The sequence below is a fragment of the Ambystoma mexicanum genome, chromosome 8, assembly GCF_040938575.1.
Source record: "Ambystoma mexicanum isolate Mex_15411 chromosome 8, UKY_AmexF1_1, whole genome shotgun sequence".
In the NCBI taxonomy this organism is placed as follows: domain Eukaryota; kingdom Metazoa; phylum Chordata; class Amphibia; order Caudata; family Ambystomatidae; genus Ambystoma; species Ambystoma mexicanum.
This window is the reverse complement of record NC_090929.1, coordinates 1,247,376,642-1,247,664,999: the sequence shown is the minus strand read 5'-3', so window position 1 is coordinate 1,247,664,999 and position 288,358 is coordinate 1,247,376,642. Positions and strand designations below refer to the sequence as shown.

Genomic DNA, 288,358 nt, shown 5'->3' with positions numbered 1-288,358 from the left:
CTATCACGGACCACGGTGGTCCCAGGCCTTCATACCACACTAGACTCTCTGGCACCCAGGATGTGTATTGGACCAGACATCCCAGTCCACATCCTGGAGGCACACACAAGGCCTGTAGAAGCCCGCGAAAGCATCTGTGTTTCGCGGGAAAGTACATGCCCTAATAAGGAAGGCCCTGGGTCGGCTCGACCTGGGGAAGGTGAAGGGGGCAAGACGGTCAGCGGACAGGACAAAGAGCCTCGTGGTCTGGCCATTTTGGGAGCCAGGCCACCATTTTGGGCTAAGCGCGAGAAACGCGCTTAAAACGCCAAAAGGAGCTCAAAAACACAAGAAACGTTCGCTGCCACCAGTCCCGTCCGTGATTCACTTGCACCTATCATTTACAATCCAAAAAGAGTATTTAGGGCCTGTAGAAGACTAGAGACCCAAGAGAGCAGTAACTTAGCTTACAATGCCCTCCTGTGTCATGATGCACGAAAGCTGCAACATGATAAAGAAACTATGGAAAACAACGTTTCCCGGTACTGACTGTCTTAAGGGCATGTCAGTTTCCCCGTAAGAATGGAGCGAAAGCCCAGAGGAGTGCGGCAGAAGGCTGCACTTCTCTGGCAAGGTCTAGATTCAGTTGAAAACAACAGCAAAAAGTTTAGGGGTTGCCACATGGAAGGAAAATGACCCACAATTAAGAAATCTTTCCTAACACTCGCCCCTCCCAGACTATGGACAGGGGGAACTAATCCATCCCTGGATGAGTCTCTTGTTCAGGTCGGTTAAACATTCTGGACAACCCATCAGCATTGCTATGTGGGACACCTGGCCTATGCTCAATAGTGAAGTCGAAACCTTGTAGACTTATGGACCACCTAAGCAACTTTGGATTCTCTCCCTTCATGTTCATTAGCCACTTTAAGGGCTTATGGTCAGTTTGCACAGTGAAGTGGGTCCCATAGAGGTAGGGCCTCAGCTTCCGTAGGGCCCACACAACAGAGAAACATTCTTTCTCCACTGTGGACCATCTGAGCTCTCTGTCCTTAAGCTGGCGACTAATAAAACCAATAGGGTGTTCCTTACCCTTCTCATCTACTTGCGATAGTACAGCTCCTATCCCAGTGTCAGAGGCGTCCGTCTGCACAATAAAATGTCTTTGATGACCAGGGGCCCTGAGGACAGGGGCCTGGCACAAGGATTCTTTTAAGGCGTTGAAGGCCTTCTCACACTCGTTGGTCCAAGTTACCTTCTTGGGTTTCTTCGGAGTGGTGAGGGCAGTCAGAGCGGCAGCTATGGTGCCATAGTCTGCCACGAAGTTGCGGTAATACCCCGTGAGTCCTAAGAAGGCTCTCACTTGGGTCTGTGTAGTGGGGGTAGGCCAGTCTTGTACTGCTTGTACTTTACTGGGAAGAGGCTGTATCCTCCCTCCACCTACTTCATGTCCAAGGTAAACCACTGAGCCTTGTACAATCTGGCATTTACTAGCCTTTATGGTCAAGTGTGCTTTCTGAAGAGCCTGGAGCACAATCCCGAGGGTTTTCACATGGTCTTCCCAGGTGGCACTGAAAACTGCTATTTCGTCCAGATATGCAAGACAGAATTCGTCCATCCCATTCAACACATGATTCACAAGCCTCTAGTGGCAGGTGCATTTTTCAACCCGAACAGCGTTACCCTGAATTGGTAAAGGCCGTCTGGAGTAGAAAACGCTGTCTTCTCCTTGGCATGTTCTGCTAAAGCTATTTGCCAATAGCCAGCAGTGAGGTCAAACGTGCTGAGGTACTTGGAGGCACCCAAAGTATCCACCAGCTCATCTGTTCGAGGCAAGGTGTGTGCATCTGTCTTGGTGACAGCATTCAGAGCCCTGTAATCCACGCAGAACCTCAATTCAGAAGTTCCTGCCTTTGGAACCAAAACCACAGGGCTGGACCAAGGACTACTAGAGGGTTCAATCACCCCAAGGTCTAACATCTTGTTGACCTTGGTCTTAATGTAAGACCGTACTTTGTCTGACATCCTGTATCCTCTACTTTTGGTAGGTACACTGTCTCCTGTGTCTATGTTATGTTTGCACCAAGGTGTCAAACCAGGCGACTGTGAAAACAGGGGAGAAAACTGCCTAAGCAAACTTTTCACCTCAGCCTGCTGATTAGAAGTCAGGTGAGGGGCCACTCGGACACCCTCAAAGGAGCTATCTGAAGGACCGCTTTGGAACAGGTCGGGGAGAGGTTCAGACTCCTCTTCCTCAACATCTGAAGCCAGTAGCAGTGCTGCGATTTCGACTCTTGGGACGAAAGCCTTCAGCCTATTTACGTGGAACACTTTTGGAGCTTTTCCAGGCCTTACAAGGTCCACTAAATAGTTAACCTTTCCCAGGGGCTCCACTACTGTGTAAGGGCCTGACCATTTGTCCTGTAAAGCTCGAGGCCTTATGGGATTCATGATCAGGACTTGCTGACCAGGTGTAAAATTGATGAGGGAAGCTTTCTGGTCATACCAGTGTTTCACCAGCGCTTGTCCTGCCTTCAATTTATCACTAGCCAAGCCCATCAGAAGTACCATCCGTTTTCTGAGCCCCAGCACATAATCTACTACATTAGTAGTAACAGGGGGAGTGGGCATCTCCCATCCCTCTTTGACTATGGCTAAGGGTCCCCATACAGGATGACCAAACAGAAGTTTGAAGGGGCTGAAGCCAACACCCTCCTGTGGTACCTCTCGGTAGGCAAACAGTAAGCATGGTAAAAGAAGAACCCATTTTCTTCTCTGAAGTTCTTCCAGAGCCCCAATCATGCTCTTTAACGTTCTGTTGAAACGTTCCACCAGACCATTAGTCTGGGGGTGGTATGCAGAAGAGAACTTGTAGGTGACCCCACATTCTTTCCACATAGCCTGCATATACTTCGACATAAAGTTGCTGCCACGATCCGACACAACTTCTTTAGGGAAGGCAACTCTAGTAAATATGCCAAGTAACGCTTTTGCAACTGACTTGGCAGTTACAGTTTTCAATGGGATGGCCTCAGGATATCTGGTTTCATGGTCGACCAGCACCAGGATAAACCTATTGCCTGAGGATGTTTGCGGGTCAAGGGGACCAACGATGTCGATCCCTACCCTTTCGAATGGTACTCCCACAACTGGGAGTGGTACCAATGGAGCTTGGATTGTCGAGCCAACCTTACCAGATAACTGGCAGGAGGCACAACTCCTGCAGTGACTTTCTACTTGCACCCCCGTCTTGGGCCAGTAGAAGTGCATGGATAACCTTTGCTTGGTCCTCTTAATACCAAGGTGACCAGCAAAGGGCACTTCATGCGCCAGCTGCAGGAGGTAGGGTCTTACAGCAAGGGGAACCACCAACCTCCTCTGGTCTCCTTCTGTAGACTCTGTGGGCTCACTATACAGGAGTCCACTTTCCCAATAAATCCGATGCGTCCCAGGAGGTTCACCCTCAAGCTGGGAGCAGGCCTGTCTCCTTAGGCCTTCCAGAGATGGGCACTCACGTTGGCCTTTACTGAATTCTTCCCTGTCAGGACCACCTTCTACTAACAAGTCTTTTAGTTCCGGATGGTCGTTGGGGTCAAATACTTCAGGCATCACCACCTCCTCGTCAGGCCCAGGCGATTGACCAACTTTCTCCACCGCAGTGGTAGGCGAGCTCGGGGGAATGTTCTCTTTCCCTCGTCTTCACTTGTTTACTCCTTTCGCCTTGGGTTTCCCCTTCGGCTGGGGCGGCATATTGGTCTTGGCCAATGCTGCCCGTGTTTGAGACCATGTGCAGGGTCTGTCGGCAGTATCTCCTACGAGCCCTAAAGCTCTGAGATCATTGCCTAACAAGACCTTTCCTGGGACGTTTCTCTGAATGCTCACTGGAATCTTGACTGCTGTACCATTTAAAGTAAGATTTACAGGTATTACTGGAAACATGCGAGGTGGGCCATCAGCCAACTTAGTGGGCATCAGAGTAGCTCTGGCAACTTCCTCTGAGTCTACCAAGGTAGAATCCACTACAGTTCGACTGCACCCACTATCCCTAAGAGCTTGAGTATCTACTCCATTGATCAGCACACTGTCTTTAAAGTAATGCTTGGTATTATCTGGAATCCTAGCATAAGCCTCTGTGACTTTAGGCTCCCAGGAAACCAGGGACACTAAAACTACCTCAGCTTCTATCCCGCTGGGGAAGGAGTCTGAGGAGAAGGATGCTCCTGTAATCTCTTCTTCCTCGTAGGAGGAGAAGGCCAGATTAGCGGAGTGGACCCCCAAAGGTTTAACCTTACACCGGGGATCCCCCTTCACGTGGTCAGTTGCTCCACAAGCAAAACAAGATCCATTGGGTCTGTTTACATAGCGAGGCTTATTGTAACCAGAGTTCTGTTTCGGAGGCTGACCTCCACTACCCTGTGAGTTCTCTTGTGTCTTACCCTTATTTTTCTTTTTGTGGCCCTTTTGAGAAGAAGATTTATCAGATTCTCCACCCTCCTTAACTTTGGACTTTTTCCCTTCCTCCTGCTTACCAGGATGAGTTTTGTCCTTATGGGACACTCGATGTGACACCCATAAGTCTGCTGCAATGGCCAGCTTCTTAGGATCTATCTCCTTCGAATCGGCCAAATGCTGCTTAAGTTCCGTGGAAGAAGATGCAAAAATGTGTTCCAGCATGACAAGATTTATCATGCCTTCAAAGGTAGAAACCTTATAACCTTCGACCCAGCCAGTCAAGTTTTTTAAGGATTCGATTACATAAGATACCCAAGTACCACCTTCTTTTTTCTTGTACTCTCGGAATCGTTTTAAATATTGGGCAGGAGTCTTTCCAAACTTTAAAATGAGAGTTTGCTTTAACATTGCGAAATCAGCTCACTCAGCCTTCGACATTTCCATAATGGCACTACAGCCAGAATGGGGCAGTCTGCTGAGTAACCAGGCAATCTTATCAGCATTGTCAACTTGTTGAACTTTGCATGCATACTCAAACGTATTCAGCCAGTCCATAATGTCATTCCTTTCCTCATACACACTGAGCAGATCTTTCGGAAACTGTGGATGAGAGGAGGCCCCAGACCCATGTCCGGGACCCTTGGATCCATTTGCAACCTGAAGCTTTGCCAGTTCCAACTGGTGATCCCTGTCTTTCTGTTTTTTCTGCCTGTTTGATTTTTAGCTTGACCCTATTGAACTCAAGCTCTTCCTGTAGTTTGGCCATATTGAACTCAAGCTCCTTCTGCCTAAACAGCAGCTCTTGCTTCTTGAATTCAAGCATGGCCTCCCCATCAACACTGGCAGAGGAAACATTAGACATCACATCCTCCCTGTCCTCGTGGTCGCGGTGGACCAGTGCAGCGGCAGAACCGTCGGTTCTACCAGTGAGAGCAGCCCCACCTCCTTCCGCAGTGTCCTCAGAAGTTATAGCGTCAAGCTGCGCTTCTTGCCACGCCACGATTCTTTGCATCATATCCAATTTGGTGCCTGGAGAGGAAACACCTCTCTCCGCACACATCTTTTTCAATGTTTCGGATTTAGAAGCATTTAAAGTTAACAAGGTATTTGTTTCCATACTGTTAGATAGGACTATGGCCTTTTAAAAGTTATACTACGACAATTCACTAGGTGTCCTGGTAGGAATAACTTGAAATGCCTTCGCTCGTGCGCAACACTGGATACCTTCAGTCGTATCCCACCGCTGTACACCAATTTGTTAAGATGGATTTCTGAACTTTGTCCGGGAGGGGTAGAGGTTCAGAAGGCCAGCCTAGTTTCTTGGAACAGGGTAACCTCTGGACAAGCCAGATCAATCAGGGTAGCGATCGCGGCGGTCAAGACTAGCACACAAAGCAAGGACACTTACAGATTACTCCAAACAGGTGTTATATTAAAAATATAGACACATTTATTCCAAGGCCTTTGTAACAATGACCGTAGCGAGAAATCATAATAAAACTCAAGTAAACCAACACATACCAAACCAATACAATATATATACAAATACAAATGAGTCTAACGCGTTAGACGCACGAAATGTGTAGACCACCTAGATGGGGAGGAAAACAGGCAGTGCAAATAATAATCAGACCCAGTCTGCCTTCAGAGGCACCTAACTAAAAGGAAGTCCAAGCCCTACGAAGAGTGGAGCCTTGTGCTCAAAAGTACCTGCACACGCTCGTGCCAACGGGCAAAAAGGGGAGTCTCTTCGAGGGAATCAGGCAGTTCAGTTTGGTGAACAAATGAAGATGAACAGAGCTCCGCGACTCAAGCGCAGCCTCCACTGTGGGCAGAAGCGGAGCGCGAGTACGGAAAGGCGTGCTGTTTGACACAACAGGGAAAAGCTATAGGCTACTGCAGGAGGGCGACCAGTTCCTAGCTGTGCTACTCACCGGTTCCCGATGCAAGCAGACCCAGGCTTCTCCGCGTCAGTTTCAGTGCTGGCAGGTTCAGATAGGAGCTCGGGACGTCTCGTCGTCGTGTAGATTCTGCAGCAGCAGAGTTGAGTTGAGGGCATCCCAAACGCAGTGAACCCGCACAGTTTGTTACCACAGCAGGGCAACGGAGCGGCCGTGTGTATTTCAGCCAAATGTACACTACTCACTTCAGACCTGGGAATGCCAAGTGTACGAATCGTTTGAGAGTGACAAGGACTCGTAATACAACACAACCTGACGGTGGTTACAGAGCAAGACACCTGGGTAGGCTGGTCATTCTGCTGGATGGCCCAGAAACACTTCCGAAGGCTTACGTGCAGGAGATGGTGAAGGTGCCGAGAATAGCTTTTCCCGCTATTCCAAGGGTCGAAGTACCAGTACAGGCCTTCTCGTTCGACCAGAGGTAGAAAGGGTTTCGCCAAGCGACAGCAGTGCAGAGGAGCAGTCCTTCAGCGGGTCACAAGCGATTCCTCGGTTCAGCCTCGTGGTTGCAGGATACTTGGCTCCTGTATTCCTTTGTTCGTGAGAACTCAGTAGATCGACATGGTAGTGGTGTTTCCAGCCTCCTCTTATCCACGGTTCCCTTCGCGCCAAAACGGAGAGGACCCAATGGGAGATCTGCTCACAAAACACTTACACCATACGTGGACCTATCACGGACCACGGTGGTCCCAGGCCTTCATACCACACTAGACTCTCTGGCACCCAGGATGTGTATTGGGACCAGACATCCCAGCCCACATCCTGGAGGCACACACAAGGCCTGTAGAAGCCCGCAAAAGCATCTGTGTTTCGCGGGAAAGTACATTCCCAAATAAGGAAGGCCCTGGGTCGGCTCGACCTGGGGAAGGTGAAGGGGGCAAGACCGTCAGCGGACAGGACAAGGAGCCTCGTGGTCTGGCCATTTTGGGAGCCAGGCCACCATTTTGGGCTAAGCGCGAGAAACGCGCTTAAAACGCCAAAAGGAGCTCAAAAACACAAGAAACGATCGCTGCCACCAGTCCCGTCCGTGATTCACTTGCACCGATCATTTACAATCCAAAAAGAGTATCTAGGGCCTGTAGTAGACTAGAGACCCAAGAGAGCAGTAACTTAGCTTACAGTGCCCTTTTGCGTCATTTTGCAAGAAAGCTGCAACATGATAAAGAAACTATGGAAAACAACCTTTCCCGGTACTGACTGTCTTAAGGGCTTGTCAGTTTCCCCGTAAGAATGGAGCGAAAGCCCAGAGGAGTGCGCCAGAAGGCTGCACTTCTCTGGCAAAGTCTAGATCCTGGTGAAAACAACAGCAAAAAGTTTAGGGGTTGCCACATGGAAGGAAAATTACCCACAATTAAGAAATCTTTCCTAACAATGGAAAAAAAAGATGGACGGAATCAGTGCTGATGTCTCCCTCCTACGTCATGACCTCCAACAACTGACATCCCGCACGGGAGAAGCTGAACAATGTATATCAGGGGCGTAAGATGGAATTTGCAGCATGGAGCAACAGATGTGCAGGGTTATGGCTCGGCTGAAAACCTTGGAGGATATAGTGGAGGAAGAGGAGGGGATATTGTGACGAAACAACATTCGTATCCTAGGCTTGCCCGAAAAATCAGAAGGGTCCAATATGGAGTTGTTCTTGGAGCAATGACTGTCCGATCTGTGCGAGCCCAATACCTTTAACAAGTTTTTTCGATCGAATGTGCCCACCGGATGCTGACTGGACGACCAAACCTGGGCGCGCTACCGCGCACGGTGGTAGCAAAACTCCTGAACTATAGGGATCGTGATGCACTGCTCCAGATGGCCCGAAAAAGGGCACCATAACTTATAATGGGTCACGGATCGCCTTTTTTCTAGACTATACGAGGGAAGTACAAAGAGCCAGGCAATCCTTCAATCAGCTTAAAAACAACTGCGTTCTCTGAATGTTAAATATGGTCTGCTGTTTCCTGCGCAACTCAAGATTTATCATAAAGGGACGACGGTGCACTTCACGGACGCTAAAGTAGCATGGAGGAGGGCGGAGCAACACATTGAAGGAGACTGGGGACCAGCAAGAACCGGTAGAAATAATAACTCCTGTGCCACACCGGACCTCAGCCCCCAAATCAACAACCACACAGAGAGGATCATGACCCGCCTTTACCCATGATGAATGACTGAATTGTTGAATAGCGGCATTTGAGGGAGAGAGAGGAAAAACCAATTAATCAGACTCTCACCCACCAAGCTAGGACTCACTGGCATTGAACAAGCTGGTCACCAGCTATGCGGCCCGGCACACCCTGCACCTGAGAACACTACCTCTCTGCTGCTGGACCAGCCACCCAAACTGGAGACGCAGCTCGTGTATATGATCCAGGTTTGTTTGTTCGATAGCTGACTGTTGTCGTCTATCATTATTGTTCGGGCGACAGATGCTTCTAGTTGGGGAGGAGTATAGGGAGGGGGGATGGGATGTTGATGTTGTATGTTATTCACAGATCCACCATTGATATCACACATGTACCTTATATGTGCAGCCTACCAACCTGATGCCACCTTGCAGACCGCTCTGTAGATACACGATATGCCCAATATGGCTATGGCCAGAAGAGAGGTCAAGACCCTGAGACTCCTGACATGGAATGTCAATGTTATTTGTATTTGTATTTATTTATTTATATTGCGCACCTAACCCCTAGAGGGGTAGCATGGCGCAGAGGCGACAAGAGGAATGCAAAGCTTGGTTACATACAAGGAATGAAGTCCAGCCGTGGTTACAGTGCTGGATGCGTAAAAAGAAACAATGCCCGCCGATGAGGCATGGGTAGCAGAAATATACAATATAAGTAATACTATATACAATAAGTCGGTTGTCTCATGAAAGCTGTTGTCTCGACTACACTGAGCAGTTGACAACCTAAATGTACATATTTACAATCACAGTGGTGGAGCATTAGGGTAGCAGGAGAGCAATGGTCTGGGCAGCGGGATCAAACAGCGAGTGGTAACACAATTCCTAAATAGACATACACCTGATATTGTACTACTCACAGAGTCACACTTGGCAGGCACAACGTGTAACCTATTTCACTGAACCAACTATCGCACGGAAATACACAGTGGTTTCTCCATGGACTCGAGAGGGGTCCTGATACTATTACACAAAAGAATCCCTTTAAGGCTCTCCAAAGTGACACATGACATGGCAGGTAGGTTTGCCTTCATGCAGGGAACACTATGGAACCAATCCCTTGCTATTATATCGGTCGATTCCCCGCCCTCACTTATAACTGAGCTAATTTGCGATATCACATCTATAATTACTGACATCACGACAGACATCCTGATGATAGGAGAAGACTTCAACCATGTCATGGATGTTGATGTTGGGGTAGACCGTACACATTTACGGGGTAGAAATCCCCAAATCAATACCAACTGGCTACCTTCACCTCAGCGTTTGGACTGAAGGATGTGTGCCGAGATCTACACTCAGAAGACAGCAAATACTGTTTTCACTCTGCGGTCCATGCCTCGATTTCAAGACTGGACTACTTCTTTCTCCCGGCAACGAACATACATAGAGCAATAGAGGCGACCTTGCTCCCGCGTGGCATCTTGGACCATTCACCCCTTTTGATGGTGCTCACAACAGAAAGACCACTCCCTGCTCCCATGTGGCATCTCAAAAGCTACTGTCTGGGACTCCTAGACCTTATAGAACATATTCAAAAGACTACAAACACATATTTCGAGCTTAACACTGGTCAGTGGATAACCCAGTAATACTATGGGAGGCGTTTAAGCCGGTACTCCGGGGCGAGATCCTCTGCTGGACATCGGCCCACAGGAAAGCCCACTGACAGGCGCTAGCAGAGGCAGAACAAGATGTGTGGTTGACAGGGGCAGTATATGTTGCAACTGGCTCTGCTGACACACATCGACCCCTCCTACTGACGCAAGAATGCCTCCGTAATATAGCCCTGGACAACGCCAAACAGGCACACAGGGCGATGCGCACAAGATTGTACGAGACGGATGACAAAGCTGGAAAACTACTGGCATGGTTAGAGCGGAGAGATGATGGCCATAGACAAGTTAGGGAAATTAGAACAGAAAACTTGGAGCTATTACAAACTGACTGCGGCATTGCGGACAGTTTTGCAACCTATCATGCCGAACTCTATAAACCTCCAAGAGACCCCATAGACATCACAGTGCTTGATGGAATCTCGCTCCCCTGCTTAAACACCGATCAAAAAGCCCTCCTTGAAACAGACATCACGGAAGATGAAGTGGTGCTAGCTATATCCCAACTGCAATCCGGGAAGACACCGGGGCTGAACAGGTTTCCGATTGACATATTGAAAAGGCTGGGAGGGAACAAGATGGCCCCATACCTGCTCAAGATGTTTCTATATTCTTGGGATCAAGGAACCCTGTCCCCCAATTTGAGGAAAGCTAGTATAATTGTAACTCCCAAAGCAGACAAGCCCTCAGAAAGGTGTAGTTCATACCTACCGATCTCCCTAATCAACAGTGAGACCAAAATCCTGGCAAAAGTACTAGCAAACAGACTACAAAGGGTGATAACCTTGTTGATCCAACTAACAACAACGAGAGACCAGCGGAGTAGTTTATAGAAGCCTGTTCCACACTCCTATAGAAGCCTTGTGGACAATATTAAACAAAAAAGGAACCAGCCGTCTCTCTCCTCATGAAGCTCAACCTATCATCCCACTCCCGGACCAAATAAGGACCGAGTCTGAGGTTTTTGAGAAAATAAATGTAATAAAATACTATTTTATTTGAATACAATGTGCAATTATCTTTAAAAGGGAAATTAGAACATATAAAACATAGTGCACTTTTACTAAAACATCCAGTACAGTACAAAACCACAATACATACTCTAAATCAGTTTAAAATAAAATATAAAAAACTGATAAAAAAAACAACACCAACCTGCTTAAGTGTCACCTATACACTCAACAAAAAAAGGCTCCTGCCTATACAAATCTAAACGGAAACACACAAAAATGTATTCCTGTTGTATAGTACCGTTTTGGTAGGTAGCACCTCCAAACAACCACTACCCTTTGTTTTTTTGGAGGTGTGTAATAAATCGCATACCTTTTGATTGTCTACCTTTGAAAAAACTGCTACTAGGGTGACCGTAGCAACTGAATTGGCAAATTAAAAAGGCACTCTACAATTACAGGTGCTTAAATGCCCAACATGTTTCGTTCACAATACATATGGAAACAAATTGTGAGAACTTCCTCAGGGGATCCAAAACCACTCACACCGTACACAGTGGTTAAACATAATCCAAGACACGTTGAAAAAACTTTCACAGAAGCTGAAGTATGCCTCAACGTCCGGGTTGCTTCCAAAATGAAGATCTTTAGTGTATGCAACCCGCTAAATCAGGGAGGGAGAGAAGGTACAGAGCTGGGGAAACAGACAGGGAGAGAAAAAGAGAAAAGAGATCTAGGTTAACGATATACCTCAAATCTACTCACAGTGCTGTAACTAACCAAAGTGAGACTCACCAATGTCAGTTTTTCCAATAAAAATACTGCTCAATTACGGTGAAGAGGGGAACATCTTCATTTTAGACGTTTAAACACACTCTAAGGACCAAGAGAGAAGAAAAAACAACAGACCTGGTATCAGCACTACACAACCTTTCACTGTTTATCTGACACAACAAGGGGTTGTACCATAAATACTCATTCTGGACCTGTTGATCCATCCAGACTAATACGGATTCATGTCGCAGTGGGCGACACAAATGCACCTCTGCAGACTTCACTTAGCACTAGAAAGAGCTCCTGCCCTCCAAGAACCCCTTGCCCTCTTGGCGATCGATTTCTAAAAAGCCTTTGACACGGTTTTTTGGGAAGCCCTGTGGGAAATCATGCTCCGAATGGGATTTGGGGAACAATTTACGAGTTGGGTATGTCTACTGTATAGTTCCCCGAAGGCTGAGGTCAGGGTGAATGGATGGTCCTTGAAAGTCTTCCAACTGGATAAAGGAACAAGACAGGGCTGCCCCTATCAGCGATGCTCTTTGCGCTGATAATTGAACCCCTAGCTATAATGCTAAGAGACGCACCACCGTGGAGAGGCTTCCGATGGGGAGAGGACTGGGAAGACAGAGTCTCCCTATATGCAGACAACCTTCTGGTATACTTGGGCGACCCAGTCAACTCTTGTCCTGTGGTTACTGAACTATTAGAAAGATATAGGTCCTTCAGTGGTCTAAAGGTGAACTGGTCCAAATCCATGTTCTTTCCAGTTAAAGGTGCAGGGAGTGTGGTTCCGGAAAACTGCCCATACCGTATTGAAAACGAGCATTTCCGTGATCTGGGCGTCCAGATCACAGTCAATCGCTCAGAATACATAGACAGGAATCTGCATCCGATTATGGACACATTTATAGAGGATGTGAAACATTGGATACTACTTCCACTAACCCTATTGGGGAGAGCAGCACTATTCAAAATGTTGGCCCTGCCACGTTTCCTGTACATTCTGCAAAATGCCCCGTTCCATATACCGGCCTTACAATTTCATAAAATCGATAGCACTCTCAGAACGCTCTTGTGGGGTGGAGGACACCCCCTGATAGCTTTGCAAACATTTCAACGCTCTATTTGGGATGGAGGTATTGGGTTGCCTACACCTAGAAGCATACTACTTGGCTAGTCATATGGCAGTGGTCAAAGATATACTACACAAAAACAAAGATCTACCGCACATTAGAGCAGAGTTTGCTGTGTTACGAGAGATGTCCCCACTGGATTGCCTCTATCAGGTACTGAAACCCCCACTTCCTTGGACTATGTCCATGCACACAGCACTGATCTGGAAAGAATCTCACAAACATAATGGTTGGGACAAAAAACGTACTCCAGTACAAGCTCTGTGGGGGAACAGAAATCTACCCGAACTAAGCAAACAGCTGATAGGGCCGAGCTGGCAAGCAATGGGAATAGCCAAGGTGGGGGATATTATTGTAAATGGCAAGCTGACAACCTTTGAGGACCTAGCTACCCGGTTTGGTCTTCCCACCACTGAGCGATACCGCTTTATCCGGCTAAAACATGCAATGCACACACACCTCCCCCTGCTGACTGACATGCCTGAATGCACACCGCTACAGAGGAACATTGTTCTTGACCGCATAGCTAATAAACTTACCTGTGTGATGTATAATGCCATATACTCCTTTGCAACACCCGAGCTCACTGATCTGAAGCTTAAGTGGGAGAGAGATCTTGTTCCAATATTGCTCGAAGATTGGGTTATGATTTTGATGTATCCGCGAGAAACGGCCATCTCTGCTAGGATTAGGCTGATAGAGCTTAAAGTAGTATACAGAGTGTACTACCCAAGAGTGACCCTATATCGCTGGAGTAGGGCCACAGACCCCAACTGCTTACGCTGTGTACAAGAAGAGGGTATCTTCTTTCATATACTATGGGAATGCTCCCGGATGCAGGAATACTGGCAACGTTGCTGCGATAAACTGTCCACGGTCTTGGGTTGCACCATCCCTAGGGATACTAAGTTGATGTTGTTGAGGGTTGAGGAGGAGGGCGAAACGACACGCTTTGAGAAATTGTTTCTGTCGATAACTACGGGACTAATTAAGCGCAATATAGCAGAATTATGGGGGTCCAATTTAACCCCGCAATATGAACAATGGGTAACAGATGTGAGCATTTGTATGTTAATGGAGAAGCGTATCTACACCGCCAGAGGGTTCCCCGGAAATGCCCAAAAAATCAGGCAAAAGTGGGAAGATGCACAGTAATCTGACAACCTCTGTATAGTAGACTAATGCGAGAAGGTCATGTGTTTTGGACATAATGCACTTTATTACACCGATTGTAAGTACTGGATCTGTGATTGTTTTGTTTGGTTCTGCTTTGGTTGCTTTATGCATTTTCTATTTATTTGTTTCGTATCTTGTAATGTCCAATGTGTAGGCTACACTAAACACCTTTAAAAACCAATAAAATGTGTTATAAAAAAAAGAAAATTGTTGCAGAGCTATAGTAAACTACCTGGTGAAGAGGTTGGTACCAATCCACAGGTATAGATAGCTAATTAAGGAATTAGAGGCTTGCGCAGCGATTGATGGTGCACACTCATATTTGTTTTAAAGACATTGAAGAGCTGGTGATTTAAGCAAAAAGCATAAAAGTCATTTTACAGTCTGCTAAGTATTGACAGTCATTTAAGACTTGTCATCCTGGGAGATACTCCTCTTATGCACTTATGCAAGACACTGCCAAAGCATATGCCCAAGCTCAAACAGTGTAGTGCGGAATTGGGGAAAGGCACAGCACATTTCATGGCCACAGGGGGGATCATTGTCAAAAGCGGTATTGCAACGCATGACCGCATACTTGCACGCTGCATACACGGGGAAGAAATTAGAGAAAAGGTTAGCTATTCTAGAGCTCTGAAAAATGTATCAGGAAGAGAGAGAGGATTCGCCACCCGATGAGTGGATGCTTAGTCAGCGCAAGGAGGAAGGTGTTGAGCCCTCAGTTCCCTTTACCTCGCCCGAAGTAAAAGACACCAGTCCGGAAGAAATAGGGTTGTATCCTTTAAAGCAGTTGAAAGTAGCAACGGGGTGTAGTAATCCAATATAGGAACCTCCTTCTTATAGCAGTGATTATAGTCCAGAGGGGAATAAGAGAAAAGAAGAGATCTGTAAGATCATGCAAGATAAAGAGGAAAAGAGTGAGCGGTCGAATATATCGACAGAGATAGAAAGGGAGATTAAGAGATGGAAAGGAGAGAAGGATAAAGCTGACGAGGTAGCGCTCGTGCAGAATGAATGGGTGGGAGGACAAATATTGCTCAAATTAGATGGGAAAAACATTGAGGAAGTTGGGCAAAGAGAAGCTAAGGACAAACAAGAAAGAAGAGATAAAGAACGAGAGAAGAGATTGAAAGAAGACAAACAGAAAAGAAAGAACAGGGAGCGACGAGAACAAATGTATCAGGAGGAGCAAAAGATAAAAGAAGAACGGGTAGAAGAACAAAGAAAATATGACAATAGACAGAGAGCAATAGAAGACAGGGATAGAAGGGAAAGACAGAGAGAAGAGGAGGAAGTGCAGAAATTAAGGGACAAAAGAATACAGAGACGAAGGGAAGAAGAGGAAAGAAGGGAAGGAGTATGGAGAGAGCAAAGGCAAGAGTAAGAAAGAATTAGAAGGGAGGGTAGAAAACAAATAGAATTAGATGGACAAATAGAATGGAGGAGGAGACAGCAGGGTCTTGATACTAGTCTTATTCGTAAGGAGCCAGTAGGACCAAGCCCAGATAATGATGGGATAGAACAGAAGAGTTCATTCTGATAAAGGAAGTAACGCCGCCAGGGTCATCTAGAGTTGCATAAGGGGAGGAAATATTTGATGCAGAAAGCATCAGAGACAGGATTGATAAGGCTTATCAACAGTTGATGCGAAATAGCGAGCATGGAACTTGAGGGAACGATGATCGATCCCTAATGTCTCGATCACAAAGAGAGGAGGAATGCCTGGTCAGTGATGAACGACAAGCATTGTTTTTAAGTAGACTGAACCTCGATAACGGGATGATAGTCACACTAGTTGGGGACAAGACATGTCAGATGAGGAAAGAGAGTCCATCCTCGAAGCAGGAGGGGGGGGGGGCGCGTGCGCCCCTGAAGGAAGCCTGCAAATGGATAAAGAAGTAAGATGGTCAGATTTGGAACAACCTAAGGATAGAACGCAAGATCCCATACCATATCCAGAGCGTCCCTGAGGATGATCGTATAGTGTAAGGGGAGAAATGCCATCATATGTGAGCAGGTTAAGATCGCTACCATCAAGGAGACGGTCAGAGACGATGGTCCCTGCATGGATAGGCTAACAACGGGAACCGACTGCGGGTTGGGATTTACGCAGTTTCCCTTATTGGAAAAAGGGAGAGCAAGGCCACAGTATATTCCATGACCACAGATAGAAAAGGCTAATTTAAGATGCAAGCTCCGGAGTTTGACTTTTGGGCACTGGGAAATGGATATACGAGTTAGAAAAAAGGACAGGAGGAAATACGTTGGCCATAGGGGACCGACATAAAATGTCTCCTGGCAGCTATTCTTGGAGAAAGGGCTGATGACTAATGGAGGAGAGCAGGGTATTCAATTGTGACAGCCATTTAATAATTGCAGAGCAGATGTTTGGAGGGCTCTCAGGGTACAGTACCCTGATACATCAGATATGGGTGCAATTATGACACGCAAAATGAAGGAAGATGAAGACGCTATTGCTTATATTCAGGATATTCAAGAGAAATGGCAGCTTGAAACTCGAGAGCCATGGGAAAAAACTGTGGCATTATTTTGCCACATTTTATGTCAGGGGTTGCCTGAACCAGTACAGAGGCAGATGAAGAAACCATGGGGGATGGAAGCAAAACCGTGGGCTGAGATACAGTTGAGGAGAGTGCATCACTGTCGGCTATTGCAAGACAAAAATAGTAATAGTGAGAAAGATGAGACTAGGAAGATTGAGGAAGCCAAGCTAGTTCAGAACAAATTGTCTAAATTTGCCAGAAAAGGGGCAGTGTTGACAAGTTGAGAAGGATTGGGAATGCAGGAAGCAATGGGTGCATTGTAGGTGAATAATCAGCGCCCGATGGACCAAGGTGGTTTAGGGGTTTATGCCACAAGGCAGAGTTATGGGCTATAGAGGAAGAGGAAAATAATCAAGGTGGGTTCAGAATGCACAAAATGAAAATCAGAGTACCCAGGGAGGATTTAACCAAGGAGGACTTGTCAGACGAGCATCCCCAATATGTTGTACTTGTGTGATGACAGGGCACATTACAGGTGTATGTGGGAGCCAAGGGAATGTACAGAATGGCCAATTTTCAAGAGGTGGGATAGCTTATCCCCCACCATATAGCACACAAACTAGGGAAGGGTTTGCCCAAGATCAAACAGTGTATCGGACACAAGCACTGCAAGTGCAGCAGGTACAGCAGCCAGAGCGAGTGCAGATGATTCCACCACAAGGACAGTTGCAACAAGCCCCTATGCAGATACAGCAGTGTGCAAACACAGGACAAGTGCTGACACCCAAAATAGGAGGTGTCACTGTGGTAGGAGGAAATCCTTTCACAGGGACGGGGATGAGCCTGTACCCACAATAGAGAAGCTCACAGGATGACTTGATGTGTTCAGTACTAACTGTGACACCAGACCCCCAAGAGGAACCAAGGGTCGAAGTGACGATAGGAGGCAAATATTTTTCTTTTCTAGTAGACACTGGAGCTACTCGTTCATGTATACGAGAGGAAAAATATTCAATCTCAGGAATTGCCAGGTATCAGGTAATAATGTCCCCATACGTAATGTCGCCAGGAAAAGCTGTTGGCAACATTTTATATGGTGACATTATGTATGGGGACGGGTTGTAGGGATGTCCCCTGATCCCGTTGTAAAAAATGTAATAATGTCTCCGCAAATAATTGTGACTTTTTTGCCAGGAGACATGTTTGTGGGGACATTATTACATTGAACCAATTGCCATTAATGCTCAAGGGTTCTCTGCAGCTACAAGTGGAGTTCTTTTTACTGATGAATTACCAGTCTCTATAGGAGAGTGTGACATGTATGTTCCTTTGTTATATTCATGACAGACACCAGTTAACATTTTGGGAAGAGATTTGATGACTACACTTAACATGACGATTTCATTCACTGATCAAGGAATAGTGTGCTCCACTCCAGGAATACACTATTTAAACGTGGATGAATTTATACTGGCGTTCACAGGGCAGGTGGCTCTGCGAGGCGTTCCAGTAGACCCAGAGGTTTTTCTATATGGAGTGAACATTCTACTGACATGGCTACCTGGCTTAATGGGAAGAATTGTGAGGATACCTGATGAGTTTTTGTTCAGACCACAAATACTGATGGTTGGTGAGGGGGGACAGACAATCCCTATAGAATTAGAAGCAGTCATAGTAAGAAGGGAAATGGCGATGCTTGAAGGAATGGACGATGATGGCAGACCATGGAGAACATTAATCGCTCTTGAGGAAGGGTACAGATTGACTGACATCACTGATGACATGTTTAGGGAAGATCGAACAGATAATGAAGTGGTGTTCTTTATGAGCATCACATACTGGATAAGAATAGAAAAGAGGGAAGGCCCACAGCGAATGACGATAATACGGCAGCATCCAGCATACTTTCAGGAAGACTTGGAGAAGGTGCCAAGTGTCCTTTGGACTACAGACCCTTATGATGTAGTTTTACTGAAGGGAATAGGGGAAGTCAAAATAAACCTGAAGCCAGGAGTGATTTTACCTCGAGCAAAACAATACCCCATGTCTCGAGAGGCTGATGAGGGCATATTTCACACTATCCCAGCAGTGATGAAATGATCAGAATCGTTGTGTAACACCGCAGTGTATCATATCAAAAAATCTAAAGGAGGGTTGTGGAGATTATACAAGGTATGAGACCAATTAACCAGATTGTAGAGGCAGCGTTTCCTTTAGTTCCTAATCCGGTGACAGTACTGTTCAGTTTCCTATTTCATGGTGATCGATTTGAAAAATGCGTTTTTCTCGATCCTGTTGCACAAAGACTCACAAGACTTGACTTCCTTTACGCTCTGCCAAACTCGACTGAAACATACTTGTTTGCCCCAAGGGTATTGTGAATCCCCATCGATCTTTAACAGAGTCCTACAGATGGATACAGGTAATGTTGATCTTAAAAGTGGTGTATACAATACGTAGATGACATTTTAATTTGTAGCACCATGGAAGATGAGTGCAGACAAGATTCTATTCAGTTGATGACTATTTTAGCAGACAAGGGATACAAGGTAGACAAGGAGAAGTTACAATACTGCAGAGAAGAGGTGTGACACCTGAAAGAGCTGAGGCAATTATGAAAACCTCAAAGCCCAAAACAGTGAAACTGATGCTACAATTGTTTGGGATTATGCAACTATGTTAGAGCCTGGGTGTTTGATTACAGTTCGTACAGAAGACCCCTTTTGAAAGCTTTAAAGAAAGCACAAGTGGAGAAAGTAAAAATAGAATTAACTGAGGGAATGGAGGAAAGGTTTGAAGAGTTGATAAAAGCAATCTGCACGACCCCTATTTTGGGAATTTCCAATTATGCCAAGGAATTTTATCTGTTTTCGCAAAACCAATGGGACAGTCATGACAGCAGTGCTACATTGAGGTACAAGCCTTTAGCATCTTACAGTGGGATTTTAGACCCAGCTATGGGAGGACACTTTCCTTACGAACAGTCTTTGGCAGCCGCCGTGTTCGCAATTGAGAGGTCTACAAGTATTGTGATGGGCAGCTCTCTGACTCTCTTGGTGAAGCATGCTCTGTTTGTCATTTTAGAGAAACCCAAAGACACATTGACATTGCAAAGAGCTTCAATTTATGAGCTAATGATTTTGAACCTAGCAATTAAAATTGTGAGATGTAAAATAGTGAATCCTGCCACGTTTATAGCTGAGCCAGTAGCAGAAGGTGATCATGTGCAGGACTATGCTAATTATATTGACCTTTATGATTTTATACCCTTTGTGAAGGAAAATGCTTTAGCAGGAGGGGAAATTCTCTTAATTGATCAAATTAGTGGAGAAAGGCATTCAGGCGCAGCGGTGATAAGACACAGATTAAATGGAGAATTTGAAGTTGTAGCAAGTGCAAGACTACTGCCTCACTTTTCAGCGCAAGCTGCAGAATTTGTAGCGCATATTGTCGCACTCGAGAAACACAAAGGGCACGAAGTGCCTGTGTACAGTGACTCTGCCTACGTGACATCAACAGTAAATGCAGGGCTAGCACGTTGGAAAAGGAAGGGCTATCTCTGTGCGGATGGCACTCCAGTGCAGCATGCATCCTTATTAGACAAGCTTATTAAGACACTACAACTCCCAGTAGCCATAGCGGTCGTTAAGTGCACAGCGCACACCAAGCAAACAGATTTCATCTCTTGCGGAAACGAAGTAGCAAATGTAGAAGCCAAAATGGTTGCATATATATCCCTGATATTTTGAGTTTTGATACTGAGAGTATTAAAGAGAAAGTAGTCATAGCCATGGTAGTACAAAAAGGGTTTAATAAATTATCGATAACCCAATTAATGGAGATTCAAGGGAGTGCTCCACAGAATGAGCAGGAATTATGGAAACAGAGGGGGTATTCTTTATCCCCCACTGAAGCATTATAGTGACAAGATAGCACTGGAAAGCCGGTGATGCCAGTAGCATTAGTAAAGGATGTACTTGAGCAGCAGCTTTACCCAGCGCATGTAACTAGGGAGAGTCTTGCTGCAACAATTGTAGAAGACTGGTTCATTCCAAATTTGTTAGAACACGTTGCATTCATTATGGTGAACTGCATCGTGTGTCAAATGTTTACTGCTGGGCATACATTGCGAATAATTAGAGGGATAATACCTTGACCGAATGGTCCGTTTCAGCATTTACATATTGACTATGTCGATATGCTGCAAATTTGTAATGTATACAGGTATTTATTAGTGGTAGTGTGTCCCTTTTGCAGGTGGATCGAGGCAGGTCCGTGTACAGACCCTGATGCCACTTAGGCAGCAATGTCTTTAGTACGTGAGGTCTTCCCAAGATGGGGTGTGTGTGGGTGCTGAGATCTGACAATGGGTCACATTTTGTTAATGAGGTGTTTGAACATCTGGGTTGAAATAGCCCCTGGATGCCAGAAATCAAGAGGCTGGAGTCAGTTATGAGGACTCACCAAAATGAAAGGCCTGCGCAGAAATTATGTCCAACATAAGGCCTAGTGAAGCCCAGTCAAAAGGAAAGAAAGTTGGCTTAAAAACTTAAAGATGCTTTAATGTGCGTAACATTTTTCATAAAGGAAAGATATGGGAATTTTTGACAAAACCACGGAGAGCTGCAATGATATTTCCATGAAACAGCAGTGCACAGAACAGTCAATGGGATGTCAGAATTGTGTTCAGCAGGTGCAGTGAAACAGAATATTTTTTTATGTACATTACACAACATGATGTCATTTCGTTTTCTCCTCTAAACTATTAATATGCTCAGCAAAATGTTTGCCAGGCTGTCAAAATGTGAACTTGGATTCTGCTTATCATAAGCTCATCCCCATAGACGATGTTAAAGAAACTTGCATGCATACTTTGTAAATTGGGTGCCCTAATGTCATTTAAAAGGCATTTATGTCCAAATGTACTGGCTGTTTGCTGGACGGCCACGAACTGCTGTCTATTTCTTCTGATGTGCAATTAAACTTCAGGGCCTCCCTTGGTTGCCCTGGAGATTTAGCCATGGTTTCCTTCATTGTCAGTGCTATTCCTTAAAAATAGAAGAAATAATATTCTCTTAGATGGGAAACACGGTTGACCAGATAAGATTGGGTCTTTTCTACAGCCTTTGTGACCTCCGGGTCACAAACCCCATAAAAGATGCACTAGCTTGGTTAGCTCTTGAAAGGAGCAGGCTAATCTAAACACAGATCCCTCTACTGACGTCATGCCTGGCCAGAGCAGAACTGGTACTTTAAAAAAAAAAGTGGGGTTTCTAGCAGGGAGACTGCCCTTTGTTTAAAATGGGAGAAATGCATTTTATTGTTTAAAATGAACAGTGGACATCGCACAACTGTCCTTCTAGGCTTTTATTAAAGCTGACAGTCCAACCATTCTAACCATGTGAAAACGATTTTGGTGGGATAAACATTACTAAAGTTATGAATGAAAATATGATTTGGTCCTCCTCGTGATTACCACAGTTGCAAAAAGCTGATAAAGCATGTCACTTATGATTCATATGACGCCCGTATAGTGCAATATTTTTCACTGATATAGTTCCGGAGTAAATGAAGAAAAACTGTACCTCTGCATGAGAATGACATACAGACCCCTGACTAGTCTCGTTTGATGCGCTTTAAAATGTAGAAGTCAAAAATGTATTCATACATGTAAAGATGTGAAGATTAAGGGATTTTTTATCTTAATGCAGACCGAGCCCACTTGTCGAAGTGAGATGATGAAGCTCTCCCCTCCCCTATCTCTCCCAAAGCACTCCTCCATCCCCTTGTCCTATCAGCAGACAGGTGGGATTGGGGTGGTGAACATTAACCAAACCCTTACATGAGAATTATGACAAGTTAGTGATGTCATCTGCCCTATAACTATAACTAAGCCAGCTTGCCTCAGAGTTGGACTTTTCCCACTAATATCATGAGGTGACCTGCTGCCGAAATCTGGCATGAACATCCCAGCAGAGAGAGGCCTAAACTTGCAGTGGAGCCAGGAGACATAGAAGCTTATTGGGGCCCCTTGAAGGAAAGAGAGGAGACCCTTGACTGACCCCCTTTGGCTGTCCCAGCTGTGTGCCCTGACGCTCCCTGATGCCCAGTTCAGACCTCTCAGTAAGTAGAAATGCCCTGAGCCATAGATTGTGTATGCCCTATATTTTTCAAGCATTGTTTTAGTTATTCCCACTGAAAAATCCCCTGTTTGCCTGTGTAGATCCTTAGCATATTTATCTAAGTAAATCAATTAATAACCCTAAAGCCCTGTGTGGTATTGTTGTTACTGTTAAGAAAAGCGTCTCGTGGGCGCTGGGTACCTGAACTTCCAGTGGATGGACCAGTGGATGGTCGTGGTGAAGTAGCCAGGCTGTCCGACTGACAGGGTCAGTGGTGAACCAGCTCCCAACGCCACGGATGTGCACTTCCCTGATTTGTGTGACGTCAGGACAGTGCAAGCACTGACAGGGAAGGCGGGTCTTGACTGGATGGAAATTCCACAGCTGGATACCACAGCTAGGCTCCAGAAGTAGCTGGTGTCCGATGAAGAGAACTGAAGTAGGCAGGTGTTGTGGGAGGAATAGTAGACTCAGAACTCCAGAACTCCAGGGAAGGCAAGGCACTGAACCAACAGGCCAGAGGCAGGTGGCAAGGTACTGAATCAACAGGCAAGAGGCAGGTGGCAAGGTACTGAATCAACAGGCAAGAGGCAGGAGGCAAGGTACTGAATCAACAGGCAAAGAGACAGGAGGGACTAGGGACCCTGGGGCAGAACAAGGGAAGGAGTTGGGAGATAGGAAGGGAGCAAGAAGGATGAAGGCCCAGGGACCTACTGGCTAGAAAGGAATGAGGCAAGAACTCCCAGAGGTAGACAAGGAAAGGAACCTTCTGCAGGGAAGGACAAGGACAAAGAACTGGGAATATAGACAAGGTGCCACTCAAGAGTAACACAAGCGAGGACGCGATCAGGAAACAAACCGCGTTGAGACGCGGTTTGTTCAAGCAAACTGGCCCTTTATATAGGGCAGGCAGCACCCGGGAGGCTTGGAACGCAATCCGCGCCGTCCCCGGGTGCTGACGTGCCCAAAACGAGGCTTGGGAAGCAAGCTTGCAACTTCCCGAGCGCTCTGTGGACGGCGCATGCGCGAAGGGCGAAACACGGCCCTCCGCGCCTGCGCAAACCACGCGTACGGGAAAATCCGGAAGCGGCTTGAGCCGCAGATGACCAAGGTTCCCCCAACCTGTATCGGGGATAGATGCGCCAGGACTGTAAGCGCGGGGACCTGCAGATGCGCCCCGCACCCCGGGTAAGTGGCATGACACTATGTCCCCTCCCAGAAAGGCCAGGGGCCCCAGGTTTCCAAGGGAATCGGAGGTAGAAGTCGCGAACCAGACGGGGAGCGTGCACATAACTGCAAGGTTCCCAAGTGCGATCACAGGCCGGGTAACCCTTCCAGTCCACCAAATACTGAAGCACTCCCCGTCGTATGTGCGAATCACAAATCTCCTGCACTTCAAATTCGGGCACACCATGGACATCAACAGAGGCAGGTCGGGAGAAAGATCGCTGGAAGGTGTCAACCACATAAGGTTTCAAAAGGGAGACATGGAAGACAGGATGAACCGCCAGGACTGTGGCAACTGCAGGCGATATGCTACAGAGGACAAACGCTTAGTAACCTTGAATGGGCCAAAATAACAGGGAGCTAGTTTGGTAGGTAGATTACGTACTGGCAGATTCTTAGAGGACAACCAGACTAAATCTCCCACATGGAAAAGTGGTTCGGGAGTGCGCCCTTTATCAGCCTGTTGCTTCATGCGCCCCTGTGCCTCAACAAGAGTTCTGCGTGCCAACGAGTGTTGCTTCTGGATGGTGATGACCAGACGATCAGCAGATGGAACTGTACTGGGTGGTACTGGATGAAAAGGCACCAATTTAGGATGTTGACCAAAAGAGCAGTAAAAAGGACTGAGTCCGGTAGCAGAATGTTTTGCATTGTTATAAGAGGCTTCAGCAAGAACCAGATGTGTCTTCCAATTGATCTGAGTGGCATTAGCAAAACATCGAAGGTAGTGCTCCAAAGTTTGGTTGGTTCTCTCAGTCTGACCGTTAGTGTGTGGATGATAACCCGAGCTCAGGGCTCTGTGGATGCCTAGATGACTACACAACTGATGCCAAAAAGAGGACAGAAACTGGGATCCACGATCGGATATGATCTTTTCTGGTAATCCATGTAGTCTGTAAATTTCCTGGAAGAACGCCAAAGCCATCTGGGATGCCGTGGGTATTCCGGGAAATGGAACAAAATGAGCAGTCTTGGTGAAACAGTCTACAACCACCATGATGCAGGTATGTCCATCAGATGGAGGAAGGTCAACAATGAAATCTGTAGCAATGGTATGCCATGGGTAGGGAGGTATCTCTGTGGGATGAAGTAACCCCAATGGTCTTTTCCTTGGGGTCTTGGTCTGGGCGCACACAGGACAGCACTTGACATACTGCTCAATTTCTTCGGCCCAACCTGGCCACCAGAATTGCCTGGATATTAGTTCTTGGGTGGCCCTTATGCCACGATGTCCGCCAATTCGGGAATCATGGAAGTCCGAAGAGAGACAGTGGGTAGGTATAATCTGTTCCGGTAAAATAGCAACTCATTGCTTTCAGTGATCTGTGGTCGTTTCAAGAGGCTTGCCGGAACTGGATCTGTTATGGTATCCTGTACAATCTTCTGGAGATGAGGCGAGAGCGAAAGTAGAAAATGCTTCGGAGAGATCAGTGGCTTGTCACTACAGTCGCCCTTAACATCTCCTTCCAAAGAACGGGATAAGGCATCAGCCTTCAAGTTCTGAGCACAGGGAATGTAAGTAATTCGGAAGTCGTAGTGAGAGAAAAAGAAGGCCCATCGGGCTTGGCGAGAGGTACGGCACTGAAGAGAACGTAAATACTGTAAATTGCGATGATCTGTACGAACTTCCACCGAATGCCATCCCCCGAGGAGATGATGCCTCCATTCTTCAAATGCTGCTTTTATGGCCAACAACTCCTTCTCAATCACGGCATAGTTCCTTTCACTAGGGGTGAGTTTACGGGAGAAATACGCCACAGGATGTTCCATGCCGGTTTCGGATTGCTTTTGCAGGAGAACAGCACCAACAGCGAAGTCGGAAGCGTCTGCTTCTACAATGTATGGTATTTCGTCATTGGGGTGACACAGAATGGGTGCTGTGCTGAAGGCCTTTTTCAAGGTGTCAAAGGCCAAGGTGGCCTGCGAATCCCAAAAAAAGGTATCTTGCTGCTGGTTAGTCTAGTTAAAGGAGCCGTTAGTTGTGAAAAATGGGGTATGAAGTGCCGATAGAAATTGGCGAACCCTAAAAACCGTTGCAGGGACTTCAGATCGAGAGGTTGGTTCCAGTCTTGAATGGCTTGTACCTTTGCGGGATCCATGAAAATGCCTGATCCGCTGATCACATAGCCCAAAAACTCCATGCTTTCCTTGTGAAAAGAGCACTTCTCTGCTTTTGCGTACAGTTGATTCTGGGATAACCGTCGAAGTACCTCTCGGACGTGTTCCACATGTTGTTCCTGGGTAACAGAAAAAATGAGGATATCATCCAGATACACCCAAACGGAGATGCCAATCAAGTCACTAAAAATGTAGTCCATAAAGCGCTGGAAGACGGCCGGGGCATTACACAAACCGAATGGCATTACCCGATATTCGTAATGTCCGAATGGAGTTTTGAAGGCCGTCTTCCATTCATCGCCTTCCTTTATCCGGATCAGATGATAGGCTCCACGGCGATCTAACTTGGTGAAGACTTGGGCTGTTCGAAGTGATTCCATGATATTCCGAATCAAGGGCAGTGGGTATCTGTCTTTTTGCGTGATGTCGTTCAATTGTCGATAGTCTATACAAGGACGTAAAGTACCTTCCTTTTTCTTCACAAAGAATAAAGGAAAACCAGCAGGGGATTTCGAAGTTGTTATGTATCCCTTCTTGGTGCAGTCATCCAAATATTCCCGTAAGACCTTTTTCTCGGTTAAGGACAAGGCGTACACCTTCCCGTGAGGTATCACCGAACCTGGTATCAAATCAATGGAACAATCGAATGTTCTGTGAGGTGGTAGAGGTATATCCCCTGGCTCGGAGAAGACCATCCGAAAATCGTCGTACACTTGAGGGATTGGGAACAACGAGCAAAGACCGGGTGAATTATTGCTTCTTGTAAGAGGCGTAGAGATGACGATGCTCTGATGCCTGCCAGGCAAGCAACATTTCCGAAGGCAATGAGCGGAAGCAAAAACCAAGGTACGTGCTTCCCAATCGATAGTGGGGTTGTGGCATAGCAGCCATGGTAAACCCAGAACTATTGAATATGAGGGTGATTTGATGACGTCCAGAGCGATTCTTTCACCATGTTCCTTGATCTGGATGAATAGACCCATGGTGTGTTGACGTATTGGCCCCGAGGATAAAGGAGTCCCATCAATCACCTCCACGGACAGAACATTCTTCCGGGAAAACAGAGGTATACCATGCCTTGCTGCGAAACTTTCGTCGATGTAATTACCAGATGCTCCACAGTCCAATAAGCCAAGAGCCTTCACCTCTTTGTCTAACCATCTCAATTTGATCTCCAAAACTAACAAGACAGCAGGTTGCATGGGCTGGAACAGGGAGCAAGGACCGGAAAGGACTGAAAGTGAAGGGAGACCTGTCGTTGCCTTTCTTATAGACGACAGGTCACCTAGTTTTCCGACTTCCTTTGGGGGCGTAAAGGACAGGTACCCAAGTAATGTCCGGCGGCTCCACAGTACAAACATAACCTTAGACTTCTTTGGCGTTTCTTTTCTGCTTCTGATAACGGACCCCTCACAGCACCCAACTGCATGGGTTCTGGACCGGAGTCCGAAGACCCAGGAATTCCGGTAGACGTGTTTGTAGGTCTGGGAAACAGCCTCTCAGCTCGACGTCTCTCTCCTCTTCGTTCTGCCAGTCTGTGATCAATCCGCAAAACTTGTTCCACATGTTGCTGATGGGTGTCGGGCTCTGGAATGTGTAATAATTCATCCTTATATTCTTCTCTCAATCCCCGACGAAACAGAGTCTTCTGGGTTACTTCAGGCCACTGGGAATCGGTGGCCAATTGTCGGAAGCGACCAATATAGGCTATTATGTCCATGGCTCCTTGCTTGAGGTCCATCAATTGATTCTGTGCTGCAGAAGCCAGATTGGGTGATTGAAAAAACTCTAGGAACGCCTTTTCGAACGCTGCAAAGTCGTTGAGAATGGGGCTATTGGCAGCCACCAAAGGCGCTGCCCAAGCAAGCGCGTTCCCAGTCAAATTACCCAGAATATACCCAATCTTGGCTTTGTCTGAGTTAAAATAGGAGGACCTGAAGAGGAAATGTATTCTACAATGATTACAAAACTCGACCACACGTCTTGGATCTCCATCAAATTTGATAGATGCAGTATGAGCCATAGCACCTTCGCCCTGAGGTGTAGCCCCGGTACCTTGTGCCACCAACTGTCTTAGACCAATGTTCTCTTGATGAAGTACAGACATCTCGGCTCGAAGGGCCCGCATCTCTTCCCGAAGTTCCTGGGCTTCATCCATCTCGGAGTCAGAAGGTAGGCGTCTCAATCTGTTAAGAAAAGCGTCTCGTGGGCGCTGGGTACCTGAACTTCCAGTGGATGGTTGTGGTGAAGTAGCCAGGCTGTCCGACTGATGGTTGCAGAATGTGTGACGCGAGGAACCAGCGCAACACCCGCCCTGAATTCAAACATGGTCAGTGGTGAACCAGCTCCCAATGCCACGGATGTGCACTTCCCTGATTTGTGTGACGTCGGGACAGTGCAAGCACTGACAGGGAAGGCGGGTCTTGACTGGATGGAAATTCCACAGCTGGATACCACAGCTAGGCCCCAGAAGTAGCTGGTGTCCGATGGAGAGAACTGAAGTAGGCAGGTGTTGTGGGAGGAATAGTAGACTCAGAACTCCAGAACTCCAGGGAAGGCAAGGCACTGAACCAACAGGCCAGAGGCAGGTGGCAAGGTACTGAATCAACAGGCAAGAGGCAGGTGGCAAGGTACTGAATCAACAGGCAAGAGGCAGGAGGCAAGGTACTGAATCAACAGGCAAAGAGACAGGAGGGACTAGGGACCCTGGGGCAGAACAAGGGAAGGAGTTGGGAGATAGGAAGGGAGCAAGAAGATGAACCTACTGGCTAGAAAGGAATGAGGCAAGAACTCCCAGAGGTAGACAAGGAAAGGAACCTTCTGCAGGGAAGGACAAGGACAAAGAACTGGGAATATAGACAAGGTGCCACTCAAGAGTAACACAAGCGAGGACGCGATCAGGAAACAAACCGCGTTGAGACGCGGTTTGTTCAAGCAAACTGGCCCTTTATATAGGGCAGGCAGCACCCGGGAGGCTTGGAACGCAATCCGCGCTGTCCCCGGGTGCTGACGCGCCCAAAACGAGGCTTGGGAAGCAAGCTTGCAACTTCCCGAGCGCTCTGTGGACGGCGCATGCGCGAAGGGCGAAACACGGCCCTCCGCGCCTGCGCAAACCACGCGTACGGGAAAATCCGGAAGCGGCTTGAGCCGCAGATGACCAAGGTTCCCCCAACCTGTATCGGGGATAGATGCGCCAGGACAGTAAGCGCCGGGATCTGCAGATGCGCCCCGCACCCCGGGTAAGTGGCATGACAGTTACGCTCACCTGGCTCCCACAGAGGCGTCGATCTGAACTGGACAGCTGCGGTCTCCACCAATGTGACGCGTAGGGCCGAGATGACGGACTGGACTGGCCCACCTAGCTTTGTTTGCTTGGCCCGTAGCAATATTCTTCTGCAAATGGAGAAAGGGAATTAACCACCCGTGGAGTTGAGCGTAAATCCCCCCACACCCTCTTTTCTCCCAACAGAGCACCTTTGATGTCACCTCCTATAGTCTCACCTGATGGTTTGAAAAGATGAGCTCTCCATCCTGCATTGAGCGCAGGGGCGCGTTGATAACCAGTTGCTTCACTGGCTCGAAGGAATTGGTGAGTTCCAGAACAATATTGACTCCGAAAAGTATGTAGTTCGTAAGAGTTCACATGTCTGACTTTCACTCTTGTCCTAATCCTTGCAGTTTGCAGCTTGACCCCAGCGAAGAGTTCCTCGTGGTAGCTGACGAAGTTCAGGTAAGGATTTGGCTTATCCTACACAGTTCAGTAAAGTAAGGCCAGAATGTAACCAGAATGTAACCTGTGGCTTGCTCCCTTATTCAGGTGTGGAGAGAAAATATGAAGTTCGGAGAATAATGCCTCTGGCGGTAAAATTAGGTAAGTCTATTGTGGTGAGAAGAGTTCCCCTTGTTTGTTCCTTCGTCTCACCTTGTTGTCCTTTTGTTCCCCTGGCGAGGATGCAATGGAGACTGCACTGACCCGTGAAGAGGAATAGTACCCCCGGCAGTAATCAGGTAAGTCTATGGGGGTAGTTACTATTGCCTCTGTTTATTCCCTTGGCTCACCTTTGCTGTTCTTGTATTCCCCTTAGGTGCCAGAGTGTGGCGGGAACGTGCAGAAGGATGCGGTGGATCGCGAGGATGCTGCGAAGGCCCGGTGAGTTCAGCGCGGCGCTGCAGCAGGCGAGACAGCGCGCGTAAAATGCTTCTTTCTTCCAGCTCGAAGGTGCGGTGGATCCGGAATTCAGGTAAGGATCGAAGGTTTTGCTCTTATTTTAACCTCTTCTCCTTCTGTTCCTCCCTTTTTCTAGGAGCTGTAGACTCGAGGCGGGCGTGGCAGAAGACTGGATGCAGGCTTGCAGACACGGTGAGCGTTACGCTGCTGGATGCAGAATAACACGAAGCGTGTGTTGCTCTTCGGGCGTGGTTTAAATAGCCTCCAAAGTAGTCCCAGGTAAGTATTCCTCCCCAGCCCCGCCCGAGTAAAAAATAGTCCCTAGGTAAAATAGTCCCTTCCAAGCCTCATTTGGCTTGGAGCTCTGCAGCATGGTCTGCATCAGGTAAGCTTGCAGCATGGTCTGCATCAGGTAAATTCTACTCTGAGCCTGGCACCATAGGCGCCAGGACTGACTCTCCATATGAGCCTGGCGCCATAGGCGCCAGGACCACACCCAAACAGCCCCTAGCAGGGGTTTTTGGCCTTGCTCAAAATAACTTGATGCCTGCTTCCGGGTTGCTGGACCTGGTCTGGTTCCCCAGGGGTAGGCATCATGACAGCACTCCCCCCCAAGGCCCCTCCTAAAGTCGTTCTTCCCCGTGGTTTTGGTTTGTCTGGGAAATTTCGGTGGAATCTTTTCACCAATCGAGGTGCATGCACGTGGTCACTAGGTTCCCAAGACCTTTCCTGTGGTCCGTAACCTTTCCAGTCGATTAAATAAAAAAATGTTTACTTCACCATCTTGGAGTCCAGGATGTTCTTAACTTCAAATTCGGGTTCCCCGTCTATAAGGATCGGGTCTGGTGGCTTGGTTAGTCTTGCCCCTGGTTGCACTGGCTTCAAAGGTGACACATGAAAGACGGGGTGAATTTGCATATTAGCAGGTAAGTCCAACTTGACGGCCACTGGGTTGATAATGGCCTTAATAGAGTAAGGTCCCAAATATCTAGGGTAAAAAGGTCCGCGTTCCCTTGAGAGGTATGTGTTTTGTGGCCAACCATACTTGGTCCCCTATCTGGTACTGTGGAGTATCACTCCTACGCCGATCAGCATCTTTCTTATATTTCTCCTTCGCCTGTTTTAAATGTGCAGTTGCCTCCTTAAATGCTTGTGTAATCGTATCGTGTAGATGGTCCACTGCGGGCATTTCTAAGTGTTGGAGTGAGTCAAGGTCTGAGGTTCGAGGGTGGTGCCCATATAGGGTATAAAAGGGGCTTTGTCCAGTTCCAGAATGTACTGAATTATTGTATGCATATTCGGCGATCCAAAGAATGTCCTTCCAATTGCTCTCAGTCTGATGTAACATACAACGCAGGAATTGTTCAAGAGTCTGGTTGGTCCTCTCCGTTTGACCATCAGTCTGGGGGTGGTGACTGGTCGATAATCTCATGTCGATTTGCGCCAATTGACAACATTTCTTCCAAAAATGTGAAATGAATTGACTGCCCCGGTCAGATACCAACACGGACGGAAATCCATGTATGCGAACAATGTTTTCGAGTAATTCTTTGGCCAGGATTGAGGCTGAAGGTAGTCCTTTTAAAGGAATAAAGTGGGCCATCTTGGAAAAAAGATCCACAATAACTAGAATGGTGTTAAACCCATTACAAGGAGGTAGATCGGTAATAAAATCTAACGATAGGGTGTGCCATGGTGCAGGCGGAATGTCTAAAGGTTGTAAGAGTCCAGCTGGTTTTTTCTTTTGACTATTGTTTTGGGCGCAAATGCCACAAGACATCACAAATGCTTTAATATCCTTTCGCCAGGTGGGCCACCAGAATTGTCTTTTAATTTTAGCTTCAGTTTTTGCAATACCTGGGTGCCCCTCCATTAGGGTATCATGATAACGGGAAATTACTCGCTCTTGTAGTTCCTTGTGTGGCAGAAATAGCCGTCTTTGGTAATAAGGCAGATAATTGGTGACAGAGTAGTCCGGGCCTTTCTTTACCCAGTCCTGCAGGGGGCTGTAGGATCAAAGAGTTGCTGGATCTTTACCTGAATGTCCTCTAGTGTCTCTAGAGTAGTCATGCCAAGAATAATTTGTTCGGAAATTAAAGGTACTGGTTCTCGGTTCACTTCTGCCTCTCCCATCCCTATTCTCTAACTGCCAAGTTAACACTATCTAATACCCAATCCATCTCCATTCACCTTATCTACTGACCGCCGGGCCCCTTAGGGTCATTTGAAGAAGACCTCATAGACATCCTATCAAACAATCTTAAAAATTCCTCACAACGCATCTTTCTAGGAGACTTTAACCTAGGATTTAGCGACCCCGCAGACGCCAATGCCAGTACAATCAATAACACCCTAGAGGAACTGGGCTTCACCCAGAAGATCACTGAGCCCACCCATATCAAAGGGAGAACTCTGGACTGGCTAGCTGTGCACAACTGCCCAGTCCTAGTCTCTGCCATACTCCCGCAGCCTTGGACAGATCATTACTTGATCTCGTTCACCCTAGAGGCAACCCCAGCACAAGCTAACAGCATAGCTCCAGCTGTCCAATCCCGAAATAAAAAAAACATCACCCCCGAAAACCTGATCCCGCTAATCACACCAACCTTGAATGCCATCCCGGCTCATACAGATCCATTTACGATGGTGGATATCTATAATAAAATCATGCTCTCGTCCCTTGATGCCATAGCGCCTTTAAAGCTAAAAAAGAGCAAGCCCCGGAAACACATCAACTCCTGGATTTCGCCTCATCTTAAAGCCCTCAGGCAGGAAAAGCGACGCTGTGAAAAAATCTGGCGAGCTTACCCCTCAGAAAATAATAAAAAAAAACTTGAGCAGTCTAGCTTCCCAATATAAAAATGAAATTATATTGGCCAAACAAACGTCTTATAGTACGCAAATCTCACAAGCTAAATCTAACATTAGAGAGCTTTTGACAATACTTAAAGAGGTTGAATCCCCGATCCAAGTGCCCGACTCATGTATCAAAGATAAAAACTGGTGCACGGGCATACAAAATGCCCTAGCGAACAAAATCTCCTCCCTTAAGACTAAAATAAGCATTAAAAAAGAAACTCTGCTCTCCTCTACTAAGCTGAGTACCGCCTCCCATAAAAAGGCTCACCCGACTCAATCATCCCCCCCAGCGCACAACCCCACCTTTAACTTCCATAAAGTATCCACCAAAGAGGTAGAAAATACTATTCTCACCCTCAAACCTTCAAATTGCCACGGAGACCTATGCCCCGCTCAACTGATTAAGGATGCAGCCCATGATCTCGCACCATTTATTACCAAACTAAAAAATGCGTCTTTCACATCAGGCACCGTACCTAATAACTTAAAACAGTCCTGGGTCCTCCCTCTGCTTAAAAAAACAAACTTAGACCCATCCACTCCAACTAACTACCGCCCCATCAACACAGTACCCTTCCTTCTTAAAATCATCGACAAATCAGCATACCACCAGATCCAACATTACCTTGAGCACTTCCATCTCCTGGGCGTCCGACAATCGGGTTTCAGGCCACAGCATGGAACCGAAACTGCACTTATAGATCTCAAGGCACAGATAGACGAGCTGAGAGACCAGGGCGCAAGACAGCACTATTGTTACTCCTCGATCTCTCTGCGGCCTTCGATCTGGTCGACCATGAGATCTTGTGCAACCACCTACAAAAAGCTGCCCACTTCTCTCAAGAAGCAACCAACTGGATCCAATCCTTCCTCAATAACCGCACGATGATAGTCTTCTCATTGTCAGCAGCAGCCGACCCTACACCTATCACTTGCGGCGTGCCTCAAGGATCTTGCGTCTCCCCTACACTTTATAACATTTTCACGAAGCCCCTTTTCGATGATCTAGACGATCTGGGTATCACCTACACTAATTACGCCAATGATACCCAGATCCTCATCCCGTTGTCGGGGGATTACGACAAGGATTTGGCCTTCGTTAATAAAGTGTACCTCATCATCCAGGCATGGATGGCCTCACACGGTCTATGCCTGAATGATGACAAGACGGAACTCCTTATTCTAGGATCTACACACTACCTCAACAAACTGGGCCACAAATACTCATCGTTCATAATTGACGACAACAAGATCAAAGTAGCTAAGGAGGTTAAAACCCTCGGCTTCTATCTAGACTCCACCCTCACCTTCAACAAACAAGTGAATGCAAGGGCCTCCGCCACCTCCTACACTTGCAAACTCATTAGGGCAGCCAAACCCTTTCTCTCCCCCACCAACTGGACCACCCTGGCCAGGGCGCTGATCCTGTCAAAGTTGGACTACTGTAACGCTCTATATGTAGGTTGTAACAAATATATCTCAAATAAAATCCAAATCCTCCAAAATAATGCCCTTAGAGCGGCCCTCAGTATCCCGAAGAAAGCCCATATCTCAGTTTCCAGAAGATCTGTCAACTGGCTATCCACCAAGGACAAGATATTCCTTAAATCGGTATCTCTGATTCATAAATGCCTCCACCAAGCAGCCCCTCAATACCTCATCGCCAGATTTACTAGACCCACCCTCTCTCGCCCCTCGAGAACGGCCAATTCCAACCTTCTTCTGGTGCCCAGGTTCAAACGTACAAGGTCTGGAGGTAATAGCTTCCCAGTAAAAGCAGCGCAATTCTGGAACTCCCGTCCTCCTACCTGCAGGGAGGACCTACCCTACCACCAGTTCAGAACCAGGACTGTCCACTGGCTCAACTCTCTCGACTCATAATGACTTCCGATACCCAGATGCGCCACTACGATGTGGCTCCTTACCTCATTGAATGTAAATTATGTATATAGTACAGCCTACAATGTTTATGTCCTACCCTTCCTATTTGGTGTGATACGTCCAGCACTGTAACCACAGCTGGACCTCACCCTACTGTATGTAACTAAGCTTTGCAACCCTCTTGCTGCCTTTGCGCCTGGCTACCCCTGGGTTTGGTGCGCATTATAAATAAATAAATACTAAATACTAAATACTATTCGGGATAAGGTGTCTGCTTTACCATTCTTACAACCTGGTCCATAGGTTATCACGAAATCGAACTCGGCAAAGAACAATGCCCATCGGAGTTGACGTGACGATTGGGCCTTGGCTGTTTTTAAATAATGTAAGTTCCGGTGATCGGTGATCACAGTAATGGTATGCCTGGCACAGAGAAGATAGTGCCGCCAAGCCTTGTAGAAGGATTTAATGGCTAATAACTCCTTGTCGGTAACCGCATAGTTTAACTCGGGTGCCAAGAACTTTCTTGACCAAAATGCTACTGGGTGAAGCGTTTCCAGTTTCAGGGTCCTTTTGAGACAGGACAGCTCCCATAGCTAGACTGGATGCATCAGTTTCCACTATGTATGGAAGTTCAGGGTGCGGGTGCTTTAATACAGGTGCAGACGTGAATTTTGCTTTCAGCTGTTGGAAGGCATTTTCAGCTTCTTCAGTCCACATAAAGTGTTTATTTTTTCGCAAGAGTGCTGTGATGGGATGTACGACATGTGAAAAATCTGGGATGAATCTGCGGTAGAAATTAGCAAAGCCGAGCATGCTTTGTACTCCTTTAACTGAACTTGGTGATGGCCACTTAAGGATTGCGTCCACCTTTCGTGAGTCCATTCGTACTCCCTTTGGGGTCAGGATAAACCCAAGGAATTCAACTTCAATGGCATGAAAAATGCATTTTTCGAGTTTTGCATATAGTTTGTGCTGGCGCAATTTCTCAAGGACTGCTCGGACGTGCTTCACATGGTCAGATTCTGAAGAGGAGTATACTAGAAAATCATCAATATACACAACAACACAAACGTCAATGAGTTCACGAAGGACATCGTTCATGAAGTATTGGAAGGCTGCTGGTGCATTGCACACCCCGAAAGGCATCACCTGGTATTCGAATAGCCCATACTTAGTGCAGAAAGCAGTCTTCCATTTGTCGCCCTCTTTTACACGTACCAGATGGAATGCCCTCCGGAGATTTAATTTAGTGTATATACAAGCGTCCTTCACTTGGTCTAGTAGTTCAGGGATCAGAGGCAATGGGTATCTGTTCTTAACAGTTATCTGGTTCAATGCACGGTAGTCTATGCACGTTCTGAGGTCACCTTCCTTTTTGGGCATGAAGAACAAAGCTGAAGATGCAGGGGACTTGGATGGGCGAATAAAGCCATTGGCAAGGTACTGGTCTAAGTATTGTCGTAGGTGAAGGTTCTCAGGTTCCGTAAGGGCATAGATCCTGCTACAAGGGGGTTGTGCACCGGGTATGAGATCGATTTGACAATCGTACGATCTGTGAGGAGGTAAGGTGTTTGCCTGTTCCTTTTGGAAGACATCCTGAAATTCTTGGTATTCTGGAGGTAGTTGCATGACTGCTGTGGTTACTGTGGCCAGGCCTGCGTTCTGATTTTTCTTTGGGTAACAGGTTTGTGCACAATCCGGGAAGGTTATTCTCTTCTCTCACCAATCAAAACAAGGATTATGTGTTTCCAACCAAGGTATCCCCAGTATTATTTGAAACTGTGGGGCTTTGATTAGATCAAACACAATAGTCTCTCGATGCCAATCCTGACTCAATAGTGTCATCTCTGCAGTGGAATGATTTACAGGCCCAGAGGCAATTTCAGTTCCATCGACTGTGGTGATGACATCTGAGGTGGTTTTTCGGCAGAGAGGTAGATTCATCCTGGAAGCCAATTCATAGTCCACATAGTTTCTTATGGCCCCGCTATAAATGTATGCCCTTACTGCGTGCATACGCGATGGCTGCCCTGGATCTACGAGGACCATTGGTATGATGAAATGCAAGGTCTGAGTATCCTTCTTCAAGCTCGGCAAGCGGACCTCTACGCTTGTTGGGCGTGGTCGTTTCCCGAGTCTGACTCCATATGGCTTTTATCAGCAGCTCCTACCACCTTCTTGGGTGGTTTTACAGGGCAATCCTGTAGAAAATGCCCAGAAGTTCCACAATATAGACACAATTGCATTTGCCGTCTCCTTTCTCTTTCCTTCTGGGTTAAGGGTCCTTTAACCCCTCCGATTTGCATGGCTTCTGAAGCATCTGCTCCTTTGGGGTTAGCGTGGTTTTTGACCAACACTCGATTCTCTAACTTGGCTCGATCAGCCTTTCTGTTCTGAAGTCTGTGATCTAACTGGACCACTAAGTCTATATATTCAGCGCAGTCTTGAGGTGGGTTCACATCTTGAGCCAAGAAATCCTTGAGTTCTCCTCGAAGCCCTCGATGAAATAACGTGATTCGTTTTACCTCAGGCCATCCAGTTTCCACTATTAACCTATTAAAGGTTGCGATGTAGGATAGAAGGTCCTAGTTATCCTGTCGTAGGGACAAAGGTTCGTTATCCAGGGCATGTCCTTCGGAGTGCTGGCCAAATAGTCTTTCCATACTAGTTTGAAAGCCCTGAAAATCCCGAAGAATTGGGTCATCCTGAGTAACTAGTGAATTGACCAATCAGCTGCACGGCTGCTGAGATATGGCAATACAAAGGCTACCTTGGCTTGATCGTTTGGGAAGGCTCCAGGTCTGCATAAGAAGTGCAAGCGGCATTGGTTCATAAACACGGCGAACCTTTTGGGATCTCCGGGAAAGCGTTCGGGTGGAGCTAATTGAATATTTCCTGGTAGGTTTATTTGCACAGGGTTACTCGGTAACACAGGAGCTGGATTTCCCCCGGAGCAAGGTAGGGGTGCTTGTCCAGCCTGGCTTTGCAATAGTTGCCTAGCAAGGTCATCAGTTCGCTCCTTTGACAAAATCAGTTCTCTCCTAAGAGCATTAGTTTCTTGACGGGCGGAATGCACTTCAGCCCTCAGTTCCCCTAGTAATTGGGCCAATTGGTCAGTCTCTGAGGTATCCATAAGGCCCGGGTGGGAATTTGTGGGTATGCTTTGCGTTCTGTTACACTCACCTGGCTCCCACAGAGGTGTCGATCTGACCTGGACAGCTGCGGTCTCCACCAATGTGACGCGTAGGGCCGAGATGATTGACTGGACTGGCCCACCTAGCTTCGTTTGCTTGGCCCGTAGGAATATTCTTCTGCAAATGGAGAAAGGGAATTAACCACCCGTGGAGTTGAGCGTAAATACCCCCACCCCCGCTGTTCTCCCCACAGAGCACCTTTGATGTCCCCTCCTATAGTCTCACCTGATGGTTTGAAAAGATGAGCTCTCCATCCTGCATTGAGCGCATGGGCGCGTTGATAACCAGTTGCTTCCCTGGCTCAAAGGAATTGGTGAGTTCCAGAGCAATATTGACTCCGAAAAGTATGTAGTTCGTAAGAGTTCACATGTCTGACTTTCACTCTTGTCCTAATCCTTGCAGTTTGCAGCTTGACCCCAGCGAAGAGTTCCTCATGGTAGCTGACGAAGTTCAGGTAAGGATTTGGCTTATCCTACACAGTTCAGTAAAGTAAGGCCAGAATGTAACCTGTGGCTTGCTCCCTTATCCAGGGGTGGAGAGAAAATATGAAGTTCGGAGAATAATGCCTCCGGCGGTAAAATTAGGTAAGTCTATTGTGGTGAGAAGAGTTCCCCTTGTATGTCGCTTCGTCTCACCTTGTTGTCCTTTTGTTCCCCTTAGGGGCTGGGGTACGGCGAGGATGCAATGGAGACTGCGCCCACCCATGAAGAGGAATAGTACCCCCGGCGGTAATCAGGTAAGTCTATGGGGGTAGTTACTATTGCCTCTGTTTATTCCCTTGGCTCACCTTTGCTGTTCTTGTGTTCCCCTTAGGTGCTAGAGTGCAGCGGGAACGTGCAGAAGGATGCGGTGGATCGTGAGGATGCTGCGAAAGCCGGTGAGTTCAGCGCAGCGCTGCAGCAGGCGAGGCAGCGCGCGTAAAATGCTTCTTTCTTCCAGCTCAAAGGCGCGGTGGATCCGGAATTCAGGTAAGGATCGAAGGTTTTGCTCTTATTCTAACCTCTTCTCCTTCTGTTCCTCCCTTTTTCTAGGAGCTGCAGACTCGAGGCCGGCGTGGCAGAAGACTGGATGCAGGCTTGCAGACACGGTAAGCGTTTTGCTGCTGGATGCAGAATAACGCGAAGCGTGTGTTGCTCTTCGGGCATGGTTTAAAAAGCCTCCAAAGTAGTCTCAGGTAAGTGTTCCTCCCCAGCCCGGCCTGAGTAAAAAATAGTCCCTAGGTAAAATAGTCCCTTCAAATCCTTATTTGGCTTGGAGCTCTGCAGCATGGTCTGCATCAGGTAAGTTATACTCTAGGAGCCTGGCGCCTATGGCGCCAGGACTGACTCTCCATATGAGCCTGGCGCCATAGGTGCCAGGACCGCACCCAAACAGCCCCTAGCAGGGGTTTTTGGGCTTGCTCAAAATAACTTGATGCCTGCTTCCGGGGTTGCTGGACCTGGTCTGGTTCCCCAGGGGTAGGCATCATGACAATTGTCAGGTGTAGCTAAATGAATTTTTCCCATTGCATTTCTGTCTCATCCATTGTTCTATGATCAAATCTTCCAAAAAACGATTTTCCCACTGTGTGCTGACTAATATCCCAAAGCCCTGCCTGTCGATTTTTAGGTGTGAAATTCCCCATGTCTTTCTATCCTTTCCCATTGCAGTTGTGCTAAATAATTTAAAACGATTTTATCATTGTGCTTTGCAAAACAAATTTCCCCCCTTACCTCTCTGTCTCCCATATTGTTTCTGTGAGCACTACTCAACAAATTATTTTCCCCTTGTATTCCTAATCTGTGCCACTGCCTTCCATTCAAGGGAGTCAAGCCTAGTGCATGTTTGCTGGGAGGAGAAACATAACACTTTGTGAATTTGTTTTCATTGTGTGCAATGAACTGTTTTTTTATTCTGTTTTGGTGGGTGATTCCAAGAAATAAATTGTGACAGCATATCTCTATGTTAGTGCCTTTGGAGAAGTCATTGCGCCCCATTACAAGTTTGCTGATCCAGAAAACTTCACCTTCATGAATGGCGCCGTTGCATCTGTCCACCCCATTCCCATTGAGTCCAATGGGACTCAAATGGGAATGGGGAGTTATATTTTTCGGCACTGGGAATGGGCAATTACCGGGTCTGCAATGCCCTGGTAATTGTCCATTCCCGGGCGCCGGAAAATTCATGACTCTGGCGGCAGCCATGCGAGTATTTACTGGCACAGCTACCGCCAGGGTCGTAATGACCCCCATTGTGTTTTGGTGCTCCACAACATTGGGGGCTGATGTAATCAGATTGTTCTAAATTTGACTAAATACATGAATTAATAAATATATTATTAATACACACAGGCCTGGTTCCTAGTCCATTGTAGCACTGGGTATTTGTTGGGGTTGTGTGCGAGACGGTTTGGAGTCCTTACCAAAAAGGATCTGAATGATATAAATAAAAGCGTGTTTATTGTGCGCCACATTCATTGTAGGGGAAGGAGATCCCTGACTTGCGTGTGACCATATAATAAACTACGAGAAAAACTGGGGGCTCGTGCTGTGATTGGTGAAGTGTTTTCACTCGTAACAGTGCAGCAGAGCAGAATGTTCATTGAAGGTATTGGTACATATAGTGGATAGAAAGCTGTGTTGTATTGTGAAGGCGCCATCCAAACCTGTACCCTGGGTTTCAGGGCTGTGTGTAGATAGAAATAATTATTGAGTTCTCATTATGAATACAAACTAAGCAGGAACAGGGTTGAGATTTTGCCCTTGCATAGATAACCTATTAGTTGCAGAACATATTTCATAATGAGCACCATAGAAATTAACATGGCTAGGAAGCACCTTCTATCCAAATTGTTTATTACGGGTGAATGGGTACAACAGGAACTTGAAGTGTGGCAATTTAGAATGATGCAGGAGGTTACCTCTGTACATGTGGATATGTGGCAAAATAATGGCCAGTTACATCGGGCCCTGACAGACTTTTATATGACACAGACCACCAGAGTTGAGCAAATTAAAATGGCTCAGCTCACAGCATATATGTACTTCCATATGATGATCATAGAAGAAAGATACCAGGAGAGTGTAGCCTCTGTGCAAAACCAATCTGAGCTATTGAATCAAGCACATAGAGATTTGAAGCAAGTAGAGGAGAACGTGCAACAGAGTCAAAATTCTGAGTTAAAATTAGAAAACATTATTCAGCAGCTGAAAGATGAGTTAGTGGCACAGCAGCAAACAAATTTAGAGCGAGAGTCCCAATTTTCTGCATTAAGAGAGGAATGTCAAGAAAGTGTTGAGAACCTGAGAGAGAGTGAACTAAAATATAGTCATCAAGTGGTGCACAATAGAGCCTGCTTAGAGGGCATTTGTGCATTTCAAATACAGACTAAGCAATTGAAAAAGAATAGCCAGTTGATCATAAGGGAGGCCAAATCCCTGGTGGAATTTGACCAGGAGCGCTATGAAACGACAGAGAGATCACCTCAGCGAAAAGAAGAGCAAATTGTGTCAAGAGAAAAGTGCCCTGTGTCAGGAAGTGTGCCAGTTAAAGACAGACATGGAGAAAAGCAAGTCATGTTTACAGGAACTGACTGACCTGAAAATAGAAAATGCAAAATTAATGGGACATGTGAGGCAAGCAGAATTTCACTTAGAGCAGGCAACGCAGGCCAAAAATGCACAAAGTGAGGAGATTAGTCTCCTGCAAACGTAGAGGTCTGAGTATGCCCAGATAATACAGGCCTCGCAGAAGAAAAATGAGTCCCTTTGTAAGGAGAGCAAGGGAATCAGTGGCCAAGTAGTGCCACAAAACAAAGTAATAGAAGCTATTCAAGCCCTGATAGCTCATAACTCAGGCCTCTATATATCACCAAGAGATAGGGGCTGAGAAAGACAAATCTGAGAGATTGAAGAAGGAAATGGAGAGATACAAACAGGCTTTGAGGCACCACGAACAGTTAGAGCATGGAAAGGAAACCCCCGACCACGGTGTGATATCCTCTTTACTAGGGGCCTCAAGCCAACTCACCACATTATATATGCAGGGCGCCACTAACTTCATGCCTACGAGTTTGCAAGAACAGGGAAACATGAGGCAGCTGGACTCAATCATGCCTAGCATAACCGAGCTGGAAGGCCAGACCCAATCAGATATTGACAGATAATCATCTTTATCCAGATTTAAAAAATACCTTAGCAGATACTTCTGACCAGGAGGGCTCCGCTGATGAGAAGATCAGGGAGTTAGGCAGGCAGAAACATGAGTCCGCTTTGCAGACATAGAAGAACTAGAGTCCAGGCCTCAAAAGAGTATTTTGAAAACATTCACGCATTCAGGGAGGTGGGGGGAGTTCACCACCACACCCGGAAGAAGGGAGGAGGAAGATGAGTACTCCCCTGTGATATGATATGGCATTTATAACGCGCCTATACACAAGTGTTTCAAGGCACAACGAGGCAAGGGAGGGGGAACATAGAGAAGAAAGACAACGATCCTACTAGGCCAGGTGTCATTCAGATCGCGCAAGTGCATGGGAAGGGGGAGAAGTGCAGGGGGGAGGAGGAGAGGATAGTGCAGTACATGGGATAAGAAAAAAACGAAAACCAAAAATAAATAAGTAAAGGTACGACCAGCAGGTGGCAAGGGCAAGGGTAAGTGCAAACATCAGGTGTCAAGTGCTGGTAGTGGGACTGTAGGGATACAGAAAACAATCCCCAAGTGCGGGGGTTGCCAGGAAGGCAGTGCAGGAGTGCGACTGGTGGGGGAGGGGACCTGAGCCAGAGAACAGAGGGTGACCAGGTAACCAGTGCAATTTCAGTGTCAGCACCCAGGAAGTCAGCAGGGGAGACGAGGAGAAAAAGCAGAGAGGGGAAGCCCAAGGGAAGTGACTCAGAGAGCCCACCGTACCAGAGGGGAGAAGAGACCAGACCCGGTCGTTCTGGGAGGGATTCCCAGTCTCACATAGGCATGGAGCGCCTAAAGGCCAGCGAGTGGACCACCAATAGTAGCAGCTCTGAGTCAGAGGGGCGAGTGGGCTCGGTGCAGCAGAAAAAGAAGGCTGCCAGACAAAGGAGATGTCTTGTAAAAGACCCAATCCGGCAAATAAAAGCCATCAGAAGCTTTATGACACCATATCACAAAAATGCCAAATGCTCAGTATGGGAGCATTTGGAATTGTATGACCAGGTGATGACATCATTTGGCTTCAAAAATCATCACAATTCTATGGAGTTTGTCAAATGAGTATGTAGTGATAAAATTGCGGCAAAAATGTCACCTGTACAAAACAATTGCGGCAAAAATGCAGTGGTTTGACCCGTTAAAGGTGTACCCCATTACACCATTTAAGGGTTGCGGGGGTGTCCCATGCTCCCCTTAAATGGTATAATGGGTCTGGAGGTTGGGGGGTGTCCCCCGCATCCTTTACATGGTTTGAGGCGGCAAAGCCACAGCCTTTTTGCCGCAATATTTTGTGTCCACGGCTATTTTTGCCACGATTTTAACACATGGAACCGTGAAATGGACATTCTCCCCGGAATACTCCAGCTTCTTTGCTGGGCTGGAGTATCAAGATCATCAAAGATGGTCTGCCTATAAGGCGGCCATTTTGAAGCACTTCTCTGTGCACAGGATCCCTCAGGAGGCCTGCAAAGTGGCCTACAACCTGCAGCGTGGAGAAGACCAGGCACCTAGAGAGTTTGTATTAATATTATTATTAACTGATAATAATACAGACCTCTAGACTGGTCCGCACAAATAGCAAGGAGTTCATTAATGCTTATTTCCATGCACTCCCAAAGTACATAATGACCCAAATGGTTAGGGACTTCCATGAACGTAGGACCCTGGATTGGGCCATAGAACAGGCTACCCGGCTTTATGCAGTCCAAAACCAGTTGAGAACAAAAATAACCCCAAAAATTCCAAACTCTCTGACACACCCGCTGCAGCAAAGGTGGCGGAGGTGAAGAATACCCCCATTTCGGACTTAGAAATGGGGGAGCCTAAAAATACTCCTCCCTCTAATAAGCAGAATGAGAGGCCGAGGAGACCCTCTGATCCATCACAATTGGGTGGTAGCCGTGCAGGGTATCCAACAAATGCTCCATCTGACCCTGCCACCTATATTAGCCCGAGATACAAGGGTAACAGACCCATCTTGGGGTATGCATGGACTCCCCCGGAACAAGGGGGGGTCCAATCAGGTAAGTACGGCCCCAGGAAACCTCCCTCAAAACTTCCCTCAGGAGGGAAGAAATACTCTATCCTCCAACTTAAGCTTCTTACCCAGATACCCTCCAAACCCCAACTTTCCTCTACCCGCTTTCAAGACAATAGTGCCCCAAATCAGGGAAAAGGGACATCAAGGATGGTGGGCTATCAGGGAAACCGTCAATATCCAAGCTACTCTGGTAGAAGGGACAGCTAACTTTCCCGAGAGCAGCAAAGGTACGACTCCAGACCCCCATACCAACCAGAAAAGATGTTGCAACTGGAGCGCCAGGTCCAAAATATGACCCAAGACCTGGGTTGCATGTTGAGGGCTCAGCAGAGCCCTCAAAGGAACATGGCTGCCCAGAACAGCTCAACATCTGGGTCTGGTGCCCTGGAGCAAAAATGGGGAGAAAACCCTGACAACCAACAGGTTCCAGATGAGGAGGCCCAGGGGAAGGGGGATGCAAAGCCCTAGAGGAAACTTCCTTTCTCACCCAGGAAAAACCCTTAGAAACCTCTGAACCTGAATACAAATCTCCTACCCCCGAAAAGCTGGGACCTAGAGAACAGAGGGTAAGTAGGAGAAATCAAGGCCAAAAGAAAACCCATTTCATGGAAGAAGTCTGCATCATCCCATTTGAAGGGGAAGAATCTCTGGAGGATTCAGGGGAGGAAATCTTCTCTTTCAGGATCACTCCCAAGGAACAATGGTTCCCAAAAGACCCTAATTTAGACTGGGTAAGTATGGAGACTGACCCAGAGCCAACAATTCCTAAACTGAAACAATGTCACCCAGGTAACTATGAAAGCAATGAGGGATCCTCTCCCCAAACAGGTTCGGGCAACTGTCTCCAGGAAAAGGGGGGCAGCAAAGAATCTTGGGAAAAATGGGACTTCCCCAGCCTGTTTGTTGCTGGGTGCAAAACTTTCGTTACAGATTCCCAGACTCCGACACAGAAAACTGCCTAAGATCACACAGCGTTGGAGTTCAAAATAAAGAAATTAACTGCCAACCTGTCACAAAATTCACTTTTTCTTTGTCCCCTTGAAAGGAGGAAAGGGAGATTGTATGGCTCTGTCAAGGTCCAGGGTCAATGTGTGTTATCAGCGCTGGTGGATACTGGATCCCAAGCCACCTTCCTGTCCAAAAAGGCCTTTGAGCAAATAAATTCAGGCAGGGGGAGAGTCACCAAATTCCCCTCACACCTCCTCCTGGGAAACTCCAAAACTTCGATGGAAATTATATTTCAGTTGAAGAGACTGCGGATCTGGAGATCAAAATTGGGCGACATAGGGTGAAACACCCGGTGATAGTCGTCACTCCAGAGGGAACACCTTGTCTACTGGGGAATGACTTCCTCCAGAGATTATCACCCCTGATTGACTGCATGAACAAGGTCCTCTGGACTCAGACTAACCGGCCAATCAAATTAAAACAAAGTACGAATTATGTGAGTTTAAATGGCACATGCCACATGATTGAACAACGGTCTGACCAACTAGAATTCCACTTTAGGAACAATCAAGTCCCAGACATGACTGTTCTCTCGATAGGAGAACAAACTGGTGATGGGAACCCTTCTCCATTTATGAAAATTAACCTTCCTTCCAGTTTTAAGTGACTTTCACACTGGAAGGGAATACTCTGAAATTATATACCGATCTACAATCTGAAGAAAACCTAAATCCCATGATAAAAGATGATTAAAAACCAGCTCAAAGTTTGACTGACATCCAGAAAAAGGGTGAACAGTTGTTTTTCCCCATTCAGGTAAATGGGGATGGGGGAGCCTGTTCTCGCCAGAGTATGCTTGAATAATGGAAAGAGCTTCATCAGCGAAGCATTATTCAGCAAACTCCCAAAAGATCAGCCCATTCCCACATTTAAGTTGATTGATAAGTGGGAAACGGGCCTGGAAACTCCAATTCCAAACATCTCCTGCCTAGCAGGTGCATGCTAAAAATTTCCATTGGCGACAAAAGCATAGATCATAATTGCTGAGTTGTGAGAGATGGCCCCTCTGCCTTTTACTTAAGCAGTGACATTCTCAATCGATTTGCAATTAATTTCGACCTAATTAATTACAAAGCTTGGTCCCGGCTGAAGGGTAACCCCACGGGCTTTGACAACACTGAGAAAGCATTTGTCAGCTCAATTGCTGCCGTCTGCAGTTGAAGTTCAAACAGGAGAAGAGATCGCCATCCCAGGACAGGTACGACAATTCACAATTCCCCTAAAAATTAAGCGAGGACAGAACCTCAAAAACCAGGACGCTTCTATAAATTTGAATTATCACCTCTAACAGCAAGGTTTGTATTTAGACCCAACACCACTAGTTGACATAGAACACAACACCATTTGAATATTGGTGGATAACAGCAACTCTAGAAGTATCACTTTGGGCACAGACACCTTTCTTGGAATGGCAGGGTTGATGCCCAACATTATTACATTGACTTAGGGAATGAGATTATGGGACCAATTCCAAATGACTGTTACAATTATGGCGACGATATCCTCTGGAAAAGAGTTTCACTGGGCTAGGGGGGAATTTCTTGGTGTACTCCTCCTGCCCTTATGGTGGGGCAGAGGTAACCTGTGACATCAGGAAGGATGAGGTGGTATTTCAAGTCAACAGTGACTACCTCCCCTCCTTGAAACCTGATGTCCAGACCAACACCATAACAATAGATCTCTCCACGTAACTGGAGGAAACTGCTGAAATTGCAAAACCTGAGGTATTTCCAGACTTTAGGCAGATGGTTGAGGAACGTATCAATCTCGCTGATGCCTGTGAGACCGAGGAGCAAAAGCAGAAGCTGAAACAGGTGTTTTGGGATTTTCAAGAGATCGTTGCCGTGGATTCATATGAATGTGGTCGCACAAAGATACATTCAACCTCCATACCAACGGACCCTGCAATGGCTCCCGTATTTGTGAATCAATACTGGTTGCCCCGTGCTTCTATGGTGTCACTCACAGAGATTATAAAGAATTTAGAATCTCGTGGGATAATCTGTCCAGTCCACAATACCTTTAATAACCCAGTACTGGGGATACTCAAACCCAATGGCCAGTGGAGACTGTGCGCAGACCTTAGGGAGTTAAATAAACGGGTCCACATGTCAAGATGGCCCCTTTCCTACATCGATCAGGGACTGGCTCAGATCCAAGGGTCAAAGGTGTATACCGCCATTGACCTGACCAATGGTTACTGGACAGTACCCGTGAGTAGGGAAGACAGTACAAGCTTGCCTTTACCATCAGGGGGCAGCAATGCATGTGGACCCGAACCCCCTTTGGATACATAAACTCTGGCAACGAATTTAACATCTTTCTGTATAAGGCCATGCCCGACTGGGGTGAAAGGGGAAACCTAGCCTATGTAGACAATGTTTTAATCAAAAGCTCAACTGTGGAGGAACATATAACTGAAATAGGCTATGTTCTGACCCAGTTGCAGAAAGCTGGAGCGAAACTGTCCTTTCAGAAGGCACAGTGGTGTAAGATGCGCGAGACTCCTCACCAGCCCTTGCAATATCTCCAAAGTGACTGAATCCGAACAGGGAACGTGAGTAATTCAAGAATTACTTCCTGGATTCTGTCCATTCAAGGCTTTCCTGTGGAGGTCAGATATGGCCAAAACAAGAAGAGTCCTCTTGTGCAAGGTTTGGCTGACTTGCATTACTGTACTCAAGAAAACTGTCTCGAGGACGAAAGTCTAAAGACCCAAGATAACATGGCAGTGTGCCTTACTTTCTTGCACAAAGTCTATGAGGAACACTCGTGCCAGGGGATACCCACAGTTTATGTGGATGTGTGCTCCTACCATGTTGATAATCATGGCAAAATGAACTGGTGGCTGGCATTGGGAATACCTGGGTGAATGATGCCCCAGAGCCCTCTGCTGGGTACAAGATCAGTCCCTGAAATAGTCAGATGGCACAGCTGATGGCTGTACATTCAAGCCATCCTCACTGCTGTGCAACACCAACTCCAAGAACTGGTCATAATCACTGATTCAGATTACGTCAGGACTAGGTTCGTGGAGCACCTGAATAATTGGAAAAAACGAGGCATGCTGTGTGCAAATAACAAACCACTCAAACATGGGAAATTAATCCAACCCATTGATGATCTGGTCACCTTTGATGGGATGACCATCTACTGGAAAAAGATCAAAGGTCACTCCAGAATAGAGGGACCAGACAAAACTGGAAGTGACTTGGCTGACCAGTTGGCCAAAACTGGAGCCATCCACTGGGATCTCATAGATTTTGAATCCCTGTTGGGGGAAATCCAGGTCGCTGTTGTCACCAGGTCCCAAACACATGCCCAAAATGAACTCTCAACTGCCCAGTGGAGAACAGAAACCCCAGATGCTGATTTGATTACAGCACAAAAAGGGGACCCGATTATTGGAAAATGTTATCAACACATTGAAGACCCTGCGAATTTTCCTCTGACCGAATCCGATTACATCGGGAAAGAGGATCTGCGAGTGTTGATGAAGTTTTCAAAAATGTTCCGAATCCAAGACGGTTTGTTGGTACGGAGATCCATCCTTGGATGTGACCAGCGGGTGGTGCTTACCTCCTTCCGAAGCCTGATGTTAAGTCATGCCCATGAGGTGGCCACTGCCGGTAATAGGGTGTTTCATACAACTTTGGAAATCTTGCGAGAGGTCGCATACTGGCCACACATGGGTCAGGACCTTGACCAATACGTAAAGGGGTGCCTTGTGGGTGCTCTTCCATTTCAGCCAAGTTCCCTCACACACCGATCTCCTCTACAGGAAAGGGGAATGACACTGCCTTGGTCGATTTCATCGGGCCCGTGATTCGCTCCACTAGAGGAAATAAGTACATGTTGACTGTGACATGCTTGTTTACCAAGTGGGTGGAATGTCTCCTGGCCCCAAATTGCAAGGCAGAAACAGCTGCTGCCCTTATGATCAACTACATCTTCTCACATTTTGGCCTTCCCCAAAGGATTGAGTCAGACCAAGGAAGTCACTTTACCAGTGAGGTGATGACAAAGATGTGGGAGATACTCGGGGTAAAGAGAAAACTCCACATTGCCTACCGCCTAGCCTTGAGGGGGGGAGTTGAGAGGTACAATAAAACAATTGTGGGCATCCTGAAGAAGTTTGTGGCGGACTCTGTACCTAGCTGGGAGATCCGATTTTAGCTTGTCCTGGTGGCCATCAGGTCCACACCATCTTCTGCGACACAAATGTCACCATTCGAGCTCATGCCTGGACGAAAAAGGGTGCTACCTCAGCATCTGCTCTACAGAATTCAAGAGCAGACCCCGATCAACACGTCCACGACCCATGAGTACATTAAGAATTTACGAAAACCCCTTTAGCATGCTTTTGCATATGCTCAGTGAAATCTAGAAAAGTTGGCAGAGGAGATGAAAACCCACTACAACTTAAAGACCACCAAAAAAAGAGTACCACGTAGGAGACAGGGTCTACCTGTACAATTTTCAAAGGAACCAGACCAAAGAGCAGAAATTTCTCCCCTCCTGGCGTGGTGCCTTTGAAATTGAAGACAAAATCTCAGCAGTCGTCTATAAGATCTGCATCCCTAATGGAGAACAAACAGAAGAGAAATGGGTTCATATCAATCAGTTGAAAATCTGCCATCCCTGACAGAAGTTGCGACTGATTGAAGAATCCAGTGGGGGTAGAGCCCCGGAACCATCTGAAGAGTTAAGGTACAGAATGGCAATCCAGATGGAGAAAATCGCACATTTACAGGGAGTAGAAGAACGTATACTCATTTTTAAGTTATTACAAAAAATCACCATTTAAAAAAAAGAAATAATGGAGGTCATTACGACCTTGGTGCTAAGTGCACCACCTTTACCACCATGGTGTAAACTCTGTTTACACCATGGTGGATGGCGGATTTACCGCCCCATTCCAAGGTGAGTGGGGTGGTAAATCCCTATTTCCCATTTTCCCTTCCCCATTCCCATTTTTGCCACATAGGGCATAATGGGAGTGGGGAAGGCGCTAATTACGCCACCGTAATTTACGGCGGCATAATTAGCACCATGGCGGGTTAGCGCCATGGATTTTAACGCCTGCTAAAAGCAGGCGTTAAAATCAGAATCAGGCGTTAAGGGTTAACGGTGGCGTTAACCCTTAACGCCTGAGTTGTAATGAGGGCCAATGTTTGTGATGTATAAACTGTGATGTGTCTCTTGTTGTTTTGTTGTCAATTCACACGATGATAAGGGGATTTGATACTGTATGAAATACTTAATCTCTCTTTTATTCTTGGCATATAAACAACTTCTTGCCTCTACAGGCCAGAGCTGGTGCTGCCAGAATAGAAGAGGCCCAGGACCAAACCTAATGGAAACGAAAATATATATCCGAAAAGAGTGAAGTGCAGACCAGAGCACCACTCCATCAGGACCAGGAAAAGAGTAGATGTGTTCTAAAGGATATTCCTGGAACAAACCCAGGAGCAGGCGTGGTCCCAAAGAGATCCCTGGAACGAACCCACGAGCAGACGTGCTCCCAAAGAGATGCCTGGAACAAACCCAGGCCACAAGGAAACTGACACTCCACTCTCTCCTTGCTCTTTTCTCTGTCTTATTCATCAAAGATCCAAGAGGGGGGGTTATGTGGGGTAAAATAGCCCCTGCATGCCAGAAATCAAAAAGCCAGAGCCAGTTATGAGGGCACACCAAAATAATAGGCCTGCACATAAATTATGTCCAACATAAGGCCTAATGAAGCCCAATCAAAAGGAAAGAAAGTGGGCCTAAAAACTTCAAGATGCTAAAATGTGCACAATAGTTTTACATAAAGGAAAGACATTTGGGAATGTTTGACAAATCCATAGAGAGCTGCGATGATATTTCCATGAAAAAGCAGTGCACAGAACCCTCAATGGGATGTTAGAATTGCGTTTAGCAGCTGCAGTGAAACAGCATTTTTTTATGTACATTAAACAACATGATGTAATTTCGTTTTTCCCTCTAAACTATTAATATGCTCAGCTAAATGTTCACCAGACTGTCAAAATGTGAACTTGGATTCTGCTTATCATAAACTCATCCCCATGGACAATGTTAAAGACATGTGCATGCATACATTGTAAATTGTGTGCCCTAATGTCATTTAAAATGCATTTATGTCCAAATGTACAGCCTGTTTGCTGGACGGCCAGGAGCTGCTGGATATTTCTTCAGAAGTGCAATTAAACTTCAGGGTCTCCGTTGGTTGCCCTGGAGATTTAGCCCTGGTTGCCTTCATTGTCAGTGCTATTCCTTAAAACTACAAGAAATAATATGCTCTTAGATGGGAAACATGATGGACCGGATGGATTGTGTCTGTTCTGCAGCCCTTGTGACCTCTGGGTCACAAACCCAATAAAAATTCACTAGTTTGGTCATTACCTCTTGAAAGGGGTAGGTTAATCTAAACACAGATCCCTCTATTGATGTCATGCCTGAACAGAGCAGAACTGGTACTTTAAAAAGAAGGTGGAGGTCTAGATAAATGAGTAGGGTGACTGTCCATTGTTTAAAATGGGAGAAATGCATTTTATCATGTAAAATGAACAGTGGACATCGCACAACAGTCATTCTGGGGTTTTGTTAAAGCTCACAGTCCAACCATTCTAACCATGTGAAAATGATTATGGTGGGATAAACACAACTAAAGTTATGAATAGAAATGTGATTTGGGCCTCCTCATTATTACCACAGATGCAAAAAGCTGATAAAGCATGTCAATTATGAGTCATATGATGCCCATAAAGTGCCAAATTTTTCAATTATATGGTTCCATAGTAAATGACAAATAGACGGCATCTCTGCACAGGAATGACATACAGACCTTTGACCAGTCTCATCTGATGTGCTTTAAAATGTAGATGTTAAAAATGTATTCATACATGTAAAGATGTGAAGATTAAGGGTATTTGCCATGTGGTGAGATTTGTAAATCTTAATGCAGACCAAGCCTACCTGTCGAAGTGAGATGATTAAGCTCTCCCCTCCCCTATCTGTCCCAAAGCACTCCTCCATCCCCTTGTTTTATCAGCACACAGCTGGGAGTGGGGTAGTGAACATTATCAAATACCTTCCACGAGAATTATGACAAGTTAGTGACGTCATCTGCCCTTTAACTAAGCCAGCTTGTCTCAGAGCTGGACTTTTCCCACTAATTCCATGAGGTGACCTGCTGCCGAAATCTGGCGCGAACATCCCAGCAGAGAGAGGCCTAAGCTTGCAGTGGAGCCAGGAGACATAGAAGCTGATTGGGGCTCCTCGGAGGAAAGAGAAGAGACCCTTGACTGACCCCCCCCTTTGGCTGCCCGAGTGGTGTGCCCTGACGCTCCCTGATGCCCAGTTCAGACCTCTCCTGTAAGTAGAAATACCCTAAGCCATAGATTGTGTATGCCCTATTTTTTTCAAGCATTGTTTTAGTTATTTTCCCACTGAAAAATCCTGTTTGCCTGTGTAGATCCTTACCATATTTATCTCAGTAAATCAATTAATTCCCCCATTTAATTCACGGGATCTGTATTGTTGGCATTCAAAACCAAGAATCTTTTCCCAGTGTGTTGTGAGCCGGTGTAGTTATAAAAGAGTTGCCCAAAGAATTAATCCCAAAAGGCCCCGTTTCCACGCGTGTTCCAATTTGTGCTAGGTAAAAACAAAATGGTACCTGTGTTCCATTGGTTCTGTGATCTGCATCAATCTTCACGACTATCTTCATGCCTGGGATCCAGACGATGGCCAATGCCAAATGGTTGCAAATTACCAGATGGGAGCTTCTGCAGACAATCAACACCACCATAAAGGGATGCAATGCTATTGAGGAAGAACTGAGGGTTATACGACTGATGACCCTCCAGAATAGATATGTCCTTTACATGATCACAGCGATGGAAGGAGGAGTTTGAGCCAAAATCGGGCCATAATGTTGCACATTCATACCTTCTCATAATGGCGAGAATGGTACCTTGACAGAGGCCATACTGTTGCTGACAAACCTGCATATCCAGATGGAAGATGGGACAGAGGACATTATAGATGACGGTTGGTTTGCGTCCAGATTTTCATGGATTCTTCAGTGGAGGGCAAATATTTTCAAGTTGCTCGGAGCACTATTGCTCATGGTGATGTTTGGATTCAGTGTAATCAAGATAATAATTGCTCAATGCAAGAAAACAGCAAAGAAGGCAGTAGGAATGAAGATCATGATCGATGTAGAATCAGGGTTTTGACCTAAAAAATTGACTGATGGAGATGTCAGAAAGTACATAGAAGCCAGCATTGTGGCACCTGAAGGAACAAAGTTTCTGTATCCGAGGAATCGTAAGAAGTACGTGGGACGATGGGTCTATTGTAATCCAAATGGACAGTGCAGGTAAATTTCCTGGAGTGTGGACGAACATGTTAAATCAGCCAGCACCCTGAGATGGGTGATGAAGATCTGGACTCTGAAGAAGCATTTAAGAGAAAATATCACGATGTGGAGACCATTATTGAAGAGGTGGTCGATTAATAGAACAGAGGGGGAGTGTAGAGGAGCAGCCGAATGCCTCTGCAGGAAGTCCCGCCCCCCTAACTCCTGTATGTTGGAAGCCTGAGATTGTGTCATGATTGACACCAGCAGTTGTGACCATACCATGATGATTATTCGAAAGAAGGCACCCATCGAGAAACGTATTTCTGAAGAGATGACAATCTAAGGGAGGAACTCCCCGAAGGAATATGAGAAAGAATGAAAGCGGAGCTAGTGACGTCACAAAAGACGAGCGTGACGCCCTGAGAATACTGTCTTAAGAGAATGTATGGATCTTACAGAAACTGATGAAGAAGTTAAGACTCAAATAAACTTTCATATATGCGAGAAGAAGATTTCATGTGTGTGACGTACTACAGAAAATACAAGTCATTAAGTAACTGTACAGATGCAGCAACGCAAGTAGATTAAGTAATCTTAGAAGCTGGCTATACGTAGTGAATAGACTGCAAGCGGTGCCGCCATTGTATAGAAACTGGACAACGGTGTCATGAATTTAGTAAGCCCAGACCCATGGAGAGGAAAGGCTGAGAGCTGTGACGCAGCAAGAATTACCTGAGATCGTGGACACAAGTGGCGAGGCTGTCTGGCCTGGTATCAAAGCTGAAGGCAGCCAAGGCTTGTTATCTATTCTTGAAGGCAGAGAACGTGAGAAGCTGAATCATCCCTTGTTAAGGTGAAAAGAAAGAACACCATGCGTGCCAAGTTTTATTCAATTAGGACATATAAATGCTGAAAAATGGTCCAAATTGTGGTCTCCTGTCATGTAAGTCAAGGAGTTCCAGGACTACGATAGTGCGTGCCCACATTCCTTTATATTCCCAGAGACAAGAATACTCTGCAAGGCCAAGTTCAAAGACAATCTTCATGGTAGAAGGCATGGGTGATGAGAGACGTTGGGCTAATTGGGTGGGGAGGTAAAGTCAAGTCCACTTCCTGGCTCCTGGGTCTGAGCTCAGGTGCTGCTAAGTGAACCGAATGTTCCAGACATGGCACGAGCATGCCAACCAATTGAAGAAGGCCGTATAACAGAGGGCCTTATAGTTTGAGAGCCAATAATATACTGTGTACTTACTAGTGTTGAAGATAGCACGTTTTAAAAGTAGGTGTAAGTTACCCACCCGACAGTAGATATCAAATCACAACCTCACCCCTTATAGAAAGTATACTTAGATGTTCCCCTTGAACATATCACAACCGCTTGTAGGTTTTTCTCATTTGCCACGTAGTATGAAGTCAGTTGTGACAAATTTCTAGTATATAAATGGGTTTTTTTTATGCGAAATGTGAGGCGAGAACAAGAGCGAACGTCCGTTGATGTTCGTTGTAACTCCCTGTTTAAGACAATTGATATTAAAACAGTAAACTTTGCCATCTTCCTGAGTTGGTTCGATTATTTGGCGTCAGAGTTATTCTACAACCCATCCACTGCATGCCTGTTACCCACAGGGCTCTAAGCTCAAAAGCATGAGCAGCATCCTCAGCATGGCGCTGGAAAAAGCACAGTGGCATCCTCAGCATGAGCGGCATCCTCAGCATGGCGCTGGAAAAAGCACAAGCAGCATCCTCAGCATTGCGCTGGAGAAAGCACGAGCAGCTACTTCAGCATTGCGCTGGAGAAAGCACGAGCAGGATCCTCAGCATTGCACTGGAGAAAGCAAGAGCAGCATCCTCAGCATTGCGCTGTTGAAAGCACAAGCAGCATCCTCAGCATTGCGCTGGAGAAAGCACAAGCAGCATCCTCAGCATTGCGCTAGAGAGACAGCAAGGGCAGCATCCTCAGCATTGCGCTGTTGAAAGCACAAGCAGCATCCTCAGCATGAGCAGCATCCTCAGCATTGCGCTGGAGAAAGCACGAGCAGCTACCTCAGAATTCCGCTGGAGAAAGCACGAGCAGCATCCTCATCATTGCACTGGAGAAAGCACAAGCAGCATCCTCAGCATTGCGCTGTTGAAAGCACAAGCAGCATCCTCAGCATTGCGCTGGAGAAAGCACGAGCAGCTACTTCAGCATTGCGCTGGAGAAAGCACGAGCAGGATCCTCAGCATTGCACTGGAGAAAGCAAGAGCAGCATCCTCAGCATTGCGCTGTTAAAAGCACAAGCAGCATCCTCAGCATCCTCAGCATTGCGCTGGAGAAAGCACGAGCAGCATCCTCAGCATTGCGCTAGAGAGACAGCAAGGGCAGCATCCTCAGCATTGCGCTGTTGAAAGCACAAGCAGCATCCTCAGCATGAGCAGCATCCTCAGCATTGCGCTGGAGAAAGCACGAGCAGCTACCTCAGCATTCCGCTGGAGAAAGCACGAGCAGCTACCTCAGCATTGCGCTGGAGAAAGCACGAGAAGCAGCTCAGCATTGTGCAGGAGAGAGCAAGAGCAGTATCCTCAGCATTGCGCTGGAGAAAGCATGAGCCTCATCCTCAGCATGAGCAGCATCCTCAGCATTGCGCTGGAGAAAGCATGAGCAGCATCCTCAGCATGAGCAGCATCCTCAGCATGAGCAGCATCCTCAGCATTGCACTGGAGAAAGCATGAGCAGCATCCTCAGCACTGCGCTGGAGAAAGCATGAGCAGCATCCTCAGCATTGCGCTGGAGAAAGCACGAGCAGCTACCTTAGCATTGCGCTGGAGAAAGCACGAGCAGCACCTCAGCATTGTGCTGGAGAAAACACGAGCAGCAAACTCAGCATTGCGCAGGAGAGAGCAAGAGCAGCATCCTCAGCATTGCGCTGGAGAAAGCATGAGCATCATCCTCAGCATGAGCAGCATCCTCAGCATGAGCAGCATCCTCAACATTGCGCTGGAGAAAGCATGAGCAGCATCCTCAGCACTGCGCTGGAGAAAGCATGATCAGCATCCTCAGCATTGCGCTGGAGAAAGCACGAGCAGCTACCTCAGCATTGCGCTGGAGAAAGCACGAGCAGCACCTCAGCATTGTGCTGGAGAAAACACGAGCAGCAAACTCAGCATTGCGCAGGAGAGAGCAAGAGCAGCATCCTCAGCATTGCGCTGGAGAAAGCATGAGCATCATCCTCAGCATGAGCAGCATCCTCAACATGAGCAGCATCCTCAACATTGCGCTGGAGAAAGCATGAGCCGCATCCTCAGCATGAGCAGCATCCTCAGCATTGCGCTGGAGAAAGCATGAGCCTCATCCTCAGCATGAGCAGCATCCTCAACATTGCGCTGGAGAAAGCAAGAGACGCATCCTCAGCATGAGCAGCATCCTCAGCATTGCGCTGGAGATAGCATGAGCAGCTACCTCAGCATTGAGCTGGAGAAAGCACGAGCAGCTACTTCAGCATTGCGCTGGAGAAAGCACGAGCAGCATCCTCAGCATTGCGCTGGAGAAAGCATGAGCAGCATCCTCAGCATTGCGCTGGAGAAAGCACGAGCAGCTACTTCAGCATGAGCAGCATCCTCAGCATTGCGCTGGAGAGACAGCAAGGGCAGCATCCTCAGCATTGCGCTGTTGAAAGCACAAGCAGCATCCTCAGCATGAGCAGCATCCTCAGCATTGCGCTGGAGAAAGCACGAGCAGCTACCTCAGCATTTTGCTGGAGAAAGCACGAGAAGCACCTCAGCATTGTGCTGGAGAAAACACCAGCAGCAAATTCAGCATTGTGCAGGAGAGAGCAAGAGCAGTATCCTCAGCATTGCGCTGGAGAAAGCATGAGCCTCATCCTCAGCATGAGCAGCATCCTCAGCACTGCGCTGGAGAAAACATGAGCAGCATCCTCAGCACTGCGCTGGAGAAAGCATGAGCAGCATCCTCAGCATTGTGCTGGAGAAAGCACGAGCAGCTACCTCAGCATTGCGCTGGAGAAAACACGAGCAGCAAACTCAGCATTGCACTGGAGAAAGCAAGAGCAGCATCCTCAGCATTGCGCTGGAGAAAGCATGAGCATCATCCTCAGCATGAGCAGCATCCTCAACATTGCGCTGGAGAAAGCATGAGCCGCATCCTAAGCATGAGCAGCATCCTCAGCATTGCGCTGGAGAAAGCATGAGCCTCATCCTCAGCATGAGCAGCATCCTCAGCATGAGCAGCATCCTCAGCATGAGCAGCATCCTCAACATTGCGCTGGAGAAAGCATGAGCCGCATCCTCAGCATGAGCAGCATCCTCACCATTGCGCTGGAGAAAGCATGAGCCGCATCCTCAGCATGAGCAGCATCCTCAACATTGCGCTGGAGAAAGCATGAGCCTCATCCTCAGCATGAGCAGCATCCTCAACATTGCGCTGGAGAAAACAAGAGACGCATCCTCAGCATGAGCAGCATCCTCAGCATTGCGCTGGAGAAAGCACGAGCAGCATCCTCAGCACTGCGCTGGAGAAAGCATGAGCAGCATCCTCAGCATTGCGCTGGAGAAAGCACGAGCAGCTACCTCAGCATTGCGCTGGAGAAAGCACGAGCAGCACCTCAGCATTGTACTGGAGAAAACACGAGCGGCAAACTCAGCATTGCACTGGAGAAAGCAAGAGCAGCATCCTCAGCATTGCGCTGGAGAAAGCATGAGCATCATCCTCAGCATGAGCAGCATCCTCAACATTGCGCTGGAGAAAGCATGAGCTGCATCCTCAGCATGAGCAGCATCCTCAGCATTGCGCTGGAGAAAGCATGAGCTGCATCCTCAGCATGAGCAGCATCCTCAACATTGCGCTGGAGAAAGCATGAGCCTCATCCTCAGCATGAGCAGCATCCTCAACATTGCGCTGGAGAAAGCATGAGCCGCATCCTCAGCATGAGCAGCATCCTCAGCATTGCGCTGGAGAAAGCATGAGCCTCATCCTCAGCATGAGCAGCATCCTCAACATTGCGCTGGAGAAAGCAAGAGACGCACCCTCAGCATGAGCAGCATCCTCAGCATTGCGCTGGAGATAGCATGAGCAGCTACCTCAGCATTGCGCTGGAGAAAGCACGAGCAGCTACTTCAGCATTGCGCTGGAGAAAGCACGAGCAGCATCCTCAGCATTGCGCTGGAGAAAGCATGAGCAGCATCCTCAGCATTGCGCTGGAGAAAGCACGAGCAGCTACTTCAGCATGAGCAGCATCCTCAGCATTGCGCTGGAGAGACAGCAAGGGCAGCATCCTCAGCATTGCGCTGTTGAAAGCACAAGCAGCATCCTCAGCATGAGCAGCATCCTCAGCATTGCGCTGGAGAAAGCACGAGCAGCAAACTCAGCATTGCGCTGGAGAAAGCATGAGCCGCATCCTCAGCATGAGCAGCATCCTCAGCATTGCGCTGGAGAAAGCATGAGCCTCATCCTCAGCATGAGCAGCATCCTCAACATTGCGCTGGAGAAAGCAAGAGACGCATCCTCAGCATGAGCAGCATCCTCAGCATTGCTCTGGAGATAGCACAAGCAGCATCCTCAGCACTGCGCTGGAGAAAGCATGAGCAGCATCCTCAGCATTGCGCTGGAGAAAGCACGAGCAGCTACCTCAGCATTGCGCTGGAGAAAGCACAAGCAGCATCCTCAGCATGAGCAGCATCCTCAGCATTGCGCTGGAGAAAGCACGAGCAGCTACTTCAGCATGAGCAGCATCCTCAGCATTGCGCTGGAGAGACAGCAAGGGCAGCATCCTCAGCATTGCGCTGGAGGAAGCATGAGCCTCATCCTCAGCATGAGCAGCATCCTCAGCATTGCGCTGGAGAAAGCATGAGCTGCATCCTCAGCATGAGCAGCATCCTCAACATTGCGCTGGAGAAAGCATGAGCCTCATCCTCAGCATGAGCAGCATCCTCAACATTGCGCTGGAGAAAGCATGAGCCGCATCCTCAGCATGAGCAGCATCCTCAACATTGCGCTGGAGAAAGCATGAGCCTCATCCTCAGCATGAGCAGCATCCTCAACATTGCGCTGGAGAAAGCAAGAGACGCATCCTCAGCATGAGCAGCATCCTCAGCATTGCGCTGGAGATAGCATGAGCAGCTACCTCAGCATTGCGCTGGAGAAAGCACGAGCAGCTACTTCAGCATTGCGCTGGAGAAAGCACGAGCAGCATCCTCAGCATTGCGCTGGAGAAAGCATGAGCAGCATCCTCAGCATTGCGCTGGAGAAAGCACGAGCAGCTACTTCAGCATGAGCAGCATCCTCAGCATTGCGCTGGAGAGACAGCAAGGGCAGCATCCTCAGCATTGCGCTGTTGAAAGCACAAGCAGCATCCTCAGCATGAGCAGCATCCTCAGCATTGCGCTGGAGAAAGCACGAGCAGCTACCTCAGCATTTCGCTGGAGAAAGCACGAGCAGCAAACTCAGCATTGCGCTGGAGAAAGCATGAGCCGCATCCTCAGCATGAGCAGCATCCTCAGCATTGCGCTGGAGAAAGCATGAGCCTCATCCTCAGCATGAGCAGCATCCTCAACATTGCGCTGGAGAAAGCAAGAGACGCATCCTCAGCATGAGCAGCATCCTCAGCATTGCTCTGGAGATAGCACAAGCAGCATCCTCAGCACTGCGCTGGAGAAAGCATGAGCAGCATCCTCAGCATTGCGCTGGAGAAAGCACGAGCAGCTACCTCAGCATTGCGCTGGAGAAAGCACAAGCAGCATCCTCAGCATGAGCAGCATCCTCAGCATTGCGCTGGAGAAAGCACGAGCAGCTACTTCAGCATGAGCAGCATCCTCAGCATTGCGCTGGAGAGACAGCAAGGGCAGCATCCTCAGCATTGCGCTGGAGGAAGCATGAGCCTCATCCTCAGCATGAGCAGCATCCTCAGCATTGCGCTGGAGAGACAGCAAGGGCAGCATCCTCAGCATTGCGCTGTTGAAAGCACAAGCAGCATCCTCAGCATTGCGCTGGAGAAAGCACGAGCAGCTACCTCAGCATTTCGCTGGAGAAAGCACGAGAAGCACTTCAGCATTGTGGTGGAGAAAACACCAGCAGCAAACTCAACATTGTGCAGGAGAGAGCAAGAGCAGTATCCTCAGCACTGCGCTGGAGAAAACACGCTGTTATTTAATGCGACACAGGGAAATGTATGTATGCTGGTGTGTGCTTGCATGGCCTTATTACTAGATGTGTGCTCTGTGGGAGTAGTCGTGCATAATTCCTCTCCCCCACACCCCTCCCTCCTTCGCACGTACCTGCTGTCTGGTGCAATGCAAATAACCCATGACATATGTACTAGCCGAATAATAAACTTCCAGGCCTGGCCTGTGCACTAATAGTCATCGCTGTGTTCATGTATGCTTCTGAAATGTAAACTATTCTCTTTGCAAACAGGAGGCCTGGAACTGCCAGTGCATCTGGCTTCCATTCGCTGTGCCTCCTTTTCATACAGTAATGAAACATTGGAAATAGGAGCATTATCAGCTGGTCAGCATTGCCATAAGATGGGGGCTGTTAGGCCTGTTCACTTGGGGATCGCCCGGGCCCCATTTGGCCGGGTAGGGCTTCGAGTTGTGCACTTGGGGAAAGGCCACCTTGTAATATAGCCGGCTCGGAGCAAAGACTCCCCGGAGCCGGGCGCAACACGGCTTTCAGTGCGATAAGCCGGCTTTCAAGGGATCCTCACGTGTGTGCTGTCCTGCTGGGGCCTGTGGCTTCACTTATTCCGCGGGGGCTCAGCATCCGCCCCAACAAGCCCGACGCAGCAATTAAACGTGTGCCTCGGAACGCCTGCCGGTGGCTGCTGTGTGTGAAGGGCTCCATTTCGCCTTCCGTGTCCCGGGCACGGATTCTCAGAGACACTTGTGCCTGTTCCACGGATGCAGTACCTCGCCCACCAACGTTGAGATCCCAGCTGCCCCTGTGTCTGTGCCCCTGCTGGCCCGCTTGAATTTCAGGGGCACGCTCCTGTGGGGAAGTGGGGGGAGGGTCAGGGGGGGTCGGAGCTTTACAATTGAATCTGGGAGTCGGGCTGTCATTGGTTACCTGCTCCTCCAGAGGGTCGGTCTGCGGGGCCAGCCCACTAGCGCTGTCACTGCAGCCCATTACTCACATCTGCCGTGCCCCTGCCGTCAAGAGTGCCCTCTCTGCCGGCTCCAATCAAAGCGCTCTGCCAAGCTCTTCGCGGACGTCATCAGCCCTGGAGGTGGGCGCTATAATAAGCCGATAAATGTATGGATGGAGAGATATGCGAGTGAGCGCGGGTCGGACAGAAGTTCCTGACGCAGATCTGAGGAGTTTGGGAGGCGACTTGATCTCGGCCACTGGTGAGTACAGGGCTCTCGTTGGAGGCACCTGTCAGGAATGGGTGCCTGCGTTCTTATAACTTCAGGACCAAGCGGACTCTATGCGCACAGCACTGGTGTAAATGGCATGCATGCATGCAGGCACGGGAGATCGCCTGGCAAGGTGTATTTACTATCTAGCAGTAGTGCAGATTCACTGGTGTAAATGGCATGCATGCATGGGATATCTATTGGCCGGGTGTAATAACTTTTACCAATAATGCGGATTTCAGTGCATGCCCAGAGCACTGGTGTAAATGACATGCATGCACACGAGATCTGGTGGAAATGTCTATTTAGTTCTAGCAGTAGTGCAGATTTCAGTGCATGTTCACAGGACTGGTGTAAATGGCATGCATGCACACGAGATCTGTTGGAAAGGTCTATTTAGTTCTAGTAGTAGTGCAGATTTCAATGCATGTCCACAGCACTGGTGTAAATGGCATGCATGCACACGGGATCTGTTGGAAAGGTCTATTTACTTCTAGCAGTAATGCAGATTTCAGTGCATGTCCACAGCACTGGTGTAAATTGCATGCATGCACACGAGATCTGTTGGAAAGGTCTATTTACTTCTAGCAGTAGTGCAGATTTCAGTGCATGTCCACAGCACTGGTGTAAATGACATGCATGCACACGAGATCTGTTCTGTTGGAAAGGTCTATTTACTTCTAGCAGTAGTGCAGATTTCAGTGCATGTCCACAGCACTGGTGTAAATGACATGCATGCACACGAGATCTGTTGGAAAGGTCTATTTACTTCTAGCAGTAGTGCAGATTTCAGTGCATGTCCACAGCACTGGTGTAAATGGCATGCATGCACACGAGATCTGTTGGAAAGGTCTATTTACTTCTAGCAGTAATGCAGATTTCAGTGCATGTCCACAGCACTGGTGTAAATGGCATGCATGCACACGAGATCTGTTGGAAAGGTCTATTTACTTCTAGCAGTAGTGCAGATTTCAGTGCATGTCCACAGCACTGGTGTAAATGACATGCATGCATGGGGAATCTAGTGGAAAGGTCTATCTACTTCTAGCAATAGTGCGGATGCCAATACATGCCCAGATCGGTGGTATAAATGACATGCATGCATGCAAGCGCGGAAGATGTAGTGGAAAGGATGATCTACTTTTATCAGTAGTGCAGATTTCAGTGCATGCCCAGAGCACTGGTGTAAATTACTTTGAAGCACAGGGAATCTGGTGGAAAGGATTTTTAATTCTAGTAATAATGCAGATTTCAGTAGATGCCCATAGAAGTTGTATGCATGACATGCATGCAGGTACGGGAGGTCTGTTGGAAACATGTATTTACTTCTAGCAGTAGAGAGGATGTAAGTGCATTCCGAGAGCACGTGTGTAAATGACATGCATGCACGGGAGTTCTATTGGAAACGTGTATTTACTTCTAGCAGTAGAGAGGATGTAAGTGCATTCCGAGAGCACGTGTGTAAATGACATGCATGCACGGGAGTTCTATTGGAAACGTGTATTTTACTTCTAGCAGTAGAGAGGATGTAAGTGCATTCCGAGAGCACGTGTGTAAATGACATGCATGCACGGGAGTTCTATTGGAAACGTGTATTTTACTTCTAGCAGTAGAGAGGATGTAAGTGCATTCCGAGAGCACGTGTGTAAATGACATGCATGCACGGGAGATCTATTGGAAACGTGTATTTACTTCTAAATCTGTGCATGCCGAGAGCAGGCTGCAAACACACACATACGCACTGGGGAGCCCTTGGATATGCGCATTAATGGTTATAGTGCGGCAGATTTCAGAACATGTCCAGAGACGGCTGTTGTAAATGACAGCGACCTATGCGGAAACGTGCTTCACGAGCAGCCACAGAGCGGTTAGAGGAGGGAACGGATTAAATAAGAATCGCACACCTGTGAGAACCGAACAGCCCATGGATATGAGGACGTGAATGTGTTTATTGATATAGATATAGCCAGATTTGACTTTGTATAGATAGATAACACGAGTGACTGTCTCATTTGACATTTAGTAGCATGGAGACAAACACAAGACATATACTGAATTAAAAGCGACTTCTAACTATCCCAATACGACCTTTACATATGATGATGACATGTGGATTTAATTTCCCATAATATTACCGAGCCCACGGCAGCCGCCGCGCTTGCAGCGCAGAGCCCTGGGAAGGCGCGCTATTTCTTCTAATCCCGCAGATACCAGGGCCGCTCCGCAGCGGACGCCAGAGCCGGCCGGGCACTGGCTGCTGATCACACTCTCTTATTATATGGATTGGAGCGCCCTGGCGTGCGGTGTCCCATCCGTTTCAGAACTCCGGGAGGCACGGCGCTGACTGCTGCTGGCCCCACGTGCACCCGCCACGCACTGCTCGCATACTGGAAATGCTCTGATCGTGTGCTCTCGCAGGGCACTAGGCTTTCAGGGCAGGGGCATATCTGGTTGCTCACTATGTGTGCGGGGCAACGATGCCTGCCCTAGATTACAGTTGAGAATGCGTTTACATTTATATACTAATATGACTCGGTGCCTTAAATCACCCACCCACACGCCGTGTACGCGAAACGTCTTGGAAGTGCATTCAATTCGAGCGCTAAGCAGATTTCAGCGCATTTCTGGCTGCATGTGCGGAGCAGCGAGTGCAGTCCTGCCCGCACTGCTCCGCAGATTACAGCGCATTTCTGGCTGCATGTGCGGAGCAGCGAGTGCAGTCCTGCGTGCAGTGCTCCCCAGATTTCAGCGCATTTCTGGCTGCATGTGCGGAGCAGCGAGGGCAGTCCTGCCCGCACTGCTCCGCAGATTACAGCGCATTTCTGGCTGCATGTGCGGGGCAGCGAGTGCAGTCCTGCGTGCACTGCTCCCCAGATTTCAGCGCATTTCTGGCTGCATGTGCGGGGCAGCGAGTGCAGTCCCGCCCGCACTGCTCCCCAGATTTCAGCGCATTTCTGGCTGCATGTGCGGGGCAGCGAGTGCAGTCCTGCGTGCACTGCTCCCCAGATTTCAGCGCATTTCTGGCTGCATGTGCGGGGCAGCGAGTGCAGTCCCGCCTGCACTGCTCCGCAGATTACAGCGCATCTTGAAAGCTCGCTCCTCGTGGGTGGCGGCGAAGTCTTAGGTGTGTTTACTTCTAATAATACCGCTGTTTTGGGGCATCCTAGAGTCGGGCTACTTAAGCGAGCGAGACCCACATGCCTCTTCAAGGAAAGGATTCCGCTTCACATTAGTACAATCGTTTTAATTCTAAAATGTAACAAGTTTAGGAGCTGCGGCTTTCGCGGGGCCCCGAGGTCAACAACAGACATGCACCACTTGGCAAGACTTGGGGGTGATGCTCGCTACTAAATGCAACCCAAATGACAACACGTTTTCATAGCCGACTGTGCCGTGTATTGTGTGTAATCACGCACGTGCCCACGTTCACTGCACCGCTTGGGAATGTGCTTTGTTTAATAGTGCAGATTTCAGGGCAGACGCGATTCTATCGACGTGTGCAGAGCAGTGGGAACCCGCACACACTGCATGCATGCAATGGCACTGCTTGTCTTAGCTCGCTTTATGAACTTCTGATAATGTTACAGTGCTCACAACTTTGGAGCGGTCTGCTGATCCAGGGCACTTAGTTTACACCGCTTCAGTGCATGCATTCACTGCACTGGGCATGCGGGTTATGAACTTCTGATAATGTTGTAGTGCTCACCACTTTGGAGCGCTCTGTTGATCCAGGGCACTGAGTTTAAACCGCTTCAGTGCATGCATTCACTGCACTGGGCATGTCTTAGCTCGGTTTATGAACTTCTCATAATGTTGTAGTGCTCGCCACTTTGGAGCGGTCTGCTGATCCAGGGCACTGAGTTTAAACCGCTTCAGTGCATGCATTCACTGCACTGGGCATTTCTTAGCTCGGTTTATGAACTTCTGATAATGTTGTAGTGCTCGCCACTTTGGAGCGGTCTGCTGATCCAGGGCACTGAGATTAAACCGCTTCAGTGCATGCATTCACTGCGCTGGGCATGTGTTAGTTCGGTTTATGAACTTCTGATAATGTTGTAGTGCTCGCCACTTTGGAGCGGTCTGTTGATCAAGGGCACTGAGTTTATACTGCTTCAGTGCATGCATTCACTGCACCGGGCATGTCTGAGCTCGGTTTATGCACTTCTGATAATGGTGCAGTGCTCACCACTTTGGAGGGGTCTGCTGATCCAGGGCACTGAGATTAAACCGCTTCAGTGCATACATTCACTACACTGGGCATGCGGGTTATGAACTTCTGATAATGTTGCAGTACTGACCACTTTGGAGCGGTCTGTTGATCCAGGGCACTGAGATTAAACCGCTTCAGTGCAGTGCGCGTCAGATGTTGGAGCACCCGTGGCTGGCTGCTTGTGTAGGGCATATGGCCATATGCTCTCCACCAGGTGCGCCGTGGGGTGGCTTTTTGGCTTCTGATGAATGCAGAGTCCATCCCTTCTCTGGCGGAAGTCACTTTCCATAATGTATACACGCCCTTGTGGAGGAGCCCAGGTGATAGGACGTCTGTCAAGGGCACGCACTGATGGAGACACGTATTGCCCTGGGCAGGTCGTGAAGGTGGTTGGTAACAACTCATAACGTTACAGTGCGCTCTAGCTTGTTTTGCAGCACGCACACATCTTTACTGCACTGGGCGCCGCTTAGAAGTCTCTATAAAGCTCTAATAATGTTGGAAATGGCACCTTCTTAGGGTTGTCTACTGCTGCTGGTGTGCACAAACTGGCATAAAAAAAATCCATTCTCTGCACAAAGTTTGGACAGTTGGCCGGGGGCCTCATTAAGAACACACGGTATGAGAGTGACATCTTGCGCGCATGAAAAGGCTATTCTCCAGTGGGGTCATGTATGTCTGGAGCGCAGCTGTGCAGCTCGCTTCTCTGGAGTGGCTATCACAAGCTACATGTTATGCTTGTCTGTGTGTGTATACACAATGCAACGTTCAACATGCTGCACACGACCCGAAACACGAAACATAAATAACGCACACAACTCTAGAAGATCACATTTTAGAGGTCCCAAAAGTAGTTCCCCCCTATTAGCAAAGTGTACTGATGAGGGAAGGTACCTGCAGAGCCCACTGGGCGCCTACTCAAGGCGCAGGCAGAGTTAACACAAAGAGGCGAGACAAAGTATATTCTTACAGTATGCGCCCGAGTCCTTAAACGCAATCCGTATTCACCTCACACCCAGCGCATGTCTGACACGCGGAGGCAGGCTCCAGAAAGCCCACCAAAGGCCCACCACAGGCCCCGAGCTTAATGTGGAACACACATTGCCAAGGGCCAAGTCAAGCCGAGCACAAAGTAACACGGTTCACGTGTCTAGGAGCGTTCTCGAAGTAGGCCTGAGTTTCAGCCATTTTATTATTACTTGAACATGGGCAATCGGAAGGTGCGCACATCGCCAATATAATACGTGTGTCATTTTTTTAGCTGTTGGCATTGACTTCACAACTACACCAACACGGTGTTTGCACTTTGATTTAAGCCTTTATCTCACAGTACCCAGGTACATTCACGTGGCAGGCACCCCGAGGGATACCACACTCTCTGTTCCTCACCCCTGCATTCCCCCTGCACATAGCATGCTCTGACCTCAGCGCTTGACTTCTGGGGTACGCAGGGGCCCAGCCGAAGCCCTCATGCAGCCGCTTCCGCGGGAGTTCGGCGTAGCGCTGTACGGTCGCGGCGTAGCGCTGTACGGTCGCGTGCACGCGCGCGCCTTTCTTCGATCAGCGCCATGCTTCGGTCGCGCTTCAGGCCACTGTACAAAACGTGAATGCGTGCTTAACTCTGCGCCCCCACTGCACCCGTCCGCTCCCCTAATGCCACTTTCCCGACAAGCCTTGGTGCTCTTAGGCCAGTAACCTGGTGACTGGCTGGCGCAGTATAAGAAGCGTTTCACATCGCATGCGCTTATAATATGCAACTACCGGTTATGCCCTTCATTCTACACCATTTGCTTGTTGAACAAATAGCAACGTCGATTGGGTAGACCTATTGTATATAGAAATGTTCTATGTACAGCGCTTTACAAATATAAGTGTTATTGTAATTGATAATTTGCATTAACGTTTTGCACCAAAAAAAAGCTCTGCACGGTATCAGAAATTGTCCCCACACTGCCTCTTGGGGGCCGCCTGTAGTGCAAGATAGGCCTAACTCACAGCCACATTAACTGCCCTCGTCCCCTCCCCCATTGCTCCGCATTTTTGTTGGAGGGGGAACAGAGCCTGAATCGCGCATGAACACCAACACTGCCTACAATGAAGGGTAGGTCCAAGACACAAAGTGCCCCCCGTGTGCGTGCCTGTCAGTTAGTGCAATGTGAGCAGGGCCCCACTCACGAGGCTCCCTAGTCCTAGCGCTTAGAAACACTTGCATGTGTATAGGCGCTTTATAAATAAACAATACCATACCTAGTGGGGCTGTCCTCGCGGGATGAACATGGCCTAACTGATTCGCACACCCCGGCTGGAGCTGCCCCCCCCCCCCCGTCTCACCCCTTCGTGGTAAACTGCTCGTGGTCATTTGTTGTCATTGTAACTACCCCGTATGTAGCATCGCCCAGTGTGTTGTGAAGTGTCGAGCCACGCCAGCTTGCGCCAGTTCGGTATGAAATGTCGTGTCATGAGTCCTTTTGAAGTGGTTCATATGGTAAGAATCTGCTCTTCTCTGCCTTTTATTCTGTACAGCCTGGACCTGGGGCACCTGCGCGGCTAGATGGACTGGGCAGGATTCTGGGATCTGACCAGCGACGCACTTCACCTGGAAGACAATAGCCACTGACGTCCAGTACATGCCCTTCTACTGAGTACGCCAGTGGCCGCCAGTGTAAAACCTCCCTCTTGGTGCCCAGCCCGAGCGCCTCTCCTGAAAGAAAAGAACCGCTGGCGTCCCGTCTAAGCCCATTGTTTGTCAGCAAAGCGCCAACTTCGCCAGCCTAACAGCTTCCATTGGCAGAACAGCGCCAGTGCCCTCGCCCTTCCAAAGACCCCCTCGAACTTCTAGGCTCATCACTTGGTAAAGAAGGGGCAGTGATTCCCAGCACAGGACTGCCCCTGATACATCACCCCAAGGTCGTCGGCTGGCATTGACACCTATTCCGAGCGCTTCGCACCGCCCCGCCATGTTCCTCCTGGAGATCAACTACTTGTCACTGCTCGAGGCGGCCGCCACCTCTGTGCTGTCCCTGCTACTGCTCCTGGCCCTGTGCCGCCAGCTCTGGGCCCTGCGCTGGAGCAGGACCAGGGACAGGGAGTGCTCGCTGCCCCTGCCCAAGGGCTCCATGGGGTGGCCTTTCTTCGGGGAGACGCTGCATTGGCTGGTGCAGGTAAGGAAAGCATGGAAGGAGAGTTTGGCTTGGCACGGAGCCCGCACGACTTTCCGACAAATACTATATGTAAAGCGCTATATAAAAGCACTAGGTAAAGTTTTCATTGGAAGTAGTAGGATGGCGACGTACAGAGAGCTTTTACCGATTTTCAATATTCCCTGCGCCTTTTTGTTTTAGTCCTGCCAGCTTTGTTCAATTTAGTTGTCATTAATGTTTCTAGAAATCGCAGAACAGGCTATCGTCTCCCAAATGAAATGCCCGCTATAATGCTGCCACGGTCTTATCTTCAGAGGTTTGCCATTTCTTAGGATAGGCCCTGCCTTGATGTAGTTGGCCAGAGAGCTACGTATGTGTAAAGTGAAGGGTTTTTCGATTGCATGGGCCTGGAGCGCCTTAGACTGCAGCCTATGCACGTGGGAGGGCGTTCTCACGCGCAGTTCCTGGAAGCCTTCTTTGCAGCGCTGTTTATCTCTTGCAGGGCTCCGACTTCCACAGCTCCAGGCGAGCCAAGTACGGCAACGTGTTCAAGACTCACCTGCTGGGGAAGCCCCTCATCCGAGTGACGGGGGCGGCCAACGTTCGCAGGATCCTGCTGGGGGAGCACAGCCTGGTGAGCAGCCAGTGGCCGCACAGCACCCAGATCATCCTGGGCGCCAACACCCTGGTGAACTGTGTGGGAGACGAGCACCGGCGCCGGAGGAAGGTGAGCGTGGTGGCTTCTCGGTTCCGAAAGGGAACGGCGTTAGCGGAGGCTAGTATTCTAGAGCGAAAGGGAAAGGCGGGAGCTTGGAGAGGTGGTACTCTAGATTCCATAAGGGAAATGCGGGGGATTGGAGGGGTGGTAGTCTAGATTCCAAACGGAAAGGTGGGGATTGAAGGGGTGGTATTCTAGAGTCCAAAAGGAAAGGCAGGGGATTGGAGGGGTGGAATTCTAGTGTTCAGAAGGGGAAGGTGGGGCTTACAGGGGTGGGGTGGTATTCTAGAGTCCAAAGGGAACAGCAGGAGCTTGGTAGGGGTGGTACTCTAGATTCCAAAAGGGAAATGCGGGGGCTTGGAGAGGTGGTACGCTAGATTCCATAAGGGAAATTCGGGGGCTTGGAGGGGTGGTATTCAAGAGGGAAAGGCTGGGGTTTGGAGGGGTTGCATTCTAGAGTCCAAAGTGAAAGGCGAGTGCTTGGTGGGTTTATTCTAGAGTCCAAAAGGAAAGGCGGGGGATTGGAGGGGTGGTAGTCTAGATTCCAAACGGAAAGGTGGGGATTGAAGGGGTGGTATTCTAGAGTCCAAAAGGAAAGGCAGGGGATTGGAGGGGTGGAATTCTAGTGTTCAGAAGGGGAATGGGGCTTACAGGGGTGGTATTCTAGAGTCCAAAGGGAACAGCAGGATCTTGGTAGGGGTGGTACTTTAGATTCCAAAAGGGAAATGCGGGAGCTTGGAGAGGTGGTACTCTAGATTCCATAAGGGAAATGCGGGGGCTTGGAGGGGTGGTATTCAAGAGGAAAAGGCGGGGGCTTGGAGGGGTTGCATTCTAGAGTCCAAAGTGAAAGGGGAGTGCTTGGTGGGTTTATTCTAGAGTCCAAAAGGAAAGGCAAGGGCTTCGAGGGGTGGTAGTCTAGATTCGAAACAGAAAGGTGGGGATTGAAGAGGTGGAATTCTAGTGTTCAGAAGAGGAAGGGGGGCTTGCAGGGGTGATATTCTAGAGACCAAAGGGAACAGCGGGAACTTGGTAGTGGTGGTACTGTAGATTCCAAAAGGGAAAGGCGGGGCTTGGACCGGTGGTACTTTAGAGTGAAAGGGAAAGGCGGGGGCTTGGAGGGGTTGCATTCTAGAGTCCAAAGAGAAAGGCGGGGGTTGGAGGGGTGTATTCTAGATTCCAAAGGCAAAAAGGGGGGGCTTAGAGGGGTGTTATTCTAAAGTTCAAAGGGAAAGTCGGGGACTTGGAGGGTGGCGGTTATTGTAGAGTCCAAAAGCTGGGGCTTGGAGGGATGCTATTTTAGAGTTTTTAGAGTCCAAAGGGAAAGACTGTCGCCTTATATTGAGACCCCCCTTAACCTGGGGAGTTCCTTCCCTCCCCCAATCAAGGAGCCCTGCAATACCCGCTTAAGTTTTTTTGCGCTGGCCTTACTGAAGACTCATATAGAGTCACACAAATCTCCCCGTCTGTGCCCACAGTGAGCCAAGAACCAGGCCGGGGTATAGGAAATATATTTGTATTTATTTGAATGCTAAACAATGAAAAATACACTAAAGCAACACACGCCACCTTCTAAGTGGCCCACAATTAAACTTCTGGTTACACAAATAAATCACACAAGTTGATTTGAAAAAACACAAATCACAATACTACTTTATCCCAATTTCACTTCCAGAAATAATGAACACTGTTCATTGAGCAAAAACAATTTACATATGTAGTGCTGTGCAATTTTGATTTTCCCGCGCCCCTAAAAGGCTAGCAATTTGGTTTATAGATTGGCATAAATGCATATGGCTATTATGATTTCATCTACACATTTGCTTTAAAATAAATACAGGGTGATTTAGCAATCAGTGTGTTTTTCAGACCCACCTCACTTAAAGGTCTGTGTTGGGGAAGTTGGACAGTAAAAATTGGGATGATTTAAGAATTGTGTATGTTCAGTCCCCCTCTACTTAAAGGTCTGCATTGGGGAAGCTGGACCCATAGGATGACCCAATTAAGTTACAGTCTATAGTTTATAGGGCACACTGGGAATGAGATTTTGGTAATTTCGAATTTTAACAAAAATCACCCTGTGGTGCTCTGCCAAGGGGAATTCATTCAATTACTATTTTTAGTCAACTAGGCTAAGGATACACAGTTAAAGGGAAAGGATTTAAGGCAAGCAGACTCGTCCACCTTTTGGATTCAAATGGCGCAATTGTTCTTAAATTTAAAACCTCTGTTTAAAGTTCAGAAAACCCAGCTGCATTTCAGGTCCCTCTTGGAGGACCAGGTAGTGGTCTGGACACTCCACTCTCAAGGATGGCCCCCATTTCTTCACCATAGGACCCAGACAGCTTGTATGCCTTCCCAGCAATATACCACTCAACCCAGATGCAATATCAGCAAAATCTCCTCGAGGTATTTCCTTGTGGCTATCAGATGGTACATTTCAGCAGCTCTGCCCCTTCTCCCACAGTGCATCCACTTTATATACCAGTGATGACATCATCAAGATTTCAATTTTGGGCAGTGCCCTGCAAGAATGCCCTCAACCAGGATTGGACAGCCACCTTTCTTGCTCCTCCCAAATCCAGCCTCTCTCTCAGTAAGGATTGGTTTAGGAGTCTGGAGCAGACATATGGCAATTCCCATTTAAAATCCTCTTTTGTTTTCATGCCACCTTTTGGTAAAAATCTAGTTATGTGTCAAAACATTGTGATTTACTAGTAATTGCCAAAATTCCACTTCAGCTAATAATGGGGAATTCAATAAAATAACATCTGGGTCTGCACCATGTTGCACGGCTGTTTGGCAATTTTCTGCCGTTTTTACAAAAAGTCTAACAGTTAGGAACATGTAATTCACTCCCCACATTCCTAATTTTACCCTCCACCAGTTTGCCAACTCTCAAATTCGGAACATGTTCAGAGCAGCCAGGAACACCTTTTAGCTGGTCATTACAATTCCCTAAGTCGCATTTGGATGAATTTTATTTCAACAAAATCACCTGAAAGTGATCTAAAAATGGACCCGAAAAAATAAAGGCACTACGATTTATGGTTGCTTGGAAAAATGCCTAAATAATAATAGTTCTTTAACCAAGTTTTTTGTAAATGGGTATCTTTGTTGTTTGAAGTGCAGGCTGCAGATCGTAAATAGCTGGGATGCACAGGTCAACACAAAGATCCCCCATCCCACATTCCAGTCATGAACTGGCTAGAACATTCGGCCTGCACAGAACTACCTTCAGAGACAGCAGGTCTGGGGACACTTGGTTTTCAACACCATTTAGACAGGCTGCATTTTATTGTAGTTGTAAATAGTGGGGATGCACAAACCAGGCTTGCAGTGGGGCAATCCATTTGTGAATTCTGCCCAAAGACCCACCATTTGTCCTTCGCTGAAAGGAAGTCAAATTTCAGTGAAAATGCTGCATTTATTTCTCAGCCAGAAATGAGATGTGCTCTTCCAATCTGCACTTGGATTACATTTTTGTTTTAGCTTTCTCTGGATTTACACTGCAGAAAGACACCCACATAGTCTGCCTCAGACCTACAGGAACTTTTCATGACAAAAAAATGGGATTTTCTTTTCTAATGTTTGCCGGTATTTTACATGTGAAGCATAATATACATTACTTTTTGTCAATACCCACCATGTCTTTTCCCTGACATCCTTATGCTAGCAGGGGTACATTTTTCTCATGTCTTGCTTTAACTTGCAAACGCCCATGCAAAATCATTTTGGTGTCAGCGTTTGAAAATCCTACTTTCCACGTGAAAGGGACCTTTGCATTTCTTCTGCCTCTGTGAATAAAAATGCTGCTTTTCCTTTTGTAATGACACGTAATCCTTTCTCACATGCCACTTTCTTATATTACTTGCAGAAACCCCACAGTTTGTCTTAATAGGCCCATTTTCAGTTTGACGGTTTGGTTATGAATGATGGCAGGTAATTTCTTTCAGTGGGCCCTTCAGTTCTGTTGGTTTGGGGCCTTTGATTACACCGCACAAGACTGATGCTTGGAGGGGTGCTGTTCTAGAGTCCAGAGGGAAAGGCCAGGGCTTAGACAGTTGCTATTCTAGAGTACAAAGAGGAAGGTGGGGCATAGAGGGGTGGTATTCTAGAGTTCAAAGGGAAAGGCAGGAGCTTGAATGGTGGGGTTCATTTTGGAGTCCAAATGCTGGGGCTTGGATGGCTGCTATTCTAGAGTCCAAAGAGAAAAATTGATGCTTGGAGGGGTGCTATTCTAGAGCCTAGGGGGAAAGACTGGGGCTTAGAGGGTCGCTGTTCTAGAGTACAAAGAGGACAGTGGGGGCTTAGAGGGGTGCTATTCTAGAGTCCAAAGGGAATGGCAGGTGCTTGGTGGGTGTGGGTTATTCTAGGATTCAAAGTGAAAGGCGTGGGCTTGCAGAGGTGCTATTCTAGAGCCCAGAGGGAAAGACAGCGGCTCAGAGGAGTGCTATTCTATATTCCAAAGGGAAAGGTGGAGTCTTGGAGGAGTGATATTCTAGAGTCCAAAGGGAAAGGCGGGGTCTTGGAGGGGTGGTATTCTAGAGTCTAAAGGGAAAGGCGGGTTTGGAGGGGTGGTATTCTAAATTTCAGAGAGAAAGGCAGGTGCTTGGATGGGTGGCTTTCTAGAGTCCAAAGAGAAAGGTAGGACTTGGAGGGGTGGTATTCTAGAGTCCAAAGGGAAAGCGGGGGCTTGGAGGGGTGGAATATTCTAGTGTTCAGAAGGGGAAGGTGGGGCTTGGAGAAGTGGTATTCTAGATTACAAAGAGAAAGGTGGGGGCTTGCAGAGATGCTATTCCAGGGCCCAGATTGAAGGACAGGGGCTTGGAGGAGTGCTATCCTATATCCCAAAGATAAAGGTGTGTGCTTGGAGGGGTGGCCTTCCAGTGCCCAAAGGGAAGGATGGAGCTTGGAGGAGTGGTATTCTAGAGTCCAAATAGAAAGGCAGGTGCTTGGGGGTGGCATTCTAGAATCCAAAGGGAAAGGTGAGGCTTGGAGGGGTGGTATTCTAGAGTTCAAAGGGAAAGGCGGGGGCTTTGACAGGTATTATTCTAGAGTCCAGAGGGCAAGCCAGGGTCTTGACGGAGTTCTATTCTAGAGTCCAAAGGGAAAGGTGGGGGCATGAGGGGTGGTCTTCTAGTGTTCAGAAGGGGACGGTGGACCTTGGAGGGGTGGTATTCCAGATTCCAAAGGGAAATGTGGGGGCTTGGAGGGTGTGGATTATTCTAGAGTTCAAGGGGAAAGGCGGGGGCTTGGAGGAGTGTTATCCTAAAGCCCAGAGGGAAAAACAAGGGTTTAGATGGGGCTATTCATTTTTTTCATTTTATTTTATTGTTATTCGTTCAATTAAAACCTTTAACAAAGTTAAGAAAATAAATGAGAAAAGATATACAATTCTTTCAAGTAAAAAGACGTCCACAGATCTAACCACATATACAAGAAAAAAGGATACAAAATTAGATATGAAATACAGAACGGTACATATTAAAATCCAAGTCAAAACAACACTTTTATTAAAAAAAGGGTTTAAATGATTTAAAAATCTTATAAAAAATCTGATTAATATCCAATTTCAAAGTTCCAATAAACCCCACCACTGCAACCACATCTGATGTTACACTACCTCTCAGGCATCTTTTCCAAAACCTATCTATATAAAAAATATATGAAATAAGTGGTCGAATTATCTGAGACGAGTAATTTGTGACGTAGGACATTTGACAATCAAATGATACTAAGTCTCAAATTGATCTTTACAAAATCTGCAGACAATGGGCCTCATTACAAGGTCAGCAGTAACCCGCCGGTGCGACCGGCTAGTTGCCGCCAACCCCATAACACTGGATCCCCACCTGGCTTCCCGGTGCCACCAGGACATTACAAGTCTCAGTCCTATGGGATTCCATGGGAATGGGGACTCGGAAGCACTGGCACGTCACTGGCAACTCTGCCTGCCTTGCCCGCTGCACCCAGCAGGCAGACTCACAGTGTGGTGATCTGGAAACAAGGGTGTCGGTAAGCTTACCGGCACCTTTGTTTCCGGACCGCCACACTTGCAATGAGGCCCAATGTCTTCTGAGGATATTATCTTATATTTACATTGGATCTCCTTAGTCCTAATACAGTTTTACCAGAATCTCAAAAAAGATCCTCATGCTGCCTTTCCCGGGTAAATTGAGAGGAATGGCGCAAGAACTCCAATCTTCTTAGGGTCCTCAGCCAACTTAGCTAAGGAAACGTAGCCGTGCATTTTGTCCATTGTTGCTTGCCAATCCCATCATTCCAAAAGCATCTTTGTGTGATTAGGCCGAAACATCAATTCTTTCTGGTTAGATCCAATGTCATTCAATAACTTATCACACACAGCTGAGAAATGAGTAATGGCCTTTCCTATTCCAAATTCAGATTGGGTAAGCGTGCCTGTGTTCAAGTCATCATACGAGGTTCCTGGAGAAGCTGTCAAAACTTTGCCAAAGGAAATTAGGAAATACTACATTCCACTACACCAGAGTGAAGTCAGCCCCAATGTGTACTGAGTGGAAGCCACTGGAAGGGCTATGGGTAGTTGTAGTAGTCTTCTTCATAACTTGGCTTCAATAAACAACAGCATATTTAGATAGGAAAAGTCAAACAATTCAACCCCACAGATAACCTTTGGGACTATCTTTCCCTTATAACATTTTAGGCTGGGCAGTATGGAAAAAAGGCAGAATTTCCTGTCAATTTTAACAAGTTGGTTACTCAGTCCCTTTATCTTATTGCTATGGTATTCCCAGATAGCGGCCTTAGTTAGTTTGCTATAAATCGGAAAACCCAAGTAGGTAAAGTAGGAAACCAAAGCCAATTTCTCCCCTACACAATAAAAATCATAACTCGTAGTCAACCTCTTGGATGTACATTGCATGACCATAGTTTTCTTTGCATTTATCTGTAGAAAATTCTTGTACACGTAGATATTAAATGCAAAAATCAGCCTTTGAAGTCTCAACAGGGTGAGGTCAAATAATTAAAAGTCATCCGCGTAGGAGAGCCGTATAATATTTTGTTTATTTCCTTTGGGTCAGGTGAGTGTCGTCTTATCTTATGACTCTCAAATATCAGAGACATACAAATAAAAAAGACAGGGGGAAAGAATGCACATCTCTCTGATCCCGGAGGAGGTTGGGATCTCCTGCGTCAGCCCACCCTGGTTATTAACTCTAACACGAACATTAAAGTTGGAGCATAAGGCGATAATTTGACTCGATAAGCTCCATGGGAGGCCCCAATTGGCTAATTTTGTCCACAGAGATTACTATTCACTTCATCAAAAGTTACAGTCATATCAAAACTCACAATGAATAGAGTGGTAACTTTTCTGTTCACAACCAATTTCTGTGCAGAGTATAAGAGGAAGCCATTCAGTGTGGTGCAATGTCTTTTGCGGAACCCAGTTTGCCATTTTGAAGCCTCCCTGTTGCCAGGGACCATGCTGTTAGCTGTTGCAATAGTAAGGCACCGAAAACCTTACTATCAGCATCTAAAATTGCAATGGGTCTATAGTTCTTTGAATCAGTCTGGTTGCCTCTTTTAAAAATGGGAACAACATAGGCAGTATGCCATGACTTCGGGAGCACTTGGCAGTAATAATTTGCCTAAAATCATTAATATCCAGGATCACATTACAGGGTTATGCTTAAAAACAACATTTGAAAGCTTGTTGGGACAAGGAGCTCTAGAGCGAATGCTAGTCAAATTTATAGACAGTGAATTGGTCGAGGATGAAGTCCCACTTGCTAGAAGCAAGTCACTTCTGAGGTCGCCAATCTAGTGATAACTTTGTGATCAGGCTCAGAGGGCTTCGCTAATGGAATTCAACAAGAGGCCAGTCTGTGATCTTCCACAATTATTCAAAAGTCTCCAGAAAGAGGAGGTATCACTTTTACAATGCAAGCCCAACATAAGTTTGGCATCCATCTGCTATAAGTGAACTTGGTGGTTCCGAATCCAATTGCGATAGGCCTGTTTATTCTTTTTTCTCTCTTCCAATAATAACCGCATTTCACCATCATGCATGGTTTTAATGGCTCTAATGTAAGCCCTTAATTTATGTTTTTCCAAAAGGACCCTGTGGTCGAAGGAATGTGTATGAATAATCCCAACCAGGCTGGACATTCTGTTAGGGGCTTTCAAATGACCATCAGTAAAGGTCCCAAAGTTGGGCAAATTGAGCATGTCAAATTTCCACTCTAATTTCCACTCCAAAGTTGTATTTTGCATAGTATCAGTCATCTGTTTATTAAATTCCACCACTTTGTGCTCAGTCTATCTGATACAATAACCCCCCCCCCCCACTCTCCCCGGGCTGGCCATAAGCCCATTTGTCATATTAAGAGGAGTAACATCTAGGGGCAGTTTAAAGGTGGCAACTAATATGTCATGGTCACTACAAACGCATGGTTTAATAAAGAATGTATCGCATCAGCCAAACAGTGTTTCATTAACAAACATGTAGCCTAGCGTGGATCATGTGACCCCCCCCCAGACCATGTAGGATGACCTGGAATGCCACCTAATACCGCCCCATTTAGCCGATGTAACCCCAATCCCTTCACGCAGAGTGACAATCTTTTGCCATATATAAGCTTGGTTTTCTTAGCCCTGTTAACCAGGCTGCCATTCACCAAATCTATTTCCATACATGAGGAATTAAGGTTACCACCTAAACAGATGAAGCCACAGTCAACATTGTCTAACCAATTCATAATACGAAGGGACAAGTTTGCAAGTATGATTTCAATAGGGCAGACCTGTTGATTCCAATTTTCTGGTAAAGCCCCTGAGAGAGATCGAAGCCTGCAGTGCCAAAAAGCCATTTTCTGAAAATAGCAAGTGGTCTGGGGAAATGCCAACTGCCTTTTTAATGACTATAAGTAGGCCGCCAGCGGATCTTCTATGAAGGCTCTTCACAGCAGGTTGTGTGCATAGGTGCTGTAACCATCAAGGACCAGGCACTCAGTTAACAAGGTCTATTGGAGTAATATTATTGAAAACCCCTTTAGAAATGTTCCCTGGGTATGGTCCTGGAATAAGTTAGAGTGTCCATAACTGATCCAGGAGAGAGTGTTCAAAACATTAATATCACTTGTTAGTCTGACAGGAAAATTATTTTTTTAAGAGGTTGCAACCCAGTTATCTGAGTCTACTGCACCTCGACTGTCTTCACCAACCCAATTCACCTGTCTCTGAACCGTCAGGCCCTGCGGCACATGTATCTGTAAGTCGAGGTTCCACCTCAAACCAGATACGCGCTCTTCTTGTTTACTGGGTAACGTAGTAGAATGAGCGACCAGAAAAAAGTCATAACCAAACTGACGTTGATCATTAGACTCCCTCAGAACCAGATTGAAGACAATGCTGTAGTGGATGTCCATGACAGCCATATCGGTCCTTTCCTGAGGGGATGTCCTCTCGATCCAAATCCCCTGTAGAAATAGCCCAAAGCGCATGGATTTCAGACAATAGAGACAATATGCATGAGTGATTCAGCACAACTGCTCTATTCTCAGGAATTCGGTTCCCAGCCTGGATTTGCCAGCCTTTTGGGCCCTTAGACCTATTGTCTCGCTTATCAAAAACTTTTGTTTTCATCTTATTGGACTGTTTAGGGACCTCAGCGAGCGGAGGCCCACTGCTGGAATGTCACGAAGTCCACACTTCTAGCCCCCCGCAATAGACCACTTGTTTTTTTTTCATGTTCTTTATAAGACACATTCTTTTTGCCTTTTCTAAACACTTCCATGGGAGGCCAGGCTGCGCTAGGGGGGCAACCACTGCTTTCCTCTGTGCTAAAGTGGTTAGAGGGGTAGTCAGAGGCCCTTTCTGAGAAGTTGTTAAAACTGCTTCTATAGCACACAGACAGTGTGAGTGAGGTGTGTCTCAACACAGGAGAGACTAAGTTGTCTGAGTGGACAGGTGTGCGAGCATCAAAAGCAGGCAACGTTTTAATCTCAGTCGTTTTGACAGTATCAATTCCAAAAGGGACCCATGAGTTTTAACTTCCTGTTGACGATTTTTAAATAGGTTTAGTAAAGCTTTTAACTATTGTATTTGTTTCATGCACTAAAGGGTCCCTAGCAGAAACAAGAGTCTCATATGCTGAGCAGGAGCTAGAGTGGATGTGTATGAAGCTTGTGAAGAGCCAGAGAGTCTGAATCGGGTACTTTTGGAAAGAGTATTTATTATCACAAAACCTTCAGTACCGTGTGAAGAATCCGCCACCAGTGTATCTATCGGCCCCCACAGCTCCTAAGGTCGGCGTTTCCCTCTCCATTACTTGAGGGGGGCAGGAGTGATCCATTTGTATTGACGTTTTTGCCGTAAGCCCTGATATGGGCCCATCTCTGTTGATCATGAGGGTCCCTTCTGTATAGATGAAATAGTCAGGGATGACCCTCAAGACTGAGTGACTCACTTTTTTGGGAAACAAGCTCCTCAGTACTGGCGGGCTCAGCCAAGGGTAGCCTGGTAGTGTCAGCAGTTACTGACCCAATGTCACCTGTGCCCACAGGGGACATAGGGAGTGGCAGCTCTAATGCCAAACTAAGAGCAGTCGAGGCGACCAAGAATAACGCGTGTGGTGGGCCACCACCTTTAGAGCCGCTCCTCAGGTTGCACACAGTCTTGGTTGATGTCATTATTTTGTCAGCCTTAGTTTTCATGCACTTGTACGTTTATAAAAAGCCAATTGCAAGTGAGGCAAGACAAAACCACTTACTTGCCGCTACTTCCATGAGGGATCAGGTAACTGCCGGTAACAATGCGCGCAGCAATTCACTGTGTTACAGTGAGGTGTTGCCAACACGGAGCCTGGCAGAGCTTCTGCAGTCGCAGCCGGCTACAAAATGCCTGCTGCTCCCAATTCTGCAGCCCTCCACCAATCCACCAATTGAATATGTTATTCGAAATGTCCACCTGTCAATTGCAGACACATCAATAAAACGGATATGTACCATGTGGCGAGGCGGGGGGTCGATGTCGCCAGACCCGCTGTAACTCTACACAAAAAAATCAGGGTGGGCTCACCAGGCTGGAGTTCCTCCAGCTACGTCGGACCAGAGAGACCCCGAGCATGCAGGTCCTTGAAAGCAAACTCTGGGCACACAGGAGCAAGCCCCTCCTTTCACTGTTGCCCACTGCAGAACAGCAAGAACACTGCCCTCACTTTGCGTGGCTTGGCAAAGACATAGAGCTTTTGTAAGCAGGCAAAGTTAAAGCTACAACAGCATCAGCTGAGAGGCAGCTCCAGTAACAGTGAACACGTCCACACTGGAGCAGGCTATCATACCAGGAACTCTTCCCTCACTTCACTGGGTGCTATTCTAGAGTACAAAGAGGAAGGTGGGAGCTTAGAGCAGTGGTATTCTAGAGTTCAAAGGGAAGGGAGGGGGCTTGGAGGGTTTGGATTGTTCTAGAGTCCAAAGGGAAGGGCTAGCCGCGGTGGGGTGCGATTCTAGAGTCCAAAGAGGAAGGCAGGTGCTGGGAGGGATGCTTTTCTAGAGTTCAAAGGGAAAGGCGGGGCTTGGAGGGGTGGTAATCTAGTGTTCAGAAGCGAAAGGTGGGGCTTGGATGGTTGGTGTTATTCTAGAGTCCAAAGGGAAAGGTGGTGCTTGGAGGAGGGGTGGTATTCGAGATTCCAAAGGGAAAAGCAGGAGCTTGGAGGGGTGCTATTCTTGAGTCCAAAAGGAACGGCAGTGATTGGTGGGTGTGGGTTATTCTAGGGTTCAAATGGAAAGGCAGGGGTTGGAGGGGTGCTGTTATAGATCCCAAAGACAAAGGCGGGCACTTTAAAGGGGGGTATTCTAGAGTCCAAAGGGAAAGGTGGGACGTGTAGGGGTGCTATTCTAGAGTCCAATGGAAAAGGCGAGTGTTTGGTTTGTGTGGATTATTCTAGCAGCCAAAGGGGCAAGAGCTTGGAGGGGCAATATTCTAGTATTCAGAAGGGAATGATGATAGATAGTATTCTAGAATCAAAAAGGTAAAGCAGGAGCTCGGATGGGTGCTATTCTTGAGTCCATAGGGAAAGGCTGGTGCTTGTCGGTGTGAGTTATTCTGGAGTCCAAAGGGAAAGGCAGGGTCTTGGAGGGGTGCAAGTCTAGAGTCCAAAGGAAAAGGCGGGTGCTTTGTGGGGTGGGGTTATTCTAGAGTCCAAAAGGAAAGGGGGGGCTTGGAGGGGTGATATTGTTGATTTCGAAAGTGAAAGGTAGGGGCTTGGAGAGGTGGTATTCTAGAATCAAATAGATGTGCAGGTGACTCCCCTGGGGTTTGGAGGGGGCGGTATTCTAGAGTCCAAGAGATGTGCCAGTGGCTCCCAGATGCCAAAATAGGAAAGGGTGCTCAAAATGTCCAGGAGAACAGGGTGACTCTCCAGAGTTTGAGATTATCATTTTGAAGCTGTAAAAGAGATGAGGGATTCTCCCAGAGAAGAATGAATCCAGAAAGACTAGAGCGTATAGGCTTACAGAGCAGGAGACTTCATCCAAGGTGCAGTGGCGGATGAATACTCACTGTGCATTCTAAAGCCAGTAGAAGCTACCCCGACATTCGTAGAGGACAAACATATTCCAGAGGAGATGGGGCGAACACGGCCTGACATGCGTAGGAATAAAAGAAACTAAATTGCCGAGGCCGGTATAAATCCTGAAGATTGAAGAGGGGTGCTTCATCAATTGACAGCAGTTTAACAGCCCTTGGTGGAGCAGAGGGTCACAATGATTAAGGTCCTGTAGGTGGGGTGCCACAGAAAGATAGAGTGACACAGTTCTTTTGAGCGGTATACCAGTCCTGAAGTTGGGGTGCTGCTGTTGGTGGAAGCGGTTTATCAGTCTTTAAGATGAGGTACTATAATTTAATTGGGAGCAGTTTATTAGTCTTTAAGATAAGGTACCATAATTATTGGGAGCAGTTTATCAGTTCTGAAGATGGGGTTCCACCGTTACTGGGATGGGTTTGTCAGACCTGAATATGGCAAACCGCAGTTATTGGGAGCAGATTATAATTCCTGAAGATGAGGTGCCGCCGTTATTAAGAGCAGTTTATCATTCCTGAAAATGGTGTGCAGTTGGGATCGGCTTAAGCGTTCAGAAGTGGAGTGGAGCGGTTTGTCAGTGCTGAAGATGGGGTGCCACATGTATTGGGAGCGGTTTATCAGTGCTGAAGATGAGGTACCATTGCTATAGATAGCAGTTTATCAGCCCTCAAGATGGGGTGCTGCAGTTATTTGGACGGTTTATCAGTCCTGAAGATGGCTGCCACAGTTGTTGGGAGTGGTTTATTATCCCTGAAGATGGGGTGCCTTAGGTGTTCAGAGCAGTTTATCATTCCTGAAGATGAGGTGCTGCAGTTATTGGAAGCGGTTTATCATTCTTGAAGATGGCTGCCACAGTTGTTGGGAGTGGTTTATTATCCCTGAAGATGGGGTGCCTTAGGTGTTCAGAGCAGTTTATCATTCCTGAAGATGAGGTGCTGCAGTTATTGGAAGCGGTTTATCATTCTTGAAGATGAGGTGCCGCAGTTATTGGGAGTGGTTTATCAGTCCTCAAGATGAGGTGTCAAAGTTATTGGGAGCGGTTTATCATTCCTGAAGATGAGGTGCTGCCGTTGTTGGGTCATGGTATCAGTCTTGAACATGAGGCACCGCAGTTATTGGGAGCGGTTTATCAGTCCTGATTAACAGTCTTACGGGGAGCATGGACCAGAATGATTAATGTCTTTTTGATAGTCATTGCAATGGGGTTTATCTGTCTTAGTGGTGGTGGGCGCAAATGCTGTGCGAATCAGGAGCTATGCAGACAGACCTAGTTCGTGGTGTGCATCGGTGTGGGCACCCTCTTACATTGATTGCCGGGTATCTCAGGGAGATGTACAAAACAGTGTTTCTCGTACGTGCAGTGTGTGTAGGATAGATGCGCAGCATTCCTACTGTGCAGTCAGGGACGTCATTTCACCAAAATGCCAGGGGTAGCGGAAGTGACATCGCATGACCCTTGACCCCTGACATCACCGGAAGTGATGTCATTTGACCCCCTCACGGGAAGCGATGGAATACAACCTTTTACCCGTTGACAAACCAGGAAGTGGCATCACATAGCATTGTACACTATGAAAAATATGGTTACGATATCACTATGTGATTGTCATTGTATACAAGAATGGATCGCCATATGTATCGTTAAGATCAGTGTGTATAGACCCATATTATCAAATTAATGTGAATGCAAGCAGACGTCCATGACCACATGGTAATGATGTGTTATTATATAGCACTTACGCTTAAGCGCTTTACATAGAAAAAATATACACCCAATATCACCCTACCTGTATTGGTGCTCATTTATCGACCTCAGAAGGATGAAAGGCTGAGTTGAGGCGTTTAAGAACAGACTAAATCAGTGACTCACCCCCTGAAGTGTGCCTGAAATAAACCTTTAATGAGTCTAGCAATTAGTGTATAGAATTCCAGAAAGACACATTATTTGGTATTCCTATTCTTTCTTATTTAGGGGCAGTGCTGAAAGTGTTAGACTTGTGGCACTCCTGTTATTATTTTTCTTCTTTTTTTAAGGGGCCTGAACAAGAAAGCCAGCCACTCCAGAAGTAAAGAGCCATATGGTGCTGGCCACAGCCCAGGAGCTTGTGTTGCCAAAAGTAGGTTGCAAGGGAGACCCCTTAATGACGTCCCTGAGTGCAGTCTGTATGTGTGGGGATGGGCAATATATCCCCTTAGGAGCCAGTACTGTGCCTGTTTAATCTGTGGCAAGTGCAGACAGGCTTTTCTCGTACGGTGCACCAGGCATCTGTGTTATGTGCTGGGATTCACACAGGGTCAGTACAATACTGGGCACAGTGGGGAGTTTGCAGACTTGCTTTCCTTTCCCTGTACAGTGCAGTGTAAATATGTGAGAGACCATGCATTAAACCTTGCATTCGTGGGAAGTTGAGATCCCCGCTCCCTGGTGTTATGGTGCTGTGTGTGGGGGAGATGGATGCGCGCACAGACCGTGCATTGTGTATTTGGCCCACGTGCATACATACCAGTGTCTGCAGCTTTGAGCCCTGATGAAACCTAACCCTCTGCTCTCTCCACAGGTCATGGCCCACGTGTTCAGCGCCTCAGCCCTGGAGAGTTACATCCCACGGATCCAGGAGGCTGTGAGCGCGGAACTGCGTGGATGGTGCGAGGACCCCGGTGCTGTGTCTGTCTACGCTGCCGCAAAGGCCCTCACCTTCCGCATTGCTGCCCGCATCCTGCTGGGGCTCCGCTTAGGTGAGCTTGAGCTGCAGGAGTTGGCCAAGACCTTCGAGCAGCTGGTGGAAAACCTTTTCTCACTGCCCCTGGACATCCCCTTCAGCGGACTTAGAAAGGTACGTGTCTCATTCAAGCTCTCCACAGAGCTGTAGACAATAAAATAAGTCATGTGACCCGGGCCAGTGGTGGTTGGTGAATTTTTGGATTGAGGGAGCCGGCAGCAACAAAGGAGTTTTGGGACTAGGATGGGTAAATGGCTGGAAAATAAAGACCTAAGGAAGAAATAATGAATGAACTGCGTCACATGTTTTACCTTTGTATGATTGAACAATAAAATAATCAAAAACACTTTAAGTAAAAAAGGGCAGCTGTTTGGCTGGAAACTAGGGCTATCCGATCATCAGGGCAGAGCAAGTGCTGAGTAGCTAAAAGTAAATTGGATTGAGGTGTCATTAGATACGACTACAAGAATAAAGGAAGCGCTTGACAAGGTTCTGTTAGAAGCAGTTTTTGGTTGTGCAATGTTTCTCTTCCAAAAGGCAGAGTCCTTGGTTCCAGTGTCTCAGCAGGGATGCACATCTTGTTCCTGCAGCAGGTCACCCTATGGCGTCCTCTGTGATGGGTGAAAGTGGGGCCTGGCTCTCTCCTCGTAGTCTTTATCGTCAACTCTCCGCAATGGGCTTTGGGTAGACTGCACCCAAATAAAGTTTCAGTTGAAGTTTCAGTTGAAACCACCTACTTCTGATTTCCAAAGATGATTTAAATTAACGTCGGCAGGGTCTCACTCCCTTATAAATTCATTTTGCCACATAGGATTGGTTATTTGGAAGCCTTCTTTCAGGGTCCAATCCTGGCTGCTGTGAAAAGAGTCTTTGCCTGCTGGTGTCTGTGCCAGAGTGCTTTGTCTGTAGGAAGTGGGCCGAGGACAGGAAAGGTGAGTGGACTAAGAAATCCCAAGATGGTGGAACCCCTCTCTTGGCTGCAACCTCTTTCCTGGGCTACTCTAGCCCCTCCCTTTCCCCTGTCTGCTTTACATCAAAAAGACACCAGTGATAACCACCCTGCCTCTCGATTGTCTTTGTTGGCTTGCCTTTGAAAACACTGGTTCCCAGCTAACCTCATTGGGGTGTATTTCTTTCCCCTTGGGAAGGTGACAAACCTTTGCTGAGAGACCAAAGAGGCTCCTAGGGCTGAACCCAAATGGGTGAAACTCACTTAAAGACAGTGGAACACAAAACTATTGACAGTTGAATGGGGTACTGGCAAACATGCTGACAAAATGACATCAACATGGTTTTGGTCAATATACCTGTATATTCCCATTAGCCACCATATCAACCCAGATATGGTTATTTTGATTTATTAATTAAACTGCCACCAGGCCTACAGGAGATACAGATATATATAATTGGAAACAGTTTGTTTACTTTCAAAAAGATTCCTAGTTGCATACCTGTCAGTGAGTAATCGTTTGAAGGACAGTTTCCTGAATTAGCCACACATATCCCCTCACATTAGTAGACTGATACCTCTTTTAGAGCAGCTTTGGCAAACAAAATCAGGTTTACACTTTTTAGTGAGTACATCGACTGGAGCACTTTTGAAAGTGCTACCTGTGAATGCATCATGAAGTAGACACAGACAACAGTTTCAAAATTGGTTCTCAAAAGTGTTATTAACTTAAAAGGCAGGATGGAGTAAGGCCTAACCTGCCCTATGCTAAGGTGGGATTTCCCTATCTAAAGAAAACTAAGAAAAGCCTGTGTCAGGAAGTCCAAATCAAATGTCTGCCTGTGTCCAAAAAACTATACTTTCCCTCACAACTGTATACAACGTGTAGGGATGTCAGCATCAAAGTGAATAGTGTTCAAAAGAAAGTTTAGTGCTTCTTCCAGCTCTTGGCTTATGATCCGCTTCCACAAGTCCAAAACAGTTCACCAGATATCGGGGTTCCCTTCGCCAAGGGTTTAAATCTTCCAGCTTTCAAAAACAACACAGCCAGCTTCTCTGATATCATTACTTTTCACCAGTTCACATAGGCAGTTTTGTTTCTTGACTTCAAAATCACTTCCAAGGTTGTTGCAAAACACAAGCTTCTTTAGGGGTACTTTCATTGGCTTTTCCATACAGGGGGCACTGGGTATAGCTGCATTTGTCGGATCACATTGTTGCCCCATTAGAAGTAATGCAACCGATACCCCTTCTTGACTGTTTTCCATCAACAATTGACCACTGCTTTCCTTTGACAATGAAGCTTGGCTCTTTCATCAGTGTCACACTCTTCTAACACTGTACTGTGGCTTGGTTGGCCACTTTGCTACATTTTTCTGTATCCTTCTGTGTCTTGCCAACGCAGGGTTCCTCTTACCCTGCCATTCCTGGAACCTTTTTAGCTTTGGGCCAATACTTGGTTTCTCATTTCATATCCTTCTTCGTATTCTCTTGACTTTGCCAATACTTGTGTTTCCTACAATATATTCTGTGGCATCTGCTACATGCACCCCCTTTATTTCACTTCATTCACGAGTGCCCACCTTGCTTTCTACTCTGTGTGGCATTCGAAAAGTGCTTTACAATAACTTTCAGTTTGTTCGGTATTCAGAAGCACTTGTTTCGGCATTCAAGAGTACTTACAATGACTTTCAGTCTGTTCCTTATTCAAAAGTACTAGTTTCAGCATTCAAAAGCACTTGTAATAACTTTCAGTTTATTCGGTATTCAAAAAGACTTTGTTACAAGTTCCCAGAGCACCCCGTTATGAGTTTTTCCCTGGGTTCCACTCACTGGTCGCACACGGCAGCTCCCATCCGCTTATTGGCCCTCATTACAAGTCAGGCGTTAAGGGTTTAACGGCGCCGTCGGCGCCATTAACCCTTAACGCCTGATTCACACTTTAACGCCTGCTATTTGCAGGCGTTAAAGTCCAAGGCGCTAAGCGACCTTGGTGCTAATTACGGCACCGTAATTTACGGTGCCGTAATTAGCGCCTTCCCCATCCCCATTATGCCCTATGGGGCAAAAATGGGAATGGGGAAGGGCAAATGGTGAATGGGGAATTACCGCCCCACTCACCTTGGAATGGGGTGGTGATCCCGCCATCCACCATGGCGGAATCCGGCATGGACCATGGTGCTAGTAGCACCATGGTCCACCGCCTGACTTGTAATGAGGGCCATTGTCCTTTGCGGCAAGCCTCTTAACACTCCTCGCTCTGCTTTCCAGCTTCCCCAAGCTTCGCTTTTCCCTTGCGGCAGCCACAGAGAGAACCACTTACTCTCCTGGTTTCCTGCAGTGGCTGTGGTTCATATGAGTGCCACAGCTCCTGCTGCACGGACCTGATAAGGAGGTAAGCAGGACACAGCTCCCGGCACCTGGGTCTCCAGCTCCCTTCTCTCAAGCCTGTTCCCCCTTCTCCCATGTGGCAAGCATTTTCATATCTGTTGGGAGTGTTAACTGACCCTAGGTGTGTGTCATTAAGTCCAATTGCCATGACAATGGCAAAACCCATTAGATTGACGTGCCTGGTTGTTCCTCCTATATACCTCTATAGCCCTCTTCTTCGTCTCAGTACCAGAGTGGTGTTTGGGGATGTTTGATTTAATAAAAGAAGCATGCATACCTCTGTGTTGTCTCTGATATGTGTTTGTATCAATCAAATGAGGATGTGTCTTCCTAGTTGGTCTCTCCCTCGTCCCAGTATTGAGGTGGTGTTTCTGGGGGACAGTTTGGAGGGAAGAAATGGGAAAGGGCTGACAGTAGCCTACACAGATTTGAGGGATAGAGGTTTCATTGTGAAAGGGGAAAGGGGCATACCATGTCTCACAAAAGACTTCCTCTCCCCATTCCTCAAGTTCCCTCCACCCATGTGATCATCCCTCTCCCTCGCATATCCACCCCCAGGGTCAGGATCCAAAAGTAATGGCCTTTCCCTGGACACCTGACAGGAGGATACCGGGGGAAAAGAAGTGAGGACAACCTCAGGCTCCTCACATACCCCAGTGCTGTTAACAATGCATTTAATTTTAGCAGACTGTCAGGAATGTGCATGTTACTCTGTTGCTGCCATATTTCCAAATTGCTAAAACAGGTGCTGGTATGTAAGTAAACAGGCTCCAAACCAAGATACCACATGCACGCTATACTTTTTTAGCATGGAGCATTTATTCTGTCACATATACATACTACTGCTCTGCAGAAGCACAACAATGACTAGTGGCTAAAGTGCCTACTCAGCCCCTCATTGCTATAAACCAGCAGTGATCCCAGTCATAAAGGGGAAATAGGCATAGCCGAGAGGTATACATCCTTTGCCTCTTTGGTAATGTCGGCCGACGGAAGGCTATACTTCTCAGAAGGGGAGTGAGCTGGTACAGATACAACACAAACAGTGGTACCAAAATGAAAGAATATCCAAAGAAGTTTCTATGAAAATAGGAGCTTAAATAAAACGAACAATGCACACAACTAAACATTAAGGAAACACAGAGAATGCAGACTTTCATAGTAAAGGGGACACTCTGAATGAAGACAGTGGTGCAGGCAATTGTTTTGATCAGCCTATGTCATTGTTCAAGTATATGTCTTGTGAAAGGCAAAGAAGGGGGCTTAAAAGTCATGAAGGCTCTGTGATGTAGATGGTTGGCACATCACCTATTGAAATACCTTTGCTTTCTCGTCTTTAATGCTCAACAGTGTCAAATCAGGCTCCTATGCACTTTTCTCCAATTGAGCCAGTATCGCGATGTTTCCATAGTGCTTTCCCAGTGGCAAGTCAGAGTGGAGTCAGTTCGAGGCACGGGCTACCGGTAGATTGAGTTAGACAATGCTTCTGCTGGGTCAAGTTGGTGTTTGAGTGGTTTGCTTCCCCAGAGTCGAGCCGGCCATCAGGTCGAGTCTAGGTGGTCTGCGTCAATGGGTGGAGTTGATGTCTGGACGGTTCAAACTGCTCAGAGTGCCAAAAGCAGCATCACAGGTTCTGTGACGGCTCAAAGTGAGTTGACGGGGGTCAAGCTGGCTGAAAGTGTCCCAAGGTAAACATGCTTCTAAGCTGCTTCTGGACTTCTTGGTTGCTAGGAGGCAAAACCCAGGGTCTCCAGGGACAAGGTGAGTCCTTTGCTTCTGTAATTCCACTACAGGAAGCTTGTCTGGCACCTTCAGGGGGTCCTTCACCTCTGGTGAGTAGGCTCCTGTTTTCAGTGGACAGGCAGCAGAGAGGCCTTGGACCTTAACAGTTTTCATCCCAAATGCGCCCCTCAGGTGGGTAGGGTGAATAGCTTTACTCTTCCTTCGGGCCTCCTGTCTTCACTGTGGCGGAGGAATTTGGAATAGACTGTATCCCTAAGAGAGTTCCAGGTGAATATACATTTTCTTGAAATCCAAAGCAAAAGATTACAGCACACTGTTCCGAAGCAAGCCCATAAGCAGTCCAATCCAGGCTGCTGTAACAAGTGTCCTTTGCCTTCCGATGTCATGACTAGAGTGCTTTGTCTACAGGATGTGAGGAGGTGGTTGGAACTTAAGAGAGCCCTAGCAAAACCAAGATAGTGGAACCCCTTTCGGGGTTACACCTCTCTTCTGGGCTTCCCTAACTCCTCCTCCTTCTACTTTCTGCCTACTTCAAAAGGGCTCCAGTGATCAGCACCCCGTTGTGAAAAGGCCATATTCATGCTAGGATTGTCTTTGAAGAACTGGTTCACAGGGAACCTCCGCGGGAGGGTTCCCATGCCCTGAAGGAATGTGTTGGCTTTCCTCAGAGAAATCAAAGGGACAGCATCTTGGGCAGAGTCTCACATTGTTGCTGTGGGTACACCGAGGGCAGACAGCTAATACACATGAGCCCTATCATTTGTATTTGTATTTATTAAATTGTATATAGCGCTTTACACCAAAGCGCTTTACATGTGTGAATTTACATCATGTGTGAATCACCACACCAAGCTGACAGTAATACGATTTCAAAATGCTGTGGCTGTATAATTGTGTAACCTCAGCAGTCGCCATGTCATAACAAGACCCAGTTTATATTTACAGTTTACCTTGCCACCGTGTGGTTGGGGTACACACTTAGTATATTTTGAACTAGAGGTGCAGATGATTAAAAAGCCACATTGCGTTGGAACTTTGTGTTACAGCAACTGTTAGGAATGCATAAGCAACCTTTAACCCTCCCCTGCTACCACTGCGGGCAGTTGCTAGAGATGTCAAGAGACGTCACAACAAAGGCAAGGGGGTCTGATTGGCAGGCCTCCCTTTCAGAAACACAATTACACTCATTATTCTATTTCTAAATATCAAAAAAGGTCAGGCTAGTACACCCTCACCAGATGGCATTCTGTCATAGCCTGCAGTGCAAGCAGGGTCAAACGCACAGAAAATAACCTCTCACACCCTCACTGGGACTGTGTGCAGTGAAAGCAAGGACACATTCACAGAAATGTCCCTCAGTAGAATGGCCATGTGTTTGTGCAGGATCAAAAGAGCCTAATTCACACTCTGTTACTGAAACTGCCCCGCCTGGAAGCAGGCCCACTACACTGAAGCTACCCTCATGTATTCATACACAATCACTACAATTGCTAGCAATGTTAAAAGGACTGGAACGTTCTCTGCGAACCCTCTACCAATTGGAGTCCTTTAAATGTTGTCAGTGGTCCTCACTTTATCACTATTCACACTTTTGCCTTGGCAAACCTATCTACTACTTGGGTTCTCTTATCCCTTTGCTGATGACACTGACATCTTTTTCTGAGCACTTTCTTCCCACACCACTGACTGATATTCGACACTGGTGGCACTTCTCTGTCTGATGCTCAATGCATCCAAAACTGGGGTAATCTAGGTCCTGGCCTCCAATGCCTCTCCTTTCCGTTTCCTGACTCCTTCACTCCAGCGCCCCATAAAATCCACCTTAGAAGCTGATAAAACTAATTTCCACTCTTGTCATTAGAAGGCTGAATTATTGTTTGAGCTTCCTAATGGTGCTCCATTACCCCACTTGACAAGGTACTTATATTTGCTCCTCACACCCTCTTTAACTTACAGTGATGGTCACCCTCCTTCATGCTTCACCTAGATGGAGGATGGCTCTTTATTAGGAGAGATTTTCTTTTGTGCAGCTATCTCTCCATTCACATCAGCGCAGCCCCCAACGTTTTGCGTTAGCTTGAACACTGGCCCAAATTCTGGAGGTAAGTAAAGGCTTTTTGCTTTCCTTTCCTTGGTTCACTCCTCTCTTTTGGGTGCACTGGTCAGCCCATATTGCTACCAGTGCAGTGAGACCCTGTCCCCTTTGCAAGATTCCTTTCTTGTTTTACTCCTACATACATCCCCTTACAGTGAAGTGCTGCATGGCTAATATATATCCACATTTTCTTGGTCCAGGTTGGGCTTGTGGCAGCAGATATTTTTCTACCATGTTTGTCATTTTTACTGCACGCACCTATTTTGCTTTACTGTATAATGCCATTTTAAGTACCATATACACCAAATAGCTGGGCCCTTTCCTTTGGCCATTTTCTCCTTTGGCCTTCTCAAAGGCCTTCTCGGGACAGGAAATGCAGATAGGGTAAGCCCTTTCCTGAGGCCTGGTTTGACCTTTCTGGGTAAAGTGGCAAGGTGTGCATCTTGGTTGGGTGTGGGGGTTGGGGATGTCTTGTTCCAATCCACATTTCAGCCAGGGGATGTCTTTTGACAGGGAGATGAGTGGCAAGAGGCAGTTCATGACCGCACAGTTCCTGCCAGTTGGAATGGTGCACATTCTTGTAATTGTTGAGCTGGGGCAGTCACCAGCTCAAAATTTGGATACAAGGAGGAGTCCTACAGCCTCACACCAGGAACGTGACTGGAGACAACACCACAAAGAAGAGGAGAAGCCCGCTGAAGATCCGAAGACTGCCATTGAAGATAACCAGTGTTGCTTCCAGCCAAGTCATAGTGAAGTCCTGCATCTTTGCATTGACTCACAGAAGACCCTCATCGGTGCTTCGACCTTTGGGCTGGTGGGACCAACCAGTCCAGACCCCTGCATGAAGATCTTGTTGACAATATACTTCAGAAGTGTCCCATGACTGGGGGGCGCTGCTGAGCAGCCGAGGAAGATGGCTGCCTAGTCTGGAAGCTCCGTCCTTGCCCACCAGCTTATCCGGCATATCGGCGCTCATCCGCAACTTTTTTCCAGGTTACTGCCACGTTTCTGCTACTGGAACTCCTCTGCTGCTGTGGCCGAAAACTAGGGAAAAAACGCTGCCGCTACCCGTGAGTTTGAGCGGCAGGGCCTGCTGCGGCTACTCGACCTGCGGGCCCACGCGAGGCGCGGCGCTCCCCCACCCGCGGACTCGGCGGCGCCTGGATCCCTGGCGCTGCTGCCTACCCGCGGCCTCCGGCGCTCCACCTCTGCGGGAGCCCTCCTCGACTCTGCAGGTTAGGCCGGGATTTGGGGCCGCGGTCGCTCCGGCCCGCACACCGAGGGATTCCTGATCGTGCGCCGGCTGGCTGTGGGCGGAGCGGCCTGACCCGTGGAGCCGGGCTCTGGGCCTGCGCTCGTGAGCGCGGGCGCTTCGCCTCCCCGGAGCTGCCCGGATTGACCGCCGGGGCCGCACTGCCATCACCACCCGCGTCGGCCCTCGGGCCGTTGGACTAGCGGGCCCTTCCCGGCTCGCCTCAGGAGCTCACCACAGGACCCACCGCTCGCTCTGCCCGGGTGGACCGCAAAGGCCGGGACTGCTGTCCTCGTTGAACAGGCGGGCCCCCCCGACTCGCCTCACATACCTACCGCGGGGCCTGCCGCCTGGCCGGACGCAACCACCGACAACCTCCTAAACTTGGCCCTTGAACACTGTGATGGAGTGGACCCTCCTGAAGACACGTGGATAGGCCACCCTGCAAATTGGGAGAGGTGGGTGCTCTTAATAATGACTTCTCTGCCTTTACTCAATATCATATATTTTTTGGACAAAGATTGTTGGGCCAACTTCTTCCGTTAGAGGGCGGGACACTCTGGCACCCCTTTGACATCTTGCTAGCTGCCTACTTTCACTTGTTGGGACGCCCACACCACGCACATCGGGCCTGAGGAAGGGGGGGGCTGCCCTTTTTCTCAAATACCCGCAGAGAGGTACGGTATCGCCTGAACACACCAAGTCGGGATTTCACCGCCGCTTTCCACCTACTTTTCAGCCGGTGCGATCCAGACCTCCTTCACCACCCATATCGTTGTGCCCGCCCCGACCCTGCCCCAGAAGAATGTCTAATAGATCGCGGGCCACTAGCAAAGCCGGGGCTATGGACAAATTCGCCAGGGCAGCACCCAAGGGAGACCAGGCATCGTCCGCTACAACCCAGGAGGAGGGCGACCTTCGGCCGGAGCCCTCGCAGCCGGACCTAGCCGCCATGATGGAATCCATGGCTAAAAACTTTGCAGCATTCCACGAAAAGCTAGATGACATTAATGCGAATGTGGCGTCATTAAAGGCCAAGCTTGACCAACACGGGGCCAGGATTACCGAAGTGGAGCAGAGGACTGGCACCACTGAAGACAATGGGCAGGATCTGCAAAACACAGTGTCAGAGCTCGTCCGAGACATGAAACAGGTCAAATCCAAATGCGATGACCTCGAATCGAGATCGCGGAGAAATAATATTCGCATAATTGGGGTCCCCGAAACTGCACTTAAAGGGCGCATGGAACTAGCGGTGGAAAAACTCATCAGAGATCTCCTGGATGGCCCCGCTCTCTCGCCATTCTTCACGATCGAAAGGGCTCACCGCTCCTTGGCACCTCGACCGCGACCCGGGGACTTCCCCAGGCCCATCATAGCAAAACTGCTCAGCTATAAGGACAGAGATCATATACTCCGCCTGGCCAGAGAGAAAGGGGAATTAAGGATGGACTCACAAGTAATCAGGATCTTCCCCGATTTCTCAGTTGGTGTCCAAATGGAGAGACGCAGATTCACTGCGATGAAGAAAATGTTACCTGATAGGAAGATTGAATACGCTATGCTTTTCCCCGCACGCCTTAAATTCACTCATCGGAACAAGCTCTATTTCTTCACAGTCCCGGACGAGGCTGTGAAGTTCATCGAGGCGCAGATTCCAATGGCGGAGCCACCTGAGGTCCCGATGGACAACAACTAGAACTGGCCGTTGTCCTTCCCGTATGTGTTTGTCTTGATCCCCGTTCATGCATCCTTGCTCTGTAACCTCATTTATGCTAGCCGAGCCTCTGATTATGTTGCTTAGTCAAGATTCGTATCAATACTGGTGGGCGGGACGGCAGCGGTGGCCCCCACTGCAGCTGCAATTCCTGTAGTATCTAAATGTTTGTATCTTCGCCCCGGTTGGGCTTTTTCTCAAGCACTGCCAAGTTGGGGATGGCATCCAATAGTTCACGTTAGGGGTGGGTATCCACACACTGCTAGTTGGGACAGGGCGGTGAGGGTGGGGGGTTGGAAAGTTGGGGTAGGTTATATTCAAAATGGCGTAGGGGTTGAGACGGGTTACACACGATGGCAGCGGTGCAGTGTGGCAGCACTCATGGCGTTTATCAAGGGCAAGCCCTTTGCTTGGGATGTTCCGTAAGCCACTTACATGGCAATTAAAATGATGTCATGGAATGTACGTGGCCTGACAAATTTCACGAAATCCCTTAGGATCGCGGCCTACGCACAGCGGCACGGGGTAAAGGTTCTACTACTACAAGAGACACATGCCCTTAAACATCTATCGTCGAATATTGCACAAAATTGGGGTGTTAACAGATATTTCACCCAATACTCCACCCAAGCAAGAGGGGTCCTAACTCTCATCCACAAATCTATCCATTTTACTCTCCGCTCATCGCACATTGACTCAGAAGGCAGATACGTAATCCTACATTGCACCTTGGCTCATGAGGAATGCATACTGGTCAACATATACGCGCCCAACATTGACTCCCCTGAGTTCTTCGATGGAGTGACGGCCATACTTATGAGATACATAGACGTCCCCATAATATGGGGAGGGGACATGAACCTAACACTGGACAGTTTACTAGATAGGACGACGACCACTCGTAGACCCACACCAAGAGCGACCAAGCGTCTTCTCTTACACATGGATTCCCTCAACTTACATGATGTATGGAGAACGCTCCACCCTCATGACAGAGACTATACTTTCTATTCCACTGTCCACGACAGCTCTTCGAGAATAGACATGTTCCTACTCTCTGGCAGACTGGTGGGGAAAGTCTCAGATGTCACGATACTTGCACGCACGCTATCTGATCATTCCCCTGTACTCCTGCAGATTCAACTCGGAGACGCAGTGCCGCTAAGACCCCACTGGCGCTTCAAATCCTCCGCCCTATCAGATATCGTCTTTAAAGCTGAGATCCTAGCCGACATAACCACATTCTTTGAAAAAAACAACACAACTGATACGCCCGAGGGGGTTCGATGGGAGGCGTTCAAGGCTTACATCAGGGGGATGTGCATCTCCAGAGAAGCTGGGGTCCTGAAAGCTATAAGGCTGTCCTTAACCAACTCGGAAACCAAACTTAAAACACTTGAACAGAACTATTTGACCACTCAGTCCCCAATGACCCTAGCTGCGATCAGATCAGAGCTGGAAAAGTTTGAGTCACACGCCATGAGGGAGGTACAATACTTTACACGCCCTGTTGCGGCCCGCAAGTATGGGGAGGGAGACAGACCGGGTAGAACCCTGGTCAGGCTAGTGCGCGCTGAAACTGGCGGGACCCGCATTGATAGCATCATAGATGGCAATGGTAGGCGGAACTGGTCGGATCGGTCCATACTAGACACTTTCACTAACTTCTAAGCCAATCTGTATGGTCCCCAACCAGAACACTCGGCCCAAGACCTAGACAACCTCCTTGAGAGCATCCCCATGACCCTTATCTCCCAAGACACCCGGGAAATATTGGACGCCCCATTCACCCTGGAGGAGTTAGTTCAGGTGATATCGAACCTTCCCAAAAATAAGGCGCCGGGCCCGGATAGGCTCACCTCCGAGTTCTACCAGGAACATGTGGCTATACTGGCGCCTGTGCTGCACGGGGTCTGGGCCGAATCACTTCGTTTGAATTGTCTCCCCCCCTCCCTCAGAGAAGCTTTAATAACTGTCCTCCCCAAACCTGGTAAACCCCCGGACGAATGTGGGTCTTATAGGCCGCTATCCCTTATTAATACCGACACGAAAATCTTTGCTAAGATAATTGCGGACAGGTTTCTCCCTTTCATGTCCCACATGATCCATGAGGACCAGTGTGGGTTCATCCCGGGCCGATCCACAGCACTGAACATACGTCGACTGTTTAATGTGATGTCTAGAATTGACCCGGGCGCGGACGCGGTGGCGGTCACACTAGATGCACAGAAGGCTTTTGATATGGTCTCGTGGCAATATCTGTGGGCCGTGCTGGAGAAAATGGGTGTAGGCCCCAAAATGGCCTCTTACATAAAACTATTATACACAGACCCACGAGCTAGAGTTCTTGTAAACTCTGTTCCCTCCTCTCCCATCACGCTACATAGGGGCACTCGTCAGGGATGTCCCTTCTCTCCCCTCCTGTTTGCGTTCGCTATAGAACCCATGGCGGATCATGTAAGGGGTCGACACAGCAGTAAAGGCATACGATTTATGGATGCACCAGAGATCATCTCTCTATATGCAGACGACGTGCTCCTATATGTCAGAAATTCTTCCACATATCTGGACCCGATCATCCGGGATATCACCAAGATAGGTAGGTTCTCAGGTTTCACAATCAACTACACTAAGTCCGAAATTTTCCCTCTCACTGCGGCGACCCGACGACCATCTTGCGAGTACCCTCTGCGCTGGTCCCCGGATGGGGTGAGATATCTCGGGGTACAAATATCACTAGGCAGAGCCTCTCTATTGACAGATAACTATGAGGCAACAGCCCTCCTAGTCTGCTCCAAGTTCTCCAAATGGCGCAATCTACCTTTATCCCTAGCGGGCAGACTCTCTCTGATAAAGATGGTGGTGGTCCCTAAACTCCTGTATGTCTTCGCTAACGTCCCGATCTGGCCTGGGATTCAATACTTCAAGAAGCTCCATTCGGAGTGCGCACAATTCCTTTGGCATCCAGGCTCAGTCCGCAAGAAGTGGCAACACATGACGCTGCCCTATGACAAAGGGGGGTTCATGGCCCCAGACCTTCGCCTATACTGGAATGCTGCACAGGCCCAGCACGCCTCTCACTGGTACACGCTCCAGGATCCGCCCATACACGTAAAACTTGAGAAACTGGCGGGAGGGGGAACCAATATAATGTCCCTGCTATTGAACCGCACATTCCAAACAGACGCTCATGCGGACCCGGTGGCTGCTACGCTTAGGGCCTGGAGGAATATCCTGGGCTCTGACCGGGAACAGCGCCCATACTACAAATGGCTTCCCCTGTGGCAGTTCCCCGGACTCCCCCCCACACACGACCCCAATCTCATACGCTACTGGGAAAACCTGGGATACCATGCCCTTGCTGACCTCTTCACTGACGGTGTTTTTATCACCCCCCAGACATGGCGCTCTGATCACTCCAATTCTTCACTCGAAAGGCTGCAGTATTATAGGCTTAGGGCTGCAGTACGGACGATGTGGCCCTCATACCCTATTGAACCCCCAGACTCTCCTGAAATACAATATATAGCAAATTCTGGAGGCTCCAAAAGCATAATTTCTAATTAGTACAAAATGCAACAGAATAACACTGCGGACAACTCTTAAACCACGCAAATCTTGGGCTAAGGAACTTGGAGTTGAAATCACAGACGATCTCTGGGGCAAAATGTGTACACACACACGAAAGGTCTCCCTAAGCGCCAGATTCCGATGCATACAATTTAAGCTCCTCAACAGACTCTACTACACACCATATAGAGTTGCGTCATTCACTGGCACCCCGACCCCTCTGTGTCCCAAATGCAAATCATGCGAGGCAGACCATGTACACATGTTCTGGGCTTGCCCTGCCCTCAACACATTCTGGACGGCCGTGACAGAGGCACTCTCTGAAATAGTAGGTTCTCCGTTGACTATGGAACCACTTGCTATACTATTTGGTACCTGGGAGGGTGAGAATGTAAAGAAAATGTCAAAATTTGTAAATGTAAGCATCATGGTGGCCAAAAGATGCATATTGCAATGCTGGAAGCGCCGCAATCCTCGCACTTTCAAGATGTGGCTGAAAGCCCTTACATGGACACAAATGTGCGAGGAGGAGTATATTGGATCCCTACCCCCGACATCTCGCCCCAAAAATGTCTGGTCGGAATTTTGTAGCTACTTAAATGGCAGAGATGTAGTGGAACTGACCTCATCTCCCCTACCAGGACAATCAGATAGACCACAGGTGATCTAACCTCTCCCTTTGGTTTCTTTTTTGTTGTGCTGCTTGACGCCTTCCCGCGATGTCAGATGTTGTTAAAGTGTTATGTATGACCTAACCATGGTGTGGTGCCGACTGTACGGTTGTGATGTCTGCTCGCAGCCATGTAATTTGAACTGTGCTTGTCTTGACCTTTATGCCAATAAATAAAAGGTTAAAAAAAAAAAAAAAAGAAGTGTCCCAGGACTCATCCTCTGGTCTGGCCCACCTGTGCATCATTCCCTGTTTTGATTTGCAACTTGTAACTCTGCACCCTTCCTCTGCATGAGGAAGTGCCTTGCGGGAGACATGTCTTCTTTGTTGCTACATGTGTCGCTCGCCGGCCACCCCCTGACCTGGGTGATCTTTGCTGTTGCCCATCTCTGTCATGTCCTGGAGTCTCCTGATGTCATGGCATGAGGTGCATGCTGAGCCCTGCTTAAAGACATCTGGACTGTCCCATCGGGGCACGGAAGCCCCCTCTAGCCGGAACCAATCATAAAGCAGAAACCAGCCACAGCTCCTGAACCCCCTGAAACCGGACCAGCGACAGAAGATTCTCAGTGATTCTGAGGATCCTAGGGGTGGTCCCTCCGAAAAAAAAAGTTCTGGGCTTCAGCTTGCATATCTGTTTCCAACTCCACCCCTGCCCCCCATGCCAGGGGTTGTATGGGTAGAAAGTCCACTCCCTAATCTTCCTTGTCTGGTCATAATCGGGGGATTTCTGGCCAAGGACACCCCTCGCCATGGTAACACATATTTCTGTGGGACTGGGCGAGCACCCCGAAATATTTTTACTTATCTTCAATTATTTAAAGTGCATTTCTACTGAAACTATTACTCACCTTTTGGCTTTGCTACTACTTGCCCTGTGACCTTTAAGACTTCCAATACCCTCCATCAGTTGATTGATAAAACATGAACTCTTAGTGAGGCACTAGGCCTACTTACCTGGTAGGTGAGGATTTCTTAAATTTTAGGGGCCTTGTACTCCTAAGGCAGGGTATATGTTTTATTACATTGCACTGTTTTCCTCTCACTTTATTGATTACAGTTTTACTGTCCTACTGTTTCTGAACTTTTCTTTCTGTGTTTAATGTAAAGTGTGTGTGATCTTACTTTGAGATTACCAACTGTGTCTATATATAAATGTGCTTATAAGGTGATTTAGGGATGGTTACATACATTTAACTTTACCTGCTTAAAGTTTTTAAGGCCTAATAAATATAGTATTTGTGTACTTCCATCTAACTCTATTTATTTGAGTGCTCTCTGTGTGGCTCACTGTACTGTTCCACCACCCCATAGCTCCCAATGTTTGCCTTGCTGCTCAGCTTACCTACCTTGATAGTTTTGCTAGATCTTAGTGTCAAATACCCTGTTCACCAACCAACTAGGGTTGCCTCTCAGAACTCTCTGACAAGGCTAGTTCTGGAAATCCATCTTAACAATATTTGCAATCACTCCCCTTTTAAATTCCTCCTTCTGTTCTTGAAACCTATTCTTGGGCCCTCTGTTCCCTGCCTAGCTAAACTTCTCTCTTTTCCCTGGCCCTTCTTCAACCTACATTCGCCCCACCACACAAACTCCCATTCCATTGACTTTAAGCCATTCATCATTTTAAAATGTACCTCGTCTCACTTAAAGGAGAACTGAGGTGTCAGCTTGTATTCCCCTCCACAGCCCCCCCACTTCTTTATATTATTGCCTATACAGCATATGATGACCCTGCTCTGTATGTTAATCGATACTGTAACCTGTGATGAATCTAGCGATGTCATCATCACCTCTCGGAGGAAAGTCTCTTCCCATATGGCCAGGGAAAGGCAGCCGCTACCTGATCCTCACCTTGGGGGTGAATCTCTGAGGGAGGACCATATGGGGGAGACAACCCTTGTGGGAAGGAAATGGACTCACTAGCTGGAACTTGGTATCCTCCTTTCCACCCAGGGTATAACAAAGACCCCTTGACTCCCCAATCCTGCATAGCCTATTGTAGTATCATAGCCTATTGTAATATAGAACCAGAACCTACAACCGCACTGACAACAAGCTCCTTTCATACCGTTGTAGTAAAGGACTGAGATGAGGAAGAGCACTAGAGCAATACAGATCACTGAAGTCACACAACCAGAGACACACGCTAGTTGTTGGACGGATTTGATAGGTGCTGGGATGTTTAAAAAACATAAATCATCAAGAAACATGGAGAACTACTACTCCCGGCACGGGTTGGGAAACCGAGCGGAAGCAACTTGCAGCGGCGAGCACCAGAGTTCCTACAGACACAGTCACGAGAGGCTTGGAAGCCAAAGGTTTGCCGTGCGGAGGCCGAGAGCAGAGGAAGCTGTGGAACGAAGGCTAATGCATTACGAGTAACACAGAGCCGACGAGACGCCAGCAGAAGGAAGAAGCAAATTACAAATTGGAGGTCATGGAGAATGCGGAAGCAGCCAGGAGAGATCGGTGAGCCCAGAGAGGGCAGTTGGGGCACCGGGGCTCTTTGTGGCATATATCGCACACCGAAGTACAATTACATTAACTGGGTGAACCTAAACAGGGGAACTGGGACACCAATACAAGTATTGAATGAAGCAAGGGAAAGAGGGTCCAGGGCCCAATGGTTGAATGAAGGAAGTATAACAGTATGGAACTGTAACTAAGTGAGGAAGTCCTGTTAGGAAAGTACACCAGGCAACCTGATTGCGAGTTTTGGACTCTCACCCAAATACAAGTGAGCACATTGAGAAAGTCCTGGCAGGAAAGTACACCGGGTGAAGTCATTACAAGTAGCATAAGTGTTTGGAAGCAAAGGAGGAGAGTGTGTCAGACCAACAAAAGAGGGTCTGAGACTCACTCTCATGCTTGTTAAAAATTTGTGTGTAGAATTGAGGCAATCAATAGTGTGTGAAATCCAGGGGAAGAAAGTCATTCTCCCTGGACTTGAAAGAAGCATATTGTGACTAAGGGAAGGGAAGCAAGAAAAGTGGAATAACTTCTTGGGGTAGTTGATTGTAAAGGTTATATGGGGAAGAACCATACCCAATGAAGCTGTCAATATTGGAAACCTGTCATACTGTGCCAATGAGCCAAGAATGGAGGAATAACGTCTTGACGTTGTGAATTGTGAAAGTGATCAGGGGAAGAACCATACCCCCTGAGACTGTCAATTTCAAGGAGCCTGAGAAACTCAGGAGAAGGGGAACATCTCCTCAGGATTGTGGAACCTGGATTGTTTATTTCTTTTTGCACCTTTTTGGAACTTTATGTTGGAACTCTGGAAAAGAGCTACAGATTACCAGTTGAAAGACCATATCCCTTTTCACATTATCTTGAGTTTAGCATGTAAGATTCAGGATAGGCTTTGGACACAGGATGCATAACTTTACTTGGAACATTCTGACACTGACATCCTTTAGTTCCGTTGAGGCAGGGAAACCCCTCTTAGAGATAGGGTCGAGATAGGTTTTCATTTTAATAAAAGTCTTTAGCAATCAACACAATGCCTTTGTGTCCGAGTCTCAACCTTGATTCCTTTAAAAACCCTGTTTCTTGTACGTTCTAATTGTGTTTTTTCGGTGCTCTCTGCCTCCATACTGCAGCCTCCTAATGTTGCTGCTGATGCTTCCATTACTTATAAGGAATTCTCATTACTCCACGTTTAACTGTTTCTCATCACAGTACTTACCTGTGAGGTGCACAGTTCTAATTCAGGAAAATTATTTCCACTCTTTTTTACAGCTTGCCCCTCCTCCCCTCTGTGTATAAAATACCCAGATTACCTTCAATCCGATAGTTACCTTTTCCCACCAGATTATGCGCTCTGCTCCGTTCACCCGAGGGAGAGGCGGTTAGTTAGTACTGAGACGAGGTAGAGTAGGAGTCGGATTAGGAGTAATGAAGATTACCGGTAGGTAATCAAGGCATTAAATACATGCCTCTCTTTCTTATCACAGTATTTACCTTTGAAGAATAACAAATCTGTGTGATGGATGGGGCCTACAAATAGTTCACAAAGAACATGTGCTGCTGCACCAACCATCACCTTTATTTGTCTCCAGACCCATCTGCACCTTGTTAATCCACATTGAGTCTGTAATGACAGGTGAACGCATTAGGATCAGACTATGTGGCTACCCAACAAATACCCACTACAGGAAATCCCTGTGCATTAGCACATGGGGTAGCCATTACTTGTGTTGAATTCCCTGAATCCTTTCTGGGGGTGGCACCTTCACCAGTGTGTAGGTGAAGACAATAGCCGATGGAATCCACTATCTGATGGAGATTATGAAAGCATTATTGCATTGTTTTGCAGCCCCAAAAGTGATTAAGAGATTATCTGTCTCACAGATGCTATTCTTTCCAGGTTAGTAAGCGATGTACATCGAGATGTGCCAAACCTCCCATTCTGGTCAGGAGGGAATCTAAACTAAAGCTGACAGTACCCTGGGCACATCTCCATACCAGAGCTTTTGCCAAAAACTGTCAAGAACAGGGGTTTTGCCATTAGTGTTCCAGCCCCCTGCCTGCGGGATGATGTGATTACACTAAAAAAGAATGCCTTATGGCTCACTAGCGTCAACTCCACAGATTCCAAAGGTTTAAAGGAGTGGAATTGCGTTGCCTCAAGAATTAAAGGCAGATCCCAAGGAGGAAATCCTCACTGCGTTAGGTGATACAAAAAAAGTCCCAGGGGCTTACCCACCAAGATATCCCTCCTCTTATGGGCGATATCCTCCCCTTATGGGGAAAAGCGTTTATGCCCACTCACTGAGCCCTGAGAGTAAGGACTGGCAACCCCCTAGCAAACCCATCCTCTAGAAAATGCTCAATGGCAGGAGTCACACAGGAAGGAAGATATAGAATCTGCATCCCCAGAATACTAAATTTTTCCAAAGATGTTTATATGTTTTCAAGGTAGAAAGCTGTTTCAACGTCTGCACAGATAAAGCTAATTTGGGATGAGAGTCCCAAAGTCTGCAACCTCCTTCTTTAATCCTCCATGCAACCCATTTCCAGGAACAGACCTGGAGATCCCTCGCCTGGGCTCTGATTGCGGCTAGGTAGCACAGAGAAACAAAACCTTTTTGCATTGCCTTCTCCATTAGGAATAAAAACCATGATCTCCTTGGCCAAAAGGGAACTATCGGTATGATATCTGCCCCATTCTCCCTGATTTTAATCAATACTCTGGTGAGCAAGGAAATTGTGTTGAAGGCAGACAAGGGGGAATCTGGCCATGTCAAGGACATTGCGTCTACTTCCCAGGCTGAATTCCACAGAATCCTACCTAGAAGCTGGGGAAGACCGCATTTTCATGGGATGCCAACAGAACCATGAAAGGGACCCTGAATTTCACCCAAATTTGCTTCTACGGCCAAGGCAGAATCATCATCTCCCTGAAGGCAGGGAATGCCCAAATAAGATGATCCACAGAAGCATTGACTTCCCTGATGTGGACCGCCGTCAGCAAAATAAGGGTTGCTCTGCACTAGAAACGAGCTGCAGCCAAAAAGATGTGGTCACTTCCCTGTCTGTTCACATATGACAAGGAGGTTGGTGGTGTCTGCCGCCTGGCCTGCCTGGGTCTCCCATTGGCATTTACGTTGTAGTGTAATGTAATGAAATGTATAAAGCGCGACTGCAGCCCTTAGGTGCATAAAGATAACTGTAAATATGTTGTGTAGGTCAAGGAGGAGTATTTGTTGTGTGGAAGGAAGGGAGCGGGTGGGCCGCAAGTGTGTATGTGTCTGTTTCTGTTTGTGTGTGCCTGTCTGCGAGAGGAGGGAGGTTTGGGTAGGAATATTTATGGCCGGTGTAAGGAACACACAGTGGCAATAGTAAGACAAACACAAGTGACCACAGTTCAAAGGTGCTAATTGAACTTTCGCAAGGGTATGATAAACGCCTATCTAAACCTAAATCTAGAGATGGGAGCAAACTACGACCATCAAATAATAATAATGCAGTCTTAGTGAAGTCTTGTAAAATAAAGAGGGCCTATACTAAAAAACCCATTGCCAATCCTTACCACTTATTTACAAATAATGTGTATTTACAAATAATGTGGAGGCAATGTTCATGAAAAAGAAAGAAGTGTTCACAAAATGTAATGTCAAGATGCTCGGGCCGTTGGACTACCTTTCCCGTGTTTTCAGCCGGGGCAAGGCGGGTCACTCAAAGCACACACTCTGGCTTCTGCGGAACGAGGATACAGTTCAATTTCCACAGTTCAGGACTTTCTGTGTCCAAGTCTCTTTACTTCTTGCAAGTCTCTTGACTCAGAGGGCGTGCTGTAAAAAAACAATGAGTAAACATTCTTTTGCTTTCACCTGTATTGAAGTAGGGTGTCCACCCTGGATACCCCTCAGCTAGGCTCAGATCCTTTTTAACTCAAAAGTTCCAGGTTGGATCCCCCTCTTCCGTGCTCAGATCCCTTTCACACCAATGTCAGAGACAGTGGAATAACTTTGCTGAAAATGTTGGGGGGGACATGACATCTGAAGAAAAGGTGCCTCAGCCAAATGAATGGGGACAAAATGGTGTGGCATGAAAGTTGGGGGGGACAAACACCCCCGTCCCCCCCTAAAATTACGCCCATGGAGAGAGTTCTTTCTCGGGTGACTCACGGCTCAGCCGGGCCCAGATCCTGCTCAATTAGTCTCCCTCAGCCGGGACCAATTGCGATGTACATTAAACTATCAAAGACTTTTGAATGTGCACTGGGTTTAGCTTGACCCGTTGCATGACCAATTCGATACTAATATTCATTTTTCTGACACTCAGTGACTGTTGGATACCTAACAGAGACTTTTTCGAATGAGCGCCCACGTGACACCGGACCACTCTGTGTATGGTATCTGTGCTTGGCCTCCCAAAGTTCAATTACTCCTGTTGGTTTTCAATTATGTTCGCGTTGCTCATCGCAAACGCTTCATACACTGTTCTCTTTATATAAAGTTGCCGCTTGCAACCTTGGTTCAAAACACAAGCTGGTTTGGTATCAGTCTCTCTGACTTAGGGCGTCTTTTCTGAGGCCGCTTTGTTGTAGGAGCCAAGGACAGTACCACTCGCTCCTCCGTGCCTGGGTTATCGATGCGGGAGAACCCCGGATACCTCTGAAACACTGTGCAGGTTTGATCAGCCTTTGTTCCTGGTCTTAGGTTTCTTACTTTCCAAGGCTCACGAAAGTAACGGTCTTTAGAGGTCAAGGGTAGTTCCCTCCTTGTGACCCTCTCTGGTCTCGCCCTTTCTCCTTGTATTAAACTGCCATATTGGAACTTCTGGCTCCTCATGTGTTTTGCCTCGCTCAGAGTGTGCTTTCATGCTCTGCCTTTATCAGTGTGGGGAAGTTTGATGGAAGTCAGATATGTGTAATAATCCGTAATTGCCTGACCTTGCCTGACCATGGTGTTGGGACATGTCAGGTATACGGATATGGTGTTAGTCCATTGTCGCTCAAGGTGGGATGTCTGTGAGAAAGTGTTTGTGTCGGGAAAGGGGGGGGGGGTTGAGTTCCAATGTATCCTACCTGGTAGGATGGGGAAAAGGTGTTATAGGGAATGGGATACTACTTCTCACCCTCTGGTGTCCCTCTTCCACCCCCAGAAGACCCATCATCCAGGTGATCCTGCCGCACTGGTCCACCCCAGGAACTGGATCCAAAAACGATGGCCCTGTCCTATGACAGATCCCCAGGGACTAGCGGGTTCTCACACGGGGGACCAAACAGGGATCGGGCGGTGAAATCTCTCAATTGAAAGCACAAGGGTGGGTGGGGATCCCCAAAAAGTAATATTTCAAATATTGAAGTCTGCATTAAATCGGCTGAAAAAAACCTGTCTTTTTTGCATGCAGCCTTTAACTTCCATAAATATCACATTAGACCATTTCCCTGTATCATCCAACATTTCAAAGCTTCCCCTCGGTTCCTCAGGTATTGGGATCATCCATTCAAATGCTGGTGATGCCAGTAACTAATTGTGAAGTATGTGCACATTGAGGGATATTAAGTGCAGTCTTGCCTATGGCACAACAAACAAACAGGGCACCATGTACCCCATAATCTGTAACAGTGCTTTGCTGAGGCCAACTTCAATTTGAGAATGCTGCTCAACAAAGTATCCTTCCACTGTCTTTGCGTAGGTGACCTCACCCCAGCCTGTGGGAAAGTGTGCCTCTGTATTGCAAGTCCCTAGTATGATTCAGCTGTGAATTGTTCTAGTTGATTATATGTCCCAAGGAACATAGAAGCCCATAAACTCTATGAGCATTCCTCCTTGGCTTGTTTTCTGCAGTTTCCTACATTATGAAATGAGCAAGGACTTTAATCTCATTTAGAATGTATGCTGCCACAACTAGTGCTAAAACCTTGGTGAACACCTAAGGTGCTGACCTTGTCCTTTACCGCTTATCTAAGAAATGTTTATTGAGCCTTTCGAATGGGCACATGGTAACGTACATCTTGTAGATCCACCAGCACCAGGCATTACCCCTTTGCGGTCAGTAACATTATTTTCTGCTGAGTGTCAACCTTGAAGCTGGATTTCCTCATCAACTGACTCAATCCCTTCGGATCTATCACCAGATAGTATTTTGCTGGAATCTTGGGTACCAAGAACATAATTGAATACACTTATTCCCCTTGTGTGCCTTTCCATATAAGAGATCTCATTCCTGTTTCTCATAACTCCTCCACCCCAGCAAAAGTTAGGTGGAAAGTGCAAATGCCCAGAGCGGAGGGTGTGCCGAGGCAAGTGCTGAAGGAAGACTGATGCTGGGGGGATTGGGTGTGAATGGTCAGAGGCCCAGAGGGTGCATAATGGTCCAATACACCAATCACAGCAACTGTGGGATTAACAGGGAAAGGAAGAAGGGAAGAAGGAGGAAAAGAGGAGAGTCTTAAGATGTTTTCGGAACTTCAGAAGGTCCTGCTCAAGGTGCAGCAGGAGGGGAAGGCTGTTCCAGAGGAGGGATCGAGCTGAGGAAAGTGAGCAGCCTCCTGCTCTCTGTTTAACAACATGCTTTACACACAGAGAGTTGGTGCATAGAGGTCTAAAAGGAGAGTATTTGGTGAGAGAGAGATGCAGAAAGAGTGGTCGCAGGCCCCAGACAGCCTTGTGGGTGATGCAGAGCTGTGTATTCTGCTGATTGTGCTGATTTTGTTTTTTTACCCTTGTTTGCTCTTTTTCCTTAACTTATTAGTATGCTTAGCATTGTTGAATGCTTTATTAACTTTTGCTCCAGAGTATAGCCAAACAGCTGTGTCCTCTTTAAATGGCATTTTTATAGCAGTTCCCTTTTGTGAACAGTCTGCATGTAAGTCCCTCACGTGAACCTGATGCCTTCTAGGTGCTGATGCCCCTGTAGTCATTGCCGAAGATGTGACACCATCATCAAATGCCAGATTTGAAAGGAACAGCACCTGTTTCTATATTTTGCTAGGATAGGAGCACAGTCCTCTCCTTCATCTGCAGGTTTATTTGGGAGTTGAAAGCCGTTAGGAATGCCTGTGCTGTGTACGAAGTGTAGGTAATTGACCTCAATGTCATCAGAGCTCCAGTGCATGCCTTCCTTAGGCCACATCCACCTTCTTATGCACATGATCTCTTATGGCCGTGTCATCTATTGCCATACTGTCAGGCTAAGTACAATTTCTTTTATTTCAATATTCTCTAGCAATTTCACCAGCTCCTCTTATGGAAACTCTGACATGAAACATGGCATCGCTATATTGTCGGGATCTCTCATTATCTGAGGATCTTGTGATTAATCACTTAGATATCTGGCACTCCTTTCCTTGTAGTCTGTTTAAACTGCTTTATTTTGGGGTCATCTCATGGTTTTAATGCATCAGCTTCCTTCGAAACCATGCTTCTAGCAATTCTTTCCATCACATCTTCCACAGCCACCTAGTCCAGCAATTGTCCTTCTTCGGTCCTCCTCCTAGACTGAATCTGAATTGCTATCTGATGTCAAGGAAGACGAGGATGTAGATGATGATGGGGTGGAGTGGGACCTTCTTTTCTGTTTTTTCTTTGCCCACGCCTTCTCTTCTCTCCTAACATTTTTCAAAACATCAAGCATCCACTCTAAAGCAGAGGATTTGTGATCCTTTTTCATCCTCTTTCTTTTCTTAGCTAGGGATGAAGGATCAGTATCAGACATATTCACCGTCTGTAGAACGGTGTGCTTTCTTTCCCCCTTTGTCCCCCTTTGTCCATAACTGCCTTCTAACTCTGTATAGAAAGTAAGACTGAATTCCTTGCATTCCTTTCATTCCAGGAACCACAGGAATTTCTTTTTTTCCAATACTTTATGTATACATTTAATATTTTACATCGATAATCAAATATAATACAATAATACAATGCTCATAGAATACATCTACAAATACAACATATTAACTTTATCAGTAAAGAACTCTAAGGATTGAAATTAAGGTGGGAGAAAGAGGGGAAGATGAAAAAAAACAAAAACCTCTTAGACTATAATAGATAACTAAGCATAGAGATCATTAAATGCCCCCCCAAATCCTTTAATATTTGTCAAGTTGGTCCTTTGCTTTAAAGGATATCTATATAACCAATCATGACAGGCTTCTCAATCCAACATTGCCACCTACTCCAGTGAACAGGAACCACATGCTTGCATATCATGCATGCCAATCCATATATATTGCTCTAGTTGGTTCATCACCAATCTCTGCTCCTGACTAGAAGGTGTGTGCTTGCCATAATCCTTCCAATTTTGATCGATCATGCTTTGGTCAATCATCAGCATTAATTACAGTGCCATCTTTTGCCAGACAGCGACTGGGGTGTGCACACTGTGATTCCGGCGTACTTCCCCTCTTACCTTTGCATAGTTCAGGGTGATTTGCCATGCTTAGGTGCTTATGCACTTTCTGCTGTTTTCCAGATCCTACTGCCCCCTCTGGTTCATGATCAGCATTCACCATTACATTCTTCACACCCTGGAGGCTTTGCTGTGAAGGCCCCAGGGTGGATGCACATTCCTACCTAGCCACACAGCATGAGTTTCCCAAAGGAACTCTGCACTGTTGCTCCTTATGACCTGCACTAAGGAATAGAAGATCCCAGCCTGGCTGCACCATGGTCCTGCCCAGAGGACAGAACATTCTTTAACTATTGAATTGATGGTAACTTTGGTATTACATACCTATATACCTAGTGGAGAGGAGAGACAGGTATAAAAAAAGTATGGGTAAAATAGTCCTGGAGCAGAGATGTTTACCCTATAAGTAAGTAATGAAATAAGGAAGAGGGACGTGGAGGTAATGCAACGCGTGCTGCATTGAGTCTGGCCAGCCAGCCTTGCCTCCTTATGTTTGGAGCTTCTTGTTGAAATTGTACCTATCATCGTAGCAAGTACAAATACAGAAACTGCCCTCCCACATTCTGACTGCAACTGCCGTGCATGTGTCAGTGCAGAGTAAACACCTACTGATATACACATGCTCACAAAAACCGCCTACAGTGTAAGCCAGGCCCATCACAAATAGAAACCCCTTCATGTGTCATTGAAGGTTAGCAGAACCTAATCTGAATTTGTTTTGTCAGTACAGTTTTGTGAAGTTGGCCGTATATCTTAGTTTGTTGCCATCATAATGTATACATTAGTGATTCACACTTGCTTTCCTTAAGCAATGAATATCAACATTTCTCAATGATATTTGACGAAGCTGACATATTTCAGAAAAAGTAGCAAGGTGAGAAGTGTTTTAGACCCATTGTACTCACCTGGTCTAATAATAAAAGACTCTCCAGTCCTATCATTTAAATAACTTTACATCTGCAAACATGAATAGCTAGTCCCAGGGGGATGCTGTGTCTGCTATCCCCTTGAAGAGCGGCTAGTATTGTTTACCTGTCCACAGCAAGCTGCCACCTCACCACCCGGAAGTGCGGAAGTGCCCCCCTTTCCTTCTTTGGAAAGCAACAGAGCATCTTCCTAGTAAATGAGTGGCCTCTTCCATCGCGAATTTGCACATTTCTGATTTTGGTTTATCAAAAAAGTTCCAAATCGAAACAATACGCTATTAAACTAAAACATTTATTTTAATCAAGCATTAAGCACAGTGTGATGTTGTGGGCTTTGCTAGTAATGGGCTGCAAGCTAGAGCCATGGAGGCCCGAGTGAAGCGAGGCCCTGCGGGAGAGCTCAGGCCTGTTAACAGTGAAGCTCATCACACCAAAAAGTACTTAACGCTTTTAGCGCCATCGCTCTTCAGGAAATCAGGTGCATGCATATCATGCAGAAATCTGGTACAATCATATTGTGTGTGCTAGATTTCCTTAAATCAAATTCCAAACCAACCAAAATGGCTGCTTCCAGAAGAAGAAAAGAGAGTTCAGTCATGAATCCTTTTTCTAGTTCTCATGCGGCCATCTTGGGGATACAGCAGTGGGATGAAAGAGAGCCACAGTAGCATTGAAGATACGTTAAAATAAGTGGGAGGAGCGGTTACTGAATTGGAATGGGAGCTTGAGTGAGGAGAGGCATGTAGGAGCATGTGGCCAGAAATAAAATGATGCACCACGTGGTAGGCACTACAAGCAGGTAATAAACGTGGGCTTATACTGCCAGATAAAGCCCACATTCCTGCCCTCCTGGTTGGCTGGTATCTTTCCCACGTGGTCTAATGGAATTTAAATAATGTTGTAATTACCAATTTCAGTGATCTGAAATAATGAAGACTTTTTGAGTTGCATTCAGTAAGGGTATTAAACAAAGTTGTGAGGTTAGATGTGAATCCCCTAATGTTCATGTTCACTGAAAACCTTAGGAAACAAATTTATAAAACAAAAGGAAACCCTCATGATTACATTTGCCAGCACGGCGATGCTGGGAGAATGAAATGTGTGGCCAGATGACACAGCATGTAGACAAACTCACAATATGAACCGGCCACAATGCATGGCACTGATTATACTGGACACCCACATTGGAAGCTATATTGTATACCCTCTTTTGACTTGATAATATTATGCCAAACTCTCTTTGGGGCAATCTCCAAATATTTAGCTGCTAATTATAAAGTGGGAGTCTCGCTTATTTTCTGTGTGATCAAAATAGAATACAGATTGCAACAAATTAAGAAGGCATGTGATGGCAACGGCAATGGTCAGTAATGGTAGGCCAGGTGCTTAACAGTATGTTCATAGACTTGTAAGCAGTTTTTGCAACGCGCAACTCTACACCTCTTTCATAGCACCATAAAACATAATTTTGAGGAAACAGTCCTACCAGTGACTGTTGAGGTGTATCTTAAGGGGACCTAAAGTGAAACATTACAAGGTATCAATGGGCAAAAAAGTAAACTGCTGATGGGCGAGAGCATTGAAGTCCACTGCAAACACTTGATAACTTAATATCAATCCTAAACTTTACCAAGAAGACTCTCTATAGCTCCCAAATATCCCACAGAGACTTACTTCACAACAAGTCTTCCAAAGAATCACTGTCTGCGATGGATGATCCTAACTGGGAAGCCAGATCATCTGGGGTTGATAATCCTTGTATAGTATGGCCCTTTTGGAGCGATCACCAAGAGTCAAGACAACCCTCCAGTCAACAATTTTAGTGACAACCATGTGCCTTTGCAATATTCCTACATGGTTTACTGTAACATAGATATTGACTTTCCAGGTTTTTCTAGCCCAGAACCTCATTTACCTCCACCCTTCCCCCTTTCTTAGTACTCAGACGAAGAAGAGGGATGGAATGATGAGGATGACTATACACAGGAAGTCAACGCAGCAGCCTAGTAATTGGAAGCTGCAGAGAAAGACTGAGACATTTAACAAGTACACAGCTGAACCTAGAGCAAGAGAATGAGAGAGCCAGAGACTGAGAGGCACCTGACTTGTGCTGACACTGTGAAGAAAGCCGGAGGCGAGCAGACTGCAGGGCGCATTGCAGAGACCAACGGACATGGTGTGCAGAGGAATCAGGTCAAGAGAAGCTTGCCGCTTTTCTATTTTGGGCAGCCGGAGCAGCCGAAAACAGATCAAGGCAAAGCAGGAAGCAAACAACTCGCAAGGCGCTGTCATGAACAGCCGACCCTGGCGGATATGGAGAAGGTGGAAATGGTAGACGGACACCGCCTTTGTAAACATCAGGCGCATTCTAGTCTTTCAGCCTATAAATACCCGGAAGAAGCTAACGCGCATGCGTTGCAACTTTCCAGTGCTACGGGAAAGTTTTTCCTAACGCTCCGTGTGTTTTCCTTTCTACCCGTTTTCAGACGGGATCCCTTCCTTCTCCTTTCCCAGCTTTCATGCCCTTCCCTCCTTCTGACTTCTTCCCAGTACGTTGTTCCCTGTGTCTCATACTTTCTACCTGTTCCGTGCTTCCCTGTTCATTTAGCCGTGTGCTATGCGTACCTTCGTCTGACCACTCCTCTGTTGGATTCTCCACCTGGCAATCTTTGCTGTACTGTTGCTGTTCCATTTCGCCAAACTCCTGCTAATGCTCGCATTCGCATCACAGTGCATCCTGGGAATTGAAGTCTTCAGCTGGTATACGCCGTCACAATTTACCAGGGTTTTTTTTCGACAAGCTTTTTCCCTGGTCTGGGGTGGGCTCCCTAGGGTCCCCGCTGCCAGATTTACCCACATTTCTGGCAGAGTGGCTTCCGGTGGAGCCCATACCTGCAACTACAAGCAGAAGGGAAGGATTTACCAGAAGGAGACCAGCGAAACTTGGCGACAAAGAAGGAAAGGACTCTCCTCAGGCGAGACGGAAGAATCCTCTACGGCTCATACCAGTTCAGGTGAGGAGAGGGTCGGGGAACCTGGTGTTACCACACAGTCCATACCTGAGAGATTGCAACGCCCAAAAATGGCCTCCCTTGAACAGTTTCAGGAAATGGTAAATGCCATTCAGGCTCTGACCACAGAAGTGCAGTCCCTGAGAGCGGATAATTCCGCACTCAGACAAACAGTCCAACAAATCCAACAAGCAGGGCAGCATGCCCCACAACAAGATAACTATCGTGGAGAATTGCCTCCCATTCCATTACCTTGTGGGAAATATGACGGTAATCCCAAAAAGATTAAAGAATTCTTGGACGCTTGTATTATCCAGTTTACCTTTCGGCCTAGAACCTATGATTTAGATAAAACAAGGGTGGGATTTCTGGTTTCCAATTTGACAGGAAATGCCCTTGCATGGGCCACTCCTCTGGTGACAAGTGCAGATCCGATACTCACTGATTATTCCGGGTTTGTCCAAAGATTCCGGGACAGATTCGAAAGACCCGAAGTAGGGTATTCGGCATATGAAAATCTGTTGGACATCCGCCAAGGTTCTTTTGATGTCCAGACATACGTCACAAGTTTTCAAAGGATAGCTGCCGAAGCTGGATGGCCAGAGACGGCCCAACAAACCATCTTCAGAAGAGGACTCCGTGAGGATATCAAGGATGAACTGGCGAGAGTAGCCAGACCGAATACCTTTCAAGAATTGATTTCACTAGCTCTACAAATAGAGTTTCGCATGGCCGAAAGGAAAGCAGAAAGAAGAAGACCAAGAACCTTCGTTCCAGGTCCAAACCCCTCCTCAATACCTGAAAAAGGATCCATGGAAGAGCCGATGCAAATTGGATTCACCACAAGAGGACCGCTTTCCACCAGTGAACGCAAGAGATGGAAGGACCTTGGGTTATGCATGTATTGTGGTTCAAATGGTCATCTGTTACGGGACTGTACTGAAATCCCTCTCAGAAGACAGGGAAACGAAAGACCCCAACCTTAAACAGGGAAAGGGAAGGGGTGAATAACGTAAATCCCTGTCACCCAGCACAGCCTCCGGTTTTGAATAATAACTGTTTACTGGTTATCAAGGTCCAGATCGAGTGGGTCGAACATGAACCGGTGACATGTCTAGCCATGGTTGATTGCGGAGCTGCCGGCAACTTTGTGGACGATAAATGGGCTATGGACCAACAGATTCCTAGACACCCCAAGATACGACCTATAACCGTAGAAGGGGTAGATGGTAGCCCGTTAACCTCCGGTCCCATCAGTCATGAAACTCAGGATCTTAAGATCACAATGGCTTCCCATCAAGAATATCTAACTTTCGATTTGATCAGGGCGGCACATTTTCCAGTGATACTAGGCATACCCTGGTTGAGGAAACATAACCCGTATATCGATTGGAGTCTTAACACAGTGGACTTCAGATCCCAGTATTGTGAACAACATTGTCTTACTGCAGAAAGTTCAAGGTGCGTACAAGCAGCACTACACCCTTCTAATAGTATTCACATGATCCCAGCACCCTACCAAGAGTTTGTAGATGTGTTCACTGACACACAACCCCGCCTACTACCTCCTCATCGCAAGGAAGATTGCAAGATCGACCTGATTCCAGACGCAGTCGTTCCTTTCGGAAGAATGTTTCCTTTGTCCTTACCCGAGAAAGAAGCCCTAAAGGAGTATCTTGCAACCAATTTAAAGAATGGTCTCATCAGCGAGTCGTCATCATCAGCTGGAGCTTCACTTTTTTTTGTGTCCAAAAAAGGGACGACTGAGTTAAGACCCTGTATAGACTACAGAGGCTTGAACAGTCTTACGGTGCGGGACAGATACCCTATGCCCCTAATTAAGGACATCTTAGAAGCGGTTCAGGGAGCTCGAATATTCACGAAACTAGACCTGAGAGGGGCTTACCACCTCTTACGTCTCCGTGAAGGGGACGAGTGGAAGACTGCTTTCCGGACACCACTAGGTCATTATGAATATAGGGTTATGCCATTTGGCTTAGTCAATGCACCTGCTCAATTCCAGCGTTTTATGGACAATGTTTTTGCAGATATGCTATTCTCTTCAGTAGTAGTCTACCTAGACGATATATTGGTGTATTCTACAAACCTGGACGAACATCGCACATTGGTTATAGAGGTTCTACACAGATTAAGAAGACACAGTCTATTAGCTAAGCCCGAAAAGTGCGTCTTTGAAGCAACCATGGTACCTTATTTGGGTTTTATTTTATCCGCTAACAATGTACAGATGGACCCAGCTAAGACTAAAGCAATCACCCAGTGGTCCGTACCCTCCAACGTGAAGGAAGTTCAAAGATTCCTAGGACTTGCGAACTTCTATAGAAAATTCATACCGAACTTCTCAATGATTATTCTACCCATAACGAATTTGCTAAAGAAAGGAGTCAAATTTATTTGGGACACAAGCACCGAACAAGCCTTCCAAGTATTGAAAGAGGCATTTGTAAGTGCTCCTATTTTGAGACAACCGGACCAGACCAGACCGTTTATCGTGGAGACCGATGCATCCCAAGGTGCGATTGGGGCTGCTCTTCTACAGAAGTAAGAAGATGATTTGGAACACCCTGTCTCCTATTACTCACGGACGTTAAGTCCAAGTGAAAGGAACTATTCAGTCCTAGAAAAGGAGCTTCTAGCTATTCGTCAGGCCTGCAAAGAATGGAGACATCTTCTCCAAGGTTCCGTGGTCCCCTTCCTAGTTCGCACAGATCATCGAAACCTTAAGGTCTTACAACAGATGGAGTGTCGTAATTCAAGACATGCCAGATGGGCCTACTACTTTTCACAGTTTGATTTTTCTATCACCTATCTTCCAGGGAAAGAGAATACTCTAGCAGATGCCCTTTCTCGCAGCTTTTGCGAAGAAGCAGAAGAGCCACACGAACAGGAACTCATACTAGCAGGAAAGACATTCATCCACACAATCAACTCTTTTCTACAGAAGGTACAGGCAGGACAACAAAGAAACCCCAGTACGGAAACAAGTCTTAACGAGAAAGGTGGTTTTCTCTTCAAAAACGATGCCCTGTTTTTACCTACCCGAGACCTACAAACACAGGCGGTATCATGGTGCCATGATATTCCGTCAGCAGGACATAAGGGTCAGAGGGCCACGATAGAACTTACATCCCGTCATTTTTGGTGGCCTTCTCTGATCAAAGACGTAAAAGAATATGTAGCGACTTGTCCAGTGTGCGCTCAGAGTAAATACTCCTGCCATAAACCTTTGGGTCTTCTTCAACAAGAAGCACCTCCAGGTGGTCCATGGCAACACATTTCTACGGATTTTATTGTGGATTTACCAGACTCATGTGGAAACACCGCCATAATGGTCACAGTGGACTCCTTTAGTAAACTGGCCCACTTTTCTCCACTTAAAGGACTCCCTACTGCCAGTGTTACCGCAGAAGTTTTCTTGAAGGACATAGTGAGGCTGCATGGTCTCCCCAACATTATCGTCTCCGACAGAGGGACACAATTTGCATCCAAGTTCTGGACCGTTCTGTGCAACATGTTAGGAATAACGAGAGCACTTTCTTCAGGATTCCATCCAGAAAGCAACGGACAAACAGAACGTCTAAACGCCACCTTAGAACAGTATGTTAGGTGTTTTTGTAACCAGGAACAGGATAACTGGCTCCATCTCTTGCCGCTGGCTGAATTCTCATATAACAATGCCATCCATACATCCATTGGAATGAGTCCCTTTAAGTGCACCTACGGATACGAACCCAAGCATATACCACTGTCTGGTTTGCCTCCTACCAATACACCTTCAGTAGATCAATTACTGGACACGATACAAAAATTGCAGCGGGAGACGTCCACTAATCTCAAGAAGGCCGGACAAGACTGCAAGAGATGGGCGGATCCCAAAAGGAGCCCGAACCCTCAGTGGGAAATAGGAGACCGCGTATGGTTGTCTACTAAATACTTACCCAGATGGGTTCGTCCAGGAAAGTTTGCACCCAGATTTCTGGGTCCCTTCCGGATAACAGCTAAGATCAATCCAGTAGCATTCAAGCTAAATCTCCCATCAAGTCTCAAGAGGGTTCATCCAGTCTTCCATACGTCGCTTCTTAAAGCCTACCGTGAAGATCCCCATTCTAGAAAGATACAAAGACCACCGCAGAAGACCCCAGATTCTACAAAGGAATATGAAGTATCCGGCATTCTCGATTCCAGATACAAGAAGGGAGTTCTGCAGTACCTGGTCTTTTGGAAAGGGTATCCAAAGACCGAATGCACATGGGAACCACTTAGGAACATTTCTGCTCCTAAATTGCTTCGGATGTTCCATTATCTCCATCCCGGAAAATCGGGAGGGAGAGCACTGAAGAGGGGTCATACTGTCATGAACAGCTGACCCTGGCGGATATGGAGAAGGTGGAAATGGTAGACGGACACCGCCTTTGTAAACATCAGGCGCATTCTAGTCTTTCAGCCTATAAATACCCGGAAGAAGCTAACGCGCATGCGTTGCAACTTTCCAGTGCTACGGGAAAGTTTTTCCTAACGCTCCGGGTGTTTTCCTTTCTACCCGTTTTCAGACGGGATCCCTTCCTTCTCCTTTCCCGGCTTTCATGCCCTTCCCTCGTTCTGACTTCTTCCCAGTACGTTGTTCCCTGTGTCTCGTACTTTCTACCTGTTCCGTGCTTCCCTGTTCATTTAGCCGTGTGCTATGCTTACCTTCGTCTGACCACTCCTCTGTTGGATTCTCCACCTGGCAATCTTTGCTGTACTGTTGCTGTTCCATTTCGCCGAACTCCTGCTAATGCTCGCATTCGCATCACAGTGCATCCTGGGAATTGAAGTCTTCAGCTGGTATACGCCGTCACAATTTACCAGGGTTTTTTTTCGACAAACTTTTTCCCTGGTCTGGGGTGGGCTCCCTAGGGTCCCCGCTGCCAGATTTACCCACATTTCTGGCAGAGTGGCTTCCGGTGGAGCCCATACCTGCAACTACAAGCAGAAGGGAAGGATTTACCAGAAGGAGACCAGCGAAACTTGGCGACAAAGAAGGAAAGGACTCTCCTCAGGCGAGACGGAAGAATCCTCTACGGCTCATACCAGTTCAGGTGAGGAGAGGGTCGGGGAACCTGGCGTTACCACACAGTCCATACCTGAGAGGCGCATTGCCAGTCAGTGGACTGGGAAGGCAGACGCCGGTGAAACACGAGGAACGCTGAAGACACCACATACAACCTGTAAGCCCAGGGAGAGTGAACGGGTTACTGGGGCGCTTCTGGGCAAATGCCGTGCACCACGTATTATGCGAGAAAGCCCACATATTACCAATATGAACACTGTTGAGAGAAAGAGCCTAAGTAAAAGCAGTGCAATTATTATCGAAACAAACACCATTGAGTGAAAGAGCCTGAGTCTAAACAGTGCAATCATTACCGATACGAACATTATTGAGAGAAAGAGACTAAGTAAAGGCAGTGTAATAATTACCAATGTGAACAATGTTGAGGAAAGCAACATTCCTGAAAGAAAGAGCATACGCAAAGGCAGTGGAACTATTGCAGACACGAATATTATTGAGGGCAAAAGTGTAAAGAAAGGCAGTGGCGTTAATAAGAAAAAGTTGCTGACCCAATACTGCAGAAGTGTTGTGCACTGGATTAAAGAGAAAGTGAACAAAGAACGGAGAAGCCCTGGCAGGTTAGTGAACCAGGCAATCAGTGAGCCTGGGACTCGCATCCAAGCAGGAATTTGACAATACCATGGCAGACGTAAAATAGGGCTAAGAAGAAACAGTGACAACGAGAGAAGGGCCATACTCCTTTTTCAGGAACAAAGTACAACACCCTAGCAGGAGAGTATAGCAGGGAAAAGAAGAAGGAAAGCTCAGGGGTCAAAAACCCTATATGTGAAAGAGTGACAGAAAAGGGAAGACTCTTGCCCCTTTAAGGATTCAAGAGAAATATATTTGTCAACTATGTTGTGATTCAAGAGAACTGTTTTTTGTGATTCAAGAGACCTTTGCAGGAAGCTCAAGGGAAGAGTTTTCCCCATTGAACAATTTGGAACTGTGATAAAATATTATCAGAACCACTGGAAGAAATCTAAGGGACAGGAAGAACCCTTTAGTAGTGGAACTTTATTCATATTCATTTTGGCACTTTAGTAAATTAGGTTTGTTTGGAACTTTACTGAAATTGCCATTCACATATTGTATTTAGTTTAGCATGTAAGGGTCAGTTTAGGGTTTTTGGACACAGGACACAGGACACTTTATTTGATTAACATCCTGACAAGGACGCTCCTTAGTTATGTCGAGGCAAGGAATCCCCTCTTAGGATTAGGGATAGAAAGGATTCCTCCAACCCCTTTTTTCTTTTGTGATAAATAAAAGTTTGTAACCCAAACTCAAGATGCCACTGTGTCCGAATCTTACTCTCAACCCCTTACAATGTGCACCCACTTGTCTCTTAGTCTCTATAAATCCCCCCCACAGCAAGTTAGCAAAGGTTGTAAATTAGATAGGAAGCATTGTCCCCGGTAAAAGTTAAGGAATTGTGTTTACCAAAGCAAAGGTTTGAACTCGAACTCAGTTCAAACCACTCATTTTCTAAAGACATCTCTAAAAGGTTTGGTTGGTTTGTGTTGCTTACTAAAACAAAGGATTGTGAAGCAGTTGAGCTAATCCATCCTAAAAGGGGCAGGGAAGTTGGTGTGGGGCCGTGAAAAATCAGTTCGGTTGATACATAAAAAGTACAGCCTGTAAAATATAAGCTGAATCATGTTTTTTCACCATTGTTCAACATTATGCTGAGGGTTGCACTAAATTCAAAATCTAGATGACATTATCCCTGAACAAATTATATGAACCATCGAAAACTTTACTATAATTTTAAGAGGCTACATTTACAGCCTAAATATATTTAATAATTACTAGTCAAAATTGAATATAAATGAGGTAGGGTTATATCTGGACATAAGCCTCTCACAAAAACATCTACGAGAATATGCATGATTCTATAATTGTTTCAAATAACTGAAGGAACAGTGCTCTCAATTTAGTTTTTCTTTGATGTTTTAACACTGCAGAAAATGTTGATCCTTTTTTCTGGGTTTCAAAGATAATAAAAACATACTTTAGTGTAACAATGTTTACCCACAATGTTCCTTAATAATGCGTAAATGAAAATACATAAATTGGTTGGTGACAAGTAAAGAATTCAGGCATACACATGGGAAAACCATAACCTGTTCAACATAATGCTGTAGGGACACACCAGTCTGGACTTTGTTTGATTCATGGTCACAAAATTTCTTCTCACAAGGTGAAGCAGATGGTATCTTGGCAGAGGTACCAACAACTATGGTGTCAAACACAAAGCTTCTCCTTGTGATCTGTGGGACCAATTCCCATTATGCATCTTACAGATCAAAGTCAAAAAAGTCCTCAGGAGTCATTACATTTCTATGGCGGCTTGGTGCTGGGCCATTGTTAATTACTGATCACAGAAGATACCTATACATGCATCTGAAAGAAACTAACAGCAAAGATTAACACTATTAAAGAAAAAAAAGACACCCACAGTGGGAATAGCCAATGCTGGGTGCAAGGTCCTTACCAACAAGTACAGCATGGGATCGTGGTGGGCCTATGCCTCCAGTGTTGGGAAAGATAGACCTATAATTCTAAGCTTAAACATTTGGAAGAAGTTGCATATTTATGAAAGTCAAAATACTTCCATGTTTCAAATTTTGGGAATGAACAACTTTCAGGATAAATTAAATAGGTGTCAGTGGTTAGGTTAGAAGGCCAGACAGAAATATCCTGCCTTCGACTTGTCAAGTCTAAGAATAAAATGAAAGATAAAGTAGTGACTGAATTTTTAAAAGTCCCAATCCGGCCACAGGGAATGAAGGGACTTTGCAGGATGTTTCAGTAAATAAACATGCCCACAGCAACCTTAAAAATACATCTTCATCTCAGCAATGGCAGTCAAATTTTAGACACTGTGCAAACAATAGAAGTCTCCAACTTCCTGGAACCTGGATGTTTTGTTTGTCTTTCTCTGGATTTAAAAACTTAGCACTGTTGCTGTCCCCTTAATTTGAGACAGAAAGACCAGGACATTGCAGTTTCAGCCACACTTCATAGATCTGCCTTGCTATCATACCGACGTTGCATTGAAAAAACTGGGTAGCTTCTCCCAGGTATCACGTTCATCTCCCGCTACTTCCAGGCTCTACAGAGCCTCATAGTAACTGGCAAACACCTCATTAATACCCTTCTGCGTTCTTCTCGTTGCTCCCCTCCCATCCTCAATGGCGCAAATCATTTCTCTTTTTTCCTCTCCACGGCATAACCACTAGAAGCAGCCTCCCCGGTTTATCACCCCCCTTGTGCAACTTCTCTGTGTATCTTGCATGGTCGAGCTTCCTCAGGCTGTCCAAGTGCACCATGCATTCCTGCTGTAACCCCACCTCGGCTATCTTGGTCTCAGTGTCCGATAGGGCCCTCAGCAGGTCTTTCCTGATGGTACTCATCTTGCCTATCGCATCCCCCCTCATCACAACCTTGAAAGCCTTCCATTGTATTCCCACGTTGCCCTCATTACTCTCAAAGAAGCCTCCAATGCCTTTCGCCATTTGTTTCCTAAATGTGGCGTCCAGCAACGCCTCTGCGTGTCACCTCCACTTTGGGATCGGCTGCTTGTGCAAAGTCTTCTGCCATGTGGCCAGCAGTGGGGCGTGATCCGAGAGGATCCTCAGCAAGTATTCTGTCTCCTCAAACTCACCTAGCGTCTCCGTTCCAGTGAACAGGTAATCTATGTGGGTGTTCACATTGTGCGGAACTTAGTAGTGCGAATAGCATCGGTCTGCCCATTCACCTATCTCCATATGTCTACAAGTATAAGCTGCCCTAGTAAAGCTAACAAGGTATTATTGGACCTATCTATTGAGGGATTTAAAGTGCAATTAAAGTTGACCGCTCTGATCCACAGGGCCCCTCTATACTGCGTCAATCGTGAATACAGTGAATTGAAGAAAGCCCTGGCGTCGTGGTTAGGGGCATATGTATTGATTATGCACACCTCCCGATTCACGAAGAAGCCATGCACCAGCAATATCCTCCCCTCATCATCTTGCTTAGTCCCGAGGACCTAGAATGGGACAGTGGGCGCCACCCAGATGAGCACACCCCTGGTGTATGCCGAAAAGGCAAAACCAAACAGCCTCCCACTCCACTTATTAGCCAGTGTGTTTTGTCATTCCCTTGTGAGATGTGTTTGTTGAAGGAGCGCTATTCCGACTCCCTTCCTGCGCAGATATGAATGCACTCTGAGCCTTTTTATGTAGCTATTCAGGACCCTTACATTCCAAGTGGCCACCCTCACCCCACTAGTCATCTACGCCAGCCTCCAAGCCTATTAGTTCCCCATGGGCCCAGCTTAGTCCACATTTGGATATTCCAGCCAATTAAGAACACCCTCACAAAGTGCTGCAAAGAACCCTCCAATTGTATCCTATTCAACCAATCACAAAAACCAGACCCCGAACTTAAATAAAGGACTCCCCCCACCAAAAAACCAAACACAAGCTTCCGCAACTGCCTCCCCCCACCCTTCCCTCCAAACATAACGACCCAATAGCTCTAGGCATATCAAGGTCTACCAGCTTCCCACGTATTCCCTCCCTCCCACCCATGCAGCAGTGCTCTTGACTGGCACCTAAACAGTACAGGGGCAACGGCTCGGTGTCAGCTTTCGGGTCCCACAACTCATTCATCCTTATGTCCTGCAGATCAACAGTACTTGCAATTTCAGGCTGCAGGTGCCTCTGACATGGTGCGTCGTTTCTCCTCTCCGGCAATTGAGCTATCCCCAGCGAGACCATCTACGAGTTTGCCTCCTTAGTGTCCTCAAAAAACTGCGATTGTTCATTACGGGGCACCTTCAGTTTTGCAGGGTAAAAAAGCATATATTGAAGGCTTGCTGGACGCAACCTCTCCTTAGTGGACCCAAATGCAACCCTCCGTCGCCGCAACAGCTGTGTGTAATCTGGGTAAATGGTGAGCTTCGATGACGCTCGCTCTATCACCCTGCCTTCCCTGGAGAAAGCCAGAATGCGTTATCTATCTGTGTAATTTAGGATTTTGGCAATGAGCGGTCTCGGGGAGTGGGTGGGCAACCGGAGGCAGTCTTGTGGCCAAGGACCTGTGTGCCCGCTCCACTACCAATCCCTGCGACAGTGTTCCTGAGACGACCTCCTGTAACAACAGGTTTTCTATGTAGGACGTAGGATCCTGTCCCTCTTCTCCTTTGGGCAGCCCAAGGATCCATAAACTGTTCCGTTGTGCCCTGCCTTCGGCGTCCTCCGCGCTGTGTTGTAGCTCCCGCACTCTTTCCACCAGCATGGCTATTTCTGATTGGTTCCCAGCGACATTAGCTCTATTCTCCTGCACGTATGATTTTGTGTTGCTGAGCCGGTCTACCAATGATCGCACATCCTGTCTTAGAAGGCCAACATCTACCGAGACTGTTTTGATTTTCTGCTCATGGGACGCTTGTAGCATTGCAATTGCCGCCAGTATCTTCTCTTCCCTGTGGGATCATTGTTGCAGCAGCAGGCTCTCCAGTGCTAGGGATGCCCCTCCTCCCTCTGAGTGAAGGCCTCCATGACAGTCTGCCTGTTCTTGTCTCTGCTGTGTCTGCTGTGTTTGCCCGGCATCAGTGCCTAGCTTGAGGCACTCCAAGGTCTAGCAAGGCAGAGCTCACAGTCCCCTCCGCCCCTGCAGCGCCACTACTGCTCAGCTATGCAACTGCCCTATTCCCGTGTTGCGCCAGGGCAGTGCATCCAGTCCACAGTTTACCCCTGTGAGGCTGATTGCACCCTCACGTCTGTTGCCCCACCTGTTAATGCTGTCTTTGCTTCTCCAGCAGATGGATTCACTCTGCCTGCCAGACTCTGCCCCGTCTGGGTTCTGCACTGTACCTCTAGGCTGGCCACAGCGCCAGAGTCCTCTCTCCAACAGCCTGGATGCTGAGCAGGACTCTGCCCCAGGTAATGGTGGCTCCTCCCAACAGCGTGTGGAGCCCTTGTTGCACCGATGGCTGGTAACGGGTGCGTAGGGATAATACTGGTCCTTCTGCCATTGCAGGCCAAGCTGCTAATTAGCCTTGATGTTTCTGCCGTGTGATCTGTTGCGGCACCCAACGGAGCTGGGGCCGAATACCCACCCGCTCAATGCTGCTCCCTCTTCATCGCATCCGATGAGTTTGCCTGCCTGTGAGCCACCAGCCCATGCGGGGGAGCTCAACTCCAGCTCGGGACTTGTCCTCCATGCCACAGCCATCAAACCTGCTCGTATTCTCTTTATGTGGCCGCGGGGCACGCGACACACCTCTTGAGGCACTGTGGTGTGCCCAATGGGCCCTCCGATTCAGTGCCACCCCGTCTCCGGCATCGTATGTCAGTGTGCCTCAGCGCCCCTGTCAACGCCTCCTCATGCAAAAGCCGCCATGTCGGCACTCCCTGGTTTACTGTTCAGACGGCGTTCTAGGCAGCTGCAAAACCCTTAGCTCGGTGCTGGCAGGATCAGTATGCTCCAGGCACACTCTGGAGCCAGAATTCTGCTGTATATTGTGTTTTAAAAGTATGTTTAAGGTCAAATCATTGCAGGATCTATCGGGAGCACACAGAGGCTGCTGCTTAACGCATGGGTGCTGGCCACGCCTCCACTCTAGTTAGTGTTGTTTATCTTTCTACTGAAAAGCCAATAGAATTTTGGCTCTGTCTGGCGAATCAGCACAGCAGAGCACCTCTCAAAACAGCTTGTATATCCATTCCTGAAGTTTTTTTTGCAAAGTTGTGTTGGATTCTGACATTCTGTGGGGAAATTATTGCGGGAGAACCTAAAAGGTACATTTCCCACTCAAACTTCCATGAGAAAATGTTGCACTCAGTGCAAAAAGCCGGGGTGAGGGATTGTCATGAAGGTTGGACATAGGATGGCGTCCAGTACAACTCAAAATCTCTTTTTGGTTTGAAGAAAACCCTTCTGCATTTTATAAATAACATTAAAAGGGGCATAAAGCCTTTTATATATTTTTCTGGTTGAGGTCAGTAAACCCAAAATGTACATTTAAATCCAGGACATGGATGTATTTCTGATTAAAAGGTTTGGGTCCGGCAGCTTTCTTGTTTTGGGAGATGTTGTCCTGCAATCCCTTAATATCGGGGACCTGGGCATATTGGAGTCCTCCTGATAATTCCCTGACCTCAGCAAAGGGCAGGAAGTACAACAGGGGGATGAAATATGCTCTAATTTGCCTGCCTAAATCTGGGTCAGTGGTCTTGAGACTTACAGTGTCACAAACGAGAGGCTAGAGGATGGAAATGCAGTGATCCTGGGAGCCATGAGCCATCACCCGCTCAGTCGTGCTGGCCCAGAGGTGGTATGCAGGGGATTCCCAGGCTGTCCACACAATCCATAGCCTCATTTGTAGGAAATCTCCTGCCCCTTGATAACTCAAAAAACGTGTAAGGAATTGTTTGAGAACACAAGTAGAATCCGGTGCTGGTGGACCTGCATCCCCAGAAGTCAGTGAGCATAATATTTATGAAAAAGGAGGTTGTCATTGGCAGCATGGTATGCATGCTGCACATGGGTATTTCCCCTGGACTTGCTCACCTCCAACCAAAGAGGCCTGTGGGCATCAGAACAATATTGGGGAACAAGAGACTACAATTGTTGACTCAACAGGGCCAGCAAGGAATAGGCCTTCTAAAACAAGGTGACAGACCACCACTTTGATGAACAAACTATAATTTCCAAAGTTGGTTGACAATATGCAGAATAGTGCACCCTGGCTCAACTTGTTGAGAAAGCCATCACCAGGCTTGATCACAAGGCACAGATCACACTCTCAGGAGCTCTGTTCTAGGTCTCATGCCCGTATAAAGTTGTACCAAGGCAACAGGCAAGTGTGGGTGTTCGAGTCGGTGTGTAGAGTAGTTGGCATGGTAAAATGTGCAGAGTAGAGTGTGGTGGTGCAGTGAGTAAGTGGAGAGGTGAAGGAGAAGAGAGGAGAGGATAAAGTGGAGAGGAGAGAAAAAGGGAAGGAGAAGGCGAGTGTGCATGGTGGAGCGGGAAGGAGACAGAGATGAGAGATAGAATGAAAGAGAAAGAATGGCAGAGTGGCAAGGAGAAGGGGAGGAGTAATCAAGAGAATGCAGGAGAGGAGACAAAGGGGAAAAATAAAGTGAAAGTGAGGAGAAAGAATGGGGTGGAGGAGAGGGAGGATGGGAGAGGAGACACCCAAGAAAAAGAGAGAGAGCATGGAGGAGAGGCGGTGAAGGGGTGAATGATAATGGAGAAGAGGAGTGGAAGCAGAAAAAAGGAGAGATAACAGAAGAAGAATGAGGTGAGGAGAGGTGATAGGGAGAGAGCAGAGAAAATGAGGAAAGTTGTAGGAGGAGAAGAGGAGAGGTGGAAGCAGAAAAGGAGGGAGAGTTTGTGACAATCCATAGAACATTGGTCCTCAGACAGATCATACATTGGTTGAGGGGCCTATTTATAACCAACAATCTTGAAAGTTACTCATTGGCATCAGATGGGGAAGTCTGATAACCCCTTGTGTCTAGACCCTCCATACATTTGGCTGACGCTTTACCCATGTTGGAAGACCTAGACAGTCTGTGCCCCGCGGCTAGGTTTGAATGGTCAAATAATATCAGAGCACAACCTAAAAATATCACTGAAAACCTAACTAGAGAGGGTTATGGTTCTCTATTATTGTTGAATAGTGATTTCAGGGACCTAACATAACCTAAAAACATCCGAAAATTACCTGTTATGTTTGGCGCGCATCGATAAGACAATCCCTATAATTATTATTATTATCTTTATTGTTTTTGGTTTATACAAACCTTTACAAAATAAATTCTTTTCATAATACAATCGAATAGTAGAAAAAGTTTACGTAAAGATACATCATAAAAAAGAGGAAGATCCAATAGACTATACTACACTTTTTAAAAGACATTTATTCTAATACAAAACCGAATAATACAGTGCTTGGGACATCTCAAATGACATTATTGATATTTTATGGTGTTGTGGACAGCGCTATTTTACATGGAGTATAGGCGCAGGTCATGTGCAGGGTGACGTGCCTACAGTGCACAGTCAAACGCCATGCTTTGTGTGTTATGACGGTATGGTCATTGCTTGTGAAGAGGGACAGAGGAATCTGGCTCTCGTCACTTTAGTCCCTCCCTCATCTCAACGTTATAGAAATGAAAGGTGTACATCGTTCCTGGCTCCCTCCTCACCATCACCCTTGTACCGCAGATGTGAGAAACGCTACTCACTTAGACAACCATTCAAACCCTATCCTGAGGACGTCGCTGAGGAGATAAGCTTGTAGACGATGGAGCATGTGGACTGACTGAGACGGTGCAGAGAGCCAATGACGTTACGGCCAAGGTCAAGACGTAGGTGTGTGAAGCACACCTGCATCCCTCGAAGGTTCGAGAACGCAGGGACCGGCCTGATTCGCTGATTTAGCAAGATTTAGATTTATCAAGAAGGTGCAGACCAGACTGTTCATGAAGCCAGTGTACATGTTCCAGCAAAGGCTATCAAGAGAGGGAGAGTTTCACATTGCCACTCAAGATACAGACAAAGGCATAGGTTAGAAACAGTCTTGTTAGATTAGACACCTGCATGTATAAATGTTAAAAATCCTTGCAAATGTGGAGCAGGAAAACCAAGCTTGTGGTCTTTACACACATGACCTGAGACTGAGACACAAAGCCTATACATTTGAGCCACACAGACACCTTTGTTTCCATCCAGCTCAGAACAGACGATACAAAATAATATTAGGATGAAAGCTAGATGTACTAAGCTGAAGGCCTAGAGGATCAGAGATGGTAACTTAATTGCGACAGACAGCGCATTTGGGGCTGTTCTCACCACCTTCAATTGTTGCTCATGTGCTGGTAACCATCTAAGGTACCAAGGCTAAGAAGACCCTCGCTGACCAATCCCTATTCACCTCTCATGCCAGTTCATACTTTGTTGTACTAACCAATTATAATGCAGTAACCTGACATGCCTTTACTCGCTATATTTAGGAGGTGGTCGCAGGTGGAGCCCCCAGATAAAGTATAACCAATCACAAAACACTATGCCCATATAGATACTGTATGTAGTTTGCCCCACTAACCAACCCCAGCCTGCCTTTGGTTTTTGTAGTGCAATGTGTCATTTCTGACATCACAACCTTTTAAAAGATGTTGACAAGCCTGTAATCAGTGAGAGAGCATTGGAAATCTTGTGGTGTCCATGTCCCGTCCGTGTTGTAAGATCTCTTAATAAACAGTTGGTTTTGTCACATTTTTGGACTTTTCCATTTTCTGGGTGTGGGGATTTCCCCCAAACCAGACCTCTTGCTATTATATTGGGGCGTTCCCCACCGCCCACTTCACTTGGGCTTATTGTCGTTCGGTGTACTGTTCCTAGTTCATGGCCACAGTCCATGCTCCATGTGCTCTACGCACAGGTCATAACTGTAGACCATGCACTTTGGGTATTGTGGGTTTGGGTAAAGTACATAGGCATGGCTGCAGGGCATGCCCCTTGAGCAGTAACTACAGTGAATGTCTGAAGACAGTGTGCCTTGTTACGAGTTTGGTGTTAATTCAGAGGTAAATCTGCCAAATTACCACCAAACTTGTTTACCGTCACTGCCACTCGATCCCGTAGACTTACCACCTGATAACAAGCGGTGGCCTGGCAGAGTTAGTCCCCATTTTCGGAGTCAGTAGGACTCCATATGGATTTTTGTGGAGTTGCTACAAGCAGTGATTCCGTTGCAGTAATTCCGCTGTTTTTGTGCCTTAAATTGGAACATGATGCTGGAGGTAAATCCTCCACTTCAAGGCCAAACTTTGAATTCAGTGGTTCAGTAAAAATGGCAGTAATTCCAATACACCCCAAAAAAGTGTCAGTAACAGAATTACCGCCACTTTTCCACTGAAACGCCAAACTTGCAATGAGGCCCAATGACTTGTGTGTAGAATGAGAAGGCATAATGTTGACAGAGCATGGCCACAGACCAAGATGCATGGGTACTGTTGACAAGGGTAATACAGTCTAGCAATGCCTTGTGCATACGACCCCATTTTGTCGTCACAGTGTATAGTTTTCAGCCGTGACCTGTGAAGACTGTATCTGGGTATAGCCTGTGGCACAACCTTACTGCAATACCAACAGGGCATGCCTTGTGGGTAGGGGCTTGTGCTCCGGACAGGGTTGGAGTGCACGCCCTGTGCACAGTATCCAGGGGCATGATTGCTTTGATGTCATTGATTATCTTGTGTAATGTTATTAGCAGTGCATGCCAGGGGATGGTGGATGAGTTATTGCTGCACTGCTAATGATAACTGACACATTTCAGCACTGTTTATTTTTTCAGGGTAACCTTTATGTACCATCAAAGGAAGTGTTTTAAAATAATTTGTAATGTTTTGTTATTAATGTATATTTCTTTAAAACATTCACATCTTCTATGATGAAATACTATACTAGGGAGACTGCATAATGCAAGGAGTCAGAAATGAAAGTCAGACACAAGATTCCCACGTTTTGGGTTAAATACTTTTATTTAATGAAAAGGGGTTGGGAAGAGGCCTCTCTGACCCTGCTCTCAGAGGAATTTCCCTAACTAAACCAAAAACTAAGGATCGGTCTGAGTCAGGATGTCAAAACAAAACTGTCCTATGTCAAAAGGTTGTATTCTGGACCCTCAAACTACAAACTATACTAAAAGGTAAAAAAGGGAAATGTTGTTAACCTTGGAAAGTTTGAAAAAAGTGTCCATAAAGAATAAATAATTCAAACAAAAAGTTCCTCAGGGAAGAAGGTTCTTGGTTCTAGATGGTAGTCCCCTTCCCCGAGTTTCTTTCTTGCTCCTTGGTGCTTTTTCCACACAATAGTTCTTCAGGGCTCACAAGTAAACTCCCTTCCCCATGGATCCTTTTGTATTCCTTGAGTGTTATCAACAATAATTCCTTAGGCCTTCTTTAAGTCTGCTACCACACTTGCACACAAAACTGCTTAGTTTCACAATTTCAGATGAGGTGGTGGTTTCTTTCTTGTTTAACAGAGGGCCTCATTACGAGGCTGGTGGTAAGGGGTTACCGGCACCGGTAAGGATGCCGGTGCCGTTAACCCCCTACCGCCGCATTCCAAGGTCCCTTAGCGGGTCCCGCTAAGGGACCAGGGAGCTAATAACGGGCCCGCTATTTGCAGGCCCGTTATTAGCTCCTTCCCCATTACCATGAGCCCTATGGGGGCTCGAATAGGAATGGGGAATGGTAGTCAGAATGGGGACTTACCAGGTCCTCCAAGGTTGGAATGACCCGGTAAGTCCCCATTCTGACTAGCCGGACCCGGACACGACTTTGGAGACAGCCAGAGGCCCAGAATCTTTTCCAGTTTGCCTGGAGTGCTCTCCCGCAAGGACTTTTGACACACACACATTTGAGTGGCCTGGTTTACTCTCCTGCCAGGACTTCTGTTCACACCACTCACATGGCCTGGTTTACTATCCTCCCAGGACTTCTATTTATTGTTCTACACTTGAATGGCCTTGTTTACTCTCTTGGCAAGACTTCTGTTCTTGCACATTTGAATGGCCTGGTTTACTCTCTAGCCCGGACTTCTTTTCTCGCACACTTGGATGGCCTGGTTTACATTTTTTTTCCGGGACTTCTGTTCTCACACACTTGGAGGACCTGGTTTACTCTCTTGTCAGGACTTCTTTTCTCGCACACTTGGAACCTTTACCCACTTCCAAAAGTCCTTATTCATAAGGCTGGATAATGTATTCCTGTGATAGGTTACTGTTCTTCAAATATTTTCACTGCACATCCACACACTAAGTTTGGTTCTAACTTAAATTCCCCTTGGTCAACATGTCCAAACTGTGCTTCTGTAAATGGGTTTTCATGTATTTGCATTCGGCGTGCTCGCTGATACGCCCCGGGGTCCCCTCTGCTTCTGGATGGATTCACTCTCTCCGTTTTGCAAACGAAGGACTCCAGCCTGCTTTTTCCTCGCAGCCACCTTTTCTTTCAATGCTGGTTATATGCAGCTATTGCTGGACACGCTTGCTTTCCTTTCGGCTTTGGTAAGCAGTGCACTGCTTTTCTCCATCTGCGAACGCCTAGGAGTCCCTTCCAGCTCCTGTCGATCCTGCGGCGGATCTTCCCTCTGCAGCTTCTTGAAAGCCACTCAGCTTCTCCATGCTGACTCCGGCTCTTCGGTTCCCTGCTCTTCACAGCGAGCGAGGTTCAGCTCTTACTTGCCAGTCTCCACAGCAGCTGCCAATGTCTCTCGGTTTGGGCTGCTTAAATTTTCCAGGCACAGGTGTGTGCTGGCAAACACTAGAACATTTGTTGCTCCATTCTCTCTTCCTCGTCCCAGTACTTTGAGGATTCTGGGAACCGTAGTCCATTATTGATAATTGATTTATGGACTTTGAATAAGCATAAAAACATTTGATGGATAAGTGGAGTTGTCAAAGGTGATTCCACCAGGTTGGCAAAGTTGGTTTATAGATTTTATATGAGGGGTTTCCCTGTGGGGAGGTTATTTTCAAGGGAAAAAGGGGGGATACCATGTCTCACCTGATGGAGCCATGACATTCCCCTGGAGGCTGCCTCTTCCTGTGTGGTCATCCTTCATATCATATAGCAACCTTCACGGTCAGGATCAGATAGCGGCTGCCATCCCCATGTCGCATAGGAGGAGGTTCCTGCCAGGGGATCCGTGATGACTCAACCAGATTCATCACAGTACCTTCTAGCTTTGTTAAACAGTAAATAGTTGAATGCAACATAAACCTTTTATATAGATTACCTTTAATATCTGCACTTTCTATTCATTTTCAGATTCTGGGCTAAACCTTAGGATTTTAGAATTATTTACAACTCCACCTCAGGACCATAACAGCACGCTAGGACAATATTTTAGGAGCAGAGAGGCTTGCCATAATATCCCCAGGTGCCAGTGAAATAATTGTTCAGTAATATTTTATTAAGTGTTTCATTTATTTGGCTGATTCACGCAATAGTCTTCAGATAGATGCTCTGCTCAAATTTCCAGATCATTCACCCTGAGGCCTTTGGGCGAGTGTGCGCTATATGAAAATGAAATAGATAGATAGATTTGCTCCATTACAACGTTCCATTACCCCTCCCCTTTCTACGTTACTTACTATTCTTCATCTGGCCAGTTGCACCGCTGTATAGCAATGTAAAGGTATCAGTAGGGAGAGCCGCTCACAGTACTTGGTTTAGATCTGCAAAAGTGGGCCACTAACAGTCGATAATGACCTGTAGTTCCTCTTGGTGCTTAACTGGATCTTCTCGAATCTTTAGGAACCTCTGGACACTATTAAACTAATAGGTGGTACTCCATTGTGCATGTACTCTAACTATGGTATTTCCTCCTCCCAGGAGCTGGCCAAGACAAAACAAACTGGTGCTGCTATTCGCAGGGGAACTTGGAAACCCTCTGAAAGTTTGAGAGTCAGTTGAAGATGGAGACTGAAAGAGGTTGGAGATCTGAGCTTGTAATGTGGCTGAAGTTGGGCTGGTCGATGAACTGAGTGGGGTGGATTGATGGTAGGACCGTGGTTGGGTGGAGTCGGGGCTAACTACTTGTGCTGGACTACTCGACTGATGAATTTCTGTGGGATTTAATATAGCTGGGTTGTAAGTATCCAGGAGGTCCTCAGGGGATTCCTATGATGGGGTGCCCCTTGAATGACAGCATACAGACGGTTATACCTGATTTTATGTGTGGGAGTCTGGAGGTTGGCGTATTCGGTCTTTAGTGTCTTAACTTGCTCCTGGAGCTTCTCCTGGGAATCTTCTGGGCTTGGGTCTTCGATTCTGACTGCCTTTTCATTGCTTCGGTGAACCAGACTAGAAAGCTATCCTACTGCTGCTGGTGTACATGTGTACCTTTCTTCTCTAGCACCTTACGTAACCTGGTGATCGTATCTAGGTAAAATGTGCCTTCCTGAGGAAAGTGTGTAGGTGGCACATTGTGAGTATAATCGTGCCTTTTATCCTGGAGTTTACAGGCTTTGGGCAAGTAGTGTATATACATAAAGTGAGCTGGACTTCCTTTAGGAGGAAGTGCCACCTCTCTAGACTGACCTGAACCCATTCTCATAGGTGTTTGACAAGGTATAACTTATTGCGTAACCATGTCCGTACCTCACACCGTCAGCATTGAGCACTACTGCGCTCTGTGGCTGGAGGGGTTGGTTCGGCTCATAGCTCTGTACCGTCTATTCAAAGGTTTGGGTGGAGTCACACAAGCTCTATTCCTCCCCTGTCACAGAAATTTCAGAAACACACATGTGTTGGCCAAATCTATATCCAGGTGACTGTTACCTACAGCCCCTGTTATGCTACCCACAATACAAAGCGTTCAGCTTTCCAGAGACAAGGTTGGGAAAGTGTTGCAGACAAGACACATAGAATGAGAAAACAAAGCCTGTTACAACTCCTGTACTAGTATAGGTGAAAGGGTGTGTACTCCAGAGTGGTATGGGTCACCCATGTGCTTCCTCCAAACCATTCACCAGCCTTGGGTTTGGAAATCACTGTTCCTTCCCTTCAATATGAGACCCCATCTTTAAAAATGTCTCCCTTTGGAATAAAGCTTCATCACTGATTACTATGTTTAAAAAAATATATATATATGGCCGACCATGAAGACCCCCCAGTACCACTGTTTGCGAGTAACTCAGTGCCAGGAACCTAGGGGTGTACAATGCGATTAACTGAACACTGTGCAGACCTCTACTTTTGCAGAGTGACATCACTTTCTGTACACCCTGCAGCCCAGAAGCCAAACAATTTGTCATTGTGTTGCTGAGCCATACTATCTCACTTGTCTCTTGTACCAGAGAATATTTTTGTTCATGCAGAAACCTAGTTTCTGTCTGTTCTTCCATGATCTGCTATTTTGTAATCTTGCTAGATGCCCTTCTGCTCATTTAGTGACATTTTAAACACATTTACTGTTGAAGAAAAGGTTCCTGTATGTTTTATATGCCAGAATAAAATGTAATGTGGAGCCTACAGGGAATGGGATAGTGAGGATGATTCTGTGAGGGACAGTTGCAAAGAGGTTGTCGAGTGAGCTGAAAGGTGGAAGGAGTCGCAGGTGTTTTGGTGAAATGAATGTAACTAAAGAGGATTACTTCATCACTGACCAAGAGTGAGTAATTACATTTGGCGTTGAGTGGGCAACTTCTGTGACAAATCCTCATTACGAGACTAAGCAGCACAGAGCTAAGACGATGCAGAGCTCCTGCTGCATCATTGTGAAAGTGCTGATTTTTGATAAATAGAAGGGGGAAAGAAAGGAATAGCACTGAATCAAGGTTGGTTTCCCCTTCTTTGGCATTTCTGCTGCTAGAATGCACAGAGCTTGAAGAGAAATAGCACAAGCTCAAGCGATCATGCACAGTCGTGAAGAAGGAGAGTGAGCAACTACGAGAAGTGGACAGGAATACATGCTATTGATGTAGCAGAACAGAAGTGGACAGGAATAGATGCTATCAATGTGGCAGGTCCTTATGCAAATACCAGATTCTGCCAATATTGTTTGAACTTCAACATCAAAGGGCACTTTGCAAGAGATAGTAGGAACAAAAAGAAGGTAACGTGAATACAAGAGGAGAATAGCTCAGCGGAAGAGAGGTTGATGGGTATAAGAAATCCATCTTCTGCATCAGATATGATGTGTCCAATTTGAGAAGTATTTATCAACGGCTGTAAGGGGACTATGATTGTTGATAGCTGTTCTCCATATACTATATAAGAACATTATATAAGTGGAATGATTTCAATAACGACGGTTAAAAATAAAGCTGAACAGGTCTGATATAAGTATCCCCTGTGGCATTGAGGGCACTTGTATTGAAATACTATAATGGTTTCAGGCATTAATGCAAAAGTAGAAAACAAACTGGATCAACTTGAAGACATTATTGAGACAATAGTCAGCAGAGTGGCATTAAAGCTAAATGGAAAAATCAGGTTTTGTGTAGATCTAAGGGATGTAAATAAAAACATACAAGTGGACACATTCCCATTATCAGTCATATTCTTTTCTTTTTTTAAAATATTTTTTATTGAGCTTGGTAAAGCTTCATCATAATCAACACAGTACAAATAAACAACCGTGGCATTTTTTCCATCTGCACCCCCTTTCCCTCTACTTTCAGACCCAGTTATCATCCACATGTTGCAACAATCCCTGCCCTGATGACACATAGTTATAGTCGAGGTATTCCTTCCAAGTCGTGTTTCTTCCCGCTCGTCTCCTCATCTATATTGCGATCTTATTTCAAATTGTTGAGTCCCATTTCCCCCAGATCCTATGATACTTGACTAGGCAGCCCCTGTTCCTGTACATTGTTTCTTCCATTGCCCGGCAGTAGTGCATTCCCTCCCTCCATTTAGCCACCATCGGGACCTACCAACAATGCGATATTAATAAGTCTCTTGTCTCCTCCTACACTCGCATTGTCCCTCAGAATATGGAGCAGGATCAGTTTGGGGCATCGAAGTATGACATTTCCCACCAACCCGGTCAGTATTGTTAAAACTCTTTTCCAGTATGCAGCCCCATAACAGGTGGAAGAAGATTCCCACTTCTCCCCTGCATTTTAGATGGATGTTGTCCGCCATCCTACCCATTTTGTGTAATCCTACACTAGAATAGTACACCCTATGCAGGATCTTAAATTACACTAACCTTAGTCTCCTGGACATATTGGCTCCCCTAACTGCTACCTGCGCTTCCACCCACTCTTCCTCTTCTAGTAATCTTAGGTTCTGTTCCCACTTTGATTTCAGTTAGTCCGCGTCTGGGAAGTAACATTTTTATCGTCTGATATAGTGTCGCTATCGCGTACCTCTCCAATTTATCTGTAAGCAAGTTGACTTCAAGAGGTGTGTGTTCTCTGGGATATCCATCTCCCTGCCAAATTGGATCTGAATGGTATGCTTTAGGCATGTGTGTGTGTGTGTGTGTGTGTGTGTGTATAGATCCCTCTGCGGTAGCCCATATTGTTCTCTCTGAATAGGAAACAACACTAGTTCTTCCCCCTGTAGGACGTCCCCCACTTTATTGATCCCCTTTCTAGCCCATCTTGCCTGTTTGCCCAATTTGTATACTTCCAGGGTGTTCAGGTTCTTGAACAACTGAGCCTTTTTTGTGATTTTCCCTTTCCACCGCATGGCGTTCGTGAATTCTCTCCTAACCTCAATAAATCTAAGCCCTGCTGACGGTAGTGCCTCACCGCCTGGGCTCACATATAGTATTTGTAGGAGGGATCTGTCTCCCATCAGGGTTACTACTAATTTGAGCTGTGATCGCCCCTTCAAACACCCATTCATTTGCCACCACTTGTGTCATCCAATAGTTTAGACATCCAGCACCCCCAAGCCTCCTTCCCAGACAGACTTTGTCAGAGTCCTTAATGCTACCCTTCGACTTCCAGGCCCCCAAATAATCCCTCTGAGTATTGAGTTAATTCTGGTGAATATTGATCTGGGAACTTTGGTTGGGGTATTTTGTAGTATATACAATAGACTAAGTAGTGTGACCATTTTAAACACATTGGCTATCCCTACCAGTGTCAGTGGAAGGGCTGCCCAATGTTTACCATCCTCCTGTAGTCTTTCAAGAACCGGGTCCAAGTTGTTCTCTAGGAACCCCTTTTGCTCCTTATGCACCTAAATCCATAGGTCCATAGGTATATAAGCAGGTCTTTGGGGCAACTATCTGGGATTGCTCCAGCTTCTCCTTTCACTGGGACAAATACTAATTTGTCCAAATTTATTTTAAGACTGTTATACTTGCCATAATCCTGTATAGTTGTAATGATTCTGGGTCCCGTTCGTTGAGGATCCCTTAATCATATAAAAAAAACATCCACCTATAAACATATGCAATCCCGCTCCCTCCCTGGCCATCTAAAGCCACTGTGTTGTCGGTCTGCCCTGATTATCTCAGCCAGTGGTTCAATCGTCAGAAGAAACAAGATTGGAGACAGCGGGCATCTTTGTGCCACTCTTTGTAGTGGGATGCAGTAAGATGTAAAACTGTTTACTCTCGATCTGGCCTCTGAATTTGCGTACAGTAGTTTCACCAATTTCATGTAATTAACGCCTAACCCTGCACAAGAATGGATTGTGTCCTCCCATGTATTCCTTATCTTTGATATTCATTTCCAGCTTGCTGGCCTCGGAAATGTTTTTCAGTAGAGGGCGCAGTGCATCGATTTCCCCCGAGTCGATGTCCCTCAGAGGCCTCCGTATTGGCGTCGATGTAATCATAGGTATAAATAGTTGTGCGCAGCATCTGTTGCTGAGTTGCATTTTTCCGGGCTTCGTAAGCCTTGGAGACATAACGCTTGGTTCCTCAGCGTATGAAAACTTCTACATTTTGTGAAGAAAATTGAATCTTCGATCCACGATGGCATCTTCATTAGCTCCATCGACGCCCCGATCCGGCTTTAGAAAATGTCGGGATTGTGGTAAAAAGATGTCGTTGACTGATCCCCACAGGATCTGTCTATGGTGCCTGGGAGTGTGAAGAATGTCTTTCTATGACGGCGAAAGCCTTGAGGGAGCGTAGGTGGAAGCTGGAGAAAGTTAAGACTGTTAAATATGTTACACCCTCAAAATTAACCTCTAACGAGTCGAAACCGCCACGTCCTCGTCGAAAAAGAAAGCATTCCCATTCCAGATCTAGAAGAGGATCACACCACTCATCCGCTTCGAGACACAATAAGAAGAGGCTCCATAGATCGCCCTCATCTTCGTCCTCGAGTTCCCCAGAAAAGGTTGCTTGCCCCATGAAGTACAGCTCTCTGGGTCAGTGGGAAGTTTTTCGTTTGAAAATAGGAAGGGTCTTCGAGAAAGTGGCCTTGCCCCCTCGGAGATACCTAGAAGCGATTTCCCGGGTAAAAAAACAGATAAACATAAAAGCCGTGAGTCGTCGACCTCGGCAAAACATACTCCTCGAGAGAGTCATAAACCCTTGAGTAGAGAAAAAGCCTCTTCGACGCATAAGGCGTCTACCTTACCTCTGAAGTCTAAATCTGCGTCATCGAAGCCATTGACGACTTTGTCAAAGGAGAAATTACCAGCACCTCGTGCCCCTTCGACGCCATTCGCACCCGAGGCATCGGAATTTCCTTAGAGAACATCCAGACCGGTGTCGACCCAATCGGTGACATCGAAGAAAGTACCAAAACCCTCAACGACATCGAGCCCAATCTCAAATACATTGACGCCTTTCCCGATTACGTCGAGACCTATGACGTCTACCTCAACGATTTCGAGTTTTTCTCGGCCAGTGATGACTAACATAGCTCCATCATCACTTCCACGCTCTGATTATTTCAGGGCTTTATCTTCCATATATGAAGAAGGGGAAGACTCAGATGCAGAAAGGCCTTTTGGTCTTCAATCTACAAGACCTCCTCTGCCAGATGAATTTGTACCAGAAGAGGTCAGACTAAAGGATCTACAAGAGTCCTTACATGAGGCCAGTGATATTAATACCTCTCCAGAGGTAAACTTTAGTAAACCGGAGCCTGGTGATCATGCTGAAGGATGTTACCCCTCCAACTCCTGATCCCTCTGCCAACTCTTCTCTCTCTCCCTCTGACTTTGCAAACCTTTTCTCATCCAAAATTCAATCCCTACACCAAAATATTCTCCTTTCCCCCTCCTATGCTCCTCCCCCCACCTCCTCCTCCCCACTTGCACTTCCAACTTCCCTGCCTTCACGTTCAACCACTCTGCTTGCATGTCCAACTTCTCTCCTGTCACTCCATCTTGCGTCTCCCTTCTCCTGTCCAAATCCCACCCTACTGCTCCCCCCTCTGATCCCCTTCCCACCTCTCTCATTCCTAAAATCTACCCCAACCTCATCCCCTACCTAACCACTTTATTTAACTCCTGTCTTTCCTCCGCCACCTTTCCTTCTACATTCAAACATGCCACTATTATTCCCATTCTGAAGAAACCCTCTGCTAACCCTCTTCTCACTTCTAACTTTCGCTCAATCTCGCTTCTCCCCTTCCTATCTAAGCTCCTTGAGCGCCTTGCCTATTCTCAACTCTCAGCTTTCGTAACAACTCCCTCTCTCCTACCCCCCTCTCAATCTGGATTCCGCCCTAAACACTCCACAGAGACTGCCCTTACTTCTGTGCTCAATTCCCTCCTTACTGCTCGCTACGCTAAGCAATCTTCTATCCTCATCCTCCTTGACCTGTCCGCTGCCTTTGATACCGTCGATCACCCCTTACTCCTCAGTACCGTTTTCTCTTTTGGCTTCAAAGGCTCTGTCCTCACCTGGCTTTCTTCTTACCTATATAATCGTTCCTACACTGTTGCCTGGGGTGTCTGCACCTCATCCAGCATCCCATTGGACTACGATGTCCCCCAAGGCTCGGTACTAGGCCCTTTTCTTTTCTCTCTTTATACCTCCCTTCTCACTCCCATCATCTCTTCCTTCTGCATTTCCCACCACTTCTATGCTGATGACACCCAACTCTTTCTCTCCTTCTCCTTCTCTTCTGACCTTCATCACTCCCTATCTTCCTGCCTTACAGCTATAAAAACCTGGATGTCATCCCATTTTCTCTCTCTCAACACAGACAAAACGGAAGTCTTCTTCTTTCCTTCTAATACTCTTTCCCCTACCCCTCCTCCTTCTATCCACTTTCCCCCTTCCTATCTCCCCATCTCCACCTCTGCTCGCAACCTTGGCATCCACCTAGACTCCTCCATTTCCTTCTCCCATCACATTTCTCTCACCTCTCGTTCCTGTCGTCACGACCTCTACAACATCAGGTCCTCCCTCACTTTCCACGCTTCTAAACTCTTAATCTCTTCACTCATCTTCTCCCGACTCCTCTACTTTTCCTCTCTCCTCTTTGGACTCCCTGCCTTTCATCTGACCCCCCTCAAGTCCATCTACTACTCCTCTATTCGTACTCTCTGCCTCCTCGGCCCTTGTGACTCTTTCCTCCTCACTTTCTCAACTCGGCTGGCTTCCCTTCCCCTCCCAACTTAAATTTTAATTTCTCTGCTTGGTCTTCAAATCTCTATATGACCTTGCTCCCCCCTATCTCTCTTCTCTCCTCTCCTTTTACACTCCCTCTCGCTCTCTCCGCTTCGCCGACCTCTTTCTACTTACTGTACCCCCGTCTCCTTGTGCTGCTTCTCGCTTCCGCTCCTTTCAGCTTCTGGCCCCCCTACATTGGAACGCCTTATCTCTCTCTATCCACTCCACCCCCACATACACCTCCTTCCACACCTCCTTGAAAGCCCTTCTTCTCCATTCCCCCCTTGACCTCCTACCTTCTCTCCTCCCTCCCCCGTCCCCATACCTCCCCTTCCCTTCCTCTCACAGCCACTCGACATTATATCACATAACTGAACTTTGTCCCCTTCCCTTCTCTCCCTTCCTTCTCACTTTTCCCTCATCTCCAATATCCAAGGAAATTGTTCTACATATTGTTACGCTGGTTTGTCTCATGTTTGTTAACTCGCTTCTCCATTATTGTATCTTGTTGTTTTATTGTAACGCGCTTTGGAGTAAAGCGCTATATAAAATTAATAAATATAAACATAACATAAACATGTTAAAGGTTACTTATGAACAGGGTAATGGACTATATGGGGTGTACAAGACCCACACCCTCTTTTGACACAGATGACATAACGGACATTTTAGATAAGGGACTTCAAGAAGACCCTATAGTTCCCTTCCATACAGCATTTCAGAAAAAAAGTAGCCACAAATTGGGACACTCAAGAAGTAGTTCCGGCAGTCAGTAAGAAACTCTCTGCGAAATATAGGACATCAACTTCAGATCCTCCTTATTTATCTAAGCACCTGACTCCAGAGAGTCTAGTAGTCCAAGCTGCTACTTCATCAGGCAGACAATCAGCATACCCAGCAATTCCAAAGGATTGTGACGCCAAGAAATTTGACGCCATGGCCAAGAAGGTTTTCTCAGCATGTAGCACGGCTCTTAAGTCTGCTAACGCCACTTACATGCTGGCAAGGTTCAGCCACACCCTTTGGGAGTGTGCTTCGATGGCAGCTGACCAACTCCCCGAGGGAGAGGAGAGAGACGGTTTCTTGAGCATTATCAAGGACGGAAGGGATGTGATGTGTGAGTCCCTTCAAACTGGTTTCGACTCTGTTGACAGCATCAGCAGAGCCATGGTGGCTCGTGCCACAATCCGCAGATTTGCATGGTTGCGGAAATCTTGCTTTGCTCCTGATGTGCAAATCAGACTTCTGAATATGCCCTTTGACGGCACCTATCTTTTTGGTAAAAAAGCTGATGACAGTTGGGAGAAGTTGCAAACTTCCAAAGTGGTGGCCAAATCCCTTGGGGCTGCAATTCGACAAACTCCAAACCGCCCCACAGGTACGCCCTTGAGGGGTAAGTCCTTTCGCTTTTACTCCAGTTTCGGAAAAGGCAGAGGACAGCCAGCTCAAAGGGGCCATAGACGATTTACCCGTGGTGGACGGGTCAAAGTTACCAAGTCTGCATCCGCAGGTGCTGCCTTGCCTTCAGCATCTGCGTCAGCCACTCCAAAACCTACGCAGGTGCTGCCTTGCCTTCAGCATCTGCGTCAGCCGCTCCAAAACCCCTCTCAGGGCTTACCACACAAGACACCAGTAGGAGGCACGTTAACTCAACATCTGACAGAATGGCAGGTTATTACTTCAGATGCTTGGGCATTGAAAACAATTGCCCAAGGTTACTGCCTGCCTTTTCTACACACCCCCCAGAGTCATCCACTAAGGAACAACCCTTTGATGTTTCCAGACCCGCTCCTTATGCAGGAGATTTCGGACCTGCTAGAGAAAGGTGCTATAGAACGGGTACCTGTAGCGGAGAGGAACAAGGGTTAGTACTCCCCATATTTCCTAATTCCAAAAAAGGACAGAGGAATGAGACCCATCTTGGACTTACGAGAATTGAACAAATTCCTCAGGAAAAACAAGTTTAAGATGGTAACCCTTTCTCAGATCCTTCAGGCCCTCCAACTTCAGGATTGGTTGGTATCTCTGGACCTTCAGGATGCTTACTTTCATGTGCCAATCCATCTCAAGCACAGAAAGTACCTGAGGTTCGCCATTGGCAGCTCTCACTATCAATTTTGGGTTCTGCCATTTGGGCTGACCTCCGTCCCGAGGGTTTTCACCAAGCTAATGGCAGTTGTGGCAGCAAGTCTCAGGAGGGAAGGGATTCATATCTACCCCTACCTGGACGACTGGTTGATAAGAGCGGTGTCCCCAGAACAAGCTTGAGATCATCTGGACTATGTTTGCCACCTCCTACACAAGCTGGGCTTCTCCCTCAACTTCAAGAAGTCCCACATGATACCATCACAGAAACTCCAATTTATTGGAGCAGTCCTGAACACATCCCTGGGAAAAGCCTCACCACCAGAGGTGAGGGCTCAAGATATTATACAAATGCTGACCAGATTTCAAAATGGGCAGCATCTGCCAGCCTTCGTCTTTTTGACGTTGCTCGGCCTCATGGCATCCTGCAGTTTTCTAGTGCTAGAGGCCTGCTTGCGAATGATGTCTCTCGAGTGGGCTCTAAGGACCCAATGGTCACAATTCTCAGGAAAGATGTCAGATCTCCTACAAATCCCGAACAGAGTTGCACAGGACCTTCAGTGGTGGGCCTGTCGGGAGAACATCTTCAAAGGAGAACCCTTTTAGCAACCATGGGTGGAGGTAACAGTAGTGACGGATGCCTCACTCATGGGGTGGGGAGCCCATGCCAACGATTTCACCATCAGCGCTCGTTGGTCTCCATCGGAGTCCAAACTACACATCAACCTATTGGAGCTGAGAGCAATCAGGCTAGCACTGAAAGCTTTCCTGCCATCAGTACAGGAAAAGAAATTCTGATAATGACGGACAACACAGTGGCCATGCACTGCCTCAACAAAAGAGGAGGCGTAGGGTCACTGCCACTGTGCAGGGAGGCAATGCAGCTCTGGTTCTGGGCAATTCGAGAAAGAATCTCTCTATCGGCAGTCCACATAGCCGGAGAGAAGAACGCGCCGGCGGACACTCTGAGCATGCAAACCACAGTCTCCCACAAGTGAGAGATAGCTCAGGAAGTCCTTCAAGAGATCTTCACCCTTTGGGGAACCCCTGGTGGATCTCTTTGCAACAAGTCTCTACAAGAAATGTGAACAGTACTGCTCCAGGGAATTTCCCCAGAGAGGAGCTCTAGGAGATGCGTTTTTGGTGGACTGGGAGTATCCACTTCTTTATGCATTTCCTCCAGTCCCCATCATTCCTCAAGTAATAAGGAGGCTGAGAAGATTCCGGAAAACCATGTTCCTAATTGCCCCGGACTGGGCCAGGAGGACATGGTACCTGGACATGACCACCTGTCCTCCGATTCGTCTTCCACAAAGAGAGGATCTTCTCTCGAAAGAGGAGGGTCAGGTTCTCCATCCGGATATCAGAACTCTCAACCTTCACGCATGGCTTCTGAAAGGTTGAGATACAAAGATTGGGACCTCCCGGACGACGTAATGGAGGTATTGCTTTCGGCCAGAAGACCAGCAACCAAATTACTATACCGCTGCCGTTGGAACAAATTCTGCAGCTGGTGTAGAGATAAGAATATTGATCCTTTTTCATGCAACACACCGATGGTATTATCTTTCCTATTATACCTAGCAAATTCAGGTCTATAAGTTGGCACAATTAAGTGTTATCTCGCAGTGCTATCAATTTTCAAACACACGGCTGAGGAACCCTCATATTTCAAGATGCCTTTAGTCATTCCATTTCTGAAGGGATTGACTAGTGTCTACCCACCAACTCCTTTTCAAGTTCCCCTGTGGGACTTAAATCTAGTTCTGAAATTTCTAATGGGCACTCCTTTTGAACTCCTCCACTCCTCCATTCCTGTCCTCCTTCTCACTCTCAAAACAGGGTTCCTAGTGGCTATAACTTCGGCCAGGAGAGTGAGCGAACTACAAGCTTTATGTTGCAAACCTCCACATAATATATTCCACAAGGATAAGGTAGTCCTTCAAGTGAAGCCTAGTTTACTGCCAAAGGTTGTGTCAGAATGTCATATTACGCAAAAAATAACATTACCTTTATTCTATCCTCGCCCTCATCCTGGGAAAGAGGAGGAAAGACTGTACAGACTTGACCCAAAGCGTGCTTTGAGTTTCTACATCAGCAGACTCGCAAGACTTAGACAAGCAGACCAGTTGTTTGTGGGGTATGCAGGACATAAACTAGGCTAAGCCATCACTAAACAAACCATCTCAATATGGATAATTTTAACTATCCTAGAATGCTATAAATTGGCTGGGAAAGATCCCCCTCAATACCTAAGGGCTCATTCAACCAGGGGTATTGCAGCTTTGTCAGCTCTCCAGAGAGGAGTTCCAATAAAAGATATCTGTGCAGCTGCCACATGGTCATCTGCACATACCTTTACCAAATTCTATATTCTAGACTCCTCCACTAGCCAAGAAACTAAATTTGGGAAAGCTGTATTGCACTCTGTGCACTCTTAAAACCTTACTAAATTTTACTCCTGCCTCCTGTACACATTACTGCTTTAAGGAATATGTCGGAGGACACAATCCATTCGAAGAACAAGTTACTTACCAACTGTAATGTTCTTTCGACTGGATGTTTCTCCCATGTATTCCTTATCACCCCTCCCATCCTTCCCCGCAGTAAAACTTCCCTTGTAGTTGCAGCTTACGCTCCCTCAAAGGTACTAACCATCTCATATTGGATGAACATTGCACTTCAAACGGAACCGAGCAACGGATGCTGCGCGCGACTATTTATACCTATGATGATGTTGATGCTGATACGGAGGCCTCTGAGGGACATTGACACGCATCGTCCTCTACTGAAAAAAATGTCCGAGGCCAGCAAGCTGTAAATGAATATCAAAGATAAGGAGTATGTGGGAGGAACATCAAGTTGAAAGAAAGTTACAGTTGGTAAGTAACTTGTTCTTCTTCATCGCTGCCCACCAAACATTCCAGCCTTCTCTGAGTCTAAAGCCATAATTGCATGAAGTCCCTAGGTTTTCATTTTTATGGATAACCACAATGGTGGACATCCTCAAGGCTTCAGACAGTTCCTCTCTATCCCGGCTTTCCGTAAACATATCTAGCATTGGTTATACTACTTTACTTCCCAGCTGCTTCCAATACTTTAGTGGAATTCCGTTCAGTACCGGGGTCTTCCATACCTGTGGATGGCTGTTCGCCTCCTGCACTTCCTCAGGCATAATTTCCTTGTTAATCTCATCCCTTGACCACTCTCCAATTGCAGGCAAAATCACCCCTTCCAGATATTCCTCAATCCTCCCCTTGGTGGGACCATCTACCTCTGCCAGGTGGAAGCGGGCAAATTCTTTAGCTATCTAACTGGCCTTTGTGAGATGTCCATCGCCGGTTGCTTTAATTGCCCTAATCCATCTTGATTCCTCCTCTCTTTTCTCCAACCAGGCCAGCAATTTCCCTGCCTTAACTCCTATGTCTTGCTTTTGATGCCCAGTATGCCTTTCTAGCCTCGTTTGTTGCCACTGTTTTGTATTGGGCAGTGACCTTCAATAATTCCCTTCTTGCCTCAATCTTGTTCTCCCTTAAATATTTCCTTTCTATTTCTTTTTCTAGGCCATCCAGCTTTCCTTGTCAATTCTTTTTAAGCTCGCTAATTGCTGAAATGGCCATTCCCCCGAGGACTGCTTTATATGCCTCCCAGGGAGTGCTCTTGCTGTCTACCGTTCCCTCATTCAATTCAGAATTTTCCACTGTGCCTTCTTTTAATACCACCATCATTTCTTCATTACCCAGATAATAGGCCTCCAATCAACTTTCCCATTCATCTCCTTCCCTGTGATCTTTACCAACAATGGGGTGTGATCCAAGATACCTCTTTGTAAGTATTTTGCTTTTGTTAACCTCCCCAATCCTGTGCAGGGAATGAAAATGTCGTCCGGGCAGGAGAGTGAAGTGTGCGCCCCAGAGTACAACAAGAAGCCCCGGCTCCAGGGTGTAATTCTCTCCATATATCACTCATTGCTGTCGCTTCTGCAAGTGTTGCGTGTGCAGTGCGCGCAGAGTTTTGAGATAATGTACCCTTACTTAAGTCCTGTCCAAATCCTTACACATAACCTCATTAAAATCTCCTCCAATTATTGCTAAGTCTGCACTGTGTCTGTCGCTAAAGTGATAGTATCACCGTTAAAGATTCTGATTGTAGGGGGGGTGGTGCATAGATGTTCAATATGGTTAAACTTTCACCCAACAGCTCTCCTGATACCATGATATAGCTCCCTTGAGGATCTCTCTGAACCTTGTTGATTTTAAGAGGGACAGTGTATCTGATTAAAATATTCCATGGCATGACAATGTCCCCTACCCAGGAACCCGCATGAGGTGCCCATCATATGTGTCTCCTGTAGTAACACTACATCTGCCTTGTGTCTTTTTAAGTAATTGGTAACCAACCCCTGCTTTATTTGATCATTGAATCCATTGAAATTCCCCGTGAGACATTTAAGTTCTCTCTTCCGATCGCCTTCAGTTGTCACCAGTGTTTAGTATGCCGTGCTGATGCAAAATCACTGCTTCCATCCTGTTTCGGGGCCTCATTAAGGGTGAGATCCTTTCCAGAGTGTGGACCATGCCATAGTAACTCAAACAATTACCAATAAACCCACTGTACACCCCCATCCCCATTATCCCCCACAACATGAAGCATCTTTCGTCCCTAATCAACTGTGAGGGTCGCAGGTGAGGAGGGGGCCTGCAAAAGTGCCCACTCTGCTCTGACCCAGCACAGCTTTCCATTCTTTCAATTTCTGGATAGTGTCCGCTCTGCTATCCAGAAGTCCCACTTCCTCTGCAGCTTGTCATCCATTTTGATGTTAGGGACCTCCCTTTTCCTTCACTTGACAGTCCCTGGGGGTCAATTTGTCCATCCTTTCTCCATTGGCCCCCAGGGTTAACTCTTGTTAGGTCCAATAGTCTCTGCCCAGTCAAATGCTTCAGCTGGATACATACAAAATTGGACTCCTTCGGGACCGATCACTCTGAGTGTCACTGGGTATAATGTGGCATACTTTATTCTTGTGACCTTAGCTTTTTCCGCACCATATCAAATGATTGTCAAGCCTTTTGGACCACCTTGGTGAAGTTAGGATAGATTGCGACCCTCATCCTTTGATTTCTATTGGATCCCTTTTCCTTGCGGCCTGTAGTATCTCATGTCGGTCCCTGTAGCGTAATATTTTCGCTATAACCTGCATCAGGGGGCTTGCCGGTGGTGGTTTTGTGCTCGGTAGTGTGAGGAGCCAGAAATGAGACGCATACACCATAGCTCTCAACCATTTCTGTTGCAAAGGCGGGTGAAATCACCCGATTTTGTTTTTGGCGGGTGAGACGCCCATTGAAATGAATGGGCGTGCAGGAGGCTTGGCGGGTGAGTCAGCCCTTTACAAGGCGGGTGACTCCCGCCAAAAGCATGTGAGTTGAGAGCTATGCATACACACACAGCTCATAGTTTTGGCTATCAACTTTTGTTGAAAATAAAAGGGGCTTGGGAAATGCCTTGCTGTCCCTACTCTAAGAGGTGTTTCCCTACCTCAACCAAAAACTAAGGGTCTGTCAAATGTCAAGATGTCCAAAGAAGAAATTGCCTATTCTGGCCCTCACATTCTAAAATTAACTCTAAGGTGAAAAGGATAATGGGCCTCATTACAAGTTTGGCGGTAGCCTTGTTAGTAAAACCGGCAGGCTGCCGCCAAACTTGCACATTTTTCCGGCCTCTGACAATGGGGAAATACAGGGCCATTACAACCCTGGCAGACCCTGTATTTCCCCATTGTCTGGGGCCGTAGCTTTTTTAGGTCGGATGCACCGGCACCATTCAGAATGGTGCCGGTGCATCTGACATGCGCTGCTCGCGGGTGCAGTTCCGCCAGCCAGGTCCGACCTGGCGGGTGAAAAGGCACCCGCAAGCGGAACATGTAGTTTGCTGGTCCGGTAACTACGGTACTGGCAAGCTTACTGGTACCGTAGTTACCGGACCGGCAAATTTGTAATGAGGCCCAATGTCTGTAGCCTTGAAAGTGCACACATGTTCAAATTCAGAATGAAAGGTGTAACTCCAACATAAAAGTTCAGAATGGATAAAGTTCACAGTTCCAAGGGATTGCTCCCTTCCCCAGGTTTTCTCTTAAAAATATTTTAAACTCCTAAAGGTTTGAGTCTTCCTTGGAATTCTCTGATTAACAATAAAACAATTTGTATACAAAACAATTTGGCTGTTAGTCCCACTCTCACAAAATTCCCGGTGTACTCCCCTGTCAGGTTGATTCTCCACTTTAATGTAACCTTTTCTCACAGTCTTGGCTTTGCCTGGTTTCTTCTCCTGCCAGGATCTCATGTGTACATATGATTCACTGTACACATTTGCCAGCTTGACTTTGCCTAGTATCTCTCCTGCCAGGGCATTCTCATGTGCTTTACTTAACATACTTGCAGACTTACATATATCTTGCATTCATTACATTATTTCCCCTTTTTAAAGATTGGGTCTCATATTCCCCTTTTCATGTATGTTTTTCATTGGGCAAATATCTTCCACTGACAGCAGAGTGGGCGAGAGCAAGCACACATCTTCTAGCTTCTGTTTGAATTCACCAACCGTCTCTGTTCAACATCGATACTCACTCGTCCTGCTTCCTCGTGAGCTAAGCTTACGAGCCTTGCTGTGCCCCGGCCATCAACCATACACATTACAACACATCCTCCTTCCTTGCCTTCTACTAACTGAAGCTTAAGCCCTAATGTAATACAAAACCGGAACTCTTAAAACGTACATGACATTTGTATAAACGCCAACATGTGCATTTGGAACTTGAATATGGCATAACCTTTCTAACTAATTAGTGACAACACCAACATGAACATTTGTATAAACGCCAACATAGTCATTTCAAATTGAGCATTTGGTATGGCATAACCTGACTTCTTGCCTACATCCTTTATTTTTATTTTTGTATAAATAAATGTTTTAACTTTTCTTGCAATTCTTATCCATGGAACAGTACAACCAACAGTTTCACTGTAACACATCCTCTGAACAATCTTTCCACACGGCATCAGTACCTATATTGACTATATATTTACTTAATAGAATATCCCTCACAACATTCCTTCTCATCTCCCACCCAATCCCCAAAAGTGTTGTGCTTTTTCGGACTGCCCCCTTTTCAGGAATGATGTAAGTCCGGTGTGGACATCAATTTGTTAAGCATTTGTCCCCAGCCCAATCACCTCCCCCCGTCATCCCCTGGTTCTCCCCTCGCCCTCACAATCTCTACCTCAGCCAACCCCTATCATATTGCATCTCCAGCCCGGGATTGCATAGTGGGGGCTTCCGGGTGTTTCCAAGATATCGGTATCCTGCGTTACAGCCAGCATGAGCAGGAATTTCACTTTTCTTCCTTTGCTTGTTTCCCGCCCGGTACCAATCCCCACAAACATATTTCCTGGGTACACTCGTTAGCACTGCGAGTGCAGGAGTACAGTTTTCCCATCACCTCCCCCCTAATATATTTTGTTGCTTCCGTGCATCTCGGGCAACATTGTGGGTGTTGCAGGTTGATCGCATGCAGCCTAGACGGAGTCATGCATACTTTGTGCAAGAGGTTATATTGGATCAAGCGAAACCTCACATTTATGGATACCTTTTTTACTTGTTCCCAGATGCAAGACCACTGATCATCCGTAATTTCATGCCCCATGTCCCTCTTCCACTTCTCTTTGCTCCCCAATGCAGGCCTCTGTTTCTGTTCACCAAATTATCCTGTACAAAGTAGTAATAACTCTTCTACTCCTGCCCAAGTCCTGCACCTGCTGTAACAAGGTGTTCGTCTCCGGTTCCTCTGGAGTCGCTGCCCATAAATCTGCCAGCCCTTTTACCAGCTGGGCATAGCCTGAGAAGGATCCCTGTCACATAATTTATATTTGTCTCCACTGTTCAAGCGGCAAAAGCTTTCCTTCAATATAGAGATCCCCTACCCTAGTGCAACCATACCTACACAATTTACCAGTGTCTAAAGTTGTCAGTATCTCTCGTATGATTGGATCAAACCCCAATGGAAAGTTTGGACTGTACATCCATGATCTATGTAATTTTTGTGGAAGGCCATGCCATATTTCCCTTGGAAAGGTGTATATTTGACGCGTACCCACCATGTCCATTGGATAACACAATAACTCAATCCCCTCCCTTTTTCTCGGGATTCCCAGTAAGAGCCTCCTCTGATCCCCCTCTGGTGAATCATTCCAGTGGTTTACCGTTTGCAGTTGAGCTGCCATAAAATAGGTTTCAAAGTCTGGCAGTGTAAGCGCCCCTTTAAGTCCGATCTGCGCAGCATCTCTAGTGCCAATCGTCTGCGGCCTGTGCCCCATAGCAACTCTGGCAGCCTGCTCCCTCAGGGTGTGGGCGGGGCTGCAGGAGCGGCCCCCGTTCGCCGTCCCCCCAGCCACTGCATGTTTTCAGCAGCACTCTGTGTGCCGAGGTACGGGGCTCCCCAAAAACCAATCATATTTTTACATTGAATTTGTATTTATTTGTATTTATTGAATTTTATATATCGCTTTAAGCCAAAGCTCTTTACCTGAAACAACAGGAATACATAAGAATGAATATAATACAAATCATGAGTCAAGTGACAAAGAACAATATGCAGAAGAATTTGCCAAACTCATTAGCATAAAACCTGAGTAGGAAGAAGCAGATGAGGAAGTAGTAGACACTGTCAGGAGGGGGATTGGAGTAGGTGGGATTTTAAGGAGGAGCGGAAAGATGAAAATGAGAAGATAGAGCGGATAGGGAGAGGGAGAGAATTCCAGTGGAGCTGGAAGGAGCGGAAGCAGAAAGGGGCACCTGGTGCAGGTGGGAAAGTGAGTAGGAAATGATCTGCAGAGCGGAGGGGGCGAGAGGGAGAGTAGAATGAGAGGAGGGAGGAAAGGTAGGAGGGGCAAGATCATGAAGACATTTGAAGACAAGACAGAGGAAGTTGAATCTGAGTGAAAGGAGAGCCAGCCAGGAAGAGTGAAGAGGAGATTGAGTCATGAGGCGAGAGGGAGCCGAGAGTATGGATTGCAGAATGGTAGAGGGATTTAAGGGGGGCTAGATTTGAGGTGGGGAGGCCAAAGAGGAGAGCTGAACAGTAGAAAGACGAGAAAAGACTAGGGAGGATATTAAGAGTTTGGTGCCGTGAAAGGTGAGGGAAGATCTGATTTCGCGAATGTTATAAAGACGGAAGCGACAAGCACTGGAGGTGAGAGAGATGTGGTGAGTGAAGGAGAAGTTTGAGTTGAAGTGGATGCCAAGATTGCGGGTAGAGGCAGAGAGGGGGAGTTGTACAGGGGGAAAGTGGATGGAAGGAGGGGGGGAGGTGGGAGGAAGTGTGTTGGCAGGAAGGAATAAAACTTTGGTTTTGTCAGTATTTAGGGAGAGAAAGTGGGGGAACATGCAGGAATTGATAACATTGAGACAGGAAGAAAGTTTGAGGTGGATGTCGGGAGTGAAGGAAGAGAAGCAGAGGAAGAGTTGGGTGTCATCAGCGTAGAAGTGGTGAGAGATACCGAAGTAAGAGTTGATTGGGGCTAGGAAGGAGGCATATACCGAGAAGAGAAAAGGGCCAAGCACAGAACCTTGGGGGACACCTAAGTCGAGGGAGTGGGTAGGGGAGGTGTGGCCGTCCCAAGAGACGGCAAAGAAGCAGTTGGATAGGTAGGAGGAGAACCAGTTAAGGACAGTGCCTTTAAGACCAAAGGAGGAAAGAGTGTCTACAAGTAAGGGGTGATCAACTGTGTCAAAGTCATCTCAGGGGTCAGGGATAACGAGAACCGAAGAGTGTTTAGAGTAGCGAGCAGTGAGGAGGGAGTTAAGAACGGAGATGAGAGCAGTTTCAGTAGAGTGTTTGGGGCGAAACCCAGACTGAGTGGGGGGAGGAGAGGGAGTAGACGAGGCGTTCCAGGAGCTTAGAGAGGAAGGGTAAAAGGGAGATGGGGTGAAGGTTGGAAGCCAAGAGGGGGTTAGCAGAGGGTTTTTTCAGGTTATGAATTATAGTAGCGTGTTTTAAGGCTGAAGGATAGGTAGCAGTAGTGAGACAGATGTTGAAGAAGGAGGTGAGGTAAGGTATGAGGAGAGGGTAGATTTGGGGAATCAGAGGGGTGGGGGGAGCGTCAGAGGGGGCAGCAGTAGGGTGAGTTTTAGAGAGGAGGAGGGAAACATCAGAGTTGAGAGATTGGAGTGAAGTTAGACATGTAGGAGGGTGGGGTAGTGGGAGATGGGGAATGGGGAGAGAAGGAGGGGGAACATAGAATGTTTTGGCATAAGGTGAGTATCTTAGAGGAAAAGAAGTCTGCAAAGTCAGAAGGTGAAAGTGGAAAGGCGACAGAGTCGTCAGGGGTAGGAGGAGAGAGAAGGCGAGTCAAAGTTTGGAAGACTTGGCGGGGGTGGGAAGATTGAGAATGGAGGAGGTTAGAGAAGTTGGATTGTTTGGCTGAGCTGCTGCAAGCATCGTAAAGGGAGTGGTAAGAGAAGTAGGAGGCCTGGTTGGCTGGTGAAAAGTGTTTAAGCCAGTGTCTTTCAAGGCGTCAGAGAAGGCGGTGCATGGATAAAACGTGTGAGGAAAGCCAGGGTTGGGCGGGTTTGTGGGAGGGGCGGAAGGGGGTGAGAGGGTATAGTTGTTCGAGACTGGTAGAGAGAGAGGAGGATAGGGTGGATAAAGGGTAATTTGCAGAGAGGGAAGAAAAGTGAGTAAGAGGGGGGAGGGAGGAGAAGCAGTTGTCATAGAAGTGAGAGGAGTTAAAGTTACGGAGGTCACTTCGTGAGAAAGAGATGGAGGAAGAGGGAGGGAAGAGACAGGGGGGTGAGGGAGAAGGAGAGTAGAGCATGGTCGGATAGATAGTTGGGGAGGTTGGAAACCAAGGAGCGGGAGAAAGAAGAGACGAAGATGAGGTTGAGAATGGAGCAGGAAGAGTGAGTAGGAGACGTAGGGAGGGGGTAAGAAGGTAGGAGTCGAGTATAGATAAGACGGGGGAGGTTTGGTGGGTGGAGGAGAGATGGAGGTTAAAGTCGCCAAGTACAATTAGGGGTGTGGGGCTGGGGGAGATGAGAGAGAGGAGGTGGTCAATGTCATCATAGAAGGATGCGAGGGTGCCAGGAGGACGGTAAATGATGAGAAAGGATATGGCGTGGGGGGAGGTGAAGATTTTATACAGGTATTCGAAAGAGGGGAAGAGTGGGAGAAGTGTTGGACAGGGGGTCGACAGGCACTTGGGGTGAAAGAGAAGACTGATGCAGCCTCCACGGCCAGTAGGGCGGGAGATGTGAGTAAAGGAAGAGGAGGAGGAATTGAGTGAAGCAGGTACAGTTGAATTGAAGGGGGATCCAGGTTTCAGTGATGCACAGGAAGTGAAAGTTTAACCGTAGAAACAGGTCCAGAACAGCGGCAGTCTTGTTACAGGGAGATTGTACATTCCATAAGGCGATGTCGATGACGCTAGAGGTTTCAACGATTGGAGGATAGATGAGGTTGGGGCAGTGAGTTGAAGTAGAAGGGCTTTGGGTCAAACGGGGGTGGGGTGGTCAGGGAAGGTTAAGTGTGGAGTTGGTCATAACGATGAAGCAGAGGGTTTTGAGGAAAGGCCAGGAAGTGGTGTGGGGTGTGGCAAGAGAAAGTGGAGGGAAGTGGTAGTTGGAGTTGCGCATGCCTGGTGGAGTGATAGGAGCAGGGAAAGGCGTAGCAGGAGTGCTGGAGGTTGATGCTGGATTAGCAGGGAGGTTCTTTGGGCAGGAGAAAGAATTGAGGTGGTTCTAGCTGAATGGTCACAGGGGTGAGTCAGAAAGACGTTAATGGGACCGTGCGGTTGAGGGGGGAGTGTAGAGCGAGTGTGGGGGAATTGGGTTACAGGGCCTAGTAGGACCAGACAGGAAACGGTAGAAGAGGTGCCAGCAGGAGAGCGTCGCAGTAATAGGTGCGAAGGTTGCTGCATATTGCTACATGTTGGACTGTTGGACTACATGTAACGGGGACTACATGTCTTCATGTTGGACTACATGCAACAGGGACTACATGTAACATGTTACATGTAACAGGTTGCTACATGTTGGACTGTCTACAATGTGCTTATTTACAACATTTGATTTATCAGCAGCTTACCATCAGATGCAATAACTGAGGATTGTAGAGATCTTTCATCATTTATTACGCCATTTGTAATGTATAGATATTGTAGCATTCCATTTGGGTTGGCGTTGTTTGCGGCAGTATTTCAAAGAATAATGTCAAACGTTTTAAAGGGCTTGGGAGGAACCTTAGTAAGCCAGGATGATATTTTGGTGAATGGAAAGGGCAAGGAAGAGCATGACAGCAGATTGAATGCAGTTCTGAATAAGCTTAAGATAAGGGTTTGGCAGTAGAATCTAACAGGTGTCAAATTAAAGGGTAATAATTATTTAGGGCATGCAGTAAGTGGAAAGGGGTACAGGCCCAAACATGATCCGATAGAAAATGCACCTATGCCAATGAATAAAGGGCAAAATAAGGCAGTGTTTAGGTCTGCCAGAATATTATAACAAGTACATCAAGAATTTTGCAAGCATTTCACTACCGTTAAGAATATTGCTAAAGAAGGATGCTACGTTTTTATGGGGCAGTGATTGTGTAGAAGTTGTACAATATATTTTTAAGGAAGGAATTTGTAGTGTGCCTCACTTAGGAGTTTCTAGTGTGGAGGACAATCAAATTAACAGTAAAAATATGTAAGTTGTGGAGCACAGTTTCCGATAGTTCCCGCTCACTTTGACCTCAGTTCTCAGGACAATTTAGAATGCTGCAGTCTAGTGAATTGTCTCGGAACCACTTAGGCCCTTTCATACTCAAGGAGGGAAGGGCACTGGATGAAAAACCCACATAGGGTAAGATATTTGTTTCCAATTCTCTACCTTGTCTTCTTAATTTAGTCTCATCAGGCTTCCAAGAAGACTGGTTAAAATCTAAACCTCTATCCCAGACTCTTTCTGTCAGCTTCTTTCCCTACCTACCACCTCTAACATGATCCAGCGTGTGCATCCTCCCAGCTTGCATAGTGTCATTTGCACACTTGACCGAATCCCAGACAAACACTTCACTGTAATTAAGCATGGTGTCCTTAAATTACATATTTATGAAATGGCCACTGGTGTGGAATCAGTCATGCTGTCACCGTCTGACACTGGTAAATGCAGGATGATTTTACATGTAACATTTATGCTGAGCTTTAGTATCCATGAGGCATTTAGTATCCAGAAGGCATTAACCCCCGAATGGCCATTTGGCATGTGGGTTGCATAGGTAGAACACCAATGGTCTCCGCATTGTGTCCAACAATTGCTTTATGATTGATTTATTTTTATTTTACCAGGATTCCAATGCATACCGTGATCATATTTATAGGTAATGAGTCATGTACTGTTGCCCATGTTTTCCGTTCTCTATATCTGCATCCTCTACAATTCTTATTTTCTTTTGTACTAACAAGGATTATTGGCTATTTACGATGGCAGAATTATTTCTCACGATATCAGGAAATGTTGCCTCCTGCATTGGAAATTCCATGTTTTTGAAATTGTGCAAGGCTTCCCCCTATAGACAGTAGTGTTAATGCGTTGCCACCCCAAAAACAAGCTGCAACTAATGTTATATGTGTTGCATTCTATGTGCCAGATTGAAATAGAAGGTCTGTATTATGCAGGAATCCCCATCAGGAGCCATTTTTCTCTACCTCATAAACCAGTGCTATGCAAGATAGCACTCACACAATATGCGAAAGACCTTCTGGGACACTGAATCCTGGTCTGTCCCCACATTCCCAGGTCTCTCATTCCTTAGGACCCTGACGTCCATACAGGAAGCTCCACTAACCATAACTAGCCACAGGTGCTCACCTCCCCACTTCCATAATTCCCCCTTCTTAAGTATAGTGACCTTTTAAAGCATTTTGGGTCTCCACATTCCCAAGACACTCTTACTGTGTGCATGGCTGTGTCATATACTGCTGCTGCAAAAATGGCAGCAGTGTAGAACTCTGTTATACGCATACTACCCTCAGTCAGTCCCCGCAGCATGACATTAATCGGTCCTAAGTGAATTTACCTTTTTAAAAGGGTTGAAATGAAAAGTTATCGATTTAGAAAGACCTCTCCGTGGAGTGTTCTTTCTAAATCTGTCATACGTATCAAACCCCTGCCACACACGAGTGCACGCAGGGCCGACAGGCTGACAAGGACCCGGAAGAGCTGTTGCGGGAGTGGAAGCTAGGTGTATGTGTGTGTGTGTGTGGGCGAGTGTGCGTGTAGGTAGTGAGTGTGTATTGTGATGGGAGGGGGCGGTGGGTGGGTTAAAAGGGGAGTTCAGGGGTTACACCCCCCGATTAAGTAGATGACATGTGGGAGACAGTGGGTGTGGGGGGGGGGAGTGTGAGGCACAGAAAATGATATTGCTGCATTTAAAAGCCGAAACAAAAACAGCCAAAATAAATCGGTATTTTTTTGTGTTCGGTTTTTAACATGCAGTAATATCAAATAGAACCCATTAATCACATGTGTTTTGACGTACTGGGAATACCTCCCAAAGGCCCCTGACTTCAGCCATCATGCTGGCAAACTACACAAAATGAAGCTGTATGTCGGGATGCGCTTCTCTGAACTCTTGGTACCTGTAGCTCTATCAACCATGTACAACTCCTCAATCAGTCCTGCCTCTCCTATCCAGGTAACGCGCTGAGCCCTCCCCAGCCTACCACAAGACAGTCTCAGTTCCGCAACAAAAGGTAATTTCTGTCCCACCCCTCTGGTTGCCTTCTCCACACCCATATCAGCGTTCCCACTGGAGAAGGAAGCGACTTGGGCTCCCCCTCACTGGCACCAATCGCATCAAACAGCTGGAGTGTCCTACACTCACACACCATCATAGTAGTAACCACATACACCTGTGGGTACACAAACCAGTCCACCATGTGCCCAAGGAAAGCCGCCCCATTGTATAATTGGAAATCTGGGGCACCTAAACCACTCTTCCTAGCTGGGAGCTGCATTGTCCTCAGGGCCACCCTGGGGCATTTGTCTTTCCACAAAAACGTCCACGGGATCATGTGGATCCTCTGAAAAAATTAACTTTGTAGAAGCATCAGCATGACCTGGAAAATATACAGCAGATGCGACAACGCTTTCAATTTTTACAAGCACCACACACCCTAAAACGAAAGAGGAAATTCCACCCAAAAGTCTGTCTATTGGCTAAATGCTATCATACCATCCTCCACATTGCGCTGGTACACCGTTTACCAGTCGGCTCCCACCTTGATGCCCAGGTATTCAAAATCACACCTCAGAGTCGCGATACTTAGATGCTTCCATCTGTCACCCACACTCCCAGGTAAGGCCTAAATGACCAACTTATTGCGATTAACCACCAATCTGGACAGGTCACCAAACCCACTAACCGTTCCTAAAACCTCCTCCAAATTACTGACCGGGTCCTGAACATATAACAATACATGGTCAGCATACAGGGAAATGCAACAAGGCACACCCCCATACCTAACCCAACAGCCTCATGGCTCTTACGTACCACCCATGCCAGTGGCTCAATGAACGGGGCAAAGATCATTGGCAAAAGAGGACAGCATTGGCCAAATGCGTGCACCCCTCTGAACCAGCCATGTAGAGGATGCAACACTATTTACCATCACTCTGGAAGTCGACCCTTCATACAACATCCTAACCCAGCTCACAAACTGGGAACCCAATCCCACCTTTTCCAATACCAGCCATTGAAACTCCCAGCAGATAGAGTCTAACACCTTATATGGATCCAAGTTGACTATCGCCACTGCCTCTGATTGGACCCTGTTTCTGTCAAGTAGCGTGGCTGACCTTCTTCCTTTCAAAATGACCCTCCTAAGTGCCCTTTGCTTTCCTCCACGGGTGGCTCCCATCCAGGTGACTCCTGGTTGTGTCTGCAGGTGTTCGCACGGGACACCAGTTGCCAGTCACCATCCCTCAGGCTTCCCTGCTTACCCCCTTACACCTGCAGGTGTGGTTTTCCCCCCTGTGTTTATAACTTGCACTGTATCAGGCCTTTCTCCCTCTATTAGGATTCTGAAACTTGGGTGTGGTTTCCCCCCCTGTGTTTGTTATTTGCACTGTATCAGTATCTATAATTGCATTGTGAAACCTAGGTCTTTCTCCCTCTATTCAGGATTCTCAAACTTAGGTGTGGTTTTCTTCTCCTGTCTTAAAGCCTGCATTTTGGATAGTTCTTTTAATCCTGAGTGTTGTCATCTTGTCCTATTGCTCAACCTTCTGGTCTCTCGCAGTCTCGTCTGCCTGCACCCTGCCCGGTGTCCTTCCCTAGTGTTTCCCCCCTCCCCTCTCCCCACTCCCTACCTACTCCATGGTGCTCTCTGTCTCTCCTATCTTTTCTAATGGCTTCTCTATTGACTATCCTGCTCTCCTCACTAAATCTGGTAGGAAGAAGTTTAAAAAGGACATCCTGATCTCCAACCCAGGCCTCCCTATCGCTGACACCTATACCAGTGCCTCCTCCAAGGAAACTCTCACTGACATCCTCTTTGTCGTTCCTTCGCCAGACCTATGGACCATACATATGGTCTCTGTGCACTCTCCTTTCTCTTCCTCTCCCATTAAAGGCGGCACCCATTGGGATGTCCTCCTGGCCCCCTTCCATTCCTCTAAGGTCATCATTAATGTTTATTCGAATGGGACCGTCCTGGTCCAAGGTCGTTAGGCCAACCTTCACCTCTTTGATAGAAGCTTCCGGCGCCTCATCAACTTCCTTTCTTCCCCTGCTGTCCACTCTCCCCCCTCCACGGCCTCCTCGCCTCCCCCTGCTGCCTTCTCCTCTGCTAGCTTGCCCTCTCATTCACTCTCTGCCCCCCTCGGGCTCCTTCCACACCTCCGCAGGGCGTACCTCTGATCTGTACCCCTCCCCGGAAGTCCTTCAAGGATGGCAACCTTCTCCACATTGCCACTCTTAATTCTCGCTCAGCTGTCAAACACTCCTCTGACATCTGCCACATTCTGGAAGAACGTGACCTTGATGTCCTCGGTCTCACCGAGACATGGTTCACGGCCAGCTCTGTCACAAGCTTTGACACGCTCCTCCCTGATGGCTACAAGATCCTCTCCGTGCCCAGGTCCAACCGCTACGGAGGGGGTGTAGCCCTGATCTTCCCCGAGTGGATTCCTGCATCTGTCATTCCTATGCAGGCCTACTCCTCTTTTGAATGGCTCGTCTGCAGGCTCTCTCTCTCCCCTAGCCATTCCCTTACTGTGGCTACTATCTATAGGCCACCTGGTCAGATTTCCTCCTTCCTCTCTGAGTGGGCGGACCTCTCCTCCTCACTCCTGGCCTCGACCACTCAACTCTCCTTCTTGGAGACTTCAACATCCACCTGTCCTCCCTCTGTACTCTTTTGCGATCTCTGCGACTCTCTCTCTCTCTCTCTCTCTGTCTCTCACTATTCTCCCCTGTGGCCCGACTCACTCTGCAGGGCACACTCTTGATGTCCTGATCTTCTCAGACCTTCCCCTTTCTGTCCCTCTCACCACTCCTCTCTCCTGGAGTGATCACTTTCTCCTTCCCTCCCATCTCACCATCTCTACCCCACAGGCCAAGCCACTTCCATCACTGCCACCCACCTTCTCGGTCATCGAACCCATGAAGTGCCTATCAGTTGAGGCTTTCGCCACCACTTTCTCACCCCCCTTCCTCCTTTGGCTGACTCTCACCCTGACACAGCCCTCTCCACGCTCCACTCTGCTATATCTGATACTATTGACATCCTTGCCCCTGTCATGAGGATCTGTCTGAAGCCTAAAGCAAAGCCCAAAGCCAAGCGCAACTCCTGGTACAACTCAGACCTACTCACCCTTAAACGCAAGTGCAGGGTGGCCGAGAGGAAATGGCGTGCTTCCTGTACATCCTCTGACAAACTGGCCTGCCGCCTGTTCCAAAGGCAATACCGCCTCTCTGTCTTCACCAAGAAGAGAGCTTATATCCAAGCCCGCGTCTCGGCGGGATCTAACAACTCGGCTGAACTCTTTAAAATCTGCAAGGAACTGGCCAATCCTGCTGCACCTCTCCTGTCCCTTCCCAGGCCCTCTGCACGGCACTGGCTTCTCACTTCATCTCTAAAACTCAGGACATCCTGTCCTCACTCTCCTCCATTCCCTTTCCTCTAGTCCCTGCTCTTTCTCTGGCCCTTTTGCAGCCACTTCTCCTTCCTCCTTCTCTGCCTTACCCCTGTTCTCTTCAGACAAGGTTTCTAGACAAGTCTGATCTATGAAAGTATCCTCCAAAACCATCAATGACCAGATTGACATCCTGGCTCCTGCCCGGGCTGACTTCTGCAACCACTCCTTCACCAATGGAGTCTTCCCATCCCCCCTGAATCACTCCCTTGTGCACCCTCTTCTTAAGAAACCCTCTGCCGATCCTTCCTGCCCGGCTAACTATCGCCCAATCTCCATCACTCCCTTCCTGGGCAAGCTCCTGGAGCCAACCTCGACTCTAACGCCCTCTGTGTCCTCATCTTGCTTGATCTCTCCTCTGCCTTTGACACTGTCAACCATTGCATCCTGCTAAATTGTCTCTGTGATAACCTGGGTATCACCGGTCAGGCCCTGGCTTGGCTGACTTCCTTCCTCTCTGACCGACCCTCAAAGGTCCAGCTTGGGTCCTTCCTCTCTATCTTTTTCTCTACCTGTGTTGTCCCCCAGGGGTCTAACCTCTCTCCCTGGCTGTTCAACCAATACCTGGCTCTCCTTGCCCACCGCATTGCCGCTCTCTGCCCCAGCTTTCAGTGCTATGCGGACGACACTCAGCTCATTTTCAGGCTTCCTTCGGCCACCTCTTCTCTGTCCCTCATCTCTGACTGTCTGCTATCCAGGAGTGGTGTGCCGCCAATGACCTCTGCCTTAATGCCAGTAAGACTGAGATTCTCCTCATCAGCAAACCCACTCCCTCCTTTCCTGTAACTCTCTGGCCGGCCTCTCTTGGCCCTCTTCCTGCTCCCACCTGCAAGGCTAAAAACCTTGGGGTCATCTTCGACTCCACACTCTCTTTCTCTCCTCACATCTATGATGTCTATAAGAAGTCACACTACCAGCTGCACCTCCTCAGAGGTATTCTTCCTTTCCTCTCCTTCCCCCGGAAGCTCACTGTCTCCAGAGCTCTGGTTCTCTCTAGACTGGACTATTGCAACAGCCTCTTTCTAAATCTGCCTGCTTTTACTCTCCGCCCTCTGCAACTCATCCAGAACAGGACTGCGAGACTTGTCTTTGGCCTCAAGCCCAGGGATCGTATCTCTCCAGGACTGAAGTAACTGCACTGGCTCCGAGTGGCTGCGAGGATTAAGTTGGAAACACTCTGCATTGTCCACAAGGCCTTCTGGGGCCTAGGGCATCAATACCATCAACTCTCTCTTCCTAAATATCTTCCTTCTCAAGCTCTTCGCTCATCCGCATCCAACTCCCTCAGGGTCAGTCGCTTCTCCAAGCAACGAGTTGGTGGTAGATCTCTCTCTTTGGCTGGGGCCTCCCTCTGGAACAACTTCCCTGCCTCCTTGAAACTTGAGGAGAACCACCTTCGGTTCCAGAAGCACCTTAAAACCTTCCTCTTTCCTTCTGCTTTCTCTCCCCCTCCCCCCTGCTGAATTCCTGGCTGATACTGAGACTGCACTGGTTACCTGGCCCCTTCTGATCTCGAGCCCAAGCCCTGACTGTTGCACACCTGCACTGCCTCCCTGGCAACCCCTGCACCTGGGGACAGTTTTCTGTATCCCTACAGCCCCCCCACCAGCACCTATTTCAGCACTCTCCCTTCACTTGTCACCTGCTGGTCGCTCTTTATTTATATTGTTTATTTATTATCCCATGTACTGCACGTTTCGTTCTTTTATTTATCTTGTTCATTATTATCCCATGTACTGCACTTTCCCCTCCTCCCTGACCCCGCACTTTTCTTTTCCCCCTCCCTTGCACTTGCACGATCTGAATGACACCTGGCCTAGTAAGAGTGTTGTCTGTCTTCCCTCTGTTCCCACTCCTTTTGCCTTGTCGGGCCTTGAAACACCTGTTTATAGGCGCGTTATAAATGCCATATCATATCATATCACCTCACTCTCTACCCATGGCATCCTTCAGGGCTCTATCCTATTGCCATGGCTCATCAGCATCTACCTTGCCTCTCTGGCCCACTTGACCTCCACCTTCTCACCTCACTACCAGTGCTATGCTGACAACACACAGCCCTTCTTTAAGCTTCCTTCCTCTACCTCCTCTCTCATTCCTGACTCCTGACAGGGCTCTGGTAATGATCTCTGCCATAATGCTAGTAAGACAGAGATCTTGCTCATTGGGACGCCTGCTCCCTTCTTTCCCCCACTCTCTGGACCCCCTCCTTGGGCCCCTTCCACTCACTCTCTTGTGAGGCTAAAAAAAACTTGGGGTCATCTTTGACTCCTCACTCTCCTTCTCTCTGCACATCACAGACCTTGCCGAGAAGTCCAACTTTCAGCTCCACCTCCTCAGAGGCATGCTCCCTTTCCTCACCTTCCCCCAGAAGCTCAATGTCTCCAGAGCTCTGCTTATCTCTAGGCTGGACAACTGCAACAGCCTCTTCCTCTGCCTCTTGCCTCCCTTCGCCCTCTTCAACTAATCCAAAATAAGGCCGCTAGAGTTATCCTTGTCTTCAAGCCCAGGGACCGCATCTCTGCAGTCCGGAAATCTCTCCACTGGCTCCCAGTGACCGCAAGGATCAAATTCAAGACCCTCTGCATCATCCACAAGACTGTCTGGGGCCTGGGACCTCTCTACATCCAACTTTATCTCCCTAATATACCTCCTTGCTAGACTTCTTCGGTCCTCTAGCTTCAACTCTCTGCAGGTCAGATGTTTCTCCAAACAGAGCGGGCAGTAGATCTCTTTCTTCGGCTGGAACCTCCCTCTGGAATGGTCTCCCTGCCCACCTCAGACTTGAGCGAGATTTCCTTAAGTTCGGGAAGCTTCTCAAGACCTTCCTTTTCTCCTCTTGCTTCCCTCTGCCCCTCCCTTAGCCTCCACCTGCCGCTGCAACTGTTTGTCTGTGTCCCATATGAGTCTTTCTGAGGCCAGGCCTTCTTTTGACCAGTCTTCCCCTGCACCTCTTACCAGCACTTGCCCTCGGGGTCCCTTGCCTGACTAGCCTACTGAGTCTGGCCCACCCGTCTTCGCACTAGTTGACCCTCACTCCCAGGTTCCCCGGGAACATGCCCTCTTGGGCTCCCCCTAGCACTTGCCCAGCCCCGGGGGACCCGTCCTGCTGCACTTTTCCCCCTTCCCCCTCTCCCTTTCCCATCTCTTCGCTCTGATCTGCCCCTCCCCCTGCACCTCTGGTTGAAGTACTTGCACGATCCGAATGTCACATGGCCTAGTATGATATGATATGATATGGTATTTGTAATGCGCCTATACACAAGTGTTTCAAGGCGTGACGAGGCAGGGAGGGGGGAACAAGGGGAGACATACAAACGATACTACTAGGCCAGGTGTCATTCAGATCGTGCAAGTGCATGGGTAGAGGGGACGGAAAAAGTGCAAGGGGGAAAGGGAGAGGGGAAAGTGCAGTACAAAGTGATTAGTAAAATACAAGATAAATAGTAAGGGCCAGCTGGTGGCAAGTGCAGTATAAGTGCAGACAAGTGCTGGGAAGGGGGCTGTAGGGATACAGAGACAGTCCCGCAGTGCAGGGGTTGCCAGGGAGGCAGTGCAGGGGAGAGTGGCTGGGCCAAGGACCGAGATTGGTGTGTGGCCCAGTTGCTGATTCAGTACAGTTTCGGTGATTAACAGGGGAGAGGGGGAGAGAAAGCAGAAGCAAAGAGGAAGGTTTTTAGGTGCTTCCGGAACCGGAGATGGTTCTCCTCAAGTTTCAGGGAGGCAGGAAGGTTGTTCCAGAGGGAGGCCCCTGCTGCGGAGAGAGATCTCCCCCCAACTCGTTGCTTGGAGAAGCGGCCGACCCTGAGGGAGTTGGAGGCGGATGAGCGAAGAGCTCGAGAAGGAAGATATTTAGGAAGAGAGAGTTGAAGGTATTTTGGCCCAAGGCCCCAGAAGGCCTTGTGGACAATGCAGAGGTTTTGAACTTTATCCTCGCAGCCACAGGGAGCCAGTGTAGCGATTTCAGTCCTGGAGAGATACGGTCCCTGGGCTTGAGGCCAAGGACAAGTCTCGCAGTCCTGTTCTGGATGATTTGCAGCGGGCGGAGAGTAGAGGCAGGCAGATTTAGATAGAGGCTTTTACAGTAGTCCAGCTTCGAGAGAACCAGGGCTCTGGAGACAGTGAGCTTCTGGGGGAAGGAGAGGAAAGGAAGGATACCTCTGAGGAGGTGCAGCTGGTAGTGTGACTTCTTAGAAACGTCAGAAATGTGAGGAGAGAAGGAGAGTGTGGAGTCGAAGATGACCCCGAGGTTTTTTGCCTTGCAGGTCGGAGCAGGAAGAGGGCCAAGTGAGGCCGGCCAGAGAGCTGCAGGGAAGGAGGGAGTGGGTGTGCCGATGAGTAGAACCGTTATTGTTGTTTCCCCCCCCCCCTTTTTGTCTAGTGGTGGCTGGATTTTCATTTGCTGTATAGGCGCCATACAAATGTTCAATAAATAAATAAATAACATCTTATGGTTATGTTCCTCCTATGTTGCATTCTGTATTTGTTGCTCAGGTTTTCAACTTTTTTATTGTATTAAAAGCCTCTGTCTTTCGGCCAGTGTGGCGGTGCAGCGAGCACTCACCAACACTGTCCTGAGGCTGGATGGTGAAATGGTGGGGTTGAAGCAGCGAGAGGGCAGGGGGAAGATGTGCAGACTTCTAAGTCACAGGTGGGCAGAGATTTAACTGAATGCTTCTGTATATGCCACATATGTGTCGAGGCCAGCTCCTCGCCTGGTTAGTCAAGAGGGAGGTGGGTAAGCAGTCGTGTGAGGGGATAAGAGAAGCAGATTGCAGCATGGTCATTGATCAGGATGGTATTTGCAAAGAGTTCAGTGACTTTTATGAGCGAATGTACTCCAGGAGGGGTGGAGTTGACTATGATCGTGCTGTCGAATAGTTGGATGAGGTAGAATTAAGCAGACTAATGGTTTAACAGGGACATGAACTTGGTGTCTCAATAGAGTTGCAGGATTTGGTGGGTGCAATTGAAAGTCTGAACTTTGGTTAAATGCAGGAGAACTTATGACCTCACAGTGGATGTTTACAGAGTTTATAAGGATCTCTTTGCCCCCAAAATCCTGCAAGGTCATTTGGAAGTGTTGGCCCTGGAGACCACCTTCAGACTGGTTCAAGCTGGGCTTGGAGAGGATCTTGTAGCCTTCGGGAAGGAGAGGTTCAAAAGCAGTGACAGAGGTGGCATTGAACCACGTCTCAGTGAGAGTAAGGATGTCAAGGTCAAAGTCTACAAGGAAGTGACAGATGTCAGAGAAGTGTTTGACAGCAGAAGAGGAATTGAGGGTAGCTAAGTGAAGCTGGTTGCCAACTTTAAAGGTCTTCCAAGGAGGGCTACTGGGGCGAACTCCACATATCGGTGGGGGCGAAGTGACCAGAGGGGTGGCAGAACGAGGAGTGGCAGGAAAAGGGAGGAAGTTAATGAGAGTCGGAAGATGCCTGTCAAGAAGGAGGAGGTTGGGCTGAGAGCCGTGGGCCATGATAGTGCCATTCTGGTAGACATTAATGATGCACCTAGATGATGGAAAGTGTGCCAAGAGCACTTCCCATCTGGTTCTGCCATTAATGAGTGAGGAGGAAAAAGGGGCGATGATAGAGACCATATGGGGAGTCCATAGGTCAGGAGAGAGGACAGCAAAGAGGATGTCAGGGATAGCCTGCCTGGAGAAAGCATTGACGTAGGTGTCAGCAATGGGAAATCCTGGGTTGAAGACCACAAGTGCTTTCTTAAATGTTTTCCTTCCAGGCTTCAAGAGAGCAGTAGGAAAGGTAATAGAGTAACAATTTGAGTAGATAGGAGAGATGGAGAGCACCATACTTGCAGGGGGCACTCAAGAGCAGGTTTAGGAACTGCACAGTGCACAAAGAACTCACAAGGCAGCCTAGCAGAAAATCTGGTGCGGCAGAGTCAATGCTACAATGACACAGTAAATAAAAGGGTAACGAGGGATGTGGCCTAGGTTAAAAGGCAGAGGGGAGCACATACATTTCAAAGTATGGAGGTGCAGCTAGTAAAGTGAGAATCAGAAATGGTAGCCAAGGTAAGGTGAAGGGCCTAGCGATTGACACAGCAGTTTATATTTTTTTTACAAATGGTACTCTATTTATTACTTACAAGATGTCCCATCTAGGAGGTAACCCACACCACTTTTGAACTACCCACCCTCCCCCTCCTCCCACATATCCCGCAGGGGGCCCTATACTTGAGGGGTCTAGATTAAGGAAAAGTGTTGCATCATTTGTGGTTTAACAGAACGTCCAAGATATTTTTCACAAAATGTGTGTAATGGAAGGCACGTGGCTACGTATCTAGCGTATTTACCCTGGAGAATCGCCCCAAGTAATCTCTTTTTTAAGGGCAGAGGTAAACACTACATCATGCAGCGTATTGTTATTGAATCTGCACATCAGGATTGGGGCCATCCGAGACTCTTCGAGATGTCCAAACATAGTGGTGCATGATCAGACAGCGTTCTATCAAGGAATTCAGCCTTCACCCTCAACCTAGCCTCCTCCCCCTCACAAAATGCCTAATCAATACACGGAAAGGTGCTGTGTACCCCAGAATAAAAGGAATAACTGTGCTCAGACCCATATTCTAATCACTATACATCAGTAAGTAGCAGGTCATATATAAGCTGAGAGAGCGTATTAGCAGCCTGGTTCGGTGGCCCTGCACACTTAGCAGCAGCACCGATCCACCCATGAGTCTGCCTACTATTCTGGATAAATCAGTGTATTGGGTATAAATAAATGCACCAAATCCCTTACCCATACAAGTACACCCTGCGCATAAGAAGAGAATGATGAACCCACCACCTGATCCTTCCACCTCACTGCAAGTTTAACTCTGCACCCATCAGGTGAGTCTTCTGCAGTATGACCACATCCCCTTTGTGCCTAGTCAGATACTGATATATTTTACATCTCTTCATAGCATTATGAATCCTTTGCACATTCCAGCTAATGAACCTTATAGTGGCACTGTGCTCGTTACCAGTACATCCGCTCTCTACCCCCAGTCATGGCTGCAATACAAATACTGGTAAAAGGCTTGGATTATGACAAGGAACATCAATTGCTCATCAGATATGACATTGAGTCACGTTATATATCACATTTACAGAATAAGGCCATAGCCTTAGTTGTTCATCATCTGCAGAAATACCACAAAGACCTCTGCCCAGAAACCAGAGCTTTTATTGCTTGGTGTGCAGACATTTCCCTTATTAAGAATTTCTTCCAATTTGGCAATAATTTATATGCCCAAATCAGAGGTACTGCTATGGGTTCGATGGTTGCTCTGAGCGTGGCCAATTTATACGTTGATGAGTTTGAACTACTTTATATATATATGAAGATACCTAACCATCAATTTATTAACTCCATCAAATTATGGAAAAGATATATCGACGATGTACTCATTATATGGGATGGTACGTAAGAAAGAGCAACAGAATTCATCTCTTGGCTCAACCTAAAGAATCCATCACTTAGGTTCACTAGCAAATTGAGTGCCATGTCATTCAATTTTTTAGACATCAAAATGTCCACAGACAATGGAACGTTCAAATTTGCACCATATACTAAACCCAAGGTCAGGAACTCGCTACTCAAGTTCGATAGTTTCTATCCACGATCACTTAGAGAAAACCTTCTCTATCGACAATTTTTGAGGCTCCAGAGAAATGGTACGGATAAAACCATTTATTTGAAACATGCATCTATATTAGCAGATAAGCTTGCTCAACTCAGATATCCTAACAAGCTCATTCGCAGAAGCATGAAACGTGCTAGCAACAATAATCGGGAAGTCATACTTGACCAGACCAACAATACCAAGGAGGAAGAAGACAGGCTTGTCTGTGTCAGTACATATAACAATTTGTCATACAAGACCAAATGAGTCATTTGAAAACACTGGCACATTTTGGAGAAATGACCCTCCAAGCTGAAGAGGTTGATGTTTGCATTTAAGTGCAGCAAGAGCATAAAGGATCAATTGGTCCATTCCGCTTTGCCGCATTCTACTCCAGTAGCTCCAACTCTCACAGAACTTTGGGGCCTACCAGCACCCAAAGGACATGTGCCATGCGATCACTGCGGCATGTGCTCACACACCATATATAATCAGTAGTCTGACCTAGGCCTACAAGTTCCTTGTAACAAAGACACCATACTAGTTGCAACACAAGTAAGATTATATATGTCATAAAATGCCTGTGCCATTTAATGTACATTGGAATGACAATGAGAAAAGTTAAACTACACATGACTGAGCACAAGAGTAACATATAGAACAAACACATTGTGCCCCCTTGTTAAACAGTTTACAACAGCCTATCACAAGGAAAGAGAATTTGAGTGGACCAATTTAGTGTCCCACAGGAAAGGCAGAAATTTAGAAAAGCGTTTATTTGAGTTTGAACAGAAGCTTATTTACAGAACGCAATCAGATGTAACAGAACTCGATGAAGATCTGGTATTCATAAGTCAATAGTGTGTCAATGATGGCTGAAATTGAAGGTTCCAACCACAGTGGTCGAGTAAGACTGTCAGCAAACAACAGAGAGATTGACAAAAAGATATCAGAAACGCTCACAGATCCGCATAATAGAGTGGCGACCGCGGCCTATCGACCCCTCCTCACTGCTTGTCAAATAAAAAAAGGGAAGTTCTAAAAACATCTCCAAAGTGAACGCTCACAGCTACGACAAAGTTTTGGTGAAAAAGAGACGGGAGGTACGGATGGCAAAGAGAAAAGCTAAAAGAACAAAAAGCGTTGCAGATCTCGAAAAGGCGACATCAATGGTAAAATCATACAAAAGTTGGGTTAAGGAACATTGATTAAAACTGTACCACCAAGACTCTGAACAAATGTGGAGGATGATCTGTGGCCATAAGTCAGGAGAATTTTGGTAACAAATAAGAAGTATAACACACCGCACGAACAACAACTTGCAAAACAGTGTTGGGGAGCACAAATGGGTGAAGTACTTCAGAGAACTTTTCAAGGGACCCACTACGAATAACAAGTTAGAACAAAGCATCATACCACCAACTTGGGACGTCCCGCATGACATTGAGACCATCATGGAGCAAATTGGGAAGTTGAAAACATTGCAAGCCCCCGGCCCGTACAGGATAACAAACATCAATCTCAGAGAACATTGAGAAAAATGGCCCAATTTCATGCACTTAGTATTTAAAAGGTGTGTTGAAACCAGAACAATTCCACATTCATGGAAGTCGTCTACGGTAGTTCCGATCTTCAAAAAAGGAAGTAAAGAAAATCCCCAGAACTAACGACCAATAGCTTTACTAGACACAATTGGTAAAATCTTTGGCTCAATACCGTTGACCCTTTTTCAATCATGGGCAAAGCAAGTCCTTGCGCAGACGCATTCCAAGCAAGATTCGTAAAAAAATTGGTAACCACAGCAAACAAACTGCTACTAAGCAGTTTAAAAGGTAAGATCACAGAAGGCAGCCCCAGGGTTTTCATAGCATTCATTGACCTGGTCCAGGCACTCAACAAGGTCAATCGCGAACCCTATGGAAGAAGCTGACCACTTGGAAATGTCCCAAATCCATCTTGGACCCAATTCAAGCCCTATACTCTGATACAACAATGAGAGTACGATTAAATCAGCAAGGCACTTTATCCTCAGAGATTACAACGGAAAGAGGAGTAAAACAGGGCTGCCCAAGGAATTCAAGTTTTTGTAAAAATTGTTTTTCAATGAAATCACATTTTTAAATAGTGTGTATCGTTGCCACTGGTCTGAGTTCATAATGTATTTTTGTAGGTACCTAGATTAATTTATGATGAATACTGTAACTGAGTAATCCAGTTATTGTACTGTGTTTTCTATCCTTTCACCAAGATTATGACTGCATCTTAGATTTGGCATACAATCTTGATGTTCCCTTCTACTGTGATCGACATTATAAATTGAACAAAAGAATGAATAATTTGAGAGAATTTCTCTTTTCAATCTTTCGCCATGCACGTTCTTCAGTTGTTACCGCTTGAAACTGGAACTGATCTGATCTCATTAACAGGTTATATATGTATTGGTGTTACATACACCTACTACAAGTTTGTGTTTTTTAAAAGCGAGTTTTGCTTTAATTCGTGATCACCTGTTCAAAAGCTTGTCTCAAAATATTGACGCTATCCCAGTTATTCTTAGCGTTATTCACATGCATTATGCATTGATTGTGTTTTCACCATTAAGGGTTTCTTCAATATATGCAACTTGTGGTACAATTTGATCATTTTTTCCAATACAATATATCTGTTGTTGCTTAATGAAGCTGTTAGATAAAATAAGACAGTTCTGATAGCTCTAGCTTTTTTACAGTTAATGAGTTAAATCGCCTGCATCACAGTTTAGCAGGAGTGCTTTCACATCCACCCTTTTTTTTCCTTTAATAAGTTTATCTGCAAGCAATGATATTCATCATGTGCATGTTTTAAATTACCGTCAGTGGTAGCTGGTGAATCATTTAACTGGAGGGAGCTCTGGGGGGAATTTTTTAACTGGAGGGAGCTCTGGGGGGTTCTCCCCCGAGAAACACTTTTTAAATAATAGGTTAAAATGGTGCATTTTAGAGCACACTTTAAAAAAAATGGGTAAAAAGCCAAGCAGTTTGAATTGGTTTTGTAGGGTAACCCATGAAAAAATCCAATAGATGCAAGTCACCCAACACATATTAATGATGCCTTTGCCCTCAAAATGTGGCAGTATAAAACATTTTCACACTGGCTGTGGTCATACATTTCCATGCTGACTGCCCGATTATACCCTAGTATTCTCATATAAGAACATACCCATGTTTGCATTGCACATAATGCCAGTAATGATACTATAAGAAAACATGTCCATGTTAGTTCTGTCAATATCTGGCGGTATCCCCATGTAAGAATATACTCCAGTTAGCTTTACCATTCAAAATGCATGGCAAAGTATGAAAACATGTCCAAACTGGCTGCACTAAAATGGCAGTCGAGCTACATAATAACACTTAGCATGCTTGCTTCATCAGTGATACCCAATACAAAATGTCATACCACAATATGAAATAGCTATAATGGTTGCAAAAAAATGCCAGTCTAACTTTGTAATAACAGTTATCATGCTTGCTTTACCGAAGATGCCCAAAAAAAAGTCATACCACAATAAGATATGTCTAGAGTGGCTGCCTTGAAATGCCAGTCTAGCTACATATTAAAACTTACCATGCTTGCTTTATCAAAGATGCTCAATACAAAATGTCATGCCATTTAAAGAATAATAGCACTGATCATGCTTGCTTTATCAAAGCTGCCCAATACAAAATGTCATACCACAATAACAAATGGCTAGACTGCCTGCATTGAAATGCCAGTCGAGCTATATAATAACACTTATCATGCTTACTTTATGAACCATGCCCAGTACAAAATGCCATGCCTGCCCCGTGGTGCACCAGTGCCTTGCACTCAGACATAATCACATTAATTATGAATGTGATTATGTGTGAATGTGAGGCGCTGGGGGCCTATGGGGCAGATGCGTGTCAGGCACCGGGGTCCCCGGCAGGAGTGCAACATACCTACATTTCAGGTGGGGAGGATAACTGGTTATTGGTGGGTCCACTTTAGAAAGGGGGCAGGGCAAACTTAGGCGCTCCACCCCCTCTGTTCTACCCCAAGGGTTGTCTGACGGGGAGCCCATATATTCTATCCCCCTTTCCCTGCCTGTCCCTCTCCTACCAACCACCACACCCCCCACCTCCCACCCTCTACCCGCTAAAATTAGCTCTTCGGTCCAGCATCACACATATATACACACAGACACAATTACACATTCACTCACTCATTTAAACATCCCATTGACCATACACTCGCTCATTTACATGCGCACCCAGCCCCCATACATCATACACTCACTCACTCATACATACATTACATACACACTCCTTGAAAACATGCATACATACATAATGAGCTAATATGCAACACTCTTTCACACTCCTAATTTCAGTAAAGGCTCCCCTCGCCTCTCTGCCTAACAAAAAGCAAGTGTGCACATCAGCCCCCTCCCCGTGGATGTGAAAGAATACATAATGTTGTTATATGTCCGCTTGCATCTGTGGGGAGGTGGCTGATGTGTGCATTTCATTTTTGTAAGGCAGTGTGGTAATGGACGCCTTTCCTGAAACTAGCAGCTTTAAAGTTTTGCTGCCTTTGTGCAAATAAATATTTCTGCACGAAAAAGCTGCCGGTTTTAGGAAAGGCTTCTCTCCCCTCTCTGAGTAACAAAAAGTATTGCCCCCAGCTTAAAATTCGGGAGGGGGGGGCTGAAGCCCTGCCAGCTCAATAGCGTTGCACGCCTAGTCCCAGGGTACAGCCATGGCATTTTGTACTGGGCAAAGGTGCCCGGTAAAAACTGCAATGCACCGCGGGAGCTTGAGCGCCTCACAAGCACACATTCATTACGTGTGTGTGAGGTGGTAGAGTGTCCAGGCATGGCTTTTTCTACTGGGCCTCTATCATAGATGCCCATTAAAAAATGGCATGCCTTCCCCCTGGGCCCTTCAATGCCTCACATGCATAGATAATCAATTATGTGTATATGCAAGGCATTGGGGGGCCTAGGGGTGAGGCATGCCATTGCATGTGAAGTGCTAGGAATTCCAGTGGACTGGCATTCTTTACTGGGCATACCCAGTAAAAAATAAATGCCATGCCTGCTTCCTGGGCCCCAGTACCTCACACACACACAATTAATGTGATTGTGCTTATTTGAGGTACTGGAGGGCACGGGGGGCAGGCATGGATTATTGTACTGATATCTGTCATAGATGCTCAGTAAAAAAAAGACATGCCTGTCCCCTGGGTCCCCAGCTCCTCACACACACACAAAATCAATGCGGTTATGTGTGTATGCCAGGCACTGGAGGTACAGGGGGTGGGCATGGCATTTTTTATTGGACATCTATCATAAATACGAAATTCTTTACAATTCACTAGACCAGAAAAATATTATAAAAAACAATTGAAGATCTAACTGTCACAGTGAGGCCTACTCATTGGTGCTTTGAAATATTTTGACTATTTAGCACTTTAGTTTACATGTTTTGCACTAAGATTGTTATTTCATTTTTTATTTTTAGTACAATTTTTTGTATTTATTCTATTATATTGTTTTGACGTGTGTTATTTGTGGTAATGATTTTATATTTTATAAGTAAAGTATTTGAATGTTTGTATGATATCCAGTTAACAAGAGGCATCAGTGTGTTGGGGTATTTCTTCCACCCCAACACTACCAAGGGAGGATTGGTTGCTTATTATATAGGGTTGTGTTGGTCATACACTACAATGTAAAGGACAATTCGCCCCAGTCTCGGGAGGACATCTCAGGGGCAATGTGCTCGCCTTGGAAACAGGATGACACGGAGCAACACAGGTTCAATCCCCGGGTCCGCGCTTAGAAACCTCTGCGTATTAAGTGCGTTATAAATAACCTATCACATCATATCATAACAACACCCCAACAATAGCTCTGAGATCAGAAAACAAAAATGATAACAATCACATTAAAAACCCTATTACCAACCCACGTCCTATGAACCCCTCACGTCTGCACCCCCAACCCACAGATGTAAACCCACTCCCAGGCCAGGCAAAAGTCCCAGAACACCCCATCCCATAGGAGGGTCCCACCAAAATTCTAGGTGCCCGCTCTAGGGGCTACCATCCCAGGATAGGGAAAGAATGTTTGAGCAGGCTAACTGGAGCAGAGAACAGGTGGCAAGATAGCCAGCCTCACCCATCACCCAAGCAGACAATCCACTACATCCAGCCATGCAGAAAGGACCAGATGACAGCCTAATGTCCAAAGGGATTTGTCCCTCACACTAATGTACACACAACAAAACATATAGGAAATGTCTAGCAATGTACATTTTAAACCATAACTCATACATTAAGAAACACAATAAACAAGGATGCTTGTAATCCGGGTTGGATCCCCTTCGCCTGGATCAATACAGGATGTTTCAAACTCAAAGTTCAGTTTCAGTAGCCAAGTGAAATATACAGTTCCAAAATGTCCTTTGTCTTGGCTAAGTTTACTAATTAAGTTCCAACAAACGTTTGTTATCTTGAAAACAATAATCACAGCTTCCACAATCTTTGCTTGAAAAACCAAAAAGGGTTCTCTTTTTAGATGTCAACCAATTGTTAACGTAAACATTCTCCACTTGAAGCAAATAATTTATTATCATTTCACATTTCTTCACCACAACGTTGTTTTGTCAGGGTGGTTTACACAACCGTTCATCAAAACACATTGGAGAAATGGTCACTAATTTTCCTTCACAACCTTCTACCACTTTACAGTACTTCACATCATCTTCATCCTGGCCCACTCGCCTGCCAGGACTAACCTCTAATTGTCCTTTTCCTGGTGTACTCCCCTGCCATGATAAAACTCCTACCAATAATATTCTCGATTCAACTTTCAACACATTTAGTTCATAACTTCTAACTGCTTCTTGACCCTAAGTACAATTGGGTCAAAACTTCTTTTCCATGTATACAACACAAAAAAGGACAATATTTCTCATATGTATCAGTTTGCCTTAGGCAATGGAGATTATACCCCCCCACCCCCTTGATCATTTCTACAAGGAGGGCATTTGTCCTGCAGTTTCTGCTTTCTTTGTTTCCAAACTCTTGACAATTGGCACTCTAGGTTACAGTGTCCTTTTGCTGGATATCCTGCTTTAAATAAGTTATATTCCCTTTGCTCTTTAGTTGTTTCATTTTGGCTTAGGTAATACTGGTAATAATGTTCTTTTATTTGCCATCTCCCTCTTGGAAGATTTTCACATCTACTGTGCTTAAGATTTGCCCCTCTTGTCTTTGACAGTACTTGTTACAATATTCTTCTGCTCGGTGTCTCCCTTGTGAGAGATTACATCAACTTTGCTTAAGTATTGCTCTCTCTTGTCTTTGGCAATACTTGTTACAATATTCTTCTGCTTGCTGCCTCCCTTGTAGGAGATCCCTTCTATTTTGCTTTAACTAAATTGTTAGTTATTCATAACTTGCACTTGTCCCTAGTTGTCTGTTCTGGAGCGCCCCAGGCTTACCTCTCATAGGGCAACTCACCGGTTTGTCATGGCAACCCCAGTAGGCTTGTGGCTTCTTCTTTCTGACACGTCGGACCCTCGCCAACATCTGACAGATGTGGGTCGCCTTCTCTTGCTTATGTACATTGTCACTGGAGCACCCGCTGCTCCATATACGCTTTTGTGACAACGGCTCACCAAAGCAGGATGCTGGACACAGAGAGTATTTCTCTCCTGTGGGATAGCCAGCCTCCACACCACTTCCCGCTGCATGTCCTCTGCATTCAGCTGGGGTCTCGACCGTCACCGCTTGCTCGGCATGGCTTCCTGCTGCTAGTAACGTGTTGGTCGCCTCTTCTGCTTTCTCCTGCTTCTGCTCATGCCGCTCACATAGCTTTCACGGTTCACACTGCTTCTCTCATTCACCTACACCAGAAGGGCCTTTAAATGTTTAAAGGTCCTGCTCGGGTGTGGGTGATCACAACAACTAGGCCGTTCACTACCTTTTAGTAACTCTGCATTCCTCTTGAGGTCCATAATGTTCTTAGTTGTTTTAACCTCATTTAATTTACTTTGTTAGAGAGATTTACAGGATATATTTTTAAGGAGTATTTTTAGAGGAGGGAATGGCTTTCTCTTAGGTTTTTTGAAACCGAATAGAAAGTCATGACTACTAAAAGTAGTTACATTATGTTGCTGTTTCCTATATATATTGCTTTCCTGTTTACCAAAAGGAATCTTATACTTGGTATTTAGGGCAAATCTGGGAGAGAAGGCCTTACAATGACAACATGCCATCAAATATTCAGGCATTAGGGAGCCTTCATCCTTAGAAAAGGATGAATACCTTGTATCACCTGACAGAGTCCTCACATTCCCCTGATGGCCTTCTCCTCCCATGTGATTCACCCGGCTAATACCACCCGCAGGGCTAGGCTCAGGTAGTGGCTGCCTTCCCCTGGCCACATGGGAGGAGACTTTGGGCTGGCATTCTGTGAGGATTCTGCACGATTCATCACAGGAGTCAACATCCGTCTTTCTCAGTAAAACGTTGCTCTTCCCCTTGCTCTCCAACCAATCCCATATTTAGGCTTTTCACAATGCTGAGAGAAGGACTCCTTTCTCTTGGCTTCTTTCACAATGTTCTCTAACACTAGGGGGAATGTCTCCATTTGCCATGCCTTTTTCAGGCTCTGCTTCACAGCCAATCTGGCACACCACCCTCCCATGTACTGCGACTATGAAGATCAATGATGACTTTTGCTTTTTATTGGTGTGGGTCCCAGACTCACCTCTCTTGCTTATATATCTTCTTTGATAGACTTGGCTTACTCTCCTGCCAAGTACTATCATGCGTCCCAATGGTTAATATGATTTCTTCACAACTGTCGGGGTCCCAGACCCTGTATTCACTAACACTCTCACCCCTTCTGGCTTGCCACTGCCTCCTCTAGTCCCCAGTGCCTTTTTGGCAACCCGCATACCTATATTCTTGGTCTGCGAGGGTTCCAACTCTTCCTCTGTGCCTGCACTCCGCTCCAGGGTTCTTTTAGTGTTCAGCGACTTCCTGCGGTCTGCGGTAGCTCCGCATTACCAATCTTCTCATTTCTGGCATGGTAATTTATTTCTGCACTTTACAGGCTTTTGGAGCGCGTGGAGTCTCTGTCTGCCCACTTGCCGTCTGGTCCTTCCGTCCTGGAATGGTTCCGGACCTTCCAGCTCCTCACTCGGCATCCTGATCTGCTTCTGCTCCATGCTTGCTCTTGCAGTTCCTCCAGGGATGGTGAGATACAATCATGAGTCATTCCTTTATTTTTATGCTCCCACAATGTCCGTATAGAGTAGTATGCTCACTTTGGTTCTGCGAGCCGCACATCATCATTGTCCTGGTATGAATATGGTCACTCTCTATTGGGCTTCCTGGACTCTTCCACGGCCCAGTTTCCCAGCATACTTCAAGCAAGTAGTCCCTATTCTTCCTCGTCTCAGTGGGTCTCACAAGGGTTAGACTATCTGCTCTAGAAAAGTACATGGAAGTGTGCGGGACTGCTGTACTGTGCTCAGGGAATGAGGATGAGGGAGGTTAGGATGTATTGTGGAAATACTGCGTTCTCCCTGAAGAGTTGTCCCTAGTCCCATAGGAGGGATCCCTCCCCATGAGATCCTTCTGCTGAATACCACCCCCAGGCGGATTATAAGGTAGCAGCCTCACCTCCATGATTTCATGGGATGGGCCCCCAGAGGAGAAGGGACGAGATCCAAGGATTTGTCACAGTACCTATAATCATATCCTCGAAGTTTCTTCTTTACAGCCCCAAAAGATTTCCACTACTTCTGTACCTCCTCCATGAAATCCAGACATATCAGAATCCTTGATCCACCCACAAGGTTGGTGGGATTTTGCAATCAATGCATGCGGGAGTGCCTCATCAGGAGGACTCTGTCCAGACACCCAGTGCATCCTTTCGATAGTGAACTATTTCGACAGTCCCCTTATCCCCAACGCATCAGCCAAGAGATTTTCAAGAAACAGTTCAGCACTGTGTCCTTCCTCCCCTTCTGCCACCCCATTCTTCCATTGCAACGTCTCAAGCAGCCCTCTGTGTTCTTCGCTTTAACTCCTGCACGTCTTGTGGCAGCAGAGAGATAGTTGATCCTAGCAACTTTATTGTATGGAACCCCTTATATTCAGTGGACAATCAACCACTCTGCAAATATGAACACCACAGAGTGGGGCCAGCGACAGCTCTGTTGGTGATCATAGGGCAAAGCTGAAGACTCGATGTGCCAACGAGCCAGCAGGGCATCAGCCCATGCCTGTCCTTAACATAGCCACAACTTTCCAGTGCTGCACAGCAGGCTAGGAAGGTGCTCCTCCCAACCGCGATCAGTTCAAATGGCCTCCTGCCTGCCCTCACTGCACCACTCCACAGTGCCCAATTTGAGATACACCACAACGGCATCCGACAAATCAACAGACTCCAGTGGTGCTGTATACCAGCGTTCACCCCCACATTGGATCCAGCTCTGCTGCACTGCACCGGGCAAGGCCACAAAATGGCAGTCGCGCAACGTGGGCGACCCACTCTCTGCCAGTCACAGCGACCATCTCTGCACTTTACATCTACTGGATCACGTCCATAATATGCAGGAAGGTATATCTATACAAATCAGCAAGCTTCATAGTCAGATGAAAGATTTATATCAGGATTTACTTGATACACGTATGGAACTCCACAGGTTCACATCCTCCTAGTCCAGCTTCAAGCCACTCCCTCATTGCTAGTAGCCTCCTATTGTGAAAATGAGGTTTTTGTCACTGAAATGTGGGCCATTATTTGTAGTCTTTAATCTGGGAATCTTGAATCAAGTGGAAATGTCCTTTATGAGGAAATAGCTAGTGGTCGTTGCAGTGCAATTTGTATTGGGGAAGGCTTCAGGCCGTCTTCTAAATAGGTCTACCACAACCAACATGTACATATTACCGTTTAGAGTCCTGCAAAGGGAACCTACATAGTCAAAGTGTATTCTATGCCAAGGCCCTTTTAGGGCTGGCCTTTATAACATCTGCCCCCTTCAACAGTGATAAATCTGGGTGTGCCACAAACATGGAAGGCACCTGCCAATATGGTCCTGTAAATCCTGTTTGTATTCAGGCCACCAGCGTAGTTTGAGTAACTCTTTCTTGACCAGGGTACGCTTCATGTCCCCATTGTCCATGTGCCCACTAAATGTCATTGAACTCATATGTGTGATAACCCACGTGATACCTTTCATTCTCTCTCTGGTTATCTGTGCCATAGGAGATTCTGCTGAAAGCAGCAGGTCTGATTTCAAATGCCATAGCTCACCTGGAGCCAGAAACCAATGTTAATTTCCCACATACTCCTTTATTTTGGCTGTATTCGTCTGTCTGAAGACCATCAACACTGGATCACAATCTTGCAGTGCCTGAAAATTGAACATCTGAGCCTCACTCGTACACTGTCTGTGTCAGTTAGGTTTATCAGAATTGTTGCCATTCTGGTAATCTCTGCCTTACTGTTTTTGTTCAGTACACAATCTGTGCCTTCCTTTGCAGTCCCAGCTGCCAGCTCATCTGCAATCCTAATGCCCCAAACTAGGGGTCCTCAGGTGCTGTGTGCTTTGACCATACCTGTGAGGCCTGCAAGTGGACTCAGCCCTAGTGCTGCTGTGGTGTATTGTGGACACCGACAAAGCCTTTATTTTTCCTTTACAACTCGTCCAGATATTTCTGCGCTTTCTTCATTTCCTCCTATACTCTCTTCTTATAACTGGCTAGGTCACTATTTTGGCCCCATTAGTTATATTTCAGTTAGTAATACCCTAACTCCAACTCCCTTTTCTTCTGTTTCCACAAATCCACCTCCTCGTCCACTGCTGTTGCTAGATGCCCTTTGCTCACTGTTTTCTTGTCAAGCTATTTCCTCCAGTCCTCTGACTCCTTCAGGGAGAACATATGCTTCTCCATTTGGGTCAGGATTAAGGCCATCTAAATGGTTGCTTGAGACTCGAGTGGGGAAGTTGGATATACCAAGGCTACTGGCGGAGTGCCTATCCAATCAGGAAAAACTTTCGTTATGGGGCCATGGTAATTATATTATGGCAAGCACTCCTTCCCGCACCACTTTATATTGCTAATCTGGAGGCCTGCATCTATATTCTGCAAAATCATTCCCAAATTCCACAATCTACTCCTTAGTTCCCTTCAGGCCCCATTATAAGATTGGTTGTATTTCTGTGATAAATCTGCTGAAATACCACCATACAGAATTACTGTTAGAATTATTGTCGGATTACAAGTGACGGTACAGCGGTGTTAGTAGTACTAGAAGGGGATTTCAGTGGAATTCCCACTGGCGGTAATACTGCCGATTTTGATGACTTTCTGCAGTAAGGTGGCAGATTCACCACCAGCTTTTTGCTGCATGGAAATCCTCCACCTCATGACCAAACTCGTAGTATGGCGGTGCAGGAATGTGGCAGTGACGGAAATACCACCACCTTACCACTGATTTTTCCTGCACCACCATACTCATATTGAGGCCCTTTAGCTCATCCCTTAATCTCTTCACACTCATTACTCATGTTCATTATTTTATTAGTCAACTGCATTCAATGTACTCAATACTACTGCCTTTGCATTTTGACCTCATCAATGTTTGCAAGCACCTGGACACAATAATTTGCAACAGTTTCCATCACTTCTTCCATAACATTATACCTTTTCATAACAAGGCTATTACTTTCTATTATATTTTGAAACCTCTGTGGGGAGAATCTGCATTAGAATCATGCCACGTGGGTCTGGCACAATATATGCGTTCCTCCAAGAGAGAGACAGAACCACCATTCTTGGTCATCCACTTACCAGCAATCTCCCCTACCGTCTGCTCATCTTCGGTGGTGGGTGAAATATCAACAGTTTGCCATGTCTGCACTGCTATGAGCTTTTGCCAACTCCGGGTTGGTGTCTTCATCAGGGGCATTCTCACCAGAAATCCTGCCCAAGCCCCACAAAATAGGGTAAAACAAGTTTACCTGTCTCTTGTCATGCTCATCTCTTTCTTGCTGCTAAACGTGTTGCTCGGCACAGTGGCTCCTTAGCATGTCTGCTCTGCCACAATTAAGCCCTGGGCCGGGGTGAATAAGGACAGCATGGTTGTTTTCGCTCTATCTATGGTATAAGCTCCTGGCGTCCCACCTAGCGGACCAAACTTCCAGATGGCTCCAGGTGCCCTGAAGCTAATCGGAACTGAGTTCTTCTGAGGGAATGGAGCCAGTTCTACTGTGGTTGTCGACGCCTGGCTATAGCTGTCCCTCTGTCACCCTGAGCTCTTAATGCATAATCCCACCAAATGTCAGTGGTGGCCAATACAGTAATGGGCCCTGCGGGTTCTGGAACTGAGCAGGAGCATGCTGGTGACCAGCCAGCTGTCCGGAGTTACTTACCACACTTGGTCACTGTGAGAAACCTGAGGGTATCCTCACACCTACTCCCCTTGGGTACTCCTTTCAGATGACATGGGATGGGCCATCACTACTAGATCCTGACCTTGGTGGTGGAGAAGCGAAGGAGGATCACCTTGGTGGAGGGTCCTTGGGGATTGGGGAGAGGATATCATCAGGCGAGACACGGTATCCCCCATCCCTAGTGAGAGCCAAAGTCCCCCTCCCCCTTCCTTTATGTGATATTGTAGACAATCCCCCCTCATTTGCCCTCATTCAGATCATCATAGTACTGGGACGAGTAAGAGGCCACTAAGAGCAATAACATACTAACTTGTCATTTCACCACTCTAGTATTGAGATGAGGAAGAGGCCTGCTAACTGATGTAAGAGTCAGGCATGTCCAAAAGGTTCCACTTATTGAAGTCAGGCAATTGAGGCTTGGGACTCACACCTGCAACCTGTCAAGTGGCGACAGGTGTAAAAAAAGAGAGACAAGCCGAGAGACAGGAGGAGGGAGAGAAGCTCGGCCAAGCGTCGTCAGCCGGATGGAAGAAGGAGACTGCCAAGTTGGATCCTGCAGGAGAGTCAGTGCACCCCCAAGTACTCCCAGAAGCTGTGGAGTCAAGGCCAGGATGGGTACCGAGAGGGCAACTAAGCTGGGAGCCTCTTGGGTGAAGTGTCAGTGGCAGGAGCTGCAGGCACGGAAGGGATTTGCAAGCTGCAAGTCACCAGCAGCGTCTGTGGGAAACGGGCAGAGGTAACGGCAACCCACAGAGAAGGCAAAGACTGAGCGGGCTCGCTAATCTAAGAAATTCTGCCGGCAGAGCGGGAGCCAAAGAAACAGCCACCTGGAGGAGACGCCAGGGACCGGTGAGTGAAAAAAGACGTGCACTTGAACCGGGGCACTCCTGGGGGCTGTTTGAACATCAAAATGAATACTGAATAAATGAAAGAGTATGTGCACAATTCCGTGAACCCAAAGTAATGGTTTGGAAGGAATAATATGAACAAGATGAACTTTGAGCAACAGAAGGAGAAATCCAAATAAGTGAATGCCGAAATTAAAGAGAAACTTGTGGAACAGTTATGAGCAAATGCTAAGTTTGTGTGGAACACACATACAGTTTATTAAAGGCCAATAGCAAATCGTATGGAACGAAGTATTAAGCAAGTGTGAAATATTACAAAAAAGTATGAAAGCACATGTGGTAAAGGAATGAGAGTGCCACAAAGTGAACTGAATGAGAAACCACAGTGTAACAAAGCCAGGAGGCTGACAAAGAAGGAATCACATTGTGGCAAAGCCAAGAGACTGACAAGGGAGAACCAAGTGAGTTAAAATCAGCACACAGGCACAGATACAGATCAACCTGTGTGGGCTACAAGGCTTAGGATTCCTGGTTTTGCGACCTGTAATGGGTGGACCTTGTGGTCTGACAACTGCGCCTAGATAGACCGGGAATACCCTTCTTGTGAAAACCCAAAGAACTGTGTTGATAAACAAAGCAATTGGATGCTGGAGATTGCTGAAGTGATTGCTGAAGTGAAGCAAAAAGATAGCCATCTGGAGCTGGTTGTTGAGTATTGAAAAATGAAGACTAAATTAAGAAACTGGAGTCTTGGGGAAGGGAACGTTGAGATTTCTTTTGGAACTGCGCTGTCTTCTTGGGGAAGGCAACCCTGAGATCTTCATTGGAACTGCGTTGCCTACTCGAGCAAGAGAACTCTGAGATATCTTTTGGAACTGTGTTTTGTACTTGGGGAAGAGAATCCTGAGAACTTTGTGGAACCAGGAGCTGAATGAAGCTCAGAACTTTATTTGAAACACTTTTCCTTTATTATTGACATCCCTACTCATTGTTTAGTTGTAGTTGTGAGGGCAAGCATAGGTTTTGGACACAGACAAACTTTTAAGTTGAACCTACTGACTCAGACTTTCCTTAGTTTCTTTAAGTAGGGAAATCCAAGTTTAGCATAGGGCAAGTTAGGCCTTCAGCCACCCCGACATTTAAGTTAATAAAACACTTTTTTTTAAATTTTGAATCTGTTGTCTGTGTCTTGCTTCATGATGCCTTCACATCACCCAATCATAGCTCAACTGCACTTGAAAGGAGGCACCATTGGCCCAAATATCTGCAGCAAGTTAAGTGAATACTAAAATACTCCAAGACTCTGGTTGGTCATGGCACTTTTAAGTAAAATAAATAAGAGCCTAGGTATCACATAGCCTTACCTGAAGCTAAAATGGTCCCCAATTCGTATCTTGATTCTTTTCATGGTCATGCTTATGTACCGAAGGCCACATGACAATTTATAATGTAAACAACCTGACTACTGGTTACAGTTCATCATAATAATTTGTTTCCAAAGAGTTGGGAAACCAACATTGAATTCTTTAGTTGCCGTTGTCTGATTACACACCACACACAAAATGGGCCTCATTACGACCCAGGCGGTAAGTTACCGCCTGGGCCGTACCTTTACCGCCATGGCGTAAACTACGTTTACGCCATGGTGGTTGGCGGACTTACCGCCCCATTCCGAGGTTGGCGGGGCTGTAAGTCCCCATTAACCCATTTACCCTTCCCCATTCCCATTTTTGCCCCATAGGGCATAATGGGAGTGGGGAAGGCGTTAATTATGCCACCGTAAATTACGATGGCGTAATTAACAACATGGTCCCTTAGCGCCATGAATTTTAACACCTGCTAAAAGCAGGTGTTAAATCCGCCATGGCGCTAAGGGACCTCGGAATCAGGCGGTAAGGGTCGGCGCTGTTTACGCCGCCGTAAACCCCTTACCGCCTGGGTCCTAATGAGGCCCAATGTCTATAACGGAGTGACAGCCTTCACATTTCTTTAATGGCAGGATATGTCTTTTATTATTCCGTTCTCTAATCTTAGAGATGCGCTTGAACGCAAACAATGTTTATTTTATTTTGGAAAGACCCTTCCCTTCTCCAAGATCTTCCAATGTTTCAGAATTATCCTTTTGATTTTGTTAGAAAGGTTGTATGATTTTGTTAGAAAGGTTGGAATAAAGTATCGCCACACACTGTATTCAGTTAGTGTTTTTTGTGGGGTGTTCCAGCAGTGTGTCTCGGATGTATGTTTAAAGCATGTCTTAACACATTTTAGGAAAGTCTCTATCATACAATGGGCCACATTACGACCCAGGCGGTAAGTATTCAACATTACCGGCATGGCGTAATTAACGTTTACGCCCTGGTGCGATGCCGTAAAGTCCGGCACATTCCGACCCATCGCGCACGAGCATTACGCCATGCCGGTAATGTAAACTACGCCATGCCGTAAAAGACCCCAAAACGGCCCCTAACGGCATCGTACGCCGCGCAAGGTGCAGTACCGCCATCCATCACAGCGGCGACTGTAATTAGCGGTCACCGTAATTAGCGGTCACCGTAATTAGCGGTCACTGTAAATAAGCGGAACCAGAAGTAGCGTCATCGCACAGGAACGGGAAAGAGCACGGCGGCCATCTTTAAAAACACAATCCATTGCCATCCTCCCCAACCACTCTACATCCGATCCTGAGACCTGTCAAAACCCATTACCCACCCATTTTCCCACTACAAAATGCCAAAAGTTGTCAAAAAAGCCTGCGATCGGCAGCGGCAGGACCGCTTAACTCGGGAGGAACTCACTATGCTGGCGGAGACCCTCCAGGAGAATGCGGCGGTGGTCTTCTCCACACAAATGACCAGGCCGGCAATTGCCAAGAAGAAGGCCATATGGGCCCTGGTGGCACAGCGGGTCAGTGCGGTGGGAACCGTACCCCGCAACGCACAGCAGTGTTGAAAGCGGTGGGACGACCTGAGGCTTCGCGTCAGGAGCATCCTCTATGCAAACGGCAACCTGGGCCTGGCAACCGGGGGAGGATCGGATTCCCGAATTAAACTCCAGCCATGGGAGGAAATCTGTGCCTCCACAATCAGCATGGAGAGCATAGAAGGGGTAGGAGGGATGGAGAGAGGAGCACCGACATCAGCCGATGCAGGTAGGTGCCTCAAATCAAGCCATGCAATAGTCACTGAACTCCATTCATGTGTAGCACAATGTTGCCCTACAGTGTCAATGCAACACATCAGCAGGAGACTGCCCACAGCCACATCCGACCTCCACCCTGTACACATGTAGTATGCACACCCTAACTGCAGGCACCCACATACCTCCATGCAAAAGCCACACAAAAAGGAGACCACCTGCATGCCCCTGCCTCAAATGTGCTGCATCTAGTAACCAAAATTATGTCAGTCATCGCGATTCCAATGTCCGCAGACCCATCAATAACACTCTCCCTCCTTTGCTCCACCACAGGCTCAAATTCCAACCCCGAGGATGAGGACACCCCTGCCACAACACCAGCCAAGAGGGCCAAGACCACTGTGCCAACACCCTCCACCTCAGCTGTTGTGACCAAGACACCGCAGCAGCCGAAATCCGTTGCCAGTACACAGGACGGGCCACTGACAGGCACCCCAGCAGGCAGCATGGCAGCACCAGCAGCACCACACATCCCCACAATGTTCACCACAGAAGACACAGGTTCTGCAGGAAGCAGTACCATAGGCGAAACTGCTGCATTGCAGCATGCTCTGAAAGTGACACAGAGGAGCCCGATGTCGGACCCCCCACTGACCACCATCATTCCCCCTGTCTGTCCCAGAGCAGCCCCATGAGGATCCCACACAGGGGCATTCAGAAGATGAGGACTGGCCATCCACCCCATGCCCTGTCGAAAATCAACAGGAGGGGAGCAGCCCCTTCGTAACACCATCTGCAATAGGCATGGGCCAGCAGAGCCAACATTCCCTGGAGGAGATAATCACGCGCCAGCAACAACTCTCCTCGCTTATGAATGAGCATGCTGCAGAATGTGGGGGGGCAAGGGCAGCTATGGAACAATGTACAGAGACCCTGAGGGCTGAAATGGAGCGGAGCACTGAGACCCTGAGGGCTGAAATGGAGCGGAGCACTGAGACACTGAGGGCTGAAATGGAGCGGAGCACAGAGACCCTGAGGGCTGAAATGCAGTCCTCCTCAAAGGACATGTGTGCGGAACTTGCCGCCGTGCGGCGCGTGCTCTCAGAGCTAGCCAACTCCATTCGGGACATGTGCGCACATGAGCAGGCAGGGACCTTCTCCGCTGCCAGTTCCACCCAAAGCAGCCCCATCCGCCGATCGGGGAGGAACCTGCGCAGCACAGGCAGGGGTGCCCCGGGGGCCGGGAGAGGGGGCTTTCAATAGCGGCTGCCCACCGTTATCATGCAACATTAGCCACTTAGTCACAGGGTGTGTTGGGGTGTTCAGGGGGGATGGGGGAGGGGGAAGTGGGTGTGTTGGGGTGTTCAGGGGGGAGGGGGGAGTGGGTGTGTTGGGGTGTTCAGGGGGGAGGGGGGAGGGGGGAGTGGGTGTGTTGGGGTGTTCAGGGGGGAGGGGGAAGGGGGGAGTGGGTGTGTCACAACAATTCACATTTAAAATACACATTTTCCTTTTGCACAAATCAAATGTGTGGACATTGTTCATTGCGTATGTGTGCTTTATTGGTGTACAGTCCACAGTGTGCATGTCCCCGACACACACAGTGCCCCAAGTGCCGTCTCCATGTCATACACACCAGCCATGTGTGCTAGAAGCATTGGTTGATGATATCTTGACGCATTTCACGCCCCTCCTGTGCTTCACCTCCTCCATGAGGTGCGGCCCCATCTGCACCCTCCTCATCGTCAGGTGGTTGCAGTTCTGCGTCAGGGGGCAGGGGCACATTTCGTCTGACGCACATATTGTGTAGCATGACACATGCCATGACGATCTTTGCCACCTTCTCATGGTGGTACAGGAGTGCCCCACCAGACCTGCTGAGGCAGCGAAACCGTGCCTTCAATAGGCCGAATGCCTGCTCAATGACCACACGGGTACGTGTATGTGCACGGTTGAAGTCCTCCTCGTGCTGGTTCTGTGGGTTCCGGACTGGTGTAAGGAGCCACCTCTTCAGGGGATAGCCTGCATCACCTGTATGTGGGCGAGAATGTATGTGTCAGTCATGACGTCTAATTCGAAACATGATGTGCCACCATGGCTTACATCCAACTGTTACTTTGGACCACTTCTAAATGCACTAATTGATTCACACTATGTGACCGGTATATGCTCATGGCTCTCATGGCCTGTTTTGCATGCCATCAACCAATGTATGCAGGGGGGTCAAGTGCCTTGTGAGTGCCCATCCACTGTGTTCGTTCATGCCGTTTGTTTTGGCGGCCTGGCACTTGTCCTGTGATGTCAATGCTCACATGATTGCAACATTGCTGTCGGCCTCATCATGACCCCAGTGAGCAATACTGATGTTTATAGGGACGTTTTGGGGGCCCTGCTGTCTGTGTGATGGTGTGTTGATGTTTCTGTCCGTCATGTGCCTCCTTCATGCGCAGTTATGGGGGACAGGCCTTTCGGTTGATGGTGTTTGGTGACGTGCATGTAGGTGCATTTCGTTGTAGTCAATGTGGTCTGAATTGGTACAATGCACTTGCAGGTGGTTGTGTCATGGTTGGGACACAACCTCATTCACATGGTAGGGCTGCATACATTAGGCATTGGGTTTACTGGTGTTGGGTGAAGTTCGTTTTGCTTTAGGGTATGATCTGGCTCCGTTGTCTCTGCTACTCATAGCCAGGTGGAGTGTGCATCATTCCCCCCCCCCCCCTTTCTGCCAGGTGGAGTATGCATCATTCCCCCCCCCTTTCAGCCAGGTGGAGTATGCATCATTCCCCCCCCCTTTCAGCCAGGTGGAGTATGCATCATTCCCCCCCCCTTTCAGCCAGGTGGAGTATGCATTGGTACATCGTTCACCTACCCACTTCACATTTCCATGGTCATGCCATTAGACTCACTGAGTAGCCAGGATCTTGGGCCTGCATGTCGCTCCATGTAGCGTGGTATTGTGGAGTTCCTCAAGACCATTGAATAATGGGTTGCTCCGGGGAATCAGGCACAACAATGTGTGATGATCCTGTTGGAGTCACAGACCTTTTGCACGTTGATTGAGTGAAATAGTTTACGGTTGCGGTACGGTACCTCCATGGCATGTGGAACCACCAATTCCACATGGGTGCAGTCGATGGTACCAATGCAACCAGGTATGCCGGCTAGTGCATGAAAACCCACTTTAGTGTTTGCAATCTCCTGGGCAGTCCGTGGTAATGAGATGTGGTCGTCTGTGTGCTTGAGGAGGGCATCGAGCACTTGGATCAGTGTACGTGAAAATAATGGTTGTGAAATGCCATGCAAGTGCCCCACTGTGTGCTGGTAGGTGCCTGTGGCCAGGAAGTGGAGTACAGACACTACCTTCAGTAGGGGTGGGATGGCGGTTGGTGTTTCTATCATGCTGATGATGTCGTTGTGTGTCATGTCTACGATGGCGGTGATGGTGTCCCAGTCCAAATGGTACAGGGTGTGGATCTGCTCAGCAGTGAGGTTGAATGGACTGGCTCTGATGCGTGGGATTGGGGGCTGCCTGCGTGGTGGCACTGGCTGTGCTGGTGGGACTTGCTGGCCCTGCCTTGCCCTCCTTCTCCTCCTGCGTCTCCTCTGTGCTGCCTGTTGTTGTTGTTGTTGTTGTTGTTGTTGTTGTTGTAGCACTTGCATTGCTATCAGGTCCTCCAGCCCCAACATTACTAGTCCTATTGGTATCATTGTGGAGTGTGACTGGGTGTGGGAAGGGATGGGGTGTGCTCTTTTTGTACTTCCTGAGTCTGTATTGCCTCCACCTGTGCTGATTCTGTGCACCTGTGGCAGCTGGGTTCACATTACATGGCCATTTACGGTTGGTTCGCGATGACGTAATTAGCACCATGGCGGTAAGGTACTTAACGGGCTTTGTGATGGCGTTAGGTGCATGTCCGCTTGGGTCGTGATCCGCTTAGCTTTGCGCCATGCCGGTATTTACGGCGTGGCAGGTCAAGTGCGCGCGACCTTGGTGCAGTTAGCGGGAGCGTTAACTACGATGCTGCTAATGGCATCGTAGTTAACGGTCACGGGTCATGATCGGTCCTAGCGGAAAATGATGCCGGTAATCACCGGCATCGTTTTTCGCTTACCGCCAGGGTCGTAATGAGGCCCAATATGTTCAAAAGGATATTAGCATGCTCCTGAAAGGTTTCTATCTCAGTGCTGTTCCAATGCAAACTTGCAAGTTGTCTAAACAATAAGGTATCCTTGAGACAAAGTGCACAAAAACTATAATAATTAAAAATATATTTCTTTGCTGGTTATTTTCAATAAGGGGGATACCTCTATTGTCCCATATTTTGCATTGATCAAAATCTCTATGTTACGGATTTGATGTCCATCTGACATGTGAACTTTAATTTTTTTTGATTTTATTTGTATTTGGTGCAAGCACCTTTACAAAAAACATAATCATAAAACATAATCTTAAAATCATACAATTCCAGTTACTTATTTACATAATAACTAAAACATTGCAGTCGTCTAAAATGTATAACCAATACGTCTAACAAGTGCTAATGAGAGGAGATAGTTCGAAGTTGCATGTTTCTATTTCTCCTTGTCATCTCAGATTCCATAACAATTGTACATTTTGAAGTCTCTCGCAGAATAACAAATCACTGATGATACATCATTTAATTTAATATATTAATATCATGATACATCAATTCAATATAAATTCAAGAGTTATTCAAAGGAAAAGGGAGAAATAAAACTGCAAACCTGTTAACTTAATTAAGTTCCAAACCATTTTCAGAATGAACTAATCTGGCCCAATACTGAAATTTGTTTCTAAAACATTTAAGAAGCGTACTAGAGCTAAGATTGAAGGGGCGCTATTACCCCACATACAGGTTATCCAAAAGAGTTCACGCGACTGAAGTGAATTGCTATGTATAAATTGACACAAGATCGACTCTATACAGCTTTCAAAGAAACTGCAATACAAAACTAAGTGCTTTAAAGTTTCGGGTCCATGAGCAGTGCTACAAAATCTACGGTTGTTACCGTTACGCATATTCAAGCTGTTTTTTCAATGTTTGTGCGTTCTTTTTTGAGTAGGAGATTAAGTCTAAAACTCATGTACTTTCTCCTCACTTGATTGCAGGGAAATATCTTAAGGTATCATAAGCACAGCTTTAGGGAATGCCTACATTTGGCATATTCCGTAAATGATTTATAACAGCCGGTCCGGTCTGATGTATTTAGCCAGTTAATTAATGCACATGCTACTGTGATGGGACTATCCCAGATGATCAAAACATTGCCAATGTAATGCTTCCATAAAGAAATGTTTTGAAAAATGGACTGTCTATGGTGTATAAAAAGGTCTCCTCAATTGTCTTGATATATAAGTTGTCAACACTAGTGGCAACTGTAGAGCCCATGGCAAGGCCTCTTGCTTGGTGGTAGGGGTATTTTTGTAACGCCAAAAATGGTTTACAAAAATGTGAGCATTGTGTGGACACACCATAATATGAATTTATATATTTCACCATTAAGGTCTTCATGGAAATATTCTTGAAGGCAGTGCTTGTACACAAGTCTAAATCATAATAGAAAGCTATTCAGTTGGATCAGAGTCTATTGGTAAATAACTGGAAAAGTCACTCACTGCATGCATTCTGGAATGTAAGCAGACTTATTAAGAAGGGCAATAGCTCCCCCCTTTTCTGCTGGTTTAATAACTAGATTTTTTTTTGTGTTTACGGGAGCAAATTGCTTCATGGTCTGAGCAATTTAAATTGTGAAAGGTAGCATTATTCTGTTTTTGACAAAATTCTAGGTACTTAACCTGGTATTCAAAAACCTGTGATTCCAAACTAATGTTGATGCAGGGAACTTCAAATGTCGAAGGAAGATGGCGGGTTGTAAGGCTATGATTGTCAAAAGGTAGAGATTACAAAAAGTACTCTTTTATGTGTATATTCCTCATAAGTTCATTTAAACTCACCTCTAAAAAAAATAAAGATCATGAAAATAAGTAGGAATATATCCTAGACTTTTCCTGCAACCATTACATTCAATAAGTGATAAAGCATAAGTGGATACATTGGGCCTCATTACACGGACGGCGGTAACCATGGCGCTATTAGCGCCATGGTTGCTGCCGATATTTTACTGAGTCCGCCATGGTGAACGGCGGAATTACCACCCTATTCCAAGGTGTGTGGGGGCGGTAATTCCCCATTCACCATGGCACTTCCCCATTCCCATTTTTGCCCCCATAGGGCTCAATGGGAATTGGGAAGGCGGTAATTACAGTACCGAAAATTGCGGCACCGTAATTACCTCCAAGGTCCCTTTGCGGGTCCCGACCTTAACGGCTGGTAAAACCAGCCGTTAAGCTAGGGTCCCACAAAGGGACCTCGTAGTAAGGCGGTAAGGGTTTACCGGCACTGGTACCCTTACCGGTACCGGTAAACCCTTACCGCCATCTGTGTAATGAGGCCCATTGACTTTTAGCGACAGCTGCTGCAGGCTGCTTTGGTGTCTCCTCAAACTGACTCTTGTCGCCTGCCTTGACCTAAAAAATCTTTAGTTGGCTTGTATAGGATCTTTCAAATTGCTTACCTCCTCTTTTGCCATTGTTCTGTCCTTTTCAATTACCTGTTGTATCTGGGGCATTAGAGGGATCTGAAATTGGATTGAGATATTCACTTGTGTCACTGCTTGAACTGTCCGATGGTCTGCTAAGTCTGACTTTCTGATTGTATTTTTGATACTGTTGAGGTTCTGGTTAGTATTCTTAATCAGAATATGTAAATGCTGCAGGTGCCTGAAATTAAGATTTGTATTTAGTTGACTAATTCGATTGGCAGTAGTGAATGTTTTAAATTCATTGATCTCTTTTTTTAAATTTCCTCCAAAGGTTTAGAAAATGTATCTAAAGGTACACATTTCCATTTTCCTTCTTCACATTATTTTAATTTGTCTAGTACTATTGAGTTACTTCTGTGGCTGTGTCAATAACTGGAAAGAACCAGTCACTACCACATGTAAGAGCTATTTGACTCAATTTTATATATTCATCCAGGCACTTTGTGGCTCTGTCTTCGGACACCAAGCCCTGGCCATGGGCCCCCTCATCCCGGCTTCACTTAGTGCTGCCAAATCCTCGCAGGCATACACCCTGATTCCTAGGGGCAAATTCATCTTGAAAATGTCTTGACATTTTTGATGAATATGGGGACCCTATCCCCTTTGGGCTGTAACCCCTTTCTTCCAGTGGGGCCAAGATTTCCGAGAGGAATTCTGTGGTGAGGCAAAGGAGTTGTTTAATTTGATAGCAGACCTGCAGAAGGTCAGTGGCCTGGACACTTCCAGAGAGCTGGATATACTTGTCTCACCAAATCCCGACAAGCCTCATGCATCCTTCCAGGTAGTGGTCAAAGTGTATGAAAAGAAGTATTGGAACTATGTTCCCTGCTAGCCTGTCCCCGTTCCACACAAACCCCATTGACAGGCTCCCTCTCACACACAATACAAACCCACAAATACATGTGCCTGCTGTTTAAGGGAACGTTCAGTGCAGTGCACTGAAGTGCAGGTTTTAACTGCTTCCTACACTTTTATTTTAAAACAAATCCATTCCGGAACAGTTTCTTTTTAAAATAAAAGTATAGGAAAAGTAAAACTTGATTTAAAAAAAGAAAGGTAGAGGAGGACTTCTTCCAATTTCTCCCACCCACTTTGACCACTGCTTCCAGGGAGTGATGGCTAAGGTTGTTGGAACGCTTGGTTTTATCAGTACCTTCTAATCCCAAGGTCCATTATGAGCTGACCATCATTTTGGATGAGGGTCCTCCAAAGGAGACCCTGCTTCTATTCACTCCTGTAGTTGGACCCCCTGTATGGCTGACTTCGAGGACAACAGTGTTGATCCCAGCAGAGGAACAGCACCTTGCAAAACAGCACTGTCTGGCCAGTCGGATCTAGGATTTCTGTCCATCTATTTGTCACCTGAAAGTTTGATTGTGCTCACCAGAACAGCACGCCTTAATAATACCTATTTCTCCTTCTTCTCGTCCCCACCCCTGGAAAGGGAAAGCCAGCAGTTAGTTGATTGTGGATGCAAGGTGTTTGCATTTTTGCACATAGGGTCGTTAATGCATTTTGTTCCCTGGTCCAATATGCATTTGGTCTTTATTTTTTTTGTTTTGTTTTTTAACCAATTTATTAGCGTTTAACACATTATAAAACCATATCATCACATAACATTTTATATATACAAATATACATGAACTATTAAAGCGGTAATGAATGAAAGAAGAGGGGAAAGGGAAGAAGGAATGGAAAAGAAAATTAAAAAAAGAGGGGGCGATATACACCAAGGTCTTAAAAAATCAGAAAAGAACATCTTGAGGCATTCAAAAGAATTCCAGATCCCACTTACAAGGCACAATATATCCTAGAGTTTATCAAAACATGAAGCATGCGAATGTTAATACTAAACTTTAACAATTATAATGAAACATGAATGTTTACTTATCTCAAAAAAGGCCAACTCGATACTGGAGGCGAGTTCAGGACAAGTCCGCATTCAAAAAGGCCGTCCAGATCCTATCAAAAGTAGGCCTTCTCTTCGGCACTGAATATATCACATTTTCAACATTACATGTACGATAATAGTACTATGTACCAATAGTTTTTTGTCAAATAACTGGCGGACTTCCAGTTCCATAGGATTAACTTCTTTGCCACCATGTCCCTTCTTAAAATCCATGTGGTCTGATGTTGATTCAAAGATTCCAGCTGTGCGGTTTCTCCCAGGATCAAAGTCTCAAAATACAAGTCCAGATTTTCCTTGACTACTCTATTCATCGTGGTGGCGATCTCACTCCAAAAATTCCTCACCTTATGGCATTCCCATAGCACATGTTCCATTGTGCCATGAACGTGAGCACACCCTCAACAGCTTTCTGATGCTATCAATTTTCGTTCCTTCATCTTGACCGGAGTCCAAAAAACTCTATTTTAGATCATGACTTGACAGGACCTTTCTCTTACATTCAGGGACATTCTTTTGATATTCTCACACAGATCACTCCATCTATCCGACGTCATCTCCTCCCTCAGGCAACTAGACCAGGCCTGCAGGATCTTGACATTCCCTCTTGCAAAACTGCTCAGAAAATTATACATCTTGGATGCCTAATGCTCACTTTCGCCAATTCTCTTAACTGCAGAGAATAACTCAGATTTGACCAAAGACGGAATGTTCACTGTTTTCTTTAGTTTTCTATATTCACCATATGTACAAGCCGATAATTCATATTCAAGTTTCAGTTCTCGAAACGTTTTCCATCTCGCTCCGACAAAGAGGTCCTCCACTCTACTGATGCCTGCAGAGAACCATGCTGGCCAGAACAAGGACCTATTACTCATCTTGATATCCGGGTTTATCCAGATAGATGAAGTGTCAGTCTTACAAGGAGTCAATTTGCTGCCATCTCATACAGTAGTCGAAGTGGGCGGGAACGGTCGGGAGCAGTGCTCCTTTACTTCTTTTAATTAAGTTTGCCGTTCCAATACTTTTATTTTAAAAAGAAACTGTTCCGGGATGGTTTCGTTTTAAAATAAAAGTGTAGGAAGTAGTTGAAACTTTCACTTTCAGTGCAGTGCACTGGACGTTCCCTTAAAAAGAAGGTGCATGTGTTTTGCGGTTTGTGTTGTGCATGGGAGGGGGTATGATGATGGGGTTTGTGGGGAGTGGTGCAGGCCAGTAGGGAACATAATTCCACTACTTCTTTTCATACACTTCGACCACTGATCTCATATGATCTACAAGTGGATCTGAGGAAGTTTGTTAAAACAGAATGGTCATCCCGCTCTGTTGTGGCATTGGAGAGAAGGGCCCAGGTACCTAAGGGACCTGCATCCCTTGCCTCCACCTTGGCCCAATCAGTTCCCACATCTGCTAAGAAAGGCACGACATGACGTAAAGAAAATGTCTGATGATATTGTTCGAAATTCCGAATGTTCAAACCTCCTGTCTCCTCTCGCAACTGCAATTACCACAGTTTTAATCTTGGTATTTTTTTATTCCATAAAAAACTTTGTAAGATATTGTCCACCTTTCTCCTTTGGTATTTACTAACAGGAAGGGGGATCATGCCCAGAACGTAGTTTAATTTTGGAGCCAAAACCATTTTTATAGCATTAACTTTACCGCCAATAGACAGTTTGAGCTTGCTCCAACGGTCTACTTCTGAATTCATCTTCTGCATCACCACGTCCAAATTCAGGCTTATCATGTCTCTCAAATTCACTGCAATCCAAATACCTAGATATTTCATTTGTGTCGGACAGCGTCTGAAGCCCAGATCCTTCAGCAGCTTGCTGTTTGTCAAGTGTGAACATGCAGAGCCTCTGATTTAGACCAATTGACTTTATTATTTGATACTAGGCTCAATTCTTCGATTAAGTTAATTAACTCTGATACTGAAGAAGCCAGTTCCCGGACGACCGGCAGCAAATCATCCACGTAGAGCCACAACTTTTGGCATACTCCATTGAATTCGATCCCCACAATCCTGTCATTTGATCTATTGGCTTCTGCTAAGGGTTCTGTCGAGATCACAAAGAGTAGAGGTGACACTGGGCAACCCTGTCTTGTCCCCCGTTGTAATTCGAATTTTCCAGATATGACTCCATTTTTGTTTATTTATTTATTCATATTTGTTGAGCACACAGCAGCCCTTAGGCATCGTGGCGCTTGTTACAGAGGATGATAATATTTAGTTACAGAGATAGGAGCAGAGCTTAGTTGCAAGGACTCCAACATGGCACATGCTTAAACACCATACGTTTTACATATTACACGAAGTACATAATGTAGTGCGCGAAGATGTCTGGTGGTGTATAGAAGTAGGCTATTGAAAAGGGTGGAGTGGGGTTAATTAAAGAGGGCAGTTTCCAGATGTTTCCGGAAGGCTGCGAGGGATGTCTCAGCTCTAAGGGCAGTAGGGAGAGCGTTCCAGAGCTTAGGGGCTAAGTATGGGAATCCTAGCCCCTCTGCTTTGGCCCTGTTGATGTGTGGGATGTTGATCTGGTTGGTGTAGTTTGATCTGATGGGCCGTGTGGATGTGGTCCTTGATAAGGTTTCTTACAGGTATGATGGTGCAGTGAGATTGAGACATTTATGAGTGATGGTGAGAATTTTAAAGGTGATTCGGTCTTTGACTGATAGCCAGTGGGCTGCCTGTCTGGCTTGGGAGATGTGGTCTCTTTTCGGGATGATTAGTGCAGCTCTAAGCGTGTTGTTTTGGGTAACTTGGAGTTTGTTTACGTTTTTTTTTAGGTGCCTGCTAGAAGGGCATTGCAATAGTCTAGCTTGGCCCCTATCGTAACTCTGGCAATTGAGAGGCAGTTTGATTTGGTTAAGAAGGGTTTTATGGCATTGATTAGTTTCGTGGTTAGAGCTGAGGCAATGGTGTTTACATGTTTGTCCATTGATAGGGTGGAACCAATGTGGACCACTGAAGTTTTTACTGATGAGGATACAGGGATGCTGGAGTTATCTATGTCAAAGTTGGTGTAGAGGGGATCTAGTTTTGCCAGTGTGGATTGTTGGCTGAGGATCAGGATCTCGGTCTTGTCCCCATTGAGGCATAGGCTGTTTGCTGCCATCCAGGCTTGGATGGTAGTGTAGATTAGGTGCAGTGCCTCTGCGTCTTGGACATATGAGCCTATTAGGGGTAGCAAGACTTGCGTATCGTCAGCATAATTGGTGTATGCGATACCAGGTGCATCAAGCTTGTCGAAGAGGTTGTACAGCGTGTGGGCGGTGCAAGAGCCCTGTTGGACTCCACCGTGGATGGTGACGTGGGCAGCATTTGCGATATTGGAGAACACTTTCATTACTCTACCTTCGAGGAAGGATGTGATCCAGGAGGCTGCTTGTTCGGAGAATTGTGCTGCTTGGGTGAGGTGAGTTGTGAGGTTCTTGTGATCTACAAGATCGAAAGCTGCTGAGAGATCTAGGAGGAGGAGGAGGATAGGCTTGCCTTTGTCCATGATTTCAGTGATTTGGTTTTTTAAGTCTAGTAGGGCAGTTTGTGTGCCATGCCCTTTGCGGAAGCCGGACTGTCTTTTACCTTGGATGGAGTTAGTTTCTAAGTATGATTGTATTTGGTTGTGGGCAGCCTTGTCCAACATTTTGAGAAGGAATGGGACAGTTGTTATGGGCCGGTAGTTATTTGGCTGTGCAGGGTCTTAGAAGGGTTTTTTCAAGAGAGGGCAAACCCAGGCTTCTTTGAGGCTATCTGGGACGATGCCTGTTTTAAAAGAGGAGTTAATGAAGGCTGTCAGCAGCGGAGTGAGGGTTTCAGCACAACCCTGAATGATCTTAGGCGGGCATATGTCACCTTTACATGGTGATGGTTTGAGGTTTTTGAGGAGGTCTATGACTTCTAATTCTGAGATGGCTTTGAAAGTGAAGTTGGGCGAGAGGGGGACCTTAGGTCCAGCGGAGGTGGGAGTAGGTCGGAGCTGGCAGGTAGTGCATTGTAGTGTTCCAAGATTTTCTTTTGAAGGAGGTTTATTTTGTTGAGCATAGCAGCTTGTATGCTATCACACCAAGCGTCGTCTTTGATGATTTTGTCGGTGCTAGTGGGAGTAGTGGTGAGTTCTTTGAAGATTGTGAATAATTCCTCGGTTTGGGAGTTAGCATTAGATATTCTTAGATTGTATGAGTTTGATTTGGCAGTGATGATGGTCTGTTTGTATTTGAAGGCAATCAGCTGAAAGCTTTCTTTTGAGGCGTTGCAAGGGTTAGTCTGCCAATTTTTAAGACCCAGTCGTTTGTCGGAACGTAGGGTTTTAAGTTCATCAGTGAACCAAGAGTTCTTGTGGAATGATTTTTTCTCTTTTTTACCTTCAAGTGGGGCTTTTGAGTTTACTGGATTGGTCAGAGTGACCTTGAAGATGTCCGCTAGGATGGTTGGGTCCTGTGAGAAAGGGGGTGATAGGCATGGGGTGTTGAGGTAAGGTAGGCGGTTTTCTATTGTAGTGTTTTTTTGAGCTTCTAGATTGCGCGTTAAGGGCCTGAGTAAGGATTTTGGAGCAGTGGACGGTAGGGATGAAAAATGCAATTGTGGTCAGTCCATGGGTAGGCAAGATTAGAGGTGATGACAGAAACACAGTTGTGGTCACAACCCAGTCTAGGGTGCGCCCTTTGGCGTGAGTGGGGCCTGAGACTTTTTGCTGGAAGCCTAGGCTTAGAAAATCTTTGGATTAGAACTGTTGCTGGTTGATCTTTGGGGTCATTATAGCCAAGGTTAAAGTTACCTAGGAGTATGGTTTTGGCGGATTTTTTGATATTATGGCTGAGTAGGTGGGTGAGGTGGCCTTGAAATTCAGCCTGGAGACCAGGGGGCCAATATAGGACATGGATGTTGATGGTGTTATTGGGTGATAGGGATAATTTGGCAGATAGGATGTCTATGTTACCCTCCCATTGGTGGGGATGGGTCTGATGGACAGAGAGTTTTTGTGGATTAGAGCAACTCTGCCACCTATTTTGGAGTGTCTATCCTGTCTGTGGATTGTGTAGCCAGGGGGTAGAGCGAGGGCGGTGGCAGGGCCGGAGGCATCATGTAACCATGTTTCTATGATACCTAGTGTGTTTAGATCTTGGCTGGATGTGAGGTCATTTATTTCAAGAGCATGAGCGCACGTTGAGCAGGGCACATTTGAGGTGTGGTTTCTGGGTGTTTTGCCTATTTGTGGTCTAGGTAGGCAGGCTTTAGGTATGAGTTTGGTAGGTGTTGGGGTGGGTGGTGCGTGTTTGAGGCTGTGATGCGTGAAGGACCTAGTTATAGGTGTGGAGTGGTGAAAGATATTACTAGAAGTTCTCACGGCAGTGCGGGAGCCCAATCTGAGGTTTCTTGACTCAGTGGGTAAGGGTGAGGTGATTGTGAGCGGGGTTAGGTTATGTGTTCAAAGTCTAGTGAGTCTGATAACTTGATGGGGTGAGCATGGTAGCGTGCGTATCAGGGCCTGTGTATCATGGGAGGGATCAGGTCTAATGATGGATTGGGAAGTATGGAGCTCTATTGTGGTATGTTGAGTAGGTGTTCCTGTGAGTGAGGAGATTCTGAGTGTGGAGGGCTGGGAGGAAAGAGAGAGGGTCATAATGGAGGCTAAGCAGCAGCTCTCAGCCTCATGTTGGCCTGGACGAAGGTAGAAGTGTTAATGTCAAGGGTGCAGAGTATCACAGAGGCTAGATACAACCTGCAGCTAAGTACATGTGGCAAGGTATCCATGTGTAGGATGCAGTCAGATACATGCTATCAGAGTGGCTGTTCATAGAATGTAGGCAAAATACAAAATATGAGAGTGGCTAGATACAAAATGCAATGATATTACAGGGTAGCATGGTATTTAAATGCAAGATGCAGTAAAAATACAGAGTGGCATGGTATCTAGAATGCGTTTGGGTACATGCTATCAGGTGGCTGTTCATGAAATGCACAATGCAGGCAAAAATACTAAGTATGAGGGTGGCTAGATGCAGTTATAATACTTATTAACGGCAGTGTGTCGAGTTGACAATGATAGCGTTGCAAACAATGGCAGTTTGACGGTAGGTTAGGAACCATAGCATGAGTCATAAGTGTGCAAACCATAGCATAAATCATAGGTATGCAAACAAACCATAGCGTGAATCATAGGAATACGAGCAGAGCAGTGAGCAGTAATGGCACCGTAACTCGCAAGCACTATGGCAGCTGATATTGAGAACGTATGCTCTAGGGGACAGGTTGGAGGCTATAGATATGCAGGCGCAGCAATCACAGGAACAGAAATCAGTATAGTATGAGATAGTAGTACATGCTGAGCTAGTGGTAGGATGGGACACGCTTAGTCAGAACCATAGTATGCGCTGCCATATAGCACGGCAGGGAGGCACTGGAGCAGAAGTAGTGTGGTGTGAGAGAGTGTACACGAGAGCAGACAATGCTAAGCAAGGCAGTGTACCTGAGACAGTCGGAGACTGACACAGGTCAATGCAGTGTTATACAGTGCAGTGTAGCATGGCGCGGAGTGCAAAACGATGCAGACTGCAGTGGTATGGTGGCGGACCCAGGGCACAACAGCACAATAGTGCTAATAAGGTAGTATGGTGGGGGTATCAGGACAGCACCTTATATACAACAACATGCTTATATACAATAATATGGGTGTGCAGTAGAGTGACGTTGGGGCGAGTCACCAACCAGGGCAAGAGTAATACAGTACAGAGCAATATAGTATAAAGTGTAATACAATACAATGCGAGCCAAAGCAGGGCTGCAGCCACACAGTCATGTGGTGAGCATCAAGCTAATACGGTGCAACACACAGCTATACAGAGAAGTAACAGGGGCAACATTCATGTGTTTACATTAGGCATGTGAAAATACATATTGGTTTGGCGGTAATGAGTGGGGGTAGGTGCCGTGTGGGCTGCAAGGTTCGTTCTGTCCTGGATAGTTCCGTTGGGGGGTTATACCGACAACACAGATCCGGTATTTAGGATATGTCTTGATGGGTGGGTGGCGCTTCGCTCGCGCTTGGAGCAGAGGGGTCGGTAGACAGTTTTGCAGCGATATATGTTACAAACGCTTTTCAAGATTATTGAGCAAAGGTGAGTATAGTGTCAGTGCTCACCGTAGTTTGGCTGGGTCGGAATCGGCGTGTTATGGATGTTGCAGCGAGAGGAGTAGGATTCCAGTCGAGCAGCGTAACAGCGCCTAGCGCCGGTTACACTCTGTCAGAAGCCTTTTCTCCTGTGCCTTCTCTCGTGGGCTGGCGCTCGCCTGCCGGCGAGATTGGATTGCCTAGTTGAACAGGTGAGGGCCAATCCCGACGCTCCAAAGGTAGGCTGGGAGTTATTTCAAGATGGAGTAGGTGATGAACAGCAAGGTGGCCATATTTGAATATGATACTGCCTCGTGGTTTCTAATGGATGCTGTAGCCTTGTTGTGGCGGCTGGATCGGGTGCTCCTACGTGGCGTCCAAATTGCGGGTGCAGGGGAAGATATGGGTGATTCTACTCGGCTGAGTACGGCGCACTTGTAAAGAGCTTCAGGGCTATTGGATGTTAGGCCAAGGGCTTACCTTCACATCCAGGCAGGATGAAGGTAGATGGTGTTGCTCCTGCAACACGGGTGAACATGACCAGAGCCCCTGCTCTGTTGAAGACGATCTCAGCTGTTGGTTTCGTATATAGCACTTTGACCCAACTCAAAAACTCTAGACCAAAATTAATTATTTCCATGGTTCCCAACAAGAAGCCCCATTTCACACGATCGAATGCCTTCTTGGCATCAAGAGGCAAGGCCACTGAGTCCAAATTAAGCTTCTGGCATTTCTCCAGGGTAAGCAGCAACCTTCTTATGTTTGTGGTGGTAGAGACTCTACCCTTAATGAAACCAACCTGATTTGGGTGAATTATCTTAGGGAGAATCTTCTCCAACCTGTTGGCCAGGATCTTAGATAGTATTTTAGAGTCACAATTTATCAGGCTGATTGGTCTATAGCTACCTGTGTCGATTTCTGGATGACCCTGTTTATGCAGAAGCGAGATCGGAGCATGTCTTACAGACGGAGGCAGTAATCCTTTTGACTTACTGTTTAAAAACATGTCTCTCAACAGTGTTAATACTTTTTCTGGCATCACACGATAGAATTCAATCGGAAGCCCGTCCGGATCCGGACATTTCCCCAGGTTTAACTTCCAAATTGCAATTCTCACTTCATCCAGAAAAAATCTCAGAGTCCAAAAAGTATCTTTCTGCATTTGACAATTGCTTGATCTCTAATGATTCGAAAAAACCGGTTCAACCGGTCCGAGTCCATCTGTGATTGATTGCTGTACAAGTCCTCGTAGAAGCTTTTAAAGATATTATTAATTTCAACTGGATCTCTGCTCACACCCTGATTGCCCTTTAGGGCATCTATAGTTCTACCAGTTTACCTCTGCTTTCATCTATGGGCCAGTAACCTATTACACTTCTCACCTCCTTCATAATATTTACATTTGGACCTAAAAATTGTGAACTTCGCCTTATCACTTAGAATCTTGTTCAAGTCGTATTTCAATTTCAACAGTTTTGTGGATTTCTCTGCATCATAACTACACATTAGGTATTTTTCCAAGCTCTTAATAGAAATTTTAAAATGTTCAGCCTTCTCATCTCCTGTTTTCTTTCTAACACCAGACAACTTCATTGCCACGCCACACATCACTCATTTGAAGGCCTCCCAAACAGTGTTAGTCCCCACCTCTCCATTTAAGTTTGCTTCAATATATCCCTCAGCTTCTTCTATCAACATTTCTTTTAAACCATCCTCATTCAAAACCATTGTATTTAACCTCCAAACCCTAGATCTATTTGATGTGTAGCTGAGAGAGAGATCTAATGTAATGGACGATGGTGTCGATTTCACAACTCACTACATTTTGAGTTACCACACCAGATGTTAACATGTTATCTATGCGAGAGTAAATGTTATGGGCTATCAAATTAAAGGTATATTCCCTTCCAGTGGGATGTTGTAGCCTCCATACATCGGATAAACCAAAATCTTTCATCAGTAAGTGCAGAGTGTCCCTGTCCTTTTTTCTGCCATCCCTGCCCATTCTGCTGCTCCTATCCAGAGCTGGGTCAACCACCAGGTTAAAATCCCCGGATATTATCAAATCTTTTTTCCCTGCATCCAGCAAACAGCAGCCTAAACCATTAAAAAATACACCACTGTTTATATTGGGAGCATATACATTACAAATGGTGAATTCCATGTCTTGGATCTGGAGTGTAATTAACAACCAACGACCATCCTTATCCGATTTAGAACTTATAATTTTCCCTTGGAAATTTCTTTTAAACCAGGCCGACACCTCTCTCGAGCTTAAGCTGTAAGTTGAATGGAGCATCTGCCCCGCCCAACATTTCTCAAACTTAACAACCTCGTCCCTTGACAAATGAGTCTCCTGTAGGAGGATTATATCTGCCTTTAGATGTCTCAAGTGTGTTAGAACTTTCTTTCTTTTGATGGGGTTATTCAACCCATTAATGTTCCAAGACACCACTCGCATAAAATCTTTTGACAAAATACCATGAATTGCCATACTAGACCTATGGGAACTATAACCACTAAAATTATGAAGGAAAATAGAAAGGAAAGAAACAGACAAAAAAGCCCAAATAAACAAGGCTAACAAAAAACTCAGAACTCCTAAGCCAAACCTAAAAAACATACCACAACACAGAGCTCTGCTGAGAATAGAACAAGTAAAGAATGTATGTTAACCGTCCCCACGGAGAACTACATCTCCCTATGATCCATGAATCAATGAAACAAACTATCTACTCTACACCCCCATCATGAAAGTATAAACCGGTTAATATGGTTAGAAAATACAAAAGTGCAGTAGAGGGGCTTTGAAAAGTGTAACATAAATGAACGTAAATCCTAATATGTAATCTTCTGAATGAGCACATTAATTTACTAGTACCCCCAATACAAATGCCCTAAAAACACCAGCAGATACATATATGAACCAAAACCCCATATGTCTCTGAAATGCGGTCCATACTTTGTGCATATTTCTCCAACATGACTCCAGCTCCTGAGAGGAGTGAGTGAAATAAATGGTATGTATCAACCCCAGATCCCCCTTAAATGAAGGTAGATAGAACCCATAACTTGTATGCCATTGGTGTTCACCCAAAAAATACTACAAACCCTTCCTATTAAGATAGTTGTGCCACAAAATCATTAACCAATGCCACATTCCTCCCATAATTACTTAAGGTCAGTATGCGTAGCCCGATCAAAAGGTATCTCACTTTAATATATCGCTTTAATATATCGCGAACTAATAATCCTACCAATCATTCTGGCGCAAATCAAATGTAGTACTCTTAATCCAACCATGTGCCCAGGGTATTAGGAGTATTAATGAGTACGCTAGGTCTGGGATGGAAGACGCCAAATATACAAATATACGTGTATTCAGCCCTGACAAATTGACCAGGATTGGACTTGATACCCCACAATAGCCCAGGATGTGTACGCCTCCGTTTAATAGATTCATAACGTGGCGCTTATCAACCAAAACTAAGCAAATAACAGCCACATAATACTATCTTATCACTAAGTAATCCCCACAACAAAGCCTTAACCTTCAGGCCACAAATAAATGGATACCACCTGTATCCAAGAAAGCTGGACTATGAAGGCAGCAGACACTGAGATATTAAATCACTACTGGCCCAACAACAAACCTCCAACTATGCTGCAATTGTATATTGCCAGTAAATTCTCAACCATTTCAATAAAAAAAAAACAGTGCAAATGTGCATCCCAATCAAGTATGAGAAAAGCACCTGATAGGAGAGCAGGTTTCATTCAAAACCTTGAAGGCATGATAACTCATGGCAATAAAGCAAAGAGAAAATTATTACCTCAGGCCATAGCATATCTCGCTTTAGTGCAGACACATTCTCATTGGTAATTTTGTGCAACATAACACTCTAAAAGAAATGCAACCACTACTCCTGATTAAGGTGTTAGTGTGCATAGGTCACCAATAGTTACACCACGTTGTTGAAGCCCTTAAAGCACTGAGGGCCACAAACCTGAGTGCCGTTACAATTATCACTGAAGAGCGCATGGCATAACAGATAAATAATAGATAAATTACCTCTGAGAAACTGCTATTTGAAACTGATAAAGACGTTGGCTATGACTAGGTCCGTCATTAGGCTTATTAGGTTATTGCATTTTTAAAATCACCCACACGTCAAAAGTCATAAACAACGCCCAGAGCACGCGTGACGGGATGCCCACTGGGCAATACTTATGCTGCGGCTGAAGTACCACTGTGACATTAGAAAGGGAAGGGCACAGTCGCAACAGAGCGAACATCAATAACCATATCAATGCTTACCCCAATCACAACGGACCATGCCTAGTAGCTCTGTATAATTCGCATTTCTCCAATCTACCGGCCAGGCAACGTTCTTAATAAAGAAAGCGCACGTACCGAATAACAACAGAGCATTACGTTGACAGCCCGTTACGTGAGCATAGAGCAAGGGACCTAAATCGCCCTTGTTTTTTAAACGAAAACACATCCACGCTCGCAAATTCAAAGACAAACGCGTGTACAGGCATTCTTATATGTTGAACAGCATTTTAACTCAAATCATGTACAAAGCCTAAAATCTAACTTATTTCATTTTATTTTTTAGATTTTAGGCTTTGTATATGATTTGAGTTAAAATGCAGTTGACTTTGTTTGGAGTGTATCTCCATTGCATCAGTGGAATTTTCACTAGGGAGGGCTTCAGTGCTTTGATGAAGGCCTGCAAGGGAGCAGCATGACAGCCTTTTTAGGCAGGCCTCGACATGGCCGATGGTGTGGAGCGAGCTATGGGAACTGGGTTGGACCTAGGGAAGCACTCGCTGATGAGGACCATGGGATTCACACCTGATGTCTGGGTAAAGCTTCTGGCCATGGTTTTTGATGGGTCTGCCATCTCTGGGGCAAAAACGGACAAGTCCCTCCAGAGGTTTTAGGCTTTGAAGGCTGCAGCCAAATCCTTAGCACTAGCAGTTCAACAGCCTTCCGCCTCCTCCCGAAGGACAGGGCTTTCACTCCTTTGACAGGTTTGCCTACTGTGGTACGGGTCTAGTGCCCTCAGGCAAGCAACAACTATGCCCCCTCTACTGCTAGGGCAGAGACTGTGGAGCACAAGAGGTGGCTTTGTCTCCTCAACTGTCCCCACAGCAACCCGTGGACAAAAACCTTTGAAAAGGGGACTTCCCCAGTGGTTGAAGTGCATGAAATGAAGTAGTGGAGCTATGTTCCCTGCTGGCCTGCCCCGCTCCCTATCCCTCCCACTATCCCTCATTGCCACTATCCCTCCCACACACAATAAAAAAAAAAAACAAATGCACCTGATGTTTAACATAATGTTCAGTGCAGTGCACTGAAGTGCAGGTTTCAGCTGCTTCCTACACTTTTATTTTAAAACGAAACCATTCTGGAACGGTTTAAAAAAAAATAAAAGTATAGGAACAGAAAAAACATAATTAAAAAAGAGTAGAGGAGTACCGCTCCTAACCGCTCCCACCCACTTCGACCACTGGACTTCCCCCATTTCACCCAGGTGGGTGGCCGATAGCCCTTTTCGTTGAGTGGTGATGTCGCACCACTTCTGATGCATGGGCCTTACAGGTCATGACCCACGGTTACTTCCTCCTGTTTTTCAATACACACCCAACCTCTCTCCTGCATAGTGCTGCCCTGGCCCCTCTCTTGCTTGAGGAGGTATATCCGCTTTTTTCAGGTGCCATAGAAGTGGTGCCCTACTCAAAGCAGGTAAGGCTTGGTACTCTCTTTATTTGTTTGCTCTGAGGAAAAGGAAGGACTTTCGTCCTATCTTGGATCTAAGGTTTTTGAACTTGGTCTTGCGCAATAAAAAGTTCAAGATGATCACCTTGGCCAAGATCGGCCAAGCCCTTGAACTGTATGACTGGCTAGTTTCTCTAGAACTACAAGACTCATACTTCCAAGAGCAGATTCATTCCAAACATGGTAAGTACCTGCGATTTGTAGTTCGGACCTCCCACTACCAGTTCAAGGTTCTGCCATTCAGACTTTCCTTCGCACCAAATGTCTTCACCAAGCTGTTGGCAGTGGTGGCGGCTCACCTCAGGAGGGAAAGTATGCATGTATTTCCCTACCTGGACGACTGGCTCATCCGAGCCTGCACCTTAGACCTTGTGCGGTATTATCTGTTCTGCACAGGCACTCTGTTGCAAAACTTGGGCTCCTTCCTGAACTTTAGGAAGTCTCCTGTTACACAGTTCTAGTACCCCAGTTGATTGGCATGGTCTTTGACACCAGACTCAGGAGGACTTTCCCTCCTGGGTCTCAGGTGGCGAATATCCTTCCGATGGTTCACGTCTTTCAGTCCCATAATCTGGTTGCAGCCTCGTGGCCTCCTGCATTCATAATGCCAGAGGCCCTTTAAGCACAACGTTGCTGCAGTGGCTACTTAGGTGGATGTGACCTAACTTCCTGGATGACATGTCAGACCTCTTGCCAATGTTATACAAGGTATCATGAGATCTTGTATTGTGGTCCTTGCAAGCCAATTTACTGAGTGGGGCATTGATGTGCTAACCCCTTCCCTAACTGACAGTGGTGATGGATGTGTCCCTAAAGGGTTGTGGTGCTCACATGTTAGATCTTATGGTTAGCGTAGTCTGGTCTCATACAGAAGAATGAGAGCATATCAATTTGCTGGAGCTGCAGGTGATCAGGCTGGCCCTTAAGTCCCTAGGCCCTTCTCCCCTCTGTGTGAAGCAAGTCTAAACTGATCTTGACAGACAACACAGTGGCCATGTACTACCTCAAGACATGGGGTGGTGTATGGTCACTGGTTCTATGCAGAAAAGCAATGAGGCTGTGGTTCTGGACGCTGGAGAGCGATGCGTCTCTTTCAATTGCCCATGTGTCATGCCACGATCACCTACATGGCCCTCAAGGGCCTCTCCATCCCTCCAAAGACCCACTTGGAGTCAGACATGGCGCTTGTGGCACCAGACTCACTCACTCCCATAGGATAACATTGGGGATTGGACTTGTAGTGCATTGATGGGGACAAGATGGATGCCCTCACATATTTCGGTTCCCAGAACTGAATGTGCAGTCTAGTCTTTTGGGTGTGGTTCAGCCCAGAGACACCTGGGATACCCAGAGACTATTTAAGCCACGCCCAGGCTGAGAAACATGCTTTGCGTTTTCTGCACCTGCAGCGTGACACTCACCGTGTTCGGATCGGTCTCCAGTAGGCCTGCATCTTTCTTCTGCACTTAGCTCCTGCAAGAACAAGAACACCGTTAGGAACAGCCTTACCTTGCAGCGCTTCTGCCCATCATTCATCGCTCCTTCTGTTCTGATGGCATCTTCAGCGGTGTCATTCCCATCCCGGCAGGCCGCTTCCTAAGGAAAAGGGAAAAGAAAAGAAAAAAGGCATTAGTAAGCATTCTGCAAATCTTTGCTTATTTTTAAAGACTGTACAAGCTTCAAATGCTTACCTGAATCCCAGCCGCTCTGAGGGAACTCTGTTTCAGGTTAGCGTGGAAACATCTAGAGGCGCCGCATACCGCACTTACCCACCGCATTTTTTCTTCATAACCGGCATCCACGCTGAAAACATTGCGGCACCTAAAAAACACAGAAAAAGAACTCAGTTCAATACAAATACGAAAGGGGTGCATTGCGCATCGCGCTCTCACTCACCTTCAGTGCTACTCATCTCAGCAGCACGCCGCCATCCCCGGACGCCGGCCATCAACTAAGGAAGGAAAGGAACGAAGTAAGAGAACTGTTCAAAAGACTCATTATACTTACCTGTCGGACTCTTGCCAGTGAAGTAACTAGGCAGCAACGAGTCTGCATTAATCAACGCACCCCTGCACTGAAAGCAGGACGGAGAGCACACTATCCAAGAAAACAAGGTGAGCTGTGGATCAAAGGGAAGGGTTGGACCCTGGGGAAGAAGGGTTTCAAGCACACAGAGACAATAGGGAGCTAAACTCTGCCAATCCTGTGTTTCAGGCCCAGTCTCCAGTCGAGTAGCCTCCAGGGAAGGGTTCAAGGTCCTAAGTGGTCAGAACAGGCTGAGTGACGTCCCCGTGGATACCAGGTGAGCGTTACAGAACGCAAAGCCTCACATCAAAATCCACCTGAGCATCATGGAAACATCAGAAACCGACCAGTTAGCCCACATGTTGGGGCAGCTCTGTTCCGAAGTACATGCAGCCAGGCAGGAGACCAACACCCTGAGGAGAGAGCTGATAGTAGCCAAAGAAGTCACTGATGATTTAAGCCGGCAACTTCTCCAGTCACAAGCAGGGCATGCACCATTGCCGGGAAGCGTGCCCTCGATGCCAGCACCATCAGCCAATCCCATTTAGATAACCCTTCCGGGGGCAGTTCCCTTGACCCCGCCTGAACGATTTACGGGGGATTCCAAGAGGTTTGCAACATTCATGAACCAGTGCCGCCTCCACTTCCTTTGTAGGCCAGGGGCCTTACCGAATGACCAATCATGGTTCGCTTTTGTGCTATCCTACCTGAGTGGTAGCGCCGCGGACTGGTCTGTACCCTTTGTGGCCCAAGACGATCCTTTGCTGCATGACTTCAGGGGCTTTCAGCAGGAGATGGAAAAGCTGTTTGCCCGTCGTACTCATGGGCAGGCATTAGACAACGAACTTCTGTCCCTACGCCAAGGGAATCAAGACCTATTAACATACATAGCCACGTTCAATAGACTCGTAGTTGAAGCAGAATGGCCAGTGGAGAAGAGAACCACGTTATTTCATCGGTGGTTGCGGGGGGAGCTTAAGGATGTTCTCGCACAAGTAGTGAACCCCCCGAAAGACTGCTCAGAATTCATTGACCTTGTTGTTCAACTGAATCATAGGTTGCAGGACCGAAGAGCAGATCGAACCAGACCGGACCCTCGTCCTATATATGTGCGTTCAAAGGACAATACTGCCCGAACAACAGAAGGTTCAGAAGAACCAATGCAAATCGGGGGGGGTCAGATCCCCCTCGACTAAAGCGGAAAGGGATAAAAGGAGACAGCAGCAGTTATGTCTGTACTGTGGAAGTTCAGGTCATTTCCTTAAAGAGTGCCTTCTGAAACCACCGAGGAGGACGGTAGGGGCCACGGTCAAGGAAGATACCATCAAGGATTCGGAAATCTCCCCATCCTGGCTAGTGTAGGGGTCCACTTGTCGAGCGAAGAAAGTGTACTACAGAACTCCCATTTTGCACTATCTGTGGTCTTGATCAATCACCAACAACCATCTCGAATGCACGCAGTAAGAGCGTACATAGACAGTGCAGCCGTTGGGAATTACATCGACCAGGATCTTGCGGCAAAGATGGGGCTTCCGTTACGCCCTAAATCAACCACCGACACTGTTACCACTGTCGACGGCACGGAAATAGCTTCTGGTCCAGTATCCCAATGCACTGCAGCTTTAACCCTTCTGTGCCAGGATGGACACCAAGAATCTATCATTTTCGACCTCATTAAGGCACCACAGTTCCGGTTGATTTTGGGAATGCCATGGTTGGTAGCTCACAATCCTCAAATCGATTGGCGAGCAAAAGAATTGGCCTTTCCCGAGACTTGCGCCCACACATGTTATCGCCAAGAGAAACAACCAATAGACACCAGAACCTCCATGCTTGCGACTGTGGCAATCGGCACCCTACCAAGTGAATACTAGGACTTTCAAGATGTCTTTCAGAAAGAACAGGCTAATACCCTGCCACCGCATAGACCATACGATTGCCAAATCGACCTGATACCCGGCACACAAATCCCTTGTGGGCGAATTTACACACTCACGGAACCAGAAAACCAGCACCTGAAGGCCTATCTTGACCAATACCTGGCCAATGGGTTCATCTGTCCCTCGAAGTCGCCAGCAGCCAGTCCTCTATTCTTCGTATCAAAAAAGGAGGGGGACTTGAGAACGTGCATCGACTATCGCGCACTGTACCAGATTACCGTAAAAAAACGCTACCCCCTGCCACTGATCCCTGAATTGCTTGATCAAGTCAAAGATGCCCAAATCTACACAAAACTAGACCTGAGAGGGGCATATCATCTTGTTCGCGTAAAACAGGGGGACGAATGGAAAACCGCTTTTCGCACCAAATACGGCTTGTACGAATATCAAGTAATGCCCTTTGGCCTTTTTCAACGCGCCTGCTGCATTTCAATACTTCATGAACGATGTCCTACGGGAATTGATTGATGTCTGTGCTCTAGTGTACATCGACGATATCCTAGTATATTCCGTATCAAAGCAGGACCATGTTAAACACGTCCGATCAGTATTGGAGAAACTCTGTCAACACCAGCTCTACGCCAAGCTCAAAAAGTGCTCATTCCACGTCTCCGAGGTGGAATTCCTGGGCTTTATTCTCAGCCAGAATGGAATCCGAATGGATGTACACAAGGTAGATGCTATCCAGAACTGGCCATCCCAAAATTCATTCAAGGGGGTTCAAAGTATGCTGGGTTTTGCAAACTTCTTCCGCCGGTTCATCCCAGGATTTTCGCAAATCATGCATCCCATCACGTCATTACTAAGGAAAAGCAACAAAAAGTTCCACTGGACAACAGAAGCCGAGGAGGCTTTCCAGGAACTCAAAGCAAGATTCACATCTGCCCCAATCTTACGCCACCCTCGCCCTGATCTCCGATGCCTGGTGGAAACGGACGCCTCAAGCATGGCTATGGGAGCCGTCCCCTCACAAAAGGACCTCGAAACGGGCCAGTTACACCCTGTTGCCTTCTGGTCGCGTAAATTCTCAACCCCTGAACTCAATTACGCTATCACAGACAAAGAACTCCTGGCCATTAAGTCAGCCTTTAAGGCATGGCGGCACTACCTCTTGGGCGCCAGACACACAATCACCGTAATAACTGACCACCGGAACCTCCAGTACCTAAAAACGGCAAAGGCCCAATCCTCACGACAACTACGTTGGGCTCTTTTTTTTGCTGAATATGACTACGTGATTACATTTTGACCAGGGGTGAAAAACGGGAAGGCCGATGCCCTTTCCCGTATGGGGGTGGAAGAGCAAGGGTATCAGACCCCTGGCCCAGTAGCAATCATCCCGAGTGACAAGCTCCTAGGAATCACAGCAACCATAACTCAGAAAGAATTACATGAAGAAATCCAAAACCTGATGAGTCCGGAGCAATTACAAGCGTGGAGTGCACTAGGAGAACATTACATGATAAAAGATCAGTTGCCCTACTTCAGGAATCGTTTATTCTTACCAAACCAAGAACTACGAGAACAAGTCATGTCCGGTTATCATGATTCCTTGATCGAGGGCCACCCCGGAATCGCTAAAGCCCTAGCCAAGGTAAAACAAAATTATTGGTGGCCCACGTGGCGTAAAGACATTATCCAATTCATCCTATCTTGTGGAGTGTGTGCTCAAAACAAGTCATCCAAGCAGAAACCGGCTGGGCTATTACAACCATTGGAAATCCCACCAGCACCCTGGCACACGTTGTCCCTCGATTTTATTACTGATTTACCACCCAGTCAAGGGTTTAACACTATTCCTGTGGTCGTGGACCTATTTTCAAAAATGGCACATTTCATTCCTCTTAAGGGGCTCCCAAATGCTTCCACTCTGGCAAAGGTATTTCTTGAAGGCATCGTACGGCTCCATGGGTTTCCTTCAGTTTTGGTCTCAGACCGAGGTACTCAATTCGTATCTAACTTCTGGAGAAAATGCTGCTCTATGGCCCAGATCGACATCCGACTATCCACCAGTCACCATCCCCAAACGGATGGTCAAACTGAGAGGGCAAATCAGACGCTTGAGTAGTATCTGCGTTGCATGTTACACCAAGCTGAAGGAAGCTGGTTCGACCTATTATGGATAGCTGAATATGCTTATAATAATTCCCTACACACCAGCACTGGTCAGACACCCTTTTATACCATGTATGGCAGGCACCCACGTATTTCAGAGTTGGACGTTCCTACAATCCCGGAAATGCCAGCAGTCAAAACCTTGTACACGACCATTTCTCAAACCTTCAAAAGGGCAGCTGAACACCTACTTCAAGCTAAGAATCGCCAAAAGAAGTTTGCTGATCAACACCGAGCAAAGGCCCCCAACTACCAAGTGGGAGACAAAGTCTGTCTGGCGTCTAAACACGTGTCCATTAAAGGAACCCAAACTTTCCGTCCAAGATACCTGGGTCCATTCACCGTCACCTCTGTGATAAATCCTGTGGCGGTCAGACTAGCTTTGCCGTCAAACATGCAGATTCATCCTGTGTTCCATGTGTCTCTCCTTAAACCTGTTCAACCTGGGACCTGGTTAGCAATGCCACCGCAGCCACTAGTAGTCGTTGGGGAGCCAGAATTCGAAGTCAAGGACATCCTAGATTCAAAGTATGTCAGATCCAAATTATACTACTTAGTAGACTGGAAGGGGTATGTTCCACAAGACAGGACATGGGAGCCTTGTGAGTACATCCATGCACCTCGTTTGCTTAGACGATTTCATCAAAACCATCCAACCAAACCAGGACCAGACAGAAGAGCCACCTTGACAGGGGCTTTGGGGGGGAGTGCTGGCATGATTCCTGCCCTTCATGTCCCCAGCCCACCAAGATGTCAGGCTGGAGCCAGGCCACAATCACCTACATGGCCCTCAAGGGCCTCTCCATCCCTCCAATGACCCACTTGGAGTCAGACTTGGCGCTTGTGGCACCAGACTCACTCACTCCCATAGGATAACATTGGGGATTGGACTTGTAGTGCATTGATGGGGCCAAGATGGATGCCCCCACATATTTCGGTTCCCAGAACTGCATGGGCAGTATAGTCTTTTGGGTGTGGTTCAGCCCAGAGACACCTGGGATACCCAGAGACTATTTATTCCACGCCCAGGCTGAGAAACATGCTTTGCGTTTTCTGCACCTGCAGCATGACGCTCACTGTGTTCGGATCGGTCTCTAGTAGGCCTGCATCTTTCTTCTGCGCTCAGCTCCTGCAAAACCAAGAACACCGTTAGGAACAGCCTTACCTTGCGGCGCTTCTGCTCATCATTCATTGCTCCTTCTGTTCTGCGGGCATCTTTGGCGGTGACATTCCCATCTCGGCACGCCGCTTCCCAAGGAAAAGGGAAAAGAAAAGAAAAAAGGCATTAGTAAGCATTCTGCAAATCTTCGCTTATTTTTAAAGACTGTACGAGCTTCAAACGCTTACCTGAATCCCAGCCGCTCTGGGGGAACTCTGTCTCCGGAACTTCTCATCCATCTGCAAAAGGGAAAAGACACACCAGGTTAGCCTGGAAACATCTAGAGGCGCCGCATACCACGCTTACTCACCGCATTTGTTCTTCATAACCGGCATCCACGCTGAAAACGTTGCGGCACCTAAAAGACACAGAAAAATAACTCAGTTCAATACAAATACGAAAGGGGTGCATCGCGCATCGCGCTCTCACTCACCTTCAGCGCTACTCATCTCAGCAGCACCCCGGCCATCATCTAAGGAAGGAAAGGAACAAAGTTAGAGCACTGTTCAAAAGACTCATTATACTTACTGTCGGACTCTTGCCGGTGAAGTAACTAGGCAGCAACGAGCTTGCATCAATCAACGCGCCCCTGCGCTGAAAGCAGGACGGAGAGCACACTATCCAAGGAAACAAGGTGAGCTGTGGATCAAAGGGAAGGGTTGGACCCCGTGGAAGAAGGGGCTCAAGCACACAGAGACAATAGGGAGTTAGACTCTGCCAGTCCTGTGTTTTTCGGCCCAGTCTCCAGTCGAGTAGCCTCCAGGGAAGGGTTTGAGGTCGTAAGAGGTCAGAACAGGCTGAGTGACGTCCCCGTGGATACCAGGTGAGCGTTACACCATGTCAGCGGGAGGGAGAACGTTGTACCAGATGAATTGAGCAGGTACATGTCTCCCTCTGAAGCAAACCAGAAGAAGGACTCGGACTAATATGTGTCAGTTTTGGAATGTTTATTTAAATAAAAAGATAATGCCTAACCTTGCTGCTAGTTCCCTGTGTGACTAACTAAAAAGTAAGGGTGCTTGTCAAAGTCCAAAAGAAATTGTCCTTAGTCCAAATCCTATTAGCTAATTGGCAGTACACTTAGGAAACAAATAACAAAAAAAGGAGGCCAGAGCAACGGCCTCTATCTTTGGACTTCTGCCCAATCACTTGGATTCCTTTTTTCCAGAAGGTTGTAAAGGTTTGCAATGTCCCGCAACACAGTTCACAAGCTCTCTGCAGGTTCTGTATGCCAAAACCTAATTTCGTACGATTCTCTCTCTTTAGGGAAAAAAGCTTTTCTTAATATGATTCCATCATTTACAACTTGGTGCTTGGTAATGTTCTTGGTTTTTTACTTAAGTATATATGGTACCCTATTTCCAGGAAGAAAAGAAAGGTTTTCTTAATATAATTCCATCATTTTTGACTTGGCACTTGACACTGTTCTTGTTTCGTACTTAGAGACTGGAACCCTCCAGGTTCTCTCTCTCTCCAATTCTGTTCATTGTGTTTCCTGGGCTTCCCAAAGTCCTTTGGCCCTCTGGCACGGTCCCTCTATCTGGCTGTTCAAGGCGCTGTCGTTCAGGTTTTTTGGGCTCTCCTAACCCATGTGATTTTCCCAGCCTAGACTCTTAAAGTTTCTTGATTTCTCAAGGCTCTCTAAAGCCTGCTGGCCCTCTGACAGGCTTTCTTTATCTTGGTATTGGTAGGGCATCTGCACATTCGCATTTATCTGGCTCCTGTAATCCTTGTGGCTTCTCTAGCCTTGAACATTAATGTCTGTCTTTTTTCTCAGAGCTCTCCAAATGCTTCTGGCTCTCTCATAGGATTGCTTTGGCTTGTTTTCGGTATGCCGTCTCCCGCTCAGGTTTATCAGGCTCCCATAACCTTTGTGGCTTTCCCAGTCACAAATATCATTGTTCCCTCCTCTCAATGACGTTACCTCTTCGGAAGCGTTCGCTTCCCTTCTGCTGATCGGCAGATAATGCACTTCTCACACGGAGCTCAGAGATCCAGTCTCTACACTCGATTCTGGTCTCAGTGTCAGTCAACGGGTCCCAAGTCCACCACAACTTCAGTGTGGTCGCACTACCCGGCGAGATAGTCACTTTCTCATCTATGTCTCTTTCTTGATCTTGGCTTCTTCGCTAGTCAGGATGTCAGCCTTCCGGCGTCTTGCAAGCAATTTGTTCGCTCTCCATGATACCCCTGGCTCAGCGGTCTAGCGTGGCTCCACCCGCTCCAGGACGTCTTCACGTTAGAGTCTCGCCTCTGTGCAGGATTCACTCTCCTCCATTGAAGGTTTTCTCATAGTTTTATGTACGTCATCAAAAACAAAATGGGTGTGTCATTCTTCTTTGATGGTAGCGTTCAGGCGGAATCCAGCATTACCTGAAGCCAATGCGATTGAAGAAATGTTACTATTAGGTCAATCCAAAACAGGGTTAACAACAGTCTTTCCGATTCCCATGTAGTTGGATAGCGTGTTCTGGACAGAGAGTTACATGCAGGAATGGGAGTCCTTGTCCCCAAGATGGGAATCACTCCCAGTAGGGTCCCACTTGCCCAGATCCTTAGATCCTTAGATCCTTAGGGAGGGTCCTGATAAGCATGCTCACCTCCCTTGCTTCAAAGGGTGTGGCTCCTCTCTGGAGAAGAATAGTCCAGATTCGTGTCACCTCCTACGAGTGAAAGCTCTTTCAGGAAGTTCTAGAGGAGATATTCTCCTCTTGGTTGGAAGACTCATCACGTGGACCTATTCACTTCCAGTGTGAAAAGGAAGTGCAAGTTTTACATACTGGTGGTTGAGTGGAACTTTTATCTATGGCTTCTACGCGTTTTTGCTGATCTCTGTCATTCCATTCGTTTTCAGGAGACTAAGGTTTTTTGGGTCTACGTTGATTCTGATTGCTCCAGACTGGGCCTGGAGATCGTGTTACCTAGAGCTTCTAGACATGTCCTTCTCCTCTCCCGGAGGATTCCTGACCAGGGTGGACCTGCTCTCCCATTTGGGGGGAGGAGGTCCTCCATATGAACCTCAGCATCATGAACCTTCATACTTGGCTGCTGATAGGCGAGATATGTGGAGTAGAAATTGTCAGACGATGTCCTTGATGTATTCGTTTCTGCTCATAGGCCGGCCACCAAGCCAATGTATTACTGTAGGTTGTGTAAGCTCTCAGCATGGTGTTGGGAGAGGGGTTTGAACCCCTTCACCTGTCTGACCTCTTCTGTTCTGGATTTTCTGTTGAGTATCGCTGTAAGGAGGTACCTTGCCACCATTTACGGGGACCCCGGAACAAGGATTTTATTCACAAATCCCACTGTTATGCAGTTTCTTTGGAGCTTGGGTGACCAGTTCTGCCCATGCCGGTTTGTTGTCCTGCATTAGACTTTCATTTAGAGTTGATTTTCCTTATGGGAGCTCTATTTGTGCCCCTTCATTCATGTCCATTAAAGTTGCTCACCCTTGAGGTGATTATGCTGCAAGATGGGTGAGTGAGCTCCAGGTGTTATCTGTTAAAGGTCTCTACTTGGTGTTTTCCAAGGAAAATGTGATTTAGAGAGTGGGGCTGTTCTTCTCTCTCAGAAGATCCATCTTCCTGTGTTTTTTCCTCCACCTCACCCGTCTAAAACAGAGGAGCAATTCCATTGGCTAGACTCAGTGCAGCCCTCTGCTATTACATATCTTGGATGATGATCATCAGGAAAGATGACCAGCTTTTTGTGTGTTATGTTGATGCTCCTCCGGGCAGAGCTGTAACTAAAAAGACTCTGTCAAGATGTTTCATCCTCTGCATCTCGGAATACTATGATCTGGCTGGGAAGGATGTGCCTGAGGATTTCAGGGCTGATTCGACCAGAGGCCTTGCTCCTACTTCTACCCTGCAGAGTTGGGTCCCTGGCTTGGACATATGTCAAGCAACTATGTGGGCTTCACTGCACACGTTTGCCAAACATTACCACCTGAATTTGCTGCCAGGGCAGGGCGCTCTCTTTGGTGAAGTAGTCCTGCAGAGTTTTTTTGGTTTAGGTGGCATCCTCTCGCTTAGCCCCCTCCTCCAGATTTACGTACTGGTAGGGGAGTCTGTCATAGATGAGGAATATGTGTGACAGGGAAATCTTCCATCCACAAATAATCCTAATATGAAGGTTGAGAACGTCTTTAATGGTGATCGGCAAAGCAGCAGGCGAACAGCAACAGCACAGACCTCCAGAAACTAATACTAACTTCCCAACCCTTCCCCAAAACACAGGGGTTCTTACACCTTTCCTCAACGTTGATCTGTATCGTTGTTTTAATAAGTAACTCACAGTCTAGCTGTCTATCTGCACACGCTCCTTTCTATCTGCACACGCTTTAAAGAAGAAATCATAAATCTGTCAATACTCCAACTCCCGAGTGAGCAGGTTTCATCCATGCGCACAGATGTACAAAGCTATAATTGGAGCAGGTTAGCCTTATCTAGTTCTGACTACATTGGCGAAGCTATCTGGTCACAGCTAAGACATTATGTTGTAAGATCAAAGAAATGAACATGGATCGCTAAGCGTGAATCATTTGGTAAGAGAATGCCAAACACAAATATGTATGAAGCAAGAAAGCTCTTTGCAGAATATATGGAGTCTAATTTCTACATAAACCAGAGCTCAGTTAGATTGGCAGGGCCTATCCTTTTCATAGTAGCAATATATTGGTTTGCTTTAACTACTTTGATAGATTACTCATAAAATGCATTTTGATTAAAGTATGAAATGTGCATAGCTTATACAGCTGAATGTATTGACTACTTTTTAAGAAAATTCCTACATGTGGGAAGAAGTTATGTATTCAAGGAACACATTATTTACCTCTCAGTCGTGTTCTTTCTGATGGATGTTCCTCCCACAGATTCCTCATCACCCTCTCAACCTGCCCTTCTCTCTGTCTGAGTTCTAGGGAAAAAGGTGGAAGGTGTTTCATTTTTGCATAATTGAAGCAAACCAGGCTTCTGAATTCAGGATACACATTGAAATGCATAGAACCTGCCCCTCTGTGCAAATGTGAAAATAGGACAGGAAAGGGCTTCTGAATGTGCGCATATGATATGTGAACATTTTGATGCCATTGATAATAGCGCATCATAGGAAACACAAGAAAAGCTCATCTCATCCCTGAAGAGTAAGGATGAATAAATCCATCTGAGGCAATTGTCTCTGGGACTGGTCTTGAAATTAATCAAATCTGGACCTGTCTCTTGAGCCAAGACAAGAAGAGACCTGTCTGTAGAAGCCCTCTGGCATACTGTGACATCAGACACACTGATGAATTTACCTTCCAACTGTAGGAATCCTACAGGTTCCTGGAGTTCCAGTCTGCTACAGTGTTCGAGAGACCAGGATATACTCCACTCTAACCTTCAACTTCCCTCCCTAGTCAATAATGCAAGAAATCCATTGCAATTTTTGCCAAAGGCTTGAAAATCATACCACCCCAAATGTTTTACATACTGGACCGTGGACTCAATGTCAATCTTGAGCCAGATACAACTTTGTTCCTTTGATGACAAAAGAACCTGCCAGCAGCTCCAGACAATTGATGTGCATCTCAAGCTCCTTTGGGGACAACTTCACTCCTGTGGCACTATCCCCACAGCACACATGCTAGCTGGGCGCGCTTGCATCCAACTCTATCATCTGATTTGTAGTAGAGCCAAATATAGCTCTGCCATTCCATGGATCTATGGTTTGAGCTATCAGCGAAACTCCAGAGGGGCTTCCTTCAAAAAGGGCACCACCTAGAAGTTTGGAACCCTCTTGTGAAAATATTAAATCTTTCACCTCTGGAGGGCCTCAATAATGAAAATGTACCAGAAGTATGTCTTGAATTGATGCTGTGTGTGACTTGTCTAGAAGACGATGGACCTCCCTCTTGATTGTCCATACTTTCTCTTGTAAAGGCTAAGCTTGCTTTCGGGAATACTCATGGGAAACCCCACACAGTCCAGCTGATGCATTGGCTACAGAGCTGACTTCTCCTAGTTTTTCAGGAAGCCCAGATCCTGTAGAAGACTTGTCGCCAGGTGCAGTTGTTCTAACAGGAGGTCTCTGTCCTTGAATATGAAAATCATGCCATCCAACCATGCAATAAGTATTTCCCCCTTTTCCGGTAGGTGGGTGATTAATGGACAAAGTACCTTAAAAAAAATCACCATCTAACTTGCTAACACATAGCACTGGCCTGTCCAGAAGAACTGTATCAGCCTCCTCTCTGGGCCAAAAAGATCAGAATAAAAAGTTATGCATCACAAATCTGGTTTGGGGTTGTTTGTTCGTCTGATAATTGCTTGCAGTGAACTGTTTGAAATACATCTGTTAGCATGCAAACAATTCCCAGATGGAGAAACAACCCCAATCCCGCTTCACATTCAACCCAAACGCGCCCACCCGCACCCCACCTCCCCTAGTTACCAACTTGCTTGCCTCAGGTCCCCTGCAACCCTGCAGAGTCAGATCCGTTCCTCCAACGCGGGTTGGATCTGATGCCGCAGGGTCACTTCTTCTTCTGTTTACCTTTGTTTTTCCTTCTTTTTTTTCTGTTCCCCGCCTCCCATGTTGAGGAAGCGGGGGACACCACTGCAACCCCCAAAGCCAAAAATATCGAACATGGGGAGCGGGGGAAACCCCTGCAACCCTCCGCTCCACATGTTTGTTATGTTTTATAATCGATCGAATGGTACTGGCCGAATTCGGTTAAATGTACCATTTGGTCGATTATAAACAATCAAATAGGCTAATACCACAAAGCCTGCTGTGGACTAATTCATTATCCATTGATAAGTGATCAGCTGCATGCTTATGCCTTTCATTTTGAAGTGGTTGTACACCACCCATTTGTTCAGTTGTTTCTGGTTAATAACAGGTCTGACGCTCTGCTTCCTATTTACAAGGAAGAAATTGTGCCTCGTGGACGGCACAATTGCTATTTTTTTGCACTAACCCACGCACCTTCATGCTTGTTAGCTCGGATCCCTCCTAAGAAAACACTATTGGGGTTGGGAAAACACTTTGCCAAGGGGTCCCGGTGACTTCTAGCTGAAACCTCCTCACAGTCTGGCATACTTGCACCATCTCCTGCAAAAACTGTGCTGTGCGACCGCCCACTGGTGACAACATTGCTTATGAAGGACCCACTTGCTTAAGATTCCAGCCTTATTGGAAAGTGCATCATATCGCCCACCTCCAAAAAACCTGTCTGTCTAACTGCCAGCATGCTACTCTTCACTATCCTGCACCTGTCCACCTCCGAGGCACTTTTCTTTAGGTCAAGGTGCTTGTTTTTGAGAAATCCACATTCCACCTTTCATTTTTTCTGCTACTCGTTTTATCATGAAGAATCCCTTGCAAGTTTGCAACATCACTCTGATACTGAAAGCCTGGTGCTGTTTCAAAACCTGGTGAGTTGTGACTGTTTATAGTGGGGAAGGGGGTTTAATGTTTTTTTTAATTATTTTAGTTTGGTTTTTCACAATGCAGATACAACAAACTTTGCAAACAAGACACCAAAGCAACCCACTTTCACTACCCCCCTGCCCTGGCCCCCCCTGCTAATGGTGTCTTCTCTAACTCCAGAAAAACCTTGATCAAAGACCTTTGGTTGTCTAGAGCTGGATAGAAATAAAGTTATGTATTACATATATGTCTGTGGCCGCCTCCTGCACCTTCCTCGTTCTTGGGCTATAGCCCAATTGAAGGGGAGGCTCCTGGGGGGTAGCTTCTCCCTGTTATCCCCTGGTAGCACGTCACCTGCCCCAGTGCCTCCGTCCTTATACTTATCATCACATTGCTTCATCTATTCAAATATTTGTTCATGAATTCCACCCACACGTTCTCGTGGGTGCTACCCTTTCCATGGTACATATGTTCAGCGCCACATTGACCCAGTCCCTCTTACATGGAGTCCACGCACATTTCCATTTCCTCACTAGGCTGGCCCGCGCTGTGTGTAGCAAGGGTGCTGCCACCCCCCTAATCTTGCCCAGTTCTCCCTCAACTTCCTCCATACCAAACAGGATCAGGAATGGCGTTTTGGATCGGTGAACACCATCCAGTTCCTTGATCCAGCCCAACACTTCATCCCAAAACATCTTCACTCTGGGGCGGATGCTGTAGGGATCTACAACATGTGCCAGTAGTCGGCTCTGTACCCACATAGACGCCAGGACTCAGGGCTCACAGTCTGGAACATCTTTGAGAGACTGACGGGGTCATATTGCCACTTATGGAGAAGCTTGATGGCATGCAGTTTATATTGGCTCGAAGTCAATATCTGAGAGGCCCCACTACACAATCTCAACCACAACACCGGGTCTATTTCCCTCTCAATGTAATTTTCCCATTTCCGTCCCAGCTTTTCCATGGACCCCTTCCCTGCAATCACCAGTTCTCTATACATGACCGAGATCAGTCCCTTAATTTCCGTTCTTTTATCTAAGAGCCTTTCAAAAGGAGTAAGGTCCCTCTGCATCATGTCCCTCCATTTTCCTCCTGTGAGCACCCCTTTCAACTGAAGGTATGAGAAAGCCGAGAGGGTACCCAAACCCAGCTCCCCCTCCAATTCCGTTATAGTGACAAAGGTACTATCCCTCCACAATTGGCCCACCCGCTCGAGACCTGCCTCAAACCATACCTGGAATCTTTCTGGGTTCGGAATTGTATCTTTTATTTCTGGCACCCATAAGTGGCTCAAAGGGGAGGGCCATGTTGTCACCTGCTGCATTTCCGCAGCCTGCCTCCATAAATCCCATATTGTGCCCAGAATCGGGTGGTCACAGATTCTGCGGGGGAGCCTGCTTCTAGGCACCCACAGCCATTCCCCAACTGAGGCGGGGACAGGTGGAGATTGTCCAAACCAACCCACTGGTACTCTCTCTGCATTCTGAGATGTGGAATGAAGACCCTTAGCTGTGAAGCTTTATAATACAGTTTCATATTCGGAAGCCCCACTCCTGTCCTTCGGTAAAGTGAGAACATCAAAGGATATTCTCGACTTTTTCCCCTGCCACAGGAATTTCACCATAGCCAACTTTATCTCCTGGAAAAATGCTTCGGTGACACGAATAGGAAGCATTTGAAATGCATAGAGGAACCTTTGTAAGCACACCATTTTACGGGCGTTGAGCCGTCCGAGTCCATTTTTCTCATCTTTCAAGATCGTCCCGAAACCCGGCCAGGAGTGTGGGAAAGTTGGCCTGAAATAGGTCTCCTGTGTCCCTTGTCAGGTTAATCCCCCAGTATTTCAATGTGCCTAGGTTGACCAATAATCCCAAAGGAGTGAGCCTGGGTATCTCTCCGTCCCCATCCCTGTCCAGTGGGAACAGGACTGATTTGGGGGTTTAATTTTTTACTGTGTGAGAAGAGTTTGGGACTTGTGGGAGACAAAGGGGTTTCCTGTGGACTGAATGAGCAACAATTCAAACCCCCTGTCCTTGAGGGGCAAACGTCCCAGCAGATCACTGAGCATAGCACCTGAACATTTTAGAGTATAGTTTGAGGCATCTCTCAGCAGCTAAACAACATTCTAAGGAAGGTGAAATGAATGACTGGGGTCCTCAAAGTTTAAGTTGCATTCACTGAACCTTAAGGCCTTGCCTCAAATCAGCCTTAGCAGTTTTTGGTAATGTCTGAGTTGCCACACTGGCCCTCTCCCTCATCTGCCAACTCGCAGATGTTTTTTTTTCCTCATTGGGCATATTGTATCGATTTGAGACAAAGACATAGGTAGAGAGAGAGAGAGAGAGAGAGCAAGAGAGAGAGAAGGTGGCACTGAAAGCTAAAGAAATTGTACCTCTCTGCAAATGGCCCGCCGTAGGAATGCAGGGTTGCAGGTTGTTTTGCATTGTAAATCCTACTCCTGCCTTCCCTTGACTAACAGTCTCTCCACTATGATCTCCTACCTTACACTGCACACATAAACCCCCACAGATGGCCACCACAGGCCTGCACCAACACTAATCGAGCCATGACTGAGTTCTTCTCTTTAGCCCTGTCCCACTCACCCACATCAGCGGTTAACAACAAAAGCGCTATAGTCTATCAGATCTTGGGCTCTTCACAGTAGATAACATACTATCAAGTTTCTTCCACCAAACCCATAGAAATCAGATTGGCAAGCGGGTACTTCCGACCTGCACCCATTAACACCACAGTCTTCACATGGGTCTTTCCCACTGTTCCACTAATGAACCCTAACCCTCTTTTCTCTAAGGGCAGCGAGGCCACCGATAGTAGTAGACAGGCGCTATAGAAGACCATTTATATTGCATTGCTAGCTGTTTGTTTGGGAGATATTTTCTAGCCCCGGCTTCATGCTATTCTGCTGTGGGTTGGAAAGGAGGAATCTAGTGGTGAAGGCACAGTTCATATTGCCTAATAAGAAAACTCTCTGGGCCTAATGTGTTAATACTCAGGGGGCCACATGGTGCCTGTGTCCTTCACTTGTTGAGCTAAATTGAACATTTTGGCCAGAGGTCCTGGAAAGAGTTTGTCCTGACAGGACCTCCAAGCTCTGCCAGTGCCCCATTAAGCATCCTTTAGGAATATCCCCGTGAAGGCTGGCATCTTAGGTTCTATCTCCAGTGTCGCTGCCACCTTCCCTTCAAAGTCTGGTCTGGGGTACTCAGCTTGAAGCTTGGCACAGACTTCCTTATACAGCAGCTTCCACGGGTGCTTCATTAGATACTCAGCGACTTGGGTGGAACGAGTCTGGGTCAGTGCCGGCCCCAGGTCTACCAGCGTCCTGTGCGTGGGTTTTAGCTGTGCCAAACCTCCACACCACCCCCACCCAAGACTACAAACAGATACTAGAATGCAAAGGTGTGGAACTGCGCCTCTGTCAATCACTGGCATGTAATGTATCAGCCAGTGACTTTCTATTGTGAGTGACTCCCTAACAGAAAGTCATTGACCGACACTGTACATAGGGGCGCTGCAGATATAAGACGCTGCCAGCTCACACAATGTGATGTTTCATGTAATTTACATGGCACTTTACATTGTGTGAGCTGGTGGCGCCCTTTTATCTGCAGCTCCCCAGTGCTACCACAACACTTGATCGCCCCTGGAGCCGGCTCTGGTACGGGTGGAGGACATTGGGTTAACCAGCTCTTCTGAGTTGAAAGCTTCTTCCCCTTTCTGCTCTTGACTGTATTTTACAATGGTCTGACCTTCTGACTGCCACTCATGTGGCTTGCCGGACCTTAACCCTGAAGGGATTAGGGGACTTGTTGGTGTATGGTCCCACGTCTGAGTTGGATGTCTCATCAACTGCATTGTAATCAGAGTCTTGCTCAGAATATGAGGGTCTAGCGGTAGGCACTGTAAGGAAGCCATGGTATCAAACAGTGTAGACAGACACAAGTGATCACAGTTCAAGGGTGTTTATTGAGCTTCAATGGGTTGGTTGAACACCAATGTAATCCTAAATCTAAGGATGGGAGCAAGCTATGACCATAAAATAATAATAACGCAGTCCTAGTGGAGTCTCTGTCAAAATAAAAGGGCCTATATTAATAAACCTATTGCCAATCCTTACTTCTAAATACAAATGGTGTGGGGAAACAATGTATGCAAAAGAAAAGTGTTCAAGAAACAACATGTCAGGATAGTTGAGCAGTTTATTTCCCTTCACCATGTTTTCAGCACGGGACAAGGTGGCACACTCGAGCATCGCATACACTCTGGCTTCTCTGCCATGAGGATGCAGTTCAAAACATAGGTATCTGGGCCTTCTGCGCCACAGTCCCTTTCCCAATAAAAGTCTCTTATTGCAGAGTGCCTGGCATAACAAACAAGTACCAAAGTTCCTTTCTCATCATGATGTTCCCATTCACAAGTTCTCGGGTTTACTGTTCACCACAGGCCTCCCTCTGCTGGGCTCGGACTCCCTTAAACACAATGTTTACAATTGGTATCCCTCGATCGGGCTCGGACCATGGGTCTCCCTCGATCGTGCTTAGAATTTATAATCTCACTTTCATTGCTTTCTTTTTGTATCAAAATTTGAAGACTTTCGACTGCGCAATGGATTTTTCTTAAACCATTGCAGGACCACTTCGATTCACTTCATCCATAAGTTTCAATTTATTGCTTTTGTTTCTGCCACATCACACAGAGACGTTCGCTGGAGCACACCTGCAGTGCCGGACCACTCTGAACTTTAATATGAATCAGAGAAGGTAGGAGACAAAGTAACAGACATCCATCGGCAATTGAGCTTTACTCACATCTTTCATCACAAGCGTTAATATGCTTCGCTCTTGCGCTCTTCATACAGTTTTGCCGCTTATAACCTTGACTTCAATACAGACCGGTCTTGCATCGGTCTCCCCAATTTACCAGCTGTGTTCATCTCTCTGGCGCTGCTTTGATCCTGAACCAAGGAAAGTACCACGGCAGCTGCTGCTCCCCCCCAACTCGGCCTGTCATGCAGAAGGGCCCGGTTATCTCCAACACACAAAGCAGGATTCTTCAGTCTGGTTTCCTGGCCTTATGATTTTTAATCTGAAGGTTTCTGGAAAATAATGGGTACTTGTCGGAAAGGTCAAGGGTTTCTCTCTCCTTGCTCTCCCTTCTCGGTTTGCCGCCTTTCGCCCGTCATCCAGCTGCCGCCTGGAAAATGTTGTTCTTTCATGTGCTTTGCCTCGCTTAGAGTGTGCTCTCATGCTCTGCGTTTTATCTGTGTGGGGAAGCTTAATGGAAGTCAGGTGTGAGTTGTGAACAGTAATTGCCTAACTTTGACTGACCATAATGGTGTCAGGTACAATGCTCGGGCATGAGTCTGTTTTCTCCCAGAACGGGCCGTCTGTGTGAAAGTGTTTGTGTGGGAAAGGGGCAAAGGGAAGTTACAGTTCCCACGTATCCTACCTGGTAGGATGGAGTAAACGTGTTATTAGGGGGGGATACCGCGTCTCGTCAAGTGTCCCTCTCCCCGAAGACCCCTCACCCAGGTGATCCTCCCGCACTGGTTTGCCCCCAAGAACTGTATACAAAAGCGATGGCCGTGTCCTGGCCACCTGGATGACAGATCCTCTGAGTCTAGTCAGTGAGACACCTTCTGGTTTCTCACAGCACTCAATCGTCCCTTTCTGGAAGGCTTCCTTAAGCCTTGAAAAGACATCCCCTGCTCCTGACATAGACTGAACTCATTCTGTAGGTGTTCCTGGAGGAGGGGAGTCAAGGAAGCACTCTGCTTTTTACGGGTCACTGATTTTCCCCCAGTCTTTCATCTTTCCTTGGCCATAATGTCCTTTCCCTGATGTTCCCTAGTCCACAGTTGGGACTCCACATCATTCAAGCCCAGTTGTAGCGGCAAGATAACATCTGCTGATGCACCTTTTACAGTGGTTAAGATTCATTCTAAACCTTCCAGCCATCACCTCTTTGTTTTTGCTTTGTCACCCCGAGTGGGACGGGTATGCCCAAACATGGGTCCTGTGCCTGCTGGGCCTCGAGACCCAAACTACTCCTCACTAATAAGGCCCAACAAGGCCGAAACATGTTTGGGAATGCTTGTGTTCTCGTGCTGAAAGGATGTGACCTAGCAGTTCGGGCTGGACTGTCCCTTTTGTGGTGGGACCAAGCCTGATTTGCATATGGTCTTTCCCCTTCTGTAATGATTTGACAGGTGAAGAACAGTGGTCTGGAGGGTTGCCCAAAGCAATGGCAGTGGTTCAGATTCAGAATGGGGATTAAACCTTCCAGCCATCACCTCTTTGTTTTTGCACCTTTTATAGTACTCGTTTAAAACTCTGCACGAGTGCGATATCTTGTTCTTTGTACTCCTGCACACAGTAATCTGCCATGTTGCAAGTGGAGGCAGATGCACAGAGTACTGTGAGTTACTCTGCAAAGATGTGATATTGTCCTCTGGAGCTGATCCTCAGAGCTTTTTTGGCACAGGCTTGAGCAGACGTTTTTTTCTCCTTCTTTTCTTTCTTCTATCTGCTCCTGGTAATTCTGGCAGATTGTAAGTACTATCCTGGAGAGGCGACCTTCAAAACACTTTGACCCCAGTTATCAGATTTAGCATGGAAATACGAGGCTGAATGTTCACCCAAGCTCTGTGAACCATAGCTCTTCCAGTGAGCGCCCTACGCAGTGATAATCGGCAAGTGTCCAGCTGTCTACTGAGCCTTACACAGGGGCTCACAGGAGCAATACAAATGTGATTCCTGAGCTCTGCTGTTCCCCAGGCACATACCCCACAAGCTGAGATGATTCTTACATTGCTGCCCTGCGACCCCAGCAAGTGGGGAATGGGGATCCGAGCAGCAGGCATGCTTATGTATGGGAAACAATTGAAAGGAACAACAGTCTCCACGACAGCCGTGAAATATTCTCCCCTCCCAGAAAGCACCATTGAGATCGCCCTGTTGCATGAGGACTTCCCTGGAGGGACTCAGATGGGGGCCTGGTATAGGACTGCATGTGCATACTCAAATTACAAGTCCATACAAAATACACCACACAACTTGCCTCACACGAGTACCATAAGCACTAGTAAGCTATTCAGCAATATTACTTGAAAATGATAACACGACCAATATCAGCATGAACAAATATGATCTATGTGGCACAATGACTTACCTTGCTTCAAGCAGCAAAAGAAAGAAGCGAGGAGTTCGGTGAGTCTGATCTATTGAAGGCCTGGCTGGACACTCATTGGAGGAGTAGGTTAACTGACTGTTGCTGGGGGACTACATGTCGTCTCTGTGTTTAGTGAAGTTGTAGTTTTGATTCTTTGAATCTGTTCTGATTTGTAGAATTAGAACAGATTCTATTTGACCTTTTATTTGTTTTACTATTTTGTTGCTGGAGCTGCTCACTATGGTTCAATAAAGAAAGAGAAGCATAAGGCTTGCCTCTGGTCCTGACCATATCATTTAAATGGCTTTGGAAAAAGGTGTGTCTTTAGAGTTGCCCTGTTTTCCTGATGGCTTCGGTGTGAAAGTAATTTATCATCTATACCAAAGTAGAGCCTGCACAACTTAACGATGTATGACATACCTTATCTCACATAGGCTCAAAATAATTGATAACAATATGATTTAATCCCCATTCTAAAACTGTAAAAGACCTCTACGCAGATTAACCCATCATTCTCTTTTTGACTGATTAATGGTGCTTACAATTTACCACCTTTGTTCCTGTCTTCATGTCACTACATTGTGGTCTAGAGATAATGTAAGCCACTTTATCATTAAAGATTATCCATTTAGTTAGTCCGGATTCTTGGAGTGATACATGCCATCCAGTGGGAGCCACTGCGCACTGAAAGGCCCTTCCAGACAGTCACTATTTGCTCTGCTACTGCAAGTTGGATACTGCAATCGTCTGGCTTTGAGTGTCCTTTAAGTGTGCATGGGATACTAGAACAGTTTGAAGCAATGTTTGTGCAAGAAAGCACCTACAAAACAAAGGTACAATTCAAAAATAAAATAAAAATATACCGTGATGTAGCCTTAATCTGGAAGCAACCCACAGAGATCCATGCCCTGTTAATGCCCTGTGGAAACTAGTCTTATTCATCTGATCAGGTAGGAGCTGCATTGTCGAGGTGAGGCCTGTCGGATGTCAAGGCCAGTCCGTTACAAAATAGTGTACAGGTTGAACTGGACTGTTTTCATTGTATATTGTGCGAAAGAGGAGTCTCTTCACACCACTACTTAATTTGTGTTGGTAGGGTATTTCAGAATAGATGGCTCCTTCAATAAATAATCCTGATTCTCAAAAAGGCATCTTTATGTGAACAAGGATATCACAAACATGGGATGTTCAAACGACACATGTAAAGACATCTGGATGAAGCTTGATCCAGTTCCTGCACATGACTTGAAGTACCACTAGATGGGCTGTTTTGGGTTTCGGATTGTGACAAAATATTCTGCCTAACTCTGGGGACATCGCATCCCTTGTCCCTAAACATAAGTAGTTTAATGCATTTATTGAGTAGCTACAATTTTGGACATTAGGGAGCAGAGATCTAAGACTGAAGGAATTCATGTAGCAAAGTTATTAGGTACCTTTGTCATATGTCTAGACATCAGAGAAACCCTGCAAATTCCTATGGCACTCACACAAGCAGCCAGCAGACATCAAAGGCACACCATATTTTTCTACGGCATTTGTACAGCTAGCCTGCTAAAACCAATGCCACGTTAGTTTCCCAGCAGTGTACGGACAAAGAGCTCACACAGGGCAATGGTGCTGGCTTCAAAGGTGCTTTTATCTTGCGCACCATAATTTAATACTCAAGCAGAGGGTGAGCATCAACGCCATGGCATTTGTAAACAAGAGTAGTGCAGTGGACAATGTGGGACTGTAGTATCCCCACAGGTGATGAGAGTGAAGTCTAAGAAGGTGGATCAGCCTTTTGAAGGTTTGATCCAGCTGCAAAGCCCTAAATGGAACATTGAAGACACAGGGAAAGACCTTGGGAAGAAAGTGGAAGAAAAGTGTGGGAACACCTTAAACCCGCGATTAAGAACATAGGGCGACACTCTGAGAAGAAAGGGGATGAAGTGTTTGGGAAACCCTTTAATTCCAAAACTGTGTTGTGTGTTTGGTAGACACGACTTGGTCATAAAGCATGCGAAGACGCATTCAGCCACTTTGATTTAAGTTTTATAGTCCCTGTTTATTATTTTGCGCAATCTGTATGATATGGCAGAAATAAAAGCAATCAGTTTCACTGTATTTCTGTCTTGGCCTGATCATTGATCCCTATCACCCAGTCCACCTCTTATCAGAAGGTTGATGAAAAAGTGGTCCGAACACGAGAGAGCACTGTGCCACCCACCAATGTGTATATAATGCTGCTTGCACTAGGGAATTAAAAAACTATTTCCAAAATCATGTGAGCGGAGCACTGAACTTGATCATAGAGCTCTTACATATGCAGAAGTAACAGGCAGACCAAGGAATAACTCTGCACCTCCCTACTTCTGTCTCCGATTTCTTTGAGGTTTTGAAGCCATTCTTTAGTAATAGCGTTGTCTCTTTAATGGCGAACGCCCGATCTGATGCCTCACCCAGTGACCCAGCTTGCCTTACAGAGCCGACCCAGTAATCGCCCTCTCAGTGATATCACCCCTGTTGCAGAAGCTTGTCGCTTTAAGCTCCTAGAATCTTTATGAACAATCAACCCTTCTACTGATGTATGTAGAACAAAGGTTATCAGCATGGCCTTCCTGACCCTCATCCCCCAACTGTTACAAACCTCGTTGAGGCGTTCCTCCTATCTGGTCCCTCAGGCCTTAAATCCTGCTGAGTGGTTCAGTCCTGTCAGTCAGAGAGTCTGTCTGTGCTCTCTATTCCTTGAAGGAGGCAGAGCAAGTGCTTAAAACACCATTCCCCTCTCGGAGTGAGCTGCAAAGTGGTGCAGCTGAGTGGTGCAGTCTTAGCAGTCTGAGACTCTGTCTGTGCTCCCTAATCTTTGAAGGAAGCGGAGCAAGTGCTTAAAACACCATTTCCTTCGCAGAGCGAGCCACGGAGTGGCACAGATGAGTGATGCAGTCTTGGCAGCCTGGGCAGCCTTGGAAGCGTGAAGCCTGTGACCGGGATCTGGTCTGTGTAAATCCTGGAACAGTAGAAAACGATCTCTGGTAAGGTCAGCACTGTCTGTGGACTAAGGTGAACTCTGTAATCGGATTGCAACGATTAACAAAGTGACATGGCCTATCCGGGAGGGCGTGAAGTTCATTTGTGGCATTTGCGCTGGCATTCGCCTGGGTACGAATCCTCCTCACTAATACCCTATAAACAAGGTATTTGGCCATAAAGAGGTGGTGGGGGTGGTGAAGCTGTGCATATGTCGCCGAAAGGTCCTTTTACCCGTTGGCAGGGAAAAAAGCACAAGGAAGTGCCGTCTATCACCCCAGAGTTTTTTTCCCCACCTCTCGGACCTCACCGACCCCCTCCCTTTCTGACCTTGATTTGACTGCTCTTGGGGGCATAGCAAGTATACCCAGTGACGCGACAGAGACTGACATTAAAAACACTACTAAACCTTACGAGACTCCTGACTTAATGGATACTATGGATGCAACAGTATATATGTTGATTCAAATCCTCCTATTGAAGGGAGGCTTGAACTTGGAAACAATGAGCCGGAGCTGAGCAGGAGAATGAGGGAATGTCAGGCATCACTGGTTACGGAGCGGACGGAGGCATGCCCTGTTAATGAGGGCTCTAATGAGGGCTCTAATGAGATTGTAAAACCGGCAGGCTGCCGCCAAACTTGCAGATTTTTCTGGCGCCCAGGAATGGGCAATTACTCGGGTATTACAACCCCAGCGGACCCGGTATTTGCCCATTCTTGGGCGCCAGAAAATATTCTTCCCCATTCCCATTTGAGCCCAATAGGGCTCACTGGGAATGGGGAAGCTGGATGCACTAGCACCATTTGTGAATGGTGCCGGTGCCTCCGAAATGCTCTGCTCGCGGGTGCCGGTACGCCCGCCAGGTCAGACCTGGCGGGCGTAAAGGCACCCGCGAGCAGAACTCATAGTTTTCCGGTCCAGTAACTACGGCACCGGAAAGCTTACAAGTAACATAGTTACCAGACTGGCAAACTTGTAATGAGGCCCATCGCGTGAGGTCAAAGAAAACATTCGAAGGGTACAGCATATATCGTACAAGGCCAGTCATGTGTCATAAAGTCATTATTTGTTTGCAGCATGTGTCTCATGAGGGTTAGAGACATCCATGAATTCTTGGGTCGACCGGTTTCGATGATGTATTTATTTGGATCATCTTCATCAGGACCAATTTCTTTATGGGAAGCATCAGTCATCCATCCGTCAGAAGTGACGTGGTTCATTATCCAACCTCAACAGCGTTCAATCCAAATTTGGGGCGCGCTGTGTCTGAGGTGATGTGGCAGTGTCCCTTTATCCCGGATAAGGAGACTAGGAGAGTCCGCAGAGGGCTAACTGTTGCCTCATCTGTGTATGGCTTTCTGCTGCGAGGCTCTGTGTGGAATCTTGCGTGGTCCCGTTTAGAGGTGGTCCCTACACTGGACACTGGACTTTCACACAAGATTCCACACGGAGCCTCGCAGCAGAAAGCCATGCACATATGAGGCAAATTGGTCCTGATGAAGATGATCCAAATAAATACATCATCGAAACCGGTCGACCCAAGAATTCGTTGATGTCTCTAACCCTCATAAGACACATGCCGCAAACAACTAATTATGAATGCCAAGGGTGTATATGACACATGCCTGGCCTTGTACGATATATGCTGTACCCTTCGAATGTTTTCTTTGACATCACACAATATCTTTTATTGTAGATTAGGTTGTGCATTAAATAATAGATGCACATGAAAAACAACAAAGGCATTCGTTTTTACAAGTATTGTGTGAACTACATGTTTTTGCACAATTTTCAAGTGGGTGGGTGGAGCACACTTCGCAGAGGGTGAATAAACTCTTTGAAATTACTCCCCGTGAACTGTTTCACCACATCAACCCGCCTTTTATTCTCATCTGGGACGAGCTCTCAGATTGAGTAGTTTGTGTAAGTCCTCTACTCATTGTAGAGTTAGGGCTAGCATATCTCCCTTCCTATCCTTTTAGATAGGCAGTGCACCATCGCAACCTAGGGCGAGACCACCATGCAGGGAATGTGTATTAATGATAATAGTATCACACACTTTCATTTGCTAGTACCTGACTCTTTTCAAAATAAATGGCATAGAGATAGAAAAAAAAGGAGGGTGTGTGGTCATTTTGACCAGATCCCCTTTTGAAGTTAAAAATGTCCATGCCCTCCACTGGGATGTTAAATTCCAGGTGTTGAAATGTACCTATCACCCCTCACCTGATGAGGCCTATCGGATAATACTTTGTTATAGACATCCTGGTCGAGCTACTCCCTTCTTGCATCCTCTCGATGCCTATTGGGGGTAGACGCCCTTCATTGTTCAAAATTGATCATTTAGGGTGACTTGAAAATATGGTGCAATGTCCCAGAAGATGCAGATTGTAGACATCTCTATGACATCCTGCATATCCATGACTTGCATCTTGCCTCTAACTCCCCAACACACAAGGGTGGTCATTACCTACACCTTGTTCTTTAGAAGGTATTGAACTACGTGAATACAAAATCACGCCGGTGAGTTGGTCAGATCACGCTGTAGTGAGTTTTTCAATCCCCGTCACCTGCACATCAAAGACTATAACCATAAATAACAATGTGCAGATGCTCTGACAAAAGAAAGATCTAGATTGCATTTCAAGAAACGACCTATTGGAGTATTTAGATTATACACAATCAACCTACTATTTGTACTGACCTGTATACACATACTATGACACATTTTCAAATTAAGTGTGATAAAATTGCCCCCTTAAAAAGATTTTAAAAACCCTTGAAGAGAAACAACCAATGTTATAGTGAGTGGCTGAAAAACCTCAAGAAAGGCTATCGAAAAAAAAGAAAGTAATCTGGCTTAGGACCAGAGATACTGCTGATTGCCAGAATGCCAAACTGGCTTTGGAGGAATACAAACATGAGATAATACTTGCAAAATCATCCTCTCTGCAGAAACAAATCAATCTTGCAGATAATAGGCCAAAAGCACTTTTTTTGGTAATCAGAAACTTTACCAACCTAGAATGTACCAATGTTGGTCTATTAGCCTCAACTCAAATGTCCAACAAGTTTAATACCTTTTTTTAAAAAAGAAGTTTAAAAAAGAGATAATATAGACTCACAATGTATTGATCCTGAGTCCAATTTAGTTGATAAAAACACTGAATCGGACAAGGAAAATTCTCAGCTCAAATTCTCATTCTCAACGGTAAAGACTGAGGATATTATACATTTTTCAGCCAGACTTAAGCCCACTAATTGTGGATATGATCCAATCCCAGCCTATCTAGCCAAGCAGCATGCAGATGCACTTGGTGAGGCTACACAAACTCTGGTCAATGCATCGCTTGCTCAACACTGTTCTCCACCAGATTTAAAAAAAATCATATTTGACCCCTTTGTTAAAGAAAGTAACACTGGGTCTTAAGGTTTTAGCCAACTACTGACCTATTGCTGGACTTCTATGGCTTGCAAAAATTCTAGAACAAATTGTAACAATTCAATTGCAGAGTATTTTTTAGAGGAACAGAGGCTCCTGGACCATAGGCTCCTGGAGTGAGGTTTTAGATCCGGTCACAGAACTGAGATTGCACTGGTGGCAGTCTGGGAAGATCTGCTGAAGGCTGCCAATGAAGGGGCTGTCAGCATATTGGTCATGCTGTATCTGTCTGCAGCCTTCTATACTGTGGATTTTAAAATTCTACTCTCTAGATTGGAATCAGTGGCTCATGTATCTGAAGAGGCCTTGGACTGGTTCGCTTCTTTTTTGACCGATCGGACCCAGCAGGTCAAAGCTGGTTCTTTTCTTTCTGATTCTCAGTTTGTGGACTTTGGGGTCCCTCAGGGATCTTTCCTGTCCCCGGTACTGTTTAATATTTACATTCGTCCACTGCTTGGAATCTTGTCTAAGTTTGGTTTGTGTTATTCATACGCTGACAACACCCACATTTATATAGAATTGGAGCAACCTCAGGAGGCAATGGAACGAGTTCTGGCATGTGCAGACAGGATAAAAGCCTGGATGCTGAAGAATAAACTCAAATTAAATCCATCAAAAACAGAGGTTATTGTACTCTGCCCAAAAAGAAAGTCTGCATAGCTTCTAAATACTACCTCATGTCCATCCCTGTTTGGGGCACCAACAGAATTCTCGGATAAAGTAAAGAACCTTGTCTGCATCTGGCAGTCCAGTATGGACTGCATTTTACAGATTAATCAGATGATCAAGGCTGTTTATTATCAACTTAAACTCATTAAGCCCCTTCTGCCGGTCATTGCAGAAAAGGATTGCTCATTGGTGGTTGGTTTGCTCACAAATTCAAAATTAGAATACTGTAATGCCCTCATTATGGGGGTCCAAAAATGTAAATTACAAAGATTGCAGGTTGCGCAGAACTCTGTAATAAGGCTGATCTTCATGTTGCCAAGAAGGTCACCTGTCTCTCAATATCGGAGGAGTCTTAATTGGCTCCCATTACAGCAGAGGATATTATTTAAAGTGCTGTGCTTGGTTTTTAAGTACATTCGTGGATTAGCACCAACCTACCTGACCTCAAAAATGTTTAATTCATCACCCCACTCGATTGCTTCGATCTACGGGACAGAGCTTTTTGGCAGTCCCTTTTGTCAAGACATCCACATGGGGCGATAGATGTTTTCCTCTTTCGGTCCTCGCTCTTGGAACTGTTTGCCAATGGACCTTCGATGGATTGAGTCTCTCCCCATGTTCAGAAAACAATTAAAAACTCCAATTTTTATGTAATTATTCTATCACTTCTGCCGATAATGAGCTACAGTTTAGCGAAGTCTATGATGACCACTAAAGTAACATCTGCGCCGAGATGCAGTTTCTGCTCGGACCCTGCGGGGCATGCACGTTAGCAATTTTAAAATCAAAATCTAATCTTAAACCTGCTATCGATCTCTGTCAGTATCTGTTTCCCAATAAGGTTTATAATGCATGATTTTGATCTGTTTTTGTATTTGGATCTGGAGCTGAAGCTACAGACTCCTTTCTTGGAGAATGAAAAGCCATTAGATATAGACACGACTATTATCTAATGTGAGAAGATCCCCAAAAGAAGGGGCAAGGTGGTTGGGCCCCCTTTTTTTGCCTGTGATGGGCTGACATTTTTTCCCTTCTGGGGTTCATCCACACCTCGACAAAGCCAAAATAATATCTATGAGGTCTTGTGAATCCTGTCTTTTATGGAAAAAGGTGACCAATTTTATAATTTGTTCCCATGAATAGTGGTATGACTCGACCCCTTACATTTAGGGACAGGGATGGGGGTGCTTAACTTTGGTAACGGAATGACATCTCTTCATTCCAATATAGATCCCTGGTTTCTGATGGAACATTATGCCTGGGAATCGCTCTGCTGTCAAACACCCCTCTGACATCTGTACCCTCCTTGAAGACTTTAATTATTTATTGGTTATTTATAATGTTCTTAATACCCAGAGTTTTCTAAGTGTGAACCTGCGGATCGGACCTGTGTTGCTCCGTGTCGTCTTGCTTCCAAGGCGAGCGCGATGCCCCTGAGCTATCCTCCCTTTGACCTAGATGTCCTCCCTCTCACTGAGACGTGGTTCAATTCCAGCTCTTCACTGCTTTTGACACTCTCCTTCCTGAGGGCTCAAGATCCTCTCCAAGCCCAGTTCTAACTGGTCTGGAGGTGGGGTGGCTCTTGTCTTCCCTGACTGGGTCCCTGCTTCCATCATACCCACTCAATCCTACTCTTCCTTTAAATGTCTTGTTGGCAAGCGTTGCATCTCTCCTACCCTTTCGCTCACTCTTGCTACCATCTACAGGCCTCCTGGGTCGATTTTCCTCTTCCTTTCTGTGTGGGCCAACCTTGCCTCTTCTTTTCTGACCTCTACCTCTAAACTTCTCCTCAGAGACTTCAACATTCATCTCAACACTCTTGATGCAGCCACTGTACTCTTCTGCAACCTCTGTGACTCACTCTCCCTCAGCATTGTTGTTAACGGTGCCAGTGCTCCTGTGTCCCCATTCCCATGGAGTCCTTTTGGACTCCATGGGAATGGTGACTTACAAAATTACCAGTGCCTGACTTCCATGCCGCCGGGGTTGTAATACCCCGGTGTTACCGGGAAGTCAGGCACCAGTCATTTTATTCGGGTCTGGCGGCAACCCGCCGGTATCACTGGCAGGATTACCGCCAGACCGGTAATGAGGCCCAAATCTCCAGAGCCCTGGTTCTCTCCAGGCTGGACTACTGCAACAGCCTCTTCCTTAATCTTCCTCTTTCCTCCCTCCGCCCTCTTCAACTAATCCAGAATAGGACTGCAAGACTTATCCATGGCCTCAAGCTCAGGGACCGCATCTCTCCAGCCCTAACATCTCTCCACTGGCTACGGGTGGTTGCAAGGATCAGATTCAAGACCCTCTGAATCATCCACAAGGCTTTCTGGGGCCTGAGACCTCGCTACATCCAACTCTCTCTCCCATAATACCTCCCTGCTAGATTTCTTCGGTCTTCTAGCTCCAACTCTTTGCAGGTCAGGCGTTTCTCCAAGCAGAGTGGGGGGTAGATCTCTTTCTTCATCAGGAGCCGCTACCTGGAACTGTCTCCCTGCCCCTCTCCGACTTGAGCTGGATCTCCTTAAGCTCCGGAAGCTTCTCAAGACCTTCCTTTATCCTCCTCCTTCCCTCTCCCCCCCCTTGCTAGTCTCCACCTGACGTTGCGACTGGTTGCCTGTATCCCTTATGAGTCTATACCAGGGGCAGGTCTTCCCTCGACCAGTCTTCCCCTGCACCCTCTTTTACCAGCACTTCCCTATTGTCACCCTTCCCTTACTAGCCTACTGAGTCTGGTCCACTCCCGTACCCACACTAATTGACTCCCACCCCTGTTTTCCCCAGGTACTTACCTCCCTTGACTCCTCTTAGCACTTGCACAGCCCATAGGGCCCCCTCCCTCCTGAACGACTCATAGTATTTGTACTATGTGTTTTTTCACCACTACTCGCCTTTAGGATTAGGGATCGCAGCCGCAGCCGGTAGTTTACCACGTGTGGTAAATTTGAAAAAAAGAGCGTTCGGCAACTGCTGCATGATTATAGGCAAGAGTGCCCGGCAGGAAACGTACAGCATTTCCTTCCAAGTTAACCTCCACTGACAAATTGGAGGTAAAAGGATTCTTTGGCCTCAAGCAACAGGGACGCTTATTTTTTTAGACGAACATCCCCTTCACTTGCGGGAGAGAACGGTGCAGCACATTCACTGAGTGCATCAGAATGTGTACCATAGCATGAGGCACACATTGCGCCTCCTAACTCTTTTCTACGGTCAACAAAATATTGCTTAAATCAAATTTGAAGGAGTATGCGATCTTCCTCTACGCTACCATGGATATTAGACTGAATACACATAGGATTATTAAACTCAAAGAAAAAACCCAGGAAAAAAAGATGCTTTTCATCATAGGATTTAAAACCACAAATCAGAGACCTAGCATTATGGGAAGCATTTACCCGTTAAGCAGACAATCTGGCATATCATTTTGCTGGAGGCACTTCAAACACTATTCAAGTAGACAATTGTAGAGCACGCGTTTGATTTATGTTTTGAAAACATTTCGGGATCAATATTGTCTGAGACAAGCATCCTCATGATGTCATATTGTCAAATTTGTAAGGGCCTTTTTGTTTCATGAGTTAGCAGAGCAGACACTCAGAGACATCTTACACTCCCTGAGGGGGACTGAAGGAGAAATGTTGTAGGATATGTTTTGTTCAGCAGTGCATTTATGTTTTTAAGTGTACATATGTGTATTTATATAAAGGGCAGGATTGCCCCATACCTCACTTGTGCTATCTTCCATAGATCTTCATCATGATCCATAATAGAGTTAATTTTGGGTCGAGGACCCACAAAACCGCAGAAAGACAAAATCCCTCAAATTATAAAACACACTCTAAGTGATCAAATCACACTCAATAAAATACCGTGCGCCACCTGCTCCTAAATTGCTCTGCTTTATCCCAAATTCGCACAGCGTTTCTATCTCCCCTATGGCTTGACTCGATACTGATTGATGAGCAAACATGGTGGTATCGCTTGATATCTGGCGAAAAATCCCGCTGGGCGGTTGCGACAGCCAAAATATTGGAGGCTGCCTTCAACAAAATCAACGCGGCAATCTAGGCCGTTAAGACTAATACTGCACACGACACGCTCTGATCTCTTTGACGTTCTTGTAAAAATCTTTCTCTTTGATTACATACAAGTAAATAAAAAAAAAAAAAAAAAAAAAAAAAAAAAAATGTATAACACATTCAAACTGGTACAAACATTTAAAAGTATTCAATTAACACAACAATATAAAATGACTGGTTACTAGGTCCAAAAGGAACACAAATAAAAAGAGAAGGAAAGGAAGAAGAAAAACCAGTTGCCTAACAATATCAACAAAGCATCTACGGAGTGAAAAGTACTGATATGGTCATTGCGCAACAACTCAGTCAATGTAGATCATTGGGCTAGCTTCAGGTAATCTGCCCCCTTATTCCATACGCAGCTCAAGGAATTAGAAACAACAGCAGAAATCTCTCTGTTATTAGCAGATAACAGAAGTTCAGGGCATCAATAATTGTCTTAATACCATGGGCCAGATTACAGAAACTTTGCACTGGTGCAAGGCCAAAGTTACATGGTATTAGCACTAGGGCAAAGTTTGCCCTATTTTTAAAAACACTGGGACATATTAGAAAAGTATTGCACCATGACAACTCCACCTTGGCATTGTATAAGCACCTGGACAAAAATTGCCCTAGTGCAAGAAAGATACATTTTGGACGTGTTTGTTCCCCAGGGCAAAGTTTGCCCTAGTGCTAATACCATTCCGTATTAGCACTAGGGCAAACTTTGCCCTGTTGCAATAATGCAGTGAAAATCTATCTTTTTTACCCGAGAGCCATTTTTGCCCTGATGCCTACAGCATGCCAAACTGCACTTGTCATGGTGCAATCGTTTTCTGATATGTGCCAGTGTTTTAAAAAATAGGGCAAACTTTGCCCTAGTGCTAATACTGTGCAACTTTGCACTTGCACCAGTGCAAAGTTTCTGTAATCTGGCCCCATATGTTCTAAGGCATTGAAATAGCCACTGTTTTCTCAGGTCTAAATATAAGAGGCATAGCAGCAAGAAATGTGCTACATCCAGACATTTATCTGAACTACCTTTGGGCCAGTGGGTCGGAAGTTCTGCCAGAGGCAGAGCGTTAATACAGAATTTTTAGAAACAATTGTTTGTTAAACTGTGGCTTAGTGCAATCCACATAGAGCTCGGCATCAAGAGACTGCTTATGCCCAAGGCAGTTATGAATACGGGACTTCCTTGCATGTTACCAACAATATCCCTTAAGGCCCAGTTTTGGTATTTAGTCTTAACTAGCACTATTGTTTCCTTTCATATACGAGGCGAATGATCTGCCCGACACTTTAGGTCTACTAGAGAAAAGCCAAGTTTAACATGCTGCAACCCCGGGAGATTGAACAACATCACCTAGAGGTGCGCTACTTCCTGCCCATTTCTGGGAGCTGCAGATCCTAAGCCACGAAATAGCTGATCTAAATGTGCCCCCACAGCTCAGCTCTCTCGCTGCTACCTCCACGTGGATTGCAACATTGGGGGAGCCATGAGCAAGACAACGCAGCCGCTTCAGGAAATCATGTCTCCCTATCATTAGCCAACTCATATCCAATAATAAACAAGAAGATTAACCCCACACACTACCTAACAGAGTGAGCACTGGAGGCTTGGGAGCTGAAACGCACATCTTGTTTATCACATGTAGAAAGATGACGCAAGAACACATATCACAATTTATTTCATAACACATCATAAAACATACTTAATTTGACCCGATGGTCACAATCCAACATAAAAACAACACAAAACATAGTTGTTAAACACTATTTTTTTAAAAAACAGAAGCTGGTTATATAACAATAGTTGCCTTTGAATTCTGCTAGTGTATCACAGGATACACTATAGCTAAAGTGGTGTTAGTAGCTGATGGGTGACTTCAATCAGTGTAATTCATAACAGATTTCGAAAGAATCGCCATATTAATTGTGTGGACAGAGGTAAGTCTGTTTCCAGCCTTATTGTTGACTACGCATATAGGTCCATTTCTGTTCGTGAGAGGATTTAATCGTTATAAGGCTTTCCTCACGACACATTGAGCACAGGTTTTTCGGGTCTGTAATATCGTGTTATCTGAAAAACCAGGTAGGCACTCGATGCTTTTGAACAAATACAGTTAGGCACTTTCAGCACAACTGTGTGTATGACACAACGTCCTACTCTGTTACAGATCATTATTAGAAGCACAGTGTGGTGCCGCCTGTCTGCCAGAGATGATATACACCCTCCGGCATTGTATATAAAAAAAAGGTACGCATTCATGGTCCGGTGTCGCTGACATTTGTTTGGGTTTGAAAAAATAATGACACAGAAAATGATGCAGTGTTCCCTTCCTCTTCTCCCCTCCCCTGCACCCCCATTTTCCCCTTAAAAATAAATAGAACGTGCTCATGTCTGAGTCTGGGCATGACTCTGTAGAACGCTAATAATAATATAGTAGAACCTAAACTATGTAATCAAGTATCGTAGTTGTTCACAAATAAAAGGAACACATGTGTTTTGCACGGATATTGCAAACCAAATAAGTAATTATGTTGTGCACTGATAGTGTTTACGAGGCAGGTGGCACGTCTTGCCCCGTCTTGCCCCGTTGTCTAAACTCAAATAAGAGGTATGAACCATAATGCCTGGTCGGTTAAAATGTGTTTTTCTTATTGCAGATATGCTGTGATCAAAATGCAATAGTGTCCGTTAACAAGATATAAGAATATGTTTTCTGTCGCAGATAATTGACTGACATGAAAGGTAGCACGTTGTGCAACTAGACACACCTGGCACGTGTGGAGGCGGGTAGCTGTCTTTGTGGTATTTTCTTTGTCTTATAGATTTATAGTAGTCCTTTGCCACACAGCCCCCTAAAAAAGAGGACTTCGCAGCTCTAACTGCTTCATTTCACGTTAACACGATATTACAGACCCGAAAAACCTATGCTCAATGTGTCCTGAGGAAAGCCTTATATGAACGATTAAATCCTCTCACGAACAGAAATGGGCCTATATGCATAGTCAACAATAAGGCTGGAAACAGACCTACCTCTGTCCACACAATCAATATGGCGATTCTTTCGAAATCTGTTATGAATTACACTGATTGAAGTCACAGGATACACTAGCAGAATTCAAAGGCAACTATTGTTATATAATCAGCTTCTGTTTTAAAAACAAATTGTGTTTAACAACTATGTTTTATGTTTTTTTTTTATGTTGGATTGTGACCATCGGGTCAAATTAAGTATGTTTTATGATGTGCTATAAAATAAACTGTGAAATATTTTTTTGCCTATCCGACCCCGTCATCTTTTTACATGTGATAAAAAAGATGTGCGTTTCAGTTGATTTGGGCTTTGACCTAGCTCCCAAGCCTCCAGTGCTCACTCTGTTAGATAGCTTGTGGGGTTAATCTTCTTGTTTATTATTGTGACTTAGCCCTCTCCCTACGAGCCCCTAAACAAAAAAAAGAGGACACCCCTTCAGTTAGCTCATTGAGTTTCCCTCTGCCAACTCATATCTGAATTCCCCTCGGAGTTGAACACCACAGAAAATTGCTGTTCCTAGTTGTGCCCTACAGACCTTTTTGACAGCAGCATTCCTTGGCCTCTAAAATGCTTAGTAAAGAACAGGGTAACCCTTGCTCTCCTCTTTAGCAAAAACTCACTCTTGGCAATCTGACAGGACCATTAAACATTTTATGTCATTTATTGCCTGCGTAATAGTAATTATCCACATGGGTTATGATTCAAACGCCATGCAGATGCTATAGTTTGGAACTGTAGCATGCCATCACTACTGCTTGTGAGAAGTTCATCCTCAATACTTTTTCTTTACGAAGGGAGTTGAACAGTTGCTCTCTTAAGGTGCTGACATTGTCAGCAAAGGCAGGATGGCAGTATTCTTCCCACCTCAGTTTGGGGCACCTGCATCCAGATCAGTATGTCTGGGTGCATCCTTGGGCCCTTTTCTGGAAAGCCATCGGTCATTTCGCTACAGGAGCTGTTTCTGAATGCTATCAAAGTTTGCCTTGAGGTCAATAAAGATCACATATAGCAACTCCTTTTTTATTTAAGACATTTTTGAACAATCAAACTAAGCTGTAAGATCTTGTTAGCCTTCTCTCCCCTTTTTCCAAACGGCTTGAAAGGGGGGCAGTAAATCTTAGTAACCAAGATTCCAGTCGATCCAAAAGGATTTCCCCATAGGCCTTCCCTAAGCCATCAATCAGGATCATTTGTGGGTAGTTCGTTGACACTAGTATATCCCTTTTTTTATATAAATCTCTCCACGTGCTAGGTATTATCTTCATTAAATTCCCTTCCCTCCCCTCCTCCTCACTGTTACTCCCTCCTCCACGCTGCTGCTCCCTCCTCCATAGTATGACTACCACTCCACTCACCTTTTATTCAGGCACCCTCCTTTCAACCACACAAGCACCTCACTGTCACTTCCTACACGTCCTCACCTAACCACACTCATTAGGCTTTACGCATACTCACAATGCAGTACCAGACCACACCCAAACAACCCATAACTTCCTGTTTCCTGGGGTTGCGTTTAGCCCCCTCCCTGTCGGCTGGTTGATCTACTTTCCCTGGCCCTGTTTTCTCCACCCAGGAGGTGTTCCATACAGCAAGAACTTGATAAGGCCCCTTGAACACCGCCACTTTCTCTGCATGGAGTTGCCATTAATGGCACCTGAACAGTGTCCCAGTTGGTGTTGGGTGGGTCTGGTCTGACTGCCCCTAAAGTAAGTTAATTTTGGTGGGATGGAGCCAACTGGTGGGCTATGGGGGCCACGCCGGTTCGCTTCCCGGGCATGCAGCGTCTGGTATGCAGCTCTGGCTCCTCTATTCATAGCATCTTTTCCCTGCCACTCGCACTTGGCTTCCTGAGGGTTTGCCGGTCTCCTGTTTGCTCTCTGCTAACTCTCTTTCTCCGGCGGTGCACCGGCTTGCTTTGCTGTGGGGAGCTGCTGTTTGCTCTTCTTGCTGGTGCTCTTTTCCAGACCTCAGTGTATTTCTGAAAACAGAAGAGAACACTGGGCGAGAACTTGGAGTCAAAGGTATGGGGTGATGCAAATGGGTACTGCACATAAACCAGGTGGCACTTCGGGGGGCAGGAATTGGGGCCCTCTCAACTGCCGCCTGCCTCCTTTGTGAGAACTGGATCTGAATTTCTTCCTGGTAGGCCTCCCACCCCAGGGTGTCATCCCCTCTTGACAAGAGCAGGCTACTGACCTGGTCACACACGATTTAAATGTAATTTCCACATCACTGTTGCAATATTTTCTACAGTAATATTTGCAGTATTTTCTACAGTATCGAAGAGAGGCAACAGTGAGCCACAAATGACCAGAATTACACCTTCAGTATCGATATCAACGCACTAAAAACCTATGTCCATTATTTCTTATCAGAATATCAGCATCATTCTTTTCTTAGGGTACAAACTATTAGTGGATGTTTTCAAAAACAGAATTACTGGGTCATGGCCCCTCTCCAAACACGGCTCTTCCCGCATATCGACAGCTACAGCCAACCAAACATAATGAAGACTCCCTGTTTTCCGTTTTTGCAGTTTTTTCAGTTACATACAGACTGAAATCAAGTTGCTTACTGCCTGTATTTATTCATAAAAAATGTAAAAAAAAAAAAAGCTGGTCTTTCTGATTGGCTCGCTATGGTGTTAATCATGCATCGCAGGCAAATACCATTGAAGACTGGCAGCATGGAGAGTGTAAAAGTTGTATGAAAAAAGTATTAAAGTTCTTGAAACTGCTGACACCATATTTATTAGGTCAACAGCAAACCCAGGAGAAACCATTTATTGTTATTGTATAAATGGGGCTGAAATTGATGTGAAATAACCCAGTTCAATTTGCGCCCTTTGTGAATGTGTTTGTGTTTAATAAATGCATTTTTCACACCCGAATAAATGCAGAAACATGCTGGTTGCAAATTATAATTCTGTTTGACAAATGTGGATAAATACAGAAAAAGTACAGACGAAAATGATGGAAAAATAAATACCATAAGACCGGGAGCCTCTCTTTGAAGTAGGTTGGGCTGGAAAGGCGGCTGGCGGCGGCCGGCAGATGGTCATTAAGCCTAACCCAAACATGACAGATGCCATCTTGAATGCCTTCTGGAACTCGCAAGGTAGTCCATTCATTGTTGAGTAGTCCTCGCCTTCCTGATTCATGGCTTTGCATGCAGTACATGGCATTGCGTCGATCTTGGAAGTTCCTTCATGTGTGCTCGCTAGTCGTCAGCATTCCCGGGTTGTGGGAGAAAGATCTGCAGTTTTCCAGGGTGCCTGCTTCTGACCGCCTGCATCATGATCTCTCAATTCCTTTGCCTCGAGCCCCAAGCAAGGTTGGGAACTTTTATCAGCTCCATCTGTGAACTCCACGTTGTTGAACGGACAGGAATTATGCTTGATGTTTGCTGACTTGTAGCATGCTTTCTAAACATATTATTTCTGAGGTTTACATTTGGAGGCGTATATGAATGGGATTTCACTGGTCTGTCATAATCAGCTTCTGGAGATGTTTGATGGTCCCGACGAAGTAGGATTTTGAATGTACCTTGTTGAAGTTTCTCTAACACCCTTGATGGAGGAGTACCGCGTCATGGTGTGGTTGGTGATCTACGGGCTCCCACTCCTTCCACCCTCAGGGAGGCATTGTGGGTAATGGCCAGACCGCCCTACTCTCTAGCAGCTCGCCTCCCTTACATGATAATATCGGGAGTTCCTCCAACTCACCACAGGTGTGACACTAAACAGAAACCAAGCTCTGTAAAGCTTGTCAAATACAATGGCTTTTCAGGATGAAAGTATGGCTGCAGATGCAGCCTTTCAGTGAGCTACTGTGGGATATAATTAGCCGCACATGCCAAAAGCATGGTCTATGACCATAGAGAGATATTGAGGAACGATGTCATGGATGCCACCCATACTGCTTTCTTAGCTCTAACTCTTTTCCCTCAATTCTTCCCTGCACAGGCATCCTCTGGTTTAGTAGGTCTGGCGAGAGAGATCTCACTCTCTGCCAGCCTCTGGCAGGTACAGGTCTTACAAGATGGAGGTTAGCTGCTCGGTCAAGCATGACCTGTGCATGTTGCTGAAAGATCTGCTCCAACAGCAGCCATTGTTTTAGAGTCAGTGGAACTGTCTAAGGAGGAGCGGGAGAGTTTTGAGAAATATGATTTTGAAAGCATGTTTCGTTTCCCTGCTGTTTGGTACATTACCATGTTTCCCACTTCATTGCTGCATTACATTGTCCTGGTGTTATTATTTTTTAAAATATGGCTTCCTGTATTCGAGCTGTTAAGCTTTATCAGAATTCCCCAATCCATTATGGTTGCCATTGGCCGAGCAGATTCTGCAGTCTCCTTCCTTCATCTCCACAGTGCAGTGCATTGGCATGTTGGGAGCACGTGCAGATCCCAGAAGGTGAAGCTGCGGGGAGTCCTGATGTATTTAGTTATTTTAGGCTCCCTCATGCCCTTGACACCCTCCGCCCCTTGGCTGGCACCATTATCATTTTTGTAACACCCCCTCGTCCTCCATGTTGTGCAGCGTCTATAGCTGTTTGGCTGGCTGCCTGTTGGAGTGCTGATAGAATTGAGTGACCAGCTAGGAAACTGTTATCATCCTGGAATAGGAATCTTTATAACAAGCATGGGCAGAGCCAATACGTCAGGCTTCATGAATGTAGATGGCATTTATCATGTGGCGCAGGGAAGGTTTTTGAAAAACTATATAGCCCTCTACCTTTAAAACGCCGGACCTATTGGCTTTGCCTGTGCTTGTTTAAATCAGCCACTTACACAGGCAAGCTTATTTGAGTTTTGCAAGTTGGGGGGAATAAATGACTATACAGGTCCTCCCGATAATCACTTATTACCACTTCTTTCAGCCACTCTTCATATGTGGGTGCAGGGCCCTTGTGAAGCACTCTGAATACCAAGGCTTTGACTGCCACAGATACGACAGCACTTTATTACAAGTTTTTAGTGAAAGCGCCTAGAAGCTAAGTCTGTGGTATAGTTGAAATGTTCTCATCAGTCTTGACATTGTCTGCCTAACACTTTCCAAATGATCTCTTATAATAGGGAAGGCCCATGTTATATGTACAGAATCAGATTGTGTTACGTTGCACACTTACAAGTAGTCGGAATAGCAGGAGTGTGTGTATGTAACTTTTTTGGTGTGTAATATAACGGATTATGGCACTCGAAATGAGTGAGTTTTTGCTTGTAATTGAAAGATATGGTTCTGCTCTGCCTACAGGCCAGGCCCCACTCCTCGTCTGTGAATTTGGCATGCAGCATGTTTCCCCCATCTAATATGTGCTTTACCTAGCTCGCCCCTTCCTCCTAGTCTCTATTCTATACATTGGAGTAATAATGTGCGTGTACCATGGGGTGGGGCTGGTAAAGAGTGGACCACGGGCAATGTAGAACGCTTGAGGGCATCCCCAATGTATACGCCTTGCAAGTATGGAAAAGCCTGAAATGTATGATAGATTATCAAGCATTGACTTCAAGATCCATAGACGTTTTAACGCTTTTCATGGTGGTGATAATGATAATGATAATGATGTGTTATTTATATAGCGCCTTAATCCAAAGCGTTTTACAGAGAACATATTTACATACAATATCGCCCAACCGAAATTGGTACTCTGGTATATCACAAAGTTCAGGGTCGATAGCTCATGAGTAAAATGGTCACCTCTGAGGTGAGGCAGCCGCTGCTATGCAAGTATTAATCCCATCAGAGTCAATTTAGCCCTTCACCCACCCAGATATTATAACTATTAGAAACTACAATTGAACGTATTCTCCATGGAAATGATGTCCAGGTCCTTGCTTACCAGTAACCCCCATCTGCCACATTGATGTTTTCCCAAAATCCTGCATAATATCATTGATCAGCTTCACATGACAATATGGATCACACATTTGCTTTTGTATTCCTAAGGGTATTAAAGCCCGTAATACTTTGCATGAATACATGGAAAAAGCCATAACAGAAAAACTGCAGAACAATGAGCCCGGCGGTGACAGCGATGCTCTGGATTTTATGATAAACAGCGCCAAAGAACATGGAAAAGAATTTACCATGCAGGAGTTGAAGGTAATTCAAACTATCTTAAGCTTGTGTCACGAGAATGTTACTTTTATTTGCCCCTGAATCTGGAGCGTGCTAAGCCCTGTTTTGGGGACCCTGGGTCAAATGGATTAGGTGACAAAACCATAAGGCTAACCCTGGTCAGACAGCCAGAAGATGGTGAAGTGCGAGGGAGATGGTCATGAATGGCCAGGCAAAGCAGCCAGATTGTAAAGTTCTACACATGTGTGCTAGTTTCATGAACAATTTAACCATGTGCTAGCTTCATGTAGGACATTTTGTATTTTAGATTACGCATGCCATTGTCTCTCGCTTTCACTCTCGTGGCTCTCTCTATTGAATCCCTTCTGTTCTCCCGATCTCTCGCTCTTCTTTCCACTTTCAGGCTCCCTCTTCTGCTTACCTGGGTAGCCGTTTTATTTACCAGGTCTTTGCTTTCAGTGTGTTCCTTTCCATGCCACCGTTGCCCAGCATTCATGCAACAGCGCAAGGGGCCGTGGAGCGAAGGGAGAACAAGTGGATGAGTGGGTTGGGAAGGGGAAAATCCCAAATGTTATCCCATAAGCGAGGTTCCAGAAGCCGGAAAGAGAAATCAACTCACAGGGGACATCTTCCACCACCCTGTAATAGCGCAAGTGGAAAGCACGTACAACAGTGTCCAAGGAATGGGACATGCCGGAAAAAGGGATTCTGTATAATAACCCTGTTCCCTTACTTGCGCCCTTTTGTTGAAATGAGTCTAATTACTTTCATTGCAGCATTCTATAGCTGGGCGTTGGTGCTCCTTATAATTGGCAGCTTTTGCAAACCGCTTCACTTATCCCTATCCTCTCTTGAAAGAACTACCTCCCCATCTACCCCATTTGCAGTGTGACATTGGGGCTTCCTTTCATTTACTAATGCACACGCTAAACATATATGCTAGGTGTCTCAGTGTGAGATCAAGTTACACAAACATAGACTGTGGTTTAATGGTCATACAATTGCATTTAACAGGAACTCATTGTTTTTACCTTGCAGGAGTCCGCTATTGAACTCATATTTGCTGCTTTCTTCACTACCGCTAGTGCCAGCACTTCCCTTGTCCTTCTTCTGTTGAAGCACCCAACCGCTATAGCTAAAATAAGCCAGGAGCTTGCTTCTCATGGAGTAAACAGGCCCTGCCAGTGCCCTGTCTTGTCAGTCCCACCTAAGAACTTTACAGACACACAACGATCTGAAAAAAGTCCTTTGATTCGTGGAGGACAGAGCGTGGGCTCTGACGACCATCATCAAACTACTCTCATGCATCCAGAAGGGACCCAGAGGGAACGTTGGCAACGCCATGAGAAGACAGCATCAAACACTGTTGAGGGCAGCCATCTTGAGCCACGTCTGGGTGCCAATGTGCTGGCCCAAAAGGAAGAGGAGGAACTCTACATGAATAATAACTGCAATGATGTCAGTGTTGAGCAAGAAAGAACAGAGCTGGTGTTCAACAAGCAGGAAATGCCTCGGATAGCGGAGGCTGTGCAGCCATCATGCAAGTGCCGTGCCAGTCTAGGACTCGAGCAGATGAGCAACTTGCGGTATTTAGACTGCGTCGTGAAGGAGGTCCTTAGACTACTCCCACCAGTCTCCGGAGGCTATAGGACCGCATTGCAGACCTTCGAGCTCGATGTAAGTATGTCTTCCTGTTTTTAGGGATAGCCGATGATAAAGTTAAGGTTTTACTGGAACGTACAAAGCCCGTGGCTGCTGTTCTTTCACTTGAGCATGTATGGGATAATTGGTGAGCGCATATTGCTTGATGGGAGTATATTATTAATCAAACATGGGCGACTCAATAACCAATTGTCTACATATTTCAAGCTGCTAATAGCTATCGATCTATCTTTAAATTCCTCCGAGATCTAAGTTAAATATACTGGGCTGTAAAACTGTTTTTCAGGAAGACTTGTTCGCTATTAGTTTCCACATTTTGGGAGATTTCCAAGTAGCATTTCTTTAATTTGCTATGGACTAGTGGCTTGTTCATTCATGCTCTTTTGGCTAAAATATTGGGCTTTTTCTTAAAGTTTTAAATACACTTAAATCTGTGACTGCGATATACTTCTATTTCCATCCAATTATTTCCTATACCTGTACATTCATGCTATAACTCAACAGGGACAAAATAAAAGCAAAGCAGGGATTAGATGTACATGTATCAACTCTTGTCAAACAGGAACATCCTTTAGTCACATGCTTTGAATATTCACTACCATCAGAGCATTTCAGAGATTTTGGCTTGAAGGTCATATTTGCTAAGCGGTAACTGCCAGAAGCAGCGATCAACAACTTTAACAAACCATGGCAGCTCTTTTGTCTTTGGAAGGGAGGGTCGCTTAATGTTTCAAGCAAGATGCGGTTGTGTGTTACGATGTTGAGGATAATGAAGCTAAAGAAAGATTTGTGTAGGTGAATAACGTATTACTTTCTGGTATCAGATGCCCTTTGGGCACACATGCTTTAAGGTAAGTGGGGCTCAGAGGAACGAACTAAACAAAGGAGGCTTTATAGAAACTGAAATAACCTCAGATTGTGTTTAAAATGTTAACGATTTGTACAATCTACCATGCTGGCATTGTCTTTTGGCAACACACTTTGGAAACTGAAAGGTTGTTGTGGGTCAGATTTGCAAAATGGTAGAACATGAATTACTACACAGAGCACGCATGTCACTAACTCATGTAGCACCAAGTATGACCATAATGAAGGTCACTGCCATGAGAGATGTTCTGTAAATGCATGAAGGGGGACTACCATACGACTGACTAGTGTGGCATTAAAATCACACACAGGAACTGGGTGCCTTAACATGGGTAAATTATCTTAAAACCTCCAAACAAGCTGTACGCTAGAGGTCCTTTATAGAAGTTATTGTTGATCAGCTGTTTTACCATAAACTGTCATGTCACAGAAAAGTAGTCTTAAGGAACTTGACTATCTGGTGGAGCCGCACCAATTCAGGAGACACAGTGATAAAATAAGCGATGGTGGGCTTGTATTCAGAAAACCAACCTTAGGATAGGTGTTCAGCCTAGGGGTAGCCAACCTTAGTCTAGGGCACCAAGAGGCATATATGATCCGAGCGCCATGCCAAGTCAGGAGTATCAGTATTACCAATGCCCAAATGCTGCCTACCACAGCTCTACTTTGGTGGTCAGAGGCAGAAGCAAAGTGAATACATAATAGCATAACACCAACTGATCAAAGGGCATTTCTCAGGAAGATAATTTCCGATAGTGTGAGCATATAACTTTAGTGCTTCCGGGCAGAGTCACAAAGAATGTCCTCTGACTTACGCTTCACTTGAGACCTGTGGAGGGCTGTTCAATTCACACAGATGAGACGTTAGCTTGAGTAACTCTGACTTACTCCTGACTATGTCGGAGGTACTCATGGTACCTTCATTGAGTTGAAGTTAAGGTTAGATTTCATCCAGACTTACTTATGGTAATGTCTTTGGAATTCAAATAGCCCTTTCCAGGTTTAAGTCAGGATTAAGTCGGATTTGCTCTAATTTTCTTTATGAATTAGCTCAGTTGTCTTGAATGTGGATGCAAGGAGGTTCACCTCTGTTGTGCTCTAAAAGGTGAAGATTTTTCCTTAAGACTTTCCTTGAACATCCACAAATTCCTACTCGCCCTGGTTGGTGGAGTCTGCTGACAAATTCAAGCTGCAGCATACATTGTTGTCAGGATTATATAATTTGGCAGGGACTGATCCAGAAGACGGAGCAAGACAGTTCCACGTGGCCCTTTTGGAGCCAACTGTTTTGCCTGGCACGTTGGTCTCCGGTGCCCCATTGGCATACCCGGTTGGCCACGGCCAGCAGGGCACAGGGACCTAAGAGCAGCGTATATTTCCTTATGTACTCTCACCCAACCGCTAATAAAGCTAGTGGTTAGGATGACAGTATATTTCAGTAATGCACGGCACTCACTGAATTAAGCTGTACTTTAACTGAAGGTTGCTGTGTTCCTCATGTCATGTCATGTCATGTATGCAGCATACATGACATGTGGGACAGAGCAAATTATGAGTAAGTGCAGATTTTCTTTTTTTTACTGTGCTCTGTGTATTCCTTAAGTATACTGTCATCCTGACCAAAAGGGCACCTGGCTAGTGCAAAGGGGCACCGCCAAAGGATAAGGACTGAAGAAGATCCATTTCATGCCAATTTGTTTCAGCGCATCATTCCTGGCTACTTCCTCAAATAATATGTGACTGAAGCGTCTTGTTTGAAATGAACACTTTTGTTCGCACTCTGAAACACTTGTGTATGGACGCGATACAAAAAAAATCATAACATATCAAAGACTTACGGATTAAGCATGCAGCTCTCAATTCCACACTATATATAGTTGTGTATCGCTAACAATGTCAACGAGTCCAGAGAAAAGGTAGAGGTATGCCACACAACACTCTCCCAGGCTACAAGGGGAGAAAGGAAAGTCAGACCCGTGAGTAGCAGGTATTTTACAAGGCTCTCGTCCAGCCTCCATCCCATTTCCCCTTCCTCTTTTATGTTCACCCTACCTTTGGGATGATAAGTATTGTCTGGAAACCTACATGAGCACAAAAGCTGCACATGGGAAATCTGAGTCCGTAAGTGACTGGGCTACTAGACCTGAAGCCAGGTTGGGATGGAAATTGCAGGATGGAAATCTAGGGGCTGGGGGGGATTGAAAGTCAAAGAGGGATGGAGCGAACAGTAAATTCCAATAGTAGTGTCTTGGTGCTCTCTTCCCATCTCATCAATTCTGAGGAACAACACAAAGTCCAAGCAACTTCCAATTCACAATCCAAGTCTGTGAAACGTAACTGGAATCAAGTGCCACCAAAGAATACCAAGCGTCAGTCAGAGGGAGATCCATGAGATGTAGTGTGTAAAACACTTTGCAGGGTTCAAGATACCGCAGAGCAATGCCAAATGCCATGTGGAAATCTGTGAAACCTAGTCTGTGAAGGGTCTTCCAAAAGCAAGGATGCCGCTCAGTGAGAGTTAACACGGTTGTGGAGTACGCATGTGCTGGCACTCAAGTGTTTCGCTTCCACGGGTCTGGCACCCGTATGCACGTCATAGGAACTGGACGGTGACAGTAATGATGTTTGCATCATTGAGTAGTATATCTTTACCCCAAATGGCCCTTTATCATATGAGGCTCTCCTCGGGAAATCCATTGGAATATGGCTACCTGAGAGGAAATTGCTCAGGTGTAACTGTATACATTTCTTTAGTTGTACTTCTGCAGTGTGGTTAAATGACAATGTAGCAATACACCACTAGTTAAAAACAGTCCTAGTTACTAACATTTGGAGCCACGTGATAATAGTGAAGACATAATCTTGTTCACAGAAAAGACAATATCAGGTGAACCTTTCTATGTTCCGCCTAAAGAGGCAGCTCCTGTGGATTCCACTTGGAATTACTTGTCTCACAAGATCTAGCCCATTCAAATGCATTATTTGTGTAGACTTTAGGGGTTGCTTGTAAAATGAAAGGGAATAGCAGTTTGATAATTTATAATAATTTGATATTTGTATAGCGCTTTAATCCAAAGTGCTTTAAATAGAACATATTTATTTTATTTATTTATTTCTAATGCGCCATAGCCCATAGACATCAGGGTGCAGAGAAAAGATAGATCGAGAAACAATGGGATAAGAAATAGAGAATCATCGGAAATAAGTCAACCTAAAAGAATAAGGAAGTCTTCAATGTTTATTTAGCTGGTGGTAAGCTTATTTCACAGCACAAATTTACAGTTATCTTATTCCGTGCAGTGGCTGCTTTTACAGAATATGACCTTTCTTTTCCCCTAACTCGTCGGGATCTAGGGCATATCAATCGCATGGAGTCCTTCGATCTAGTATCTCTGATAGAATCTTGTACACTGATACAAGTTTTCAGATATCTAGAGGCATCACCAAAGAAACCTTTGTGAGTCATGGTGTTAATTTTCAACTCTATTCTCACTTCTACAGGAAGCCACTGTAGTTCCCTTCTATAGACGAATAGTATCACCTTGTATTGCGCCAAATGAAGTCAGTTACACTGGTGTAGTGCTTCAATCAATTTATTGTTTACCATGAGTTGATTTGGTTCTGAGTCGGTTGACAATTATTTCAAAACTATAGTATGTACTTTTCGTTCATCATGAACTGATTTACTTCTGTGATAGTTGATGATGGTCCAAAAAATGTGGCTTGACCATTAATTGTCTTTCTTTTTTTTTTAAACTTCTGTTTATTGGCAGGTGGTCAAGACAGGTACAGTACATTTATCTTGTAAGTGAGAACAAACGAAAAAACAGTATTACAGCATCAAAATACAGTGCAATAGTAATAGCGAAAGATTTACATCGTAGTAGGGCAAGCATATTACGTAAAAGGCAGATTCGTACTCCTATGTTGCGTGTCAGGAGGAGTCAAGTGATTGTTCGGTACCATCCTTACTGTTAAGGTAGCTACAGAATTCGGTCCATACATTTGGAGGTCGGGATGGAGCTGGCAGGGTGCCGATGTACCCCTCCTCGCATGTTTGTACCCACGCAAGGGCGTTCAGCCACATGCTGAGGGTAGGGGGAGTGCGGCGCTTCCAACATTGCAATATGCATCGTTTGGCAACCATAACACTGACATTCAAGAACCTCGACATTCTCGTCACATTCTCTCCCGTCCACATGCCAAATAGCACGGCCAGTGGGTCCATCTCTACCGGGGCATCTATTATCTCAGTGAGCGCCTGTGTCACCTCCCTCCAGAACCTGCGCAGCGCGATGCAGGACCAAAACATGTGCGCGTGGTCTGCTACGTTCGATTCGCATTTCGGGCATTTATGTGTCGAGCTAAGGGTAAATTTTGCCACTCTATACGGGGTGTAGTAGAGTCTGTTGAGTAACTTGTATTGGATGCAGCGGAACCTGGCGCTGAGTGATACCTTCCGCGTGAGTGCACACATCTTACCCCACATCTCATCGGTTATCTCAGTTTCGAGCTCTCTGGCCCACAACTCCCGTGGCGCCGGGGAGGCATTCTCTATTTTCCCCATCTGCATCTTATACAGGGAGGATACTATGCCCCTACAGCCTGCAGAGTTCGCAATGTACAGGAGTTCAGGCGAGTCAAGGGGCTCCTCTGGGAAGGAGGGCCACATTCTCCGCACCGCTGCCCTCAGTCTGTAATACTGTAACAGGTCGAGAGCGGAGCCGGAGTGCCCAGGGCGTAGTGTTAGAGGGGTAATGAATGAGCCTTCATGGTACAGGTCTGTTAGGGCGCGGTACCCCAGGTTCTCCCATCGCTGGGAGAGGTGTTGGTCATGCGTGGGGGTTAGGCCAGGGAATTGCCATAAGGGAAGCCACTTATAGTACGGACGCCGTAGTGGACCAGGGGAGAGGATGTTATTCCATGCCCTAATCGTGGATGCTACTGGGTCCCATGGAGCATCCGCGCGGTACCCGTGGTGCAGTAGCAGGGTCATAATGTGGATGCCATCTCCCGCCATTTTTTCCAATTTGACGTGTGGGGGCGGGTCGGGGTGTGTGTACCAATGGGTAGCATGCTGGGCCTGCGCAGCGTTCCAGTAAAGAGCTAGGTCGGGGGCAGTAAAGCCTCCCTTCTCGTACGGGAGGGTCATGTGTTGCCACTTTTTACGGACCGCCCCCGAGTGCCAAAGGAATTGGGCGAAGGACGCGTGGAGCCTTTTGAAATACTGCTTGCCAGGCCAAATCGGCACATTTACAAATATATAGAGTAGCTTGGGTATCGCGATCATCTTTATGAGGGAGAGTCTCCCAGCTAGAGACAGAGGGAGGCTGCGCCACCTAAGCATCTTGGTTTCAATGAGCAGCGCCGCTGCATTGTAGTTGTCCGCCAGCAGGGAAACTGCATCCCTTGACACCTGAACCCCGAGATACTTAATCCCAGACGGGGACCAGCGCAGCGGAAACTCGCAGGTCGGTTGCTGGGTTGTCACGGTGAGGGGGAAAATTTCGGATTTCGAGTAGTTGATAGTGAAGCCCGAATAGGTGCCTATTTTGGTTATGTCTCGGATGATAGGGTCCAGGTGTGTGGAGGGTTGTCTGACGTAGAGGAGGACATCATCCGCGTACAGCGAGATGATTTCCGGTGTGTCCTGCAAGCGGACGCCCTTATTAGTGTGACGGTTCCTGACATGATCGGCCATAGGTTCTATGGCGAGTGCGAAGAGGATGGGGGAGAATGGGCAGCCCTGTCGGGTGCCCCTATGCAACGCGAAGGGCGGAGAGGGGACGGAGTTGATTAGTACCCTAGCTGACGGTCCCGTGTATAACAGCTGAATGTAGGCGATCATGTTCGGCCCAATTCCCATTTTCTCCAAGACGGCCCACAGGTATTGCCACGAGACCATATCAAACGCCTTTTGGGCGTCTAGTGTGACTGCCACGGCATCCGCATTCGGGTCAATTCTTGACATCACATTGAATAGGCGCCGGATGTTAAGTGCTGTAGAGCGGCCCGGGACAAATCCGCTCTGGTCGGCATGGACTAGGTGGGGCATTAGTGGAAGGAATCTGTTGGCGATTACTTTGGCAAAGATCTTCATATCAGTATTGATAAGGGACAGGGGTCTGTAGGAGCCACATTCGTCTGGGGGTTTCCCTGGCTTGGGGAGGACAGTGATTAGTGCTTCTCTTAGGGAGGGGGGGAGGGTGTGTGAGCGGAGTGATTCGGTCCAGACCTCGTGTAGTGGTGACGCTAGTATGGCCACGTGCTCTTGGTAGAACTCAGCAGTGAGTCCGTCGGGGCCAGGGGCTTTGCCCTTAGGGAGATCTGAGATCACCTGGACTATCTCTTCAAGTGAGAACGGGGCGTCTAGAAGTTCCCTGGTGTCTTGGGAGATCAGGGTCATAGGGATGGATTCCAACAGGTCATCTAGGTGGCGGGTCGTGTGCTCTGGTTGGGGACCGTACAGGGTGGCATAAAAGTAGGCGAAAGTGTCAAGGATAGCTTGGTCTGCCCATTGTCTGGACCCCGTATTGTCGATAATGCTATCTATACGAGTCCCGCCTCTCTCGGCCCGGGCCAGCCTGGCCAGAGTTCTGCCAGGCCTGTCTGCCTCGCCATATCTGCGGGCAGCCGCAGGGCGGGTATGGTATCGCACTTCACTAAGAGCATGTGTCTCAAATAGTTCCAGTTCCGTCCTAATTTTTGCTAGGGTAGCGGGTGTTGGCCCAGCGGCATAATCCCGCTCCAGAGTTTTGAGCTTAGATTCGGAGCGGCTTAAGGCCTGTCTGATGGACTTGAGGACCCCGGCTTCTTTGGCAATGCACATTCCCCTGATGTAGGCTTTGAAGGCCTCCCAGCGGGTCCCAGCGGACGTGTCGAGGGCCTTATTGGTTTCAAAGAATAGGTTGATGTCAGCCAGTATTTCTGCTTTAAAGACTATGGCCCTCATTACGACCCTGGCGGTAAGGGGTTTACGCCAGCGTTAGCTGCGCCGACCCCTTACCGCCAACTACGAGTTCCCAGAGCGCCATGGTCATTTTTCCGCCCGCTTTTTGCGGGCGTAAAAATCCATGGCGCTATGGGACCTCGGTGTTAATTACGCCACCGTAGTGTACGGTGGCGTAATTAACACCTTCCCCACTCCCATTGAGCCCTATGGGGCCGAAATGGGAATGGGGAAGGGTAAATGGGTCAATGGGGACTTACCGCCCCGCCGACCTCGGAATGGGGCGGTAAGTCCGCCATCCGCCATGGCGTAAAGGGACTTTGCGCCATGGCGGAAAAGTCCGCCGATGGCGGAAAAAATCCGCCAGGGTCGTAATGAGGGCCTATGTCTAATAGGGCGTTGGACTTGAAACGCCAGGCGGGGCGGGTCCCTGCAATGAAACCCAGCTGGATCTCGAGCAGCACGGGGGAATGATCGGAGAGTGTGCGCGCCAGGATCTTGATTTCGGACACCCTACCCATCCGGCTGCTAGACAGGAGGAATAAGTCTATTCTGGAGGAGCTATCGTGTACCGTGGAGTAAAAGGTGTAGTCCCTTTCCCGGGGGTGGAGTGTCCTCCACACATCGTGTAGTTTCAGGGAGCTCATGTGGGTCAGCAACCGCTTGGCCGCTCGGGCCACCGGTCTCTTGGCCGTGGTTGTCCTGTCTAGGGTTGTGTCGAGGATGAGATTCATGTCGCCCCCCCACACAATGGGAACCTCAACATATTTCATGAGAATTCCGTGCACCGTGTTCATGAAGTCGGGAGAATCAATATTGGGAGCGTATGAGTTCACAAGCAGGCATTCTTCGCCGGCCAATGAGCAGTGTAGTATCACGAACCTGCCCTCGGGATCGATGTGGGATGTGTGAAGCGTGAAACTTATTGATTTATGGATGAGAGTGAGGACGCCTCTGGACTGAGTGGAGTACTGGGTATAGTACCTGTTGGGGCCCCAAGATTGTGCGAGGTTTGAGGCCAGGAGTTTCTTAGCATGAGTCTCCTGCAGCAGGAGAACCTTGACTCCATGCCTTTGCGCATAGGCCGTAATCCTGCGAGATTTAGTGAAGTTGGTCAGCCCACGTACATTCCATGTCAGTATTCTGATAGCCATGATAATGAGTTAGTGGACATCCCAGGCATGTATTCTCATTTTGAGCTTAAAATGAAGCACTGTAGTGCAGCAGGCCTGCCGCCCTGTCGCACCGGTCCCGACCAACCCGCCTTTTTGAAAACAGCAAACCCCAACTTTCCCACCCCCCACCCTCACTGCCCAGCAATACCCAGCAGTGTGTAGGCAACCACCCTGAAGCAAAACTGCGTGCCATCCCCAACTCGGCAACGCCTGGAAGGAAGCCCAACGGGGGCTCGAGCACAACTTAATTGCCATCAACGGCCTTGCAGCTGCAGTGGGGGCTGCTGCTGCCGTCAGGCACACCTGTAATGCAATTTGAGTGAGTGTCGACATACATATTCTTACCAGCATTATTAACCAATTTAAATGGAGGTTACAGGTAACGGATAACCGCAGATTACAGTATAGCAAGGGCGACGTGGAGTCCATTGTGGGCCCATGGGCAGCGGCGCGGCCCCGACCCCGGGGGAGAGACCTGGGTTGTTCATGGAGTCATGATGCACAGGGAGGCGGCACCCCGGGCTGGGAAATATTTGCAAGGCCTCGATCTCCACCTAGGGTCAGGGGGGGAGCCCAGGAGCCTCGGCGTCAGTCGCCATCCATCAGTTCCTCAGGCGGGTTCACCAGGGGGACCTGAGCCTCGATGAACTTGACGGCCTCATCCGGGACCGTGAAAAAATAGGTCTTGTTGCGGTGGATAAATTTCAGGCGGGCCGGGAAAAGCATGGAGTATTCAATTTTCCTGTCTCTCAACATCTTCTTGACCCCACTGAATCGGCGTCGCTCCATCTGGACTCCCACCGAAAAGTCAGGGAAGATTCTGATGACTTGGGATTCCAACCTTAGTTCGCCCCTCTCCCTGGCCAAGCGGAGGATATGGTCCCTGTCTTTGTAGCTGAGTAGTTTAGCGATGATGGGCCTGGGGAAGTCTCCGGGCTTAGGGCGGGGTGCCAGGGAGCGGTGTGCTCTTTCAACAGTGAAGAACGGGGAGAGCACAGGATCGCCTAGGAGGTCCTTGATGAGCTGCTCAACCGCGGTCTCCATGCGGCCCTTGAGTGCGGATTCGGGAACCCCCACTATGCGGATGTTATTACGCCGCGATCTCGATTCGAGGTCATCGTTTTTGGCCTTGACCTGTTTCATGTCACGGACGAGCTCTGAGACCGTAGTCTGGAGGGTATGGATGTGGTCCTCATTGGTCCCTATCCGCTGTTCTGTTTCCGTGAGCCTGGACCCGTGCTGGTCAATTTGGGCGCGTAGGGAGGCGACATTAGCATTAATATCGTCCAGCTTCTCATGGAAGGAAGCAAAGTTTTTGGCCATGGACTCCATCATGGTAGTGAGGTCAGGCTGAGGGGGGTCCGGGAGTGCCTCGCCATCTTCCTGTGTCGCAGAGGAGGACGCCTGGTCTGCCCGATGGGCTGGTTTGGTGAATTTGTCCATAGCGCCCGCTTTGTTGGCGCCCCGCGCCCTGTTGGACATTGTTGTGGCAGGTAGGTTCCAGCGGCTCCGGCCGGGTCAGAGATGGGCAACGGGCGTGGGGTCGGTGGATGAGGCAGTGACCGGACTGCGGGCACAGGGGGGCCACCCGCGCGCCCGGAGGATGGGGGGGCGGGTGACAGTGTGCAAGGAGGTGTGGGCCGGTGGGGTTCCCGGTGGGTGTAGTTTCAGCGGGGGGGCAGAGGCCCCGGTCGTCCAGGGAGCCCAGGTGATTTACGCGGCTGCCAGGTGTCGGGTCCGGCCCCGGATTCAGAGTGTGGAAGGCAGGTGGGGCCCGAGCCCAGAAGGAGGTGAGGGGGACCCCCAGGTGGAGTTAGCTATGTTTTTTTTCTCCCAGGAGGCGTCAGGGAGGCAGCGCCAAGCACTTACCCCGAGGCCTCCAGAAGCGTCATGTCCGGCGCGGGCCCGCAGCCGCAGCAGCGCCTCCAGCGATCCTCCCAGCTGGCTCGGGGAGGTGGGGGGGCCCCGCAGCGGTATCTTCGGGATGTCCGGCCCCCTCACCAGCGAGAGCGGGCGAGTAATATGCCTTTCCCCGCAGGGCCAGAGAACCGCCGCCTCGTCCAGCGCGGGCCCGCCAGGCGGCGTGAGCCGCGGCGACCAGGAGCTCCACGCAGCCGAGGCGGGGCCCCCCGCCGGCAGCAGCAGGCGGCGGCGCGGGAGGATCGGAGACCACAGCTCCTCCCGATGGCGGGCACTCCAGGTAGCCCCCGGGGCGGCGGGCCCGCGGCCAGCGGTGCCGGGGCCCCGCGGCGACACAGTTCCTCCGGCTGCAATCAACCCGCCGCGGGTCCGAGAGGCCTCGGACGGCCTTAGGCTGCACCAGTTCGGGTCTCGGGCGCCGTTTCGCCTCGGGATTTCAGGAGTGTAGAGCGGGCAGCGCCGCTGTTAGAATCGCTAACTTTCTGTGCTGCAACGGATCAGATTAGCGCTGGTGGAGCAAGGATTTAGGTGTGCCGTGACAGAGCTCCGACGCTAAGCGGCCATCTTGCTTGGCTGCTCAACAGCGCCCGGCCATTAATTGTCTTTCTTAATATGTGGCTTCACATTGACATCAATTGGCTTGAAAGTCTCACTTTTTGAAATTTGAGATGTTACTTCACATCATTGTTATTAATTACAAATTAGAATTTCCTTATCCTTAGATTGTTTCTTCGGAATTGTTTTGTCACTTCGGTGTGAAAGTTCTTGAAGGTTTAAAGATGTTAAATTCACATCAGTATCATTCGTTTTATCCTTAGATAGTTTCTTTGAAATGGTTTTGTTACTTCGGTGTGAAAGTTCTTGAAGGTCTAAAGATGTTACGTCACATCAGTATCATTAGTTTCAAGTTTGTAGACTCCTGATTGCTTATTTTGATGTTACTTCACATCAGTTTCATTGTTGGCCTTACTTAGTGGCGTGGGTTTCTAAACGATGCCTCGACACGTGTTTCCCCAATTTTGTGATTGGTTCTTCAGGAGGGTTTATCAAACAAGTGCAAAAGTGGTTTTGGTTTTGCGTAAGGTCCTTATAGATTCTTACCTTTTTTCTTTAGTGCTGGGTAAATATTGCAGTATTTCCTGAATTTACATCGGAATTTCTTTGGATGCTGTAAGCCGCCTGTAGTGTGGCTTTACGCGTGGCTGCTATCTTTCAATTACATTGGTGTTTTACGTAATCTGTAGATTATGACTGTAACTTGAATCTTCAATTTGGCATTCGGCATGATAACCGCATAGTTACGTACTGTGATATGTGGTTGTGCTTCGCATTTATTTAATGATTCTCACAGCGTAATTTTGCAGAATCTGCAATCTTTTAATAAAACGTTTGCTTGATCCGCCTTACAATGCGTTGCAATAGTATATTCTTGACATGACTAAAGCTCTTACTGGAGTGGCACAGTTTTCTGCTGAAACAAAGAGTTTTATCAGGTGTAATAGCCTGAGATAGTATTGTATGTTTTTTGTCACACTTACAACTTGAGCGTCTGCGTTAAGCGATGCCTCAATGGTAAGCCCAAGAGTTTTTACTTTATTGACTGTATTTATTAGATGTTGGTCAATACTTATCTTGTCATAATCCGTTCTTAGTTTTTCTCTTGCTTTAACTGAGCCAAAAATCAGAAATACAGTTTTCTGACTGTTAAGACAGAGAACATTTTCCATCATCCAAATACACATTTTCTCATATACGGACGTGATAAACTCTGTGTCCTTTGAATATTCGCCACTCAGTCTAAAAAGAAGCTCAGTGTCATCAGCGTAAATGATGAAATATAATCCCTTAGAATCCAATAGATCACACAATGGTCGTCAGAAGACATTGAAAGGGGCGGGGGACATGCAGGCTCACTGCGAGACTTCACATATGATAGGCTCTGAATTAGATGAAGCATTTCCCCAAACAATCTTAGACTTTCTGTTACTTAAAATGTCAGAAGCCATTCAACCGTATTGGTAGAACAATTTCCAATATCCTGAATGCACGTTAGAAGTTTAGAATGATCTGCAAGATCAAAGGCTGCAGAAAGATGTTTACATACATTATTATTACCCAATCAAAATGGGTACTTACTTTACCAACCTCGGAAGAATGTAAGGCTGGGTCGACCTTGTCGGGATTTGAACCTATGACCTACAGATCACAGCAACGAGCACTCAACCCTCTGTGCCATCTGTTCCACTTAATACATAATACATGGCACTGGTAATGGCAAGCCCCAGCCTTGTCACAGAGAATTTTTCCGTATCCGTTTCTGACCGCTATATGACAATAGGACATATGTAGAAGCGTGAGGCAGAGGCAGGGGCCCTGTATATTCAGTGTCACCCTAATCATGTTCAGTAATTCAAGCGCTACAACTAGAGGAACCGCTGTACCTTGTCTTGTCCCTGGCTATCCCAGGCGGGGTCGCATTACGCCAACCCTCGGACAAGGTTTAGGTGCCGTAAAACCACTACAGTGCTGAAGGGTGCAGTATTAATATTGAAATAACATAAGATAACCTGAGTATGCCCCAGCGGGCATTCTTTGTGGAAACGCTTTATCTCTATGCCCATTGTTCAACTGGCATCGGGGAGGCATATTTTGGCAGGAGGGAAAATGAAAGACTAAGACCTACTGAAAAGAGGAAGGCTGGGTTTTGGCTTCGAGAGATTTGGTTAAGCTAATTTAAAGGCAGACATGGCTGCTGGGAAGAAACTTGCATTGCAGTAAATCTGCTGTATTCTTGTAATGAGGGACACAGTCGCAGGAAGGCCGGCAGGGGCATCATTTGACTTAAGTGTCGAACATCACATGCAGAAGCCCAGCAGCTACCGTGCACAGAAAGAGTAACGAAGGAGTGGGGTGGGCTGGAAGTGCGGATTAATCAATGACTTCTTAAAGGGTGGATCTATCAACCCTCTGGGCCTGTGGATTCCCACAGACTTGGACAATTCCCCTGCCCAGGTTACTCCATGCAGTTAGAATCTGATTTACAATGCCTCTTAAAATATGCTGCGTCATGCTTAATTAGGGTCTGCCAATGATACTGTATGGCCAGTATTTTATATAGGATTTCTGAGAGAAGGGCTCATCAGTTCAGCCACATCCCCAGCTACCGTGCACAGAAAGAGTAACGAAGGAGTGGGGTGGGCTGGAAGTGCGGATTAATAAATGACTTCTTAAAGGGTGGATCTATCAACCCTCTGGGCCTGTGGATTCCCACAGACTTGGACAATTCCCCTGCCCAGGTTACTCCATGCAGTTAGAATATGATTTACAATGCCTCTTAAAATATGCTGCGTCATGCTTAATTAGGGTCTGCCAATGATACTGTATGGCCAGTATTTTATATAGGATTTCTGAGAGAAGGGCTGATCAGTTCAGCCACATCCCCTCTTAGGCTCACCCTAGTAATGGTAGATTGATAGAAACAGGCTCTGAGAGCTGGAGTAGGATAGCGTTTAGGCTTTGCTAGATGCGCTCTGCTTAAGCCTTGGTCTTCAGAGACCTTTCCCCTTTTATCAGCAGCAGGTGTCCTGTTTACGCATCCTCTGCACTTTACCTGCCCATGTGTCCAGTCTCATGTAAATCCGGACACGTCCTCGGATGTTAAAGACCTTATGGCAAGTTAGATATTTTTGTCACTAAATCTGGAAACCGTATTCCTCTGGAAAAAGCAGCAGGCTTTCAGTTTTTAATTTGTTTTTTATTTGCATTTTTATTGTGTTTCTATTCCCTTTTATTGACTCTGCAGATTTTATCAGACACTTTTGTCATCATAAGACATTTTTTAAAATAAAATAATAATAATAGCAAAAAAACAGTTGTCGTTGCCTTTGTGATGAAAACAACAGAGGCGCCATCACCAAGAAATGTCTTCTTGCAGTAAGCGTTCTTTTTCTCTCCACTGAATAATCTCTGTTCAGGTGTGTCCTCAAGGCACCATCTGTAATTTGGCACTGTGTCCCCCTTACGCTTCAGATTGCTCAGATGTCCTGAAGGAGGAGCTGTGCTTCTTAGAACTTTACTCCCATTTTTGTCAGGAACCCGTACTGGAACATCAAGACATAAATGTTGTACGGCGATATCATTTTCTCCCCTCCTTACCGTATGCCAGTCGTACGGCGATACCATTTTCTCTCCTCCTTACCGTATGCCAGTCGTACAGCGATACCATTTTCTCCCCTCCTTACCGTATACCAGTCATACGGCGATACCATTTTCTCCCCTCCTCGTATGCCAGTGGTACGGCGATGCCATTTTCTCCCCCCCTTACCGTATGGCAGTCGTACAACGATACCATTTTCTCCCCTCCTTACCGTATGCCAGTTGTACAGCGATACCATTTTCTCCCCTCCTTACCGTATGCCAGTTGTACAGCAATACCATTTTCTCCCCTCCTTACCGTATGCCAGTCGTATGGCGATACCATTTTCTCCCCTCCTTACCGTATGCCAGTCGTACGGCGATACCATTTTCTCCCCTCCTTACTGTATGCCAGTCGTACAGCGATACCATTTTCTCCCCATCTTACCGTATGCCAGTCATTGGCGAGACCATTTTCTCCCCTCCTTGTATGCCAGTGGTACGGCGATGCCATTTTCTCCCCTCCTTACCGTATGCCAGTCATACGGCGAGACCATTTTCTCCCCTCCTTACCGTATGCCAGTCGTATGGCGATAACATTTTCTCCCCTCCTTACCGTATGCCAGTCATACGGCGAGACCATTTTCTCCCCTCCTTACCGTATGCCAGTCGTATGGCGCTACCATTTTATCCCCTCCTTACCGTATGCCAGTCGTACACCCAAGTGCCCCAATGCCGTGGACTTCACTTTTGAGTCCGGCTGTACGTGCTGGCGAAACTAAGGCAGACGATAAAAGTCAAGCAGGATTGAAATCTGTCTCTCTACTAATGTATGTACCAAGACGAGCAGCCACACTTGCATCCGATATGCAAACTGTAATTTCTGAGCACAAAGTGGAAAATAGGACAGTATCATGACAGGAATGTTGTCAGCCACAGCTGGTCACATATTCAAGATGCACTAGATCAGAGACAGAACCCACAGAGGTTTCGGGACAATGCGTCGCCCGCTCTTGCCCCTCAGTCTTTTTTTCAAATTAACTAGAGTGCACAACTACTGGACCCATGTCCAAGGACACAGATAGGGCAGTGCCCCTCTCCTTACCAGCAGGGATGTCCACAGGCCCAGTGGTGTGTTTCATGTCTCTGTTCTTTTCTGATACAAAATGTTGACCAAGATATTGTGTGTGCTACTGAATACTGACTTGGTTCAGATCAATGTAAAAAGATGATCCTCTGAGGAAGACGTTGAAGACTCTTTCCTGGGGGGCAAGCGGCTTTCCCTCCAGAGTTCCCACCTGCCCGCCTGCTTGATAGGAAAACAGTCTGCGAGTCCCAACATCAGTCTATTGAAAGCCCCTGCTAATCTCCTGGCTCAGATGTATGAGTCTAGCGAGATGCAGAAAGTGTTTTTATTTTTGTATGTGGTTTTTTGGAAAGCGGTAAATGCCATTCACGTTAGCTTCAGATATGGATGAAGACTGGTGCATGGATGGGAAGGAGGAAAATGAGCCTGGAAACCAAATATGTCTTTGTAGGCACACATGAACTTCAGGTGGTAGTATTCTAGAAGTGGCAGCAGCAGTGATGGGTTTCTATTCTAGAAGGGGCAGCAGCAGTGATGGGTTTCCAGGCAAAGCCAAGCATCCAGGAACCATCTGTTTAAGATGTGCCATTATATCTGGCAAAGGAGAGGCTTGGGATAGAAAAGGATTCCTGCCATATGATGACTCAGACCAATTACTTCCTCCCTTGCTTTGCCTTCTCTGAGTCTGAGCCCAGAGAGGCAACACACAAACTCAATCAATCAATACAACTTTATTTCGGGACATAACAGAACAATGCAATGAAAATAAAAACACACATTTGCAATTAATTCAAAATAAATAGTATTTATTAGAACAAATAGTTAGGCACCAGTTCTTCAGGACGTTTTTCTATGTATAACGTGCCCTGTGCAGAAAGTGCAACAGTTCCCAAGTTGCTGAGATAGCGCGTGCCCTCATCAAGTATAATAGTTCAGGTATTAGCGCGTGCCCTCATCAAGTATAATAGTTCAGGTATTAGCGCATGCCCTCATCAAGTATAATAGTTCAGGTATTTAAGCGCGTTATTAATAGGCAACTAAGAAAAAAATAAATACATTTACGCAACTAAAAAGACAAACAATCCCTGTAACAGCGCCTCGATGCCTGCGGGCTGTGTGAGCGCTTTAAAAATGCGAATACATTTTTTAAAAATGAAAAAATAGCCTCCCATTCATCACTTTTTCATTACTTTTAATTTATCTCCACAAGTGAAAGAAAGGGTATTATGACCTGACGGGGTTCCTTTGTTCGATGCACCATATGGAAATAAGCTGCCCCTCACTGATGAGGCCCAACAAGGTCGAAGCATGTCTAGGGTTATTTGTAATCCCATGCTGAAAGTTGATGAATTATCATTTTGGACTGAACCCCTCCCATTGATTGCAGGACCCAGACAGGATTTGTGTATGGCCATTTCCCTTCTGCAGTGTTGCAGACGTGCTAACAAAGGAAGGCTGTTCAGAGCATTGCTGGTGGTACGGTAAACCCACTAGGTGGACATGGCCTTCAGTTGTGGCCACTATACATGTCTTTCAGGCACCCTAGCCAGGGCATTTGGCTACGGCCAGTGAGCACAGCCTTCAATCGTACCCATTGTATATTTTAAAACACTACCAGGCCGCTAGCTATGGCCTTTGGCCCTGGCCCTTTTTGTTACCCCAATAGCTTTCTTCCGGTCCTACTAGCCATGGTCTTCGGCCGTGGCCACTGTACATATTGCTCCAATAGGTTTCCTAAACAGGCCCACTAGCCATGGCCTTTGGCCGAGGTCACACCACTAGGTTTCTTTTGGGCACACTAGTCGTGGCCACAGCCTTTGGCCATTTTCAATTTCCATATCGCACCCCTTGATATGTTGCTCCAATAGGTTTTATTGGGGTCCACTAGCCGTGGCCTTCCGCTGTGCCCATGTTCCATATTGCACCCTTCGGTTCCTTAAAGTAACACAGTACCAATATCCTTCGGCCACACCCATTACCCCACCTCACTGTAGCTGAATAAGATTCATTCTAAACCTTCCAGCCATCAACTTTTGGTTGTCACTATATGTTTTAAAACACTACCTTTTCTTCCTAATCACAAGCCATGGCCTTTGCCCATGGCCTTTGCCCCGGCCTTCGGCTGTGACCCATTTCCATGTTACCCCAATAGCTTTCTTCCGATCCCACTAGCCATGCCCTTTGGCCGTGCCCGGTGCCCATGGCCTTCAGCTATGGCCACTTTACATATTGTTCCAATAGTTCTCCTAAACGGGTCTAATAGCCATGTTCAACAGTCAAGGCCACTCCACTAGGTTTCTTTTGGGCACACTAGCCATGGCCTTTAGCCAACACCTGTGGCCACGGCCTTTGGACGTCCATTAATTCTGGACGGGGCCGGAACTACTGCCTCATCAGGCACAAAGGAATCATAATTAAAGACAAAACATTGCTGACTGCGAACATTCTACATTCAATTTTAACCCAATGCACAACCACCCCCCTCCTGCAAACCCTGTCAAACCAAAAACAAAATAAAGATACGAGAAAATCCAACAATAAAAGATGTACACAGATTGAAACTATTGTCATCATAGCTCGAGGCTAATGCTGACCATAAATGGACCTGACCGCCATTGTCAGATTTCAGGGTGCAGCACCATTCCATACTCCCTCTTGTCAGTGAGCAATCAACAAATGATCACAGTCATTGGGTTCCAGTTTACGGAACAGCCAGCAGACAGAGTCACAGATTGATTCGGAAGTCTTCAGACAACAAAGCTCATCACAGTTCATGCAAGACAGGGTAATTGCGCAACTGTCACTTGACCCCGGAGGGCCCTCTGGTTTTACAAGCTTTCTGCAGCTTTGGGGTACCCCTAGCAGACATGGTGTATGAGGAGGAAGGCACCTCTGCGCAAGGGTCAGCAGACCATCTGAAGAGAAGATCCACCACTTCAAGAGACGATTTAATCACTTGTTGTGTCTCCCCGAGTGTGAAGAAAAAGGTATTAGGCAAACCCCATCTATAGCGGATGGCCTTCCCCTTATGCCAGGTCATGAGCAGACAGAGTAACCTGTGCTTATGGAATGTGACAGCGGACAGATGCTGGAATACTTGCAAAGGAGTCCCCCTGAAGGTTATCGTCGGAGTGAGTCAGGATGCATCCATAATTATCTGCTTGAGGGAGAACAAGTGAACTCGGCTAAGGACATCTGGAGGAAAATTGGCACCCTCCCTGGATGAACCACAGAGGCAATGGGCACGATCCTGTTCAACAGCTTCGTCTTCCGAGATGCAAAGACATGAGCAGAAGAGAGCACAAATGTAATCTACGAGTACTGCATCGGCCACTGAACTAGGGATCCCATGCACTCTGATGTTATTCCACCTGGATCGGTTTTGAAGGTCCTCCTGTATAGCTTCAAGAGCATCACGCCGCTGCCTCAGATCCAGCAAGGATTGGGCTGTTTACGTGGCCTCCAGTGTCTGCTCACAGATAGTGCCCTCGATTTCACCAATGTGCTGCTCCTCCTCAACTACTCTTCCATCCAGTGAAGTGAGCTTGGAGGTAAGATCGGCCATACTATTCTGAAACTCTTTTTTCATTTTGCCAAGTAAATTCACCAAATCTAGTTTGGTGGACGGACGGGCCACATCCTCTCCAAGGTTGCCTGGTCTGTGCACCTGAGCCACTGCTATGTTGGCGTTCTTAGTTTTGTCCTGGCCCTGTACCAAGGAAGCTATGTTGCTGCTCCAAGGGTTCTGCCCCTGATTTGCCATCCTGTAGCACCACCTTGCTCCCCAAACAAAGGTACAAATTTATAAACAATGCAGGCTAATCCCTGGCTCACGAAGGTGACTCCACACCCATCAACAACGCAACACAGGCACTGGGAACCTTCACATGGGGAGAGGGGCTGTAGACTAGATCGCCAAATTCCACAAACCCCCGTAGAGCCAGCTCTCTCTGCCTTGAACGTCGGCCCCTCACTGAGAGACTGTGCAGGCAACGGGGGTATAGCCCGGGGATCCATGCAACACTCCATGGATGTGCGCATCAGCAAACCCCTGGGCTCCCCACCAGGCCTGGAGACAGTGAGCGTGGGGGAATCTGTCTTGGGCAAGGCAAGCCACTCTGCTGGCAGTCTCCTGGTGGCAACCTCACCATCTTTGCTGGACAGTCGTGGTTGCAGTCACTATCTTGATTTCGGCAGACCCCGCGTCCTGCAATCGAGACCGAAATACTCCACCAAATGATGATCTGGTAGGCTCCCTCTTCCTCACAGGATGCTTGGCCCCTTGCCCTCACCAAGTCCATGCATCACCAAGCTAACAGGGCCATACGGCCAGAAGTACGCAGCATCAGGCTCGGTACAGCATGGAGGCTATCAGAGAGGCATCCACTGGTGAGCCCTCTCAGGCCACACCCCTCCTTTACTTTTTTGTATAGATGGCGTGACAAAGTCCCATGCATGACTTCGGAGACCGACAGTGGGGTGGTCAAAGGGGCCAGGGGTCATCCTAAGCTGGTGGATGCTGCACCTACAGGAGATATTTGGGGGTGACACCCAATGGATCCACACACTTAGGCAGGGACCATCACATGAGCGGGGCCACCAACGTGTAGGCCTTCCCTGTATTTGGTTGACACAGGGACAGTGCAGAGCACTGACGGAGGGGCCAGATGCGGAGAAGCCACTGCTGGAGACGGAAACTATAGGATGTCTTCTGGCAAGCAGGATGACATGAGTATCAGGAGACAGGCAAGACCAGGTATGAGAAGTAAAGAAAACAGCCGGAGCCTGAGAAAGTTGGGGAAAAGTGCAAGGGCAAACCTAAAGGAATGGCTGGGCAGGAGTAAGCGAAGCAGACATTGGACTGTGCAAATGTACAAATAATTGTGTCCATTAAGGATGAGACCAAGTCTAGTGAGAAAATCAGAGAAGCAAGGGGCTGGTTCTGTGCAACGCATGGACATGAGTCAGGCACTTGGCAATGCTGTACAAATGTGTGCATAACTGTATCCACTCAGGTTGGGGTGTTTCATAAGAACACTGCAATCATTGGCAAACGCAATGCTCATGGACTGTCACTGCATTGTACTCAAAAACACATAATGTTCTGAATATAAATGAAGAGACACTGTGGCCACTAACCCTGCCCTGCAGTCACTTAGAGGGGTGGCACTGTGCCTGTGCATGGCTCCTGGTTGTGCCATGTGGGAAATGCAGTAGTAGACCTTCTAGAGGGGTCTCTGTAAACCCGTGCCGAGCAGGGATAACAATAATAAAGCACACAGATTCTGTATGGGTGATTCCTTAGTAGAAAAAACCCATAACATTAAAAATCAAATAAATACGTTTTTGTCCATGACAAGATATTATGCATACTTAGATTAAGCTGGTTACCAAAGGGCGATTCCGGTATTATTTTATGGTAATTTGTCATTTATACCCATCTTTGGGGTTTTTCTGCTAAAGAATCACCCATACAGAATCTATGTGGGAAAAGCAGGCAGAGGTACTTTTCCCAGGATGCAGTCGCAGGCCATACTTTGTAAGCTTGCAGTGCATAGTAGTAGTAGTCATTTTTATAGCGCCTTTTCCCATTAATATGGTCTCATTGTGCTTGTGGTGGGAACACCCTTGAGGACTGCAGTCCAGAGTATGGGAACATTCTCAGAAAAGGCTTAGAATACGTTTGTGCATTTGGCCCAGATAAGGAATTAGGTGGGCTGGCTGGGCTCCAGTAAGCAACACAAGAGATCAGGCGTGTGGATGGGTGCTGAGAGGGGTCAGGAGAGTGTGCAAGTGTGAGAGACTCTTTGTTAGCTTTCTTATTCACTGGGTGAAATTCTAAGATGTTACTGAACACAACTCAACCCTTTAATGCCTCTGCCGTTTCACCAGGAGAGAATGAACCTAATCGGAAGAAGAGCCAAAAACCTAAGGTTGACTAAAAGGGGAAAAGAAACCCAAATTATGGGGAGCCAATGGGAATGGTAGACCTCCTATCAGAATTTTAAAAAAATGAGGTTTAAAATCACAGAACTGTTGAGAACTGTTGAGAAACCCATTGGAGACAGGCAAGTCTGTTTGTGCTTGCATTTTGCCTGAGGATAAGTCTTTAGAGACTGTGCTGAAAGAAGCTCAGGAGGAGGCAAACGTACCAGCTCTCACTAATTTGCTCAAAGGGGAGGCCAAGAAGTAAGGATGAAGGCAGACTGGCTAGAGTAGTCTGGAGGAAGACTACATCACCCAGAGAGGATCCAACACCTGTAAGCTTGAGAAAAGCCTGAAAAGCCCTGGCCAGGCTGTTTGGAAAAACGTGCATATTCTAGGCATCTAGTAGCCTGGCTCTTCAACAGCAATCCTAAGTACCCAGAGAGGACACCCAAGCTTCAGACAGGAGAGATGTCAAAGAATATTGACTACCTGACCAGAAACCTGAGGAAGGAGGGAAGGGAGAGATACCCAAATACCGTGGACACAAGCCAAGGTCCAGGTAAGCACAGTTGATAACCTAAGATGTGAACCCAAGGTCCCAGTGGGATCCATTTAAGAAACCAGCACTGCACTTAATGTCCAGAGGGGACAAGCGAAAACAAAAGAGCCACTGTAGAGGCCTGGAGGGAAACTTGAGTGGTAGGAAGGCAGAAAGAGTTGATGCTATTAAAGCTACAGACCAGAAGAAGCTAGCCAACTGTGACCAAAAGACAGAGCAAATATGCAGAGGAATGAAAGGCGCAAGGACCAGATATCTGCATGAAGGGAAAGGTCTTGTTAAAGCCCGGAAAAACAGAAAGGTTGTAGAAACACCACTAGATTGTGAGTGCGGCTTCCAAGAGCCTACCCTGAAGAATTATTCAGCCTACAGCTGTACCTTTCAAGATTAGGTTTGGACATTTGTATTGAACCCTCCGTTCGAACTTTATTTTACATAGGTTAGGTAGCCAAACGGCTAAGGATTGATCAGGGGTAGGTTTTGAAATTTTAGTTGACCCTCTTTTAAAAAGACTTGTAGCTTAGGGTATCTCGACAGAAAGGCAGAAACTAACAATCATAGGGTATTTTGTTTAAGTTTCAGCCACAAAGAGAACTGAACGCACTGACCCCCATCAGGAATTACCATTTGTGTTTTCCTGCCTGCCCACCGTTGCTTTAGATAAATCATTCTTAACTATAGCTCCCAACTTTTGGCGCACCTTTGGAGCTCTAGGTATTAACGTAACCCTCACCTGTTCATCTGTTAATAAACTTTGAGAGATACAATTCAATCTGACATGCCTGGTATGACATAAAACTGAATTAAAGAAAGGCAAAACCCTGAAAGGCTTAAGTAGACCTATGGTTGTTGGTGGGAGTTAATTTGCGTATAGTTGACGAAGGGAGACTTGTACGGGAAACCAGTCATATGATGGTCCAATGTGCCCAAACCTAGTGCAAGAGTGGCCGCCCTACTATATTAAATGTGTTGTTTTGTATAACGCAAGCCCGATGAGTCATGGCGTTTGTATGTTTAATGTTTGTTGAGAACTTCAAATAAAGACATTTTTAAAAAAAGAATAATATTCCAAAAGTGAAGACGATGTGAAGACGAGCATTCCTACACACTAGGCGAATCGCCTTCATTGCAAAGACATGCGCAGTACAATCTGCAGTCTCGCCTTGCACAAGAAAGAAACAGTTGTTTAAACATGGCAGTTTGCAGCACCTTCTCAACATTAAGATGCACTAATATGACAGGGGAGTACAAAAAATTTTCAATTCACAAACCTCCCCCCACAGCATACTGAGGCAGATAAAATTGCTATATACTAAGTTAGGACTAAGGACATCTGGGCTTCAATAAAAACCGCCTCTGAGACTTCTTACACCATCTGTGACTACACTTTTTCAGTGGCTTGTATTTTTGCCACCGTTCAACAAACCTGCACCAAAGTTTCCCAAGCAGATGTAAACTCAACCAGGAATGTTTGGGTAAAATCAGTGTGGTTTGTCAAGGACAAAGTTATGGGGGGAGGGGAATCCCACATTTCGTGAAATTCTGATTGACTTGGATTGCAAAAAAACTTCTGTTGCGACTTCTGCGTGAATAGCTGGAAGGATTTTCGTGAAATTTGCACGAGCAGCAGCAGCCCGGTCAAGAAAAGCGTGCTTGCTCAAATTTGGTGTCAATTTGTCAAGTGCTTCTTTAAAAAATTGCTGAAAAGTAGTTAAAAAATGAGTGATACTTGGTTTAGTATGCAACCGTACTTTCTAATGTGGTCCTGTATATGCATCTGATCAGTCTGAGGGACATCTTCAGACATTGGAGAAAGCTCTAATTGGCCAGTTGGGAAATGTCAGAATTGTGTTTAAATTTTTAATGTATGTATTATATGTATGCAAACAAAACTTGAGGGGTGGCAGGGGCGCTACTCTGGGTCCCAGCTGCAGTAAGCTCAAACAGTCCAAAGATGTTCTGCTCCTAGCACGCTTTCACACCTCAGCAATCTTCAAGGAGGCTGATTGGATGCATGTGTGCAGGGATGAATCCCTCTGGTATGTACCAGTCAGTAGCAGCAGGGAATTCTGGTATCTGTAGTGTAAAGCTAGCCAGGATCCAACCCTCCCCCATTTTCAATGGTAGCACTCAGTGGGGGAGGTGAGGGAGTTACCATCAGTTTGGCACTCTAAAGTTAGGCAAGAGTAGCCCAGGTGCAGCCCCTCTGAATCCCCAGTCTCCAGTTAGATGTGCAAACAAAACTTGAGGGGTACAGGGGTGCTACTCTGGATCCCAGCTGCAGTAAGCTCAAATTGTGTGTGTGTGCACGTGCACATGTCTGGCCCAAGAAACAGAACACTGTACTCCCAATGGTGAAATCATATAATCGGCTGGAGAATATATTATTTTAGACGTAACTTAATGCAAAGTCTCAGGAGGCCTTACATATTATTATAGTATTGGTAGTGGCACTATGGTTAGGTTTACATGACATTTTCCTCGGTAACTTTTAATCTCATCCTTGAAAGTGCACCAAAGCTGGCAAGCCGCTGATCAGGCTTAATCCAGACATTCATGCCGAATTTCAAGTTTTAAGAACTTTTTCATGTGTGGAAAATAGATGTTGACAAATAGTGTTTTTTTGCATTGGGTTTCCATAGCCACCTACCCCTTCTCCTCACCCTCACCCTTCTGGTGCCCCAAATACACCTTTGCACTTTTGGGACGCTAGTGTCCGAACTTTGTGGTTTGATGTTTGTGATATTCTAAACACAACTAGTCCTTATCTTAGAGGATTCCCCAAAGAGTTACAAAATCAAATTAGGCCAACTCGAGATATTAATTTTTTGAGAAAATGCATGCTTGACATATTAAGCAACTCACATTCATGCTTTAATTAAGGTCATTATTGTGAAGTAGTGGTGTTTTGTGATATTGAGTTGGTAGATTAGTAATGGTATTTCCAACATTTGTTGACTACTTTTTTCTAGGTAGTAAGCTTAACTCTTTAAAAACTTGTTTTTGCTTACATAGATTTTTATATAAGTTATTTATACGTGTAAGCTTTTCATGAACTGAATTCTAATTTCCCATTCTGTGTTTTCCCTTCTAGGGCTACCAGGTTCCAAAAGGTTGGAGTGTCATGTACAATATACGAGACACCCATGAGACTGCCGCTGTGTTCCAGAGTGCTGAATTGTTTGACCCAGACCGGTTTGGTCCTGAGAGAGATGAGGGCCGAGCAGGGCGTTTCAATTACATCCCATTCGGAGGCGGTGCCAGAAGCTGCATTGGCAAAGAGCTGGCCCAAGTAATCCTCAAACTTCTTGCCATTGAACTGGTGGCCACTGCCAGGTGGGAGCTGGCTACTGCTAGCTTCCCTAAAATGCAGACTGTTCCTATTGTACACCCTGTGGATGGACTTCATCTTTACTTCCACTATTTAGGTTCCAGTCAAACTAAGCAGGTGGTGCAGAAAGAAGCATGAGTCGCCAAACTACCCACCACCAACAGCAGGCACTAGAAGTAATTCTTTCATTACTTGCTTTTCCTTCATTCCTCTTAAGTTATTGTACATAGGAAAATTATAGTTTTTTGGTAATGTGTATTATTTGTGAATGGGAAGTTGATTAAAGACAAGACAAAACTGCTATTTATAACACGATATTTATATACATCCAAATGTAAAATGATGGAAAATGTTCATATCTTCAAAATCAGCAGTTCGTAGTGAATTATTTACCAAAATGTGAACGAACAGTTGTACTCTATATAAAATAGCTGTAAAATAAAATAAACTAATGAGTGTAACAATGATACATTTTGTTTCTTGATATGTCGGCTGAGAGCATAATCACACAACGTTTTTCTATATAGCTCTTATTGGCGCAATCCTTGGCCTCATAGCACTGTACACAACCGGTGTTACTGTTGCAAATTTCTTCTCTATGGTTCTAATTGAATCAATCATGGAAGGATGAGAAGCCAAAGGGGCCTGCAGTGGTTGCATTAGACCATTGAGATATTATGCATAACACACGCAGAACCAATTGTGTGGTTTTGTATGTGTACATTTGTACTAAATGTATATCTTAGAAGGACAATTTGATGACAGATATTTGGGTTTGGTCTTTGTGAACTGCCAAACAACCAGGGTGTCCTGGGTGGTTACTTAATTTCACTGATAACTCCTCTTTATTGCCCCCTCAGAAGTGTGACATCTCAATGGACTGGTTCTATGTAATTCCACTGATAAATCCTCTCTATTGCTCGCTCAGAAGTAAGTGTGACATCTCAATGGACTGGTTCTATGTACTTTCACTGATAAATCCTCTCTATTGCCCGCTCAGATGTATGTGTGACATCGCAATGGACTGGTTCTATGTGATCTGTAGGAACTTACTCTATCCTGGACCCATTTGCCCCTACATTGTTTTGTTTCAAATGTTTTTCCTTGTTTTAATCGAGGTGGCATGTTATCCAGTATCCCGCTCCATATTTTCCCACTCCCTAACAACTCTTATGCATGTTAACCCCTTTCATCCTCCTGTTTTTTTGTGTAGGTATTTTGATTTTTAATCCGAAATATATTTTCAGTTTCAAAAAGGTTTTTCTCTATTTAGCTTTTTCCGTATACACCCACTGAATCACCCAAAACAAACGTTATGTGACGGGGTCAGGTTCATGACCCTGTGAGGGGAGAACATGGACTCAACCCCTAAGTGCGCAGAGGGAGTTGGTTGGCCCCAACCCCTGTGACACTCTCCCGTGCCATGCATGTTACCAACGTTAACACTATTTGTCACATGATGCCTCCCAATACTTTTTCTGGCCAGTGGTCTCTCTTTTCTGTTGCAGGATCCCAACTCCCAGAGCGCACCTGGGAGTGACGAAGAAGACCTGGACCGGAACCAGGAGAATGGAACCAAGTACAGACAGGGAATGAACAGATAATTTAATTGCCAAACAGAAATAAGACAACCAATACCCCACCTTCCAATGCCAAATGTAACCCAGGAAAATGTTGGGGTAATAGGACATGAACTGGGAGTGAGAAGAGACTGCGGTGGAACAGGAGAGAAATGGAAACCCTCCCCAAACCGAATTTGCAACAAAACTCACCAACTTCTGAAGGAAGCCAGAGGGATAATGAGCTGCATGAGCCCTTGGCTGCAACCAACCATCAGAGACTGTAAACAAAACCATGCTGGAAAAGGGGGAGGGGCTTAGAGGGTTTTTAAACAATGTGCCCCTCTTAACACATCCCTCTGGGACAAGATAGGTACAGATTGGCACACAGATACAGATGTTCAGGTGAGTGCTGGGACCGAAGGGAGGGGAGGGGGCGATACAGAAACAGAAGGAACACAGTATAAAAGGGAGTACATCAGAGAAGAGTGAGGGTTTAGAGGTCAGGTCAGGCGGCGTGGAAGTCGACCGAGAGACGGAGCAGAGGAGCGGAGTGCTGATCAGTTGGTGGCAGAGTTGGAGCAGAGTGCAGGTGAAGTATGTGTAGGGAGAGTGGTAACAGTTGTATGTAGTGAAGTGTGAAAAGGGGGGTGTAAATGGTGAGTAATAGAGAAAGAAAGAGAGAGGAGAGAAACTATAGAAGGAATTCCAGAGGGAGTGAGAGTGATAGAGTGTATGATAGGAGAGGTTGGATAGAGTGCAAGACAGTAGTGGCAGTAGAGGTGTGTGCATAGGCAAGCAGAAAGGGGTGGTTGAGGTCGTGGTAGTGGATAGGTGGCGAGAGTGTGGACAGGCATAGATAGGGAAGAGGGTGTATTGTGAGATGAGAAGAGGGGTACAATGTGAGGTGAGGAGTGGGGTTTAGTGAGTGGTGAGAAGAGGGATGTAGGTAGAGGTATTGAGAGGGGCGTTTAGTAAGGGTGCATAGCAAGAGGTGAGAGTGCTGTAGTGAAAGGTAAGGAGAGGGGAAGGAGAAAGATGAGGGGAGAAAGAGAGAATGTTAAGAATGGAGGGAAAGAGGAGGAAGAGAGGGGGATAACGGAGGACATAAGAAGGATGAAAATGGGGAGCGAGTGAAGGGGAGAGTGTAAGGAGAAGGGTGTCTGCGTTGGCACAATCCCACCAACATCAGCAGAGGGAAGGGATACCGTTCAATGTGACAGGTGGCCACGCCCAATGACCCAGAAATCCCACCCTAGCTATTTATCCCTGACACGGAAGTCCCGCCCCGGAAGCTTTGGTCCCTGTGACCCAAAGGTTTTGGCCCCTGAAGTGGCATCACCCGGGTTGTCTATGGGCTGGCTGAGAGGTGACCTCACCACTGTGACTCCTGGACCCCCTCCCCTGGGACCTTGAAAGCTCTTCCGTACTGTTTGACCTGTTGAGGTCGGAGGTCATTTCCCTGAGTAACTTTTGCACTGTGACCCTGGAAGCCCCTCACCTTGACCCCAGAAGTTATTGCCCCAAACTCTGTTGACCCCGACCCCAGAAGTAATTTTCCTGACCCCCCTATGGACCCTGACCGGGATGTCCTCCACCACCCTCTTTGAACCCTGACCCAGGAAGCCCCTACCCACCCTCTATGATGACTGACCCTGCAAATCACCAACTCTGAGCCCATTGCGACCTCTGCCCTTGGAAATTCTAACCCATCCTCTATGGTCCCTGAAATTGGAAACACCATTCCAACCTCCTTGAACACTGAATTCTCAAAACCCTGCCCTCAATGAACACTGATCTATTGAGTAAGCATAAACATGCCTGGGCATGTTTTAAAAAAAAACTATACAGAACAATAATTGGACCCAACTTTAAAAGAAAGAGAGACTGAGGAGGAAGTCCTGCACCTGCCTCTTTGAACCCAGACCCACGAAGCCCCTCCTCAACCTCTATGATGCCTGGTCTCAAGGGCTATTAACACACCCCTTTTGGAGGGTGGTTTGTGTATATAAGCAGCCATGGTTTTAGTCTTTACCTGCACCTGATCTCCTTCCCAACACATAACCCCATGCATCAGCTTTTCCATGTTCCTCAGTTGCTCACAATCCACTGTGTCAGCCTCATATAGACAAAGATAATGGCACAGAGGATGAAGAGCCTGCAGCTGATGAGGATGATGGAAGTGAAATGCACTCCCTAGGTGACAGCTCTTCCCCTGCCCACTCACCAGATCACCTGCCTCAAGATACCCTGATAGCCATATAGGAAAGGCTCACAATTAAGGAGCAGCAGCAGCAGCAGAGAATGGAGGTGCTCACAGACCTCCACCTGCAGCATGCCCAAGCAGTGCGGGACGCAGTGAAGGGTGCATCTGGTCAGGTGGCAAGGGAACTTGGCCACCATTGCAGGTACCTCACAGAAGCCACTGCTTCAAATACAGTGGTTGTCCAGAGAGTGCAGGTAATTAATCAATGCAACATGCTCTGCTTAGCTCCACCTCAGCCACCCCAAAAAATGGATCCCTTGCCGGGAGACACAGGTCTCAACACACTGCCATGGATGCACCAAAGTCTCCATCTGGACCATGGAAGTGTGACAAGAAGTACAGCAACTGTCTGTGGACATTCATTTCTGTGTGGAGGTGAAGAGGGTCATGCATGTTTAGGAGTGAGGCTGGAGAGAGTACATGGATTTTTGGGAGTGAGGGTGGAGGGAGGACATGGGTGTCACAGACTTAAGCAATACATTTGCATAAAAAGTAAAGATCTGGTAGTCTTTTGGGTCATGTCATAGATTTTACTACAGTGATTTCTCAATTTGATTTGTGCAGTGGGCATATTATATAGCAGGAAAATGTGTCTACCAGTTCCAGATGCTGCAATCACCCATCCCTTTCTTCTGCATGGCCATCCTGTGCTGGTGTTCCAACCCATGGCTCATCGTCCTCCTCCGAATGTGCCAGTGCCACGTCCTGATGCATATATTATGCAGCATCACACACACAAGGATTATCTTCACTCCCTTCTCTATACTGTACATGGGTGCCCCTCCAGTCTGGTGAAGGCACCAGAACCTTCCTTTCAGGAGAAATGTGCACTCTATGCAGACCCTGGTCCTTGTGTGTTCCTCATTGTAGGCAGCCTCTTGGGGCATCCCCAGGTTCCTTATGGGGGTCATGAGCCATGGTAGTTGTGGGTAGCCAGAATCACCTGCAATGACATGAGACTGGATCATTTGCACATAGGTAATGGTCGTACCTCCCCATCCTGACTAAGTGGCGCAGGCCTTTCACTTCCATGCAGTATATTTGAGTACATTCTAGTAACATCAGGGTGTGGTTCCCTTGCATTTGGTAATGTCCAATGTTCTGTGCCCATCCTGCTCTGCAGCATATGTATGTACCCCCAAAGTCTGCATTCCCAAATCATACCTGCACATCCCAATGAGTACTTGGCATATGCCTTTTTCTTCGTCATTGTGGTGTATTTGAAGTGTGCCGATGGCAGTATGTTTGTTTAGCATATTGTATATGTTCGTACAGTTGTGTGCTACTGGGAATGGTGCGGTGCTTTCCTTGCTGGTCCTATGGGTGGGTGACCACCTGGTCCCTTCATCAAATCTCAGGGGTAGCAGCAGGAGTTGCGGGGGGGGGCTCTACCACTTAAATGCAATTCCATTCATGGTGTTGTATACATTCTGGGTCCTGTACTCCCTACAGTCTGACTGCTTTAGTGTGAAAGGGGCATGGCATGATATATTTGTTAGGGCATGTGGATCATGCCCCAGGAAACTGCATGCTACACGTGCATGGTGTATCTTTGGCAGCTCTCCCCATAAAAACACGTCCACATTCACCTTTGTGGATATATACCCATGATCCAAGTGTGCTGTCCTCTGTGGGTATCCATGTATGCAGGCAGGGTGCTTCTTCTTTGTAGCATGGCGTCTTCACTTTACAAGGAAAAGGGGTGCAGCAGTGGGTCAGGGTGAGTTCTGCGTCACATTTACATTTTATATCCTGGGAATGGTACTATTTCCGGTTTTGAAAAATATGCTTTGATTCCTGGAGTGCCACCACTGCGACATGCATGCAGTCCAGAGCTGCTACTACATTGGGGAAGTGGGTAGTGCTGTAAAATCTGGCATCATGGCATGCACCTCTGCAGGGGTGCTGGGTATATTGATGTGTTGGTGCACATGTTTCAGTAGTGCATGCAGCACTTGCCTCAGCACCTTTGAAAATGTTTGTTGTGACAGCATACCATCAGTGTGCTCATATGTGCCTATGGCACAAAAGGGCAGGGCTGATACCAGCTTCAGAAGCAGTGATATGGCTGTTCTTATACTGATGGCACTCTCAATGTCAGGCTGAATAAGGGTAAGGAGGTCTGCTATGCTATGCTGGTTGAGGTGATACAGTGTTAACAACTGTGCATCTGTTGGTGCCCAGGGTGGTGGGTTGACTCTGGTAAGGGGGGCCCTTGTAAGGGTGTCCCTAATTACGCTCACACCAGAATAAATACACCTCTCTAGGGAAATAAGGCAAAAAGGCGATCTTGTAAGGATAACAAGTTTAATATTACAAAAATGAGGATGGTAGCAAAGGACTCTACTGCCTGAACAGTCTTCTCCTGTCCCTCATCTTCCAGTTCCTTCTTGACAAAGTGGTTTCAGGCAGGGGCTTATATAGGCCAGGTTTGCTGTGGTGGTGTCACTGGATCTGGACCATGACTTCATCCCAATCCGTCATTTTTCCATAATACGGATGCTCCAACGCCTTTTTTCTTCGTTGTCAGCGGTTTTGTCAGAGCATGCTGTTCTACATTTTGCTAGCTTATGCAAAAACACGCTCCAGCTCTGCAGACTTTTACAAACCTTGAGGTCTAGCCCAAGGAAAAATGAAACATTTTTATAAACAATGTTCATTCATTCTATCCATATTTCACTCCTCCTGCCAACCTTATCTGGGTCCTATAGTTTCCTCCACACTTAATACTTATATCCCATTCTGCATTTTGTCGCACAGAACATGTGATTCCTATTTTTAACCTGCATGGACCCTTGATGAATAGTGGACACCTGGTGAGTCCATTCGTGCATGCTGGCCATAATGACGAACACTGCATAAGCGCCTGTGGTTAATTTTAGATCCCACAGGCCGCATTCCTTCTGGAAAGGAGGGAGGAGTTTTGACTCATATACAGCAATAACATTTTACAATGCCTAGGATCTGACATTACAAATCTATCCAGAAAATAGTCAATTGTGCCTTATATTTAGACAATAACGACCTTCTTCAGTGCTTGCCTTTGCCTGTGTATGTGATTTTGTTTGCATGAGAGAGCCTCCCCAGTGCCCCTCCTCTCCTCTACTCTATTATAGCGCCTTAAAGAGGTCTTGCCTAACTCTAAAGCGCTTGGGGGTTCGGGAGGCCACTGCTTCCTTCCCAACACCCTGCTTGCTTTGCTTCTCCTCTGCCTTGACCTTTGTGGGTTCCTTTGTTGCTGCTGCTGTGCTATCCCCTGTAGGCCAATACAGAGTAGGAGTCCCTAGATGTCATAGTTAGCCACTGCCTTTTCAAGCTACATGGTGCTGGAAGCGAGTTTGAAAAGGGCGTGTCTCTTGTATACCCTATTTGAGTCCATTGGGTGCACCTGTGGGTTCATTTTCCTCACCTGGATGCATTAACCTCCACCTGACCCCGTTTTATGATGGAATTACTGTCAATTTTTGGTGTTATTTCAGCTGTATTTCCACTTGTAATGCAGTGGAATTACTGTTTTTATTACTGGTGGTAATTCCACCAGTGGAATTTCCACTGTATTGCAGCAGTAATTCTGCCGGTGGAATTTATGCCGGGGCCGAATTAGTGTCCATTTTCTCTGACCCTAAATTTATTGGAGTGGTAAAAGTGGCAGTAATTCCATTACCACCACTTTATCCATTTGCTGCCGTAATTGTAATGAGGTCCTAGTACAGACAAAATAGATGCTGTAACCTGGAATCCATGGGCGTTAGATAAGCAGTTTGATTTCCAACCTATTATGGAACCTGAGCTGGCATTATTGATAAAAATCTTCGAACCGACATTGTGTAAGGGGGGCGTCTGTCCTGCGAAGGCGATAAAAACATGCACTGACCTATTGTTTGGTACCTTATGCAAATGTGTTAATGCATCCTTTAGAGAAAGCTATGTTCCTCTGTGTATCAAGAATGTGTGGATTACGCCTTTGCTCAAAAAGCATGGTTTGTGCACTGCGATTCTGCTGAATTATTGGCCAATCACTAATATGCCTTTTTTATTGAACATCCTGGATCGTGTAGCATACACACAATTTATGACACATTTGAAGAATAACAGGATCTTGGTTACATGTCAATCAGGGTCCAGAGAAAACCATGGCACTGAAACCGCTCTACTTGATCTGAAGTCTAGACTTCTCCACATCATGGACAAGGGGCAGACATCTTTGCTGGTGTTGTTGGACCTTTCTGCTGCCTTTGACCTGGTGGATCACTCTTTGCTGATCTCCAGGTTAAGGGAAGTGGCAGGTTTCTCAGATAATTTTTGAGTGATCGTTGGTGCTAGTAGTAAGAGTAGTAAGACCGCAGAAGCTGAAGCTGTTCTGTTGACTCATGGTGTGCCCAAGGGTGCATGTTATAATATTTTTACTGTAGCATTCCTCAACCTATTAGAAGAGAAAAATATTGAGTTTACTATTAATGCGGATGACACACAATGTGTCATCCCATTGCCTGGTAATTTTGCTGAGGATGGGAAAGTCATCAATATGGTATGTGGACTGATTTAATCCTAGATGAATAACAATGGGTTGGCTCTAAATACTGAGAAAACAGACTATTGGTTGTTGGTACAGAGGCTAAAATACGGAAAATGGGAGTAAAATACTCCCACTTTCAAGTTGCTGGGCATAACATTAAAACCAAAGCCAAATTTGGGCCTCATCACGAGTTGGGCGCCAACCCGGCGGTATTACCGCTGGGGCTATTAGCCTTACCACCACAGGTTTGGCGGAACGGTAAGTCCCCATTCCCCATTGGGCCCATTTGGGAATTTCTCATTCCCATTGGGCCCAATTGGGAATGTTTGGCGCTATTAGCGCCGGCGGTAATAACGCCAAAAATGGGCAAAATCGCAGCACATTTGCCCCCTGCTCAGAACTGGGGGTAAATCCGCCAAGCTTGTGATTTGGCAGACCCTTGAATGCGGTGGTAATAGCAATACTGCCACATTTAAGGGTTACCGCCAAAATTGTGATGAGGCAGAAAGTCAAAACACTGGGGGCCACATTACGAGTTGTGCTGTATCCCAGCTGTAATAACGCCTGACTGTAATAGCCTTAGCACCCACCGGTCCGGCGGTCTTACCGCCAGATCACGGGTTGGGTGTTAACGGTAAATCCCCATTCCCCATTGGCTCCATTGGATCCAATTGGGCATTTTCGGTGCTAATACTGCAGGCTAATACAGCTGGCAGTAATACAGCCGAAAACAGGGCGCTAAATGGGATTTTCACCTCCAGAAAAAAGCTGGAGGTAAAACAGCCAATTTAGTGCCCAACTAGTGATAGGGTCAGCCCTTAAATGCGGTGTTAATACCATTACCGCTGTATGTAAGGGCTAAAGCCCAACTCGTGATGAGGCCGTAGCAGTTTTCTCTGACCAAAATTTAAATATGAGGGCTCACGTTAGCTGCTTGGTGTCATCGGCTCCCTACTATATTTAATTACTAGTACGACTGTGCGCATATATCTCTAGAGTCAACTGCGAGATGGTTTCAAGAGCTATGATTGGGTCAAAAATAGATTACTGTAGTAGTCTTGTTGTGGGCGTAGCTAAATCTGATTGCTAACGGCTCCAAGTTAAACAGAATAATGCAGTGAGAGTGACCACAGGCCTTAAAAGGAGACACAGTCTGCACTGGCTGCCAATTGAGGCCAGAATCAATTTTCGTCTTTTATCAATCACACATAAGGGCTTGATGGGATCAACTGAATGAAGCGCTAGTTATGAAATCAAGTGTTTGCCATCTTAGATCTACCAATACAAATCAGCTTAAAATCCCAGCTCATAAACTGACGCAGGTGAAGAAATGCCAGTTCCCTGCGGCTGCTCCTTTTGCATGAAACGCGATTCCGCCAGATCTAAGAGAATTTAGATCAACAACAAAGTTTAGAAAAAAGCTGAAGACCTTTTTGTTCAGAT

General features: G+C 46.6%; 1 protein-coding gene across 1 annotated transcript; it reads left to right on the top strand.

The window, feature by feature from the left end:
* The first annotated feature begins 62,016 nt into the window (after positions 1-62,016).
* On the top strand, positions 62,017-279,041 carry CYP26C1 (cytochrome P450 family 26 subfamily C member 1). The gene is made up of 7 exons (XM_069611362.1): positions 62,017-62,226; positions 68,969-69,606; positions 70,088-70,312; positions 85,430-85,705; positions 250,831-250,986; positions 252,001-252,639; positions 278,338-279,041. Exons 2-7 carry the CDS (start codon positions 69,403-69,405, stop codon positions 278,710-278,712), a joined length of 1,875 nt encoding a protein of 624 aa, XP_069467463.1. The 5' UTR covers positions 62,017-62,226; positions 68,969-69,402; the 3' UTR covers positions 278,713-279,041.
* Positions 279,042-288,358: the final 9,317 nt, after the last annotated feature.

What these genes read in the sequence shown, in the direction of transcription:
- CYP26C1 (XM_069611362.1), top strand. Translation starts at nt 69,403, where the DNA reads ATGTTCCTCCTGGAGATCAACTACTTGTCACTGCTCGAGGCGGCCGCC. An exon ending in CGCTGCATTGGCTGGTGCAG is followed by an intron (nt 69,607 to 70,087) that starts GTAAGGAAAGCA and finishes TATCTCTTGCAG; the next exon opens with GGCTCCGACTTCCACAGCTC. An exon ending in TTACCATGCAGGAGTTGAAG is followed by an intron (nt 250,987 to 252,000) that starts GTAATTCAAACT and finishes TTTACCTTGCAG; the next exon opens with GAGTCCGCTATTGAACTCAT.